Genomic DNA, 284781 nt, shown 5'->3' with positions numbered 1-284781 from the left:
CAACAATTCTGAACGACTTTTATTTGATGTCCTTTGTAGTGGACACCAGGACTTTTTGTTTCACTTCTTGTAATAGGCAGATCTATGAAAGATGCTGAGAGGTTTTTGAATACAATAATTTGTAACACTTACAGTAAAGTTGTACATTGTTGTTAAGTGTTAACATTATTATATGGATTAACTAACTTCCCACAGAAAACCCACACATGCCCCCATTTTCTAGCTAGCCCACATGATTTTGCCATTAATCATAGTAAAAATAATAATTACTAAAATAATTATATTTAAAATAATTATTATTGGTTGCTATATCTTAGGAAATAATTTCCTTTTTATGTTTATTGTTGTTTATGGTTACTAAACTAAACATAATTAATTTTATAAGAGTCTGTCCAATATTTCTGTTAATTTTAATAAAAGAAATAGTTAATGTTGAACGAGTTCTAATACAGTAATTTTCGGTTTCGTCTGGACGCAGTGTTTCGCTGGGAGAAGCATTTCCTTTTCCATCTTTATTTTGTTTTGACATATGGTATTTCTTTATGTTCTATTAGGCTTGTTTGACTTCATGGGGTGCTGCGAGAACCGACAGGTGACTGACGTCAAGGTACCGCGAGAGCGTGTCGAGAAATCCCACGTAGAAGTCTAATTTCGAATCGCTCTCGCGGTACTTCGACGTCAGCCGCCTGTCGGTTCTTGCAGCGCCACATGAAGTCGAACACACCTATTATTTGCGGGCAAGCGCCGCATTAGTTCAAACAGCGGGCATTCTGTGATGTTCTCTTCAGTCTTCAGACGACAGTTTTTTTTTTCGTTTCTGTGGTAAATTATGAGGTAGTTTTTATTAATTCCTGGTTACTTTATAAAAATAAGTTTATAGTAATATTGTTGTTAGTAATTCGATATGACTAAAATATATATTACGAACTTTAAAATTGACTGTTGATGGCCGCTGACAGATGGACTGAGCTCGTGACACAGCTGGGTACTTCAGGGTGTTCGCGCGGTAGTAAAAAAATCTACCAAAATTAAGGCCCTTGAAGGCATAAAAGGTATGTCATAACGCTGATCGGTCTGTGCAGCTCTGCAGAAAGTCAAACAAAACACATCTTACAATTTTTTTGCTCTCTAAATAAGGCCTTTGCAATTGCTGTCCCACATCTGACAGTGTAATGACTGAGTGTAGTTTAAACCTGCATTGTGTGAGTTGGAAGTAATGCGAGCCTCTCAGAGTAGCAGCAGGGTTAAGGGTCAAATTGAATTTCAATTGAATACATTTCATAAATCATTTTAGAAATAAATAAATGTAATTATTTATCAATTAATTTAGGGGTCAATGTTAATTGTTAAAGACGCAATAGTATTTGGCTGCACTTTTTTTAGTCGTCCCATAGTTGTAGCAATGCTGACATCGCGGGCACGCGCATCAAATTTTTGGGTCGAACTTCTGGGTTTCATCCAGCTTGTTATTTAAGATGCGTGTCATCCAATATACACTTCTCGCTCCATGGTTGTAGTGTTTACTAAATACTACAATAAATACGTGAAGAAGAACCACCGGAAGTGATATTTTATGTTTTCAGTAGGTGTTTTTATTTTACAACAACTGTTAAAAAATTTGGCGCTGATTTAAAAAAGTACAGCACTGAAACTGCAACCTCTGCAGGCACGAGTGCTTCTAACTATAATAACAGCCATGGTCACTTACAAACTTCGATTAATGCATAAAGAAAAGAAAAAAAAATACATAAAAGAGGCAATCAAACGAAGTTGAGTAAACAATAACAAAAGTCTTGTGTGTATGTAATTGCTGGCGTCATATCGCTAGATGGCAGCATTTCATATACAAAAGTGCATTGCCATACCTCCGTGTGCAGTTTACCTTGAGCTTGACAAACAGGTGAGTTCTCACAGATTAAACACAATGTGTGACTCTGTATTGAGCCCTGCCTTTTTCTCACGACTGTTAGAATGACATTAGACTGTAAACACGTCATGTTCGTGCCTGTGAAGTGTTTCTAAGAAAAAAAAACGCATGCCCCAACATCTCCTTAACTGTCTACTAACATTTCAATCTAACAAATATCCTTAAAAGTTAACCATCAGTAAACATCTACAGAGAGCAAACAAATGATCAGGTTTCTTTCATTTGTTTGGTATAGAGGAAAGGTGTCATACTTTCATATATTTAGCAGGACACAGTCTCTAGGTGCCCCCTCAGGAAAATTAACCATGGTTTTACTACAGTTAAACACGGTAACCACAAAATAACACTATCAGTAGTGCTGTTTGTGGTGGCTTATTTTTATTTCTTTATTTTAAGCAAGTGATGAGAAACACAAGGCTAAAGTCGCCACAGCAGTTTTCTAAATATATAAAGAAGATTGACTTCCTGTCATGAAGTGACTTTTAGACTAGCATGAAAGATAGTAAAAATAGAAAAGGCTTGATCACAAACTAAAACACTTGTTATTAGCTTCTCTCTAATTCTGTTTTTATCAATAAAGTACAAACTTTTTTTAGTGAAACACCCTTGACACTCGGGGTTATTGCCATGCCATTATGTTTAATCTGGTGATCTGCTGCTGTACACTATCAGTATTATATGTTTGCATAAAGTAACTGTCGGCTGTACTGAATAAACACATAATGGGATTAGCAAAATAACCGCATGCACTATGTTGTACACCACACAATATCCATGATATTGATTTGTCTCTCCATTATGTGCAGATATATTGTCTGCGAGGCTAAATATTTAATGCTTGTCAGCAAAGGTAACAAGCAAAAGAGTTTGTCCGCTGATAAAATATTCTGACCAGAGACAAAGAGCATAGGAAAGAGCAAACAAATTTGATTTTCCCGTAAATGCTTCCCGTTAACAGATAAGCACAGCATGCAATTTGCAAACCAGGATCCCCAAACCAATTTGTGCCTGCGGATGAAATAAAATCATAATGCAAAGTACTGCTCATTTATAGTACAAAGTACTAAGATTTGCATGAGTTTGTTTCTCTTAAAGATCTTGCAGTTGACTTTTATGGGTGACGAATATTGAGATAAAGTGGCTTTTGCTTTCATGTGATGCTGCATCGGCCAACAAAACAATAAAAAAAAAAGTATTTTATTTGTAAATCATTTTTTTAATCTCATCATTCAATCTTACATTTTACAAAACTTTAATTGGGATCCGTAGTGCACTGCACAATAAGCAGTATTAATAAACAGATTGTGTATGCGTAATATCTCGGTTGTTCCCCAGTTGAGCGTATCTCAGCGGTTTCATTGTTTCCTGCCTTTAAAACGAGATGCTTTGTGTTCCTCGTGCGACATGGGCAATGTTTTATGGGTTCGTTGGAACGGAGGTCTTGCGTGCAGCAGACAATGCTTGTTTTTAAGTGAAAATGTCTCTCTGACCTTGATGGTGTTTGTATTGGGTAAGCCCACTGGGAAAACAGAACAATGGTGACAAACATCTTACATGTTTCACTGTGTCGGCACACACTTCGTATAATGGCCCACTCTGCAATATGTAATGTTTGTCTGATGTTGTTTTCTTTTAATTTGGTCAATACAATTGATACATACGTCATCATTATTTAATGAAGTGGTTCAATTCAACACAAACACAATGCATTAGCTAGCATGAATTAACAATAAGCATATATTTTATTGTGCTTGTTGATCTTTATGTCAGTAATAGAAAATAACTGTTCATTATTAATGTTTATTGTGCATTAACTTTTGATTTTAAATGTGCATTAGTAAATGCTGAAATGAGCTAATAGAATTGTTCACTGTTAGCTCATGTCAAGCTTATTACCAATAATCTTTATAACCTCACAATCAGGTTATCAAGTTATTTAAAATTAAAATTTTAAGGTTCCCAGAATATATATGTATATACATACAGTGAGGAAAAGAAGTATTTTAACACCCTGCAATTTTGCAAGTTCTCCCACTTAGACATCATGGAGGGGTCTGGAATTGTCATCGTAGGTACATGTCCATTGTGAGAGACATAATCTAAAAAAAAATCCAGAAAACACAATGTATTATTTTTGAACTATTTATTTGTATGATACAAGCTGCAAATTAGTATTTGAACACCTGAGAAAGTCAATGTTAATATTTGGTACAGTAGCCTTTGTTTGCAATTACAGAGGTCAAACGTTTCCTGTAGTTTTTCATCAGGTTTGCACACACTGCAGGAGGGATTTTGGCCCACTCCTCTACACAGATCTTCTCTAGATCAGTCAGGGTTCTGGCCTGTCGCTGAGAAACACGGAGTTTGAGCTCCCTCCAAAGATTCTCTATTGGGTTGAGGTCTGGAGACTGGCTAGGCCATGCCAAAACCTTGATATGCTTCTTACAGAGCCACTCTTTGGTTATCCTGGCTGTGTGCTTCGGGTCATTGTCATGTTGGAAGAACCGGCCTCGACCCATCTTCAATGGTCTAACTGAGGGAACGAGGTTGTTCCCCAAAATCTTGCAATACATGGCCCCAGTCATCCTGTCCTTAATACAGTGCAGTCGCCCTGTCCCATGTGCAGAAAAACACCCCCATTGCATGATGCTACCATCCCCATGCTTCACAGTAGGGATGGTGTTCTTGGGATGGTACTCATCATTCTTCTTCCTCCAAACACGTTTAGTGGATTTATGACAAAAAAGTTCTATTTTGGTCTCATCTGACCACATGACTTTCTCCCATGACTCCTCTGGATCCTCCAAATGGTCATTGGCCAACTTATGATGGGCCTGGACATGTGCTGGTTTAAGCAGGGGAACCTTCCGTGCCATGCATGATTTCAAACCATGACGTCTTAGTGTATTACCAACAGTAACCTTGGAAACGGTGGTCCCAGCTCTTTTCAGGTCATTGACTAGTTCCTCTCGTGTAGTACTGGGTTGATTTCTCACTTTTCTTAGGATCATTGAGACCCCACAAGGTGAGATCTTGCAGTCCGAGGGAGATTGACAGTCATGTTTAGCTTCTTCCATTTTCTAATGATTGTTCCAACAGTGGACATTTTTTCATCAAGCTGCTTGGCAATTTCCCTGTAGCCCTTTCCAGCCTTGTGGAGGTGTACAATTTTGTCTCTAGTGTCTTTGGACAGCTCTTTGGTATGGGGTGGACAGGTGTCTTTATGCATCTAATTTAGGATAATAAATGGAGTGGACGTGGACATTTTAAAGGCAGACTAACAGGTCTTTGAAGGTCAGAATTCTAGCTGATAGACAGGTGTTCAAATACTTATTTGCAGCTGTACATACAAATAAATAGTTAAAAAAATTATACATTGTGATTTCTGGATTTTTTTTAGATTTTGTCTCTCACAGTGGACATGCGCCTACGATGACAATTTCAGACCCCTCCATAATTTCTAAGTGTGAGAACTTGCAAAATAGCAGGGTGTTCAAATACTTATTTTCCTCACTGTATATATATAATTTTTTTGCTTTTAGTATAGGCTATTCTTGTAGGTCAACTGTGAACTTGCCATCATTTATAAAAAATCTTCTTTTGTGTTTAACAGAATAAAGGAACTCATACAGGTGAAGAATAAGATGAGGGTAAGTAAATGATGACTGAACTTCCAATTTTAGGCAAACTATCCCTTTAAGCAAAGCAACAATAGCATTTTAAAATAGTTTTTTGTGGGTCTACATTTCTTTAATAAAATTACCACTACAAAAGTTTTATTAAAATAAAATTGCATGTTTATTCTCCTATTAAGATAAGTTTCAATGTTATCAAAAAACTTTTAAAAATACAGAATGATGTGTCAAAATACTTTTATTGTTTGTCACATATTTAAAGTTGAACACTAAAGTGATGCTTCAGTGATGTTCATGAGGTTAGGTATATAACACAATTACATCAAATGCACATTGTTGATAATGGTTTAATGGTAAAAGCATACAGAAATCTTAATGGCTTGCTAATGGGGGAAATCATATTTATAAAACTCTGAGAAAAGAATTGTACAAAAGCTGTCACTGCATGCCTGGGACGGTACCCTTTATAATAATACAGTACCATTTAGGCACAGATTTGTATAAAACCAATATGTAGTTCTGTAGTTAAGTTATACTATAAGGTCTACTTTTTGAAAGGATACCGACACATATTTTATTTTCAGTGAATCAATAAAGCTCTTCTAAATGTACGGTAAACCACAGCTTCACTGGGCTTATTGATTTTATAAAACATATATTCTGTATACCTGTCAGGGTTTCACAAAATAAAACCAAACCGAAACAAAAATATATTAGCTGTGCCCAGGGATGGGCAGTATTTCAAATACATGTATTTAAAATACGTATTTGAAATACAAAATAGTATTTTGTATTTTGTATTTTAAAGCCTTTGAAAAAAAATGAAATGTAATTTGTATTTAAATACATTTAAGATGAGTATTTTTGTATTTTTAAAATACTCAAAATACTTTGAGCCAGTCAACCAGTCAGGGTGCTGTTTTCATGCATTCACTAGTTCAGACCAGACACCAGATTTCAGGTAAGCAAATATATCTGTGCAGCTTTTAGTGGGCAATAATTGAAATGTTGGAGTAGGAAAAAAGCAAGGGCGATTGAATTATTGGGTGTGATGTGATTTGTGTTATTATAACTGTCGCAAAAGGAAATTCAAATTCACACTTGCACGTTGGCAGGCAGTTGCACGTTTCACGACTGAGACAGAGTGTGGAACGCTGACAAATATGCCTACACTTTCGACTTAAAGGAAAACCACCATTTTTTAATATTTCACAATGTTCTTACCTCAACTTAGACAAATTAATACATAACTATCTATTTTCAATGCATGGAGGAAGAGCACTTGGTTTGCAGCATTTCGACCTCAGCGCGCAGTAACATCTTCACAGGAGTGATGATGTTGCTGCGCCGGGGGTTAGAGTGCTGCAAACTAGGTGCTCTTCCGCCATACAATATAGTTCTCATTTTTTATTCACTTAAAAATCACGTTTTATTTTGTGCCACCATACTTACTCGTGTAACTACTCATGTAACAGTCTTTGAATGGGGAAAACATGGAAGTGTTTGGTGGCTTCTAAATTCTTCCCTGTTTAGATCCTAAGGAATAAATGGGACTAGGCTAAATGCTAACACATTCATGACATGCTGTGCAAAGATGAAGTGCACATATTGGAAAAAGATAGGCATGTATTCATTCATCTAAGTTGAGGCAAGAACATAGTAAAATATTGAAAAACGGTGGTGTTTTCCTTAAAAAGGTCCTTTCACACGTGACGCGGCAAGTGGTGGAATCAGCACACAGTTGCTGATTTCTTTTTAGCTTTGTGCAGTTGAAGCCTTGTTTACACTTTTGCAATTCGCATGGCTGTACTCTACGGTGTGAACCTGCGGGCTCCTTAGTAAACCTACAAGACTTTTATCTTTGACGGGCTCTCTGTTGTATAATTATGTAAATGACAGAGGGCGACTCTTGAGTAACTGTTTTCAAAACCATCAAAAAGCAGCGATGAGAGAAAGTAGATTGCCGAATAATTTTTCAAACTCTCGTCTCATGAGAAGTAAATACGTGGATTTCTTCACATATAAACTGTTTAGGTTGTGGGTCGACGACACATGAAAAAGATTTAATGATGTTTTTATGACACATGTCATGAATATGGGGGAGATTTTGTGGACCTTTGTGACAACTGTCATTGAGTGTCATTTGTTCAATTTTGTAATTTTTATTGCAAAGATGACATTGTTTGAGATGTCTTTATGATGATAACTTGACATTAACCCATACATCATAACTTGTCATGACGACTTGACATTAACCAAGACAAAATAACTGACCACTTTTTACCAGTGATACAAATTGAATTTGTCATTAAAATGTCATTAAGTGTTAATACTCTGTTAAATAGTTTTATAACAGCATCATGAATATTCTTCAGTTCATAATGTTTATTTGACCGAGTATTAATAATATTTGATATAGTATCAACACTTAATGACATTTAAATCACAGTTTAATGTAACGTTAACCCACAAAGCTAGGTAGTTTGTTAAGTTTGATAATTATTGTTTATGATTTATAACAACAAGTTGTGTTGTATTGGTTTATGTGTCAAGTTGTCATAACAAAGATATCTCAAACAATGTCATCTTTGCATTAAAAATTACATAATTGAGTAAATGACACTTAATGGCAGTTGTGTGCATAAAATCATCTTCATGTTCATGACAAGTGTCATGTCATGATTATGAAGGTGTCATGTCAGTCTTATGCACACCCCTTCAAGTAAAGTGTTACCAAGTTTTTTTTTTCTAGTTTTTTATTTCCTACAGGGCAGGGGAAAGCTATACGTAAAATAAAATGAAAGTTTCTAAGCAGTTGCACACATCTAAATGCTTTTTGTCATGCAGAAATAGACCCAGATAGATTTCAGCATAATACAGTAGGGATACTTGCACTGAATCACCAATTTCACATGTATTTTGTGTATTTTCAAAATACAAAGTACTGTATTTGTATTTAAATACATTTTTCGACACAGTATTTTGTATTTGTATTTAAATACATTTTTCGACACAGTATTTTGTATTTGTATTTAAAATACATTTCCATGTATTTATGCCCATCTCTGGCTGTGCCTCATTATGAACCTCCGGAGGATGCAATGAAACACAGCTATTAATGTTAATAAAAATATTATTAGGCTGTGCCCGAAAGCTCATGGTGCCTTCAGAGGCAGCATTCCAAAGGCATCAAGGCACGTCCGAATCCAATTTGTGCTTTACTTCCTGTCTCCTGAGATACCTTCATTGTCCTGACTCCTGTCCCACAAGTCTATGCAATGGCGTGCACAGGGATGTGATTGCTTGAGTTTGAAAAAATAAAATGGTGGCCAAGAAGCGGCTGGAGCACAAATTTAGAGTAAAAAAAGTTATATTTGAACTTTTTACATATTTTAATTGCATTTCTAGCAAAAAAAATTAGTTTTGCACATTTCAAACATGGAATTGGTTATCACAAAGGCACTCTCCGTTTATATTTCCAACTAAATTTCATTACACTGCCTATGAAGTCTCTCTGAATGCTTTTTCCAGAGCTGCCTTCATGTCTCCGAAGTCATTGCCTCATGAGGCAACAAGCTAAGCTTTCAGACGCAGCCGTAGTTCTGCAGAAACGGTTGCCAAGCAACACAGACAATAACAAAAATAAGTAGTGCTGTGGCACAGACTACAGTGTGTTACTAAGTTACATTAGCTTCATAATATGGCCTGAAATGAAGTACTATTTATTACATTACTCTTATTAAGAAATGACTTCATGTAGCTTCAAATACACCATCCTAAACTTTATTTAAATACTTTTGTACGATGAACAATTGTTAAAAATGCTATATAAGAATTGGATAGCTTCAAATGCATCAAACTGTTCTGCTTTGTTCTTCATATTTGCATGTCTCTAAACATAGTAAAATGAACAACAATTGAGTTATCCTGAAATCAATAACAGACCACAAAATTTGCATGCATGAAGCAGCTGAACCAGATTCATGTCATCTTAATTATCAAAGACGGGTTTCTCCTAATATTGCATAAGATGTCAAAGGTTAAGTGCAATATGTCATAGGGGTGTGGTGTACAACCGAGCATGCCTTGAGGGATCTAAACAGAAAGAAGGGTTTTGCTGAGGTTGCTACTTACACTTCCTCTGTTTTGCCCCTTGTCTGCTTTTTGTGTATGGCTATACCTTGGAAAGCACAGAGTTTGCAGTTGTATGTGTTTATGTATTTATTCTTCTTTAAAAGGCAAAATTACACTTAATATTTCTTTATAATATCAATAATTGTTTCTCTTAGACAACATGAAGGATTTCCAAATGTTTTCTAAATGTTCCCCTATCTGCAAGTGGTTGCCCAAACCGATAGTCCCGCCCCCAAACCCACACCATTGGTTCAGCTAGTGTTGTTGTGTCAAACAAACAAAGCAATGTTTTGATGGCATCAAAGAGCCACTGTGTTTACACCTACACACAGTATAATATAATATACTTACATGCACACCTTTACATATAACCAACTTGGTTTTGCAATTAAATTCAACCTACTCTTTTAAGTTTTGACATTAAAACAAGTTGAAATTGTTTAACTTAATTTGTTAAGTTAAAGTAACATAAAATATATGTTGGTTTTACATTAATGCTGCATTTTTTGCAGTGTAGATATTATATATATTGAAGATAGCTCAAGAATGTTTCCTTTTACCAAAAAGTAACATTTTATTGCCATAGCATTTTGAATATCCAAGACAGCAGCCGACTCTGGGCCAGATCTGCACCGGATCGCCTAAAACATATGTTATTCTAGAATAAATACCCTTATCTCCTGAGGGTTTTCAGGAGAAGCCTCTGAAGCACTTTAGAAGCATGAAATAAAAGTAACCGGTAATAGATGTAATGTTTCGGCATGCAGCATCAGGCGCAAATGGGTTAAAAAACTTATACCATGATATATGTACATCAGGGGTCTCCAACCTTTTTGTGAGCCAGGGTCACCACAATGGATAAAACAATCCAGAGAGATGTATCTACTCTAAACGTTTTTATTTTACTTGATTTTAATTTACTTGTTGATATGTTTATCATCGTTTAAATGTTAACATACATAAAAGAAGCCAAGCTAATATAAAAAATATGTAAAAAAATTATATTAAAATTAAGACTATTAATAGAATGTGCTTTGGCGGGCACCTCCCAGACTCTGTGCGGGCAACCTGTGCCCGCGGGCACCATGTTGGAGACCACTGAAGTACATATTTATTACTAAGACTATAGGACATTCAGTCAATTAATAGGTGACAAGTATCAAATTAAACCAGACATGCCCTTCCACCTATCATGGCCCTTAAAAAGACAAAATAATATTAATATAAGAACAAGAGTGTAACATACCAGCCCAGTCTCACGAAATTTCGTTATATAGTCACGTTATTTTTTAATTATTTTTTCGTGATATTATCACAAATTTCCGTGTTTTTTCGTGATCGTATAACGAATTCCTGTTTTCGTGTGATTATCACATATTGGTTAATGTTTTGTCCTATTTTTTTTTACCATTTTCGCTTCGGTTTAGGGTTAGATTTACATAAAATGACATCCCTACCCAAACCCAAATCTAACCGTAACGCCAGGGGACATATAAAAAAATTAATCAGAAAAATAGTATAAACCAATATATAAAGTGACATTCTAATGCAAGCACCAAATCTAACCCTAAACTGAAGCGACAATGGTTTTAAAATAGGAAAAAACAGTTGAGTAACCAATACGTGATAATCATACAAAAACAGGAATTCGTTATACGATAACGAAAAACGCGGAAATTCGTGATAATATCACAAAAAAAAGAATAAAAAAATGACGTGACTATATCACGAAACCTTGTAGCACATACATAGAGAATCAGCATAAATACCAAAAACTACTAAATGCCATTTCAGTACTATGGTATACATCAGTAATTTGGTACGGTGGTAGGAGATTTATTATCATCTGACACTATAACTGTATTACATCAACATCAGAGTGCTTTTTTTAAGGGTCACAATGTTTTAAATTTGCCAAGATATCAAAATGCCATTATGCCACATAAGAAATTTTCTTTAAATTAATTTCATAGCGGTATGTCAGCAATTGTCACATATTTATTTATGATAATATTATTCATTTTCGAAACAGACTTGAAAAGTTCATTTGCACCATGCACATTTCTGTGTCTCACATAGGGGGAGGGACTTATCCAGGAGGTGGGAGGAGCCCTGGTGGTGAGTCAATAGTGATAACACTCCAACTTGTAAAACCCTTCACAGAGCGGCTGTCTCCCACCCCGCCTCTTCAATAGAGCGAGCACAGAAGCCCCCGAGGCAGAGATACCAAGACAGAGTAGTAAGGAAAAGGGGGTGGGTCAGGAAACAAACCCCTTTAGTTGAAGCTGTGAGCTAAACTCACTCATTACACTGTCAGACGTTCAGAGAGCAGGACTGAGACGGCGTGTCTAGCCCTTATACCCCGTCAACACAATGTGCTTTATGCATTCAGCAGGTGCTTTCAAGTTACGGGACCTGCAGCGGGACTGAGAGAAACAAAGACAGGACTAACTGACGGATACAAGCTGGAATTATTTGGAATTTATCCTGTGTGGATTTTAACGTGTGTGGATTACTATATGTTTGGATGGACGTACGTATTCATGTGCCCAAGTGAAACTGGAGGGAAGGACTGCTTGGCTTAAAATTTTGAAGTGAGTAACTTGTAACCTAGGGGTTTGAGTCTTGTGGGGTGGCTGGGGAAAGGGCAAACAGAAGGGGGAGGGGAAGAGGTAGTTGGGGTCTGGCTCCACAGTCTCAGGGGAAAAATGCCTTCAACATGAGCTAACCCCCCCGCAGAACCCAGCACGCTTTGTTAAAGACTGCAGCCGGGAAGCGTTTGATCACTCGCAGTTCAAAACTGCTAACAGACGTGAATGTGCCCTTGAAGGCGAGAGCATCTCGGGGTTCGAAGCCATGCTCTAAATCTCGGATTGAGGGAAATCCTCGTATTGTTTTGTCTTTGCCTAACTGGCACCCCGTAGGGCTCCTTTGTTTCTCATTGAGATGTATAACGCAACTTCCCAGATGGAAATTTCCAACCACTCCAGCCATTTGCAGCTGAGCAACTGGACCGTTTGTGAAAAGAACGACGGTTTTAAATATCCCCTTTACAGTATAGTGTTTAGCATTGTCTTCATGGTAGGACTCATCACAAACGTGGCAGCCATGTACATTTTCACGTGTTCCCTGAAACTGAGGAACGAGACCACCACGTATATGATGAACCTGGTGGTATCGGACTTGTTGTTCGTTCTCACGCTGCCCTTGAGGGTCTTTTATTTCATCCAGCAGAACTGGCCGTTCGGTAGCCTGCTCTGCAAGCTCTCGGTCTCGCTCTTTTACACCAACATGTACGGGAGCATCTTGTTTTTAACGTGCATCAGCGTGGACCGCTTTCTTGCCATCGTCTACCCTTTCCGTTCGAGGGGGCTCCGAACCAAGCGCAACGCCAGAATTGTCTGCGCTGCCGTTTGGGTCCTGGTACTGTGCGGAAGTCTCCCGACGGGATTCATGCTGAACAGCACTAATACCCGAAACAACACCATATCTTGCTTTGAAAACTTCTCTTCGAAACAATGGAAGAGTCATCTTTCCAAAGTGGTGATCTTTATTACGACCGTGGGGTTCCTTATACCCCTGATCCTAAATGTGATTTGCTCCGCGATGGTGCTTCAGACTTTAAGGAGGCCACAGGCCATCAGTCGGGGAGGGAGGTTGAACAAAAAGAAGATCTTGCGGATGATCATCGTCCACCTGTCCATCTTCTGCTTTTGCTTCATACCCTACAACGTCAACCTGGTTTTCTACTCGCTGGTGCGGACGAACACCTTAAAGGGGTGCGGGGTGGAATCGGTGATCCGGGCCATCTATCCCATCGCTTTGTGCATTTCCGTGTCCAACTGCTGCTTTGATCCCATCGTCTACTACTTTACTTCAGAGACGATACAAAACTCCATTAAGAGGAAGTCGCAGACGGGCCGCTCGATTGACGTGAAGTTCTCAGAGGCCTTGCAGTCGGAGACGAGCTCCACCCTGCAGTTCAGCCTGAGGTCTATTAAGAACAAGATGTTCCATAATGAGTCCAATGTATGAGATAAAAGTGCAGGACAAATGGATGCACGCCCTATCCCGGCTCCGAATCTCTAAGTGATCTCATAAAGTGGATTTAGGGGAACTACTGTAAGCACTCTATGGCGTAAACATGTGGAATATTCCCTAATTGGGAATAAGGGCGATAAGTACACTATGCCCTTTTAAATGGATTTAACTCCGACTGAAAACACACACGGTGCAGGGCGCCACACCTGTTCTCGTTGGATTTATATGCAAACATTTGGATTACTTAACTGATACTTAGCAAACTGGAACTAGATTAAAGTAGACGTATGTGAATGTAGCCTACTTACATTGTCAATGTGGTAAGTGAACGTGCTATGATGTAACCACTATTTAATTCAAACGAGAGTTATCATTTAATGCATCTTCCTAATGCCAACACACTGACTGTCTGAAGTGTCATAGTATTAACAAGCTGAATTTTTTTTTAATGGCACTTTATACATACTGTATGTTAACTTTGCACTGACGTGGACGCTGTCATAATGCACTGGTTTTCTGCTACAAACTTCACTTGAAAATAAAGTTTTAAAATCATTTTTTGTAAATTACCATTGGTTTTGTCTTTAACATCCACTAAGAGAGCAAGTATGCATGACTCAATACATACTTGCAATCACAAAGCTCATTTTCAAACTGTTATTGACAGTGTGAAGGTGTGATGCCATGCAAGGTGACAGATCTCTATCTCTATATATCAGTTCAGGCACTTTTTTAAGATGTACAGTATCATCATTACACCACAATGAACAAACTATATCTCAATCTTTTTCATTATAATACAACCAGGAAATACAGGAAATGTGTGCGGTATCAAAAACAGAATCAAATTAAAAGCTAACGTGTGAGCTCTCCTTTCACTTGAACAATAGCAGGAACCTGCTAAACCTAAATGAAAGCCTGATTTCTAATCGAATGACTTCAGTCTCCTCAAAAGATTGTTTAGTGCCAAAAGAGATGACTTTATTTGGTACTAAAATTGTGTTGTGGCCAATTTCCTGTTTGTATTTTAATAAAGAGAGAGAAAAATAAATATGGTTGGCCATTAAACACACTGTACATTTTTTTTATTTTTGTCAAAATCAACATATATTTTGATAAATTTTTATTTTTGTCAAAATCAACATATATTTTGATGTTACGTTAACTTAAAAAAATGAAGTTTAACAATTTCAACTTGAATTTATAAGTTATGTTAACTTTTTTTAAGCCAAAACTTAAAATAGTAGGTTGAATTGACTTAAAAAACCAAGTTGTTTTAAATTCGTTCTGCATTTTTTTACAGTGCAACAAAGCTGGTTGTGGCTTAAAACTTTTGCACCATATCTTATTATTAACGTGCATAAAACAGCTGAGCTTGTAAACAAGCTGAGCAACGCTCGAACGTTCTGTATTATTATTTGTTTTCCACTTTCATATGAAAATAAGACATCTGCTTCAGGCTAAACCGATTTGAGGTATGGGGTAACTGAGGTTGAGAAACATCATTAAAACTGCGTATTTGTGACATGACAGCGGTACTAGATTTGGCAGGAAATGTCAACACGTTCAGTCATGACTTTCCCCATCTAAACACGTCAGTTAAAGTCTGCAATCAGATCACGTGTTCAAGCATTTCATGCTATAAGATCTTTGCATTAAATAGATGCTTTATCTATTAAAACCGGATGCAATATATTCGTGTGAAACAACCACAGCTGTACGGTGTCAACAATTCACAGCTCGTGTTTAGAAGCTCGCTCAGCACGTGAGAAACCAGACATGGGGAAATGAAAAAGGCCGTCCGAAAGTACGATGAGATGCTCTTTTACCCACTTCAAACCCACCTCCAAACCCCGTATTTGCACAGTATTTTACTTTCTGTTCACTTTGTTGCAATAGCAAATCTAGAGACCATGACTCAGAGAAAAAAAAAAATTTTTAGAAAGTCACTTTTAAAACTACATATTTGTACATAAAGAGTACCTCAGAGGTTAGTAATGGCAACTTTTTTACCTCAAAAGTCATCTATTTTACTCTACACTGTCAAAAACAGAGGTGCAAAGCTGTCACTGGGTCAGTACCCTTTAAAAAAAGGTCCTAATATGTACCATTTAGGTACAAAAATGTATCTTTGAACTGCCAATATGTATCTTTGAAGTACTAATATGCACTACTAATATACTAATATATAAGGTGTAGCTTTTTGAAAGGGTACTTTCCCAGTGACAACTTGTGTACCTTTATTTCTGAGGGTGTAATGGTACAGATAAGGACCTTTTTAAAGGGTACCGTGACAGCTATTGAACGTTTTGTATTAGCAGCCCTAACAGCAAAAGATGATGCGAGACATTATATACAGAATAATGGTTGATATGTTGGTTCTTCAGTGACTGTAATTTAACACTTGTTCTTCCCTAACATTGAACATTTGTAAAAAATTTTACAAAAAAAGTTCATCAAAAAGCTCAGATCCATATGTTGAAAACATTTGTGCCAGCTTTAGCTTCTTGTTTCTCAACCTTTTGAAAGTAAAAGGAGAACTGTTAGAAAGTGGACTCTTGCGCAAACAGTTGTGAGCAATGTTACACGAATAGGATGCTGGGATGCACTTCGAAATTTTACCGAAATTCTCCAGTTTCATAATACAATGATTTTGTATTTTCTAAGTTTTCATTTTATCAAGCATACAATGGATTAATATTTAGCATAAATGAGCTAAAAGCTAGTTATTTTGATGGATATAGGCCTTATGATAGACTGTGCCTTAAAGGGGACATATCATGAACATTTTAAAAAGTGCTAAACCCAGTGCTTCTATCAACCTAGAACATGTGAAAAAGATCAACCCATTAGCATAGTTTTGGTAAACCATTCTCTGCAAGCATTTGAAAAAATAGATCTTTAAAATTTGGCTCCCCTTGTGATGTCAAAAGGGGATAATACCGCCACTTAATCTGCACTATCCAACCACACACTGACATTTGGTGCAGAGATCCGCTCATTTACATGTTAAAGGACACACCAAAAAGCGACACATTTTGCTCACATCTACAAAGTGTCAATTTCAACATGTTATAAAAATGATTTATATGGTATTATGAGCTAAAACTTCACATACGTACTCTGGGGACACCAAAGATTTATTTGACATCTTAAAAAGTCTTGTAAAATGTCCCCTTTAAGGTTTTTGAAAGACTTTATTGGGTGTTATGTTGTACAGAAATACTACACCATATACATAAATTTACACACAAATGATGATGATGATTATTATTAATGATTATTAGATCCTCAGTTGTTAGTGTGTTAGTTCCTGTATTGATATCCTGTTTTATTGGCGGTTCCTTAATCTCATTTTGTTTTTGTATGCAATGGGTGAATGTTACAAAAGCACATTTCCCCTTTGAACAAGTCAAGAATAACATTTTTATGAAAATTGAATAACAAAAAAAGTATCTTTTGCATAACAAAAATAAAGCACATTTTAGGAGAATTATGATAACAAGATTTCCTGGGAAATGTGTCTAATTGTTATAAAAAAATATTTACAATTTCTTTACTTAAAATATAGACCAGTGGTTCTCAAACTGGGGGCCCTCACGATGGTGCCCGATGTATTTTATTTATAAAATACATTAATTTATAATGAATTCTATGTAATTAAACCTAAAAGAATAAGGCTACTAACCAACAACACTATTTTGTATAATATAATTTTGTTGTTTTTTTATTAAAATGTTACGTTTTAGAACAAATTTGTCATAAATTTTCTTTGGGGGGGCCGCGAAGGAATGCACCGTATATAAGGGGGCCCACACGCTGAAAAAGTTTGAGAACCACTGATATAGACTTGCAAATCTACATGTGTTCTTCTTTTACTAAAAAAAAAAAAAAAAAAAACACTTTGCTTTGGGTTTGTTTTTTGTTTTTTCTCAGCATTGTGTCATTAACCCGAAACTGAGGATGAAACTGGGGTGCTTCACATAAACACAGGATTAAATCTTTTAACTTCAAACAAGCGTTACACGCCCATCTTTTTTCCACAGCTTAACCCTGCACAAACACCGCATCCGATACCCAGCACGCCACCTCCAACCCTACTTCAAAGCTTCAAAAACTTCAACACACGGTTGTTTACTTTTTTTCACCTTTGACTGGCTCATTTCCTGATGATGTGAAGGGGACGGGTACGTGATCTGAAGACTGCCTTAAGTAACTAAATCAAAGATATTAATATTTGGTGTACTATTTTGAAGTAATATTTGATTAAAAACCCTTAAAATTCCAGTGTACCATGGGAGGGATATAGTGCATTATTTGACAGAAAACATCAAATACAACTCAAAAACAAAAAGCAAAACATGTCACATATCTTTGGAAAGCTGAAATTCTTGTGATTCGAATTATGTAAACCGTTTTAAGATACAATCAACACAGCAGGTACAATGTGTGTCCTTTTTAGCCTTTTTCAGGAATGCTAAGGGGTTTTAAAGTTCAATCATAATCTATACCATGAATGCACTGTAAATTGGTTTGGATAAAGCGTCAGCTAAATGTAAATGGAGATGAGGTAGCGCTCCAAAAATGATGATTTTACAAAAGTATCTTTCAAACTCAGTTGTTTTCGCATATTCAGAATGGCACAGTTAACGGTTACAACATGCGAGAAGTGACATCAAATCTGTTATAATGTGTCTTTATTGGGCAACATTTAAAGGGGCCATGTCACAAGACTTTTTTAAGATGTCAAATAAATCTTTGGTGTCCCCAGAGCACATATGTGAAGTTTTAGCTCATATAAATAATTTATTATAGCATGTTAAAATTGCCACTTTGTAGGTGTGTGCAAAAATGTGCTGTTTTGGGTGTGTCCTTAAAATGCAAATGAGCGGATGAAGTGCAAACACTCATCACAATGATGGTGGTTTGTTGAAATTGAAACTCAGTTGTGCTGTGAATTATTTTCTCTCTCTTTCTCTCTGCACTAAATGGCAGTGCTGTGGTTGGATATTGCAGATTAAGGGGGGGTATTATTATAATAAGAGCTCCTTATGACATCATAAGGAGAGCCAAATTTCAACGACCTATTTTTTCATGTGCTTGTAGAGAATGGTTTACTAAAACTAAGTTCCTGGGTTGTTCTTTTTCACATTTTCTAGGTTGATAGAAGCACTGGAGACCCAATCATAACACTTAAACATGGAAAAAGTCAGATTTTCATGCCATAGCCCCTTTAAATGAACATGAATGTGCATTCAAAAAAAAAAAAAGTAGTTGACTCGTAGGGAAACCATTTTTAGTGCTAAACATCAACTATGAAGAACCATATTGTGTTATGTTAAACCAAAAGTGGTGTTATAGTCATGCTTTCGGTGCTCTGTTGCACTACAGGTTTTTTTCAACTGATCTATTCCTTTAAAAGCTATTCTTTTACATCTGAAGATGTGATAAGATCGGTGAATCTCATGTTATCTCATTAGAATTCAAGACTGCAGAGGAGTAAAAGGGCACAACAATACAAAGAGTCCAGTGTGTATACACGCAAGTGACCTGCTGACCTTTCGACATGTGAGTGCCGCATTACAAGAGGTCATGTGAAGAAAAGTAACTGTCTGAAGGGAAGCTTTGCCATTGAAACATTAGTGTTTTATTTTCCTCTGTTCTTTAAATGAGAGATTAGCGTGTTTATTGACTCGTGTACTCATGGTGATCCATGACAGCTGTACAAGCAAAGCAGGAACCCAACTGAAGTTATTGATAGAAACCCCAAGGTCTGTAAGATTAGGTTTCTTCATCACCCCTGACCCTGTTTCGGCAGCGCATGTGACAGGAACTACCCTGAAAAATGATTCAGGTATGCAACCGAAACGAAGGCACACTATTGAGAACTTGTTTCCTCAAATGTAGAGAGGTCTGTTTTTTCCTGTCAGACCTTTAACCACACCTAACAGAACATACAATCTTGACATCTGTGAAATAAACTAGGTTAGTTGACCACATTGTCTTTTATAAAGGACATTTTCAGGAGTGCAGGGTTGTGTAAAAAATCTTTTTCAAAACCTACACAGGGTTTTTATTAGGCCAGGACTGTTTGAGTAGTTTTAACAAACACAAAAAAATCTGATCTCAAGAAAAGTTGTGTTATAGTTACAAAACATTTGATTAATTTATTTGTGTCCATGGCACGAAATTCAGCTTTTTTCATGCCTTTGAGCGCGAATGTCACACAAATTTCAATAAAGACTTTCTTTTTCTTTTCATTTTAAGTATTGTTTTCTCAAAGTTTTTTACTATTTTCTTACCATTGTCACTTGGGGTTGGAGTTGGAATCTCTTTCTGTTAAATTTTTAGTCATCCTAACCCAAACCCCAACTCTAATTCCAACTCCAGTCTTAAAAGCGGAAGAAAAACATGTAGAAACCAATGCATAAAAGTACATCCTAACCCAAACCCCAAATCTAACCCCAAGCCACAATCATCTAAAACTAGAGAGAAAAAAATGTAAAAACAATACATAAAATTATAAAAACTATTTATAGAAATTCGTGCTCAAGGCACGTAAAAAAGCTACATTTTGTGCCATGTACACAAATAAAATAATTACAATTTTCGTGACTGTAACATGACTTTCCGTGAGATCATCTTGCAAAAAACATTACTGATGTGCATCTTGAGATTATCCTGATATATTTTACGATATGTCTGCGCAAGATGTCAGCTCAAACATGCATTTTAGTCTGGGATTAGGATTAAGCCTGGTCTGGGAACCCGCCCCACACAAATAAATGCCTTAATATTCGGTATAAGTAAAATAGAAATTAAGTTTGACTTTTTATCGAATGTCTTGAAAAGTTCCCAGCATGCTGGATAATGGTCATGTTACAGCACTTCAGATCATCGCATAATACATTTTGTTCAATTAAATGCATTTTTTATATCGCACTGCATGCAATGTGCAATAAAATGTGCGTTCACGTCATGTCTGAATTAGTGTAATTATGAATATACAGGTTGTAAAAAAAACTTGGTGTAATCATAATTACATTTTATCAATACAGAATTTTGAGTGAACTCTTGACTGCCGCAACGTTATGTTGTGACATTCGAAATTTCGGTGACTTCAGGAATAAAATGTATAGTATCTCATACCTGATATAACTGACTTTTGCAACATGATCTCACGGCAAGTCTTGTTGAAGTCACGAAAAATGTGATTAATTTATTTGTGTTCTTGGCACGAAATTCTGCTTTTTTCGTGTCTTTGGCATGGACGTCTTTTTCGTGTCACTCGCACAAATTTCTATAAATAGTTTTTCGTGTCCGTGGCACAACTTTCTTTTTTGTGTCGTTTTATGTTTTGTTTTCTCATTTTTTCTTCCTATTTTCAAACCATTGTGGTTACACAATACATAAAATGACACAAAAAAGAAAGTCGTGCCACACAAAACACTATTTATAGTGTGGGTGACACGAAAAGACATTAATGCTCAAGACACGAAAATAAGCTACATTTCGTGCCATGTACACAAATAAATTAATCAAATTTTTTGTGACTGTAACATGACTTTCTGTGAGATCATGTTGCAAAAACATTACTGATGTACATCTTAAGATTATCCTGATATATTTTACGAAATTTCTGTGAAAGATGTCAGCTCAAACATGCATTTTAGTCTGGGATTAGGATTAAGCCTGTTCTGGGAACCCGCCCCTAAATGTACACACAAATAAATGCCTTAATATTCTGTAAGGGTAAAATAGAAATAAGTTTTGCTTTTTATCGAATGATTTGAAAAGTTCCCAGCATGCTGGATATTGGTCTAGATTAGAGATGGGACGATTACCGGTTTCACAATTAACCACGACAAAATGTCCTGACGGTTAGTATTATCGTTTAAAATGTAATTATCATTACAACCGTGTTTGATTACAGTGATTTTGAAAACTTGCCGTAAATCCTGTCCAGCCAGAATCATGCGCGCACATGCAACATAGTTTTTTGCACAAGAAGGCATTTAGAGGAATAATGTATTGTATTAATTCACTGTAAACTTATTAGACAGATTTATTTATTTATTTTTATCACAGAAATAATTTCAGGGACATGAAATATTAAATTGTGATTTTCAAAAATAAAACTTAAAAAAAAAAGTTTTCAGTGTGTGTATCAGTTCTTTTTAAACATTTCCATCTCATTTTAACAAAACCATGATAATATTGATAACCGTGATAACTTTGGTCACTATAATTATGATATGAAATTCTCATACCGTCCCATCCCTAGTCTAGATAATCGCTTAATACATTTTGTTCAATTAAATGCATTTGTTAATATCACACTGCATGCAATGTGCAATAAAAGGTACGTTCACGGCATGTCTGAATTACCATAATTATGAATATGTATGGGTTGTAAGAGCATGCCTTGAGCATAAATATCATTTTCGTGTCACAGGTTTTTTTGTGTCCATGGCACAACTTTCTTTTTTCGGGTTATTTTATGTATTGTTTTCTCTTTTTTTCCTTCCTGTTATTAAATCATTGGGGGTTTGGGCTAGGATGTCTAAAAATGTAACAGAAAGTGATTCCAACCCCCGAAAAAACAGCGAGAAAACAATACATAAAATGACACAAAAAAGAAAGTTGTGCCACGGACACAAAACACTATTTATAGTGCGAGTGACACGAAAAAGATATTTGTGCTCAAGGCATGAAAATAAGCTGAATTTCGTGCCATGGACATGAATAAATTAATAAAAATTTTCATCACTATAACACGACTTTCCATGAGATCAGTCTGGACTTTTAATATTAAGGCTATTCCCTTAATGCAAAATGAATGTGAACATAAACAATAAATATGTTGCTATAGAATCCTATGATTTCATGGCCTGTGACTAAGACATAAGTTGAATGCCCTATTAAAGGTTTAAAATATAATCATTTACAAAATATGAACTGTGCTGATCACACCTTTTTCTTGTATGTACTGCCTCTGATATTATATCTGAAGGAATTAGGTAACAGATAACTGCTAAATAAATTTGCATGACAAAATTACTTTGATGTGCGGTTCTGAGTGCTAAGTTGTTAAGTATGTGTTACATTTAGCTAAACAGTATTATAAAATAAAAACCATCCACACGTTGACTTTTTAGAATAAGTACGATTCAAGCTTTATGCTAAACACTGTGCTAAAAGTGCCACAACAGTTTACCAAATGTGTCCCTTGGTGAGCAAAGCATGCAATCTGCTTTTCCACAGAAGAGCTCAAATCGCATCGATTGTGAAGTGTTAAAAGTGTGAATTGAGTCAGCTCGCACAGAGTCAACAGAGAACATTAAGCTAACCACAAATATGTGTTTGGGAGGGGTTGGCTGGTTGATATATGTGGTTTACAGGGACATGAATAGTGTGTATATAGGCTTGTTTATAATGCAAACTGAACAGCTTAATACTAAACATACTAAATGGTAATTTTTCATAAATTCACTCTTGGCACTTTTCATAAAGAAAGTGATGGTTGGGGTTTTAGGGACCGGGGAAGGGTAGGGGAATATATTATACACTTTGTACAATATAAAAATGATTGTGTCTGTGAAATCATCCCCGTAAACAACATATGACTGTGTGTGTAAAAAAAAAACCTTAAAATTATCTAAAAAAAAAAAAAACTAACGTCGTAACTAGTTATCAGTCAACAACATACTTTACAAGGCCTCTAAACAAGACAATTACGCAGTGTCAAATATTTCAGGAATTTAAAAATTGGCAAATGTTATTGCACTTGCGACTAAACACAAATAAATAATGTGTCTTCTGCATGTCAAAGAGACTTCATAGAGGTGTGTGTGTGTGTGTATGGGTGGTATTCCTGGTGCGGTCATGATGTTCAAATTCTATCTGAACTCCATCAGAGTGCTCGCACGTAAACCCAACAGACTGCTCTCAGTACAGTCTTATCTTATCACACTTACAGCTCTCCTCCTGGGGCCAGGATTGAGAATAGCCAGATCACCCAACACACACAAAACACACACAGTCATTGTGTCCAATACACAAATCTCAAGCGTCTCACACCACTGTATCTTTCTGCTTGGTCAGGGGTGTGAGAGAGATGGTGCCTGATGTAAGTCCATATGTGTTTATGTTTGTTTTTTGTCGATTTGTGAAGTCCAGGCTAAAGTCTCATCATCTAATAATGAGATTTGAAGCATCAAAGTTTAACTTCAATCATTGATTTCAGTCATTGACATGACCTTACTCAGTCAATATTAAAGATGTTGAGATTATATTTATACACAATGATCTTTACTTTATGATTTTATAAAACAGAAAATCACATAAAATGACTAGCTGGGTTTTTACAGTCACAAATGTTTGAGGGTCACATTTTTAAAAATATAAGAAACGGTAAATAAAACATGAAAGAAGTTGTCATACTTTGAAGTCCTTGTAAATCACCCTTATCATATGAGAAAAAAGCAAAGATTGAGAGGCCGCTTACACAAGTTTTAATGCGGTTTGGCTGTTTTTTTAGGTACTGAAATCACAAACTCTGTTTCAAAGTGCACGTTTTTGATAACGATGCCGTGTCGTCTGTGTGTAAACTACCGTATGTAAATGTCAATCTGTGATAACGGTCATGTGCATGTGATAATTCAGTCTATATACGCAAATACAACCAAAACAACAATGGCGGCCTACAGGACTGTATCTGTGCTGCTCAAGATACTGAGTTTAATAACGCTTCTCCAACAACGTTTACAAATTTTGCCACTTTATAGTCACTTAGTAGTAATAAACCAACCTCATCGTCCATCCACACAAACTAATGGCTAAACTCTAACTGTGGGTTTACACCAGATGCGAGTTCAACGATTTGCGCGAGTAGATTACATACAAAGTCAATGCAAAGACGCGATCAGACGGCTGCGTGGCGTGTGCGTCTCAGCTGCGTGGCGTGTCTGTTTTTATTTAGGCTCCCATGTTAGCAGGTTTGACAGTTCACACAGCCTGCATGACATGCACGTCTCAGGCGCGGCTCGAGCCGTGCCGAAAACGCGTCCATGCTAGGAATAGGACCGACGCCTATTTTTCACGCCACACGCAAGCGTCTTGGAAGCGTTTTCAGGCAAAATATATGTCACCTATAGCAACAGCAGCGCGTCAGTACTGCGTAATGCATGCTTCTGGTATGTACAGACACAGAAAACGCGACGCAGCCGCCACGCAACTAACACGCGAATGCATTCAAACTGTTCAAGCAGCAAACTAGGCGCGGTAGGCGCAGCATAAGAAAGGATGTGTTCATTTTTTAACACATTGTTTTGTGTTATCCTCTTGTGTTATTTTAACACAGTATTTGTCATTTCATGTTGATTTTGTGTTCAGGAAAATAAAAGGGACAACCCAAGATGTGTTAAAACCAGAGGTGGACAGTACTTGAGTAGTTTAGTTACATTTTCCAAGCATCTGTGCTTTATCAGAGTTTTTGTCTTGGGAAAAAATTTACTTTACTTTAATAAAAAAATTTCACTTCATTCTAAAGCATAGAATCATACTATGTATTCCTTTTTAATTGCATATTAAAATTGATGTAATACCTAATTACATTAAAATTGTGTTCTTTTACTTTTCTTGAGTAAGAGTATGAAAGTACTTTTTACTTTAAAAGTAAAACATTTACCAGATGTTTAATATACTTAAATATTAAATATATGAAATATAGACCGTTTCATCGGGCGCACGTGCGGTGACGCGATAAGCGCCCGGTCCGAACTTTTCTTCCAGTTTCTGTTTGTTAAATGGTCTGACTAGTTGCTGAAACTGAACTTTTAAACAAATACCTCGTTGAAAATAACAAATGTTTGGGTTCCTATGTAATCTACGTGTTGTTTATTTAGCTTGTTATATAAATAAACTACTTTTAAAGGACTTAGCGGAGTTTACCGGAAGTTACGTGATGACCACGAAAGCCACTTGTTTATGTTGTTACTGCTGAAACCGTCTATAAACCAAAAATTATGACATGTAGTGGAGTAACAATTATGATAATATGCTTTGGAATGTATGTTTTCCAAAGAAAAACACGGATAAAATACGAACACTTAAATTTTTTTATTTCATGTAGAAAGTAAAAATACTTAAGTAGTGTCCACCTCTGGTTAAAACAACAAAGTGTGTTGTTACAAAAATAACACAGAGATGTGTCAAGTGTAGATGCTTTCGCTGTGTTGATTGTATGTATTTATCGCTATGTAGAAGGAAATGTATGCACGCAGCCTTGTAGTGTTTCTTTAAATGGTAACATCGCCATCCACGGTCCTGGCACATGTAATACAGCTCTTTTTAAAGAGAACCAATTCACGGTTTTACATTTCGTTTGGTGTGTAAGTGTGTATTAGTACATGTTAACAATATGCAAAAGGTACAAACCCCAAAGTAAACAATGACGTGAGGTATCGTCTCCAACATAAATCTTTTTCTTGGACTACAACAAACACACGGATTGTAGGCAACAGTTTACTTCCTGGGATTGGTGATGTAGTAAAGACCGACATTATCATAATTCCTCACGCTTTGGACTCACAGCCTGTAAATTAACTCCTGTTAACATTGCATTGTGAGTGAATCTTTCAAACATGGTAAGGAGCGTCACATTTCCTGCTGACATCAGAGGTATTCAGGCCAATCACAACGTACAGATTAGCTGGCCAATCAGGGACACAGCGCTTTTCAAATCAATGAGTTTTGTTGAGGAAGAGAGGGAAATCTGGAGCTACAAAAATGTACGATATGTGGAAAATAATGTGTTTTTAACCATTAACCACCCAAACACATTGTCTTATTATACCAATATACAATATAACTTTGTTTTTCGCAGTGAAACAGGTGCACTGATTACTGAGAACACGTCTCAGAAGCTTCTTCTGAGAAAAACATGCAAGTTTCTTCCGTTGGTGAAAGTGTGAGTAAAGGTTGTGTGCAAAATTGGCATGTGTGCTTTTAAGCTGTGATATCTCAGCATCCTGATGTATCTATGCAGGATGTAAATTAGAATAAAACTCAGTCATGCATACAGTGCTGACCTCTGTGCTATTTAGCCATTTAGGGCTTAATTCAATTCGTCCTCATAAAATGTCCTTCTTTATGTTGTGCTTTGCCTGTGTGGATTAGCAGCATAGCAGGTTAGCGTTTCTTTAAAAAGCTCAAAAGCCACAAATAAAGTCCACAGGAAGACAGTGAAGGGAAATGAACATTATCAGTGTGATATAAAAAAACTGAGGCTGATTTGCATGCGTATTAAGATATCATATGAAACTATGAGTTTCTCACGCTGGTTACTAACGTGCGTGACTCACTTTAAGATGTCAGAAGAACTCACTTTCTCAAACTCCCCATCTCCCACAGGGTTATCATTTCAATAAAAACTACTACTTAGCTGGGAGGAAAGCATAAACCGAGCTGTCATACAATCCAGGCTTCTCAAAACCACAAACAAGTCTTATCACAGCACAAGGGAGGATCTGTGTCAGCGTTGCCTGACATAACACAATTCAAGAGTTACAACAAACAGCCAATGCAATGTCAGTAACACACATTCATATGCCATAACCTGTATTATACATTACATCACACTGACTTTGTGATTTAAACATGCAGGTGGAAAAATTCAGAGGAGGAACCCAACTCATATGTATGGATGCTTGGGCCAATGCACATGCGTGTAAAAGCGTATTGTATGTGACATGCTAAAAATAATTCAAAACACCTGATAACCAACATCCTGTGAGAATGTGGTTGGTGGGGTCTTGATTCATTTTCTACAGCTGCCAGTTTGATTTAGCCCATGCATGGTTGGGTAAAATAATCAGACATCCCACCCTGCAAATGCTAATTTCAAGGAGGTAGCACACCAAACCCCCACCCCAAAAAAGACAACTATAATAATTTACACTTTCACATACATGTTTACATTATTACATTATGTTATGTAATGTTTGACACCACATTGTAAATGAACTTCAGTGGTTGACGTAAGTGAAGAAAGAGAGAGAGAAAGTGGTCGATTGTAACCTTAGACTGAACTCTTTAACATGCACGTTCTCAAATAATTGATTTTCGAGATGTTTTATATCATTTGCGGGCATCAGGGAGCCGCTGTCAATATCCAAGAGACACAGAACATCCAGGAGAGGTAGGATGTCTGAAATATGGACATACCCATCTTTTGTCTTAACCGAGACAATTACAATTTTCGACCCAACCATGGGTTAAAACAACTCAACATTTTAGGTAATGTAGTTCTAGGTTTTTTGATGACATTACAGTAGCATGAACTTACCAATTAACATGAATCATGGACATTTTGCAGAGTTACACACACCAAAATATTTGGGGTTATTTTCATCCCAACGTTGGGTAAAAATGAAAAGCTGTTAGGTAACAATAACCCAGAAAATTTTTATATCTGACTCAATAATGGGTTAAAACAACCCAGCATTTTGGGTTGTAACATCCCAGCAAATATATTACAACCCATCGTGTTGGATTTGTCCCTTTTTGACCTGACGCTGGGTTAAAAATAAATACAGCTTTCTTAATACATTATAAGTGACTTAGGACCATTAAATGACATTTTGTCTTCCCATATAGCAGTTGTGGCCTATAGGTCGAAGTATGGTCCATTTTTTACACGTACACGAGGGCCCGCACACAATTTTGGTCATCAGAAGAGTGCATGTGTACTGTACGCAGACTGCCGTATGCGTAGGTTGCACATGTGCTTACAGGAGATTGTAGTACGTAGCCCAGGAGATGCATTTTGTCGCAAATCCTCATGTGAATGTCTGTGTACACATATGAGTCAAATAAGCTATACTTTGCAAGGCTTAACGTTCGACCGAGCGCATACGTTCGAGTAACTGTAAAAAACAGACTATACTCTGGGCTTAATGGTTAGAGAATTGGGGTTGCAACCTAGTCTGGGTATCCCCATGCAGCCTTGCGCGCAAATTTATTTACGCTGCAAGTCTAAGCATGGAAACTATGGACCTTTTTTTGCCCCTGAAATAGGGAACCAATCACAGAACGGGGAGGGGGCAGCAAGACAATGACGACTTCTATGCGACACACCGAAGCAGTTTTGTTATTTGTTATAACACGCTTCAAATACGAGAAAATGAGCATATGGTTCCCAGACCACGTCTCATTCACTATGAGACTGATCTGGTGTTAGCCAGGCTACTTGCAACCCAGGGTCGCCAGTTTAAGTCTGATGCTGGCAGGTTGTGAATGTGGTGCTCTTGAGCAAGGCCCTTTATCCCCAATTGCTCCCCTTGGGTGCTGAAGTGATAGCTGCCCACTGCTCTGTGTGTGCGCGTGAGTTTGTGTTTATGACATGGGACCAATAACATGAAACGCGTCTTAAATGCCTGGAAATGCAAGACGCACTGCACTGCTTTTATTGGTCACTTTAAAAAAGAGCAGTGCGGTGCTGCTTTTTATATTGCTAGGCAACCACTGAGGCAGCTGTCCTGTCAATAAAATATTAAAGCGTGAGCCCTTTTTGCTGTTAATTGTCATATTAGCAGAAACGCTTTTCCACTCAAAGCGCTCTTTCAAAAACGCGTGGAGCGGGAGGTGGCCAAAACATGAGCTGTTCGGTGCGCATACAGCACGCATAACGTTCATTTCCCATAGAAAATTATTCAAAAAAGGCGCCTGTCACCGTCATAAACGCATTCTGATCATGTACATTTACACGGGGCATAACCGTTAACGCTTGACGGAATGCTTGTCTGAAGCATAGCCAACAGCCAATCACAGTGGCCCCAACACATGCTCGGGTCTTGCATAAACGTAATTGGTTGGCTTACACTAATTTATTTGCATAAGGTGATCTAATTTGGCACTTAAAAAGTTGAGAAATGTTCAACTTCTGCCGCGAGCAACAGCAGTGACGCGACATTGATAGATCCACAATTCAGTTTGGCAACGCATGACATCACCCATTAGCGTTAACACATTTGCCCCGTTAAGGGGGTCGCACACCGGACGAGAAGCGCAGCTTCTAGGACAACTAGGTATCGTACACCGGATGTGCACATTAAATAGCGCAAGCTTCGTCAGATAGCGTCTACATCAAAATGCAAATATACGTTAGCAGACGATGTTAATCGCTAACATTTTGGGACAAATATAATGTTATTTAATGTTAAACTATGTGAGTGGTGCGACAGGGATTTGAGCAGCGTCCAGAGTCACAGCGGACAGCTGCCGACAGCCGCTGTCGGTGTGTGTACATTCATAGAAAATAATGTGTTCTGTTTATAGATTAATGGTGCAACGCAGCGCTGCGCTTCTTGTCTGGTGTGTGACCCCCTTTAGACTGCATCCCTGTGTCCTAAAGTGTACTAAGCTTGATCAAGTACGTACTACTTGCACCATGTTGATACATCAGGTGACATACCGTGGGTCCTTAAACAACAAGTGAGCTGTTGATATTAAACAAAGAACAACTGTTCCATATGTTGTTGAATACAGATTTATAAACGTTATCGTTGTCAGACGTTATTGAACATTACAACACATCTCCTTCTTCTTCTTTGTTGGGTAACTTTGGGGGCTCACAGGATAGTAAAGTGTCCATTAAATGCACACTTCAAAATCTTTGAAGTAGTAGATTGTACTTTTCACCTACCGTTTTTTTGGAATACTATGAACACTACTCGCCTCACCTACTGCTTTTCCCCTATATAGTAGGAATGTGGGCAATTTCGGACGTGTGTGCACTTTCACTCAACTCCAAAGACAAACAACATGCCACTTCAATACAGTACTAATTTTACCTGGTTTAAGATTGATAATTGACTTTTTCCAGATTCATTCGAGATTAAATTATATAAATCAAATACAACATCAAATCACTGCAATTACTCATCTAATTATTCTTCCAATAGCACGTTATTTAAAATTTTTTTACAAAGAAAGCTTTCAAACATGAGTGGAAAGGCGAGTATTTTACGTTTAAGCTCTCAGTCTTGTTGCAACATGTTTTAGATGCATGTCTAAGGAGTGTTACCTATCTCTGAATGTTACTCACTCTCGTGCTGAAATCTTTTCCACAAAACCTCCCACTTCACTTCCATGGAAATTCCCACCGTTAACTGACATCAGGAACTTCCTGCACTTCTCTAATTCATCAGTGTATTTAACGTTGCGCATCAGATAAACCAGTGTTTCCCAACCTTTTCTATCTCGTGTGCCCATCAGTAAGGTTGAGTAACTCATCATCAACTCCAACCCAAAATATTTTCATTTGATTTAAACCACCTATAGCATCTTTGTTTTTATATATACAGTAGCGTATTATTGAAGCAAACATTCATATTTTTCTTCTAGCTTAGTGGTAGAGCATTGTGTTAGCAGTGGGTTCGAACCCAGGGATAAATGTATGCACTTTTCTTCCTAGCATCGAATGTTCTCCCTGTCATTGTCGTTGAATATTTTAGGAACATAACATCTAGATTCTCTAAGAGGGTGGATGTAGACTTTATGAACATCAGTGATTGACTAAAGAGCATGTGCAGGCTGGTAGTTAACATGAGTCACCTGAGAGAACGTGATCAGGGCATGTGCTATCCATCACGTTTGTCAGAGTAGCTTCAGGCTGTGGGACATCTTACTTTAACATCAATGACGGTCTTCTGAGACAGTGAAAATATGTTGGTTTACAGTCGTGGTGAGGAATGTCTACAATGCCTCAGGAGAATCATCTATACTGACGTGTGTCTACTGCTGTAATGCATGTCTATTCGTTGCAAATTAAGCAAGGATCTACGGTAAATGTATATATGTACTGTATATAAGTACTTTACAGTAAGCAGTGGTTGGGACATACTGTATGGTAATGCTGTGCCCAGGTCAAGACTGGGGTAAGGTGAATGAATGTATTTGTGATCCTGTCTGTCTCAATGCATTTTGTTGTATAGTAACGAAATATTTGATTTATTTATTTGTGTTGACGATTTTTCTCTTTTTGTGTGTGTGTGTGTGTGTCATTGAGCACAAATAGTTTTTTTCGTGTCCTTAAGCATGTCATTCTTTTTCATGTCATTTTATGTATTGGTTTCTCTTGTTTTTCTATATTTTACCATTGTCAGTTGGTTTTACAATTAGCGCCAATGGTTGTAAAATTGATTAAAAATTAGAGCTGTCAAAAGATTAATCGCGATTAATCGCATAAATAATAAAAGTTCATTTGTGCATAATATGTGTGCGTGTACTGGGTGTAATTATTTTGTATTTATACCACGGGTCTGTTGAATGCTGTATTCTGATTGGTTGAGAAATGTTCCTATGCATTCATTTCTGATAACCGCACACCTAACTTGTAAAATGTCTTAAAAATAGGCACCAGAGCAATGTTTGTGGTAACCGTGGTATAAGAGGAATAATTGACTCCGGTCCTTAGAATTATTTGAAAATAATGCACACCCGGGGTGTAACGGCACTCCGCTTCGCGCCGCATTGCACCTTGGGTGTGCATTATTTTCTTATAATTCAATGGCCCGTCGTCAATTATTCCTAACATATAAATGAAGAGTTTGGTTCCAAAACGCGATAAACGCCATTTTTGAAAAAAAATGAGTTACTGCCAAAATCAGTATTATATCAGGTCAGTAGTTAAAAGTAAATTCTTAATTTTACGCAAAATCCAATATCTGCCGTGTTATTCTATCACCTTTTCTCCCTTTTTTCCCAAAATGCGATAAACGCCACTCCTCCTTTTTTACAGAACGCAATAAATCCATTCCTGAAATTACAGCCCACCAGTCACGCAATGTAAACAAACAATGGCGGCGCGCTGAGTACACGAAGTCCTAGTTTTCCTCATCTACTTTGTACTTCGTGATCAACAAACAAAACAAAATAATACTTTAATTGCATTGATAAAACTGTGATGGTTTTCTGTGACGGGAAAGAAATGTAAGCCATCAACATCTAATAATTTCCGTGAGAGGCACTCGGGTGCTTGTTCTCCCGACAGCACAAAGCTTCTCATGCTAACACATTGACCCCAGAGGATCTTATGAAAACTTTACATTATTTTACTCAAAGTCAACGAAAATCGAGCGGGACCAAAACATTTTACAGCTGATCGCTGTGAAAAATGTAAAGAGACGACGTCAAGTATAACCACAGCAATGACAGTGTTCTTAATATAAAAAAGTAAGTGTTTTGGTTAATGCCATTAATGTTTATTTTTTAATCATTGTATACCACTAGTCAACTAAATAAATATAAAATGGTAAAGATGAATGCACATTTATATAGGCTATTGATTCAATAGATTTATAGCATTTTGAATAAAAACTTGTCATGGATTTATTGCATTTTGTGGAAAAAATAATTATTTTTATAATAAATCTTTGGAAATCAAGTTATGGATTTGAAATTTTTATGTTTTTATAACCTAAAGATGCTATGTAAAAGTTTGTAACAGAAAATAGTGGTTTTCATCTTGTCACTTTCTTGGTATAGAAAACACGTTTTTACTGAAATTAGTCAATCTGGATTTATTGCGTTTTGGAACCAAACTCTTCAAATACACACACATGCATGTATTTAAGAAACATTTACATTTATATATATTTACATTTTTATATATTTTATATGTAAATTAAAACTATATAATTATGTATATTTAAACACAGACACATACATATACACATTTCAAAACATTTTTATTTATATATCCATTTTTTGTTTATATATAATATAGAATATATAAAAATATAAATAAATACATATACACATGTAAAAAAAAATTTAAATACATACATGAATGTATAATAATTACACAGAACACACACTCATATCTTATGAAAAAAAAAACGTTATTTTTTTTATTTAATTGTGATTAATCTTTTCCCAGCACTAAATATCTATATTTATACCACGGGTCTGTTGAATGCTGCATTCTGATTGGCTGAGAAATGTTCTATGGGTGTTGATTATTTTTCTGTAAACCGCTTCGCGTCGTGCCGCATTACCACCTTGGTGTGCATTATTTTCTTATAATTCAATGGCCCGTCGTCAATTATTCCTTACATAAATATAGCTGCAAGCAGCAATTACCAGGGTCAAGCCAAAAAGGACACAGAAGAAAGTAAAGTTTGGATGTTCTTATTCAGTGAAATCTCTCCCTCTATTCTCGAGAAGCATCGTTAGCTAAAACACTGAAGGAAATGTAAGTGGTGCTAGCGGGGGCAAAACTCGAGTCACAAAATATTACAGTGGTGTAAATGAGTCAAAAGAGCCCACCCTCATGTCTCTACGATGTTCTGATGCAGAGATATAGCTCTTGCAAAACGGTAGATAAGGTATTCTCATTGGTTGCTAGGGAGTGAACTGGCATTCACCAATAATTATACTCCAAGCCATGAAAGGATTAATGCATAACAACTCATGGTTTTAGACGTACTATTGTAGTAGTTTTAGGCAATAAACTGACATGATAGTTTTATGACTATACACTTTAGTTTAGCGAAGAAACAGTTGTATGACCATAGGGCTTGCTTGATTTTAAAGGTTTTGTTCAATTATAAGGTCAACTAATGGTGCAAGCATACAGTTTTTTTGGTGTGGCCTCAGACTTTGAACGTACATCAGCGTATCAAATCTGGTGAAAAAAATCACATTTCGTTGCAGAGTTATAACCATTTATGTGTAATAGACATAGTTTTTTGCAATTTTCAGCCATTCCTGATGGAAATTTTAATTTAACGCCAATAGAGTTTTTTGTTCAGAAGGTAATGCATTGTTCTTCCTGTGGTGTTTTCGGTCGATCGGAATTACGCTCGCGGAGATATTCGCGCGTGTTTTTGAGTGCTGTTTTGCTGCGCAGGGCTAACTGTGAGTCAAATTCTGACGTGTTTGGAATCGTTGGAATCTGCATCTATTCAGGACCCGAAGGAAACAAATCCCGTCGATCACAGCCAAAGTTATAGGCGTGTAAAACTTTTGTCTTACCAATAGGTGGCGCTGCGACGAAACTGGGCATGCCCCCTCAGATCCTGACTGGCATAGCAAGTACCAAGTGTGTGTTAATAAGCATAAGTTTGGCAAAGATACAGCCTCAAATCCGTTTTTTAGCGCTTCACGTAAAATTCGTTAAAGCCGTTTACAGAAACGGATTGGCGAATCAACATGAATTTCATTACTTTTTGCCTGGAGTGTCTGTAGATGCTACATACCGTTTTTCGTGCCAATCAGGCTAAAGTTCTAGAATGAGTTCGCAAAAGTAGGTTTTATGAATAATTCAAAATGGTGGAAAAATTTTCATGACGGAAAATGACGTCATAGGGTCCAATCGAATCATCTTGAGCCAAGGAATTAGATGAAACAATTTCATGTTTAGGACTTACTAAATTTGGACTGTTAGTGGCCCTAGCCGGATAGAGATAGAGACTCCAAATTTGCTGTGGAGACTTTTTGGACAGTTCTTTATAAGCGTGCCAAATTTCATAACTTTCCTATGTACGCTGCTATGGGCTGCCATAGACCGCAATGGCGGAAGAAGAAGAATCGGAAGAATAATAATAAGAAAACTAATGGATACAATAGCGGTCTTCGCCCATTCTGGGCTTGACCCCTATTTTTTATTAAATTTGTGTATTTATATATATATATATATATATATATATATATATATATATATAAATATATATACATAATAATTACATACAATACACACAAAAATATACAAACACAAACATTTATTATGTATGCAATTAATCGTGATTCATTTTTTACAGCCCTATTAAAAATTTAATTATGAATTAATGCAAATATTTGTGAACTTCATGCAGAATTTCCCCCAGGTGAAGGTGTTGAAGATTAAAATCAAATGGAAACTTTTCTTTCTATTTAGCCGTTACAGATAAGAACAGCCGTGGCGGGACATTTCCCTTTTGTCAAATCATCTCTGTAATAAACCAAAAACAAATTAACAGTTGTATAATGCAAATCCTGTCACTTGGTGGCATTTTAATTAACTCACAAACTGTCTTTCATTACCTCATAAAAGTTTTTACATGCTGTGGCGTAAAAGTTAACTACGGGTTGCAATAGAGAGAAGTTAACCTTTCGAACCAGACACCAGTGGCTCAGGAAAGATACATCAGTGTCTAAACATCCATGAAGTCAAGTTGTGAATCTGTGTCTGGAGGGTTTCGTGACTGTACTGTGATTCAGCTCATCCGGAGCAAAGGTGACGTGATATTCTGGGTCCTCTGGATAACCCACACAAAACACACGCACACATCACATATCACAGAGACACAATGGGTTTAACCGACTGTCCTGCTTTAATTTTTTAATGACATTTAGAGATCAGCAGTGTCTCAACAATAGCTGGCGCCAGTATATCTGTGTGTGTGTTTGTGTCAGAGAGACAGTGAGATCTTCAGCAGAAAATTAAAGTGTGTCTGAGTGAAATGTGCTGAGGTGGGTCACTTTTAACAATGGAAACCAACACGGGCAAGGAAAAGGCCATAAGTGGACATCTCTGGTCAGAATAGACTGGGCACACGGGAAGATTTTAAGCCTAATTTGCACCCTCAGCGATTGGAAGCTCCAGTGTGTGGTGTCATTGCGATTTTGTGTTGCTCCCTATCATGTTGGAGCCTCCCCGATCCCAAAGTTGTTAGATATTTAGGACTTGTGATCGGGCTGCCTTGGACACAAGAGCTGCAGTGGCCAATGAGAGCGTGCAAGCTTTTATAGACCGTTTCATCGGGCGCACGTGCGGTGATGCGATAAGCGTCTGGTCCGAACTTTGCTTCCGGTTTCTATTTGTTTAATGGTCTGACTAGTTGCTGAAACTGAACTCTTAAACAAATACCTCGTCGAGAATAACAAATGTTTTGGGTTCCTATGTAATCTACGTGTTGTTTATTTTGCTCGTTATATAAATAAACTACTTTAAAAGGACTTTGTTGTTATTTATTCTTTGCAGAGTTTACCGAAAGTTACGTGAAGACCATGAAAGCTGCGTGTTTACGTTGTTACTACTGAAATCGTCTATAGCTGAAACCAGAGCCATTTAGCAAAAGAGTTGCGTCAACTTCATTCACTCCAATGGAACCGTTTTTTTGTGACACATTCGTGCTATAGTCACAAAAAATGTGATTATTTGTGTCCATGGCACGAAATGCAGCTTTTTTTCTTGCCTTAAGCACAAATGTCTTTTTCATGTCACTCAGCACAAATTTCTAAAAATAGTTTTTCGTGTCCGTGGTGCGACTTTCTTATTCATGTCATTTTCTGTATTGTTTTCTCTCTTTTCCCATTTTAAAATCATTGCCACTTGGGGTTGGATTTGGGGTTTGGGTTAGGATGTACTTTCATGTGGTTTCTACATGTTTTTCTTCCGTTTTTAAAACTATTCTCCCTGGAGTTGGGGTTAGAGTTGGGTTTTGGGTTAGGATGTCTAAAAATGTAACAGAAAGTGATTCCAACCCAAAGTGACAATGGTAAGAAAATAGTAAAAAACTATGAGAAAACAATACATAAAATGACACGATAAAGAAAGTCGTGCCAAGGACACGAAAAACGATTTATAGAAATTCACGAAAAAGACATTTGTGCTCAAGGCACAAAAAAAGCTGAATTTCATGGAGACAAAATAAATTAATAAAATTTTTCGTGACTATAACACGACTTTCCGTGAGATCAGTCTGTTTTTTACAGCAATGGCGGATCATGAAGCGGAAGTTACTGTCAGCCCCATAGCTGCAGCGTCGTCAATTATTCCTTACTTAATTTGATTTCTGTACCTAATGCTAATTTCAGACCTTATTAATGTGCAACTTTGTTTTTTTTTTTATAAATGCTTGCAATTTATTTATTTGTTATTAGATTTTTCCAACATCTTTTTTGCTGAACCGCCAAATAATCCGATCCGTGCCTCAAAAACTGTAATGTGATCCGAACCGTAAGTTTTGTGATCCGTCACACACCCCTAGTAAAGTTAGTAAACAGTTATAGCCATAAATGCAATGGTACTTATAATTGTTATCAGGGTGCGATTTGCCGGGGGGGATGCGTGGGATTTCCCCCTTTCTGGTCAATGTATCCCTGCCTCTGCTTAATTATTTTTATCCCCGGTGGGGATAAATTTATCCCCCCCTCAAAGTGATCAGTGCTACTACACTAGTGGCGAGACGGAGCACAAAACTTATCACGGATCGTTTGATTAAAGTCAATTTTGTTTTAAAATGCGCTACTTTGGCTGGCTCTGATATAGCTGCCGCGAAGCCTCTCTGTATTCACTACTCTGCAGACTTGCTCAATGTCCCGCCCGCGGCGCTATCTGATTGGTTACAGACCCGTTTACACCTCACGAGTAATAGCCTATCAACACTTGCGAGATGGTTATGGAGCTGTGTGTCGAAAAGATGAAATGCAGCATATTCAGCCGCATATTAATAAAGCGGGAATAAACATCACACTCTGATTATCTGTTTATGATGACAAGCGGAGTTAGTGTCCCAGTCACACCACTGAGAATGGCTGAAGTTATACATGATAAATCCGATGAGGCGTTTAGCGAGGCGCGGGCGCGTTCAGTTTGCGCAAATGAGGCTAAGTGACTAACACATAATGCATCTGACTTTTCTATCATTTCACTGTAGCTCAGCATCGCGGTGTAAAGTTAATGTTATTACTTTAAAAGCAGCATTAAAACTGTTTCTACTGTAATGGTTTAACTTTGCAATCAATACATTGTTCATATTTATGTTTAAGTTGACACTACGTTGTGCCATATAGTTTTGCCATTCAAGATTTAATTCTTGCGTGTTTTTTCGTTGTGCATGATCACAGTTCATATGTGTGGGGAAATATAAGCTATTAGAGTAAATAAGAAAAAAGATTTTACAATTCCTGCAAATGCAGGACTGAGTTCATGTTCTCATGATTTATTTTTATGAATTAAAATGTTTTGAAATGTGTTGTGGACAGAGACGCATTATGTCAAGAATTATAAAAAATCTTCAATAAGCTCATAATTTGTGCTAAAATAGTATAAATGTTTAGTTTTAAAACCATTTTGAAAAGCTGGTTATATTTTTATGTTTCTGCGCAAGTTCAGCAGACAGTGAGGTTCGGGTTTGTTCCGATCAGAGCTCGTGAGCGGAGGGCGCATTTCTGAATATTAGAAATATTGTAATTAGAAATATATATTAAAAATAATAATATTATAATGGAATTTTATTAGGTCGGCCAATGATTTCCAAATTTCTCATATTGCTCTTCATAACCACTGAAAACAGTCAAAAAAGTTAAAACTAGTGGTGGGTACAAAATGACTCATGACGAAATATGGTGGGTACCCACCGTCGCCGAAATCGACGCCTATGAAAACATCCCCCCCTCTGTTTTTTTCACAAATCGCACCCTGATTGTTATAATCATTTCTTTCTGTGTTTCGGTTTTCTGCCTTGGTTTCCTCTTTTTTAGTTTCGGCCAAGAATTTTCATCTTGGTGCATATTTGTTTCAAAAAACATTTAACTACATAAAAATACTACATACATATTGGTGTGATATATACTGAATATTGTAAATCAAAGCATTTCTTGACTATTCATTAAGAATAATCACAGCTCTTTGCCTCGAACTCAATGTATTTCAATGGCTCACTATGAGATTTCAGTCACCAACTGATGTATCCATGAATCACTTGGCGGCTGAGTTTTTTGGACTTCTCTTGGCACAACTCTGTCCTTAAAGGGCTCTGGCTGAAACAAGACAGCCACAAACATGACGTGAAAGAACCATGGCAACAGTAAAAGTGCTTTTACAATGTGGTATGCAAGACCTACCACAACATTATTTCGTTTTTTTAGGTCGCATTTCTGTGAGATTTCACGTCACTTTGAAATGGTTACCACAGTCATCACATGTGTGGTCTCGCGGTCTGGTTGAATCATCCAGTGTGTGCGTTCTGAGGATTATGTTGTGTTCATATGTCTGTGGCTATCATTTAAGATGTTAAAATCATCCAGTGTGTCCCCGGCCTTAGTGTTATTATTACTCAAAAAAGAGTCAGTGATGATAGTGATGATAGTGAGGAGTGGGTGTGTTTCGTCGGAAATGCATCATATTTTATTTTCCGTCTCTCTGTAAAATCTGCATCCAACTGTCTCATGTTTAAAAACAAATTGCAGTAAAATTAAGCGAAAATAGCCTGTGCTTTCCTAATTTTATACTAGGTTCCCAAAAAAGGCCATGCACAGACACTATAATACTTGGAAACATCCCTATTGTTTTGTTGCTCAAGTAACTTGTATGTCTTACCTCTACCAATGTAGATGTAGGCATTGATCTTTTTTCATGACATCATACTGAGATAAAATCTGATACGAAGCGTTTAGGCGGTTTGGTTTCAATTTAAGCTATTTTTGGACCAACAAAGAAGTTTTGAGTTCTGAAACCCACAAATGTTTTTATAAGTAAGAGATTATGTATATGCAGCAGGTTGTTATCACAGAAATAACCCCCCGACATGTGATCAGGTAGATAACACTAAAGGGACTTATTTCGCAATAACAACCTGCTGTCTGTACATCATCCCACGACTATTTACCTCATAAGTAAGGTAAGGAGCATTAAATACTAACTTACATAACATACTAATTGGTTTAATCATTTGTAAATATAATGTCATACAGTACTATGCAAATATCTTAGGCCACCATGCTACCATTAGATTTGTTGTTATAGTGATCATATATAATTATTTCTCAGTCTCTTTAATAGAATACATCCAGAAAATACAGGAAATGTGTTTGTAGTATTAAAAACAGTATAAAAGTATAAGTGTCAAGTATTTAGGGTAAACTCCTCTTCCACTTGAGCAATAGCAGGCAGCTGCAGGATCTCTTAAATCTAAATGAAATTAAATCCTAATTTCTAAATCTAATCGAATGACTTCAGAACTTCAGTCTTCTCAAAAAAGCTCAAGATGTGTTTCGTGCTAAGTGAGGTCACACTAAATACTGACTGATGCCTGAAAAAGGCATTTAGTTCTGAAAATTGTTTTGTTTTTAATTTTGTGTACATATTTCCTTTATTTTCTGTTTGTATCTTAAAGAATAGTGAAAAATAAATATGGATGGGCATTAGGGGTGGAACGGTACACAGAAGTCCCGGTTCGGTTCGTACCTCGGTTCAGGTGCCACGGTTCGATTCACTTTCGGTACAATAGAGGGAAAAGCAAAACAAAAATGAAGAAGGCATTTTTTTTAGTACTTAAGCTAATCTTAAAAACATAGGTGTCCTTATCAGTGTTATTTTCAGATGTTATGAATATGAACTGAAATGCATTTAACATCAAACATCAAACATTCAAAAATGTATACCTCTTTAAGTAATCTTGTACTCATCTTTCATACAAATATGGGTTCAAATGTATTACAAGTGTTACCTAAATACATTTTAAAATTACATTTTGGCCTTATTTCATATTGATGTACTAAAGAACAAAAAAATAGGCTTGTAGGATGAATTAATAGGTGTGTACGACTTCACAAGGGGCTGCAAGAAACGACAAGTGGATGACGTCAGAGTAACGCGAGAGCGATTTGAAATCAGCCTCCTCCGCAAGATTTCTCGCGGTACTCTGACGCTGATGGCGCTGCGTAAAGTTTAGCACACTTAAAAAACTGAAAGCAGCTGAACTCAACAGAACTGCCCTGCGTATGCCTGTTGCATATAGCAGGACAATTTATCTCCTACTTCTCAGCGTGAGAAATACAAAGTGTGGCATTTGAACTGACTGAAATGCGTGTTTGTCAAGGTGAATGCGTGAGACTTGAGAGCCCTGATTAGATGTATTTCCACTCACATACCTAACAATTGCTGAACAACGCCGATGCACAGTCCTCGTCTTTTCCACCACTCTCTTGCCTGTACTATTGTAACTGACTGGAAAACTGAAGTTTTGCCAAACTTGCGATGGCTGGCGGAACGTCTAACTCTTGGGGAACACCACCACTTGCCATACTCGCTGTCGGCTGCTCATTCACTGACTGGACCGGCGTCGATGTGACAAAACAATGCAGAGTGCCAGAGAATCTAGACGGTCTCTGATAGAGCGCATACATAGGCGGAGCTCGGATGCATTGGCGCCAATCAGAGCTTCAGAGCTAAAGCGGGGCAACAGATTAGCTGTCCATAAAGAACCCGCGTATCTAACAGTAGTTCCGCATTACATTAATTATTTTGCACGCAAGTTTTTTTTATTTTCATACCGTGTATTCTCCGTTTAAATTCATGCACCGAACCGTGACCCCCGTACCGATTCGGTTCGAAACGAATACATGTATTGTTCCACCCCTAATGGGCATTAAAACTTTGCTAAAACAACAAAGCTGGGGATGGTGGCCTAATGCTGCGTTCAGACCAGCCGCAATAGAGGCATCAAGTCAATGTGAAGACGCGTTGACGCGGGTCTGAAGGTCTTGCGGTGCAATTGAGGCATTTAACGTGGCGCACTAGACGCGATTCCGCCTCGTTCGCGCTAATTGAGCGCTGCCGCAGCAAACACGCGAGTTGAAAAATTAGAACTTTGGCGGAAAAACGCACTGCGTTAACCAATCAGGAGCTTGCTCTAATAGTGACGTGATTACAGTCAGCGAGTGAAGTCGCAGAAGCCACTCCCATGATGCGAATTTCCACGTGGATGTCTCAATGACTAGAATTTCACGTGCGGCTTTCATGCGCGAATAAAGCGAGTAAACTCATGCTGCGTCAGACCAGCCGTGGTAGAGGCGTCAAGCGCGAGTGATTTCAATGTTAAGTCAATGTTAAGACGCGTTGGGGCACGTCTGGAGGTTTCGCGGCGCGAATGACGCGTTTAACGCGATATACGTGATTCCGCCTAATTCGCGTGTCTAGTTCACGCGAATGGCGCGAATTAAGCATTGTCGCAGCAAACGCGCGAGTTAAAAAAATTTAGACTCTGGGTGAAAACCCAAAATCAGGATCTTGCTGTAGTAGTGACGTGATTACAGGAAGCGAGCAGAGTCGCAGAAGCCCCTCCCATGACGCGAATTTCCGCGTGAATGTCTCGCTGACTCGGCTTCCACGCGCGAATGAAGCGAGTAAACTCAAAATGTTCAAGCGGCAAAGTAGACGCGCCGGACGCAAATTTGACGCCTCTAACGCGGCTGGTGTGAACCCAGAATAAGGCTTTTGCACAGTACTGTACATGATATTAAAAGACATATTTATATTTAATTTTGTGTAATATTAAACTGTACCTGTCAAAATTATTTGCAGCATCTGGGTTACCGTGTGTTACTAGTTTTGAGCGGATGTTATCTGAAAAGAATCAAGCATTTAAGAGAGACATGTAATAATACACAATATTGTGATTCAAGTCAGTGAATCCATCCATTCATGCAAACTTCATATTCAAGGCCAATTCGCACTGGTCAGACAGACTCGGACAGACTCCAACAGAGGCGTCTGACCAGTCAGTGTGAAACCCCTGTTGGCAGTTGTTGGATCAAAGTAAATGAGACTTTAGAATGTGGGTGTCTGTTGGTGTCTATTGGGGTTGGTAGTTATCTAACCAGTGCGAATTGGCCTTAAACTACATCCAGATTATGATTGAAATGATTAAAAAGCTCAGCCTCCACTGTGTGTCCTTTCATTTGAGCCACGCAACAGCTGCGTGTATAGTAAACACTAGAGGAAACAGAAATGACTAGGTCTTCAGATCTAAGTATACCGTGAAAGCGAAAATGACAAACGGTGTCATGCACCTCATGTGTTCCAAAGAATCATTTGGGAGGTAAACTGATCTTTCCTGTTTCCCGTGCTGTAACAGTGTCAAATGACTGGAAGACAGTTGCAAAGCCATAACTGCTGCACATGTGCTGCCATAACAGAATGAACACATCGATGTCTGATACTATGTCTGAATGTTTGATCAAGAACACTATCATGTTAAGTTTAAACTGTAAATACTTATATATGGTACTATATAGACTCAAGGACACGCTTTACTTTCAGTTTTCTGGTAGCGCTGCCTCTTACAGAAGAATGGGGAACAGGGTTCATTTTCGTTTTCAGATAAATACGACTTACTGAAGGTGACTACCATTAAGCAGAAACCAAAATGTCTCTATTGATCTTTAAAATCATTTAATATGAAGATATATGCCTGAAGATTTGAAATTGTTTTGCAGAAAAAAACTAAAATTAGAGAACTAAAATGACTTTGAATGACAGAAAATATTAGCCAAAAGAGCACATGCACTGTAAAAAAATACTTTGCTGCCTTAAAACTTTTTGTTGAATCAACTCGGAAGTCATTTCAACGTACTATTATTTATCTTGACTAGAGATGAGTTGTTATAACTACAGGTGACTTTTCTGAACTATATTTTATAAGCTGTGACAACTCATCTCTGTTGACATGACTTATAAATCTGAGTTGATTTAATAAAAAAATTTAAGGCAGCAAAGAATTTTTTACAGTGTGTGTGAATTCCCTAAATACTGTTTAAAATGCATCTTAGGTTGAGACGTTAAGAAACTGGATGGTAAAATACCAAGAGTTCATGTTGATGATTTCTATGCAAAGGGTGCATTCAAAAAAAGTGGGACAAACCCAAGTGTCAGGTTAAATTTAGCCAGAAAATGTTTTAGTTGACCCAACAATGAGTTGAAACAACCCAATGGGTTGGGTTCGTCCCTTTTGGGGTTATAAATAACCCAACATTTATAGAGTGTGACTACTTTTAAGACGAAAATATCGTTTTTATTTATTTTACATTTCTTTAGTCACAACATTATTCACAAAAAATGACCAGGCAGTGAATATAAATTGATATCTTAGTTTGACTGTTGGAGATGTTTTACTGAGGCTATTCTGGTCTATTTCAATCCAACAGGAAGGAAAGGCAAAGGACAGATGTTTAATGTCTCTCACTAAAGGTGGACAGACATATCAGAGACAGCTTTGAGAACAATGCTTCAGTGGCTCCACACGTCACCCTGCTCCTCCTGCGACTGTTTCCATTTTTACCCACTGTCGACCTTTGGGCACTGAACGAAGGATAAATTACACTGGCATACATAAGCCAATCACACTGCAGCATTTTCCCTTGGCCCATCCGGTCCGAAATCAGTACGGCGAGACAATAGAGCGAGACGATAACAATGTTACGACTATATAAATAGTTACAAAGGATCTTTGACTCATGGTGCTACTGTGAGGTCCCAGTCACTTTAACCTCACTGATGAAGACAGAAGCATCATTTAGATCCTATTTTATGATACATTTATTTATATATAACATATTTTAGCCTATATGTTTAAAAATGTTCCTGTTTCTTTTTAATGTAAAGCTGCAGTAAGACAATCCAACATTGTTAAAAAGCAATAGGCCTATAAAAATACATTTAAATTGAATATATTGTTTAACCCTTTCGTGACCAAGGGCATCATCCATATACAGTGGCAAGAAAAAGTATGTGAATTTGTAGGATGTCTGGTGTGAACCGCTCTCTTGAGGTCATTCCACAGGTCAAGGTCTGGCCTTTGACTAGGCCACTCCAAATGGCGCATTTTGTTTTTCTTAAGCCAGTCTGTAGTGGATTTACGTCATTGTCCTGTTGCATCAACTAACTTCTACTGAGCTTCAACTGGTGAACAGCCACCCTGACATTATCCTGTAGGATTTTTTTTAACTTAATAATTCATTTTACCCTCGATGATGGCAAGTGGTCCAGGCCATGAGGCAGCAAAGCAAGCCCAAATCATGATGTTCCTTCCACCATACTTCTCTGTTGGGATGATGTTTTGATGTTGGTAAGCTGTGCCCATTTTGCGCCATAACATTTTTCCCAAAAAATTCAACTTTTGTTCCATCAATCCATAAAATATTTTCCCAGTAGCACTGGAGTTTGCCAAGGTGCTCTTTTGCAAACTTCAAGCACACAGCAATGTTTTTCGGGAGAGCAGCGGCTTTTTCCGTGGTGTACTGTCATAGACACCGTGCCGGTCCAAAGACTTGCGTATGGTAGACTCAGGAACAGAGCTGTGTGCCCGTTCCAATGATGTCTTCAAGCCTTTAGCTGTTACTCGTGGGTTCTTCTTTACTTCACTGAGTATTCTGCATGGTGTCTTAGGAGTCATCTTGACTGTGCGCCCACTTCTAGGAAGGGTAGCTACAGTATTTAACTGTCTCCATTTGTAGTGTAGACTGATGGAGGTCTAAACATTTTGAGATTGTTTTGTATCCCTTTTCAGCCTTATGAAGTGCAACGTCTCTTGATCAGATATCTTTATAAGAGCATGGTTCAGAAGAGCTGATGCTTCTTAAGGACAGCAATTTTAAAATGTGTGAGTGTCTTAATATCAAGCAAAGTTGCACTAAACCACACATTTAAACTCATTTTATTAATTGGACTCCAGTTTGCCAGCTTTTGACAAAAAAAGCTTTCAATAAAGTAATTAGTCCATGGGCTCACTTACATTTTCCTCCAGCACTATGAATGTTTAATGGGTGTTTCCAAAAAAGACACAAGAAACTGGAATTATTTATGTCTTGTGAGCTTATGCACATCATGTTTGTTTATTGTCGTGACCTAGATGAGGATCAGATAACATTTTATGGTAAATCACTGTAGAAAACCAGTTCATTCCTAGGGGTTCACATACTTTTTCTTTCAACTGTATATATTTTTTAAGTTTGACCTACACCTTCTTATAGGGCCTAACTCAACTGAACTGCGCCGAGCGTGATTGTCCTCCTCTTTACTTCCCAGGAAGCACACACTCACGCGGTACTTTTATCGATCCGAGGCGAGCACACTTTCGTCATTAGGATGCGATTGACAGGAAAACAGGAAGTAAATCGCTTTATCTTAACACAGGAGCCCATTGTAATGTTAAAGCGTAGCTAAACCCCTGTTCAGAGCCTGACTCCACCCACTGGCAATATTTGAAAAATGCAAAAAAAGTGGGCAGATCCCAACGGAGATAGAGGGGACGAACTAAGCTCGTACCAAGTGTGTGGTGAGATCGTAACAAGGGCATGGTGAGCTTGAAACTGCTTACGTCACAAGTTATTTTTTGGACGCAACATCCAATAGGAAAATTCAACTGCAGTAGCCACCGTTCAACCTGAAGAGGGCAGCACTCAGACGTTTTTACACCATATATTGTAGTATTGAAACACTTTATATCCAAATGTCAAAAAACTTCAATGAACAGCATTAATAAAGCATCATTCTTACAGATCATTAACCAAAAAAAGTTGATTTAGTTACTCTTTAAGTCTGTGTTTTTTATTCTGAGTCATTTGGGGAGATATCACACAGCCCTCTCACATCATATTGGTTAGTCGATCTATCGATAGTGCAACTCAGACATTCACACATCACTCCTACGTGCATCAGAAAGTTTTCATGAAAGCTTATAAAGCTGAATGGTCACACAATTGACGTGTCGCCCTTTGAACCGTGCTCTGGCGCTATTTGCGATCACACTGCGCATTCCCCACCTGAGCCCAAGTGAACAAGATGGGTCTGTGTGGACTGCAAAACAGGAGCGTACCTTGAAACAGGGGCGTAACTTGAAGTTGTTCAAACACACAGAACAACACTAGATGACAAAACGATACAGCAAAACGATAAGGCGTTGGTTTAAGGTTGAGTACACCACGAAATGCATGTAAAAGACACTGTGAACATTTAAAAAAAAAGAGCACGCCTCACAATACACAATACAATTTTATTTTCAGTGTTGTCAATTAATTCATCATTTACCAGACTTAGATTTCCTTGGGATATATGTAGAACATCATATATATTCCTAAAATGAAATCAAGCGTTTTAATAGATTATCAACTCCAGAATCAATACCAATATGTGTTAGTACTGTATGAAAATGACTGACACACTACAATTTAAACTGTTATCTCCAATATAGTAAAAAATATTTGTACCGCTGAGTCTATACAAGCAGCCATCTTGTCAACAACATCTCGTTTTGACCAGGTGTGCCAGTTTACACCAACTGTGGTAGAGGTGTGAATCGCAAGGGATTTCAATGTTAAGTCAATGTGAAGACGCGTTGACGCGCGTCTGGAGGTCTCCCACTCGGATGAGGCATTTGGCGAGGTGCGGAAGACGCGTTTCCACCCTATTCGCGCGTCTAGTTTGCGCGAATTGAGCACCTGGCGCGGTACGCGCGAATGGTGCTTTTTGTGCATTTTGTGTTTGACGCGAATTGCCGGCTGACGCCCGAGTTAAATTTTTTTAACTTTGGCGAAATTTCGCGCCGCGTTAACCAATCAGGAGCCTGCTTGCTGCTGTGGTGGCAGCCCCGCCCGGAGTCACTCAGTCAACATGAAGGAACGCTTGAAATTTTCCGTGAGCACACACCAGAAGATATACGACACAAGTTCTTATTTCTATAGAGACAGGAATAAAAAGGACTTTGCTTGGACGAGTGTCAGTGAGGACATTGGGTAACCTGGTAAGTTGTAATACACATTTCACTTTTGAGTCACGTGACGTTTATCGACCCGCACCGTTTATTTTCCCCCTATAGTAAGGTAACCAAATACAAACCGGTGACTAGGGATGTCCCGATCAGGTTTTTTTGCCCTCGAGTCCGAGTCATTTGATTTTGAGTATCTGCCGATACCGAGTCCCGATCCGATACTTCTATAATACATAAAAAAAAGAATAAAGAAGAGCGAAAAAACAGAACCAGGATGTTCCTTATGTCATGCCGCACGCGTTGCTGTTTCTGTGTGGAGTCAAAAGAGTCTAACTCTGTGCCAGAATATATGTACAGGGGTTAAATTGGGGTTTGTTTTGTGGGGATGCTCTGTTGGGAGGGTTCGAGGGGTAACATCTTTAATCCTGATGACAGCAAAGCCACTGTTGTGTTTCAATAACATTTTGGACCTCTGATAGGATTTTATAAGTTTCACCTTTAAAGCTTTGCCAAAGGTTGACCCAAACTTTAAAACCTGAAATTTAAATTATGCAAATATATGAGTCTGACACCCTATATGCATTTGTTGCACATGTCATTATGCACTATTGATCAAACTTTGAAGGAAGTTTTAAGAATCAACCTCCTTGACTAAATCTAGGCATAAGATAGGCTAACAAGAAAAACAACATACTGATTCAGCAATATGTCTTATAAAATAGCCATAGAGATTCCCTAAGCTGGTCAGCAGTTAGTTAAAAATACCTATAGTAAGGTCGTAGGTAATTTGCATAATCAAAATACATTATTTTAATAAACTATACAATAAGTTGTATCCAGTTATCTAGTTAACATATTGTAATGAGATGAGTGACATGGCTATACATACTTTAATACTTTGTTTCTAGACTTCTATTAAGTTTTTTCAACGTGGGCACCATTCTTACCTCTCTCTCTATCTCTCATCTCTACAGTATCCTGCACAAATGCGCGTTCTTGAGGTTCTGAGTGAGATGCGGAGCTGCGTCTGAGCACATGGTGACAAAAACGATCAACGCGTCGTTTAAATAAGCGGTAAAAACCCAGTTTTGTCGTGGGTTCCTTGCACGAACCAGTGTGAAGCCTATAAATGAAAACACGTCATCAGGCTTGTTCGACTTCATGCGGCGCCGCAACAATCGACAGCCGGGTGACGTCAAACTACCGCGAGAGTGATCCGCGAAATCATACGGAGGAGTTTGCTTTTAAATCGCTCTCGCGGAACTTTGACGTCATTCGGCTGCCGGTTCTTGTGTCGAACAAGCCTATCTCTTCTCGTCAGTTCACACGCACCAGCGCAGTGCGTACACTGGCGCGGAGCAGAGCGAGACCTTGATGGATTTTAAACCCTGCATATGTATCCGAGTCCTGATCGGGAGGTAACGGCCGATTCCGATCGAGTCTGAAACCACGTGATCGGGGCCGATTTCCGTTCACGTGATCGGATCGGGACATCCTTACCGGTGACTCTCTCGATAAATGCACAATCAACATCAGTCATCTTGGAAACAACCGCATAGCACTTGCCCCTTCCACGAAAAGCGGAGTTTGCCTCTGACGCGCGTCAAATGCTTGTTTTTTCCGGGTGTCTACTTCGCTCTACACGTGCGAATGCATTTAAACTGTTCAAGCGGCAAACTAAGCGCAGTAGACGCGATTTGGTGTAAACACAGCATAAGTCTTGAAAAGTGAAGCCTCTGGCTCTTTGATCGCCCCCTGGTGGCTGGCTGCAGTACAAGTCATAAACCCCGCCCTCTCCATTCAAACGAATGGGACTCTGCTTTAAATAAAAAATGATTTACACTTCCAATAAAAGTTTCCGAAAGATGGTTTGGTCCTGTCAGGTAGTTGTTATCACGCTGATATATGTTGAATTGTTCATTTTTGTGATAAGTTTCATTTTAGCTAGTAATTTGATGCTATAGAAACGGGGTGTGTCGTTATGATTGGCGGGGTTGAATTGGACAGCCGAGCGTTTGAGCGGAAGTTTGATACACGAACAATTCCTTCTGTGCATGCATTGGCTCCAAACTGACGTTTTTTCGTAACATGGCGGCGACCATGGTCGGACATTTTTGGCTTCAATTTATTGCAATTCGAGGGAGGCGACGTCGCATCTTTCATCTGTGTATGGTTTTGACATCTTGCGTGTTTCTGTGTGATTTGGACATCAAGTTACGCCCCCTGTCCTGTCACACCCGTCCTGCAGTCCGCAGAAAGATACTATTAAAATGAACTGCGCCCGAGCCCACTTCTTCATGCGGGCCAGGGCGCTATTAACCAAATCGCACCGGGCATGGTATGGAGCAATCACAATAGTCAAGCGCATCTTGTCAGTAAAGCCAGTTACTTGATTAGTAGTAAATCGCAATCACCTGCTTTCAGATGGGGCGGCATTTACTACACAAAGCTGTAGTTCACTGACAATCGAGGTCATTCCGCATTAAGTATCGCCTGCGATAATGTTTCTACAAAGTCATCATTATTCTCTAAACCATAGAATAGAGCCATCATGAGGAGATTAAGGTCCTTTTGCAAATATTATATAAAATTTTATTGATGAAGTTCTGAGGAAATATATTGACACTATGCCATAGAGATGTGCTGCTGTAATTGCTGCAAAAGGTTGACATACCGAATATTAAAGTTAAAAGTGAATAAAAACTGTATGAATCAATTCATCTGACATTTGTTGTGCTCACAGCAACCATCATTTTTAAATAAAACAATTGTTTTGGAGGAAAAACTGGCCGATATTTTCAGATCTGTCAGGTGTTATAAATTTGGCCACCACTGTACTTTGCATGTGTCTGCAATTTCAGAAGACCTGAAGTACATAAATATAAAACCTAATGGAGTCAGTAAAGTGAAGATCAGTAGGTCACTGTCCATCTGCTGTCTCATCCTCTTCCTGTGCATTCACATTTATACATAGACAGACAGAAAATATGAGGGACGAGATGATAATGAAGACACAGAGATGTGGCTGGTGAATGTAAAGTTGTTTTTTGCATACTATACTCTTCAGTATAGTTTCCTGTATACTGTAATAAAAGTAAGATGGGAGTGGGGCTTTATACAGTACTTCTATCCTACTTCCCAAACCTGTATCTAAAGCTCTAATGAAAAACAGACTCAAATTTACATTGTTTTCCATCTAAAATCCTGCCTCTCACATCTCATTTGTGTCAACGCACATTCAAATATGCACTCTCAATATGTGTGAACCGGGGTTGATGTCAATGCCAAGACACTAGAACCATTGATTTATGTTGTAATTGGCGTCAATCATGGAATGATGTGTCATGAGCCACTTTATCTAAAAATATGAAAATGAGATTCTCACAAATCAATTAAATGGCTTCAGATAACCCGGGGGGCACCACAATGGGTAGCACTGTTGCCTCACAGTGTGCCCCAGTTTGAGCCTTTCTGTGTGGAGTTTGTTTGTTCAACACTATGGCTTTCTCCCACAGTCCATAGACGAATGGGAAATAACAAATTGTCCTTCCCCAACCTGTTTACATACATGTTGCTCATATAGTACTGTAGCCCAGTTTGTGCCGAACACTCTGTTTTGTTATGTTTTTAAACAAATTAAAAAAGCATAAATGTCAGTGCAAATCAAAACTGCTCAAGGATGCAAAATCAGCCAAGACCCCAGAGGGTTAATCCGTTCTCGGCATGAATATAGTCAAAGATGGAATGGTGCCTTTTATCCCAACCCAATCTCAAGGCATTCGTGGTATAGTAACAAAATATTTTATTTATTTATTTATTTGATGGACACAATTGACCTATGGCTAAGCTAAGCCACGCCCTCTCCACTCACTCGGACAAACAGTCAACATTCGGTGATAGGCGCTATGGCAGCTGTCACACTACGAGACAGAAAGACTATATCATCTCGAAGTCACCAAAAGGGCCTTAACTATGCATTGGAGGGTTATATATTAATAATTTTATTGTTGAGAAGGTCGATGAAAAGCTTCAGCTCCAGGCAAAAATGTACAGGTCACAGTGTAAATGCGATACTGCATCTCTTTGCCATCATGATTTTAAATTAAAATATATACAGGTCTAAGCTGCATACGTTTCCAGGACAAGCTGTTTTACCATCTTTACCAGTTACCTCTCCATTAGTTTGGTGCTAAAGTATTTACATAATTTATTCAGCACAACATTGCTATTACAAATAACATTTGTTATCTCGGTTATGTACGGATACGTTAACGAAGCTAAGTGACATGATGTAAAACGCATCTAGAAGCTAACGTTAACGTTTTCTAATGTTACGTTAGAGATGTTAAAGATAACGTTCAAATACGTTGTTGACTTAGCTTAGAACAGATGTAGACATCCTTGTTTAATTTATCCACGTATAGTTGGTGTTGTGGTCTACCGCAACTTAATCCAGAGAAGACACTTAATGTTATGTTATCTCAGTAAAAATACACATCGTTGCCCAGCCTCTTGGGATACCTAGTGTTGGAGTTGCATGTACCCCATGCACATCGCTTGACCATTTTAAACTTAAAATGACAAGAAAAAACATATAAAAACGAATGAAAACTGACTAACTGCAATGCAGAGTGTATTGGGTTAGCTATGCGCACTTTGATTGGCTCATCACGTTTGGGGGCGTGGCTTAGTCATAGGTCAATTCTTTAGGGCTGTAACGATTAATAGTGCAAATGAGCATTTTCTCAATGAATGAATTTTAATGAATTAGGGTGATATCCCAGCACTACCAAATGCCAGGGGGCGCTCTCGTGCAGAAACTCCAATTGTGCCACAGAAGAAGTACCATCACAAACACTATTCCAGGAAATGTCTATAACAATATAATTATATCGCTGTTCTTCAGATTGTTTCAGGTATTTTCATGATAATAAAAAATATTTTGAATGATTTTGTTTAACGAGTGTTGCTTTTTTAAATGCACGTTATAAACAACTCAGACTCATAATGATTTTAGATTGATAAGGACTTCTTACTTCTTACTTTTTACGCCATAGTACACTTACAACAGTGGCGGCTGGTGACTTCTTTTTTCGAGGGCGCTCGATGCAAAGTTCGTCACAACATGTATGTATCCCGTCATGTGTGTGGTTCGTAAATATGTGTTTACTGTTAAGGGACTGTCTAGTGTATATTTTGTGAACGTTAGCGTCTCTTTTATCATAAACGGTTTTGACGCATGTACAGCAGGCACTTACTTTAAAGGAATAGTCTACTCATTTTCAATATTAAAATATGTTATTACCTTAACTAAGAATTGTTGATACATCCCTCTATCATCTGTGTGCGTGCACGTAAGCGCTGGAGCGCGCTGCGACGCTTCGATAGCATTTAGCTTAGCCCCATTCATTCAATGGTACCAATTAGAGATAAAGTTAGAAGTGACCAAACACATCAACGTTTTTCCTATTTAAGACGAGCAGTTATACGAGCAAGTTTGGTGGTACAAAACAAAACGTAGCGCTTTTCTAAGCGGATTTAAAAGAGGAACTATATTTTATGGCGTAATAGCACTTTTGGGAGTACTTCGACCCGCCTGAAAAGTCCGCTCCCCTTCTCACTCTCATAATGGGAGAGGGAGGGTGTTACTGCGCCGAGTCGAAGTACTCCCAAAAGTGCCACCACGCCACAAAACATAGCTCCTATTCCAAATCCGCCCAGAAAAGCGCCACGTTCCATTCTGCACCACCAAACTTGCTCGTATAACTACTCGTCTTAAATAGGAAAAACGTTGATGTGTCTGGTCACCTCCAACTTTATCTCTAAATGGTACCATTGAATGAATGGGGCTAAGCTAAATGCTGCGCATTTAACACAGAATCGCAGCCTTGCGATTGATTTTAGACAGGTCACTTTAATCGTAACAGCCCTACAATATTTCTTTTTTTTTTCTTGTCCCAGAGCATGATTTTCTTTTTTGTGTCATTTTATGTATTGGTTTCTTAATTTTTTCTATTTTTTGACCATTACCGCGTTGGGTTAGAACGACTGTCTGTTACATTGCAGATATCCTAACCCAAACCCCAAATCTAACCCCAACTCAAACCCAACCCCAAACGACAATGGTTTAAAAATAGAAAAACCAACACATAAAATAATGAAAAACTATTTATAGAAATGTTTGCAGACTGACACGAAAAAGACATTCGTGCTCAATGGAAAATCAATGAAATGGAGGAAAATCGTGTCCGTGAACATGAATTAATAAATCAAAGATTTTGTGACTATACCACAAAATGCCTTGAGATAGTGTTGCTTTTCAATTAAATTTTATTGTATGGAGAGAAAAGCATATGACATTGGCTAAAAACTTTTTTTTGTATGTGTTTCACAGTTTGGATGTGCTAACGATAACAAAATGATCAGTTTCCGGTGGGGGACTTCTTTAAAACTAAACCAGCCAGCAATCATCTCAATATAAAAGTTACATAAGATCTCTATTCCTATAATCTGCAGTTAACATATAAAGTACATTTTAACACACCCTAATATTAAAAATGTATATAATAAACATGTGAAAGTAAAAAGAAGCTACAGGATATCCTTAACAAATGTGTTGATAAAGAGCCTGCGTGCAACTGTTTTTAGTGGTAAACACATTTTGTGCACTGTGTGGTTTCACACCTATCATTGGTTTCTCATTATCATTCCACATTTAAACTTCATCATTACACTTAATTTGTAAAAAAAAACTGCTTAAAATTTGAGCAATTTACAGATCAGAGGGAAGGGAGAAGTCATTGTTAGCCTGCACTGCATGTTTGAGCATTGTAAAGCCAAACAATTAATACAATGTGACATTTCTGTGCTGATTTGTTTGTTATTCTTGAAAAAGACATGACTTCATGTCTCCTTCCTGCGAGGGGAAACATTCAGTAGTTCACTTGCATACTGCGCATGATGTTTAGTAAAGGAAGACCATTTTGAACAAATATCTCAGTAAAAATATATCTTATTAATACATTTTTGTGGCATAACACGAAAGATGAAAGAATCCGAACAAGCGTATCCTTCTCTTACCAAAACATAAATTATTATTAACATGATTAGTATTAGTAGACAACATTCGCAAAATAGGTTTTGGGAGACTACCTGGTGTTGCAATCTTTAAATAAAGAGCTCAGATGCAGAGCCGCCAAACACCACCTCAGTCAAAAATGCTCTCGATTAAAAATACGTTTGCTTCAAATCCACTTAATCCCGGCCTCAGGCCGTTCACAAATACCGGTTTGTTTGTCAGAATCCATTAAGAGTCTGATAAAAACACGCTAATTTACAATAAAACATCTCAGATCTGACAGCCATTTGTAAGGCTGATGAGTTTGTGGTGAGAGCAGTTTAAAGTGCATGACCTCAGATGTCTCTTCCTCTACGAAAGAGTTAACCGATCGCGTCTAATCCAGATCTAATAACACCTTTATTCTGTTTCACTGTAACTCACAATAAAGCCTAAATTAAATGAAATAGAACTAAGTCCAAGCCAGCATCTCGCATCATTGATCAGTTTTTTTTTCTGTTTTAAACATTTCAAAGTAGAGTAGCCCAAAAGTGACATTAATAGAAAGGCCACACTGAGTTGCTATCATCTAAACAGTTCTTTCTCTGCACATCCTCGTACGTTTATCTTCGCCTCTCATAAGACATTGAGGTTCAACCGAGGTGAATGAGGGAAATTAGAAATGGCTAAAGGGCCCAGACTGGGACCCTGAGGGACTCCATGCCGGTTTTAGATAAGGCCTCCATGCTGGCCCAGCGTTTCCTCAATAACTCAAGCAGGGGCATTTATCTGCACAACAAGCACCCCAACAGTCAGTCTAGAGACCACTCGTAAAACAAACAGATCTAGCAAACTACAAAAAATGGCTTTGGCAGAGCGGTATAGCAGCATTCCTTTTATAAGAGGCAAGAGTTTTGATATTTTTACTAGGTATTGTACAAGTTTAAACATGTTTATGATTTCACCTGCAGGAATTTGAGCTTTTTATCTCATCTAATATCAACACTTGCTCTGTTGGTCTGCTTGACTGAGCAATATAAAAAGTGGGGTATATTCACATTCATGTGTTTTGTATTAAAAGTGTTCAATTATTATTTAATCTTTACTTTCATATAATAAGAAAGGGAAAATTTACTTCATGATCCTGTATCATCTTAAAGGGAATTTTTATTGCAATTAACTAAATGAATATTACTTGAATAAACAGTAAACAAAATATAATATAATTTATCCTCAGTATAGTCTAAAATGTGTTGTAATAATCACTGTAATAATGTAACGATGTATGTATTTTTAAAACCCAAAGTATGTGCAATCTTGCAAGCATTTCATCTGCAAAATATTGAGTCCACCTAGTGGTTATAAATGGAAGCGCAGCTCCTCTAGAAATGTAAAGCTTAGCACAGCATGTGTGTGCCACGACTCCTAAGTGCTTTCAGATGTGCTTCAACAGCTGTGCTCTCATAATGACTAACAGAGTGAAAACAGGCAGCGAAAAAGAGCACCAAAAGGCCAAACACCTGTTTGTCTTATTGGAAAAGGAAATGACGATCAAAGATTCCCTTATGGTTATTCGATTGAAAAGTGTTAAACAAATTACTGTAACAACACTAAAAACAAATCAACACAACATTTGCGGGCATTCGCTTAATTTAGACTTTGCATTAATCTGAAAAAAAAAATGTCTTCTTGAGTACAACAAAGGAAATGGTAACTATTAAATTTACAGTGCCTTTGTTACACAATAAATGTAATTATCATAGTAATAACATGTTGTTATTCTTATTTATTTATTTATTTTTACAGAAAGGAAGATATTTAGAGCAATGTTTGTTTTGTAGCACCATCGACTTCGTATTTTTTCTATTATGGAAGTCAAAGGTGCTTCTGTTTCCTGATTCATTACGAATATCTTCCTTTGCATTTATCACAAAGAAATGAATACAGATTTGTAACAACATGAGGCTAAGTAAATAATGACAGATTTTTTTAAACTATTACTTTAAACCAAGTGAATGAAAATATATTTGGCTACACTTTATTTTAAAGTGTCACTGTTACAGAAAATAACACATTTAGAGTACTTTAAATTAACAATATGCATTTACTATAGGGTTAGTGTTTGGTTTAGGGTTAGTTGCACTGAAAAAAATGATTCATTGAATTTAATCAATTTTTTAAGGTAAGTGGTTGCAATCAATTTATTTAAGCTACATTTAAACAAAAAAGATTAGTAACGTAAAATAAAATATAAAACTTTTGTTTAAATGTAGCTTAATTAAATTGATTGCAACCACTTACCATAAAAAAAATTGATTAAATTCAATGAATTATTTTTTTCAGTGTGCATATAATTATGTATAATTTACTGCTATTACTACAATACTTACAAGTAACGTTTAACAAAGGAACTGTAAAATTAATTGCTACCACTTCCTTTGTTTTACTTCAGTAGACATCTATTCAGTTCACAATTTTTATTTTAAGGTGATCTCTTTAAGATGCAGACATATTGGCCGAATGCAGTACTGTATATAGCTATTGACGTGACTTAGCCCACATCCACTATTCTGAAGTAAGCAAAGAACTAGTGAAGATAATCTATTTGTTTTTTTTAATGTATTTATTATACAGAGCATCAGCTAAATTATAAATTATAATGCATCTAAAAATTCACTTCTGTCTCTTGAGCATACATCATTTTCACCCAGAAAGTTAAAAATCATATTTTAGGCATACTACATAACATAATACGTATTAAAATTCTGCTACGTTTTGTGTACCAGCTGTGGCCTATCGTGCCATATCTTAGCCTTATTTAATACACAAGTCTTCTAAGTATCTTCATACTTCAAAGTAGGTTTTGTAAGACAGTAGTACCAGCACCATCAAATCAGTTAAATAATTTAAAATTAAATAATAATGTAATAAAATGCTTTAGTTCAAGTTGTTTAGGTTCACGTTGTATTCTGTAATATTACACAATAGTGACTAGAGACTATGATTCATTTCTGTTGTTAAACACACATCTTTTGCTAAACAAATGTTTACAGACAAAACCCAACATGTTGGATTGCAAGTAAAGTCCTTCCCTTCATGTGTACCTATAAACTACAGCAAACAATTTGGTTTTCAGTAGTGAATGTATTTTAAATTTTTGTTTATGCAAATTTTATCCAATATCATGATTAATGTTGAACTATACAAGCTTATTAAAAAAAACCCTCATCAAATAAAATACTATATTTACATGAAAAGTGTACGTGATTACCTTACAATACAAATCCTAAAATATTTGCTAGTGATCGTCCACCATTTTCTCGAGTTCATTGATCCAGTCGTACTGACAGTCCTCTTCAAAATCCCTGTAGTCAGAAGAGCGATGTGAGATTCACAGAGAAGCATTATATCTAAATATTGACAAAAAAATATAAGATACTGACGTGTCATCATCATCCGAGCGTGACTCCAGTCTGCTGTTGTCTGTGATGATCTCCTCAGGACCATCAACATTGTCTCCCTGATCAGAGTTTAAAGGACCCCCCAAATAATCAGAACCTGTTGACAAAATTCATTTATACATCTTTAATAGCTTTTCATCTTTATTTATATCATTCACAACAATATAATTATCATGAACATAAGCTTTCTGAAAGGTAAGCAAGCTAGTGACTTACAATAAATGTATTACTATTACAATACTCCTGGGGTAACCGGAGGTTAAGTGTCTTGTTTCTTTGTCATTAATTATTAACACTACAGCTATTAATGTCATAAACAGGATTGCTGATGATGTCATGTGCACTCGCTGACCGTGTCTGTGTATAGTGTAGGTCTCAAAGGCGGAGCAAAGCTGAACTTTCTCCAGGACACTCAAGACTCGTTCTGCTTGATCTTTATCCCACTGTTTCCTCTCTCTCCTCTCCTTTATTTCCTCTATGAGAGAACACAAGAGCATATATTTAAATTATCAATATAATGAGAGCTACCCTTGGTTACTGAGAACCAACCAATCAATCAATCAATCACATGAATTAATTTTATGAAGGAATTTTACTTGCCTTTCTTTATTTGTTTTTTAATAAAGATCAGAAATATATAAACAAATGTGCATTTTTGTTTCATATGTAAAGCTAATGCAAGGTTAACAAGCTGTATCTTGGCAATGCTTTGGACTGTTGAACATTTTTGTTTTTATATTTTTGTCCTTATCATTCATAATTGTAAAATTTTATAACGCTTAGATGTTTTTAAATGAAACAAAGTGTGTATTTTCTACACTGTACCTGAGCGGTGGGGAAACAGCGCCATCTTCTGATTAGAAATTACACAATTTGCAGCAATTTTACACTTAAATTAAATATTACCACATAATGAAGTAATTTCTGTTGGTGTTTAGGTACCTGAGATGGGATGAGACCCTTCTGTATCTGCCATGCTACCAGAGGAAATAATATCAGCATTTCCTAAGACGCCCAGCACTGTATTACAAGATCCCACTGTCCACCTCTTACGAGACGTCGGGTCGATGCTGTTACTCTCGGCGCAGGACGGTCCTTTAAACAAAGATACAGGAATACACATACTGTAGTTACATTTAATTAGAGATTTAAGCTACCACTACCATTTAAAGGGACCATTTCACAAGTTGTTTTTTTTTAAGATATCAAATAAATCTTTGGTGTCCCCAGAGTACATATGTGAAGTTTTAGCTCAAAATATCATATAGATCATTTATTATAACATGTTAAAATTGACACTTTGTAGGTGTGAGTGTTTCCTTTAAAATGCAAATGAGCTGATGAAATGCAAACACTGATCACCATGATGGTGGTTTGTTGAAATTGAAACTTAATTATGGTGTCAATTATTCTCTCTCTGTACTAAATGGCAAGGCAAGGCTGTGGTTGGATAATGTAGATCAAGGGGTGGTATTATTTTAAAAGATTCCCTTCTGACATCACAAGGGGAGCCGAATTTTATCGACCTATTTTTTCACATGCTTACAGAGAATGGTTTAACTAAAACTAAGCACTGAGGACCCAATACTAGCACTTAAACATGGAAAAATCAGATTTTCATGAAACGTCTCCTTTTTGAGTAAAATTTTATATTCAACATATAAAATATATTCAGCCTTTTCTATTTGTTTTAATTAATAATATATTTATAAATAATTTTTAATGCTAAATGTTTCATTATTTTTCAACAGTATTTTATTTTAAGCAACCTTCATTGGTAGATGAAGTCAATAAACTCTTTTGTCCTAACAGTCTGGCCACTTCCTCTCCCTTCTCTTTCTTCCAACAGCACGCTCGTTCTTTCAGCAGCTCTTTACTCTATACAGGAAAAAACAGACAATAGAAACAGAAATAATACTCATAATCATATATAATAACATTGATCCAATGATATGCGACTGAACCATAATTTTTGTTAATCAGAAGAGATGTAGGAGTGATATCCAAACATTTTATAATTGGGAGCAGACACGTATTGACGTGTTTCTGGGAGGTTTTAGTACATACTGCGTCATCTTTAACCCTTATGGGTTGTTGAGGCCATTTTTGGTCATTTTTGTTTTTTCTTAATTTGTCCACAACTTTCTCTGTTTCAGCAAATGGAATGATTTTTGGTGACAAATCTTATATTGACACATATTTTGAGAAAATGCGTGGGCAAATTTACAACCCTTTCGGGTTGTTTGCGTACAAAAAAAGCCACTTAATTGAACGGCTGTAAAAAAAATTCAGATTAATATTTTTCGTAAAAAAAATTCATTTCATTTCATAAATCTGTTATTCTCCCTCAGTACTGATAAAAACTACCAAATGCTTACAAAATTTCCATGATTTTAACTCTTTAATTGCCAAGTTCAAAAGTGGTGTCATTGATTTGGGGGAAAAACACACACAAATTGACAGATTTTCAATATAAAAAGTGATTGTGGACTGAATTTTTTTTACCTTTTTCACAGTCTTTGGCTTGTCAAAGATTGGTAAAAACATTGGCTTTGATGCATTTTTAGTTTTTGTGCAGCATCAGTTTTTTTTTCTCCCTAATTAGTTGTTTGTGGCTTTTTTTGCCCCATTGACTTCCATTATAACCACATTTTTTGATCGCAAAGCCATGACACCTAATTATCATGCATTCTTGATTGTTGGCGGTTTTTCCTTTTGCAAAGAGGTCACATTTGTCATTTTTACTGTTGATCACCATGTGGCACCATTAACCCTTTAGTAGCCCTGTTAAAAAAACTGAGCTTAATTTCTGGCTTGTACATTGAGTTAAATGGACTATAACAGCATATTAGTGTGTGTGTGTGTGTGTGTGTGTGTGTGTGTGTGTGTGTGTGTGTGTGTGTGTGTGTGTACGCACTCTCTCTCACTCTCTCTCTCTCTCTCTCTCTCTCTCTCTCTCTCTCTAATGTGCTGTTATACTTCATATAACTCAATGTACAAGCCAAAAATTAAGCTGTTTTTTTGCACAGGCCTACTAAAGGGTTAATGGTGTCACATGGTGATCAACAGTAAAATGACAAATTTTACCTCTTAGCAAAAGGGAAAATCACCTTTTATAGTGAAAATCTGTCAATTTGTGTGTTTTCCCCCAAATTAGTGACACCACTTATGAACTTGGCAATTAAAGAGTTAAGATCATGGAAATTTTGTAAACATATGGTAGTTTTGATCAGTACAGAGATGGATTAACAGATTTATGAAAAAAAATGAGGAAAAAAAATCTGATACATTTTTACAGCCGTTTAATTTAGTGGCCATTTTAGTACACAAACAACCCGAAAGGGTTAAATAAGAATTATGTGACTTACTTGCATCAGGTGACCTGGACATGTGAATAATCTGTTACCATTGCAGTTTTGCAAAATACAACTTTTCCGAATAGCCTGAAATACCACCTCACGCAAGCTTAAAACTTTTTTGGCGAAATTGACATGTTTCCATTGGCCGTATTTTCAATTCGCAAAGTCAATTTGCGCAAATTAAAGGGTAATGAAAATGCAGCTAGTAAGTAACATGCAACAAATAACGTGGTTTGACTTCATTGGGCACTATGCAGACCAACAGACTTTCGATCTGGGCAGCTCTGCATGAAGTCAAACACACGATTTTATAAGTGCTTGTCGGGTACCTCTGGTGTCAAGTGTTTATGCAGCAGGCGTGAGATGCGGTGAGAGTTGAGTATGGTGTGTACAGATGGTCTGTCTCTGGGGTTTATCTTGAACATTTGTTTGATGAGGTAGTGCAGCTCATATGGGAATTGACTGGGTAAAGGTGCGTACGCCCCCCGACACACCTTCAGAATCAAACTCTTCCAACTCTGTGCCTGAAACTTATGAAGAGAGGGATACAATTCAAAAAACGATATTTTTATGGGGGAATTGTTCACCCATTAATAATTAAAAATTCAGTCATCACTTACAAACCTGTACCTCCCTGAGTAAATGGTGACAGAGTTTTCATTTTTGGGTGAACTACCCTTTTAAAACTTACAATACATAGCAATGGCAGTGCAATGCCATTGCTGAATACATTACATTTTACACTGACTATATAATGTGTACAGGATTAGTTTGTTTTACTGCAACTACATTATCTTGTATTTATGAGGGTGTGAAGGGGAAATACCGGGTGCTGGAGAGTGCAAAGTTCATACAAGACACAGCCAAGAGACCAGACATCACTGTAACAGATACATGCGCATATTACTTTAAATTTTACATATTGTATATGTGAATTTGGTGCTGAAATGAAAGTTATATTATCAGCTATAAGTTTACCTTTTATTATTGTAAGGTTTGTTGTCCCATATCTCTGGTGACACATAGTATGGGGTACCAACATATGTCTGAGCATATGCTTTTGCACTGAGAATTACATATTGAAGCATTTTTACTGATATGATTGTATTAAATAAAATCTACTGAAAAGAATAGAAATGAAATTTCTCCATACCTGTTAAGAGTGCAAGCTGAACCAAAATCTCCAACCTTTACTATTCCTTCATCCGTCAAGAAAATGTTCTCCAGAGAGGAAATAAAAGTAAAATTAGCATTGATGGTCAACTTTATTTTCGCATTATGTTTTGTGTTGTACTGTGCTCTGATAGTGGTGGCGGCTCAAAGCTTAATCCAGTGGACCCAAATGTCACACATATCATTGCCTTAAATAGCCAAGTATCAAATGATGTTACATTTGATCATATTACTAACCTTATTCTCTTTATGATTTCTGCTATTAATTTTGATCAGTTGTCCCAAGGTGATTTTTAGAAGTCGTAATATATTTACTAAATTATATGAAGCTATAATTGAAAAGCTCAGATGCAAAACCCTCTAATGGTGCGTTCACACCAGACACGGAATAGGCGGCAAGCGCGAGTGATTTACATGTTAAGCCAATGCAAAGATGCGAATAGGCATCCTGCGGCGCTGCAAGCTAAACTTTGGCCGATTTTCACGCCGCGTTAACCAATCAGGAGCTTGCAGTAGCAGTGACATGATTACAGGAAACAAGCGGAGGCAGAAAAACAAAACAACAATGGAGGACAATCATCATCACTACACGAGACATCTTCATACTCATACAGGAATGAAAAGTATTTTGAGTGAGGAGGTCGAACAATTGTTTACTCATTTTGAGCTATATAAGCCCCTCCTATGACGCGAATTTACGCATGAATGTCTCGAATGACTAAAATTTCACACGCAAATGAAGCAAGTAAACTCAAAAAGTTCAAGTGCCCAACTACGCGTCAATAGCGCATTTTTGGCGCCTCTTCCGTGTCTGGTGTGAATGCACAGTTACTGCATTGGACATGTTTTCTGACGCCGGGATTAAGCAGATTTGAAATAATGTATTTGATGAACGTATAATATCTGCCGAGAGCATTCGGTTAATATCATTATCTTATTTTTTACAAAGGTGGCATTTAGTGCCTTTAGGATCTGAGCTCCTCAATTTATCCAATTACCTTTCTATCTGTTACACTACAATTCGATCAGAAAATGTCCAACACTTTGTAAAATAATATATCTATTGTTTTATCATTTAAAATCTACCAAACATCTTACTTTGCATGTAAGTATGCATTTGTTATTTTACATACTGTATACTTATATATAGTAAATATTATCATCTGTATATAAGTATGACACTAAATAACAAAAAAATTGGAATTTTGCTATATAATGCAATGATATTCAGGTAACACTTTACAATAAGGTTGTATTAGTAAACATTAGTAAATTCATTAACTAACATGAACAAACAATGAACAATTTAGTTTTTCCAACATGTATTAATTCTTATTATTACATGGCTCTTTGCAATGCTTGAATCTGATTGGCCAGTCGCGACATTTGCAGGTTTGTTATTCCCAGTTATACCACGGGTCTGTTGAATGCTGTATTCTGATTGGCTGAGAAATGTTCCGTGGGAATGCATTAATTTCTGATAACCGCACACCTAACTTGTCAAATGTCTTAAAAATAGGCACCAGAGCAATGTTTGTGGTAACTGTGGTATAAGAGGAATAATTGACTCCGCCCCTATGAATTATTTGAAACTAATGCACACTCACGGAGTAAAGGCACTCCACTTCGCGTCATGCCGCATTGCACCTTGGGTGTGCATTATTTTCTTATAATTCAATGGCCCGTCGTCAATTATTCCTTACATAACAATCGTTCAAAACTAATAACACACTGTAACCCGGATGCTGCAAATAATTTTGACAGGTAGAGTTTAATATTACACAAAAAATAAATATGAATATGTCTTTTAATAACATATATGACATTATATTTACAAATTATTAAACCATATAGTATGTTCGTGACATTTGAACGTCTCGTCTTATCTTAAAACAGAAAATAAACAGGTTTTCCTCATGAAAGGTATTTCAAATCAATATTTAATGTTGCTTACCGTACTTATGAGGTAAATAGTCGTGTAATAAGCAGGATAATGTACAGGCCGCCGGTTGTTATTGCGAAATAAGCCCCTGCCCCCCTTCAGGTCGCTGTGGGACCTGATCACACTGTCGGGGCTTATATATCTGCGATAACAACCTGCTGTCTATGCATTATCCCTTTCTTAATGCTAGCAGTTATTAATTTTAGTTTTTAGTGCATTAATGAATGTTAACAGTAACAATGGTTGATTTAATAAATATATTAGTAAATGACGAAATTAACATGATTCAGATTAATAAATGTAATGTAACAAATAATAAATATACGTTTTATTCATTGCTAGTTCATGTTAGCTTATGCTACTAGTTGTTAAGAAATACAACCTTATTGAAAAGTGTATATTAATTTTGCTTTTAAGTCTGACTTATGTCTGTATATACTTTTTGGGTCCACTGTATAAAAATACTATCTTCTTGCTATTCTGCTATCAAGTGAATTTGTGTACCTTTGATTTTAAATCCCTGTGAAGGACTCTCTTGTAGTGAATGTATTTAGTGGCGAGACACATCTGTGCAAACCACTTCAGGATCTTATGGACAGAGAATTTACATTTATATAAAAATAGACTGCAATTTTCTTAAAAGCCAAAACACAAGTTATACATCATCTTTGTCATACCATGTTTTCAGAAAACAGCTCATTCTTTTGCTGTTGTATTCTTTGAAGAAGATCTCCACCACTGCAGAACTCCATTACAATATATAAATGACCATCAGCTGAAGACAGACAGTGAGAGTACACGTGTTTATTCAGATCTTTAAATATCAAGAAATGTAAGTAGTTTGTGCACAACACCCTTACAAACCTTCAAAGGAGTCTACGAATGCCACAATATTTGGATGCTTAATTTTGGACAGGAGCACAGCTTCTCTTCTGCTCTTCCTCATAGCAGATTCAGTCTGCGTTATGTTCATATAAAACATTATTATAGACTGCGCGGCATGCATGATTCATTTTTATGCATGTTTTTAACGTTTAACACTTCCGTGTTTATTACCTTTGGAAGTCGTATTTCCTTTATTACATATTTCTCCTCGTGGTTCACTCGTTGAACCAACAAAGCTCGACCAAAAGATCCCCCGCCAATGACTTTCACCAATGAATATTGATCCATAACAGCAACAAACACACAACATACAGCCGCTTTCTTCTTTCTTAATAAAGCAGCAGCTATGTTACTCACTGGCACGCTTAATCAACAGATAGCACATCATTTATTTATATATAGCTATCTGTAGTTTTAACTAGTGCACGATTAACTAAGTGTGAATGTTTCTTATAAACAAAGCGGCACCAGCATGACTGTATCATTTCCGTGTTGTTGTATGACGTGGCGATGACGTCTCGCTGTATCGTGGCAAACCTGCACAGATTTGTTTATTGACAGAATTATATATTACTCTTACAGAACGATGTAATAAAATAATATAACATTATTTTTATTATTATAATAATGTTGAAACTGTAAACCAGAAAAACTGCTTTAAAATATATATATTTTAAATACACGTATGTGTATTTGTGATAGTTTTCATGTCACGCACTTAGGGGAACGCCCCCCTGACAGGCAAGAGCTATCTGTACTAAAAGTAATAAACTTGTGCTCAGACTAAACTTAATTGCATTATTAATTTGATTTAATACATTTTAATACAATACAATATGATATTATAAAAATAATAAATTAAATAGATAGAGGATAATGTTATATCATGAATATCTATTTTCTTGTTATGAAGAAGGGTTTACAATCTTGCAGAATAAGTCAGATAAGATCTATAAAATTAAAGCCGAGGGCGCATTCATTCGTTCTAGAAAGAAGTGACTCGAGGAGGGTGAGCAAAATTCCTCTTATTTCTTCCTCTTGGAAAAAATACACTAATTATAATACTATACAACAATTCAGTATTAATGATTTACTTCTTATTTAAAGATGATTTAAATAGCTATATAGTTGTGTGAACTTATTAATTTGAGTTACGTCAACTTAAACCATTTAAGGCAATCGGTTTCTTCGAACCATTTGAGTAGCTATATAGTTGTATGAACTAAATAAAATGTATTAAGTGAACTAAAACCATTTGAGTGGTATGAACGTAAGCAAACTTAATATATTTGAGTAAAGGTAACTCAAACATTTTTAATCATATGCACTTATAATTTAAAGTTTACAGTAAGGCAATCGGCTTCCTCAAATGGTTTAAGTTGAGTTAACTTATCGGGTTTTACAGTGTAATGGGCATCAGTGTTTTGTATGTGTGTAACTGATTGTATATTATGCTTGCAGCTTTATTGTTTTTTTTTTGTCATTAGACAACACATTGTTTATAAACAAGTTCTCAAAAGCAAACAGAAATAACACAAAATAATATGTCTAACATAATAATACAGATAACGGTTGTGAATGCATTTAATTTTGAAGCATCTAAACTATTAGGGTACAAAACGTTCATCTGAAAATGAAAATTCTGTCATCATTTACTTCATCATTCATCATTGGTTCTGATGAACACAAAGGAAGATAGTTTCAGAAGCCCCATTCACTTTCACAGTATTCTTTTCCCTACTATGGATGTCAATTGGGGCTTGAGTGATTTGGTTACAAACATTTTCTAAATATCTTCCTTTGTGTTCATCAGAACAAAAAAAAATGTTTTTGTAACAACATGAGAGTGAGTAAATGATGACAGAATTTTCAATTTTGGGTGAACTAAAAAAATGGATCATTAAACTCTACTTTACATACACTTGTAAGTGAGAAAAACATAAGAAGTCATTAATATAAAAAAACTGCTGTACATTTCATTAATTCTTCAAGACAATATCTTTTGCCTTGTTCCCCCCAAAACACACAACTACATTCACTGCATTACACAGTGTTATCGGATTCCACTTTGCATGAAAGTTCAGTTTTCACTGTAGCTTGTTCCTTCGCGTGTTTCTTCTGATGATTCCGAAAACTTCCCAATAAAGCAAATTTCTCTTCACAGATGGAGCAGTGGTAAGGTTTCTCTCCGGTATGAACTCTCTGATGAGCTCTGTAATGAGATGGATTAGAGAAGCTCTTTTCACACACAGAGCAGACGTAAGGTTTCTCTCCTGTATGAAGTCTCTGATGGGTTTTTAAGGAACTAGATTGAGTAAACGTCTTATCACACTGAGAACACTTGAAAGGTTTTTCACCTGTGTGAGTTCTCTGGTGTCTTACTAAATTGTCCCGTTGACTGAAACTCTTCTCACAAACACTACATTGATGAGGTTTCTCTCCGGTATGAACTCTCTGATGAGCTCTGTAATGAGATGCATTAGAGAAACTCTTTCCACAATCAGAGCAGACGTGAGGTTTCTCTCCGGTGTGAACTCTCTGATGGGTTTTAAGGGAACTCGACTGAGTAAACGTCTTATCGCACTGAGAGCATTTGTAAGGTTTTTCACCTGTATGAATTCTCTGGTGTGACACTAAATTGTCACGTTGATTAAAACTCTTGTCACAAACACTACATTTATATGGTTTTTCTCCAGTGTGAACTCGTTGATGAACTCTGAAATAAGACGAATTGGAGAAGCCCTTTCCACAGTGAGGGCAGACGTAAGGTTTCTCTCCAGTGTGAATTCTCTCGTGGACCGTCAGGTAAGATTTCCGATGGAAACATTTATTACAGTCTGAACACTGAAAAGGTTTATCTTCTGAGTGAATATTTTGCTGTGGTTTCAATGAACCTGAATCCAAGTTTTTTCCACATTCACTGCACTGATGCGGTTTCTCATTGGTGTGTAAACGCACGTGTCTCTTCAGATCGCCTTTTTGTCTGAATCTGATCTCACAGTGAGGACACTCGTATGGTTTTTTTCCTGAGTGAATTCTCTTATGAAGATCAAGACTGTGCTTGCTGCTGAAATATTTGTCACATTCACTGCAGTTGAAAGATTTTTCGGCAGTGTGTGTCTTCATGTGAATGTTCAAAGTAGAAGAAGAGACACAAACCATCCCACACTGATCACAGTTAAATTGCTGATCTATGTGCTCTTCTGAATGAAGTTTCTTCTCTTGAGTTTCTGCTGTCAGTCGCTCTTCTGATGTCGATGGTGTTTCTCCATCACATGACTCACTCTTCACATCTGAAAAAAACATGAAACAATTAAATTCTCTTTTCATTCATATTTACACAAAGTATTTTTTTCTATATTCACTTCTCTGATGCAGTCTCTCAATCTAAAATCATTACGAGTCGGAGTCATTTATAACGTGCAATTAAAAAAGCAACACTTGTTAAATAAAAATCATTCAAAATATTCTTTATTATTATGAAAATAACTGAAACTATTTGAAGAACAGCAATATAAATATTCCTGTGGACATTTCCTGGAATAGCATTTGTAATGCTACTTCTTCTGTGGCACAAAGGGAGTTTCTGCATGAGAGCCCCCCCTGGCTTTCGGATGTGCCGGGATTTCACCGTAATTCGTTAAAATTCATTCATTGGGAAAACGCGCATTTGCATGTTTAATCGTTACAGCCCTACAAACTAGGGATGCATTGATAAATCAGCAGATGATTTTCAATCAATTATGTGAAAAGCCGCTACATCCAAAAGCCAGATTATAAAACGGGCAGTTCTGGTTCTTCATTCTGATTGGTTGAAACGCGTTCTAAGCCGTGATAAAATACACCGGTAACCTCACGGTTCAGACCACATTACATAAGTGTCACTGCGCCACTGTTGCTGTGTACTGATTTATGAGAATAAACACAACAGTCTTTAATCATATTTTTAATTTGTCTACAATTGCACAATTAATGGCGATATCCAAATAAATGTCAATAAATACTGTTGAGTCATCTCGTCAATAAAGAGAAAACGTTGTCTGAGGAGTTTATAACTAAGTTCATACGCCCGCTATTATCCACTGGGTGGCGATCTTTCCCAACTTAAACACTGACGCATTCACTGAAAACACCGTGTAGTATCAGTGTGTTCATGTCTGAATCTGATGATTTCTTACTAAAGTTCTTCACAAAAATGGAATTATCTCCGCTTTTAGCTGAAAATTTGAGAGGTGATAACTGATAAGATAACAAATTAAGGTAGGATGAAACTTTTTGTTGTTGTTGTTGTTTGAAAGCGGATGGTCTGTTCTTTCATTTTATATTTATGTTTATTTAAAGAAGATAATTTTTCTGTAAGGCATTAAACTAAACCGGGTGGCAACTTAAAAAAAAACGCTGACGGGGAAAGAGTTCAGCATATGCTTACAAGCATATTTGATCATCACTTCAACAGCACAATATAAATGTTAATGTATAAATTAGATGAATGGTGATTTATAAAATAAACACCACCGTCTTTAATCATATTTTCATTGTATCTTTGCTGCGTCTGTGTTGTTTGTGAACTGCGCTCTGTTTCAGTCACACTTGATTCTGAGGAACTACTTTGTTTGGCGGAAGAGTAATATTTATACTAATATAATTACAACTTATTTGTGTTTTATTTTATAAAATCCCGCTAACTTTATGCATATGAAGTAACCGTTTTATAAACGCAATAAACCCCTCGAAGCGCTGGGCCACCAGTGCACCCCACAACAGCTAAGGGGGTTCAGGCACTCCGCTTCGCGTCGTGCCTAACAACGCCCCTTAGCTGCTATAAAATGCACTGGCAACCCAACGCCTCTCGGGGTTTATTGCTTTAGGGTGCTCTTGTGCAGAAACTCAATATGCACTGCAGAAGAAGAACCATACACACGCAGCTCCAGGAAATGGCTTAAAGGAATAGTCCATTTTCCCAAAAGAAAAATCCAGACAATTCACTCACCACCATGTCATCCAAAATGTTGATGTCTTTCTTTGTTCAGTCGAGAAGAAATTATGTTTTTTGAGGAAAACATTGCAGGATTTTTCTCATTTTAATGGACTTTAATGGACACCAACACTTAACACTTAACTAAACACGTAACAGTTTTTATCAACGGAGGTTCAAAGGACTATAAACAATCCCAAACGAGGCATAATGGTCTTATCTAGCGAAACGATTGTCATTTTTGACAAGAAAAATAAAAAATGCACTTTTAAACCACAACTTTTCGTCTGGGTCCGGTCCAGCGCGACCTAACGTAAATGCGTAGTGACGTAGGGAGGTCACGTGTTGCATATATAAAATGGACATTTGCGGACCATTGTAAAAAATAAACTGACACAAAGACATTAATTCGTATCAGTTGACATACAACAATGTAGGAACGGTCCTCTTTCTCAACACTTGTAAACACTGGGGCGTAGTTTCGCGTTCATCCTCTGTGACCTCTTGACGTCATGACGTATTGCGTGAGGTCAAGCTGACGCTTTCAGGACCGGAGGAATATGAGAAGTTGTAGTTTAAAACTTAGTGCATATTTTTTATTTTTCTTGTCAAAAATGACAATCGTTTTGCTAGATAAGACCCTTATGCCGCGTTTGGGATTGTTTATAGTCCTTTGAAACTCCGTTGAAAAAAACTGTTAAGTGTTGAGTCAAGTGTCAAGTTTCGGTGTCCATCAAAATGAGAAAAATCCTGCAATGTTTTCCTCAAAAAACATAATTTCTTCTCGACTGAACAAAGAAAGACACCAACATTTTGGATGACATGGTGGTGAGTAAATTATCTGGATTTTTCTTTTAAGAAAATGGAATATTCCTTGAAGGATATATTTACATTGCTGATCTTCAAACCTTTTTAGGTATTTTCATGATAATAAAGAATATGTATAATGATTATGTTTGACGAGTGTTGCTTTTTCAAATGCATGTAATAAACAACTTAAACTAACAGTGATTTCAGATTGATAATGACTTATTTACTTATCAAAAGCCGTAGTAGGGGTGCACGGGGCAAAAACTAACGCGGGGTTAATTGTAACACGGACTGTTTACATTGTTGCACAAGGTTGAGCGTTTTGGTTTTCCGGTATTTTTTCACGCTGCCAAAAGACGATCTCCCGCAAATGATTGGAAATGTATAATGTTTTTCCAGAGCGTTATTGATGAATGAGTGTTTTGGTGGCATGTAAGTAAATGTTTTCATCTTATGTTTTTTTTTTCGGTTTCTGAGTTGGGTGTACTGTGTAAGATACCAAATCCAATGCTTTGTCATATTAATCAGTGTCTTGTTGACTAAAACATAGCATCATTTTGAAATATGTCTGCAGCTTTTAGCAACTTTTTTGGTGGGTTTGAAAATATTTTGACCCAGCGGGGTTAATTGTAATGCTGTGTTACAACTAACCCCTCAGCACTTACGATATGAAAATCACTAACGTTAGCATAATTATTTTATAATGAATTAAATAGGCTACACATGAATGATTGCTGGCTGCCAACAAAATAAATGTGCTTGTCTTATCGAAAATCGTGTGTCAAATAGATTTTTGTTCATATCTTTAATATTGATTTAATAAAGTCACGTCAAAGATTGAAATCATAATGAAATGAATGGCTAAAATAATGACTATGCTGCTTACTATCTCAGAATTTGATTTTGAAACTGTAGTATAGTTTTTAGCGACTGGGTCAAATTAAAAAATGTTTTCTCATAATTGTGCTGCTTTTTCTCACATATTTAGACCTTCGTATCTATTTATAATTGAACTATTGTTAGAAAAGGGATGAATAGTGTAAATACCTGCCATTATAGACAGATACATAAACAAAACCAACTTCAAGTATATAGACAAAATAGTATTGAAATATTTGCCTGCAAACTTAATTTTCAGCAAGTGTTACAACTAACCCCTGCCTGTTACTATTAACCCCACCTATGGGGTAAGTTGTAACGTTTGCACTTTTGTCACGTTTGGTGTAATTGTCCAAGAATGGTAAGTAATAGAAACAAACTTCAAATGTTTATTTGTAGCAGAGATGTGTGTGTTGCTTGTGTAAAAATATAATTAATCAAACTCATATATTGTTTGAATGATTGAGCCAAAACCACAAAGGGTTCCGTTGTGCCCCGTTCTCCTCTACATGAAATAGCTGTGCATAATATCGACTGTGCGATTCAGAATCGTTATCGTCCAGGAATGATTAGTGTATATGTGCATTTATCGTCGCATCCCTAATACAAACATAAATACTGATCAAAGACAAAATATTTAAATGCAATGCATAGTTCAATAATTAATCAAACTCATATATTGTTTGAATGATTGAGCCAAAACCACAAAGCGTTAGGCTGTGCCCCGATCTCCTCTATATGAAATAGCTGTGCATAATATCGGCTGTGCGATTCAGAATCGTTATCATCTAGGTATTATTAGTGTATATGTGCATTTATCATCGCATCTCTAATACAAACATAAATACTGATCAAAGACAAAATATTTAAATGCAATGCATGAATATTTACTGAGCGAGTATTTCACTGTTTAAGAGGGGAGTCAAATGGACATTTTTATTTCTACAAAGACCTCCACAATCCTTGTGGCATTATATGGTGACACTTCTACAATGAGAAAAAACACTTTTGTGTGTCTTTTAAAACCTACATGCCTGTTGCTCAAAAAGTATTGACGATTTTCCATACTCCTTTTTGATTTTAGTTACTCTGAAAAACTATCGGCATGGATTTTTCATTGCCGATAGTTCATTGGTGGAACAATAGGCTATCTGCAAAAAATCCATGCCGATAGTTTTTCCGAGTTTGTCCGTTGCTTAATAGCATTATGAAGTGATAAATGATTATTATCATTGATTTGCATTCGTTTATATTCAGCTGGTTACTTTTATCCATGATTTATCCAAGTTTTAAGTTAATAATGAAAGAAAGCGAACTGTATGCAGCTGTCAGCTACATTAACATAAACAAATCAAGATCTGAATTCAGTTCTTTTTTTATCAATACTGCAATACATCTTCTGTTATTTTGATTAGATATTCATTAAATGTTAAAACAGAAGCAAAAGACTAAACATATAATATCAATGTATGTAATTTAAATTTTACCAGTGGGAGTATTTCACAGTATTATTTACGTCAATTCTTATTAATATAATTGATATATTTTTATTTATGCATTTATTTAATTTAGCACATTTTCATGGTTCAGTACTGTTGTTTAATTACCTTTCAAATACACTTCAGCACTGTTTCACTTTAAGTGTTATGTTTGTTTTTTTATCCAGTATCGACTTAAAAAACTAACGGTCGATTAATCGATTATTAGCAAGTAGGGACCAATGTAGGGTAAAATCCACTATCAGTCGACCTCTAATTTTAGCCTTTCATTTGTTTTTGTATGTGGTTAGTGAGGTTTGTGACTTAAAACCCCCTTTTATAATACAAGCCCTACTAAAAAAATCCAGCTAGGACCAGCATATGCTGGTGAGCTGGTTTTAGTTGGTCTCCCAGCTTGGTTTTGCTGGTGAAGCAAGCTGGTCTAGCTGTATTTTGGTCACTTTTTAAGCTGGTCTTGCTGTGTTTTGGTCACTTTTTAAGCTGGTCTAGCTGGACTTAGCAGGTCAGGCTGAAAGACCAGCTGACCCACCAGCTTTGCCAGGCTGGGAGGACCAGCTCAAACCAGCTACTGCCACCTTAAACCAGCTACCAGCTTATGCTGGTCTTAGCTGGAATTTTCAGTAGGTAGGTAATCACATAGCAGTTAAAACTGTAAAAATCAATAATTGAGGAGACATACCTGAAGGAATTATATCATGATCATCATTATGATTGCCCTCATCTTCCTCTGCTGTGGTTTCTTTTCTCGTCTCCAACATCTGCTCGCTGCAGTCCATCACTTCGACTGAGGTCTGCTGCTGTTCTCCAGCGTTACAGTCCGAATCCAGAGACTCTGTGGAGCTCCCAACAGTCACATGCACTAAAGGTTCACAACAAACCACATCCACATCCTTCACAACATAACACACACGCATGCACGCGCACACAAACACAGAGTAAGATTATAAATGATTTGAAGTTGTCAAACACACAGAATAACTAATGTAAAGAATGCGTAAACTGTACAAACTTCTCTCTTCAGTCCTTCATCTCCTCTTAAACTCAGTTTTGCCTCCAGTAACGCCACCTCTTTCTTCAGCTGAGAGATTTCTGTGATGAAATCATCAATATCCAGCATGGACAGATCGGTTCCTACTGATTTACAGCACATCACCTCCATCTCATCTATCATAATCAACACCTCAACACTAAAATACACAAAGAAAAGACTGTGTTTAAAACACACCACTAAGTAAATAACTAAGGAATAAGGATACACAAAAACAGCACACGCGAGCTCTTCTTTCTTTCTTTAGTGGGTTTATCGGAGACTGAAGAGCTGCGGAGCGCCTCCTGCTGTACTGGAGAGGTATGTACGGACCGCATGTTGGCTAAAATCTCTTTAAAATGCATAAATCTACACAACAAAAATGTACAAGATGGGACACATTTATCTAGACCTATTTTATCTATTTTTTTTTAAATAAAGTATACATTATTAAATTACCCTCAAATAGTAGTTGTGGAAAATATTCTACATAAATATTACACTTGAAAAACACTTACAATTTCTTTATATTTTAAAATGAAACAAAAAATGTAATTTGAACAATAACACCTTCTTGAGCCATCAATGTGGCAATATTTGTTTCTTATTAATTATATAGAATTCCAAGCACAACAGAAGTGCTTGCCATCCCCACAGTCATGTACAGAGGGGAAGTGCTTTATTATCAAAAACAGGCTCTTCTACTATTTAAAATACAACATGTATGATGTAAATGACATAAAAAATGGTGATTTCATATTACAAAATATATAACGAAAGTAGTGGTGCCCTGAAGTTGTGTCATCATTTAAAAATCCTTTAATATAAAATAAAAATCACACTGATGACATTACTTGACTTCCTTCATCCCATTTCCTGAAGATCTACGGAGAAAGGCCCATAAGTCCACAGTTTCTTTTCAGTTATCAGAAATTTAGTTGAACTCACTGGTATGATCTACCTTTTTATTAGGAAATAAAAAAAACATGATTCAGGGGCCCTTGCCATTTTAGCATTTTAATGGCATCTTTGCACAATAACCTATTAAAAGAGCACTATAAAAAATCACAATAATGCCCTGAAGACTGCGCCAACTAGTGTGCATGTGTCTCCCTAGTGCAGGGGTGCCCAAACTTTTTCCTACCAATGGCTAAAAATCGAACCTGACTGAGGGCCGTGCATGGGCCGAAAGTAAATTATGCTGTGTTTATAAGTTGCCCTGATTCTCCTCATTTATAATTTTCTAACATTTAAACAATAACTTTTATTTTCAAAGGTATACTAACTCTTGTAAAAAAAAAAAAATATATATATATATTTTGCCCATAATTTCTAAATTTCCCTTTGTCTGTGTGACACTGCCTCGATCTCTCAATTACTAGCCTATTCCCGAGTTTGTTGAGTTTCGTGATGCATGCATGCTATACACCTTCAACAAGTATTCATGTACATAAACAAATTCACTTTAATTCCTTGCATTTCATTTAAATTGACATTTTTGTAATGTACAAATAAAACATAAAATGTTACTTTTTAGAAAATGTTTAATTTAAATATGAACATCTGCATCAGTGATATTTATCCTTTCCCTTATCTCATGTGGCATGACGGGCCAAATTAAAGGTCATTGTGGGTCACCTTTGGCCCGCGGGCACTAGTTTGGCAGCGTATAGACGGGTTGCAAGTTTACAAACATTACAGGGTGCGCGCGCAGCCAGGAGGCAGAAAGCCCGATTGGTGAGCTGATCCGCTGCTACTGCAACAACCTTAATTATTAATCATTGTTGACATGGAGCGACAACGGTTCAATGATCTACAGCAGGGGTTCTCGACCTTTTGCAACTTCCGGCCCACCAATGACTGTTTAAAACATTTCAAGGACCATTTTTCTGAAAATGATAGTATTAACACAGAATAACAGAAAAACAACAATGCATTGTGATATGCCTTTCACATTACTAAAGTCACTAAAGGTACACCTGGTGGTACACCTGTAGATGAATAAGGAATGTCATTGCTTACAATGGAAAAACCAAACCACATAGGTATCATTTTGAGCTGAAAGGGTAATACCTTTCAGAAGTTACGTCTTTAAAGGTAAAATATACAGCCGCAGAAAACATTAAGAGACCATTTCAAGACTACTATTTAACCCTAGGGCTGGGACGATTCACTAATCTGGCGATTCAATAGTATACCGATTATTTTGTGCTGATTCAATACATATCCCGATTCTGTAGCTATTGCGATTCATTGTTTAAATTGTGATTTTTGTTTGCTTAATAAAGTCTAGACCAGGGGTGTCCAGACTTTTTTGTGTGGTGATCTACTTTTAAAATGATAAAGCCGACAAGATTTACCTGCTAAAAAACACAGTTAATTTTTTTATGACAATTTAAAAGCGTATTAGGACTATACTGCATATCTCTACATTGAATTTAAGGCTGTCCCCATTAGGCTACTCCATTCTTTTTGAGGAGTTAAAAAAGTCCTTGAGTACATGTCAAGTACTGCTTAAAATAGCAGAGATGCAGTTTAGTGAAACAAACTAGAAAAAGACAACAGTATCAGAAGCGTATCTCTCTCTCTCTCTCTCTCTCTCTCTCTCTCTCTCTCTCTCTCTCTCTCTCTCTCTCTCTCTCTCTCTTTCTCTCTCTTTCTCTCACGCGCGCACACACACACACACACACACACACACACACACACACACACACACACACACACCGTGCACATCGATATGCTCCTGATGAAGACAAGAATGCGCATCCTGGTAAATTTCGGAAATTAGACCACTGAGCAGCAGCGGGCAGGCATAAGATTTATAAACAGACATTTGAGAAGAAAGGCACAGCAACTCAAAAAGTCTTGCGTGTTTCACAATTAGGGGTTAATCACACCAAAAGCGCTTTAAACGCTTGGAAACGCAAGGCGCAACGCACTGCCTTTTAAAAATCACCGAGTCAGCTGTCTTGTCAATCAAGCGTGAGCGTTCTTTTGCTGTTAACTGTCATATAAGCAGAAACTTTAAAAAGAGGGCATTTGCTCTGACCTTGTTTGAGGGTGAGAGGTGCACAAACACAGAAGAGAGTGAGCAAGTGGAGTCGGGTTCTTCAAAACAACTGTAAACTTCCCTCGCCACAACGTAAGGCCCGCCTCTCCCCTCATTCGATTGGACAATGGAAAAACGGATACGACATCATCTACAGAGAACACGTTACTTTCGCCCTCTGTTGGAATAAAAGCGGTAACGGTCCTGTCCCAAATGGCACACTCCGGACTTGTGGTCCTCCTCAGAGTCCACACTTTGATGACATCACGTAGTCCAGACTTTAGGGACCCTTAATGCGAGTCCACGTGGGTGCAACGGAGTCGTATTTTGGGACAGACTCGAGCGTCACACCGGAAATAGGTAGAGAAGTTGCCCGTCAGTGTGAGCTCCTCCCTTCCGTCGTCTGATTGGTCTGATTGCTCTTTCGCAAGGACTTCTGGGTTGGTAAACAGGTAGCCTACAAAAATACTTCATGTCTTCCAAAACACAGCATTAATGTATAGATGGGAAGTAAACAAAAAATTGATATATTATGTATCATTAAAAATTTATATTTTTTGTAATCACTTTTTTATTTTCTGGTGTCATTTTTACCCCCAAGGAACTATAACGTATACAGGAAAATAGGGGCTTATGAGGGTTAAATAGGGGTGGGAGAAAAAATCGATTCACCAAACTATCGCGATTCTTTAAAAAAAAACGATTTCGAGATCGATTTGTTTACCTTCAGCGAAGCCCGCACTGCAGCAGGCTTCGCTGAAGACCGCATCAAGGGGGCAAAGGAGGCGCTGATGAGCACACTTCAAAGCGTAAAAATGACAGATGGGACACCCTACGGACTCGTGGACTAAGCGAGCACGCGCAATTTAAGGCCACGAGACCGAAAGTCCACATGAGGTGCGCCATTTGGGACAGGGCCAACGTCTTCCCACCACCTCTCTGGAAAAGTAAAATAATTAAATATATATCGATTCTGAGGTAAACAAATCGATCTCGAAATCGTTTTTTTTAAAGAATCGCGATAGTTTGGTGAATCGATTTTTTTCTCCCACCCCTATTTAACCCTCATAAGCCCCTATTTTCCTGTATACGTTATAGTTCCTTGGGGGTAAAAATGACACCAGAAAATAAAAAAGTGATTACAAAAAATATAAATTTTTAATGATACATAATATATAAATTTTTTGTTTACTTCCCATCTATACATTAATGCTGTGTTTTGGGAGACATGAAGTATTTTTGTACCTATTTACCACTCAATTCCTCAACTACACCATTAGCTTGCCTATAAAATATAAAAATTGTATTGTATGAAAATTGCACATAAATTATTATCTAAATTTGATATAAATTGTTTTTAGATATTGGTCTAGATGTTACGTTTTAATTTGGTCATATTGTGTTTAGGAAAAAACTAAAGAATTACAGTTTAGGAAATAAATCAATTCGACCAACAGAGGCCCATAGAGACCCATTCATTTCACTGGATGTGGCCAACTGCTCAACATCACTACTTTAGTGATACATTTTGCGAATTTATTTATATATAAACATTAGAAAGGAAGTTTTACTGTGACTGTGTGTTTGTGCACGCGTGTGTGTGTGTGTGTGTGTGTGTGTGTGTGTGTGTGTGTGTGTGTGTGAGTCAGCATTTAGCCCACCAATTTACATCTTTTGTTTTGCATCTGTGGCTGTTTTTTGCTAAATTCTGTAAAAAATGCCCTCTGTGGCAGTCGTACCTTTGTGGGTTGGTATGTGGTTTACGGGGACATGAATAGTGTATAATGACATGCTTACTATGCTATAACCATGGTTTATGGGGACACAGGAAGGGTCCCCACAAATTGAAAAGCTAAAAAACATACTAAATGGTAGTTTTTCAAATGGATAGATAGATCCAGAAAGATCAGCACAAGAAGATTTGGAGGCTGCCCTTGCCTGCCTTAGGGCTTCAATGACTGAGAGTAGTGCAGTCTCAGTGGAGTGACTGCTTTTGAAACCAGACTGATTGCTATCCAGGTTATTTTGAGGTTATTTTTGTAAAGGAAGGGAAGAGCTGGTCAAACGCCACACGTTCAAGAGTCTTGGCAATGACGGGAAGAAGAGACACAGGTCTCTAGCATAGCAGGGTTGAGTGTGGGTTTCTTCAGCAGCTATGTTATCCGAGCCTCTTTAAATGCTGCGGGGAAGGTACCAATGGAAAGAGATGAACTGATAATGTGGGTGAGAGCAGAGATAACCGGTGGAGAGATCATGGGTGGGTATGGGATCTAGCAGGCAGGTAGTCGGATGGTTGGAACTTGGAAGCAAAGACCTTGGAAACATCCTCTTCAGATAGGTGAGAGAAGGAGGGATGCGAGCATGCCTCAGAGATTTGAGCATTTCACATTTTTAAGTTACTAAATGGAGAAAGAAAAAAATTTGCTAGAATAATGTTAGACTCCGAGGTTAAAAACAAAATGAGAAATAAATACACATTTCATTCACTTTAGGTTAAAAGATCTTACCACAGCTGTTTAACGTTAGTCGGCTATCCGTTTTTACAATAATCAAAACATCTAACATCATATTCTCCTATATATACGTGTCAAATCGATCTGAACTTGCATAAATAGGTAAAAGCGAAATTACCGTTATTTTTTAAATTATGTGATTTTGTGCCTTTTGCTGAGCACAAGAGAAAGGGGGTAATGTGAAGAGCGTGGGGTATGCCGTGCAGACTAAATGAATAATGGGTTTAATTATGCTTTCACTTCATTTCCTCAAAAAAATAACAGTTAGAGAACGTTCTGTATATGTTATTTTTAAGGTTATTTAAAAATAACCTTCCTGCAACGTTATGGGAATATTTTGAGCGATTCCACAGTTTCTGTCCACAAGGGGTGTAATGAACAATGTAGATCGAATAACACCCAGTTGTTGTTTTGTTTAAGATAGATGTCTTGGCATTATCCTGTAATGAGACTTTATTTTATTTCCATCCCCAGAAATTGGGGATGTCAGGGTGGGACATTTAGTGCATCTGAATTTTTCCTTAGTCAATTCTTTCATTTCCTTTAATAAAATCCTGAATTTTGGTGCATAACATTTATTTTGGTGTGTCTTCTACAAAATACTACTACTATCACTGAAAGCATCATTTCATTAATCCACCATGATGCAATGGAAACATTTACTAACGTTCGTTACACCTTCTGTCCAAATGGTTACGAACGTTAAACTATGATTCTAAAGGAAACAGAAAACATCAATTTCCCATGTGAATCTATTAGCAGCAAAACATGATAAATTGTTAATAAATCGGGATAACACAGGATTTCTGTTCAAAAATCATAATGCTCTACATTTTATTTTGATGGTGAATTTCCTCTCTAGACTAACTTTTTTCACTAGGAGCACAGTGGCCCCCAACTAAAAATTTTAGGGGCACAACCGGAAAATTTAGGGGCACACACACCATAAATCAACATGCTAACCAAATATTCACATTTCTACTAATTTTCACTGTATTAGTAATAAATACTTTCATGATAGATGCAGAAAGTACAATGTGCTGTTTCAAATTCAGTGTCACATCCCAAAAAAAGGTCAAATTTACTGGTCGCACATGTGCGACTGTAAAATTCAGTGGCACACTCACAAATTTTATTGGCAAAATGCCACCATTTGGTGGCAGTCTGGAGCCCTGCTTCTCCTAATGTCTTAATGGTTCTCAAGTCAGATATATGATTGTCTAGCTTGCACATGCTCTGCTTGGGAGGAAGAGTTAATGGGATTTTACAGATTTTGACAAATGTGGGTAAGTTGTGGCTTCTGTCCAAAAGTTTACGAACATTAAAATGATACAAACGTGGTAAACTTTGGTTAAGTAAACATTAAATAGCATCATTGTGGTGAGAAAGGATAAAAGAGTGTGGTAATCGCATGATTGTTACTAGTGGTTCAGACAGAATGCGTGGTCGTCATGTTCATCGTGAAAGAGCACGTTTTGACAGATGCTGCACATCTTGTTCGTAAATAAGATGGAAATTTTCAGTCTGTCCAACTTCGAACGTTGTTTAAACTGTCTGTGTTAATCACATACGTTTTTAAACAACAATTCAATTCAATTTTATGTATAAAGCGCTTTTCACAATTGTTAATTGTTTCAAAGCAGCTTTACATGAATAGATGTAGGGGAAAGCACAGAAAAATCGATGGATAATATAAGAAGCAGAATACAGCCGCTAAGAATAAACTGTACAAGCAAGCGTAGTAATTACGGTATGTAACGTATACAGGAAAGTGCTAAGTTAAACCAATGTTGGCTGACTCTCCATGGGATGAAAAAACTCCCTAGGAGAAAAACCCTGTGGCAAAACTCCTAGGAGGAGAAAAACCCCTGAGAGTGATACATATATATTTATATATATATAAACACGATAGGGATATGAAACGGCTAAGCGGATTACACTGGTTAAGCCAGTAGTCAGGCATCGGCTGGGCATCACGGTGAAGGATAGTCAGTGGACTGGGCTATAATGTTAAGGAACACACACAGATTTTCTGCAATGACGGCCCACAATAAAGCTAGTTTAAACATTAGCTTAGTGGTAAATGAAGCCCCTATGTAGGCCACAGGCGATCGTGCGAGTTTACTTTCAATTCCACCGGAGCTCACTTAATTGATCAGTCAAGAGTCAAACTATTTCCCAAGTGCAAGTGTAGCCACAGCTTAGTAATAGCCTATAGTCTTACGTATTATTTCTAGGGGTGTAACGATTCATCGTGCACATGCGCGTTTTCTCAATGAATGAATTTGAATGAATTACGGTGAAATCCCGGCACATCCGAACGCCAGAGGGCGCTCCCGTGCAGAAACTCCCTTTGTGCCACACAAGAAGTAGCATTACAAACGCTATTCCAGGAAATGTCTACACATGAATATTTATATCGCTGTTCTTCAAATTATTTCAGGTATTTTCATGATAATACGGAATATTTTGAATGATTTTGTTTAACGAGTGTTGCTTTTTTAAATGCACGTTATAAACGACTCCGCCTCATAATGATTTTAGATTGATAAGGACTTCCTACCGACCAAATGCCGTAATACAGGCACAAGCTGTGCATAAAACAAAGAATCGCAGCCTTGCGATTCAGAATCGATTTCAGACAGGCATTTTTAATGAAGACCGCGATTGAATCGTGATTGAATCGTTACATCCCTAATTATTTCTCCAATCATATAATTAAACACATAATTCTAAATTTCAAGTGTTAAAGGGGCAATAAGTAGGATTTACTCCCATCTAGTGGTGAAATTGTATTTTGCATTCAAACGAACAGTGCTCTCTAGCGCCTCGCCTTTCCAAAGGCGTGTTGCAACTACGGTAGCCGTTATGTAATCACAGATCTCCTTGTTCGTTGCAGCTGGTTCAAGTGTTCTGAATGAAAACGCGTTGTGGAAATGCGTTGGTAGGCTAGTGCTTTGTGTCCCTCTTTGCTATTATAGTTTATCAATACGGCGGAATGATATTGATGCCTTCTTGGACTTAACCGTTCAATGTAAGTAAAGAGAAGAAATTCCAAACTTACAAAGAAAAGTCAGATCACTGGCAGAGGTCATTTGACACCAACGAGGACATATTTATGAATAAAGACATTGATTTTGATTAATAAAACACTTAAAATCCTATATATATATATATATATATATATATATATATATATATATATATATATATATATATATATATATCCTTATTTCCAGAAATGATGTCAGGTCCCCTGAAGTTGAGCCTTCGCTCCATGGAGCGTCCTGGAGGAGAGAGAAACCTACCAAGGAATGAGAATGGTCCATATGTGGTTTCAAGAACAAGTAAAGCTGCTGCTGGAATGCTGGGATACCAGTTAAAGCAGAACACTGAATGGTATGTACTGCATAGATGGAAAGAGAACCAGAGATTGAGGGAGTACAGGAAGAATCTATCAGATGAAAAGAAGGAAATCCAAAAAGCAAAAGCTATTTGAAAAGGTATAGAGCACGCCAAAAAGACAATCTTCAAGGGGGTGAGGAAACACAAGGTGTCATGTCAAGAAAGCCTCAACGTAGGAGTGAACTGGAAAAAATAGCCACAAGAAGGGAATACTTTAAGAACAAGAAGCGTGAACAGAGAGCTAGGATGTCTGCACAACAGAGAAGACAAGAGAGAGAAAAGGGTCGCAACAGGAAAAGGTTCAAATACAGTGTCAGCTAAATGCGACACCTGTTTTGTCTACCAGTTCTGGGTACAAAGCTGATTTTTTTAGAAGGAATGCAACCTGGAAGATAAAAGGGCTTATGCCAAAAAGTATGGCACAATAGTAGCTGGCTAAGTTGCCTCTGCAAGCGCACAAAAAATCCCTGCTCTCCATGACATGATGCTTGGCGGTAAGGACAGGGATGTGGATTATGTTTTAGGATATGTGAAGCAAACTTGCAAAAAGATGTCCACAGCCAATGCCAATCTTGCAGCCATCCTTGGATCTGCCAGTAAGCAAGTCAGGGATGCCTCTAGCAGAAAGTTAGGAATAACACAAAAGATCATTAGGAAATATGACCGTCTGAGAAACACAAACAAAAAATGAAATGTTGGATTTACTTATAGAAATTAAATATTGTTAAATATTTTGTCAACAGGTTCCACGCAATGTTATTACATAAATTACAGCTTATCAAATACATCCCAAACATACACTCCCCTAAAGGGTTATTAGGAACACCTGTTAATGCAATTATCTAATCAACCAATCACATGGCAGTTGTTTCAATGCATTAAGGGGTGTGGTCCTGGTCAAGACAATCTCCTGAACTCCAAACTGAATGTCAGAATGGGAAATAAAGGTGATTTAAGCAATTTTGAGCGTGGCATGGTTGTTGGTGCCAGACAGGTTGGTCCGAGTATTTCACAATCTGCTCAGTTACTGGGATTTCCACGCACAACCATTTCTAGGGTTTACAAAGAATGGTGTGAAAAGGGAAAACATCCAGTATGCGTCAGTCCTGTGGCTGAAAATGCCTTGTTGATGCTAGAGGTCAGAGGAGAATGAACCGACTGATTCAAGCTGATAGAAGAGCAACTTTGACTGAAATAACCACTCGTTACAACCGAGGTATGCAGCAAAGCATTTGTGAAGCCACAACACGCACAACCTTGAGGTGGAAGGGCTACAAAAGCAGAAGACCCCACCGGGTACCACTCAACTCTACTACAAATGGTGTGGGGGATGTTTTCTTCGCACACTTTAGACCCCTTAATGCCAATTGGGCATCGTTTAAATGCCACGGCCTACCTGAGCATTGTTTCTGCCCATTGTCCATGCCTTTATCCGACATGAGCATCATTTTAATTCCAATCCCGGGCAGTTTGACATAAAGACCACCCAGCCGCGCCGCAAACTGATTCCCTTCTTATATGTACAGCACTTTGGTCAATTTCTGTTGTTTTTAAATGTGCTTTAGAAATAAATTAAACTTGAAACTTGCCGCCTGAATGAAGCAACGTGTACACTTCTTTGATACGGATGTTGTATGTAAAATTAATTTGGCTCAAAAAACTGAGGGGGCACGTGGGGGCAGAGGGCGGCATGACGCCTCTGGTGACAGCTTTACACACACCATGTAAATACCAGAGGTGAAAAGAGTAATAAAATATTTACTTATTAAAGTAACGGTACTTTTACTTGATATTTTACTTAAGTACAAGTAAAGTTACTGGTCTAAAAAATATAGTAAAAGTAAAAAGTAGGTCAATAAAATGTACAGAGTTACTATTTTTACAGCGGGGTAATGTGGGGGATTCTAGTATAGTTCAAAAAGGACAAGGGAATGTAAAGCACATACTAGTTGTTTTTAATTGGAGGAACACCTTTAAGTAAAAGTGCAATAACAAAAAGTAAATAAAATAAAAATCTTTTATAACTTAGAAACATTTATGGAATTGTTTAATAAGTTTTACAGGTGGGTCATTCTACGGAAATGTCAAATTTTCTGTCCCTAGCCTTTACAGAAATATTACACTTGAAATTTACACTTTTTTATTTTAAAATGAAACAATATGGTATTTGAACAATTACACGTTCTTGAGCCATCAATGTAGCAATATTTGATTTTTATTAATTATTGGAATTCCAAGCACCACAGACGTGCTCGTCCCCACAGTCATGTACAGAGGGGAAATGCTTTATTTTGAGATCAAAAACAGTGTTTTCTTCCATTTAAAATACAATAATGTGCCCATAACTATCAAATATATGATGTAAATTACATTAAAAAAGAAAATTCTAAATAAATATTATAAAATGTTAGTTCTGGGCAAAGATTAATCGGATACAAAATAAAAGTGATTTTTGGCATAATATATGAGTATGTGCTGTGTGTAATTATTATGTATAAATAAATACACACACATTCATGTATGTATTTAAGAAACATTTACATGTTTATATATATTTATTTATATTTTTATACATTCTATATTAAATATACATTTAAAAAATTTATATATAAGTAAAACAATTCTGAAATGAATATATGAATGTGTGTGTGGTTAAATATACATAATAATTAGACACAGTACACGCACATATATTATGTCAAAATTCACTTTTATTTTGTATGCGATTAATCGCGACTAATCTTTGCCAAGCACTATAAAATATGTAATGAAAGTAGTGGTCCCCTTGAGTTGTGTCACTGGTGTTACCGTTTATTAAAAAAGCTTTTATTTTTTAAATAAAAATCACACTGATGACATCACTTGACTTCCTTCTTTCAATTTCCTGGAGATCTATGAAGAGAAACCCACTGTCTGTTTTCAGTTATCAGAAATCTTCTCATTTATCTCATGATTTTATATGAAGCTTTTAGTTTAAGTCACTGGTATGACCCCCTTTATTGTTTGGGAATTGCAAAAAAAAACTAGAATACAAATGGATTAAACTACTTAATTTAGTAAGTATACAATGGTTGACAACATGTGGTTTGATACTTTGCAGCAGCAATTTTGTAAAATGCAGTAATGTATGACCGATGAATAAAGTGTTGAGTGTGTTTTCCCTCCAGTACAATAGGAGGCGCTCCGCATCTCTTCAGTCTGCCGATAAACCCACTAAAGAAAGCCAGCGCTCGTGTGTGATGTGTTTATGTTTTTTAGTGTTGAGGTTTTGATGGTGAGAGATAAGATGGATGTGATGATGTGCTGTAAATCAGTAGGAACTGATCTGTCCATGCTGGATATTGATGATTTCATCACAGAAATCTCTCAGCTGAAGAAAGAGGTGGCGTTACTCGAGGCAAAGCTGAGTTTAAGAGGAGATGAAGGACTGAAGAGAGAGGTTTGTACAGCTTAAACATCATTTACCTGAATCACTGCCTGTTTGACAACATCAATTCATTTATAATCTTACTCTGTGTTGTGTTGTAAGGATGTGGATTGTTGTGAACAAACACAGGACTCGGGATCTCAGTCTGACTTTACTCTGTTATACGCTCAGGACACTACAGTGTGTGACAGTAATCAGAGCTTACAGGAGGATCAAACCTCCACAGAGTCTCTGGATTCTTTCTGTAACGCTGGAGAACAGCAGCAGATCCTGCAGACCACAATGAAGATGTGTTCAGTCAAACTGATGGACTGCCAGAACCTCAAGATTAAGATAGAAACAGAACCGACAGAAGATGAATATGAAGACTATCATAATGATTGGCATCGTGATTTTATTCCTTCAGGTATGTCTCCTTAATTGTTGTATTTTTAACTGTTATTCGAGTACCTGTTTTATAAAAGGTTTTTTTTAGTCACAATAAACAAAGACAAAAATATGTAAGGACTAGAATCTAAAGGGAGTTTAAGACATAGTTTATACTTTTTATGCAACAGGCATGTAGGCTTTAAAAAAATGACACACAAAAGTTGTTTATGTTATTCAAGAAGTGTCACCATATAATGCAACAAGGATTGTACAAACAAAAAATTTCCATTTGACTCTCCTCTACAAAATAGTGGATGGGTGATTCTCACGAAAACTTGGTTTTAAAAATGTCAAGCATGAAAATGTAAAAATTGCTTAAATTTACTTTTTTTCCCACCAGACATTGAAAAACAAAGTCTGGAGTAAATGGGAACATTAATTTAAAAACTTTTACTTATCATTTAACACTTTTTGTAACATAATTTAAAAAATTAGTCTCATTACCGCAACAGTCAGAAAACATCAACACTGACATATTTTCAAAATGACATGACAAACCTGAAAGAACATAATTTGGAGATTCTGCACATGCATTTAAAATCAAAGTATTATGCTTCTATTAATTAAATTAACATTTAATAAGCATCTGTTGCGGTAATGATAATCAAAATGTCGTGTAAGCATTCTGACAAGACAATATTTCAAATTAACTGTAAAAAAATGATCTTACCTGATAGCCATCTTGAAGTAACTGGTCCATGTGCTTGGTCACTCGAAATCAAATTTTATTAAAATTCTGTATGTGTGCTTAAACTGTTCTCAAAAAGTGTTGCGGAGGATGAGAACATCAGGCATGGACACATCATTTTCCAAATAAATTTTTCTTCATTATTATTATACATGAATATTCAGTAAATATTTTTTCTGTCATCTAAAGTAGTCTAGCAAAACATCCATTTATTTTTTTTCTTAATATTTTTGTGTTAATTTGATTAAATTACAACATAACGCATGTTCAAACACAGCCGGACACATTGCGGTAATGAGATTTTCAGCAGAAAATGAGATAACATTTCCAATTATAAATTCTTATGTTGAAATCACACATTGTGCAAGGTAGAACACAGTATTGTGTTAATTCTGATGCTTTTTAATGTTACTATATTACACATTTTAAAGCTAAAATCATTAGTGCCGTGGTGTTTCAATGGTTTCGTGAGAATCACCCGGATACTCACTTAGTAAATATATTCATGCATTGCATTTAATATATATTGTCTTTGATCGCTAAAGTGGGGGGCGAAGACCCCTGTTGAGTTTTTTAATTCTTCTACTTCCACTTATTGCATCTATGGCAAGTAGACAAGTGGGACAGACTTGAGGGTCTCGCCAGAAATATGAAGAGAAGTTGCCCATCAGTGTGAACTTTTCCCATCTGTCGTCTGATTGGTCTGATTGGTCTTTTGCAAGGACTTCTGGGTTGGTAAAGTGCGCAAAGCCTTAGGGGTGCTGAGGAGCACACTTCAAGTGTTAAAATGACAGATGTGACACCCTACGGACTCGTAGTCTAAGCGAGCATGCGCAATTTAAGGCCACGAGACCGAAAGTCCACATGAAGTGCGCCATTTGGGACAGGGCTTTGGAGTCTCCATCCAAACCCACTAGCGCCATCAACCGTATAAGTTACACTCACGTGTTTGCTTATTGCTTCTGATTCGTAAGTCCTAGAAACAATTTTCACCCTTTGAATCTCATTGGCTTGTGACAATTCAAGTGCATTACATGATGTCATTTTCCATCATAATAGTTTTCCTGCCATTTTAACTTTTCCTAGATTGTTTGTCTGATTGCCATGAAAATTGATATGTAGCATCTAGATAAACTCGAGGCAAAATGTTTTTTTTTAAAGAATTTCGATAAACCTGCATTAACAACCTTTTAGTAGATCGCAAAAATGGATTTGAGGCTGTATCTTCGCCAAACTTACGAGTATTGACACACCACTTGGTACTTAAAATGTTTAAATGTAAATGTTGTACAGGCCTATAACTTTGGCTGCGATTGACATACAGTATATTTATTGTTTCTTTGGAGTTCTAATACAAACGTTTGTCTTTATATGTTTGTTTCTTTCAGATGTGAAGATTGAGTCATGTTGTGATGGAGAAACGTCCTCAACGTCGAAAGAGCGACTGACAGCACAAACTCTTCACACATTCACCTCACAGAGACAATTAGAGAAAAAACGCACAGAACAGAAACTCTTCACCTGCAGGAAATGTAAGATCAGCTTTACTACCTTACAAGAGAAGAAACTTCATTCAGAAGAGCACAACGAGAAGACGACGACGTTTGAGTGTGGGCATTGTGGGAAGATTTTTGCCGCCTTTTGTTACATGAAACGCCACATGAGAACACACACTGGTGAAAAACCTTTCCAGTGCACTGAATGTGGCAAATGCTTCGGCGCCAAACACAATCTTGTTGTTCATAAAAGAATTCACACAGGAGAAAAACCGTACGAGTGTCCTCACTGTGACAAGAGATTCAGCCAAAAAAGCAATCTGAAAAAACACGTGCATTTTCACACCAATGAGAGACCGCATCAGTGCAGAGAGAAACCTGTAATCTGTTCTTATTGTGGGAAGATATTCACTCATCCATCTAATCTCAAAGCTCACCAGAGAATTCATACAGGTGAAAAACCTTACAAATGCTCTTACTGTGATAGGGCGTTTACTCAGTCAAGTAACTTAAAAACCCATCAGAGAGTTCATACAGGATTAAAACCTTAGCACATATGTGTAGAGAGAGTCTTCAGAATCATCAGATAAATAGAAAGTAGAAAAAATTATTTAATAAACATATTTTTGTATTAAGAGAGACTATTAATTTAATAAGTCAACAGCACTGAAGAAACATATTGTAAGTATATTCATATAAAACAAATAAAACTCCGTCTGACGGTGGTGACACTAATCTGACGGTGGTGACATTGGCCTCATTATTCCAAAATGTATACCACTCAAGTCAGTGGCTTCTTGCTTAAACTTTGTAAATATTTCGTCCAAAAAATAACAATCCTGAGCACTGTAATGAACAAATATCAAATCATAACTTCCAAAAATACAGAAAACTTGACAGAAAAGACAGAAAACCTGACGGTGGTGACATCTGACTGTGGTGACAAAAACTTAATATAGATAAAAAAAATAGATGAGTTGTTCACATTAGCCATCTTGTTTCCCCTCTGTTGCTAGCTACTTCAGACCTCTTCTTAAAAATGATAGATTTATTTCATAATCTAATATTTTTTTACAAAGATGACGATGTTGACATGTTATGGTTGTTACAGTAGCAGTGTCCAAAAATATGAGCAAGTTTAAGAGAAAATAGCAAACATCCAGGAGCTTGAGTGATCTTGAAGCATGCAGTAGAGCTGAAGGTTTGAAAATGGGGTCCTCAGGAATGCAGTTGACCCTGTAGTTGTCTGATTTTATTGCTTTTTATAAATATCTGACGGTGGTGACGAATATGTGGGACACATTTTGAGCAATCACAAAATAATTGTAAACATTGTTCAAAACTCACTAACTTTTGGCTTTTTTAATCAAGTTGAAATGATTCTCTTAAAGGTGCAGTGTGTAAATTTAAGCGGCATCTAGTGGTGAGGTTGCGAATTGCAGGTTCAGTCCACTGCTCACCCCTCGCTTTTAAAACGCATAGAGAAGCTACAGTAGCCGACACAGGACAAACATGTCATCATCGGAGACAACTTAAAAACATTTAGTCCATTAAGGGCTTCTGTAGAAACATGGTGGCACAAAATGGCGACTTCCATGTAAGCGGACCCGCGGTGTATGTAGATAAAAACATTTCATTCTAAGGTAATAAACACATAACGGTTCATTATGAAAGGTCATTATGCACCCCTGATAATATCGTTTTGTATATATGATTTTGCATTTTTGTCAAGAGATCCTTCTAAAAATTACACACTGCACCTTTAACCGAGGACAGCTGATTTTGTAGGCAATGGGCCAGCATATAATCATTAAATTAATAAAAAATAAACCTATAAAAGAACCTTACATATGTGCAAAGGACCCCCTGATTATAACATTGATTTTTTTTCTTCATGAAAATGTTATTAATTTCCAACAGAATTAGCACTTTTCTTAGTGGGACATGTTTTTGCCAAAGTTTCAAGAATCAGTGAAATATAAATTCCCACATATCTGCAATGCCTTTGATTATTTTATCAACTTCTCTGATGGGTTACACACAAACACTCGCACACACACACGCAGACAAGAAGTACCTAATCATATACATATTTCACATTTTATCATAAGTGTTTTAATGCAGTGACTTGCACTGGTCTTGGTCTTGACTTGGTCTCGACCGTTTAAAGTCTTGGTCTTGTCTCGGCCTGTCTTGGTCTTGGTCATGACTTGGTCTCGGTTTAGATGGTCTTGACTACAACACTAGGCTAAAGTACTGTGTTGTTATTTATTCTTAGCAGAGTTTACCAGAAGTTACGTGTTGACCACGGACGCCGCTTGTTTATGTCGTTACTGCTGAAACCATCTGTAAATTATTCCTGTACTATATATGAATTCCCTATAATATAATATATACCCCAAATCTAAATCCTTTTGTCCATTGTTACTGTTTTTCCTCCTCCTTCTTCTCTTTAAACGGTGGTTGGCATCCAGCTTATCCACACTCTGGAGCATAGGGGGCAGTAATGCTCCGGAGTGTGGATCCGATAATAGGTCTACTCTCTATTTTCCTTACTCCTGGTTTCCTTCTCGATTTTACAATTAAACATTGTACTATTATACATTAAATAAATACATAAAACCACATGAACCCAAACACGCACACAAAAAAAAAATTCAAATAATTTTCCACCAAAACAACTAAATACATTTTATAACATTTCCTAAATATTCTCTTACTCTGTTTTCCTACTTTTAGCCATTCATAATTTCTCCGTACCATTTCCTAATATTACCTCAAATCCTACTGTATATCCCTGAATCCTTCAGAAGTACACGTGAACAACATAATTATATTACACTGTGGTAGTGATTTTTGGATATTGTAATGCAAAAACTTACATATTTTAAACATATTTTTAACATGTTATAAAAGTTATAATATGAGTTTATAACACACACATACATACATACATACATATATATATATATAGAGAGAGAGAGATAGATATAGATAGATATATATATAGATATATAGATATATATACATTTAAGAAATGTTTAATTTATATATAGTTTTTTATTTATATAGAATATATATATATATATATATATATATATATATATATATATATATATATATATATATATATATATATATATATATATATATATATATATAAACATATATAAATGTTTCTTAAATACATACATGAATGTGTGTGCATTTATATATACATAATAATTACACAGCACAAACTCATATGTTATGCAAAAAATTACTTTTATTTTGTATGCGATTAATCTAGATTAATCTATGCCCAGCACTAATATTTTACCTTCATGACCATGGCCAACTTTTTCAATATTACGCTAAAATGTTTTTTTTTTAATACCAAAGAGACTTCTAATAAAACGAATCCTACTTGGGGGCCAAGATTTACTTATTTCAGACCTTTTTTTACCCCAAACCCACCATTTTGGCAAATGCTCATAGCTTATTAAATAAGAGCTAATACAGTGCTAAAAGATTAAACTTTGTGTTCAAACTAAGTGCACTTCAGTTCCAAGCTGTTCTCACATGTAGCCACTAGGTGGCAGGAAAGATATTTCTAAATTACGCTGACTCTGGTGCCACTTTCATGTCGTTTGAAAAATGCTTGATATAACAGCTTTACTTCTTTCTTTATACATACATATTATTCTTAATACATAATTTAAATATAATCAAATATGTAGTTTTAACATTTGCACACATTGGCGTATTAGATAATGTTTATTCCACACAAAAATAAAACCTTTTGCTTTAAAATGATCAGCTGCAAATAAGTGGGTTGGTAATTATTATTAAACAATTTATTTTAAAGTCTTTGCTTTTTGCCTTTTTTAGAAGATGCTAACTGATACATTATGTGATACATATATTATAAAAAAACTGGTATGAAATTATGAATAAATAAATGTTAAGAAAACTTATGTTTAAAAACTGGTAAAAAAATCCACAATATCATCAATGACACCCGTTGTGCTTCCCCTTCAAATCTGTACACAATGAAAACACACACAGCTTCAAAACAATGCAATTAAGTGTAAACAATAAAACACCCAAAAGACTTTCAGCAGAAAATGATTATTACGGTCTGATTAAAAAAACATCAAACTCAAAGTGAACCCCGTCTCCCTCGGTGAATATAAAGGAATATTCATTTCTGCCATGAAACCTCAGCATCCCTCAGTTAACCCCCAATTTCCATTTTCAATCTCATCCACCCACCCATTTATTTTATGGTGTAAGATATTCGTTCTGCTCCTGCATGTGTAGTCATTACCACAGGCTATTAATGTCATTACCCGACCATTAGTTTACTGGCTTTACTGGAGACCCAGCAGAAGTGGCCCAGTGGAATGAATCTGATGGTAAGCGGTTTCATCTGATGTATAAGTGCACATCAGTTAAAGAGTATGAGAGATAAAAATTCATGTCTGGTTTAAATATATTTTTCAAAAAAGCCTTTTTTGTACGCTCAATCTGATTATTAACACCATGATAACGTTGTTCCTACAGTAATGTTTTAATTGAAGAGCACATATTTTCTGATTCACTATTTTACACATCCTTTACTGTTTGTTAGTATGTTAAGTCTTTGGTGAAGAAGTGGGATTACAATAAGAGGCGTTATTAAGAAATACCATTAAAGACTTTGTTTTCTTGAGACAGCTTAAAAATTGCTTTGTTTTTAGGGATGGGATGTTCAATTTGTACAGAACTGTCATATTGACTTTCTTAATTACGTTGTGGTTTGGCAGCTCAACAGTTCATCAGAAAACCCAGATTAACCCTCAAACGCTCATCGTTTTGTTTACACTATTGGCCCTTGGGGTCTATATGATCCTAAAATTGAAAGCATAATTGTAAGAAAAATATACATGTTCAATCATACAAATAATATATAATTTTTTGTTTTCTTGTCATCTATACAATAAAGCTGTGTTTTGGGAGATTTGAAGTACTGTTATACCCGTTTACCACTCAATTCCTCAACTACACCATTAGCTTGCCTGTAAAATATCAAATTTTTATGAAAAATTAACATAAATTATGATCTAAATTTGATTTAAATTGTTTTTAGATATTGATCTAGATGTTATGTGTTGAATTAGACTATTTGGTGTTTAGAAAAAAAAACAGTTTTATGGTTACAGTTTAGGAAATAAATCATTTCGACCAGCAGATGCCCATAGGGACCCTTTCATTTTACTGTGTGTGGCCAACTGCTCAACATCAATACTTTAGTGATACATTTTGTGAATTTATGTTTATATAAACACTAGAAAGGACATCAAAAAGAAATATTATTTCAAATAGTACAATTTTTTGTAGTTTTTGATGCATTTTGAAATGTCTGTTTTTACAAAATGCCACAGAAATTTTACTGAATGTGTGTGTGTGTGTGTGTGTGTGTGTGTGTGTGTGTGTGTGTGTATGAAAATTGTGTGTGTGTGTGTGTGTGTGTGTGTTTGTGTGTGTGTGTGTGTGGTTGTTTGTGTGTGTGTGTGTGTGTGTGTGTGTGTGTGTTTGTGTGTGCGCGCGCGCGTGCGTGCGTGCGTGTTTGTGGCTTTGTCTTTTTGTGTGTGTCTCTGTCTTTATGTGTGTGTAAGTTTTACTGTGTCTTTGTGCGTGCGTGCGTGCGAGTGTGTGTGTGTGTGTGCGTGTGTGTGTGTGTGTGTGTGCGTGTGTGGGCATGCACACACCTATGTGAGCATTTTACATCTTTGTTTTGCATCTGTGGCAAGTTTTGCCAAATTCTGTAAAATAAAATGCTCTCTGTGGCAGTCATACCTGTATGTGTGATTGAGCATGTCTTTTCTATATTGCATTTGTGCTCTAGTACCAGGCCTACCTTTCTGTGTAAAAATTTTCAGATTTATTCAGGATGCATTGATTTTATTTGATGAATAACAAGAAAAAATGATTTATTTTGCATTTCCCATTTATTTCAATTGGGGTCATTTTTACCCCCAAAGGGCCTCTTTTGGGGATTTTTTTAACACCTCTTTAGAACGACCGAATCAAGCCCAGTTATTTTTTATATGAATCTTGACAAAAAGATAAAAAGTCACAAAATCTTATTCCACTGAGATGAAGGGAACCATGTTTTTTAACTAAATAAAAGTGGCTTGGGGGTAAGATTGACCCCAAGGTACTTATTAGGGTATTTTATACCTTAAGAACAGCCGAATCAAGCCCAGTTTTTTGTGTATGTAAAGATAGTTATTTAGGAAAAGTCACACAATTTTAAATCTCTGAGATGAAGAGAACCCTTTTTTTAACTAATGAAATGTCGTTTTAGCATAATTGAAAGAAAAATATAAATTTTCAATAATACAAATAATATATAATTTTTTGTTTTCTTGTCATCTATACAATAAAGCTGTGTTTTGAGAGATTTGAAGTACTGTTATACCCGTTTACCACTCAATTCCTCAACTACACCATTAGCTTGCCTGTAAAATATCAAATGTTTGTGAAAAATTTACATAAATTATTATCTAAATTTGTTTGAAATTGTTTTTAGATATTGATCTAGATGTTATGTGTTGAATTAGACTATTTGGTGTTTAGAAAAAAAAAACTTTTATGGTTACAGTTTTTTGAAAATGAAATGAAATGTCGGGGTCATATAGACCCCAAGGACCGTTTGAAAATCCATTATGAATGGGTTAATAATATAGTGCGGTCTGCCTAAAAATGTGTGATCTTTCCAGATGCAGCTGCAGCTGTGTTTGCATATTGAAGTCAGTCAGTGTATGGTTTATATCCATATACATCTCATAGTGATGACCCGTCAGGGCTACGTCTGGAGAATATAACAGTGTTGAGCTGAAGGTTCATCATTGAAAGATTAAATTTGATGAAACTGTGACCACTTTCTGTAGATAATACACAAGAGGAATTTGGACTTAAACCAACACAGTTTCATCTGCAGCTTTATACATATGACAGTATGAGTACATCAGGTTGACATTATACATTTTGCAGAAGGTTTTGTCTAAAATCACTTACGGTGCATTCAAGCTACAGTTTCTATTTCATTTTTATATTTCAACATTTGTAATACTAATGCAATGCTTTACCAAGTGAGCTACAGGAGCAGCCATCACATTTTAAGGAATTAAAAGTATGGTTCATGAAGTAAGATATTTTGCTAAATGATGGTAAACACACAGTTGAACGTAAACATTGGCCTCCAAAGTATTTGTTTTTCCTACTATGGAAGTCAATGGGTATCGTCAACTGTGTGTTGACCATCATGAAGCAAAATATCTTACTTTGTGTTAAGCAGAAGAAAAACTCATACAGGATTTTCATTTTTTGGCTAAATTGTCCCTTTAACCTAAACAGCAGCTTGATCAATCCATATCTAGGACCATTTTGATGGACTTATTTGACTTAGCAACCACCCAGAACATCTTAGCAACCACCAAAAATAGACACTATAGGACTTTTGCATCACTCACTTTTTCTGCAGAAAATGAAAAACTAAGATCCATAGACCTAAAGAGGATTGCATTATCCATATGTTAGCTTCAGAGATGACTCGTCTAATGCAGATTAATGTGAAAAACTGTTGCCTGTATTGAATGTAACAATATAAAAATAAAACTTTCATCTGCTGCCGGTGGAGAAAATCGCAGAGAGAAAAGCTTGTTAACTTGACCCCAATGTGTCAACTGATCAGACGCGCACCTCAAACTACAGACGATCCCGAGCAATATCAGCGTGAGAATAAGATCTTACATGCGACTGAAACACTTAGCAATAAAAGATTGAGCTCTCTCAGAAGTGAGGAAGAGCACACACAAAAGTCTTCTTCAGTAAAGGAATCATGGGTTTGGATTTTAGTTGTTGGTCTGGTCTGGTCTAAAATAATGATTCAACAAGAAACTACAGTTCATTTTGATCTATCGCACAACAGCTCTTTGAATATGTTTTTGCTGCATTTGCACCAAACACTCATCTCAGATCGCCTTTGAGTTCGACTTCATTTAATTTAAGAATATTATTCTCTGTTTTTTTCTTGCTTTTGCAGTTTCACCCAACCAAAGGTAGCAATATTGCACAACGTTTTGCAACTTGGTTGAACTACAGTGAAGTAAATTCTGGTGGAAAGTGATGTTAGTTCATATCCTCTTTACTATTCACCCAGTGAACTTCTCGTTGTGTTAGTATTGGGTTTTACATTTGTAATTCTTTTCCCTATTTGTTGTTTTGCATTACACCTCCCGGCTGACCCAACGGGTCACAGTCGGTAGACAGATTTTTAATCAGCTTGATATTGTATGTAGATATTGTATAATCAGATGCACCTTTTCAGTGAAAGCAAACAGCTCTAAAGATGGATGAAAAGAGCCTTTTTAGTTTGCAACAACCTTTGAATTCCTAATTGCAAAACATGAGGTGCTAAAAGTTTTTTTCTTTTCTTTTTTGCAGTGATGCCACATAAGAAGTGATTTAGGTTTGCTAAACAAGAACCCTTTTAGTCAAATGTTCTTTAAAGAAGCTTTTCTTTCATAGTACAGGGTAACCTTTTCATAGATACAGGTCATTGAAAGTGCTTGAATCTATTTTATGCAAGATGTTTTCTGGAAAAAAATCCATATTATTATTCCCTGTGTAGTGTAAGATAATATCATAAAAATTCTAGACTTTTTAAGCACACGTGCTAAACTGTTCGCTTTAAATGCTTATATCTTCTGTATGTGAATGTTAAATCATACCAAAATACTTTTTTACATAGTTGTGTTTGACACATGAAAACGTCTCGGGTTACGTATGTAACTGTTGTTCCCTGAGAAGGGAACAAGGCGCTGCGTCTCTCTTGCCATACTTCCTGCGTCCCTGTAAGGGCCGATTCACACCGGCTGCGTGGCGTGTGCGTCTCAGCTGCGTGTCGTGTCCGTTTTTATTTAGGCTCCCATGTTAGCAGGTTTGACAATTCACACCGCCTGCATGACACGCGCGGCTTGAGCCCCGCCGAAAATGCGGGCATGCTAGGAATAGGACCGACGCCTATTTTTCACGCCACACGCAAGCGTCTTGGAAGCGTTTCCAGGCAAAATATATGTCACCTATAGCAACAGCAGTGCGTAAGCGCTGCGTCAGGCATGCTTCTGGTATGTACAGACACAGAAAACGCGACGCAGCCGCAACGCAACTGACATGCAACAGATACTCCACGCAGCCGGTGTGAATCGGCCCTAACACCGTCTTTGGCAATAGGCTTGTTTGAGATGCAGCTTGCCTTGCCTGAAATTCAGATGAGAGCAGACGCCTGCAGTGAGGGGAGGAGTGAAAAAAAGAGCTTTTAAGTCAGACACTTCACCAATCTCGCAGTCCAGTCGACTACAAACGTCAGCAGAGGCAAAGATCACGTTCACGTATTTTATCGCGGATTAAATAGATGCAACTTTAATACCAATAAATGGATTTACATAAAGATGTGTATAAGGAGAATCAACGAAGGTGAACTCTTCGTTACTGGAAAAGGTTATGTTGGGATGAATAAATCTAAGTCTACTGCGTCCGCCTCTCCATGATCGCGAGCGTTATTTTGCACACGTCAGCGTGACATCAGAGCAAGTCAGACATAAGCCAGACACTTTTCTAACCGACATGCATCTTGCGCTGATCACCGTTGATCGATTCTGCGCAGAATTTGCTCATCTCAAACAAGCCTAATATTTCAGATAGCGATATACTTCCTGGCTCTCGCATCACCCTGTCTTTGTCGTTAAGCCTCCCATTGGTTAAATTGTATAGACATATTCAGAGGCACTTACCCTTGGAGGCGTCCCAAAGTGTTACCGCAGTGACGCAGCGTGAGTTTCCTTGAAAGGAAACTAACAATGTATCTTAAAAGGTAACATGATGTAACCTTGCTCTCACTTGAAATGTGTCCCCACATTAAGTCCTTGAATTTGAGGGTATTGGACTTGGAAAGTCCTTGAAAGGTCCTTGAATTTGAAGTTAACTTAGGTGTGGGAACCCTGTAGTAGTCTACCTTGTTCATACTGTCAGTCCATATCCGATTTTGGTGCATATCTGATTTGACAGACTCACTGTCCATATTGTCTATCATAACTATTTAAATCCAGTCTGTGCGTCCGGTTTCAATGGCAATGACATCATGCTGGAACAATAATCTGCCTCGACGTCTGACGTTGTAGAAACTATATTCCCCAAATACATGGACTTTCCCAAACACCCCAATCACTTCGTCAGAAATGGACTGTTCCAAAGTTCGCCTTGGGGTTGCGTTTACGTGACGTCATGTGACGTCAGGGTGGCCGTTCGTGCCGGTTCCGCCGGACGCGTCCCGGGCATGTTTTCGGGTTCGTTCTCCGGAAGTCCCGCGCATACGTCATCGAGGTTCTCACATTTCAGTTAAAATCCATTAGAAAATTAAGATTTATTTCTTTTAAGACACACAGTCATTGTAGTTTCATTCTTACCTTGAAATGTAACGGTTGCTTTTCTGAAATCAAACCCGAAATATTAAACCTTGATGACGTATGCGGTCGACCAACGCGACTTCCGGAGAACGAACCCGAAAACATGTTCAGGACGTGTCCGGCGGAACTGGCACGAATACTTCAATTTACAATCCTATCTATCTGTCCGTTCTGTGTATTTAGGTCAGATTCGCCACACCACTAGATGGTGGTAAAACTCCATGTCCATGATTTCAAACGCGTTAACACGTGATTTACGTGTTAACACGCACTTACGCGTTAACACGTAGTGCGTGTTAACATGTGATTTACGCGTTAACATGTAGTGCGTGTTAACACGTATTTTTAACACGTTTTTGCCCTGTTGGCCTTCCATAGAATGGCCACCCTAGTCACGTGACGTGACAGCATGACGTAACAAAAAAACTACACAAATGCGATCAGAGCAGTCAGACAGAAATTGATTTTTCGGAAATGCAAAAACCACCTCTGGATGTAGCCTGAAACAGATTTAATGTGTTTTTGGCGTTTGGTTTATATCCAATCAGATAAGCACCAAAATCGGATTTGGACTGACAGCGTGAACAAGGTCTAAGTAATCTTTCTTCATTACAAATAACCTTTAAGGAACGTTCTGTGTATATGGAACCATACTGCCGCCAAAGGACATTTTATGAACCTTTATATTTAACAGTGCACACTATTTTCAACCCAGCATTGGGTTAACAAGGGACAAACGCAGCTGTTGGGTCAAATTAACCCAGAAAATGTTTATACAACCCAGCATTTTGGGTCGAAACAACCCAACAGTCTGGGCTCATCTTTTTTGACCCAGCGCTGGGTTGAAAATAACCCAGCTTTTTTAGAATGTAGGCATTCAGGTCTGACTCTATGTAATCCCTACTTTTTATGATCCAATCAATTCAAAGTCCCTGCATTTGTCTTTCCAAATATCATGTTTCGCTACTCCATATGTCACATTACATAAGTGAAACGGGTTCCCGATTGTGTTTGATGTTGATTTTAATATGCAAAAAGGTGCCTCCGGTCTACACAGAGCAGAGTTATGAATTCTGTCTGAAGAGAGGTTGTCATCCAGGTGTTAATGAGCAGACAGATAAAATGAACAACGTCAAACAATTTTAAATAACGCTGCTATATTTGCGACTAATTAAATGTAAATGGGTCATTTTGATGCTTGAGGAAAATAAAAAATATGCATGGCTTCTGTATGTGACAAGCAGAGACATGATTCCCAATTTGAATAAGAGTAAAGGAATGACAGACATTTCTAACTAGATTTTTAAAGTGTGCAATAATGTTTTTTTTTAGTTTTAATGTGAGAATAAGTCTGTTTTTCCATGTTTAAACTTGTGAGTAATAAAAAGTTTAATGGTAATGTACCAGCGCTAGCAGAATATGACAACTGCCTACTATATAATGACAATCAGTTTTACACACATGCAGGTGTTACAGGTCATAGGGCAGTAAACTTTCAATGTGACACATTTTATTTCCACCTTTAATGGAAATAATTATGAATCCGATTATGATATGACTGTATACAAAATACAATCCAGTAAAGATTTTTTTAATTATATCTAGCCTTAATAGCCCAGTGTACATAAAACATAATAAGAAACAGATTTTATTTACAAACATAAAATGAATCAAATAATACATGACTCGTTGTCTTTTAAACACAATGTTGCAATAAGATAAAAACATATTTCATCAGAACATATATTGTACTTTATTTCTAGCATATATGTAGAAAGGATCGAGCTTCAAACAAAATAACCAATATAGAGATATTATCCATGAATATTATTGCATTTTACAAAGTATACACTTAAAAAAAATAAAAATGGTGCCAAATAGTACTAAAAGCTTGTAGGGGAACCATTTTTAGCGCTATATACCACCTCTGTAGAACCATAAGTGGTGCTAAAGCATGACTATAGCACCACTTATGGTTCAACATATCACAATATGGCTCTTCACATATCTGTTTGGCAATAAAATGGTTCCCCTATATATGATCACGAGCCTGTGAACCACTTTTAGTGCTGTTTAGCACCATTCGTTTTTGTGAATAGTGTATAAATATAAACAACTACACAATAGTGTTGAGAACATACAGTACAGAACCTTTTGGAAATACTTTACTTGAAGTCTGTAGATATATGATGTAATTACAAAGCTACTCATTATACATACAAATTATATTGCATTCCTGATGTCTTATAATACATATTATAATGCATTTTAATGTTACATAAATAATAGTATTTATATTAAAAATACATATTCTTACTTTATGCATTTATTATAAATCGATGCAACAAAAAAGTTTATCAGGTTTTTGTTATTGTTACAGTCCTTCTTAAAGTGGCACAGAAAATGTGTAAATGTTTTCAAAGAGATCAAGATGTAGGTTATTATAAGAAATTAAAAGCATAGTTCACCTAAAAATAAAAAATCTGTCATTATTTACCCAAAAAGGAAGATATTTTAATCAATGTTTGTAACCAACATTGACTTCCAAAGTATTTTTCTTCCTTATATGGAAGTCAGTGGCGCTCCCATTTCCTGCTTGATCACAGATATCCTCCTTTAATTAATTCAGGTTTGTAACAATTTAAGTAAATGATGACAGAATTTTTAATTCTGGGTAAATTATCTCGAAGAAAAATCTTTTTTGGTATTAACTCTTTCCCCACCATTGACGAGTTATCCCTTCAATTTAAGAGAAAACATTTCCCTGCCAATGACGCTTTCCTAAAGTTATGCCGTTCTTACCCAATTTATAAAAATAAAAAAAACGAAGCAAAAACTAACCAACATTTTTACATTTTTACTGTGATCATTGTTCTGAATCTGATCTCTGCACTGCGAAAAATTATTTTCAAGAAAAAATGTTCTTAGTATTTTTTGTCTTGTTTTCAGCAAAAATACCCAAAAATTCCCAAATTAAGATGACTTTTCCTGATGAGCAAAACGACCCAAGAAAACAAGTCGTGTTTCTAGACCAAAAATACTACATTTAAGTGAATTTGTGCATAAAACAAGCAAAAAACTCAGCCACTGGGGCGAGCAAAACAATCTTGATAATTTTTCTTAAACACTAAATTCAAGAAAATGTTAAGAAAAATTTGCTCACCCCATTGGCAGACTCCTTGGCTTGTTTTATGCACAAAATCAATCAAATCCAATATTTTTGGTCTAAAAACACGACTCACACTCTTGGGTCGCACTGCTCATCAAGAAAAGGCATCCCAATCCAAGAATCTCCAGATATTTTTTACTGAAAACAAGACAAAACACCAAGAACATTTTTTCCTGAAAATCATTTTTTTGCAGTGTAACAAACATCCTTTACAAAAATGCAATTATTTCAGCTTTTTGCTCAAAATTTGGTATTTTTAAAGAAAATTTTATATTTAATAGGTGATAAAAAGAGAACAAGGATGAAACATTTTTTCCCCGTTTTGTTTGTTAGTTTAAAAGCAGAGGGTCTGTTCTTTCATTTGATATATTTGTATGTTTATTATAGAAGAAAAATTTTCCTGGAAGGCATTTTGTGAAACTTTTGTAAAAATCACAAAAAATGCTGATGGGCAACTTTTTGAAAAAAGGCTGGTGGAAAATGAGTTAAAAATACTAGTAAATTGAGGAACGCCAATCTTAGCAAATCGTGTTGCATGATGCATTTAAATTCTCTCCTCCCATACATTTTGCATCTGAAAGAGAAACTCCTACAAATGCATACCCAGGTAAAAAAGTACTTTAGTGTATTAGAAATATGATTGAAGTACATAAAGTATAAAACAAGTATGCTTCTACTTGTGCTTTATTTAAAGAGTATTTAATATGTACTTTTTAAAAGTATACTTTTAGTGTAAGCACAAAATGTACTTAAACACAATTAAAATTTGCGCTACAATGCCTTTTTAAAGGTGCAGTGTGTACATTTTAGCGGCATCTAGTGGTGAGGTTGCGAATTGCAGCAAACGGCTCAGTCCACTGCTCACCTCTCGCTTTTGAAACACATAGAGAAGCTACAGTAGACACCACTGGACAAACATGTCATCATCGGAGACAACTTTGGGCTTCTGTAGAAACATGGGGGCACAAAATGGCGACTTCCATGTAAGAGGACCCTCCTGTATGTAGATAAAAACGTCTAATTTTAAGGTAATAAACACATAATGGTTCATTATGAAAGGTCTTTATACACCCCTGATCATATAGTTTTGTATATTATTTTGCATTTCTGTCAAAAGATCTTTCTAAAAATTACACCCTGCACCTTTAAGTATATTTCCATTAGAATGGCGATACAATGCAATTGTACTGTAAGTGTGCTTAATTGCTCATGAATCTTGATTTTCAGTAGTGTATTTTAGTGCACTTGAAGTTGAAAAAAGTTTTATTGTATTTACACTTGAAGTGTAGCCAAATAAATGTTAAGTTCAAGTTATTACATAATTCAATACACTTAACTATACTTGGATTTGACGAAAATGTAGAAAATATATTACTTAGTGCACTTTTTATAAAGTATATTTTTAATAGAATTGTTTTTTCACCTGGATATGCAATAAGGTTAGTCGCAAAAACAACTGTGCGTCCATGCCCTTTTCAGTGCTATTTTTTCACTGTGTGTCTTTGGTAAATCCTGACAGTAGTTTTTAACAGCAAAAGAGGTGCTGGTGCAAGCTAAATCTGGTCTTTAATGCTTTAAAAATAGCTGTTAAACATTACATATATACAGACTTCAAGCACAGTCTTTTTATACCTGAACCATAGCTTACCATTACAATATCAATTCAAGAGAAAGAGACATAAAGAAATAAGTACACAACATTGGTCATAAAAACGAACCTTGGTCCTTCTGAGTTTAACACTCTGTGGCTTTTAAGAAAGCAGTGAATGTACTGTATAGAGTCATGTTTCTTCGCTCACAGACGTTCATGAGCAATAAGAGTTTTTATGACTGTAGAGTACTGGAGAACTCGAGTAGCAGTAATGGAGGAAAGATGTCACGTCTCTACTGGGTCTAAGGCATCTGTCCGTCTTTAGACTGTTATCGGTTCTTTTAATACGGGTATTGCTTTTGTTTCTTCCCAGCGAAACAGGCGAGCCAAGTGCACAGTAACATGGCGGAGGCTGCACCTGCACCTGTGCAGTAATACGCCCAGCCGATCTGACAAGAGCCTGAGGATAAATGAAAAAGATGTTGACAACAGTGTATAGTCAATACACAGGGTTTATTTTACCCTCAACAGTTATACGACAGTGTGGATGTTATTATATTTAAATAATCTGAAAATGTCAAATGATGTATTATTAATACTTTGAAAAATGTGGTTATGTAGGTTAAAATGACCCCAAAAATAGATATGTCATATGTGTCATATATACATTGCATAACACAATATAAAACAAATAATGTATTTGGGTGATTCTCACGAAACGATTAAAACACCACGGCACTAATGATTTTAGCATTAAAATGTGTAATATAGTAACATTAAAAAGCATCAGAATTAACACAATACTGTGTTCTACCTTGCACAATGTGTGATTTCAACATAAGAATTTATAATTGTAAATTTTATCTCATTTTCTGCTGAAATTCTCATTACCGCAATGTGTCCGGCTGTGTTTGAACATGCGTTGTGTTGTAATTTAATCGAATTAACACAAAAATATTAAGAAAAAAAATAAATGGATGTTTTGCTAGACTACTTTAGATGACAGAAAAAATATTTACTGAATATTCATGTATAATAATAATGAAGAAAAATTAGGAAAATGATGTGTCCATGCCTGATGTCCTCATCCTCCGCAACATTTTTTGAGAACAGTTTAAGCACACATACAGAATTTTAATAAAGTTTGATTTTGAGTGACCAAGCACATGGACCAGTTACTTCAAGATGGCTACCAGGTAAGATCATTTTTTTACAGTTAATTTGAAATATTGTCTTGTCAGAATGCTTACACGACATTTTGATTATCATTACCGCAACAGATGCTTATTAAATGTTAATTTAATTAATAGAAGCATAATACTTTGATTTTAAATGCATGTGCAGAATCTCCAAATTATGTTCTTTCAGGTTTGTCATGTCATTTTGAAAATATGTCAGTGTTGATGTTTTCTGACTGTTGCGGTAATGAGATTTTTTAGGACAAATTTTTTAAATTATGTTACAAAAAGTGTTAAATGATAAGTAAAAGTTTTTAAATTAATGTTCCCATTTACTCCAGACTTTGTTTTTCAATGTCTGGTGGGAAATAAAGTAAATTTAAGCAATTTTTACATTTTCATGCTTGACATTTTTAAAACCAAGTTTTCGTGAGAATCACCCATTTACAGTTCAAGTTGCATATGTATGAGCCTATCTTTGACATGACTTTCCTATCCATTGAACTTGTAAGTCTATGTTGCTGATGTTTCAAATTGTAGTGCTGTCCACCTCACAGATCTTCAATGTGTGATGCTCCACAGACTCTTATTTGGACTGAGGTCAGAGGATCATGGTGGATTTTTTCTTATTTTAAGCCCATATGAATAAAAATAATCAGGGTCCGGCATGTAAAGACGACATGATTCCTTTCATATTCGAAAAACCATATTTTAGGAACTCCACATATCTCTCAGAGGTCCTTTTGACCCCCCCAGAGACCCTACCATCTTACTTTCTCAATATTTCAGTCCAAATCATTACTCTGGCACCTCTCCCTAATGTTACAGTCTTGTTTGAAGATGGTGGCTATTCACCTACAATCCAGAATGACATTCATCTACATCAGGGATGGGCAACTTCGGTCTTGGAGGGTCGGTGTCCTGCAGAGTTTAGCTCCAACTTGCCTCAGCACACCTGCCTAAAACTGTCTAGTATGCCTAGTAAGCCTTAATTGGTTGCTTCAGGTGTGTTTAATTATAGTTGGAGCTAAACTCTGCAGGACACCGGCCCTCGGTGTATTATGGCATGATGATAAATAAAACGGTTTTCTGACATCACAAAGGGAGCCAAATTTCAATTACCTATTGTTTTACATACTTGAATGGTTTACCAAAACTAAGTTACTGGGTTGATATTTTACACATTTTCTAGGTTGATAGAAGCACTGGGGACCCAATTATGGGCAAACATGGAAAAAACATGGAAAAAGTCAGATTTTCATGATATGTCCTCTTTAAATACATGTTTGCTTCTTTCCAGGGGCTTTTTATTTCTGTCTTTCCTATAAAGAATGAATCTGATATTTTCCTTAATAATATAAATAATTATAATTCATTACATTTCTATAGCGCTTTTCTGTAGCAGCACGCAAAGCACTTTTCATATGAAACGGGGAGTCTTCTCATCCACCAATGTGCAGCATTAACCTGGATGATGGGACAGCAGCCATATTGCACCAGAAGGGCTTACACACCAGCTTATTAGTGAAGAGGTGATATAGCCAATCAGTATATGGGGATGATTAGTAGGCCAATGGGCAAATTTTGGCCAGAATGCCGGGGAACACCCCTACTCTTTTCAAAGAACATCCTTTAATGTTTTTGGTTTACCGTCTCAACCGAATGACAGTGATTTTTGACAGTATACTCTGTGCCCATCACTATATGGGGGTGTTAGGACCCACACAGACCACAGGGTCTCACTAACACATCTACCAGTAGCAACCTGGTTTTCCCAAGAGGTCTTCCATCCTTAAAAAGCCTTCATATAGTCAAATACTTCTGTACTGTAAAATCTTTTAATAGTTCAATTATTTCTGTTCAGTTCCAACAAATATATAAATTGTTATATGACATAAATAGCTTTTTTGAAGATAATGCAAAATTTGGTCATACCCATTTTGTATGAGAACTATAATAATGTGTAACTTTTCAAGTAGGTTTCCCCAGGGGTGCCACTAAGGGGAAAAAGTTAGGACGGTTCTAAGGGCCCACGCACTTTTGGGGCCCCTAAAGATAATTGTTTTATTAGTAACAGTACTAGTAGTAATGTAATTGATATTATAAATGTACAGTACTGTGCAAAGGTCTTAGGCCAACATGCCAGAATAAGATTAGTTGTTTTTGCAATGTAATAGTGATCATATATAATTGTTTCTCAGTCTCTTTAATAAAATACATCCAGAAAATACAGGAAATGTGTCTGTAGTATTATAAACTGTATAAAGATGTAAACTGATGTGTCAAGTTTTTAGGGTAAACTCCCCTTCCACTTGAGCAATAGCAGGAAACTGCTATTTATAGATTATAATTTTAATGAAAATGAGTCTTTTTAATTCATTCTGCTCAAAAACGTTCAAGATGTGTTTAGTGCCAAGAGAGGTTGCACTAAACACCAACAATGCCTAAAGAAGACATTTACTCCTGAAAATTTTATTTTTTTGTACATATTTCCTGTATATTCTGTTTGTAGCTTAATAAAATAGATTAAACAATAAATATGGATGGACATTAAAGACAGAGAGAAAGAGAAAGAAAGTGCTGACAATTACTCAATATTTATTAAAGAAAGGCAACTTAACATTATATATAATTTATTATATATAAAAAAATATTCATTGAATTTAATCAATTTTTTAAGGTAAGTGGTTGCAAACAATTTATTTAAGCTGCATTTAAACAAAAAAGATTAGTAAAGTAAAATAAAATATAAAACTTTTGTTTAAATGTAGCTTAAATACATTGAGTGCAACCACTTACCTTAAAAAAATTATTAAATTCAATGAATCATTTTTTCAGTGTTCTTTCTGCCGTAATGTTGGCATCAGTAATAGCCAACTACTAACAGTACCAATGGTCAATTCAATAGGTTACGTTTATCACTGCTAAAAATTAGAAGGATATCATTTTGTCCAGATATAGATCTTGAATTTGTATTCACTTGCCAGCATTCTCCTGTTAGTAAATATGGCTAGTGGACTTATACACGTGAGACTCTGCCTGTGAAAATCAGACTAAAGTGTCAAATATAAGTGTGAGATAAAGAGCATCACAGTTTGATTTCAAGCATTTATTTCACTATGATTTCAATTACTGACATGAACTTACTCAGTTAATATTAAATATATCAAAGTTTATATTTTCACAGAATTTTCTTTACATTATGTTGAATGATTTTATGTAGAAAACAACAAATCAAAAATAAATACTTTAGCTGGGGTTTCACAGGCAGGCTCACAATTATCTAGATGAAGCAAAAGGTTTTTGGGTTAAGGTCCATGAACACCATATCATGTATATTTAATCTTTGTTTAAAAATGTAAAAAAATTAGCATTTTCTCTGAATATTTGATTACTATACTGTATTTTTCTATTAAATTTACATTTGCATAATAAATCATCTTACAGCAACAGACATGGTTGGTTTCTGACTAAACATTGATTATAGTGGTCAAAAACAATAGCAAATGTTATAGGTATGTATTATTAAATTGCAGCAGCACACAAAGATTTTAAATAGCTAGGTTGGCTTGTATTTTTGATGCAAGTGGTAGGGGGCCCAACCTCATATTCTTTCATTGGGCCCAGCATTGCTAGTGGCGCCCTTGGGTTTCCATGAAATCTCCCTAGAAACTAATGAATAAACTTGTTTGAGATTGATACCATATAGCTAAAAAGATATGAGAAATAAAACAAAAAAAGTTCTTAAACTGAATGTTTTTTGAAATCTTACTGATATGTGATGTGCATAATAAAGGGGAACACAGTATGGATGACTTAATACTGTACCACACCTATTCAACAATTAAAGAAAACTTTTAAAATGTGTAGTTCATGCCAATGTCAGATCAATTTAGTTGTTTAAAATCAGTGGAGGGCTGAATATTTTATAAGTACAAATAAAGCTTGTAATTATGAGGAGAGAAACTGTGGGATCATAATGATGATAAATGAGGTAAATAGAGAATCATAAATTTGCAGCGTGCTGTGCATTCATATCAGTTCAAGGGCATCCTGTTAGATATTGAACTGAATATAACAGTCTTCTGATGGGTAGTGAACCAGGAGACTATTAAAATTACAAAATGAACAGAAAGTAAATGTTAGTTAAACATTCATTATGAACTGGATTATACTGGTTAAACATGGGTTCCCTTTCAGTCGGTCACTACGACGTCACGTCGTGACCGACGAATTGGGAACTCGCTTAGAGAGACCAATCTGCTTCGAATACTACTAAAACGCCAATGAACTTGGCATTGAGATATTTGCATAATGCTGGCGCCGCCCCGCCAGGTGCGTATATAAGCCACAGGTGCAAATATAGAAATCAGCTTTTTATCGCTTCGAAAGCCGGCAGTATCTGCTACTGAGAAGCTACTCTCTGCTCTGGTGGGAAACGATTGCTGAAGTTGGTTGGACAAGCAGTACCACAGCGGACGCCGCAGTTTTCCACTACTCTGCATCTTTTTTGTTTTGAGTTATTAGTGAGTGCGTTGCTGATCCCTGTGCGCATCATCAACTGAGCATCTAAGAGTGAATTTCCCTAAAAGAGTGATACGGAGAGCTTTGTGCCTTGTTAAAGGCAGCCACTCTCTCGTATATCCGGAGATCAGCGTCCTTTTCAGGATGGCTTTTCGTCCGTGTGTTCTTGGATGCGGCAAGTACATGGGTCCAAAGGACGGTCACGAGCGCTGTCTTTCATGCTTGGGCATCGAGCATGCGGAGGCGGCGTTCGCTGGGGGTGCATGTTCTCATTGCGAGGAGATGTCCCTTCTGGATTTACGCAGGCGGTTGTCGTTTCTACGGGAACGGCGTCCGCGTCCGGTGAGTTCTGACCGCCGCCACGGAGCGGCTGCGAAGCTCTCTAAGGACGATCTGCGTTTAACTGTGCTGAGCCGGTCGGGGGATTCGTCCTCCGGCTCTCAGCCTTCCCGTCCTCAGCCGGTAGAGGTGCCTATGGAGACTGCAGCCTCGTGTTCTACGAGCGCTGTAGAATCCGTTGCGCCTCCCTCTGGACCCGCTTCGACCGCAACACCCGAGGGTGGAGCCCCTCTTTCCGAAGCTGACTCCGACGTTCTTCCTCCCTCTGGTCGGGTTGTGACGCCGGAGTTTGACCCGGAGATGGTGGCTGTGCTCTCTCGAGCGGCGGAGACCGTAGGGTTGGAGTGGGTTAACCCCCCACAGCCCGAACCGTCCCGCCTGGATGATTGGTTCTTCGGAGCTGCCCGGGCTTCACAGCCCTCTCCACCAGTACCTTTCTTCCCCGAGGTGCACGAGGAGCTGTCACGGACTTGGAAGTCGCCGTACTCTACCCGGTTACGGCCGATTCAGCCCTCCCCCCTCACCTCCCTCACCAACGGAGCCGCTAAGGGTTATACGGGGATCCCCCCTGTAGAGCGCGGCGTCGCGATGCAGCTGTGTCCGACCACCGCTGCCTCCTGGAAGGACCGCCCAACCCTTCCCTCTCGGGCTTGTAGACAGTCGTCCGGTTTAACGGGCGCTGCCCATCAGGCTTGTGGAGAGGCGGCTTCGGCTCTGCATGCAATGGCTTTGCTGCAGGTCCATCAAGCGAAGGCCTTACGAGATCTGCATGAGGGAGGACACGACTCACCCGTCTTCTCGGAGCTCCGGGCTGCCACTGATTTGGCTCTCCGCGCAACGAAGGTGACGGCGCAGGCGATTGGTCGTGCGATGTCTACACTCGTGGTCCAAGAACGCCACCTATGGTTATGTCTGGCTGACATGACGGAAGCGGACAAGAACAAGTTCCTGGACGCTCCAGTGTCACAGACTGGCCTATTCGGCGAGTCGGTGGAGTCTTTTGCTCAGCAATTCACCGCCGCTCAGAAGCAGACTGAAGCGATCTCTAAGATCATGCCCCGGCGCAAGAGGCCTGCCTCTCGTCCACCAGCACCGGCTGCCCAGTCTGCTCCTCGCCGAGGGCGCCCTGCGGCGGCTGCCTCCGCCCCCCCCCTAGGAAGTCATCCAGACAACGGAGGGGGAACAGCCGTCGACAGCCCGCCCCGCCCGCTCAACCCGCTTCCCGTGGTCGCAAACGGGGATCTAAGCGGCCCTGAGACGGGCGACCTGGATTCGGATGGGATCACTCTTCGGGAGGTGGTGAACGCACCGCTCCTTCCCCCGGAGGAGGGCCGGGTGGAAAATCTTTGGTTTCGTTTTGTTTCTGTTCCGCCGGCTTCTCAGCCGGCACCCACAAAACCACAAAAAGAGTGCATTCCTATTCCTTCTCCAGGTCTTCAGAGGATCGAGAGAGCCGTGAGCGGGCATTCATCTGCTCATCCTCCCTCTCCTCCATTGCCAGCGGGGGTTCTGAGGAGTCCGAGCTCTCCACTGCGGAGACCGGACCACCAGCACCCTCAGCGGTCTCAGGTCAGTGTCACAACACACACACACACACTGTAGTTGCGTGCGCTCTTACGGCGCGCGCACCGGCAGTCTCACCTGTTCCGCTCGTCTGCCCCACCGCGAGCTCTCCGGTTGTGCCGTTAATTCCCCTCGCACGGTCTCTGGAAGCTTGGCTTCAGCTTACCAGCCCGTCCCGATGGGTATTACGCACAATCCGCCTCGGTTACGAAATTCAATTCAACCGGCACACACCCAAATTCTCGGGCATTCGTTTCACTACAGTGAAAGCGTCCGATGCACATGTACTGCGTGCAGAACTCGATGTCCTCCTGGCAAAGGACGCGATCGAACCGGTCCCTCCAACCGAGATGAGCTCGGGGTTTTACAGCCCGTATTTCATAGTTCCAAAGAAGGGCGGTGGGTTACGACCGATCTTGGATTTGCGCGTTCTGAACCGATCTCTCCAAAAACGATCCTTCAGAATGATAACGCCGAAACTGATATTTCAGTCAATACGCCCCCAAGATTGGTTTGCAGCAATAGATCTGAAAGACGCGTACTTTCATGTGTCCATTCTCCCTCGCCACAGACCGTTTCTGCGCTTTGCGTTCGAGGGGCGGGCATACCAATACAAAGTACTACCGTTCGGGCTGTCTCTCTCTCCCCGTGTATTTACGAAAGTAGTGGAGGCGGCGTTAAAGCCCCTGAGAGAGAGCGGTGTTCGCATTTTGGCTTACCTCGACGATTGGCTTATAATAGCGCATTCTCGACGGACGCTTTGCGAGCACAGAGACTTAACGCTTCGGCATCTCGCCCGTCTGGGTCTTCGGGTCAACTGGGAAAAGAGCAAACTTTGCCCCACGCAGAGGATCTCTTTTCTCGGGATGGAACTGGACTCGATCGATTTATCAGCACGTTTAACAGAAGCGCGCGTCCAATCAATTCTGACTTGCCTTGGTTCTTTCCGAGGGAAGAACGCGGTCCCTCTGAAACAATTTCAGAAGCTCCTGGGAAATATGGCAGCAGCCGCGGCCGTGACACCGCTCGGGCTGCTCCATATGAGACCGCTTCAGCGTTGGCTTCACGATCGAGTCCCGAGGAGAGCGTGGCGCGCCGGCATTCACCGTGTAACCATTACACCTGCGTGTCGTCTAACATTCACCCCGTGGTTAGACCCTGCGTTTCTGAGAGCAGGGGTTTCCATGAGACAGATTTATTGGCATGCTGTTGTACACACAGATGCATCCAACATGGGACGGGGAGCCACGTACGACGGGCTTGCAGCCTCGGGGGTGTGGACAGCACCCCAGCTGCACTGGCATATCAATTGCCACGAGTTGTGGGCTGTATATCTGGGACTTGTACGCTTCGCTACGGAGCTGCGAGGGAAGGATGTACTAGTACGCACCGACAACACTGCAACCGTTGCGTATATCAATCGTCAAGGTGGTTTGCGCTCTTGTCACATGTCGAATCTCGCCCGTCATCTCCTCCTTTGGAGTCAGAAGCATCTGAGGTCCCTTCGTGCCATTCACATCCCGGGTTCGCTCAATACAGCGGCAGACGCGCTTTCCCGAGCTGCGCGCCCCGGAGAATGGCGACTCCACCCCCAGACGGTACAGCTAATTTGGAAGAAGTTCGGTCGTGCGCAGATAGATCTGTTTGCGTCACCGGACGATACCCACTGTCGCCTGTTTTATTCACTAACCGAGGGCAGCCTCGGCGTGGATGCGCTGACACACAGCTGGCCGCGGGGGATGCGCAAATACGCGTTTCCACCAGTGAGTTTAATCGCACAGACGCTGTGCAAAGTCAGGCAGGACGAGGAGAGCCTTCTACTGGTCGCTCCTTACTGGACGACCAGGAATTGGTTTCCAGAACTAATGCTCCTCGCGACAGCCCCTCCCTGGCGGATTCCCCTGAGGAAGGACCTTCTTTCTCAAGGAGGGGGCACATTATGGCACCCGCGCCCCGACCTGTGGGATCTCCACGTATGGTCGTTGAGCGCGCACAAGGTTTAGGTGATTTATCGCAAGCGGTATCTAACACCATCGCCGCGGCTTGAGCACCGTCCACAAGACGGCTTACGCGCTTAAATGGAACCTTTTCGTCGATTGGTGCTCTTCGCAACGCGAGGACCCTCGAGAATGCCCCATTAATATCGTGCTTTCATACCTTCAACGCCGGTTAGATGGTAGGCTGTCACCCTCCACCATTAAAGTTGATATCGCTGCTATTTCTGCTCATCACTCACTTATTAACGGCAGATCAGTCGGCCAGCACGACTTAGTTATTAGGTTTTTAAGAGGCGCTCGTAGGCTAAACCCCTCGCGCCCTCCCTCTATTCCTCCTTGGGACCTGTCCATGGTGCTGAAAGCCCTGCGGGGAAACCCATTCGAGCCTTTGCAGTCTGTGAGTCTGAAGTTTTTATCAATGAAAACTCTGACCCTACTCGCATTGGCCTCTGTTAAGAGGGTAGGTGACCTTCATGCATTCTCTATCGACGATTCGTGCCTTCAGTTTGGCCCTGCTGTCTCGAGTGTTACATTGAGACCCAGACCAGGCTACGTGCCCAAAGTTCCCACCACTCCCTTCAGAGATCAAGTGGTGAGCCTGCAAGCTTTGCCCGCGGAGGCGGCAGACCCAACCATGGCTTTATTATGCCCCGTACGAGCGTTACGCATCTACGTGGATCGCACACAAAGCCTTAGGACCTCAGATCAGCTCTTTGTTTGTTACGGTGGTCAGCAGAGAGGGAAAGCTGTCACTAAGCAGAGGATGTCTCATTGGATAGTTGATACTATCGCCCTTGCTTATAATCTGCAGGGCATTCCTTGTCCATTTAATTTGAGAGCTCACTCTACTAGAAGTGTTGCCTCATCTTGGGCACTCGCTCGTGGTTCCTCGCTAACAGACATCTGCAGAGCTGCTGGTTGGGCGACACCTAATACGTTCACTAGATTTTACAGTGTTCGTGTCGAGCCTGTCTCCTCTCGTGTTCTTTCCTCGTTAGGGGAAGCACAGAGAACAGGCTCGCAGGTCGGCTTGCAGCCTCCGACTGCTGCTCCAAACTGAGCTCAGTATGGAAGGCCATCGAGGCAAAAACGCGTAATAATTAGTTTTGTCTTCCTCCGCTGCCTTGGCAGCCTGATGTTGCGGAGCATCTGCTGCCAGCCTCTCACTAGCTGCATCCTCGCGAACCTGTGTTTGGCTCGGGCATCCACATTGCGTCCCACCGGGTTCCTTTGTGAGTATTTTTCCGTGGGGTTAATCCTACTAGCCTACGTTTCCCTCAGCAGAGCACTGCTTTGCTTACACAGCCACGGCTGTCATTTATACCTCAACTACGGTTGACTTTCGCCCACCAATAGCCCTTAACGGGGCGGTGGCTTCCGCAGCGTCCCTATACCGCTCAGATAGGGCGCTTCCCAGTCGCTGGCACTACTGTGGGGTTAAAGGAACATCTAGTGCCCGGCCTTCTGCCTTAAAACCTAATTCTCCTTATCCTTAAGTGGAACCGGAGGGCTTTACGCAGACACTGGAAGAGGTCAGCCCTCAGTGGCGTTTTGGTAGGGATTCCCAATTCGTCGGTCACGACGTGACGTCGTAGTGACCGACTGAAAGGGAACGTCTCGGTTACGTATGTAACCCTCGTTCCCTGAAGGAGGGAACGGAGACGTCACGTCCCGTCGCCACAGGGCTGCTCCCTGCTGTTTATCGGCCGGTCACACTTTCCGGCTTTCTCAGCGAAAAAGAAGCTGATTTCTATATTTGCACCTGTGGCTTATATACGCACCTGGCGGGGCGGCGCCAGCATTATGCAAATATCTCAATGCCAAGTTCATTGGCGTTTTAGTAGTATTCGAAGCAGATTGGTCTCTCTAAGCGAGTTCCCAATTCGTCGGTCACGACGTGACGTCTCCGTTCCCTCCTTCAGGGAACGAGGGTTACATACGTAACCGAGACGTATTCCTTAAAAAACAAAACCCCTATCTAACTCATTCAATGACAAACATACAAAACGTGTGCTTTTTACTGTCTGTCAGGCTTTGCATTGAGTGACACTGTGTGTCTTTTTTATTACAAACATCAAATTTAAGTAATAGAGAAATTTACTGGCCAATTGAATTTTTTTTCGACCAAATAAAAAAGTCAAAATACCGTCCAATATATGGGCCTCTGGCCCTCTGCACTAATTATGACATAAATGCCTAAAACAGTCATCACAGTGTTTTGCTCTTTGCTTTTAAATCCTTGTGCATCCATTAAATGCGGAGTGCATGATTTTTAAAAAACACTTTGGAAAAAGGAGTCGGGCCGAGTTCCAAAACACACTTGTAGCCAATCAGCAGTAAGGGGCGTGTCTACTAACCAACATCATTGCCTGGGTTGCGTATGTGTGGGACGGGTCTATCAAAAGAAGGTCCAGATTCTATTGGGGTAGGGGTGTGTTTGTTTAGGTGATTTCAAATGTCAACATTGGCTTTCAGAGATCATGCACCCCGCCTTTAAAGTAGCAGAACTGCACTGAGTGAAAGCAGACATGCTAAGATCTCAATTCTTCTCAATTTGATGTTATCCTATTATGTAGTTTCTTACTTTGAAGTTGTAATTTTTTCACTCTAAATAGCTCCTGCTATAGAAATATGATATTGATGCTTTATTACCAGTAATCTTCATTCTGACAAACAGCCGAGATCTGGGATTTGCCTAATGTGAGCAGCACAAGGATATTTGAGTCATTTTGGCACTGAATGCAAAACAGTTTCTTCAGGACTCTTGAGCTGAAAGTTTACGTGACTGATTATTTCGGATCAGACTCATGAAGAAATGGTCATTTGTATTCTATAGGACTAGTTTCAGGCCTATGATAGTTTTTTTTAAACTGTGATAGCTTAAAAGTTTGTTGATGTCAATTTGTCAATACATGTGAACTAAAGAGTGTAGGTGACATGAAGACATACCAAGTTCATACTGGTCTGAGCTGTTGTTGCACGTCTGCTGGACTTCTTCACTGTCCCAGCCGAGAGGGTACAGGGCACAGCCTGACCCAATGAGAAGACCTGGAGAAAGAATAAGACAAAATCACATATTTGACAAACTAATCACAGATGTTTCCTACAGTCTGTATTAGATATGCATTTTTCAAGAGATGTATTATAATTATCAGAGATTGGTGACGAAAAAACTAAAGATTTACATTGAAAAAAGAATTACAACAGACCGGATTATAATAGACATTTTGACTCTTTCCAGGCACTTAACAACCACAGAAAACATCTTAACAACCACACAGCAATGCCCTGGAAATCACCAATAACACCCAAGTGTTTTTCGTACATGCAAAGGCCACAAAAGGGTAAAAATTTACTTACAGTGCATTCAAGTTATGATCAGATTGATTTATTTTATTTATTTATGTATTTAGTTGTTTATTTTTTTATTTCTTTATCCTTCCGGAAAATTATTCTGAACCATACAGTACGTTTGCTACATTTATACAAAAGACAATAAGACGATTGACAAAACAAGATACAAAACAAAATTTACAACAGAATTTCCCTCACCCCAACCTACAAATGAGGTCAGTAACCCAAGAAAAGCTTCTTAGTGAAAATACAGAAGTACAACCAGGAATCAGTTAAACTAGGACCCCATGGTGTCACAATAAAAGGACTCCTCACAGTTGAAGTGTTGACATGAATCTCCGACATCTTCAGCAGCTCTTTTTCCAGACAGATATCAACCCACTCAACTAAGGGGATTTTCGATTACATTAGCCTAATCCTTTCCAATTTGCCTCTCGCATGCCTATCAGTTTTGAGCAGGAATAGATAAGAAGAGGGGTCGGGCACTTTAATATAAGTCGATTTACCCCCGGTCAAACCACATAGACTTACTGACATGGCCGGGATATAAATACATTTTTAACGTATGTGCGGTAGGTGTGATTCACCCTCACTGAGATGTAAATAAGCATACTTATCATCAAATTGTCCTGCACATTTTTTAAACGTGTACAGATTTGGAGATATTACCAGCACTTAAAAAGATGCGATCATAAAAGCCCTCTGAAGAGTCTGAATAAGGGTATCACATGAGATGTGCACATTTAGATTTTCCAGTGTGAATTATTAATGCATTTTATTGATGCCAAAGTTTTTTAGGGCATGTGGTGAATGAAGTTTTATTCCCCTTTAAAAAAATCTATTATTGTTAATTTAGTTGTTAACAAACCAACTTTAAATACAAAAAAGACTTGATTTATTGATGAGAGACTGCGTGTCTTGTAACACCTCCTTACAGTACATTTCTAATGCAGGCAAGTCAATAAGATAAGTGCATTTTGTGTAACACTATTACAAAGTATTACACTTTGTTGCACAACCTGTGCTGCAGCATATGTGTTACAGAGAACAATGACACTTCTATAAGATAATTACTTTTTCTAAGAAGACTTTTTTAATGATTTACATTTTTTTCTGAATTATTAAAATTGCTTTTGATGTCACGTGCATACCCTCTATACTCATTGGCTTTCAGAGATCATGCACCCCGCCTTTAAGGAATAAAGACCACTCTATGTTTTTTTTTACTAGAGCTGGGCATAGATTCATCTCATACAAAATAAAAGTAATTTTTTGCATAACATATGAGTTTGTGCTGTGTGTAATTATTATGTATATATAAATACCCACACATTCATGTATGTATTTAAGAAACATTTACATGTGTATAAATATTTATTGATATTTTTATATATTCTAAATTATATATAAATAAAAAAACTATATTTAAATAAAACATTTCTTAAATTTATATATGTGTATGTGTGTGTTTAAATATACATAATATTTACACACACACACACACGCACAAATTCATATATTATGCAAAAAATTACTTTTATTTTGTATGAGATTAATCTAGATTAATCTATGCCCAGCCCTATTTTTTACACAAGTGAAACTTAACAAGTATAACTAAAAACAATCTCTTTACGGCTGCCATCAGCGACATCAATCTTAGAAATAAAGCTGGTAGATTTAGAGTAACTCACTGTCAATCCCATGACAAGAGTGCTTCTAAAAAATAAAAAAAATCTTGTTGCTTGTCAAAGGCTCTCGAAAAATAGATGGAATTCATTACATGTACGGTGATTTAGATTGTGCCGCTTTTCACCTGAAGCAAGTAATTGTGTGCATGTCTGGGATACTGATACTGATGTTTTCATGTGCATCTGTTTTTGATGGACTAAAGGTCACAAAGATTGATGTTTCCGGAAGCAACAAAATCAAGACACATCAACAATTGTTTTTTTTTTTGAGGATGACTTTTGGAAATTACTAGTTACTGCTCACAACCTCCACCTCGCTGTGGTTTCTTGGCACATGAATAAAGTTGCTTTTTCGAATCTTGGTAATCTCCACCCACCCACTGTCACCCCTCTGTTGATATCAGGGTTTCAGTAACCACGTAGGAAGTGTGAAGGATGGGATTAAACTTCTGAAAGGGAAAATCATTTAATGAAATGCAATCATATAAAGACAGAATAAGTGATGGGCTGCATAAGGTATAGGCGCTCCTTTTAACACACATGCCTCCGGGAGCAATAGCCTTTCTATAGGCTATTATCATTCAGATAAAGTGTCCTGCTGATTGCTTTATGCCTTCTGAAAGCAGAGTCAAGACCCAGACCAATACCAGAGTCTCTAATGTAAGATCCAGACCAATACCAGACCCTTTAACTACAAAATCCAGTAACAGCAACCCTAAGATCCATACTAATACAAGACAACCTAAAGAGGTTTTAAGAGCCAGAACTACAGTAGATCAAGAACATGTTTGTTTGGGCATGAGAGGCTGTAAAGTTGACATGACCTGAATCTCGGTTGCTAGATAGAAAACAAACCTAAAGTAAGTAATATGCATCATTGCATTCCCTCTCATTGCTGTAAGATCTTGTCATGATCAGTAGATTTCCCTCATCTCCAGCTCTTGATGTACATCATTTGCACATTCCCGTTTGAAGCAGTAAGTAATGCGTCTTATTAACATTTCTGCGATGGAAGAAAATTCCTGCAAGTGAAGTGCATGAACAAAGACCAAAAATGAGAAGAGACATAAGCAATACTTTGGTCGATGATCAACAGACGATGAAACCATTTCTCCATTTCTCCTTGTCATCCTGCTACAACAGAGTAGTATGAAAACAACTCTCTTTTGTTATGTACTTCTTGTTTCCTGTAGTTTCGACTACAATGTACTTAATTTTTTCCCATATGAATTGATAGGGAATCTGCCTCATCATAATTAGATTGTTGCATCCCTTTATTTAGGTCACCCTTTTACAATATGTTTTGGGAAAATATTCAAGAAGTTTTGAATTTACTACCCAATGAATCTTTAAAGAGCACCAATTATCCGATTCACGGTTTTACGTTTCCTTTGGTGTGTAAGTGTATATATGTTAACAATATGCAAAAACCCCAAAGTAAACAATGACGCGAGCAGTGTTGGACAAGTTACTGAAAATTAGTAATTAGTTACAGTTACTAGTTACTTCTTTTAAAAGTAATTGAATTACTGTACCAGTTACTGTATATCAAAAGTAATTCGTTACTAGGGAAAGTAACTTTTAAGTCTGCTTTTAAATGTAAATATGAACAGTACTGAACAGTCAAACAATAAAATAATATGGATGGGTTATTTTACACATAAGACTCTAATATATCACATACTGTAGGAGCCTATTTTGCTTTAGATTCAACCTTTGAATATTTTTGTTAGAAATTATCTTAATATGTAAGATTAGTTTATTTATGTATATCATTTAGACCATTTAGACAAATATTCTGTGTGTTTACATTGAAAATATATAGTGAATATATGGTGATAAAAAAATACTGTAGAGATGGAGATGTAACACATACTAAAAAAAAGAAAGAAAATATATAGTGTGTTCAAATTTTGTATTGTCTCTTTAAGAATTTGGAGGCAATTGTGTCAACATGTCATATTTTCTAAAATAAGTTATAATTTTTCTGATTCCATATTTATTTTAACTCATTCACCGCCAGCCTTTTTAAGAAAAGTTGCCCACCTGCATGTTTGTGATTTTAACAAAATTTTCACAAAATTCCTTGCATGAAAAATTATTTTCTATAAATATATAAACATACAAATTATATCAAATTAAAGAACACACCCTCTGCTTTCAAACAAACAACAAACAAACAAACAAACAAACAAAATAGGGAAAAAAATTATATATTTACTTTTTCTACTTAATTTAACCAAATTTAAATATGGATATTTCTCTTCAAAAATACAACATTTTGAGCAAAAAGCTTAAAAAATTGCGTTTTTGTAAAGGAATTTATGTTAGAGATCAGACTCAGAATGACTATCAAACATAAAGGCAGTTAAAATAAATCATCTGGTGAATAAAAGCGGTATTACACTTTCACTTTGAAATTCGTCCAGAAAGGCATATTTATTAGTTAAATATGAACTCTTAAATGACGAGATAACTCGTCAATGGCGGTGAATGAGTTAATAAGCCAGAAATGTCTCTGATGTGTCCAACTGACAGGTGCGAGGCGCGTGCAGCAGCTGACGCAAATGATGGGTCCTCCAAAGGTTAGACCGTCTCATTTCAGTTCTCTTCGCGAACTTCTGAGGCTTCCAGCTTGAAAGACCGAGTGCTCACTTTTTAGGTCGCATGCTTAGCAGGGCGCGGCCATGGAATTGGGACACAGTTGTGAAGCTTGCGGCGGTAGTGCGCTCTTTGGTCATATATTGTTTGTATATGTTTTCTGTTGGATTTAAAAGATGCACAGGATTAAAGGAATATATTTAATCAGAAAACGGAGTACGTGGATTGTTTTGTCCGACGGACACAGAGCGAGTGGGTTGTTTTGTCGGATACGGAGCGATTGAAACTGAAACTAAAGCGCACTCACACATACTATGAAGTTTTAACACGTTTTAACAGTTGTACAGCGCAGTGTGAATATTTTTCTGGAAACAACAATCGCAGATCGTTCTCTTCCATGAAGGCCGATGTAAACATCTAAGAATATATTAACATTAATCAGATTTATTCCTTTTATGGACTACAAATGCAAGTTGATGTCATACTGGGATTGCTTGGCAAAGATAATTTACAAACATGAGACGGATGGATTATGACTTGCGCACAATTTTTAAACAAAGGTATGTTGTCCCGTTTAGATTTTTCATGTTCATTCTATATGCACTGTCAGCTATGATGAAGTGTAATGAATCATTGCGCCGCCAACCACGGTCCTGCGACGTCAGATATGTTGTCTATTTTTTACAAAATAGAGTAACGCGAGTAACAAACTCATTTAAATTTCAGTAATTGTAATTACTTGTTACTTGATTTAAAAAAATACTTCGTTCCATGCTCGTTACTGATAAAAGTAGTGGAATTACAGTAACGTGTTACTCCCATCACTGGACGCGAGTAAATCTCTTTTCTTGGACTACAACAAACACACAGATTGTAGGCAACAGTTAACTTCCTAGGATTGATGATGTAGTAAAGACCGACATTATCTTAATTCCTCCCACTTGGACTCACAGCCGGTAAGTTAACTCCTGTCAGTATTGCATTGTGAGCGAATCTTTCAAACATGTTAAGGAGCGTCACATTCCCTGCTGATATCAGAGGTAATCAGGCCAATCACAACGTACAGATTAGCTGGCCAATCAGGGACACAGAGCTTTTCAAATCCGTGCGTTTCAGGAAGAGAGGGAAATCTGGAGCTACAAAAATTTACGATATGTGGAAAATAATGTGTTTTTAACAATAAACCACGCGAACACATTGTATTATACCAAATACATAACGTTGTTTTTTTAGCAATGAAATAGGTGCATTTTAACTAAATAAGGTATGGGTGGACAGTGTTATTACCGCTAATAAGAAGTGTGTCTCTCTGTGCTAAAATGAGAACAACCACTTGGTGATTAATGAAGACCAAAAAAACCCTTCATTGGTGTAATTCTTCAGGATAGAAGCTGCTGTACCCCTTTTGTTTTTAATTTTCATTGCTGCGGGGCATTTCAAGCTGATTACACGCCTCTTTATCTCCTGACATTACTGACGACTTGAAAGAGAATTCATGAATTTGTTTAATATTCTGCATGAATACATTAGCGTCACAACATGGCTGGGCTGCTGGCAAACACATTCACACCTCTGCCGCAGCAAACCAATGAAGATTATATAAACACCAACTTCCCAAAGCATTGTAAAGTTTAAAGGGCTCTAAACTCAAACACTTGATGTTTTACTGACTTTTTAATGATTTGGCTTGGTAAGGATGCATATAAAGACAATGTGCTTGTGTGATGTGCTTGCAAAACCTGCAATCAGGATACTACGATGGTTGCCAGGGTGTTGCTCTTCGAGGTTGCTACACTGCCCTCCAAAGGCTAAGTGCAGTATCTACGCAAACACTGAAACTGAAAAAAATGGCTTTAAAGTTTTTTACACCAGCCAGTCAAACATGTTACTGCAATTTTGGCACACACATTTCTCTGAAATGGGACAAAATTTAACCAGGAGACTTTGTCACAAGACACAACAGATCTCACAAAGCCCATTTTAACCCTTAACTCAATTTTGACCAAATGCGTAGTTACTGCGCTTTCGCTTTGTAGGGCAGTACAGTAGGTGATTGATAACCGGCCGAAAGGAAATGATGCTTTCTCTAAATCTTAACTATTTTCATTCCTGCGATGTTCCATATGCCTTCATAGTGATAAACAGATTAACCATGGCTTTATAAGTGTAGTAACCATGGTTTTACTACAATAATCCTTTTGTAACTAGGGTTATAATAGCAAAACAATGGTTATTTTGTGTTATGGTTTAACTATACACTCGGATGTGTTAAAAACAACACATAGGGGTGGTTTCCCGGACAGGGATTAGACTAGTCCTAGACTAAAATAAATGTAAGACTGAAAACAACCTGCACTAACATATCTTAAAATACATCAGTGCCCTTTGTTTTGCCTCAAAATGCACACAAGTAATGTTTTTAGTAAGGCATGTTTGTTAAAACAAGTTATATTTCCTAATTAAATTGAGGTCTAGTCCTGGTTTAAGATAATCCCTGTCTGGGAAACCACCCCAATCAGCCCTTCCGCAACTTTTTAAACCCGGAAGTATTGCCCTATGACAAGCTGCTGCATGTCCGTGTTTGTTTTAAAGATCGCTCTGAATGGGATCTGTATGAAAAGTCCATCACAAAAATGGAATTATCTCAGCTTTTTGCTCAAAATGTGGTGTTTTTGCAGAAACCTACCCATATTCAAAAGCGGATTACAAAAGAACTACTAGGATGAAACGTTTTTTATTTGTTTAAAAGCAGAGGGTCTGTTCTTTCATTTGGTATATTGTATTTTTATATATTTGAAGAAAAACTATTTCTGGAAGGCATTAAACTTTTGTGAAAAACATGAAAAACTGGCTGGCAACTTTTTTAAAAAACGCTGGCGGTGAAAGAGTTAATGACATCAAACCATACCAGAATTTTTTTTAAATGCATCGAACATCAAATTGTATAAATAAGCAAAACAAGTAATTAAATTTACATTTAAAATGACATTTAAAAGTTGAACACAATGATATGTCTCATTCAAATGTAAGGGTCCCCTAACTATTGCTCGAACTTTAATGGGGCATGCACACCAAAGCATTTAAACGCGGCTGAAAACGCTAGGTGGACGCCGACTGTAGCGCTTGCCAGTTTTTTCACCTGAGCACTTTGATTGCTATGATACTTCTGCTTTGTTTATCAACTGCTGACCGATGCGCAGGTTGGTTGTTTTGATATTTGTCCTGCCCCTATTCCACTGTGATTGGATGTCCGAGTGAAACGTGACATGGACGAGCTGAGCTTTTTACCCAAAATGTAATATTTTTCAACTCTCAGAGTGGACAAAACCCGCCAGCTGCTGGCTTTTTTGAAAAGCGGCACGCTTCGATTGAAAACGCCTTGGTGTGCATGCCTGCTTAGGGTTAAGGGTTTATTACTTTCTTAATCAGACTTACCTGCCAGATAAAAACACTGAATGAATCTAAGAGTCAACACAAACTTTCTCACACTAATGCTATTCGCAAAGCCAATTTCCCGCTCTCTCACTATTTGTTCGGATCAGACGCTCACGTTTAGCAAGACATCGATCTGTGGCGGTGCAAAATCAGTCCATTACAGGTTGCCATTAGTGTCGTCCATTAAAGAAGCATTCAATATCCACTCCTGAGTGGGTCATAATGAGTCTGCGGTTAATGCCTGCACACGCACACATTATTATCTCTCTAAGTGCTGTTCATTCAGTGTGGCCTGAGAACTGAGAACACCCCCCCACTGACATCACTACAGGTAATTAAAGATTAAAGACACATGGTCAGAATACTAAACAGGAAGACGTTTACTAAAGGTCAACGTCAAGATCAGGCCAGCCCCCAATTGAGGATACCTTAGTGGATCAGTTGTCCAGTGATTTAAATGAAGGTAAATAAGGTAAAGTTCAATACAACTCATTTTGTCGGTGTGAAATAACACAGAAATAGAAAATGAATAGTTAGTTATATCTTCAATCTTCCCTTGAAGCTCCGACAGTCCACTCAGAGAAGCTGTCGATCACAAGTGTCAATCATAACGACACGCCCCGTTTCTATAGCATCATATATCATATTAGCTAAAATGAAACTTATCACAAAAATTAACAACTGAACATATATCAGCGTGATAACAACTACCTTAAAGGACCAAAACCATCTTTCGGGAAATTTTATTGGAAGTGTAATTTATTTTTTATTATGAAACGGCCCGTTCCGGTCCTTCATTCTGATTGGTTCAAACGCGTTCTAAGCCGTGATTAAATAACCCGGTAACCCCACGGTTCAAACCGCATTACATAAGTATCACTGCGTCACTGTTGCTAGGTACTGATTTATGCAAAAAAAGAACAATTCACATTCTTTTGATTTTACATTTTTCTACAATTGCACAATTAATGCCGATGTCCAGATAAATGACAATAAATATTGTTGCGTCATCTCGTCAATAAAGAGAAAGCGCTTTCCTGAGTTCTTTAAACTCAAATTCATATTTCAGCTATCCTCTAGGTGGCGATCTTATTCAACTTAAACACTGACACATTCACTCAACACTAAAAACACTGTGAAAGTTTGGATCATGGCTCTGAATCTGATCTCTCACAAAAGTTCTTCATAAAAATTGAATTATCTCTGCATTTAGCTGAAAATTTGAGAGACGATAAGAGAACAAATGAAGGTAGGATGAAACTTTTTTTTTTTAAAGCAGAGCGTCTATTCTTTCATTTGATATTTTATGTTTATTTAAAAGAAGATAATTTTTCTGTAAGGCATTAAACTAAAACTGGGTGGCAACTTTTAAAAAAACGCTGATGGGGAAAGAGTTAAGCATGCTTCCAAGCATATTTGATCATCACTTCAACAGTTATGTACAACAGCACGATATAAATGTTAATGTATACATTAGATTAATGTTGATTTATGAAAATAAACACCACAGTCTTTAATCATATTTTCATTGTGTCTTTGCGTCCGTGTTACTTGGGAACTGCGCAGACTCTGAGGAACTACTTTGTTTGGCGGAAGAGTAATTTTTGTACTAATATAATTACAACTTATTTGTGTTTTAGTTCATGAAATCCTGCTATGCATATGAAGTAACCGTTTTATAAAAGTAATAAGCCCCGCGAAGCAGTGGTGTTACAGTGCATTTTATAACAGCTATATCACTCCGCTTCGCGTCGTGCCTAACAACGCCCCTTAGCTGTTATAAAATGCACTGGTAACCCACTGCTTCTTGGGGCTTATTGCTTTATTTTGACCCGAGTTCGTTTGCATGGAGAGAGGGGGTTTATGACTTGTACTACATCCAGCCAGCAGCTTCATTTTTCAGGATGTATGAGGCCCACCCGGCCATAACATTATGACCACCTGCCTAATATTGTGTAGGTCCCCCATTTGTCACCAAAACAGCCCTGACCTGTCAAGGCATGGACTCCACTAGACCTTCCTATCAGAACCATCATTCACTTTTTCAGCAATTTCAGCTACAGGAGCTCGCCTGTTGGATCGGACCACACGGGCCAGTCTTCGCATCCCCATGTGCATCAATGAGCCTTGGCCGCCCATGACCCTGTCACCAGTTAACCACTTGATAGAAAGGTCTAGTGGAATCCATGCCTCAACGGGTCAGGGCTGTTTTGGTGGCAAAAGGGGGACTTAAAAAAATATTAGGCAGGTGGTCATAATGTTATGGCTGATGGGTGTACATATAGTGTTTGAAACACTTGTCATACAACTACATTCCATGGGGCCCGGGTGAAATTTATAATGGTGGGCCCCAGCCTCCGTACACCCATCATTGTATAGACATGTTTAGTGGGGCTCCTTCGTCACAGGGCCCATATGAGAATGACCCTGAATATATTACACATTGTTGTGAGATGCACTGAAATAAAAAAAATAATTGTGTAAAGTTTTGCTTTGCTTTGAAGACTTTAATGGATATTTTTACTTAAGGTTTAACATTTAAACTAAAGGCTTACTGTGGGTTCACACCAGCTGCGTTTAAAGCGGCAAATTCGCGTATACCGCGTCTAAGTTGCCGTTTGAACATTTTGAGTTTACTCGCTTCAAAGCCGAGGGTGAAGTTCTAGTCATCAAGACATTCATGCGTTAATCCACGTCATGGGAGGGGCTTTTGCGGTTGCTTCCTGTAATCACGTCATTACTAGAGCAAGCTCCTGGTTGGTTAACGCGGCTCGCTTTTCCGCCAAAGTTCAAATTTTTCAACTCGCGCAACGCTCAATTTGCGCGAACTAGAAGCACAAATGAGGGGGAATCACGTCTACCGCCCTAAACAGCTCATTCGCGCCGCGAGACCTCCAGACGCACGTCAACGCATCTTCACATTGACTTAACATTAAAATCACTCGCGTTTGACCCCTCTACCTCTGCTGGTGTAAACGCAGCATTATGCTTTGTTTCTTGAAATTTGTTTTGTCAGACACAATAGTGTAAATGAATCAATTTTTTCCAAATTAAAATATTAATTACACATTTTTATGTATCAGTTGACTTTACTGTTATTAAAAAAATGCATAAAATAATAATAATAATGGATAAAAAGTTAGATTTGTCCTTCCTCTAGTTAAAGCTGTATTTTGGAGGTCTGTGGTATTTACAGGCGTGATGATGGATTGCATTTTGCTGTGCTACTGCATTTCAGTGATATCACAACATAAGCGGTTTGTGATATTTACTCTGCCTCGTGTATTCATGACTCAAAAATTTCTCATCCCAAGACCCAGTAGACATTAAAGCTGTTTATTAAAGGAAACGTAAGAGCTTATTTCTGAATGTCACAGGAACACCAACACGACTGAATATTGGCTTTCGCGCTATACGTGTTTTATAAAAAGTCATTCTGTGTTTATCCATGTAATAAAAGGCTGAAAGGTGAGTTTTTTTATCCAGCCGTCTTGGCTAAAAATCCCTTCTGGAGTAAAAACAAGGTTTTGCCTTTCATATGCCTGCCAACGCTCTGTCTCTGGATCGCTCGTACTCGTTGTAGACCCTCCCCTGGTCCTCTTCAATGGCGCCCCAGGAATTTCGAGCCCCGCTATCTGGCCCACACAATGGCTTTCACATTCAGACAAGAATAAAGAATAGGCAGGGACCAAAACAAATGAGCCTGGTTAGGTTATAGGGAAAAAACAAAAAGGGGGCCGTGAATAGGTCACGAGGGTTTGAAAGAAGGAAAAAACTGCCCGCTGAGGGACGAGGGCAGCTTGGTGAAAATTGAGGTGAATAAATGGGACCTGCCTCTCCCTCAAACACTTTCACAGGACTGAAGACTGATGGAAGAAGAAAAGAACGGGTATACATAAAAAAAGTATAGTGGCGAACACCTTGCTTAAGCCAAGACATTTTTACAGACTTTATGCATGCCTGCAAATCACATTATATTTAACTTTTGCAATATTTCAGGGAAACCATTATGTTTTCTTTATGGTTATAGTCACATAAAGCTGGCAATAATTGAACAGGTATGTGTAATATGTAAAAGTCTATGCAATTAAAGTCATATTTTTTCAAGAGTGGGCCATCCTCTTAGTCAATTTTGTTGTGGTATAATTTTTTTTATTGCAAAAGTTCCTCTGTACTACTTCTCATACTATTCCTATAACATTTCATCTCCTTTACGCTCCAAATGGGATCAGAACAGAATTATTAAGAGTAGTTGAGCTTATCCACAGAAAAGCTTTCCCATAATCCTTTGAAAGTGTGCTATGGATTCTTGTAGGCCAGTAAACGGATGTATACACGGCTCAAAGAGGGAGGAGGAGATATGGGTGGGCAGATTTGGTGGGAAAGTTTGGATGTGGAGTGAGGTAAGTGGAGGTTTAAATGAACTCCAGAGAGGTTGAGATTAGAGATTGGCTGATGTCATTTAATTCTGGTTACGTCTGTGTAAAGCAGGCTGGGAATCAGGGCATTTAGGGTGCTTGGTTTGTGGAAAGTCAAAGGTCAAATCACTATAAATAAGCCATTGCTTATCATTAGTGTCATCATTAATTCACACATTTGAGAGGAAATCAAGCCTATGAAAGAGGATGGGGGAGAAAGTGATGCTTGTCAGCCCATGAGAACATTAGTCTCTCCTGGATTAAGGAGAGGTCAAGGTCAAACTACATTAATCTCAATAGGCACTGACCCAATGAAGACTGAAACCATGCTAATAAAGGAACAGTTCACCCTAAAATCAAAAGTCTAAAAATGAGACTATAAAAATCATGATGAGACTATGATATTCTGTGTTTTGTGACTCACAATAGGACGGTTTTGCTAAATGTTCAAGCTGCTTTTATCTATGCAACACAAGTGATGCTAGAAAACTTCACCGTAACACCTTAACTACAAATAAACTACCGTTAGCGATAGCTTCACAGTTTTTTCTTTAAACATAATTTTCAGTATCTTTCGAATAACGGAATAACCTTTTGTCTAAATATAAATATGTGACCCGGGAACACTAAACCAGTCGTAAGGGTACATTTTTTGAAATTGAGATTTATACATCTCAGTTGCATCTCGGTTACATAAATACGCTTTCCACTGATGTATGGTTTGTTTGAAAAAAGCAAAATATTGAGAAAATCGCATGTAAAGTTCAAAGTCCAAATGAAGTCCTTAGCAACGCATATTACTATTGAAAAGGTTCGTTTTAACGGTCTTTACTGGCTTACCACTGTAATGACCTTGTGGGATGAATGGGGATACATAAAAAACAAATCCCCAAAGAGGGTAACATCAAGAGCAAGTTTGTAGGCGAGTTAAAGTTTTTATATATTTACGGTAGGAAATGTACAAAATATCGTCAGATTTTTAGATAAAATACTAATGTTTTTTTGGCATAAAAGAAAAATCGATAATACTGACCCACGCAATGCATTTTTGTTTTTTTTCTACATATGTACCCGTGCGACTTGTTTTGTGGTCCAGGGTCACATATACACTCACCTAAAGGATTATTAGGAACACCATACTAATTTCCCATTATGCCTTCAGAACTGCCTTAATTATGGCATTGATTTAACAAGGTGCTGAAAGCATTCTTTAGAAATGTTGGCTCATATTGATAGGATAGCATCTTGCAGTTGATGGAGATTTGTGGGATGCACATCCAGGTCACGAAGCTCCCGTTCCACCACATCCCAAAGATGCTCTATTGGGTTGAGGTCTGGTGACTGTGGGGGCCATTTTAGTACAGTGAACTCATTGTCATGTTCAAGAAACCAATTTGAAATGATTCGAGCTTTGTGACATTGTGCATTATCCTGCTGGAAGTAGCCATCAGAGGATGAGTACATAAAGGGATGGACATGGTCAGAAACAATGCTCAAGTAGGCCGTGACATTTAAACAATGCCCAATTGGCACTAAGGGGCCTAAAGTGTGCCAAGAAAACATCCCCCACACCATTACACCATTGCATTAGTGAGAAATTGAATAGGTGTTCCTAATAATCCTTTAGGTGAGTGTACGTTAAATATATAATGCTGGAAAATTTCACACCTGACTTACGATGGAATGCCGCATGAGTCTTATCCAAGTCAAATTACTGTACAAAACTGGCTTACTCTAACCAACGAGTAATTCAACCAATGCTATCAACATTTACATTCACTCATTGAGCAGACACTTTTATCCAAAGCGACTTACCGGTAAAAGAGCATTTAACATTTTGTATATGGAGCCAATGATCAGCTCAGTCCACAAAGCTATGTTTAGGAATAGAGTTGTAGGTAGGAAAAGATGTACAACATGGTAAATGAACAACGCCTGGTTGTTCTACATATTTGATATATAAAAAGCCCTGTTTGTAATGACCATGGGAGAGAACATTTTCAGAAAAGCTTCACGACTGAACCACTAAAGCAAACAACACTAACATTAACACCCTGTAAAAATCAGCAATGTTTTATGCAAAGACTGTCAGATAGGTAATAAGGAATAACAGATCTCAGTGTTAATTTATGTGACAAAGACCTTCACAGTTTCTGTGACAGTATCTCAATAAATGTGTGTTCGCATGGCCATTGTGTCAGCCCTGCATCTCTTTTTAGCAATTTTCACTTCATTTCCATTGATCTGTTGTCCACTGCACATCTCAGAGGTCTTTAGTCAATAGCTGGATTGATCCAATCTGTACAGTAAATCAGGAGCTGTTCATTACATTAGACAGTAAATTAATCTGATGATTAAAGAGAAATAAACACAAATCAATTTAACACACACTTCCGCAAAGTAGCACAATTTTGTGAGTGACACGTGCATTTTGCGCGCACAAATTTGGCTGCAAACTTTGTAATGTTTACATGGCTTTCTGAAGACTCATCGAGCTAAATGCAGTTTAATTTTGGCTTTATTCAGTTGATGTTGTTGTTGTTTTTAAAAAGCTGAGAACAGTTCATGTGGGACGCGCAGTGATAATAATAAAATAAAGCAATCTCACTGTAAATGACTTTAGGATTGATATTGAAGATTTCATAAACAGACCTCAGATGAGGGAAACCAATGACGTGAAGCCAAGCAGAACAAAATAAAGAAATTCTGATTGAAAACTGAATCACTCTCTCAATAAAGGAATAATTCATGTCATTATTTTCTCATTCTTAAATCTTGACATTTACGCTAGCCGTCCTGAGAGTTTGGCTGATCCGGACCAGTTGCGAACAAAAGCCTTTGTGAGTTTATCACAATGTCTGACATCTCAATTGGCACTTTTGTATACAGTACTACCTGCTCACTTTTGGTGGGTTTTCCACTTTGTACAGTACCCTGATAATTTTTAGCACCACCTTGGTTGAGTTTTCAGGAGAGCCATACTGATATTTAAACGTGACGTGTAAACACTCCAGAACACTGATTGGTCAGAGAGAAATGCAACCTAAAGTTTAAGCAACTGGGTTATGGAAGTCAATTCAACCTACTATTTTAAAGGATTAGTCCATTTTCTTAAAAAAAATCCAGATAATTTACTCACCACCATGTCATTCAAAATGTTGATGTCTTTCTTTGTTCAGTCCAGAAGAAAATATGTTTTTTTTCTCATTTTAATGGAACCCAACACTTAACACTTAACTCAACACTTAACAGTTTTAAAGGACTCTAAATGTCTTATCTAGTGAAACAATTGTCATTTTTGACAAGAAAAATAAAAAATATGCACTTTTAAACCACAACTTCTCGTCTATGTCCGGTCCTGTGATGCGCCAGCGCGACCTCGCGCAACAAGTCATCACGTCAAGACGTCACAAATGACGAATGCGAAACTCCGCCCCAGTGTTTACAAGTGTGAAGAAAGAGGACCGTTCCGACGTTGTTGTATGTGGAATGATACTAATTAATGTCTGTGTCAGTTTATTGTTTAAAATGGTCCGCAAATGTGCGTTTTATACATGTAACACGTGACGGCATTACGCAATTACAGGAGGTCACTCTGGCGTGTCACATGACTGGAGATAGACAAGAAGTTGTGGTTTAAAAGTGCATATTTTTTATTTTTCTTGTCAAAAATGACAATCGTTTTGCTAGATAAGACCCTCATGCCTCGTTTGGGATCATTTAGAGTCCTTTGAAACTAAGATGAAGGTGCTTTAAGCGAATTCACGCGCTTTAGACCATAAAACATTTTTTGTTACATACAGCAAACATCTCCTCACTATCTGCTTGCTACCTGACCGCTGATCAAACTGTAAAGAAACGCGATCCCTGTAGACAGTCCAGGCTACACAAACTGCAATAAAAACAAAGTGGCCAAACCTAGCACCACGAAACATAACAAAGTGTTCCAGCCAATAAACGACAAGAAGGATTTGGGGGTTGGGTGCGTTCATGAAAGCACGGAAGGGAGGGGGAGGAGTTAGCTACGCTCCGTTTGTTTGAAAACAGTTCAAACATCAACAAAAAGTGACATCTCGCAGATTCGCTTAGAGCGCCTTTAAGTGTTGGGTGCCATTAAAGTCCATTAAAATGAGAAAAATGTTTTCCTCAAATAAAAAACAAATCTCTTTTCGAGGCTGTGAGTCTGAAGCGAGATGAATTATGATAATGTCGGTCTTGAATACATCACCAATCCCAGGAAGTAAACCGTTGCCTACAATCCTTGTGTTTGTTGTAGTCCAAGAAAAGAGATTTACGTTTGAGACGATAACTAGCGTCATCGTTTACTTTGGGATTTGTAGCTTTTGCATATCCTTAGTGTATTAATACACACTTACACACCAAAGGAAATGTAAAATCGGGAATCGGAAGATAGGTGCTCTTTAAACAAGTAAAAATTGTTTAACATAATTTGTTAAGTTAAAGAAACATAAAAATATATGCTGACATGATATCATTGTATACAGTGTACAAGCGTCATTGCCAAATGCAAGATTAGCTGCTCCGTCGAGCAAACCAAGTCATAATTTTGTCACCTGCTTTTGTTGTACGAGTTACCAAGCTCTCCTTTAGCAGGAAAAAACATCTACATGCCAAAAATGCACTGTTTCTCCCGTGTTGTGTGTTTTGTTTATATCGTGTTTACGATGATGTCACAGCAGTAGAGGCGCAGGAACTGTAATGATAAAGGGACGATCACGCGTTTATGGCAGTTGCAGGCGCCCTTTTTGAATAATTTGTATATGGACAGTGAGCGTTATGCACATTGTTTATGTGCGCCGAACCCTTGCGTTTTTTGCCGCCTGCCACAGTCTAAGTCCCTAAGTCTATGGCCTCGTACAGACTGCAAACTTTCGGGAGTGAAAACCGCATTTAAATGCGGGAGTGATCCCCTGAATGTTTGTTTCATGTCTGTACGGAACCAGACTCACTCCCGAAAATGTGATGATTGACACAGAAATAACCATAGCAATGTTCTGCCGTCTCGCGTGCTTATCACTCACAGCTTTGACCAAAATCATTGAACAGCGTTATGTTTTGCAATAAACCTCTGTCTTGGCGTTGTGTATTGCAGTGGTTTTCAAACTGGGGGCCGCGAGATGGTGCCAGGGGGGGCCCAGTTTTATGACATTTTATAAAATACATTCATTTATCATGAATTCTGTGTTATTAAACCTAAAAAATAATAAGCCAACTTACCAACAGCACTACTAGGTATAATTTTATATGTTTTGTTTAATTAAAATATTACATTTTAAAACTGTTTTTGTCATAAATTTTCTTTCGGGGGGCGGCCAAAAAATGCACTGTACACAAGGGGGGCCGCACGCTGAAAAAGTTTGGGAACCACTGGTGTATTGTACTTATTTTTGAGGCCGCTCCATGGCGCGCTTGCAGTGTTGCCAGGTCCTTGTCTTTTTTGTACATACATACCGTTTTGGCGCTTAACCGTTAAGACTTTTGGCTCATGAAGTGATCAAGAATTTAGTATGTTGTGAAGTGTGAAGATGCCAGTCCCAATATTTTGACCTTTGGATTTATTTCGGTTTATTATTGGATTTTTCTTTTTCGTGCAAGATCTGGCAACACTCTTCAGCAAACGCTCGTGCCTCTGTTATTTTCTGCACCGTGCATACAGAAGACCTTTTCCCCTTCTAGGCATTTATTTTTTACAGAAGAAAGTCATGTCTATGATGCACATTATTAACAACTAGTTGTTCAGTTCAGTTATGTACACACTATGCAGAGTTTCTGTAAATATGGTTGTCACTACCTGCATTTTGCGGGAGGTAATTCGGTTGTAGAATGCGGTTGTCAGTCCCGTAAATTACTGAATTGTGTGTGTACAGAACAGGATTAAGCATTAAAAGGCGAACTGACAACCAAATTAATATGCAGTGTGTATGTGACCTATAAAACCACCCAATCTGAAGCTGCACTAAACTGCAATGGAAAAGTAAACTGAGTCAAAGTGAGGTGCTGAGCCACTTTGTACCACACAATGAAAAAGCAACGATTGTCATTTCAATTTAACAGCTCACTTAAGCAGATAACTTAGAATGCAGCCTATTCCTCAAACCAAGCAATCGTATGACTTGAAATACAGTGCACAAATTATTACCACTTTTATGTTGGTTTTATGATGGTCACCATACTATTTGGAAAAAAGACAACACGGACACTTATGGTTAATGGTTAAAATGATGAGTAACTTTTTATTGTTAGTTTTAACTATGATTTTAAACCTTGGTGTTTTGAGGAATAATCCACGTGAATAATGCTGATTTAGATAAGGGCACATATAGATACATTAAAAAAGGTCTTCGGAATGCATTACAGCATGTGAAATGTGCCACTTCTCCCTCCTTTGAAAATGCAGACGTGAGTCTGTCAGCTTTACTAAATTGCTGCTAAAATCCCTCCACGATGCAGCTCACACACCAAATAAGTCCATGTGAACTTATACAAAGTGAGCCTGACTAAGCTATTAAGCCAACGGGGGGATGGGGACGTGCGTTTGGATGCTAGAGGATTTTCAAAGGAATATATTAAGTTCCTTAGGATTTTGATTGACACTCTTACCGTGGAGAGAGCGGGCCGACCTTTCTCTGTTGAGTCAATTTTTTAGTAAACACTTCGCTATAAATGCACAAAACTCTGTTGAAATGTTGTAATGCTGTCTCAAATTCCCCCAATGCATCCGCTGGGATGCATGCTACACTGGATCCAGTTCCCATCACCCTATCTGGCTTCCATTTAAATTAGGTAACCATATAGCCGATTGGGGTGGTGCTGGGGAAATTTAAAATCGGACAATGCGGTATGGCATATGATCTTAAAGCATGCTGACTGTTAGCTAGTTAGGTGTTATGTTAACAATACACTGGCTTGCAAATATATCCGTTTATAGTCTGATCTGGCAACATGCAGTAGCAATGTTGTGATGCTCCTGCTTAATTATGGATACCAATAATAGCGCAAAGATTGTGTGTTCGATCTCTAGAGACCGCACATACTGATGAAAAAAGTATAGACTTAATGCACTGTAGGTCGCTTTGGATAAAGTCATAAACCAAATGCATGAATGTAAATGGAGAACTGTAAAAAAATCAGTAGAAATTACATTGTTACTTGCAGCTGGTTGCCGGTAACTTACCATAGATTTAAAATGATGTTATTTACTGACATGTTGTTCAAAGTTAAATGAACATTAAAGGTGCAATGTGTAATTTTTTTAATGATCTCTTGACAGAAATGCAATATGATATACATAACTATATTATCAGGGGTGTATAAAGACCTTACATAATTAACTGTTATGTTTTTATTACCTTAGAATGAGTAGTTTTTATCTACATACACCAAGGGTCCCCTTACATGGAAGTCGCCATTTTGTTTCTACAGAAGCCCTTAACGGACAAACTTTTTTACTAAGTTGTCTCCAACAATGATATGTTCGTCCTGTGGTGGCTGCTGTAGCTTTTTTATGCATTTCAAAAGTGAGGGGTGGGCTGTGGACTGAGCCGTCGGTTGCAATTTGCAACATCACTACTAGATGCCGCTACAATTTACACACTGCACCTTTAAACATTTACAAGTCTTTGTCTTTACAGAGTAAACCTAAAATAACAGCATCAAGCAACGCATTCTGGGAAACAAAATCTGAAGCAAAAAGCAGAAAAAGGTTGATGATGATTTCTGGTTCCCAGAGTGCTTTGCATGAGGCTGCTATTGTATAGTTTTATTCTGTAAAGATAAAAACTTTTTAATATTTAATATTTATTTAACTTTGAACAAACTCTTGCCGGTAAATAACATCAATTTTAATTTACAGTAAGTTACCGGCAACAAGCTGCAAGTAACACTGTAATTTCTATGTTTTTTTTTTACAGTAGCTTTCGGCCGAATGATGAATCGAACAGACTAAATTGACAGATTTGATTTACAGAAATAGGTTGCCAACACTGATATCCAACTTAAAATGACTTGTAGCTCTTAACAATAACACTTGATTATTTTTAGCTTGAAATGAGAAAATTACAACACGATTCATCAGTATAAAACTCAGAAAGCATACTTGACTGCAGTCACACCTCTTTTCTCCTCTGACGTATATGTGTACAATGCGTAATGATAGTGTTAAAGAATAAAGATAAGGATAATGGACATATGTATCTAGGATGGCTTGAGACTAGGGTGGCCATTCATGCCAGTTCCGCCGGACACGTCCCGAACATGTTTTCGGGTGCGTTCTCCGGAAGTCGCGTTGCTCGACCGCATACGTCATTGAGGTTCTCACATTTCAGTTAAAACACATTTGAAAATTAAGATTTATTTCAATCATTGTAGTTTCATTCTTACCTTGAAATGTAACGGTTGCTTTTCTGAAATTGAACCTGAAATATTAAACCTTTGACGTATGTGGTCGAGCAACGCGACTTGCGGAGAACGCCCCCGAAAACATGTTCGGGACGTGTCCGAATGGCCAGTGGAACTGGCACGAATGGCCACCCTACTTGAGGGTGAGTAAATCATGGGGTAATTTTCACTTTTGGACAAACTATCGCTTTAAGATCTTTTCAACAACAGTTACGGAGCAGGTCTTAATATTTCAATAAATAAATATAAATATTTCTGCGGCGACGTTTGCTGTGAGCTGGAATCTACAGGTAAACACTCCACTAAATGACTACAGGAGGTGCAGGGCTGACTGAACATGATTTATGCATTCAGTTTTTTTGTTGAAAAATGCAGGTTTTGTATCTTTAGTCAACTGAGAAGTGTTTGGGCAATTATTTACCCCTAAAGGAACTTTTCAGTACGTACTTTTAAATTTCTGCTGCACACGTTTCTAATACATTAATGACCTCCAAACCGAGTTAAGCCGTTTTGCTCTGTTCACTTGGTCAGCGAGTGTAACGGGTGCTGGACTATAAGTAAGCCTCTTTTTCCAAATGCTGATCAAACAAAGATTCATTTCAAAGTTGGATGGAAATAAATAACAGCTTAGATCGGAACGCTATAGTGTAAAAACCTGACTGAACTACAATCACACTTTTACTTAAGACTTATTTTGAATTAATGATGCTTGCTAAGTGCTTCTTAAAACCTTTAACTCCAAGTATTAAACCCTTATCACCCCTTCTGTACTGTTTTTGCTATAGATATGAATAAAAACACTGTTTGTGCAGAGAAGTGTGAGATTACCTTTCTAAGTGATCAACTTTGCATTTTTTATCTAGTGGACAATAAAAATCCCAGATTTTCAGTGAAGGAGCAGGCATAAAACACATACGGTATAGCCAAGGACCAAAATATCTGTTAACCCAGAGCACACTATAAATCACACAGAAATCATACAGTGGAAAAACCACTTGCATTTTCTGTATAAAATGTTAAAATCAGTTTTTTTTTATAAATGTATACTCAATGCATATATATATATATATATATATATATATATATATATATATATATATATATATATATATATATATATATATATATATATATATATATATATAGGTAATTTTGCTCATCAAGAAAAAGCATCTTGATTTAGGAATTTTTAGATATTTCTACTGAAAACAAGACAAGTGAGAAAGTCATTTTTTGCAGTGTATTGGCCGTGCCCAAAGACCTTTTGAGTTTACATGAGGTTACAAACATACTAAAATATAACACAACCACACAGGGTGTCAATCTTTCTTGGCAGCCATGGTCACAATATACGTCTAATGTATGGCAAAGAACAGTTGTGGCACTTTAACATTGTGCTATAATGCATCTTATGTGTTTCACAAACAAATTAGAAAAGTGTCTAGGTAACAATTTCAACGTTTGTACTTAAAGTGCGCCTATTTTATTGCTAAAAACAACATTTTGTGTATTTGGTATAATACAATGTGTTCGCATGGTTTATGGTAAAAAAACATTATTTTCCACATTTTTGTGTACATTTTTGTAACTCCAGATAAACTGCTTTCCTTAAACGCATTCATTTTGTACAAAAATCATCGATCTGAAAAGCGCTGTGTCCCTGATTGGCCTAAATACTTCTGACATCAGCAGGAAATGTGACGCTCCTTACCATGTTTGAAGGATTTGGTCACAATGCAATGCTAACAGGAGTTAATTTACAGGCTGCGAGTCCAAGCGGGAGGAATTATGATAAAGTCGGTCTTGTCTACATCACCAATCCCAGGAAGTAAACTGTTGCCTACAATCTGTGTGTTTGTTGTAGTCCAAGAAAAGAGATTTACGTTGGCGACGATAACTCGCGTCGTTTGTAGCTTTTGAATATAGTTAACATGTACAAATACACACTTACACACCAAAGGAAATGTAAAATCGTGAATCGGACGATAGTTGCTCTTTAATATTTGCAAACTCCAAGGTCCTTAAGTTCACAGCATTTAAATCTCAACTATATATTTCATGGGCATTAGCTATCATTAGCACTTTAACATCTATCCAAATCAACACACACATACGCATTCCCAAACCCGTATCTCTGCATCACCAATCTCTTGCAGCTTTCATATCCCTCGCTCTCTCCCTGCTGATGCCTCAACACTTTCAAGACCTCCCGTCCTGTGACTAATTAATCCCACAGCATAGCAGATAGAGGCCTGATAGAGGTTTGCCTTCATCCCGCTCACCTCAGATCCGCTTTCAGCTCATGTCAGGAGGTTCAGCTGGGATCAGGGTTCTATTACTCGAGCCTCCCAGAGTTCCTCAATCACTTTATCAGGCTTCAGGACATCAGAGTACCAGCACTTTTAAACCTACTCACAACCTACTGTTACTCCTCCATGTTTTATCCTGTGGATTTGTCTGTTCCTGGTTATCTGAGTAATGTGAATCCTCAAATAACCCATGCTAGTTTCCTAGGAAATCCTGTTCTTGGAGATCTGTGTTCGTGCATTGGTATAGATCCAGTCTTAAAAATTACTGGTACGCGGGATGGAGAACCTAATGCATTTTTTTATCTTGTCTGTATTGCTTTGGCTGGATTTATGTAACCTCCAGGGGCTGGTTGTACACCCGTTCGTAGGACTAGCCTGGAAAATCCATAAAATGCGTTTTACGTAGAATTTACACCATCTGGCATAACGTACGTCCAAGACTAAATCACATGTCTAGTCAAAGGTAGGCGTAAGTACCAAGTGTTGGCAATGACTTGTTTTTATGGCAAAATAGAAATAATTGAATTGACGAGGCATGACAGAGTGAAAGGTCGCACCAAAAAATTGAAGAGGCCGCTCTTCGTCTATGCTGAGAGTAGCTGTGCCTGGTCGTAGTATTAGATGGTGCAACAGGCGTAAAATATTTTCAAAAAGCCGGACGCAGTGCTTACACCCAACTTTTTCTACATCTAGCTGGTGCAACCGGCCCAGGCACGGAGTGGGACTCATTTTCAGCCCTGGAGATTGATGCCTTAGACCGGTCCACTTTAGTTCATGACAGACTATATTAAAGTAATATCATTAAATCCTCAGAAGTATATATAGGCCTAAGTATGCAATAGTGCACTGTTCTCTGAAGCCTTGCAATTAATTTTATTTTTCAAATATATCATTTACAATTCAATGCAAATACAGTAGCCTAAACAATTATGATTTTTGCCATGCAGCCCTACCATAAGGTATGTTAACATTATTCAATTAACTATTTTAAAAACTACTGAAAGGGAACAAATGTGTTTGTGTTTTCTCCTATATTTCTATCTTCTTGAAAAATGGTGGGCCTTGAGATTACCTGTTAGTTAAAAAAGCTTGGAAACCACTGATATACAATACACAAGCGAGATTTATCAAGTATGCAGGGAAAGCAGATGGAAAAATAAAACTTTATCTTAATTTTTTAGTGCTTAGATCATGTATATGGTCAAATAACGCAAGGTAGGCCAAAAGAATTATATACTTTATATGGATTTTCAACATTTTGTTTTACTTGAAAAAAACATCATATTCATATGAAACTTACTTTTATCCAATAAACTGAGATGAGTTTTGCCTAAAATAGATTTTTGTTTCTTGCAATAGAGAATGAATAGGTGAATGATTATTAATAGACAATTCATTGTTACACCAATGACTTAAATTGAAAAAATTACAATTTATAGATAATTTTTATGTAGAGGCCATTCGTATGAAGTCGTGCTCAAGTTTATTTTAAATCTAGATGCGTGGCAAGCACACTAAAAAAATGCATCTGAAACGAAACTCGTGTTCACAGGTGAGCGCTTTTAGACGCGGCGCGTCCTGCGTTTTCCATGCAGATGTTAATGGCCATAATGCAAGAATTCTTCCAGTAAGTGGTCGGGATTTGGGGCACAATCAACTTTGTCACAAAGCGGTGGGGGACATCTTTCACCTCCAAATTACGTGAGTGGGGCCGCTGTCCTGGCAGCATAGCCTTCAACCCGTAGCATGACAACACCGACCCTTGTGGCCAAAAAAACAGACCGGCCCACCGAGAATTCTCCCGGTCCTCCCTATGGCCAATACAGGCCTGAACCGGCCCCAGAAGTCAGGGCAAAAATGTGGTTTATAATGTCTCCCAAGAGATTTAGGAGATTCATGCATACAGTATAAATGAATTTGTTAAAGTTTACAAGGTTTGATATTTAGGGCCAAATTTACTAAACAGGGCAAATTAGCATGAGAAATTAATTTCATAAAAATCTAATTTCTATAACGACCAATGCAATCTAACAAGTGCAGTGCAAATCGCCAAAAAAGGGTTTAAGACATGCATTAATTAAAGGCTTCATTAATTAAAGGCTAATTTTCCAGCTCCACTAGAGTTTGACATTTGATTTTTACCATTTTGGAATCCATTCAGCTGATCTCTGCGTCTGGCGTATCACTTTTAGCATAGCTTAGCATAATCCATTGAATCTGATTAGACCATTAGCATCGCGATTTTCTAGGCAGATATGGCTAGGAATTATACTTTCATTCTGGCGAAATTATCAAGGACTTTGCTGCCGTAACATGGCTGCAGAAGGCGCAATGATATTAAAGTAGTCCCCTTGGTAACTTTCAATAGCTGGGGATTATGTTCGTGCACTACGTATTATCATTGCGCTTGATTATTACGCCAGAATGAGAGTATAGTCATAGCCATATCGGCCTAGAAAATCACAACTTTTAATTTTCTGTCGATCTTAGTACACAATGTAACTACAGAAGAGTCAAGTTTTAAATAGAAAAAATATCAAAACTCTTTGGCTATTTTTGAGCGCGATGCTAATGGTCTAATCAGATTCAATGGATTATGCTAAGCTATGCTAAAAGTGCTAGCGCCAGACCCAGAGATCAGCTGAATGGATTCCAAAAAGGTAAAAATCAAGTGCAAATCTTAGTAAATTGCGTTGCACTGTTTTAATATTCTTTCCTTCCATATGTTTTCTGTCTAAAAGGGAAACTCCTGGAAATGTATATGCAATAAGGTCAATCACAAAAACAACAGTGTCTACGCCTTTCCAGCGCTAATTTCTCACTGCGTGTCTTACTGACAGTAATCTATCAACGGCAAAAGCTCTTAGTAAATCTGTCCCTTAGAGTGTTGTTTGGGCCACGCAAGATATGCATTTTAAAACACTTCAGATAATTTGATGCTTGAACTTGTGGGATTGAAACTGAATGCCACCTCAGTAAGGTCACTGTTTTCATGTTTCTATAGACTCGGCGTCTCTGTGTGATACTGTTACTGTATAATCACAATCAGTCATCAAGTGGCTCCAGGTTCATGTAAACCTTTCCACACATGGACTGCTGAACAGCACAGCTGTCTTTACTCACACTTACTCATATACAGTAACACTGAGTCACAAACGATCCCTGTATATATAGACCTGTTGTCTTGTTCTTACTCTGTAATTTACACATACTGAAAGAGCTATTTCACCTGAAATGTCTGGATGCAGTCCATCTCAATCCAGATACAAGTAAGGTGTACTGTAGGAGATAACTGCATAGGGCATTAATATTATCAGATTATCAGATGTGAGACGGAAACTGTTTCTGATCATTTTGTTATTCATTTATTTGATTCATTCTGCAGATGTTTTTATGCTAAGTGACTTTACAGTGCATTTAAGGTATACAATTCTGCGTATTACCTAAGAATCAAAAATCTATGATCTTAGTGTTGCTAGTCTCATGTTAGAGTATCTGAGCTAGGTTTTGGTGAAAAAAATGTTGCTAGACTGATTCAAACTAGGTAAATGATTGACATTAGTATTGAAAATTAGAGTGAATTGATTCACATCAAAGGGCAAAGTAAAATGTGACCTCATCTTTGGAACTATAATACAAGACATCAACAAAGCGTGCACATGAGAACATAAATCTGTGATTCCCCCGCAGGTTATTTTCTCTGTGACCATGATTTGGGTCGACCTGTGCGGTTGCTGAGCCGATTAGCGTGTGACTCTTATATTTAGACCATGAAAACAGTTCCAGTGCTTTCAAAAGAAAAGCAAATATCTCGCGTCTAGACATAAAGCTTATGGCATCTTATTACCATACAGATCTGCTCACATACAACCTGGCTACAGGCATCATCATTTACTGTAGTATTCATGTATAAAAGATTTTTGAATGTTACTCTCAATCACTATAAAAACCAACATATTAAAGTTTCTCAAATTATTTATCTTCATGCCACACCTACAGTATACCTTTGAATCTGCTTCTTGTGTGTCAACCACTAAATACGGTTACAATTTTAAAGGATTAGTCAATTTTCTTCAAAAAAATCTCGCCACCATGTCATCCAAAATGTTGATGTCTTTCTTTGTTCAGTCGAGAAGAAATTATGTTTTTTGAGGAAATCATTCCAACACTTAACAATTTTAATGCAGTTTAAAATTGCAGTTTCAAAGGACTCTAAACGATCTCAAACGAGGCATAAAGGTCTTATCTAGCGAAACGACTGTCATTTTTGGCAAGAAAATAAAAAATATGCACTTCTAACTTCTAACTATAACTTCTCGTCTTCCTCCCGCTGTGTGACACGCCAGCGCGGCCTCACGTAATACGTCATCACGTCAAGAGGTCACAGATGATGTATGGAAACTACGGCCCAGTGTTTACGGGTGTGGCGAAAGAGGACCGTTCAGACGTTTATTGTTTCAAATGGTCCGCAAATGTGCGTTTCATATATGTAACACGTGACCTTTCAAAGTCATTACGCAATTACGTGAGGTCGCGCTGGCGCATCACACAGCCGAAGGAAGATGAAAAGTTGTGGTTTAAAAGTGCATATTTTCTATTTTTCTTGCCGAAAATGACAATCGTTTTGCTATATAAGACCCTTATGCCTCATTTGGGATAGTTTAGAGTCCTTTGAAACTGCAATTTTAAACTGCATTAAAACTGTTAAGTGTTGGGCTCAATTAAAGTCCATTAAAATGAGAAAAATCCTGGATTGTTTTCCTCAAAAAACATAATTTCTTCTCGACTGAACAAAGAAAGACATTTACATTTTGGATGACATGGTGGTGAGTACATTATCTGAATTTTTTTTTATGAAAATGGACTAATCCTTTAAAAGGAATAGTCTATCCTTTTTCCATATTAAACTATGTTATTACCTTAACTAAGAAGAGTTGATAGATCCCTCTATCATCTGTGTGCGTGCACGTAAGCGCTGGAGCGCGCGGCGACACTTTGATAGCATTTAGCTTAGCCCCATTCATTCAATGGTACCAAACAGAGAAGTTAGAAGTGACCAAACACATCAACGTTTTTCATATTTAAGACGAGTAGTTATACGAGCAAGTATGGTGGCAACGTAGCGCTTTTCTAAGCGGATTTAAAAGAGGAACTATATTTTATGGCGGAATAGCACTTTTTGCAGTACTTCGACTCTGCACAGTAACACTCATTATGAGAGTGAGAAGGGGAGTGGACTTTTCAGGTGAGTCGAAGTACTCCCAAAAGTGCTATTCCGCCATAAAATATAGTTCCTCTTTTAAATCCGCTTAGAAAAGCGCTACGTTTTATTTTGTGCCACCAAACTTGCTCGTATAACTACTCGTCTTAAATAGGAAAAACGTTGATGTGTTTGGTCACTTCTAACTTTATCTCTGATTGGTACCATTGAATGAATGGTGCTAAGCTAAATGCTATCAATGTGTCGCCGCGCGCTCCAGCGCTTATGTGCACGCACACAGATAATAGAGGGATGTATCAACTCTTCTTAGTTAAGGTAAGACAACAAAAGTTTAGTGGAACTAGTGGAGCCATTTGAATTAATTTAATGATGGATTTGTGTGCTTACTCGTCTTGTTGACCACCATGATGGCATTTTAATTTCAAATGAATTGTTTGTGTTCAGCTAAAGGAAGGAAATCATCTTAACTGGCATAAGGGTGAATATTAGAAATGTTTCATATTTAGGTGAACTATTCCTTTAAGAAAGTCATGCACATTCCTTTAGTGATTCAGATGCGTGTGTCCTGGCCCAACACCCCTCCATCCCAGACTGCTTGTCATTAGTATTCTATGCATTTGAGTTCACACACACACACAACCTTACCAAACCCACCAGGAAAGACCAAGACCAGCCTCTTTTCACATGAACAGAAACAATGGGAACCACCCCAGTCCTATAAATCACACCCACACCCACCGCTGTCCTCTAAAGCTCAATGTCACCACATCCCAGCCAGCACACCTCCATTAATGACTGTATGATTTGAGACGATAAAAGCAGTCATTATTCAACCTTTCACTTATTCCATCTAAATGCATTACATTCAAACAGTCTCTATTATAACAAAGCCTAAACTGGATCTCAATACCTATAATATTGTATGATATGGTTAAAGAACCACATCCAAACATGATTCAAACAATTAATATGAATTCCTATAAATTTTAATTTTAACACAGAGTATGTAATAAACACAAATAATAAAAACAGAATAAAGTGTTGTTAAAATTAAAATAGTTTACTAGTTTCAACCTGTGTTTTTTCATGCTAAACATGTGTAAAAATGACAGCAAATTACTTCAAGTTTTTTTTAAGCTACCTCAAAGGTCCTCTTAGAAATCCCATCAGGATAGAAATGGTTTATCTCACAAGATTTCTCATTTATTTTGACCTGTGCTGCTGAATACTATAACTGAAAACTGAATATACTTTAGCACTACCTGGTGCAACTATTCAGACCTTATTGTCAATTTAATAGGTAAAATAGCAAGTCCAGCACAGCAAGAAATTGAATCCCACCTGAATAGGAAAAACTGAAATCCCAAAAAGGCGTCGTATATAAAACAACTGATTTATTTTCTTAATCCCAGGGGAACGGTGTGGCAATCTGTCATACTTGACATGTCTGACACCCTGTTATAAACCCATTTTCCATGTAAGCCATAAAAATAATAATAAGTGAGATCCACGTTTCAAGCTTCCAGATCAATCCCACCCAACATCTCGAAAGACAAGGCTGTATAACTGTTGGAAGACACCTTGTTAGAAAACCCTGATAGCTGCTGTAATGATTCATGAATTACGGCACGAGTCCGGACTGCTTACTCTGTAACTTGCAATGAATCACTCTGTATGGAGCCGGTTTAATAAATTCCACCAAAAACCCCATCCCGTACGAACACCTCGCCCCTATAAATCAAACAGCCACCATGGGGGTTGGCGTTTCCAATTCTATAGGAAAGGCTTTAGTCAGGGAATTGTCACATATTATACATAATACATATTATATATTGCTACATGATAACTACGTACCGTCATAAATGACTTGTTGGTGCTTTATCTGCATGACTAAGTAGGAGACTGTCCTTCAAAAATAATAACCTCATACTGTAGGTCGTTTGTGCAAGCACTTTATTATGACGTAAAGTGACGTATTAAGGGATTCGTGTCCTCTAGCGACAGTAGCTTATACAACCTGTTGTTGCCATACGATTACTTTATATGAAGAACTCTGTGATCAAAACGCACAGTCAGATATTATTCAAACATAAACCAGCATGACGTAGTCGGTCACAAGAGCAAATAGCGCTTCACATTCTTAGCTGACATAATGATGCAATCGGTCACGAGACACACCAGAGCCAATGCCTTTTCACAATCATAGATGACATATCATCGCTTCTTCTGGTGGCAGTTTTTGAACGAGTACATCAGGTCATGATATTTACAGCGGATTGTCATCACTTTTGCATCTTTTCTTAAAAAAAATCGATCAATTGACCTCGGTACACTTGGAATATTTTAAGTACATTTTTAAAAAGTTGTGACTGTTTTGAATGCTGTGTTATTATCATATAATAAATAAATGGGTACGTTATTTGCCCTAAATGCCTGAATAGTCAACGCTGTATCATGAAATTATGTACCTACAGGGCTCAACGCAAAAATTTTTTATACTGGCCCGTTCGGGCCAGTGTTTCAGGTTTTCACTTGCCCTGACAAAATTTTCACTGGCCCCAATAAAAAAAAAATTGCAGTGTCACATATTTAAAAATAATAATTCAAAAGTCAAATATAATTGCATACATATACAACAGACATGTTCCAACGAAAAAAAGTCCCAACTTTTCTGCTTTACCTGTAAACTGACAGCAAATTGTGCAAAATATTGCATCGTTTCTTTCGTCGTGTTTTACCATAGTTAATGTCTACTTCCAAGATGTTAAATTATGCACTGCAAAAAATGATTTTCAAGAAAAATATTTTTAGTATTTTTGTTTTGTTTTCAGTAAAAATATCTAAAAATTCTTAAATGAATATGCATTTTCTTGATTAGCAAAACGACTCAAGAAAATAAGTCTCAAGAAAAATAAGTTTTTAAACCAAAAATATCAAATTTAAGTGATTTTGTGCATAAAACAAGCAAAAAAAAAAAAAAATTGCCAATGGGGTAAGCAAAAAATCTTGAACATTTTTCTTAAACACTAAATTCAAGAAAAAATCAAGAAAAATTCAAGAAAAATTCAAGAAAAATTCGCTTACCCCATTTGCAGCTTTTTTTGCTTGTTTTATGCACAAAATCACTTAAATTTGATATTTTTTATCTAAAAACTAGACTTATTTTCTTGGGTCGTTTTGCTCATCAAGAAAAAGCATCTTAATTTAAAAATTTTAGATATTTTTACTGAATACAAAACAAAAATACTAACATACTAATACTATCATTTTTTGCAGTGTATACATTGATGAAAATATATTTTAGTGACTGAGGGTAAGCACTGGCCTGATCGGGCAAGTGACAATGCTTTTTACTGGCCCGAATGTCTCTCACGCTTGCCCCGGGCTACCGGGCAGTCCTTTATGTTGAGCCCTGACCTATAGTCACGTAAATTTGTGAGTCTTTCTCGTGCCACTGACATCCTTTTCCGTCTCTTTTCTGTTTACGTGTCACTGTCACGTATTTGTTACTCAACTGTTTTGTCCTATTTTCAAACCATTGACACTTCAGTTTAGGGTTAGATTTGGTGTTTGCGTTAGGATATCACTTTAAGTATTGGTTTATGCCTTTTTTTCATGCTTTGTTTTTTATATTTTATGATTTTTAAACCATTATCGCCTGGCATTAGGGTTAGAGTTGGGTTTGGGTAAGGATGTCATTTTATGTAAATCTAACTCTTAATCAAAGCAACAATGGTTTGAAAATAGGTTGAGTAACAAATCCGTGACAGTGACACGTAAACAGAAATACGTGACATGTTCACGCAAAAAGGCGCAAAAGCATGTCAGTGTCACGGAAAAGACTTACAAATTTACGTGACTATAGGTACGTAATTTCGTGATACTGGGTTGGAATAGTGTAATATGTAATGAAATACAATTAAACCTGCCAGTTTAAATTGAAAATCTTATCCCAATACATGTCATCATAGCAAAATTATTCACAAGTTTCCTGCATCAAAAGTGGGCGCGTCTTCCGGTTCGAAGTAAACAAGCGGGACACTGAGCGGGACGTGACACTCATTCATTCATTAGTTGACAGTCACTAAAGATATAGCGATCCAAACTTGCTAACGTCTAACGATGTGGGAACATAGCCTCAACGAAATAAAAAGTGTGAAATAACAGCAGTAGATGGTTGGGTACGGGTTATCCTGTGTTTGCTTCTTATCCACAAAGTGAAACGAGCACACAAACAAGTGTTTTGGGGGTGTTTTTAAATTTTGGTTCTTCAGCCATATTCTTTTTGGTTCATCGTATTTGGGAGGTGATGGAAACTGTGCAGCAGGAACACTTTGATTTAGTTTTATGCTTATGTTCAAAACACTTGCGTTTAAGCCACTGACTTGGTTTATTCCGGTTATATGTACAACCACGGAAAGCACATGTTGTCCCTGAGCTCCGTAATGACATCTCTCATAAAGGTTTTGCGACTTTAAATATTTAAAATATTATCCGAAAAACACCTAACCTGATTGCACGCCCCGTGGAAACTTGTGGATACCCCTAAATTTCATTTTAAACCCTAATATATTAAAGGCGGAGATCACGATGTTTGAAAGCCAATGTTGATATTTGAAATCACCTAAACAAACACGCCCCTACCCCAATAGAATCTGGACATTCTTTTAAAAGACCCGCCCCACACATACGCAACCCGGCAAGGATGTCGGTTAGTAGACACGCTCCTTACTGCTGATTGGCTATAAGTGTTTTGGTAGTCGCCCGTCTCCTTTTCCAAAGTGTTTTTCAAACATCGTGGACTCCGCCTTTAAGTTTCACCTGCATCTATTGGTCGTATTTGGTGAAATGGACAAACGACCAAAGCAATCGTATGGGTTGGAGAATAGGTTGTTAAGTACGATGCGCAGCCTTTATTTGAACCTAAATAGATAGGCCAAAATATCTCATCTTTTTTAGCACAAAACTATTCTAGTCATCACAAAAACCAGAGACCTAAAAAAGCAAGAACTTTGTTCACAGCAGGCGACTTGAAGTCCAACAGTAATTGGAAAGCAAAGGTGCTGAAACCCTCTTGTGTTAGTTCTGATTTTATGTCTTGCTTTATTATTTTTGTGCCATAAAACATTTTCGACATCAGTGACTTTATATTGTTAAAAAAGCAAACTTGGTAGGATTGCCCCAAATCCAGATACTACTCAGCTGTACAAGCACATATCTGTCTATTTGAATTGCGTGAAATCAGGCCTGTTTATCTGTAGACACCTGACAAAGTTATAAAATGAAATGAAATCACTTAGGAAAAGGCAGTATTTGTTTTGATGTGTAATCTCTTAAATGGGCTTGATCTTGACAGGATGTTTCAAACATTATGAAACCCTGTAAAGAGGTACATAGCTATCCAATCAGAGGATACATGACAATTGTTTCGAGAAGGTACACTTAAACCTGCTCAAAAGGTATTGTATAGTACAACTGTGAATTGTATTGTGCTTTGATGGAAGTCACAGTGGTGTTTAATGCGTCATGAAACCCTAATACACACTTTTTTAAGTGTTTCTATACATTGATTTACTCGTGGCGCACCGCCACGGAATCAACATTAGCCGCCTTTACATGTATATTTTACTGTTTAAAATGACATAATTTATGTTGCGAGCGCTCAGCGCGCTCCTCTCTCTCTCGTGTTGCGTGCAGCGCTTCGGCAGCGCGCGTCTCTCTCTCTCCACATGACATTGAAAAGGTGGCGGTGCTTTAATGTCCGTTTCTCCGTATACTTTCTTTTTCACGTAAACGTCATCAGTCACGGATGTTACTGACAAAGAAGATGATTGATGTAGTTTAACGAAAGGTTAGCATTCAGAGTTTCCCGCAGCACATTTCATTTAAGGCGGCCTGCCTAAGCTTGGAAACTCTACCGCCTTAAGTAGGTCGTCCCAAAAAAAAACCTGCACAAAGCTCAAGTGCATCTCGGAGAATAGCGTGTACGTAGGCATGGGCCGATTACCGGCTTCAAGGTATACCGAGGTTTTAAACAGTCAAGGTTTCAAAACCACTGAAATATTCTGTGATACCGTCTCCAAGGTATGAGCTGTGTTTATACAAATTTCATTAAATCATTAAGTCATGTGATTGATTTGATGTTTATATTTAATATACATTACAAAAATATTATATGTTTTTTGAAAGCATATTATAATTTAAAGGCTTTAATTTTACCTGGCATTTAAAAAATAACACATTTTAGTGTTGCAATGGCAATACCGTAACACCGTGAAACCGTGGTATTTTTGCTAAAGGTTATCATACCGCCAGAATCTTATACCGGCCCATGCCTACGTGTACGCGCATCACACCGCGAGCTGGGACGTGCGCCACACGGCCAAAATGAGAAAGACGTGGTCCGGACCGTCAGTTGATAAAACATCTCGAAGAATAGCCCAGACACGCTTCACACCGCGAGCGTGCACGCGCACCACACGGCCGAAATGAGATAAGACGTCCGTCATGTCTGGAGGATAGTCAGTTGATAAAACACGTGTCCGTGAGAACTGTAAGTGGACTTATGTTTTGGGATTATTTAAGCCTGTTATTGTATTCGTCTATAGTTCTTGCAATTTTAAAGTAAGTTAGCTGGTGATTTTGTTGTTTGAGCAACCTGCTAGCTAGGTTTCACGTGCCTGTTGATTAGATATCATTGTTGAGCGCTCTTGCTCACTTTATGTATGTGCATTATTTACATGCTAGTAGTTACACTCTTTTAAGATAATGCAATTAATAGTGGGAAATAATCAGTTTTTAAAATTTTTGCGCTATCTATCATCGTTCGCCAGTCGTTCTACAACATCTGCTTTAGTTTGGATTTATTAACCCTTTAGTTTCACTTCATCACGCAACTATTCCTGTTAGAGGTAAAAACATTTAGGGGCGGTTTCCCGCATCAGGATTAGCTTAATCCAGAACTAGGCCTTAGTTGAATTAGCAAATATAACTAGTTTTAACAAACATGCCTTACTATAAACATTACCTGTGTGCATTTTAAGGTAAAACAAAGGGCACTGATGTATTTTAAGATTTGTAAGTGCAAGTTGTTTTCCATTTGGAGAGCTTTTAAAAGTGTTTAAGTCTAGGACTAGTCTAATCCCTGTCCGGGAAACCGCCCCATAATTCATTAATAATCTAGTATGTGTTCATTTTTTGTCATAGTTTCTTCAAAATTAAGTTTTATTTGAGTGTTTTAAATAAAAATATTAAAGTTTTCATCATGACGCATACGCCCCGCCCCTTTGATTACCACACCCTTGGACCCAACCCACCCGTCTAACCCTACCACCTTAACTAACACATTTTCTGTGGGAAACCCTGTCATTAATGTTTTCCACACACACAGACACGTTTTCTTGATGTGAGAGCTTTCTCTCTTCAATGTTAATGTATGGTGATTTTGTCAGACGATGTCGCGTTTATAAATCAGGATTTTAGCAGCAGTTAAAGGAACAGCTGGTTGGATTAAACACGAGGTGTTACTGCGTCGTGTTTAGTCACTACTTTATAGTCTACCTGTTTTATGTCTGACAACAGAACAGGTAATATGTAAAAATAGCATTCAGCATGACAGATCAAAAAGTGAAACATATTTCAGGTGCCAACACTCGATGAAACCCAAACACGTGATGACGTCACATGTATGCTAAATAGCGTGTGATGTCATCACCACCACAGTATCTCAAAATCCTGTGAGAAACACTGTTTTTATATGTTTGATATGTATGAGTTCATCATTATATTACTATTTCACGGCTGAAATGCTTAATTGTGATTGGTACAAATACCGTATATGTTAATGTATCACTCCACTGTCTTCTTTCTCATGTTGGGTTTTAAATAGTTGTAAATTCGTAATAAAATATATCAAATCAATATTTCATATCCAATTACATACTCATGTGGTAAGTAGCCATGTAATATGCAGGTTAGTGTATATAGAGCCGGTTCTTATTGGAAATTACATCCCTTAAGGGTTGTACGTCTTCTGTTTCATGTTGGGTCCTGATCACCCTGTCAAGGTTTATTTCGCAATAACAACCAGCTGGATGTACATTATCCTCTACATACAGCATCACACATTATATTTAATATTAAGGGGTTCGCTTTTAATTAAATTCAGAAGGAACTGATATGAGAAAGGCTTGAGGACCATCTTTCTGTTGTCATTTTGATGTTGTGCAGAATCGCACAAAATCTCCAGCAACGCTTACTTAACTTTCTAATATCTAAGCAGTCCATCTAAGGAGATTAACCCGTTTAACCCTTTAAGGTGAGCTTTAAATGTTCATCTGGTGAAACCATCAATGATAAATGTTTTTAACCATTATTGATTTTACCAAAGGAGGTAAGCAGAGAAGATTTTTCGTAACCGATAAAGCTTAATTTCCTCCGGTCTAGGCTGAATGAAAAGAAACAGCGAGCTGTCTCGCTTCCCCCGAGACATTACTGTTATATAGCACAGCTTGCCTTTTTCTTTCCACCGTCGGGACGTGGGAGAGAAGGCTTTGATCATCGGGTGGAACTTTTCTACAGCCGAGAGCATGAGAGGGCAAGAGGGGTTTCCATCCGTCGCCTATGAAGGAGATTGAATGAGAAAATGAAGTGCAGAAGGAAGACGAAAGTAGGACAAGCATGGAAAGAAAAGCACTCCTGGAATAGACGGCACACTGTTGTGGATAAACACAGAGCAACCGGTGCCAAACGCTTTAAATCAAGATGGATGCTGAAGCGAATTAGAGACAGCCTTGAAAGATATAACCGAAAATATAGCGGGTGTAATATAAACGTAAGCCATGAAAAGTTAAATGCGCACAGATGTGCCCATTATCTCTGAGGTCAACAGTGATGGGTAATAAACAGTTTGATTAGTTATCGGTATAAATCTGACAGTAATTTGTTCTTATCTGCCTACAGAGGTTTCATATCTGGGTCGTCTTTCTCTTTGTTGTGCAGTCAACTGTTAAATAGGATTCTTGTGGCAGGGGGCTCTTGCTTTATAAAGCAGGCGACGCATGATGCCAGGCATGGCAGTGCAACACAGTGGTTTAAACAAGAAAAAAAACAAACAGCTTTAGACAGCTCTTTATAGGCCTGTGAGCTCCTAAAGACCACAATGGCTTCAAACAAATCTGACAGGAGTTTAAAGGCGGGGTGCACGATTTCTGAAAAATGCTTTGGAAAAGGGAGTCGGGCGATTTGTGTCTACCAACTGACATCGTTGGCTGGGTTGCGTGGGACGGGTCTACCAAAAGAAGGTCCAGATTCTAATGGGGTGACAAAAAATGCATTTTACAGTGCATCAAGCAACTTTGCATTTAAAATACGTCTAATAGCCGTCCCAACACAGCCCTGATGTCTAGGCTAAAACAAGGCAAAATTTGGTCTGTCGGTGAAAATTCGACATCAAACCATAGCCTAAAAATAATTGAAATAAAAAGAATTAATTAATGAAACCAAACGCCTTGTAATCACTCTGTTTACTTTGCTTACATGATGGAATATCAAACATCTCACAATGTATTTTGCCAAAAATGATTTAGGGTAGGGGTTAGATTATCCAAAATATCTTTCGACCTCACAAATGCATCTAATCTGATGCATAAGTAGGCCTGTCACGATAACACATTTTCGCGATAGACGTTAGTATTGTTGTTCTGGGGCCATTATAATAATGCAGGTACACCTTTTCAAAGATCTATAAACTTTTATTTCTAAACAATATGTAATACAGGAACTGAAAGACATTTTAAATATCCACAAGAAATGAACAAAAAAACGAATGATTGTGTTTTGGGTGCATATGCATGTTTGTCGTGTTGCCACTTTTAACTCTTTCCCCGCCATTGACGAGATATCTCGTCAATCAAGAGAAAACGCTTCCCCGCCAATGATGAATATTTCCGTCTTTCAGTCTTAGCCCAATACCGCTATTATCCACCAGGTGGCGCCCTTCCGCAACTTTTTTAAAACCGGAAGTATTGCCCTATGGCAAGCTGCTGCATGTCCGTGTCTGTTTTAAAGATCGCTCTGAATGGGATCTCTATGAAAAGTCCGTCACAAAAATGGAATTATCTCTGCTTTTTGCTCAAAATGTGGTGTTTTTGCAGAAACCTACCCATATTCAAAAGCTGATTGCAAAAGAACTACTGAAGGTAGGATGAAACAGTTTTGTTTGTTTGAAAGCAGAGAGTCTGTTCTTTCATTTGGTATATTGTATGTTAATATATTTGAAGAAGAACATTTTCTGGAAGGCATTAAACTTTTGTGAAAATCATGAAAAACGCTGGCGCTGGCTGGCAACTTTTTTAAAAAACGCTGGCGGTGAAAGAGTTAAGTGGTTTTACCACAAATGCGACATACTGACTCGTTCAGGTTTAGTGGTTCACCTCGGTCATTAGGTTTAAATCCAAAGTACTCCCGCACTGCAGCTGTAGCGTTTGGTTTTGAAACTTGGCTGTTTTCATCGATCGGATCACAAGTGGACGAGAGAAACATATCACGTTTACACCTGGTTTTAAATCCGTTTCTTTTGAACACTTTCAACCGCTTCTGTCCTGAATACTATGAGGGGGTGGTCTGTCGAGACGGTGGGCAAGTGTCTCCGCTGTCATTTAAACGCGAGCGGGAGTAATAATGAGTTTATATGGTCGCAAACTAATATTATGTCAGAGTCCACTGCTTGTTTAGCAAGTAAACATGCTGCACAGTGTTTTGTAAGTGTATGTGTTAGAGCTTTCTCTGATATTTCAGCGCAATTGATGAAATAAGATCGCGCAACTTTCACACGCTTGCAAAATGCAACTGCGGAGATCAGCCGCTTTAGTTTTATCATGAAAGGCTAAAAATAGCACTGTTTACCGTGTGTCCGTGCCAGAAGTCAGAAAAGACGTAAAACATTGTGTTTAGTACCTCAGATTAGATAAATGGACGGAAAGAAGGCAGTCGCGTGTGGGTGTTCGAACACATTCAACCACATGTGCGTTTACACTACAAACAGACCATGCGACTGACAAATGACTGACGAGGGTTCACTCGTTGCACCGGAGTGAACTCATTTTATTTCGCGCTCATTTTATTTATCGTGTGAATAATTGATTTATCGTATTTCGCGACAGGTCTACACATAAGGCAAACAACCTTAAAACGTAACCACAGGTTAAGCTGCTGACCACTAGAGGGCGTTTATCCCTAACACATTACTATATGTCATAATAAGCTGCTCGCACAAACAAACCATAAAGTGGTTATTTTTTAAGGACAGTCTCAATAATTACACATTAATTACACATTTAAATAAAACACATTTTGTCCTTACAAAAGTTATCTCCAGCTGTTTATTTCTAGTATGTGTACTTGTATCAGTAGCAGCATAAACAGTACACAACCAGTCTTTCAGTAAAATAATCTGTAACAAAAACATGATTTGTATGCTGAACACTAACAATGTTTGTAAACTAGGGCTGCACAATATATTGTTTTAGCATCGACACCGAAATGTACGCATTTGCAATATTCACATCTCAGCACATGCAGAGAGGGAAAACTATTTCAGATGCCAGCGTTAAACTACCCAAGCATGGTTCAAGAACTTGGCATTCATACCATCATGCAACTATTTTCTCAAAAAAACGAAATATCATAATATCAGTTTCCCACCAACATTGTGCAGCCCTAATGTAAACCTATTTGACTTGATTGCGAACATCGATTCCGTTACGTTTTATTGTTATACATAAAAAAGCATTTTTACATTGAATTTAAATCATGCATAATTTGGTTTCACTTGGTTTAAATGTTAATTATGGACCCTGAGGAAAGACATGTAAAACTATGTCAATGACTTTAAAATGGGCAAAGAGGGAGAAAGGGATTGTAGAAAAGTAATGGATTGGGCACAGTGCCAAAGCGTGGGTACCAATTACTGCTGAGGATGGAGACAGAGGGCTTAGAGATGCCCAGCGGGTACAGATGGCAGTGAAGTCCTATGGGTCCCACTAAAAGGTCACCCGCTATACAATAACCTCTACGTCACCTCCAGGGTCTATAATTCACACAAGATCATTTCATGTCTTCTCAAAGACAGACTCTCCAAGGGGCTTTACAAGCAACAAACCCTTCAGTTCTAAAGCAAGATTATACAATACAAAAGCATAAAAATACAAAGTAATGCCATTTTCAAAGGGGTCAATTTAATCAGACTTCTGTGGGCAAGGGGGGATAGATGTTATCGGTATGTTTTGTCCAAACATTTCATCAAAGGAGAGAAATGTCACATCCTCATCAGGTTGGGCTGTAGGGGCGTTCGATGCTGCCCGGCAGTCAACAATTGAAACATTAATGGTAATTCCATCTGAAGGTCGTTCTTGACTGTGTTACGCACCCTAACTGCTCACAATGTGTATGTCTGCACAATAAGACACGTTGCGAATTTTAAGGTTTGCAAAAATGATTTGTATTCACTTGGAATCCAGTTAAAAAAGATTTCAAGTGTCGCCTGTGGCACCTGCGCTTTGAAACAACTCACATGACTGACAATTAAGTCATCAAAATCGTGTTTCCAGATTTGCATAGTTAACTGTGCATTAAAATAATGCAGACTTCACATGCAAATACATGTCAATAACTGCAGGCACATAATATTGCCCTTACTTATTTGATGCTGCACTGGGTCTCAGGACTCCCGGTCACCAGACGACTACAAACTCATCGGCCCGGCTTCAACAGTTTTACCATACGGTGCAGCCCGAGCATGACCATCACATATGGGAGTTGTCTCTCGTTGCTGTTTCCCTCTTTCAAGTTTTTCGTTATTTTGAATACAAGACTCCCAGCACTGTTTACATACAAGAATGGAAACTAATAAATGTATGTTCATAAATATGTTAAAGGGAACTGTAGTTTCATAATAATGCCTGACCTCAATGGAATTTGTAAATATTTTATGAAGTTGCTATTTCTTATGAATTTATAGAAAGTGAACTATACAAAAACGTATGAAAAGCCTTAACCCTTTAAAAAAAAGAGATTATACTCCCGACTGAGATTAAATGAATAATTTAACGACCTCATAACATGGATACAGCTGGTTTGAGATTGTGTTGGTTGATCTTAAAGGGGACATTTCACAAAACGTTTTTAAGATGTCAAATCTTTGGTTCCCCAGAATACTTATGTGGAGTTTTAGGTCAAAATATCATATAGATAATTTATTATAAAATTGCCACTTTGTAGGTGTGAGCAAAAATGTGCCGTTTTTGCGTGTGTCCTTTAAATTGCAAATGAGTTGATCTCTGCACTAAATGGCAGTGCTGTGGTTGGATAGTGCAGATTAAGGGGTGGTATAATCCCCTTCTGACATCACAATGGGAGCCAAATTTCAATAACCTGTTTTTTCACATGCTTGCAGAGAATGGTTTACCTAAACTAAGTTACTGGGTTGATCTTTTTCACATTTTCTAGGTTTACAGAAGGGACCCAAATATAGCACTTAAACGAAAAAGTCAGATTTTCATGATATGTCCCCTTTAAATGGAAACTGACTGTAGATTTACATTCACTATAGCACCCCTTGTGGTGACACTGAAAATGCAACATGCATTATGAACAGTATTTTGACATCATAGACAGTAAAAATATATGGATGTAGTGTTTGTGACGTCACCCATAGGTTTGTGAAGAGCTAGGGTGACCATACGTGCTAGTGATGCACATGTCTGCGTTTTTCCAACCTGCGGGTCCCGCTTTTATGAAATATTTTGAGGGAACTTATGCTGCGTCACTGCGGTGACACTTTGGGGACGCCTCCAGGGGTAAGTGTGTCTGAATGTTTATATTAAATTCAATCAATGGTGAGGCTTAACGACAAAGACAGGGTGACACGGGAGCCAGGAAGTATATCGCTATCTGAAATTTTGTCAAAGACGGCGTTACCAGGACGCAGGAAGTATAGCAAGGAAGACACAGCGTCACGTTCCCTTCTCAGGGAACAACATTTACATACGTAACCGAGACGTTTTCTGTCAAACACAACTATGCAAAAAAGCATTTTGGTATGAATTAACATTCGCATACAGAAGATATAAGCATTTAAAGTGAACAGTTTAGCACGTGTGCTTAAAAAGTCTAGAATCTTTATGATATTATCCTACACAACACAGGGAATAATATGGATTTTTTTTTCAGAAAACTTCGTGCATAAAATAGATTCAAGCACTTTAAATGACCTGTACCTATGTTTGTATATTTTCAAAAACTTCCCAGGGCCTTGAATTATTTTCCCCCCAGATTCACAAACTTTCATGGACCCGTGGGAACCCTGGTATTATCTATTCACAGATTCCCTACCTTAATTTCTCCCGCAGATCGTCTTTCATCTTTTATTTCTCCGTTTGTTGTTGCTGGCAGTGGGAGCTACTTGGCACTTCCGTGACGTGACGCCAAAGGTTTGGGGATATCAAGTTACATTGCGCAATTACGTTGTGGAAGTTATGTTGTCACGTAAGCCTACGTAATTTAACCTTATCAAAGAACCTAATAAAATATGAAAATATTCCCAAATACTTAATATATTCTACAGGGAATTAGACGCAACATACATGTTTTTTTATTTTGGTTTAAATGACCCGTCCCAACCCGCCCCGCAATAAAGTTACAATTTCTAACCAGCGGGTTACGAGATGACCCGCGCATCACTAATACGTGCCATTCTTCCCGGACGCGTCCTGGCCAGGATTTCGGGTGCGTCTTCCGGAAGTCGTATTTGTCGACCGCATACGTCGTAGAAGATTATTATTATTATTACAGAAATTAATTCAGAATTAATTGAATGGCATATGCGGTCAACAAATACGACCTCCGGAAGACGCACCGAAATCCTGGCCAGGACGCGTCCGGAAAGAATGGCACGCATGGCCACCCTAGAAAAAAAGAGATTTTTTGAAGCCAATAGTTGGTGGAGCCTGCCGTCACCATCTTGGCCACGCGTCACCGTAAATCACTTGTGGATAAACACATTTTGTACACGTTTACACATCACTCAAGCGGCCACGCCCTTAATTATGCAGAACTTCAGGGCAAACATTTTTTATTTGATTTTCCGTCTCACAAACACCTGATGTACGTATGTTATTAAATAGTTTATTCTGTTTGGGTTTTTTGTTTATGTCATCATTGTATGGATTAGCAAAGGTTTGAGCACAACTGAAAGTGTGTGCAAGGGTAGCACATCCTCTCTTTAATGTAGCGTGATAAATGTTAGCACGTTAGCAGGGTGGTTAATAGATCACATTTCCCCTTGAGATCTAAACCCTCCCTTTTATTACCACTTGCCCTTTCAAATCTTAATTGATCCTCGAGTTCTCCTGTTTGCATCATTGTGACCAAGACCCATGGGGTGGCACCATTATCTTTACATGAAAAACTAGCCTTTCTCTGAAAGACCGTGGCATCTGATAAGGGATGATAAGCGAGCATCCGGACCACCCCGATTCTACGTTCAATCCCCCATCTGTCAGACGAACATAAATCTACCAGAGGGAGACGGTATAAATCAGTTGCTGCTTGCTTTCTACATTGCTTTGCCAGATTATTGGAGAGTGGGGACAATGTATAACAATGAATTTGCATTCATAGAACATGAAATTTAATCATAGCTGGCTAAGCAAGACTGTAAATAATGTACAAGCTAAACTCTCCAGGCTGTTTTACTGCGGTAAAAGCAAAAATAAGAGAGGCGAGGGCGGCAGCATGCTTTCGTTCACTTTTTCCAGCATATTTATAACCTTGTCGTCTGATTTAGACTCTCCATCTGGTCTTTCGCTGTAGGGATGCTTGTTGTCTGTCTTTCTTTATGGGAGCAGGCCAATTCTGCTCTTTACCCTTTTTATTTAAAGGGTAGAGGGTGATGGGCCAGTTTATTGTCCTTATACGACACACAGGAGAAAACAAGCCGATTCTGGTGTTTGTTTATGTCTGCTGTGGATGAGGTTTAACTTAAACTGAAGATGCAAGCCAGCTGGCTATTTGAAAAGGCGTTTGAAGAAGAACAGAACACAAAATAACAATCTGGTTTTATTCTAAAAACATAAAATATTTATATAAAGAATACAATTGTATTAAAATAGTGCATATTGGTATCCGACAAGTACCTATTACACAGTGTACAGTTGGTGTACATAAATACATTTGAAATGATCCTCTTACCACTGGCACATGGATTGCCAATCTGATTCTGATACATGAACGTACATGAAAGTTTACAAGAAGCAGGAGAGCTTGTAAGTGGTTTATTGCATTATATGGTCATTTTATACTGTACTGTATGTTCCCTCTGTTTCCACTTTTCAATTAAACTCTTTCCTCATAAATCCAGTATACATAGTTAACCTATTTCTCATACTCATATTATTTTATTTACTCTAATGACGATATATTGCATAAAAATGCAAACTGGCCCAAAGGCAAATAAGTATGTGAGACAGATTTTACAATAACTATTACAACTTTTCCTACAGACTCATGGTGTATTTGTGGAGGCACTTTTTGTACTGGATGTGCATTGTGCGTGTGTCAGCTCAAGTTCTACTCCAAGTCCGCTCCTGATGCAATATTGCCCAGTTTTAACATAAAACATACATACAAATTTGTAATAAATAAATATTAAAATTGAAGCTAATAGAATGTGCTTTTGCAGGCAACTCACAGACTCCGTGCGGGCAATCCGGGTGTCCGCGGGCCCCATGTTGGAGACCACTGCTCTATATAATGTACTGTATGTAAATCTGTTATTGCTTTCTTATATCTGTTATTTTGTATGTGGTAGAATTCTATGTAAATGTCGAGTGATTTTGAGCATATCTCGGTGTCACAGCGGAGCATCGCAGACACACACTGAATGAAGCTGCGTGTGTGTCTATTTATGCCGGTCAATGTTAATATTGTGGTGGACCACCATAAATAAATCGGGGTATGGGAAATACTGGATTAAATCTCTTATTATAGTTTATAAAGCCTATTAAATAGGTTTATGATTTTTTTTATGTGTTAAAGGGACACTCCACTTTTTTGGAAATATTCTCATTTTCCAGCTCTAATAGAGTTAAACATTGATTACCGTTTTGAAATCCATTCAGCTGATCTCCGGGTCTGGCGCTAGCACTTTTAGCATAGCTTAGCATAATCCAATGAATCAGATTAGACCATTAGCATCGCGCTAAAAAATAAACAAAGAGTTTCGATATTTTTCCTATTTAAACTTGACTCTTCTGTAGTTACATTGTGTACTAAGACCGATGGAAAATTAAAAGTTGTGATTTTCCAGGCCAATATGGCTAGAACTATACTCTCATTCTGACGTAATAATCAAGTACTTTGCTGCCGTAACATGGCTGCAGCAGCCGTAAATAGTCCCTTTGGTTACTTTCAATAGCAGAGGACTATTTTCGGGCAGTGCCTAATATCACTACGCCTGCTGCAGCCATGTTACGGCAGCAAAGTACTTGATTATTACACCAGAATGAGAGTATAGTTCTAGCCATATTGGCCTGGAAAATCACAACTTTTAATTTCTGTCGGTCTTAGTACATGATGTAACCACAGAAGAGTCAAGTCCCAAACAGGAAAAATATCGAAACTCTTTGGTTATTTTTAGCGCAATGCTAATGGTCTAATCAGATTCAATGGATTGTGCCAAGCCATGCCAAAAGTGCCAGCACCAGACCCGGAGATCGGCTGAATGGATTCCAAAACGGTAAAAATCAAATCTAGCGGAGCTGGAAAATTTGCATATTTAATAAAAAGTGGAATGTCCCTTTAAGCCACTTTCTGTTCAAACAGGCCAAGTAGCAGAACATATTGAAGGGCATTATAGTCACTGTAAAAAAAAAATTGATGGTTCAACTTAAAAAAGTTATTTTAAATATTTTGTGTTAATTCAATTAAAAAAATATTAGTAATGGAAAAAAGTTGTGTAAACTAATATTTTTAAATGCAACCAGGTAGCTACACTTTTTAAAGTTAAACCAACTTTGCTTTTTACAGTGGATTACTGTACAAACAGGCCCCTGTAAATCATCAACACTTACTCCATTTTCCTGAAATAAATATGCATATATTCCAAAGGTTTGTGTTAACTTTTTTTAGAAGTACACAAGCTTATAAAAGCCTCAAAGACACCAAATACATGGACTCAAAACCAAAACAGATCTTCTAAATCAACACAGTATTACAATACAAATAAAGCTCCTTTAATCAAACTGTTTTTATAAATTGTCAAATAAGCTAAATCTTAACACATACAACTTTCTTTATTCAGCCACCCACTTTGCAATAAAATATAAATCTACATATACTTTATTTTAAAACCCATGGGGTAAACATTTACATTTTCTTTTTAAAATATTTTTTGGAGGGTTTTGTGATTTTATTTATGTAGTCATAAGGAGTTTTATCTTTTTGCGCAACTGATATAAGGTTAATTCAGGTTGTTTTAAATGCATTACAATTCTTTAACTCCATGCCATCCATTTAAATGAGTAAATTATGAATTTGTTTAATCCATTTGCGGGAATACATGAATAATTTTCACTGGCATCAACTAGCGTATCTGAGCAAGGCAGAGGATTTACAGTTCCCAGCATGCTTTGCATAGTACTGGATTGTGGCAGTAAATTAAATGTTATTTTACATTTTTGCACAAGATGAAAAAGCACAATTATCTGTTATATTTGTCAGGGTCATATTTCATTTGAACATAAAAAATAAGCCCATCTGTAGGACCAGTAAACTTTTTACATATATTTAATGAACATTTGGTTAATTGATTATGTAATGTAATTATGCGGTTCATGTAACCGTTTAAATCAAATATATATAATATTTTGGGCATTGTGATAATTTGTAGTAGACATGGTAAAAATGGAGCTGTAGCATTTGTGATTAAATAAATGAAACCGATTTATATGTAAATTGTCTGGTATTAAAGTATTTTTAAAGGGAATTTTGAGGAGAATTTGCTCCTAATTGTCATCAATTTTTAAAATTTCAATTTTCTTTGGTTTCAGAGGTAATTCATGACCCCAGAATCTTGTTGACAAATTTTCCCCAAGTTGTTTTTCAGCAATGACAGGAAATTAGAGTTTTAATTTCTTTCTCTTAGACTCAAAAAAATAAAAAGTTGGATTTACTTAAAAAAACTTTGTCAAGTGGGTTCCACATAGCATTGTTAAGTAATGTCAACAAATAAAATGTAAGTTGTATTTACTAAAAAAGTTTGTGTAAAATTGACAATTTAAATGTTGCATGGACTAAAGAAATCCCAGTTAAGTCACTATTATGAAACATTTAATTGATGAAAACAAAATTAAAAATAATGATTTAATAACTCCATAACAACGAATCAATCAATCAGAGTGCAGCTGCTCAATACAATCTTTATTTAATTACAGTTTATCAAACATATCACAAACATATTTGAAATGCAATGTAACATTTCAAACCGTTTGTTGGTTTGTTTTGTTCTAAAATATATCAGAACAAGTTAATTAACTTATACTTGGCCACTTATTACTCAGGTACCTATCTAATCGTGCTACACTTCTGCAAGAGGGTACAACAATTCTGCCAGAACAACAATTTACCCATAATACACTGCAGCAGCATCATCAGCCAATGAGATGCAAGTCTGTATTGGTTTTTTTAATCTGTTACTTTTACGCAACAATGTTATATTGGCTGAACAAATAATTTTGAAGTAAAGCTGACAAGACACAGTCTTTTGTTGAAATTACTAAGTTAAATTAATCATATGCCGTTACTTTTGTTTGTTAAGTAAAGTGAACAAGAAATTATTTAGTAAAACTGACTCCAACCAAGTTCATGTCAGTCTGCCATTGTATCTTTTGCACCACCGTTCACATAAATCTGAAACAAATCATGAATTACTATACATCCTCTATCCGAAGCTACTCATTGATTTGTGACTGGAATACCTCCCTTGCAAATCCCCAAACTCAGGCCTCTCAAAATGATAAAATATCATACACAGAAAATAAAGTTACCTTTTTGTCAAAGGTTTTCAAAGAAGCCATTTATCTTAGCTTTTTATAGTCTGCTGAACTCTTTTCCACTACAAAGCTTTTGTACAACAGAAAGTCTCTGGGGATGTTAAAAATTTTTATACAACCAAAAAACCTTTTAGGAATCTTATGTAGAATATAAAAAATATGTATACAGAAGCTCACAACCATTTCACAGGCAATAAATAAATATAAAATGAAAAGGATGATCCTTTTATTTCATGTTTCATAAGCGATGTATTTCAAAAGAACAAGCCATCCGATGTCTTTGTGCTCATTAATGATCTTCAAGTTTGGCCACAGAGCTCAATTTATGAAAAGATAGAGACTAGAAACAACAGAAAACACTCATGTTAATCACTGCAACAATATGTCTGATAAGGTCAGCAGTTTGCACCCGAGTGTGTATACACACACACATGCACGCACACACAAACCCACACACCCAACTTGCTGTGTTAAGAGTCAAGTTTCAAAAAATTAGAAATATCCGGTAACTCAATACGTGGTTAAGTACATGATCCAGGAAATGTTATAAGGATTATTATGAGAAAATGGGATATATAAGGAAACATATTAGATGTTAAAACATCTAACGTTTCCATTCAACCCTATAAGTCAACCAATCACTCTTACAAAAAGTTTATATAGGGTGAATTCTGCTTACCTGCTGCTTTTTAATAAAATTACCAAATGATAAACTTGTATAAGAGAAAATATTTTACTGTAATATGCACTTCATATATATATATTTACTTGAAGAGCCTTTCAAATGTGGCTGACAATTCACATTTAGTATGCTCACGCAGGTTCACGCATGGCCAACATCATCACCCAGCAGTCAGCGTCTGGTAAACAGCCTGCTCTCTGGGTTGTTTCTCCGGCAGACAGATGTGGTAATAAGGTTCAGTCTGGAGTTTCTTGGTTACCCATGAGATCAGAACACCAGGTTGGTGGATTAAGTCTGGATCAGTGTTGACATCCCATGGAGAGATGCTGGCATGCATGGAACTGCTGGTTGCACACGACTGAGAGACATGCTTCACTGTTTTCAGGTATTCAAGATTCTGGTGATTTGGACATGTTGACATTCAATTACCGTGAATTTCAGTCAACAGCTCTAATGTCATTGAGGAAAAACTTGTGTATGTTTTATGCAGAATAATTAATCAATATTTTAACCGATTTAAACTTGACAATAATATTGACAATAAAAGCTCTCAAATGTAGTAGGGCTGGGCCGATACCACTTTTTCATGTCTGATACCGATGTCGATACCACAACCTTGAGTATCTGTCGATACCGATCCAATACCATATCTAGCACCCTTTTAATCAATTAAGCTGCAAATAACATATTTGTTAGCTCTACAAAAAGCTTAAACAGAGCTATAGAACTCGTAGAAACGTTTTACTGTGCAACAAATGACTGTGCAAATTCAAGACTCAATGAAACATTGTGCAATACTGCTGCTTCATTTTTATTTAAATGTTTCAAACAGACTAGTAGCAACATTTTTAGAAGGTTAGCACAAAAATTTGAAATTAAATTTAAGGTGTAACTTTGGACATTTAAAGTGCAACTTTGTGCATGCTCAGCAAGACGCACTTTATGCCAAGTTGCCATGACAAGGTCCGTGTTGGTATTGGATCGGATTACACTCACCGACTTCAACAATATTCGATCCGGCCATTTTTGCCAATATCGGACTAATATCTATACTGAATATCGGATAGACCCACTACTAAAATGTATATGTTTTGGACGTCTTTAATTTTAATGATTAACATTAGTCACACGCTTTCCAATTTTGAATAACCCAGATTCATACCCATGTGGCAAAAAATAAATTTCTCTGGCCAAAACTATGTTTTAAATATATGCTAAATAAATTTTTTAGAAAGTAAAGCTTAATTAAATGTATTTTTGAATTTAAACCTTGAGTTTTAACCTTCATATATATCAACATATTTCAAAATTACCCGCTTCCTATCCCTACCATGTTTATATATACACTGAAAAAAATGATTCATTGAATTTAATCAATTTTTTTAAGGTAAGTGGTTGCAATCAATTTATTTAAGCTACATTTAAACAAAAGTTTTATATTTTATTTTACGTTACTAATCTTTTTTGTTTAAATGTACCTTAAATAAATTGATTGCAACCACTTACCTTAAAAAAATTGATTAAATTCAATGAATCATTTTTTTCAGTGTATAACTATATATTAATCTCTCCCAAGAGTTTTTGTCCTTCTAGGAGTTTTCCCACAGGGTTTTTCTCCTAGGGTTTTTTCGTCCCCGGGAGAGTCAGCCAACTTTGGCTTAAATTAGCACTTTACTGTATATGTTACATTATTACTACGCTCACTTGTACGGTTTATTCTTAGCCGCTGTATTCTACTTCTTATACTATCTATTGATTTTCTGTGTTCTCCCCTACATCTATTCATGTAAAGCTGCTTTGAAACAATTAACAATTGTGAAAAGCACTATATAAATGAAATTGAATTGCAAATGTATTTTTTATGTTATTGTATGTAATGAGTTTTGTTGCAAAACGAGATAACTTCGTTTTTTCCCCCCAGAAATCTAGTTTTTTTGGTTGTGCATTCCAATTAATATCAATTCAACTGCAGTTGGTTTGTTTTGATTTAAACCTTCAATACTTAAAAAATACAGCTAATAACATGATAACATAATAATAAACATGTTTTGACAAAAATGTTAAAAACGCAGTTATCTCGTTTTGCAACGAAACTCTTCAAATACATTTTTCAACCCATATGTAAAAATATATTTTTCTGGCCAAAATATGAAAGTTTATAAAGTATGTATAATTTTTTTTGCAGTTAAAAATCTATTTGATTTTAACCTTTTTAAACTTGTTACAGGTTTTTCCAATGCGACGTGAATATAAATGCTTTAAAATATACTTATTTTTCAAATATATTTCAAAATATGGAAAAATGGCCACAAAGTATATTGGTGGAAAATACAATTTTAATACTATATTTCAGCAAATATATTTTTGGCCATTTTTATATTTTGAAATATATTTAAAATTAACAGAGAGATGTGTTAAGGACAACACTACATGCAGAGCACTAGAATGCAGTGACTTGCACTGGTCTTGGTCTTGTGTTGGTCTCGGCCTGTCTTGGTCTTGACTTAGTCTCGACCCTTTAAAGTCTTGGTCTTGTCTCGGTCTCGACCTGTCTTGGTCTTGGTCATGACTTGGTCTTGGTTTAGGTGGTCTTGACTACAACACTACAAGCTGGTCTACATCATCGAGCTCAATGTGCGCTGGGAGGGTGCATTGGAGGAGGCCTATGAACGGAAAAGGCTGAGGTACACTGAACTTGCAACCGATGCGCAACAACAAGGTTGGAATGTAAAGGTACGCCCAGTGTAAGTAGGTTGCAGAGGGTTCATAGCCACCTCAACATCCAGGCTACTCAGGGAGATGGGAGTGCGAGGAAAGACCCACCGGCAGACGATAGTGGGGCTTCTGGCCTTAGTCAAACAGGTTGGGTTGTGATGAGATTGTGGCGTTAGAGATTGAGGTTAGGTCATGTCAAAGGTTTATGCACTGAGTTACGAGAAAGGAGCAACCTCATGCGATGGAAGGGCTGAGGAGAAGTGTGGCAGAAGGTCACTCAATTGAGTCTCATCGGTGGCTCACGTATGCATTAAGGGATATCAACATCAAGTCCTATACAACAGATCTAATCGAATCGACGTTTCATCCAGATAAATCCGGCGTTTTGAACTTGCGTATGACATGCGCGGTTCTATGAAGCTGGCGATCGAATGTACGGATTGTGAGGAGCTCCCTGATCTCTGCATTATTACAGTTTGCACACATTTCTCATCATGAATGTTGATCTGTATTTAAAACCCTTGTGTCAAAGAGCTGAAAGGTAACTTGTTGCGGTGACACACGCCCCCTTACTACGACACGCCCCTTAAGCCATTGTTTCTGCCATTTGTTCACACCTTACACATCTCTTGGGACGACTCTGTGTTTACGAAGAGACTGGTTTCGTGTGGATGTAGCCTAAATCTTTCTTTGAGCAGACAGTTAAGTGCATCACCACCAGGTTCTGTATATCAGTAACTGTTCAGGGACCGGAGACATCTCACCGGTGACAAACACAAGATATCCCTGACTCTACTAATGGACAGGGAAGAAAAGAGGTAGCTCTGTTTTTACAGATCAGTAGTGCTTGAAAATGTCTGCTAGTATTTGTCCCCGGACTTAAACCTCTGGGAATTCTGGGAAAAAGAGTGATCTGTAAGGGGAACTAAAGAGTTGACCTCAGCAGGGATTTAGATTTAAGCTTTGATAACACTTATAAAGCCTCAGGTCTCTGATCTCTGTGTCAAAGGGTTTCTTTTCACCTCGCTCACTTCAATAGAATTTACTCTTTCGACAATACTCAATAGACAACGTACTTGTAACACTAGCTCCATCCACTTTTTTTATGTGCATTTTAGAGATGTGCATAAAAAATATGCTGGATGGAAGAGCCAAGATGCACACTGTAAAAAACATTTCCAAAGCAACACATTTTTATGTTCCTTTAACTTAAAAAATGAAGTTAAAGGATTAGTCCATTTTCCTTAAAGAAAAATCCAGATAATTTACTCACCACCATGTCATCCAAAATGTTGATGTCTTTCTTTGTTCAGTCGAGAAGAAATTATGTTTTTTGAGGAAAACATTGCAGGATTTTTCTCATTTTAATGGACTTTAATAGACACCAACATTTAATACTTAACTCAACACTTAACAGTTTTTTTCAACGGAGTTTCAAAGGTCTATAAATGATCCCAAACAATGCATAAGGGTCTTATCTAGCGAAACGATTGTTTAAATAAAAAAAAGTACTTTTAAACCACAACTTTTCGTCAAGGTCCGGTCCAGCACGACCTAACGTAAATGCGTAGTGACGTAGGGAGGTCACGTGTTACATATATAAAATGCACATTTGCGGACCATTTTAAACAATAATCTTCCACAAAGACATTAATTAGTATCAGTTGACATACAACAATGTAGGAACGGTCCTCTTTCAAGACGCTTGTAAACACTGGGGCGGAGTTTCGCGTTCGTCCTCTGTGACCTCTTGACGTCATGACGTATTGCGTGGGGTCACGCTGGCGCATCACGAACGGATCTACATAACGAGAAGTTGTGCTTTAAAAGTGTATATTTGTTATTTTTATTGTCAAAAAATGACAATTGTTTTGCTAGATAAGACCCTTATGCCTCGTTTGGGATTGTTTATAGTCCTGTGAAACTCAGTTGAAAAAAACTGTTATGTGTTGAGTTAAGTGTTAAGTGTTGGGCTCTATTAAAGTCCATTAAAATGAGAAAAATCCTGCAATGTTTTCCTCAAAAAACATAATTTCTTCTCGACTGAACAAAGAAAGACATCAACATTTTGGATGACATGGTGGTGAGTAAATTATCTGGATTTTTTAAGAAAATGGACTAATCCTTTAAACAATTTCCACTTGAATTTATAAATTATGTCAACTTTTTTAAGGCCAAACCTAAGATAGCAGATTAAATTGACTTGCAAAACCAAGTTGTTTTACCTTGCATTTATTTTTTACAGTGTATGCGCATAATTGAGTCAGATAAATTTTTATCCGATAAGAAAACATGCGCATGAACTACGATGGAAACACTTTAAGTCCCCAGATGCGCATCAAAAAGTCATGGGACTTTGCACATTGGATGGCATAACTGGACTAACCAGCTTACAGGCGTCATTGCACAGCATCTAAAATCCAATTTTGGAAGTTCTGAAATGAACAGGTAAAGACTTTTATCTCAATGGTTTGGTAATATTACTTTACAGGACTGTCTTACTTGACTGTCATCTCAAACAGCAGGAATCCACATCCGAAAGCAGATAACTGGTGTAGCCTATATTGTTTCGTCGGAGGCGATTATTCACGAAAATGGTTAAATACAGTGGCTTTACGCTTTTCTTACTGATACTTAGCGCCAGTTTATGAGAAAGCAGGCTCGTGCACAGGTAGGGCCTTTTTGTCCACATACTCCGAAGTGCCCTTTTTTTGGAGGTGTTTTATTTAATTTTTTTAATTAATTTTCTTCAATAAATCAAAGTTATTGGTAACCCCCTTACATCTGTTTCTCTGATTTACTACAAATATATTTAACAAATTAAAGCAGATCCACAAATCGTTTTGGATCCACTCAAACTGTCAGTCAAACCTCTTAACTCCGCCCCCTGAGTGCAGCGAACTGATAATCAGCAGCTGAACGTCTTGCAAAGGTAAATAAATCTCTTGTTGTTTGAGTACAATGTTGTCTCTTTACGAAAGAAACACTAGTATAACGGCTCATATTTTATGAATTTGTGCAGGGCTAGATTATCCATAGACGGGATTGGGCGAGTGGGCAATCGGGGGGCACCAAGGGCTCCAAACGGCGACCAAATGGAGTTTTTGACACAGCATGAGCAGAGTTTTTTTTACAAGTAATCCCGCATGTGCAGGGCACCCGTGACAGCAAAGGGGATGCACGATCCGGTTTCACTTATTCATTAAATACTGTGTGCTGAAATAAAAAAAATCCAATAAGAAATTCAATCCTAATTGCTTGATCCTTGCATTATTCCAAACTTTTTCAATGTTTGCAAAAATGTTATTTAAAACGTCGATGACTGACAACCTAAATCGCTATTAACCATTTCATTGTAGACTATTTACTACTTTTATACCAAACCTTGATAGTTTGATGTGTCCACAAAAAAGCCAACCTACAGAAAATAGGCCAATATACATCTCAACCACTTTTCCTGCCCAATGTGAATATCCTGACAACCCAAACCAGACCCCACAAACCTACAAATAACTTTCCAATTTCACCCTAAAATAAGGTTACATTTTTATTTCACTGCTTCAGGTCATAGCTCACATAGCTGAAATAATCTGATGGAAAACCATTCCCACACTGTATCTACCCATAATGCATCTGGTTTGCTCATCATAAGACTTTAGGTTTCCGCTTACATTTATTGACTGGGTGAAAGCAGTCCATCCATCACGGACCGACTCTAAACGCATGTCTTTATCTCTTGGAACAGAGAAAGCAGGTCTAAAGTAAAGACTTCACAAAGACATCTGCTCAATTTCCTCTTGAGTGCATCATATAAGTGCATCAAGGATGTGGAAAGAGAGGATATTACCTTACAAACAGTGTAAGAGCGCAATGCCTTCATCACTTTTCCATCCTCTTCTTGATTATTCTTTTATATTGGCTTTTATGACTATTACCAACAAGTCTAGAATGTCTGAACAAAGTCATGGACTATTAAAGCCTATAAGTGTAGATGTATATACGCCATTACATCAGCAAACACTACAACAGCAGCCTCTTAAGATGTGTAACTGAACCGTATGGCTCCATACAGTAAAATACATGATATCTGTGTTAACTTACTACATTACTTACTAAATAATTGAGTATTTCCTTAAAATTTGTTCTTCTGAAGTGATAGACAGAGAATTATTACACACTTGATAGAAAAAGTCTATTTATTTTAAATTATTTGGCAACAAGAAACAAAGATTTCCAATGTCACTTCCAAGTTCCAGTATGTCTGTTTGTCTGGATCTAAATTTTTATAAATAATTTTTGTCATCCTTACCGAAAATGTACAGAGCCCTAAGGTGACATTGGAGTAAAAAAATCTAAAGTTTAGTTTCATGTGCTCACGTGAAACTTTCATGTGCTCACGCGAAACCTTCATGTGCAAATTTTTTTTAAGTTAAGTTTCGTGCACGCACGTGAAACTATCGTGTGCCCACGTGAAAGTTTCACATGCACATGGGATAGTTTCACGTGCGCACACAAAACCAAACGTGGTAGTTTCACATGCGCACGCGAAAGTTTCACATTAGCACACAAAAGTTTCACGTGAGCACGCAAAACTAAACGTGGTAGTTTCACATGCGCACGCAAAACTAAACGTGGTAGTTTCACGTGCGCACGCGAAAGTTTCATGTGAGCATGCGATAGTTTCACGTGCGCACGCAAAACTAAACGCGGTAGTTTCACATGTGCACGTGAAAGTTTCACATGAGCACACAAAGTTTCACGTGAGCACACAAAACTAAACGTGGTAGTTTCACGTGCGCACGCAAAACTAAACGTGGTAGTTTCACGTGCGCACTCAAAACTAAACGTGGTAGTTTCACATGCGCACGCAAAACTAAACGTGGTAGTTTCACGTGCGCACGCAAAACTAAACGTGGTAGTTTCACGTGTGCACGCAAAACTAAACGTGGTAGTTTCACGTGCGCACGCAAAACTAAACGTGGTAGTTTCACGTGCGCACGCAAAACCAAACGTGGTAGTTTCACGTGCGCACGCAAAACCAAACGTGGTAGTTTCACGTGCGCACGCAAAACCAAACGTGGTAATTTCACGTGCGCACGCAAAACCAAACGTGGTAGTTTCACGTGCGCACGCAAAACCAAACGTGGTAGTTTCACGTGCGCACGCAAAACCAAACGTGGTAGTTTCACGTGCGCACGCAAAACCAAACGTGGTAGTTTCACGTGCGCACGCAAAACTAAACGTGGTAGTTTCTTTCAAACATGGTAAGGAGCGTCACATTTCCGGCTGACGTCAAAGGTATGTAGGCCAATCACAACGTACAGATTAGCTGTATTATACCAAATACACAAAATAACATCGTTTTTAGCAATGGAATTGGTATGAGGTTTATTTACAAATACCCACATTCAAAGTTTCCTGCTGATTTTATAGCGCTACATACAGCAGAAGCAGCGGTGAAATCGCATCCATGCATCTGTGTGCACAGCACATTACTGCTTACACACAAACCTGTTAATATTGGCACAGCTTATGCATGCCCTGTGTTTAACAGACCTCAACGTGTGCCAAACTGTCCTAAGATTTTAGCAAGAGTCAGGGGGAATGCGTTTCCCACACGCCGGGAGCATATTTAGCCCTCTGTGACTCCATCAGCGCTCATTATATAAACACTTTCTCAACTCTTAAGAATGACGGGAATCTTAAATCCAAACACAGTCATTTGCGGAGCTCAGACTAGACCGCAAAGCCGACGTAGTGTAATAAGCTGCCAGACTTTCACGTAAGCCTTTGACATTTCATTTGGCTTTGTGGCTGAAGACTTACCCGCTCATTAGACAAGACATCTCAAAGCTGAGAAAGGTCATAACATTGCTGCAATATTGCTCTTCCATTTATCTTATCTATGTAAATTTTAATGTAGGGGAGTCACAGCGAAATATGAATAGGACTGCTGTATACAATTTATCGAGTAACTTTGCCTTGGGAATGTATGTGATTATGAGTTTGCACATAAACATTTATGTTTTATACTCTTTGTTGTTCACTCCTCTTCCAAGCTATCTTTTAAATTAATATACGTCGACTACATCATAAAGGAGAACTTTGAGAGTACCAGAAAGGGTACAGGCTTTCATGGTCCGTGTCTTTTCGCTCTGTTGGGATAATTTAAAGTGACCTTGCCTGAGTGCCGGTCTACATAAATTCAACTCTTCTGTGATCAACTCCAGCGATTTTTGTCTTTTGACCTGCTGTGAATGTCTCCTGGTTACCAAGTAAATAGCGAAGTACAAACCACTGTTCATTCTCAAAGCTCGATACAACTATAATGAATGCTATCAACATATTTAAAACACATTGATATGCATGTGCCAAAAGAGTTTAAGTCAGCATGCTAATACCGAATGAATATTAACTCTATTTTCCGTTGTGATTTTTCACCCCCCACCCCAACGCACAAGAAACTGACCCAAGCTGTGGCCTCCTCAAACACTCTCAATAGGGGAAACTGAATGGCTGGAAATGAATGAAATATGGCTCAGTGGATCGCAAAGCCCATAACGATTGGAGATCTGTGTTCACAATGGCCGAGAGGCCAGCCCCAGGCATTATCAAGGGCTCTAAGGCCCCAAATGTCCTTTTTCTTATTATCAGCCCCTTAGCACCAAACTTCCTATTAAGGCTTCCGTCGCCTACGATGATTGAGTGGATCATGGCTCTTCTATAAGAACCCCCACCCTCCCCAACTGCATCCCACCTCATGGTTATCTCTCGGTCTCAGAGAAGAGAGCTATTATCACTAAGGCCAAATCCAGAGGCGCAGCGTTGTAAATGCCTATTATGCTAGGACAAGGGTCGTTGCTATTGGCGTCTGGGATAAATCTGCTCAGTTGGAGTTGAAATAAAAAAGCATCCTTTTCACTTTTTTCAACAAGTTAGAGACAAAATATGAAAACTTGCGCAAAGTAACTTTACTATGCATGAGTACGAAATAACTTTTTTAAATTGCTTGCTATGTTTACTAATGATATAAATATGTAGGAAAAAAGATAAGGGTTATCATATAACTACAAAATATGTTTTAAGCATAAATTTATTCATAGAATGAGAGCTTAAGTTTTATGTGAAATGATTAAGCATATAAGCTTTATAAAACAGTCGATGCTTTAATGTAAGATATAATGAGCAGATATAAGTTGGCCTTTTAAGGACGCTGTATAGTACACTGAAAAAAAGAGATTAATTAAATTTACTCAATTTTTTTAAGGCAAGTGGTTGCAATCAATTTATTTAAGCTACATATAAACAAAAGTTTTTTGTTTTGTTTTGTATTTCTATTTTTTTTTTGTTTAAATGTAACTTAAATAAATTGATTGCGACCACTTAACTTAAAAAAAAAATTAGTAAATTGAATGAATATTTTTTTTAAGTGTAATACATTAGTGTTTTACATGAAAGTTGTTAATATTGTGTATTGTAGCACAGTATAAAAGGCGGAGTGCACAATGTTTGAAAGCCAATGTTGATATTTGAAATCACCTAAACATACACGCCCCTACCCCAATAGAATCTGCACTTTCTTTTAATAGACCCGCCCCACACATACGCAACCCCGGCAAGGATGTCGGTTAGTAGACACGGCCCTTACTGCTGATTGGCTACAAGTGTGTTTTGGTAATCGGCCCGACTCCCTTTTCTAAAGCGTTTTTCAAACATTGTTCACTCCGCCTTTAATGAACTATATTGACCAATCAGCATCCTGGACAGAAGTTACTCATTATAAACAACGTGTTAGTTGAAATTTAAGAACACCATTATTTAAATTTTAATATAAAATAATGTTAAAACAGTTTGGTTATGTAAATGGGTCAGTGGCAAAAACAGTTGAGAAATTCAAAAATCTTTTAAAAAAACACGGATTTTTTGTTTTAAAAGCACAGATCAGGTTTATTGTAATGCACATTTATTTTACACGTTTATTTTAGTGTATTTATGTTAATTTTATGCAATAAAAAATAACATTTGCACCATTTTTATGAAAGTTAATGTCAAATGGTGTAATCGCCAAGTGCACAAAAGAATGAGAAATATTAAATATTTCATCCACCTTGATGGCATGTAAGCAGCATAATCATCAAAAAAAATCATTTTATAAGTTATTTCTAAATGTAAATTTTAATAAATTTTTGTAATATTTGTCCCGACATATGCTGAAATCAGCTCTGTTTTCTAAATAGTCTTTGACAAATTATGTAGAAATTTATGTAAAAAAAAATAATATTACACTAAACTAGATGATTATAATTTATTCCAAATTTTTATGAATATATTCATATTTTTATTTTAAAAAAATACTAGTTGACCAATTGACACAGACCGGTTACACCACATTGTAAGGTTTTGTCTTGTGTTTTGTTTGTTTTTGTTGTCAGGTCTTTTATTTTGATATCATGTTCTATTTTCAGACTTTTATTTTGAAATCTGGTCATGCTTCACGTTTCACTTTCTGTTTATCAGTATATAACCGGTTCAATCTGTACATCTCACCGCAAAGTATTGCCAGAGTAACTCCTGCATAACGAGCGTTCAAATTCATAGTCTTGTCTTGTTTCTTGTTCATGGTCTGTTTTGTTTCTTGGTCTTTTTCTGGTTTTGACCCATTGCCTGTTTCTGGATTACTTTTTGGGATTTCCCTGTTTGAATTTGTTTACCTGTCTTTGTGGATTTTAATAAACCTTCTTGCACATGGATTCTTATCTCTCTCGCTTTGTGTAAGCAGCCTATGTTACACACATTGACATTTTTGCAATTTTCCCCCAAATATTCTTTTAAAATGAAACAAAACCAGAAATTTTAGACTTGGTCCTCAAAAAAAAAGAATGTGCAAATAATCTGCAAATTTATCTTGAAATTTTAACCCTTTTAAATTTGGTTGAACCATAAGGCACAAAATAATTAACGTCACATCATTGACCCAAATATCAAACCCATTAAGATAATTATATCTGCTATTAATTTTAAAATTATAATACGATTTAAAGATTACAACAGGAGGATTAAAACAGAAATGAAACAAGGAATTTCCCATTTATTGTTGACCAGTCTTGACCTCTTTGGTCCAGAACAACTAGGTTATACGTTTCACATTTCCAGCATCCATTTCAATCCCGATTTCCATTCTGAAGTGTCAAGCTGTTTGTCAGTGATAGATGAGTGCTAGTGTCAGGGTTGAAATGGGTGTGAACCGTCTGGCAGACTTAAGCAGAAAGGTTAGCATGTTAAAGTAAAGCTAATGGATTTCTCTTTGGAGTGACAGACTGGCTAATGATCATATCTTCACCCATAGTATAAGAGCTTCAACTCCTCCAGACAAGCGCATATATCTGTCCATATAACAACAGCTTTATTAATGACTTACTTCCATAATACCTAAAGAAGCCAACATTTGCTGATTCGTCAACTTCCAAAAGCTTTTAGTGTTACGTCTTTTAGTTATACAGTAGATCAGAAGAGTTTTTTTTATATCAAAGAGACCCCTCTACGATTCCTACAGTATGTGATGTGTAATATCAGAAGGGCCTTTAGATGTAAAATGCTAGATATGATGAAGAAATAGCAGTGGTTTGTTTCAGCAGCGACAATAAACTGTTAGTAAGTGCAATAAACACATGAACCATAAAAAGCAAGTACCAAATTATTACAGACAAAAACATTTTATCTCAAGCAAAAATCACTTGAGTGTCGCTTGTTAAATCAGACTATGAACCTGAGCTAAAATTTGCATTGTAATCACGGAAACCTTCACAAGAACTTCATATTAGAGCTCTGGTCCATAATCTTGTAAGCTGCATACCTATATAGCATTTTAAAACAATATAGATGCACTTTTGACACGAAAGCTGTTCTATAATAATGCTAATAGTAATGCCGACTTAAAGGATTGCTACTTGTGAAATAAATTTTACGGAGTAAATGTTGTAATTAAGGACTGCGTTAACACAGTATATACGAAGACATAAAGAGAAAAAAGCTAAATGTCATGAGTCCAGCAATAGCTTATGAGAAGTATAGTCAGCCCCGCCGCTCCCATAACGCGCATCACGCGCTGTGCGTAGGGCACCACGTGCTGAGGGGGCACCAAAAATAGCCTAATGAAAAAAAATTATAATGCTGAAATAATTTCATTAGCCTATATAAATAAGATTAGGCACTTTTTATCCATGTGTATGTTACAAAAAAAGGGGGAACGAGATAATTTAATTACTCTGGTAAGTATGCCCCCCAGCCTTTGATGGTCCGTGCCGGTTGATCGCGCGGGCGCATGACAAAGTTTGACAGAGGCTGTTTCTCAATCCGAAGGCTCCAGCCTCCAGAGGTCGCATTTCTAGGCTGCATACGTCATCAAAACGTTCTTATTTCGTAAAATTAACGATTATGTTGACTATTATTCTTAGTTAATCGTAAACTGTTGTTATATGCTCATGACTTGCTAATGTAATGTTCAGTTAACTGAAATAAACCAGGCTTGATGATGTATGCAGCCTGCATATGCGACCTCGCGCAGGCTGCATCGTTCGGATTGAGAAACGGCCAGACAGTAGGCAACTTTTGGAAATGGCCCGAAAAATAAGCAGGAGTCAGTATCGGAAAAAAGAAAAAAGAAGAAACTGCGGGATGATGCCCGTGCATCACTTGCAGGTAAGTCCATCATGTTTAATCAATCCTAAATAAGGGAAATGTGCATGGGCTGTAGCTGCTGCTAATCGTAATGCGTCTCGAACTTGCAGTGCTGACATTAATGTTAGCAAACTATGTTGTTATAGACCCCTTGCACGTGACGTCACGCTCTACTCGCGCGAATTATGGACGCCATGATGGACGGCGGAAGTGCTATGTTGTAGACGGACGGCAAGCCGAACAAGTACGTGTTTGTGTTCGTTAGGGTCATTAAATGGTTATTTCGTGTTGCTATGATGCACCTACCATTACAGAAAAGTGGCATAAATACATTATTTTAACATGAATGTTATTGTTTAATGCTGCAGTGACACCATAAATTTCATAGCTGCCAACTCTTACGCATTCACCGTGAGACCCACGCAATTGACCCCATTTCACGCCACACATCCATTTTCACGATGTAAGTAGCTAAACCAGTGCTCGCAGTACTGACACTTTTATATTTTAGCGTACCTTTACTGTCTTTTGCGTGCCACCTTCTCATGTTGCTGGTACTTTGCTGCAAAGAGTCAAAGAGTATTTCACTTTATGTGGCCCTGCGCAGGAAGTTCGGCAGCGAGGACATCAGAGTACCGCGAGAGCAAGTCGAAATGTTACAAAAGGGTCCGCCTTTACCTTTGCTCTCGCGTTACTCTGATGTCATACGCCGATCAGTCAGCTCCGCACCAGTCGAACACACAAAGCGTCAAGGTCTGGATGAAAAGCAGAGACCTGCCCGAATTCCACGCACGCAGATACCCTCAGAAAACAGCAATTTTAATCAACCATCACTCGCGTGTGCATGTTTGCGGTGACAGGTTTTAATAAAAGAGAAAAAAGTCAATTGATATTTGACATCTATAAACAATAATATATACGAAATATAATTATATGGTCTTGACATACACATTATCTGTTGCTTTAGTTTAATATAAACTACTCATTTGGTTTATTTGATTGTGACAGTCCCTCTATCACCAATCACAAATCATTACTTTACGCTTTTCTTTCTCAGTGGATAAACTGAATCAAAGCTGCTGTTATCTGCAGTTATACATTTTACAGAGACCAGTAGCCTATTCATTAGATTTTAACTTAACTTTTTTGGCACTTTTATCAGAAGGAAAGCATAATAGAAGTGTATAAAATAATAGTAAAGACTCTAATCTCAGGCATTTAAACTCAGTAAAAGCTTTTATTTCAATTTAATTTCTAAAATATGATTCGATTTGTATTGTGAACCGTTTTAACGCAGTCTTTCCCAACTATTTAACACAGAAATAGCTAAAATCCACACTATTATCAATTGGCAAATGGTTAGGACTTATATAAAAAAATTATTACCACAAACCCCCACCCCCCCCAAAAAAAATCTCACTCCAAGCTGAACTCAGAAGTTGGCAGCTCTGCAGACTTTTAAAAGCCTTAAGATCAGCACCAGTGTATGGGGATAACGTTATCCCGTTTACCACATAGTGGTACAAATCACGCGGGCTGAAGTCGGGCAGACTCGGCGTTTAATGAGGTCCGTGAAAATTGAAGGAGGAAGAAGGTAAGGGTCGGTATCCAGTCCCGCTATCTCTAACTTCTCTAAATAGCGCTTTTTGTGAGGACCTACCAAATGCCCTACCTCGACCGATAACGGCACAACAACTTCCTTAATATAAGAAGCCATGTATTTTAGTGTAATATATATTTAAACTGTTTAAAACTAATCAAAAATCCCGCTCGTCTATTACTAATCAACCTATGCGTCAGTGATTTTGCCGTCCAGCATGGCGTCGTCACGTGGTCTAGGTCACGTGTTTGCAAAGGGTCTATAATTTATAACTTCAGTGCAAGCTAAATTGAGATTTTACTGTAAAACATTACCTATGCATATGCAGTTTACAAATAACTGACGCTGCTGTTACTTTCTTTACTACGTTTCTTTAGATATTGAGCAGTAACGTTATTATTTTGATAATTTAAGTTTGGTAATTTTTTTCTATTTTGCTATTCTATAAAAGTTTGCACTTTCAAATGTGTAGTGTGTTTTGGCTAAAGCTGTGAAGATTTTACTTTCTGCTTTTAAGTTATATGTTTGGTAATAAAAAATTAAACTGGCAAAAACAGACTTTTTTCTCCGGGTCGGGGTGGGGGGCATTATAAAGGAATTATGCTTAGGGCACCAAAATGGCCAGCAGCGGCACTGAGTATAGTTAATGTAAAATGTCAACGATAAAGGGTGTGCCTATTGGTGGAGCATGTGGGCATTTCAACTGGACAATATGTAGTCCTAAAACACTATCATATTTGGACCATAGGTTCCATATTGGATTACTAATGGGCAAACATAAGTCACAAACAAGTTGCCACAAACAGGCTGAAACTAATAATGATACTAAGCATGTGACAAGGCAGATTTCTATGCAGGCAGTGTACAGCTTGGTCTTAGGACAATTTTGGAAAGGGTTTATTAATTATTTGCAAATACAAAATCCAAAAGCAACATGTTTTGGCATGTATCTGAGACACGTGCATGATAATAAGTGCTACAGTTTCTCACCAACACCTTTAATACTTCTAGCGATGAGAAATTTCAGCAATTCAGGTTTAACACGCTGCAGTTACAACCATACAGAGCCGGACAGTAACGGAGTACATTTACTTGAGTACAGTACTTAAGTACAATTTTGAGGGATCTGTACTTTCCTCGAGTATTATTTTTGGGGAGTACTCATGACTTTACTCAAGTACATTTGAGAGGCAAATATTGTACTCTTTACTCCACTACATTTCTATCCATAACTGTGAGTACACGTTACTTCTTCTAAAAAAAAAAGGAAAAAAAGTAAAATCTCAGAAACCCTTGAATTGTTGTTTCCCTTTTCTCAAACATTATTGGATTGTGCAGGCGCCACTGATTGGGACAGCCTATCAGCTATCACCTTCAGCTTTCAGCCAAAGTCCCAATAGTCAGATTTAGATAAGAGAAGAAATCATGGACGAAACAATGGATGAAGACACAGCAGGTCCATCCTGGGAATGTGACAACCCGTGGCTCCACCTCGCCAGACTATTTTAATTTTCTAAAGTTAATGATAGTTTTCGCTTTAAGTGTTTGATGTGTTTACCAAAACAGAGCTTCATCACCGCTTACAAAAATTCAACCCCTTGAGAGCAGCAGGGATCACTGGTGATCCCGGATTATTGTTGTTCAAAATTCATTAGGCCTACTCTTCAAAACATCACACTCTTACTTGATCTGGACAAACTCAGCATCACAAGACAGGTTTAAGACTCCAGCTTCGACATTTGACCACTGTTTGTTATTAAACTGGTTTGCATTGACATTAATTTCTTAATTTATGCCAGGAGTGCAAAATAATGAATCTGAAAGTTTTGTTATTTTGAATAGAAATCATTAAACATTTATTATCGTCTTCTCCGGTTTATTTGTATTCAAATACATACAATAATATACAGAATCCGCCAGGGCTATTAGTACAATGGTGCGCATATTTGAAGAAATAATGATTAATTATCACATGTTAGTAAAATATTTAGTCTTACAGAATAAGATTTCTATTCATTTTCCACTGAATTATGCGATCTGAAGAGCTCAAACAGCGAACAGAGTGAGATGTGTGTCTCCTCTTCCTGATTTGTGTCAGATTTGAACTCAGAGCTCTATCATTTGCTGTACAGCTGTCAATCATCTCACGTGGTTCAATGTGCACTGTGGCAGTAGTAATGCAAAATTTAAAAATTTACTCTTGTACTCTTGATACTCAAGTACTTTTAAAAACAAGTACATTTTACTTTTACTTGAGTAGACATCTGACTGCAGTACTTTTACTTGTACTTGAGTAAAATTTAGCAAGGGGTAACTGTACTCTTACTCAAGTAATGAACCTGTGTACTCTGTCCGCCTCTGCAACCATACAAACAGACAACCCCATATGACTCCTCAGGGTTTAACACAAATGTGCAGTGGGTGCATTTCTGTGTGTTTGTGACAAACTTTATTGTCACAAACACATCTTCTGTCTCAGGGGCATCAAACATGACTGCCAGTTTGGTATTGTCGTAAATCAATAACGGTTGGTTGCCAAGAGCAATCTTGGGGCAGTTATTGAATTTGACTGACAGTTCGTGGAAAAACCAAACTTAAAAGCACCTGGTAAAGTGTTTACTAATGCTGCTCTCAAATGGACAGTAAATGTACCTGCTACATGCCTCTCATTTACTGTTTACTCATGGTCAGAAACTGTCCCTGCTGGCAAACCTAGGAGCACTCGAGCTGATGTGATATACAGAGATTAAAAATGAATTATACAGAGAGAGAGAGAGATAAAGAGAAAAAGAGAGAGAGAGATATACATTGTTCACTGCTTATCAATTTAGACCAGTAAAAAAGGAAAGGAACGCCAAAGTTCTTGTGTTTCATCTTTCACTCACACTATTAATAAAAGCTTTCAAAAACACTCTCCAGGACAATGAGTGAATGAAATCAAAGCCTACATCTCCGAATTTCAGGACCAAAGCGCTGGCTCATTTAATAACCTTCATGCAAATAAAGGAAAAGCTTTACACAATCTAATCAATTAGTAATAGAAAATCAAATCCCATCCTACATTTTTTTCAATTAAATATCCTGTTTCTCTCACACAATGAAAAACTTGACTTTAACATTTACATTTAAGTAACAACTCTCAGCTTTTCCTTGTAAAATAGACACAAATGAGACAATTTAAATACAGTCAATATGAATAGCTTAGGCTAAAAGTTCAGATAATTTGGTCTTCTTGGTCAAGAAAATAAAAAAGTCCATCATAAATCTCAAATATTCGACAGATCATCTCGTTAAAAAAGCTTCATAAAAACGGCATAAACAAGTAATGTAAACAGTACACTAATAATAGAAAGCTGAAGCTCCTCACGGAGGATGCTATGAGTGCATTACAGATACATGGATCTCAGGCAGGGCGGTGTTCAGATGTTGGTTTTAAATATCATCATGTTCACCCGCTGTGGGTGGTCAGGGTAGGGTCACAGCCTCAGCATGTATTACTGGGAAAATCCGTCGTGTGGATATCTTCTCAGCAAGAAAACTCTGTGGCCTGTTACTGCTTTGCACATGCATAAGCCAATGCACACAAATCTTCAAATTTGGAGTCATTTATCATCAATACAAAGTATGCCCATGCAACTGAAACATTTGTGTGTGCTGTGTATTTTTGTGCATATTAGAAGATCAAGCTGTTAGATATGCAAGTTACAGTTGGATTTGAATCAGCTATTTGTTTAGTTAACTATTTATTTAGTTAATTAAAAGAGTTGTTGTCCACGAACTGATATCAGAGCATTTAAAGGAAAACACCACAGTTTTTCAATATTTGACAATGTTCTTAACTCAATTTAGACGAATTAACACATACCTCTCTTTTTTCAATGCATGCACTTAATAGTTGTACAGCATGTCGTGAATTTGTTAGCATTTAGCCCAGCCCCATTCATTCCTTAGGATCCAAACAGGGATTAATTTATAAGCCACCAAACACTTCCATGTTTTCCCTATTTAAAGACTGTTACATGAGTAGTTACACGAGTAAGTATGGTGGCACAAAATAAAACTTTTTATTTGGAGCCATAGGAATGAATGGGGCTAGGCTAAATGCTAACACATTCAAGAAGCGCTGTACAAAGATTAAAAGTGCACGCATTGATAAAAGATAGGTATTTATTTATTTGTCTAAGTTGAGGTAAGAACATAGTAAAATATTGAAAAACTGTGGTGTTTTCCTTTAAGTTGTGTAACCTACATTATATTATAACACAGTTTGGATTGTGCCTTACTTTACAAGGCTGCTGACAAAGTACTGCAGGTTGTACCAAAGCAGAGGCTTAAGGCTTGCATTATTTCATTTAAAAAATATATAAAAACTCTTCTGGTGTAACCATCGACAGGTTGCTGGACATTATCAAATATCTGTTCACTCCAACTGTTGATCACCCACTAGACATCTGTGTCCTGCTGTCATGGAAACAAGATCCCATAATATCACAAGCCCACCCAACTGCTGATTTGGAGAGCCAATACTGCACAAATTGTGGATTTAAATACAAATCATTAAAGGGACATTTCACTTATTTTGAAAAACTCCCCTAGAGTTAAACATTTGATTTTTACCGTTTTGGAATCCATTCAGCCGATCTCTGGGTCTGCCGTTACCAATTTTAGCATAGCTTAGCATAATCAATTGAATCTGATTAGACCATTAGCATTGCGCTAAAAATAACCAAAGAGTTTCGATATATTTCCTATTTAAAACTTGACTCTTCTGTAGTTTACACCGTGTACTAACACCGACGAAAAAATTAAAAGTTGTGATTTTCTAGGCAGATATGGCTGGAAACTATACTCTCATTCTGGCGTAATAATCAAGGACGTTGCTGATGTAACATGGCTGCAGCAGGCGCAATGATATTACACACTGACCGAAAATAATCCCCTTGGTTACTTTCAATAGCAGGGGATATAGGCCATATCTGCCAAGAAAATCGCGACTTTTGGATTTCGGTCGGTCTTAGGATGTAACTACAGAAGAGTCAAGTTTTAAATAGGACAAATATTTTAGCGCGATGCTAATGGTCTAATCAGATTCAATGGATTATGCTAAGCTATGCTAAAAGTGCTACCGCCAGACCCAGAGATCAGCTGAATGGATTCCAAAACTGTAAAAATCAAATGTTTAACTCTAGGGGAGCTGGAAAATATGTATATTTTCAAAAAATTGGAGTGTCCCATTAGCAATTTTTTAGCACACAGAGAGATTTTAAGTGATATTATATTGTATTTATATAGGGGTTAGTCACTAAAGCCCTGATGAAACTTATATTTAACTTTTGGTTCTATACATAAGCAATATGAGAGGTATGCAAGGTGCAAGAGGCTGTGCTGTATCGGGAATAAGTCATGGCTAAAGGGCGTTGTCACGAAGCCGAGTAACTGCAAGTCCTTCAGCCGTGACTTCCTGCAGGCCGATGGAAAGCAGGTAGCCGTTCAAGAACAGGTAAGCACATCTGTTACGCCCATGGTGACACATCAGATCTTTCAGATCAGATCACATCAGATCGTGTTATGTGGAAACTGACAAGGGTTGTGCTGTTGTCTGTTGATGTTGTACAAGTATGTGTTTAGCGGCATTAGTTGAACAGATGTGAGTTAGTGACTTGACCTCGATCATGAATAAAACACAGCTATTGGCCAATCAGAATCGAGGACTGGAATTAACCATTTAATATACAGTGTTATACCACGGGTCTGTTGAATGCTGCATTCTGATTGGCTGAGAAATGTTCTATGGGTGTTGATTATTTTTCTGTAAACCGCACACCTATCTTTTCAAATGCCTTAAAAATTGGCACCAGAGCAATGTTTGTGGTAACCGTGGTATAAGCGGAATAATTGACTCCGGTCCTTTGAATTATTTGAAAATAATGCACACCTGCGGTGTAACGGCACTCCGCTTCGCGTCGTGCCGCATTACCACCTTGGTGTGCATTATTTTCTTATAATTCAATGGCCCGTTGTCAATTATTCCTTACGTATACAATATGCACAGTTGAAGGGTCAGCACATCACACACTACACAGTGTTATGTTTTTATAGTGACTGACTGACAGGTATGCAATTTCTTGCACAAGCTGCAGTCGACTGCTGTTTGATGTACATCTAGGAGGATAAGACTTTCGAATGAACACTTCATTTGTTTATATGTGACTTACAGAGAGCATTCAAGCGATACATTTTTATATTTATGCATTCAGTGGCAGCTAGCTCTAAACCCCTCCTCTTAGCAACACACCTCAGTCATTAAAGGTGAGCTATTAACAGACTTTCTTCCACACAGATGATGACTGAATGCTATATCACCCCCAACCCATGAATACATAATACATTTGAACTGATTACAGTCAATCTCTGAACACAGGTTTTATAATAGGTACTGTATGAGCTGCTGTAGATGTGAGGGTGAGGTTCAATAAGTTTAGCATCCCACTCAGCACTGAATGATGACTGTATGTAGAAGTAGAAAAAATTGGCCGTAAAATTGGCAGAACGGCTGAACACAAACACATCCCGTAAGTGTTCTGGGATCACTCCCGTGAAGAGGACCTAGTAACATTCCCATGTGAACAAGACGCAGAAACAATGCCGTATAAGGGGCCTGCCGTAGTGAGGATGCAGGTGTCATGGCAACATGAAGTTATGGTTCAGCTCTTTAAAATGAAAGATTGACATGCAGATTAACATTCACTACAAGAAATGTCTGCGAACTAGACTTAAGCAGAGATCAGGGAGTTTGTCACTATCAGCACTGAAGCTGAGATCTTTCACCAGCATGACAGAACAGCACATCACGCGTTCCTTATGATCTTGTCATAAACAAAAATGCATGTGCATCATTGCAACAAGATATATCGTTCAGCTCTAGTTTAGTAGTTACACGAGTAAGTATGGAGGCACAGAATAAAACGTGGTGCTTTTTTAAGCAGATAAAAAAATGAGAACTATATTGTATGGCGGAAGAGCACTTAGTTTGCAGCACTTCGACCTTGGCGCGCAGTATCATCATCACTACTGACTACTCCCCCTCTCGCTCAATCTTCCATAAATATTACTGTGCCAGAATTTTTTTATCCATCTAAAAAAAAATCGCCTTTAAGTAGGGAAAGTGTTTGGTGGCTTCTACATTCATCCCTGTTTGGATCCTAAGGAATGAATGGGGCTAGGCTAAATGCTAACACATTCACGGCGCGCTGTACAAAGATTAAGTGGGCACATTGTATAAAGTTAGGTATGTATTAATTAGTCTAAGTTGAGGTAAGAACATTGTAAAATAGTGAAAAACGGTGGTGTTTTCCTTTAAAATGGGGGTTTTAAACGCACATTAACATTCACGATGAGATATGTCTGCAAACTGGAATGAAGCAGAGATCAGGGAGATCATCAAATATCCACTTTAAAGCTGAGATCATTCACCAGCAAATTAGAAAAGCGTGTCACACGCTTCTTTATAATCTCATCATAAACAAAAATGCACGCGCATGGTTCATGGAGAGAGAAATAACGGATAATAAGCGAACTTCAGATGCTGCAGAAAAAACCCTACCAAGTGCAGGACTTTAAAAACATCACATGTCTTTACAGGATCTTTAAGGCATCTGTATAAATGCACGCACAGATTCCTGGAAAATCATTTGTAGTGTGAATGAACCAAAAATCCAACAATCCCCGACAAATCCAGGATGCATTTTCTGTGCATTTTCCATAATGTCTGTGTGAAAAGGGCTATAAAAAGCTATTACACCTTCATTTGAGTCAGTTTGTCTTATACTTTGCCTGCTAAGATCCAAAATGAGATCTCAATTGTTTCTCTTAGACATCAGTGAGATAAAACTGAGGGCAAATTTAAACTTTTGCTAAAGTCTTTTCCATGTCAGATTTTTTGCTTGAGAAAGAGACTAGTTATAGTATATGTTTGTATTAGTATAGTATAGTATAGTCTCCCCTCTTTTCATCAATGTCACACACCGTACTCCAACTTTCCAAGATAAGTTTGTAAGTCAGAGATTTAGTTAAATGCTTAAAGGCAGGGTGCATGATCTCTGAAAGCCAATGTTGACATTTAAAATCACCTAAACAAACACGCCCCTACCCCAATAGAATCTGGGCCTTCTTTTGATAGACCCGCCCCACATATACGCAACCCAGGCAATGATGTTGGTTAGTAGACACGTCCCTTACTGCTGATTGGCTACAACTTTGTTTTGGTAGTCGGCCCGACTCTCTTTTCCGAAGCGTTTTTTAAAAATCAAGCACCCCGCCTTTAAAGTCAGGGCTTTGTTCAAATTCTTAATGTGAAATGGCAAACACAACTAATTATACACTATATCTAGCCACATCATTCTAGAGTTTTGTGTATTTACATTTTAGAAAAACCACCCGATACAGTTTTTAAATAATAAAACATATTTGACGTTATAATGTCTCCTGATCTAATATAGGAACAAGCTCAGGACAATAAACATCATATACATTCACAGCTCCCTTGCTTTCTAGTGATTTGTAAGCATTTAGTCTATGCGTAAAGAGATGTGTGTTGTAATAAATGTCCTTGACAAATCTCTCACTACTCAACACAAGCAGAGTTTATTCCTCAACATATCGCTGGGCTTTGGCCAAACTTCATAGGATTTGCTGCCAAAATGGCTTTTCTCGATTTTTACATTTTATTGCTCACTCTTATTACTCAGTCATAACAGTTTACAGTCTTTGGTTACGTCTCATAAGTCTTTGTCTCAGATGTCTCTCATAAATTATTTAGACGGAAAACAGACAGTGAGGAAAATGTTATCACATAGTTAGAAAACAGTTCTTATATGGTTATCAAATCATTTGCTTTTTGGAAGAATTTAATGAGAAATATTTGAGTCCATCATTGGCTTTTATCTGATGTTTGCATCCGAGCTAACATGAGCAGTTTGACATATTGTTGAGATAACTTTTGATAATCTAGAAGAGTTATGAGATTATCCATTTTGTTAAAAAGTTTAATTTGGGAGAAGATTTAAATAATTTGTCTTAACTCCATCTAATTTAATAGCTGTCTAGTTCTTAAAGAGATCTCATGTATAATTTTCATTGCTCAGGACTGTATTAACACATAAAAATATACTATTTGATATCTACCATAATTGTCCTTGGGACTACTGAACATTATAAATAATCAACTGAGGCCTAAATGCCCGTGACTTAATGATCTAAAGTGTCAGATAAATGCTGTTATTACACCTCAAGAAAGCGCAGAATTCAAACAGTGAAGATGATGATAAAGAAAATGCCTTTTAGATTCATATATTGTGGTTACATGAACAATTTTCTTTAGCTAGAAATGTATGGCACTAAAAAACTTTCAGTCCAACACTGGGTTGTTTAAGGGGCTGTTATCTCCCGCTGCTGTTTGGATGAGGGGGCTGTGGTGAGCGAGTAAATAGAGAGAGGTATTGTTGTGGGAAAAGTCTCTTCCTCCCTCTGTGCTGTGACAGATGACTGAACCGTGGGGATCTCCGGCTGGTTGCTGACAGGACTGTATTTCACCAGAGCTGTGTGTACCCTCCCTGCTGAAAAAACCAGCAACAAACCAGCACGGACCAGCATGGGAATTATGCTGGTCCATGCTGGCTTAGCTGGTGGTCACCAGCACACCAGCACCAAAACACAACATATGCTGGTATGACCATCATGGGATGCTGGTGCTAATGCTGGTTTAGCTGGTGCTAATGCTGGTTTAGCTGGTGCTAATGCTGGTTTGGTGCTGGTTTAGCTGGTGCTAATGCTGGTGCTGATGCTGGTTTGATGCTGGTTTAGCTGGTGTTCACTAGCAAACCAGCACCAAAACACAACATATGCTGGTCTTGCTGGTATGCTGGTTTTTTCAGCAGGGCTAGCGTCTGTCAGTTTACATAATCTACTGTATTTACTTAATGTCATTCTGCAGTTTGTCATTTTCAAGTATGGCAAGGTAAAATTAAAGGGACAGAGTAACAGACATGTAACTAGATAGATTTTTTTCAGTTGAACACAAAAAGGAGAAGTTTAGCAGAATTTTTGTTTTCCATACAATGAAAGCTAACGGCGGTTTCACACCGCAAACGTGAGCAGCGCGTGTGCGTTGCATGAAAAGCGTGTGAGGAGAGTGTTTGCCGCGCGTGGCCATTGTGCTTTCACACCAACTGCGTTTGCAGCGCATACTGTGCAGTTTAATAACAGTATAAAAATCATATAAAAGTTCACATTACTTTATTTTGCATTTATGAGCAAAACCTCTTTAATACACCTTTTGACGGTCAGTGTAATTTATATAACTGTGATTTGTTTAATCCATGTTGTTTTCGCGCCGTTTTGATCTGTGTAATGACAGATATATACACAATTATACACATTATTAAATCTGTTTCTCTGAAGTGTACGATAAAATGAAACATTTCACGTGATTGACAGCATGATGCACCGATCGTGTCTTTAACAGTATAAGCATAAGATTTAGATTTATAGATGCATCTGTTTTTTTGAAGATTATTTAGATAGATGAGGGTTCATTTAGTGCTGGGCAAAGAGTGAATGACAGCGCAGTCAACAGTGTGCTTTAAAATATTTCCTTGTTTCTTTTAAATTGCTCAAAATCATGACCGTTTAAAACACACTTGGCATCACATTCATGATTTTATGGTAAAACCATAAAAAGCATTTAAACCATAAACAATGCACTGTCATTTTAATTGAGCAGTGCTGCTTCAGTCCCGCTCCTGTACGTGAGGATGCGCTGCTCATGCGTGCGGTGTGAAACCGGCGTAATGGGGACCGGGGCTGTCAACCTCTTAAAGGAGACATATTATGAAAATCTGCCTTTTTCATGTTTAAGTGCTATAACTGTGTCCCCAGTGCTTTTATAAACATAGAAAATGTGAAAAAGATCAACTCAGTAACTTAGTTTAGGGAAACCGTTCTCTGCAAGCATGTGAAAAAACAGGTCATTGAAATTTGGCTCCCTTGTGATGTCAGAAGGGGATAATACCACCCCTTAATCTGCACTATCCAACCACGGCATTGCCATTTAGTGCAGAGATCAGCTCATTTGCATTTTAAAGGACACACCCATTTTTGCTCACACCTACAAAGTGGCAATTTTAACATGCTATAATAAATTATCTATATAATATTTTGAGCTACAACTTTACATGTGTACTATTGAGACACCAAATATTTATTTGACATCTTTAGCAAGTCTTGTGAAATGTCGCAAAATTCACGTAAAAAAAAATTGTGTTGAGAAAGTGGAGGAAGTGACGTATGCCGTGAAGCAGTCAAATTTTGTAGGTTTTTTTGTGCTCTGGTTACTACCCGAAACTCTAAGTTTTAAAGTACGAGTAAAAGCGATACAGACCCCGTCAGGCTATGGTAGACATGTCATTCAACCTATTTAAAGTCGATGTACCATCACAAGGGTCTTGGAAATGTATTATGAAGGTTGAAAAACTACATGGTGTCGCTTTAAAATTATAAAAACAGCAGTATATTGACTCATTTTATTTCAAGGCTTCTGAACACATAAACAGGCTGAATATGGCACTGACAATTGTGACTGATTGGTGTTTATGGCCAACCTAACACAAGGTTTTTAGTTCATAAGAATTGTAGAATTTGGTGCATACCTTATAAAAGATATCATATTGCTTTTAAACACTTGGAATATAGCACACCGGTCATACAGTTGTGCATTAACACATTAGTTACACTGAAAATTTTTTTTGTAAAAAATCCTCTTAACAATTTGCACAAGACTTTTATTAAGTAAAATTTACTGCTTTTTAAGTACAACTTATCTACCAAAATCAAATAAAATTTACTTAATAATGCATGAAAGATTTGGTAAATAATTAGGTAAAGCTCACTTAATTATTTTTATTTTAGAAGTTAGTTAGATTTTTTTAAAATACTGAAACATTGCCGTCCAAAAAATATTAAATAAATCGTATTTATTGTTGTATGGTAGATTGTATTTACTGTTTTTTTATTTACTGTTTAAAAAAACACTGATCACCTGAACGGTGACTTCACAAAATTATCATTTACAACAAAACAACACCAATAATATAAGAGCTTAAAAATACAAATATTTAAGTAGTTAAAGTTCTTATCAGTTCTTATTCTGAAAAATAAGCATAAATTATCAAAATATTCAGGCACAAATGATTATGGTTATTCCTTACAACATGTACTGATAATTTTAAGTTCATTTCACTTGAATGTTTCAGTTTAATGGATTTATTGCTAAAAGTGCACCTTTTTCATTGCTTAAGTTGATATTTTGTGTATTTGGTTGGTATAATACAATGTGCTTGCATGGTTTATGGTTAAAAAACACATTTTCCACATATCGTACAGATATCCTGCTTTCCTCAAACGCATTGATTTTGTACAAAACTCATCGATCTGAAAAGCTCTGTGTCGTGATTGGCCAACTCAGATTTTGTTTTAGGCAGCCTGTTACACAGTAATTTTTTTTTGTTTTGTTTCATTTTATGTCATGAATTTTCACAAAAGGAGACCAAAAATTATTATTTGCAATTATTAAAAGCAATTAGGCATGCAAACTATGGTAAAATCACTATAGTGTACAGCCACTCATAGCTTACTGCCTAGATTCCCACTGGTCCTGAATTGTTCTGCCCGCTGTGATTTCATTGACATATTTACTATTAAAAGGTAAATCTTTCCATTCATTTCATCTGAAAGAGCTTGGAATTGTTTTAATGATTTAGCTTAACCTGAAATATTCTCATTTCCACTAACGCTTTACTTCCATAAGAGAGAAACGTGAAACCACGGTCCATAAATCAACTACGAAACAAATTTTCTCCACTGCTGCTTCTTTCATTTTAAGGTTGGCTGTGCAATAACAAATCCCTTATGTCAGCTTGCTTCATTTTTTGTGGAGTGCTGAGTGTATGGTGGTACTGTGGTGCGACGTGTTCGGCCCCACGTTGCTGAAAACAAGGACTTAACAAGCCACACAGTGCTGAAATAACACTTCCTGTCTCTCCTTCAGCAGCCCAGACTTCCTGGTTGACTGAAGCAAATCTCTGCTGAAGCTGAACATTCAACCACAAGCTCGGGTTATTCCTCTCTCTCTCTCTCTCTCTCTCTCTCTCTCTCTCTCTCTCTCTCTCTCTCTCTCTCTCTCTGTTTATATCTATTCTTATGGGTGACCAAACACTGTTGGATTACAGTTGCAGGAAGAGCCAAGATTTACTATAAATTCTGTGCAACACTGGTCTATAATTTGAACTAGGGCTGGGCTTGATACCACTTTTTCATGTCTGATACCGATGTCGATACCACAACCTTGAGTATCTGTCGGATCCCGAATCCGATCCAATACCATCTCTATCGCCCTTTTAATCAATTAAGCTGCAAATAACACATTTGTTAGCCTTAAAAGTGTAAAGTAAATGTGTGAAGTAAACCATAACTTAGGTATGATAAAAAGTTTGCCATGGCAGTTAAGGTCCGTGTTGGTATCGGATCGGATTGTATTCCCCGACTTTAACAATATTCGATCCGGCCATTTTCCCCTATAACAGACTAATATCGATACAAAATATCGGATCGCCCCACCCCTAATTTGAGATTAAAGGGGGGTCAAAATAAAAAAAACATTATTTTGTGTTCTTGGTGTAATGCGTGTGTGTTTCCGCGGTTCCAAAAACACAGTTTTCGTTTCTGAAACGCGTACATTTTTACAAAGCTCATCATTCTGAAAAGTGTGGTGTGCTCTGATTGGCAAGCTAGTCAGTGCGTTGTGATTGGACGAATACCTTAAGCGTGTGACGGAAATGTTATGCCCTTACCAAAACACAATACTACAGTGAGAATAAAAGTTACACCACCTTCTTTTGCATACAAATTTGGGCGGTGTTGTGCAAATGTGATGTAGATATGTGAGGATATTTGTGAACAGAGGCGTCATGCCCATTCAAACTGAGGGGGCACCTGCCCCCTTGGTTTTTTTGAGCCAATGGATTTTGCATCCAACCTCAAAATCAAATAAACCTCCATTCATCTGTTATTTGACTTTTAATCTGTTTAATATGCACAATATTATACATTCTGTGCTGCATCCTTGTCACTTTTCTGAGATTTTCGCCGTTTTGATAGTGATTTGATCATGTTACATTACTTTTATTCTGGCGGCAGCTAGCGCTGCAGTCAGCGCAGTCGCAGACGTCATCAGCGTCTGGGCGCGCTCACGAGCTCTCTCCTGTTGCTGGCTTGCAGCTGCATTTGGCTATCTGAGGAATTAAAACGTGTTAGAAACGCTCACAACATTTCCAAACCCCAGTACGGTAATCTGCAGTTAACCTCCTCTGTGTAGAAAATGTATGGTTTTAAATGTGACCGTCTCAACGTTATATTAGTAGAGATTCATCTTCTTGGCACAACGCCAAAGTTCGCCAGAGTTCACGCGGGCGCGGAATCTCACATGCTCACATATGAGGTAAAATTTAATGCAAAAATCCATTCCTCTAATAATTTTATCTAAACATATTTTTTAAAATCATTATTGAACATTAAAATCAATCACGTGGCTATAGCTTATGTCATTTTCGTTGTTTATATACTTTATGGATTTAAAATTACACTAATTTTATATGATAATGTAGTTGTTGTGCAAAATGCATTAATGACACAATTAAACAAGCCATTAAGACTTAAATAAATAAAACATGCCGTTTTAGATGTAAATATGATGCAAATGTGTCATTATTCCGATTGAATAGCATTTAATATTAAAGTTAGTCATCACTCGTTGACACTGTGCCCCCTTAAAAAAAATTGGTGCATGACGCCCCTGTTTGTGAATGAGGCATTTTTGGAAGGCGTGGATGAGCCTTCACTTTAAGAAACTATTTCTTTTTGGGTTTAAGACTTTAATGTTTGAGACTTTACGGTTTTTCTATGTAAACCTTTTGATTTTATAACCGTTTGGCTTATTTTTGGCAGCAATTAACTCGTTTTCAGACGCTTCCTGTTTTTACAGACAATGTGGAATTTTTCACCATTCCTCTTCACAGATCAACTGGATTCTTGAGATTTCCGGTGTTAATCTCTCTTTTAAGGTCATTCAAAGCATTTTAACTGGACTTAAATCACTGGGTTACTCTAAAAAAATTAATTCTTCTGGGAAGCGACTGTGTTTTTTGTCATTGTCTTGTTGCATCCCCTTCTTGGTAAGTTTCACATGGCCTTAAAGAGCACTTATTGTCCGATTCACGATTTTACTTTCCTTTGGTGTGTAAGTGTGTGTTAGTTCATGTTAACGATATATAGGCAACAGTTAACTTCCTGGGATTGGTGATGTAGTAAAGGCCGACATTATCATAATTCCTCCCGCTTCGGACTCACAGCCTGTAAATTAACTCCTGTTAGCATTGCATTGTGAGCAAATCTTTCAAACATAGTAGGGAGCGTCACGTTTCCGGCTGACATCAGAGGTATTCAGGCCAATCACAACGTAGAGATTAGCTGGCCAATCAAGGACACAGAGCTTTTGAAATGTATGCATTTTAGGAAGGGAGTGAAATCTGGAGCTACAAAAAATGTACGGTATGTGGAAAATAATAACCATAAACATTTTTTAACCATACACCACGCAAACACTTTGTATTCAACACAGTCTCACGGGAAGTCGTGTTATAGTAACGAAAATTTTTGATTAATTTATTCGTGTTTGATGACACGAATTTCCGCACGAATTTTCTCTTTTTCGTCCTTCCCAGCACGAATTTCTATCAATGGCTGTTCGTGTCTGTGGCACGACTTTCTTTATCGTGTCATTTTATATTTTGTTTTCTCATCGTTGTTTCCTATTTTTAAATCATTGTCGCTTGGGGTTAGGGTTAGATCCGGGGTTTGCGTTAGGATGTTATTTTTTGCATTGGTTTCTACATGTTTTTCGTCCACTTTTAAAACTATTCTCACCTGGAGTTGGGGTTAGAGTTGGGGTTTGGGTTAGTAAGTCGCAGAAAGTGATTCTAACCCAAACCCTAAGCGACAATGGTCAAAAAATAGGAAACAACAATGAGAAAACAAAATATAAAAAATGACACGATAAAGAAAGTCGTGGCACAGACACGAACAGCCATTGATAGAAATTCGTGCTGGGAAGGACGAAAAAGACATTCGTCTCCGGAGCCACGAAAAACAGCAGTAATTCGTGTCAGCAAACACCAACAAACCAATAAACAATTCTGTCACTACAACACGACCCGCCGTGAGACTGGGTTGTTGTATTATACCAAATACACAAAATAACATTTTTTTTAGCAATGAAATAGGTGCCCTTTGATAGGTTATTGGATCCTAAAGTATTATATAGAAATCTACAGATATTAAAGCTCCATTCTCTAACTTCTTTGGTTAAACATAAACAAAATGATGTTATTTATCAAGTACACAATCACAAGTGAACAATCATTGTTCAAAACTTTGTATTCGTTGTATTCACAACAATTAGCTTATAATAATGATTTATAAGTTGAGCTGTCAAGTTGAATTTAATTGTGACAAACGTAAAAAGCAAATAACCAGTAATTTCATGTCTCAAACACAGATGGCAATAGAGAGGCCAACGTTTTTTGTACTATTTCAATGGCAAAACTCTATTAGTGGAAGTTCGAGAAAAGAAATCTTTCGGGACTCCTTAGGCAAACACAAAAAAATCATCAATTGTTTTTTTTTTTTGAGACCCAAAATCATTGGCTAAAATTTCCACGTAACAAAACAGACTTCTTAAAAAGGAAAACTATCACATTCAAAAACATTTTCTTCCGGTGTGAAACACTATACGAATCAACCATTACACCAAACAAATCAGCTATTCAATAGAAGTTATTCAGCATTATTCATACCGTACACAATGAGCAATTCATCACGTACAATCTTGAAAGCACTCAACAATGAATCACTTGATGTTATTCAGCATGATGACCGAGAATGTCAAAACGTGATGTTACATTTATACTCCAGACAAATCTTTAAACCTTAAACAGGAACATGAAAGATCAGGATCCAACGATTCATCTGTCATAGAAAAGTCTTTTAACTTTTGACTTAACAACACAGCAGGACAAACCTGTTCTGTGATAAGGTGATGCAATCATGGTACTTCTTCTAAGTGAAATACAAATCAATCTACATTTATAGCAGCACACACATGTAAACTTATTAACACACCCAAACAATGCAAATATTTGTGGCTGATTGCCTTTGCCTTGTACGAAAGGACACATGCTGGTACATTCATAATCCAAAGACATTATGAAGAAGGACTAGGAATCAATCACACATTCATTTAAAAATCTAAATAAATAAATCATGTGTTAAAATGACAAATTTAATTTACATTTTTAAAATGTATATTTATATCTGTTTATATATATAAATATTTTATCAAGAATTGGACAATATACTGTCACATGAAGAGAATTAATAAACTTTTTTAACAACTTTTATGAGACGCGCAATTATTTTAAATTGATAATTGATTATTTTACAGTGACCCGCCTCCCCATTTGAATCTTATGTTTGAGTACATTTTCCGTTTATAAATAGCATCACATTTTCTAACCACCAAGGATCCTTTGATTAATTTTTAATGAAAGGTTGAGATTACGTTCATAACTCTGCTAGGGGCTTCAAGACAAAGCGAAACATCATTCACGTTTGAAAGAACAAAGACAGGCTTCAGAACAAGAGTTTCTAATGAAAGATGTCTTGGTGACACATAAAGGGCTTATCTGTCTCGTTATCAGTGAAATGGGCAGCAGATGAGTCAATGTGAACCACGGGGAGGTGCCGCCTGTGCCAAAGACCCGTTCCTCACAGACCTCGCGGCCAGACAGCTCTCATTAACACACCACAATAGAAATGAAAGGGACTCAATAGGCGGGGACAGCCGCGGTCCAGTGATTTAACATCAGTGTAATGTTCCTCTCCCTCTCCTCTCTCTCTTGTTGGGTCCCTGGCATTTTTTTCTATTAACCTCCGTCTGGGGCTTTTCAGTGGTCTCTTTCTCTTTTTTCACTTTTGTTCTGTCCCGCATACTTCAATTTAAAGTTACGCTTTAGCAGCCATTTCAGTGTGTAGAGTTAAAGCACTGCTCTCACGCTCTATTAACTTCCTAAAACTCTTAACATGCACACAATATTGGAGAAACCTGCATATCGATATTCTGACCGCTCGCTCTCTCTAAAGTACACTTTTGAAAATAAACGTACAAAAGCTGCCACTGGGGTAGTACCCTTTAAAAAGGTCCTAATATGTACCAATACAGATATGTATACAATGTGTTATTTTAATTACCATCTAAATGAAACCCAAGTTAATTTTGGACCCTAAATCACTTCTTGTTTTCTCTAACACCGAAATAGATCTGAACTTTACCTAGCTTCACCTGAACTGCACCCATTTATTTGCTTCGGTTCAAAAGCCAAACTAACGTGCGGTTAATAGTAACACAGCTATACTTTACATATTTATACAGAGCAATCTGTGCTTTTGGTCTTTTTCTCTTACTGTCAGAAGATGATCTCCTGTGAATTTGTGAAAAGTTTTGATGTGTTTTGGTTAAGATATTGAACAAAAGAGTGTTTTGGAGGCATGAAACGTGCATTTTCGATTTCTGAGTTAAGTCACCAAATCCAACCTTATATTATTTTAATCACTGTCTTGTTACCTAAACCATTTTGAAACATGTCAGCAACTCCTAGTAACTGATAGCTGTGATTGAAATCTATTGGGATCTATTAATATGCATTGATGCATAATACAAGGATGGTTAGATGAAGGATCATGGATGGGTGAATGTGTGGATATCTATCTATTATAGTGTTACGTGTTGCTGGGTATAAATCCAAAAGAGAGGATGACGACAGGAATTAACCACGAACATAAAACTTTAACATAAACAAAGATGGTAACAAAGTATTCACATTTGATAACATTCACATTTGATAACATTAACATTGGCATTAACATTGGCAACAGAAACGCTACCCAAACAAGAACGGACATAGGCTCTGTTTACACGTACATGGTTATTTTTAAAAACTGAGATATTTACCTTCGTTTGTGCCCCTCGTTTACACGCAAACGGAGAACTCGCCTCTGAAACCGATTGTTTCTAAAAACTCCGGCCAGAGTTCTCAATATTTAAATGAATTTTTTTTGAAAGACAAAAAATTATATGCCATTATTATTATTATTATTATTATTATTATTATTATTATTATAGTTTCACATTAACATGCAAAATTTTCCTCGAATGGGGGTTTGTGGGCTTTACTTTACGCGAGAGAGCTTGTAGAGAGAGGATTCCTTCTTGCACGCACATGGACTTAATGCGCGCGTCTTGGACTACTATCATCTGAAATAAATCCTGCGCGTCATAAGCAGCTGCGCTTCTCACTGTCTTACTAGGTAGTAATCCTGTTTATGATATGCATTTCAAGGAGTTGTAGCAATACATCCCTCGTGTTTAAAATATAAATCGCGTTCCACTGGACCGATGTTTTTAAAGGCTCCTCTAAGAGGTTTATTTTCCCCCGCTTGGCAAGCCGACCTGACGTGACATGGGGGCGTGGCAGGCTGGCAGCATCGACGATCCCATTTTTTAATTCGAAGTTTGAGGTTGTGACTTAATTTCGATTGATTTCGATTTAAAATCGAAATCGTGACACCCTTATGCGGTACTTTGACATCATCGAACACCTACTGCAACAACTATATATTCACGGGTACATGTAAATAAACACTTTTCTCAAAACTGACTTGTGTGCACAATATTATTTTTGAAACCGGAGAGGTTGAAATGTCCATTTGTGAAAATAGCCGCCCACGTGTAAACGTAGCCATAGACAAACAGGAACAGCGAGGCAAATAAAACAATGGAGTGATGAGGGTGATGATTGTCAGTTGGTATGATTACAAACACAAATCAGGTAAGGGAGAGTAAAGAATGATGGGAAATGTAGTCCAAAGAGAGTGACGACTGAGGAAAACAGGAGTGCAGACAGAATGGGACTGTGACATATAGAGGGTATGCACGTGACGTCAGCTTTGGGGAAAGTGACTGCGATTACGCCCACTGAGTGGCAAAAGACAGAGCGGCAGCATTTGTGTACAGTGTGAAATTAGCAAAAACACGGGGAAAAAGCGTCTAAATGGGAAACAGCTGTTGTGCGATAGACTGTACTAACAGATTAACAAGAATTCGGAGCTATCGTTTCACAGACTGCCAAAAAACACCGAAAGGAGAAGTAAATTGATCGTTTATGCCAACGTCCACCGACCACAGGTTTCACTTAAAAGTATTTTTTCAAATATTTGTATTTTATCCGTGATTTTCTTTGGAAAACATTAATTCCTAAGCATATTATCATCATTTTTACTCAATAACATTTCATAAATACAAGTTTTTGCTTTACATTTAATATTTAAGTACATTAACGTACTTTTACTCAAGTAAAAGTACACAATTTAAATGTAATTAGATATTAAATAAATTTTAATATGCAATATAAAAGAATACACAGTATGATTCTATGCTAAGTAAATTTTTTCCCAATACAAACACCTTAATAAAGCACAGCTGCTTGGAAAATGTTACTAATGTAACTAAGTATTGTCCACTTCTGCTATGAAGTCCAACTAAATTCAATTTAAGCTGATAATAGTCAGTTTTACTGCCATTTTTGCAGCAGCCGCTATGAAAACCAGCCATTTTGTTGAACATTTCCCACTCAACAGTGCAAGTTCCGGCTTGGTCACATGGAAAAGTGAAGTCAATGCATATCCTCTATAGGCAGATATACAAACAATATTCACCTTTAGTATATAGATACTGAATAGATAGAGTTATATTAAATTATTTGTGTTTAAACAAAATGTTCTTGCAGGTGTTACAACAAACCCTCTGTTTGTTACAATGAACCCCACCTATGGGGTAAGTTGTAACGTTTTGCACTCCTGTCACTTTCGGTGTAATTGAACGATAACGGTAGGTCCCACAAACAAACGTTTAAAGGAACAGTATGTAGGATTGTGGCCAAAAGTGGTATTGCAATCACAAAACTTGTGGCTAAAACTGGTACTGCAATTATATAGCTGGTGGCCAGTACACAAAATGACAACATAAACATCAGTTGAGGGCTGCAACTCCACTTTTTAAATGACAAAATCCTGTCTGGACCACTGTTGTCATTGATATAAGTTTTTGAAATGAAAATTATTTCTTAATGTCTAGTGACATATCAGGGCCATTTTATGATTAATTGATATACATTTCTTACATACTGTTCCTTTAAGTGTTCATTTGTAGCAGAGATGTGCGTGTTGATTGTGTAAAAAATGATTAATCTAACTTAAATATTTTTTGAATGATAGAGCCAAAGCCTAAAAGCGTTACTTTGTGCCCCACACTCGTTAACATGTACTAATACACACTTACACACCAAAGAAAATGTAAAATCGTAAATCTGACAATAGTTGCTCTTTAAATTCTGCCCCCAAGCTGCCAAAAAACACAAAGATGGTTAATTTGAACTTGCAAGATTCAATCTTGGATGGGTTACTTTTCTCATTTTAGTAAACTCTACAGGCAAAGCTCTAAACCATGAATAGGGGTGTAGTATTTAAATGACGACTGTCATCAGCCACAACATCGACGTCTGATTATTCTTAGTGCAAAAATGCAATCAAATAGACTTAAAATCATTTCTTAGGTGTTCTTAATTATTGTAAGCACTAACAAAAAGTGCTTTGTCAGGTTCAGGATAACAACAAATGACCAATCGTCGCCTTGCTATTAATTGCAATCATAAAACTGCTGATAAGGATCATAACGTTTGTTTACATCAGCCACAAACTACACAACGTTAAGTGTCTTCTCCAATCTCTCTGCTATGGGCAGCATAACAGGAAGTGATGCGTTCAGCAGTCCTGAAGTCCTGTAACCTCCTTGTGTCTCTCTCACTTAAGCCATTCCTCTTTCTCTGTCTCTCTCCATCTCTCTCATTTAGAAGGGAAGGTGGACACCTCAGCCGTCTGACCCAAACAAATAATGACACATCTGAGATCAGGTAGGATTTACCCAGACACATTTGGCTTTAGTGCAAAACTGATGTCAGAACAGTTATGAGGCCAAACTTTCACATTGTTAAAAATACCTGATTCACAGTTTGTATGTTTGTAGCACGCTGAGCTAATGAAGATGAGCTAGAGTCTCCACGGCAGGATGGAGACAAATGGGTTGAGTTAATGAAGATAAAGTATCCTTACACCACAAATCCAAGACTCGACCTAGACTTGCACTGGAAGAGAAAATAAACTTCATTTCTTTCAAATGCCCCTGAAGTATTTGTTTCGTCTTCTCTGTTGTGTGTCGAAAGCCCGCAAGGCTATCAGATCAGCGAATAAAAGGCACCTTGTGGGTGCCCAAACAAGCTGAGTTTGGAATTACAGCCGCGAGCTTCCAGCCTTAACTCAATCAGGTTCCCTTCCTTGTGTTCACACTGAGGCAAAGGCACCCTGAATTACACTGGCTGAAATTGCTGCTTACTGGACTACAATGAAAACGTAAAAAGGGGTTTGAACTCATGACCTCTTTGCTAATGGTTATGCATTGGGCGGACGCTTTTATCCAAAGCGACTTACAGTGCATTACAAAATATACATTTTATCATTATGTGTGTTCATAATGCCTCTCGTAAGATTGTGAAGGTGCATTAAACAGCAGCTGGTCTCCATCATACTGAGCCTCATGAACCTCACATCCATCCGGGTCATGGCACCACTGTAGCCAGCCAGGACTCAATCGGTCAATTCGATCAGCATCACTGTTGCTGGCGATCGGTCCAGCATGGGAGTTATATGCTCTGTTATATGGCCTCTTTAACTTACATTGTGCCCACCACCACTCATTACTGTGACACAACCTCATTACCGTTTAAAGTTAATGCATTTTGTTTAAAGGGTAAAGGTGTGGTAGTACTTGTTGACCTGCCAGAATCTAATGAAAATATGCATTAAGCATTTTAAAAAAAAGCAACGTAGAAGTTCAGCGGTAATGACAACTGGCACTTGTGTGTGTGGTTATAGCATCTCCAGACTTGCACACAAATCTAATACTTTCATCTTGACAGTCTATTACTCACCCCCAACAAACTGCATCCCTCCAGCTGCGCGTCCAATGGTTCTGGAGATGAGGTCTGATATGCAGCAGCCCATGATCGCCGTCAGAGCCACAAGCAGCAGCAGCCCACATCCAATCCCTGTAACGACCGTACAGATCCGCCACTCCACGCTCGGGATGCCCTGGAAGCTCGCGTAGCGCCCGCACTGCTCCAGCATGACCGTGGCCTGCCTCTCCTCATCCCGGATGGGATACGAGCAGCGCCGGAAAGTACCGAAAGACACCGGCTTATCCATCTGTGATCCCAGCAGCCAGTAAGGCATGAAGAAGCCCACACACGAGGCAGCTGCACTCAGCAGGGACACCAGAGCCCAGATCATCCCTGTACACGTAAGACTTGATGCCATGCTGGAGAAATGTTTATAATTATCACTTCCAGAAAGGTGGATGACAAACAAAGGTGTCACAAAATAATTCCCTTTCCCTGATTGGATACAGGATGTCTATCTCCATACAATCTTCACCATGGTTCTGCGTCACCTGTCAAAGAAACAGAACTTTCACCTGAATCAGCAACACTGATAAACCTTTAAAATATTAGTTTTATAATATTAAGATGTATGTTGATTTATAATTATGCATTTATTAGTGTTTGTTGTATACTTAAGTGTACGTGCAATTAAATCAGTCCAAAAATGAGTTTGATTTTGAGAAAGGATCTAAACTCTAACACATACTATTGCAAATTACACAGATGGTTTTGTCAACTAAGTAAAACAAGTTTATATGGGCCGTTGCGTAATGAAACAAATGAGCGCAGGGTCCGAAGCGCGAGACAGCGCTGATGCAAAAACGCGTCTGTGTGAACGGATCCTAAAAAAGCGCACATCACTTTAGACTTTCACAAAAGCAGCAAGGGGGTCTAACATGTCCTACACACACAGCATACTAGCCTACTAAAAGGTACTGGAAAATAAAAGAAATGCAACAAGCAAAGCATAAGCAATCTGATCATCTATTTTAGTCACTGAAAAACACCCTGCAAACTAGCTACAGGACAGTCATGTAACGCATGATACCATAAAACTAAACATCGTGCATAATTAATAACTTACCACGATACGTTGTGGGTGATGCCTCGATGCAAACTCAGCTCTAGCTTCACCAGACCGAGAAATGATAAAGTTTGTCCGCTGAACGGTGAGCGCACGCGAACAGAAAACAAGCCCTAAATTCCTTCAGTTGTCCTCTCCTTTGCCGAGGTCTTTTGAAGTCTGTTATTGGTCCCTGTCACTCGTGCGTGAAAAGCGGTGAGATAATCCTGGTGTGTTTTAAAAACGAGACGAAATCGATGCGCTTTCCTGGACTGAGCGCGTGCAGTGGGAGACTGTGAGTGAGAGCACAGCGCGCTTTCACTCATTCGAGTCTCCGCCCATAAACTGCATCTTATAAAGTGCTTGATGAAAACGAAGCATAACTCACGCCTTTGGATCGAGACAGGTGAGAGCAGGACACAGGGGATGCACGGAGTCACACTTTTTAGGCTACTGAACATTTTGGCTTGACAGTTTCTGTTTAGACACATCATGGAAAACGTGTCCCGTACTGTCACGCGTAAAGTCAATAGCTAAATGGAAATCCATATTAACGATAATATATTGATATTGATTTAAGAATAATATAGGCCTAAAGTAAGACAATGTGTGTCTATGATGGACTTAAAATTACTTATTTAAATAAATAAAGGCAGAAACACATACATAGAAATTAGTGTAGAAAAACATAAACGAATAGATAAAAATAGAAATAAGTAAATATATTTAAAATGCATGTAAAACCAACAGTACAAATAAATCAGCTAAACAATCAATTCAACTCACTAATTAAATTATAACTTGCCATTTTCCAACATTTCATAAAAATGGAAAAGACTTTTTCCATGTTTTAAGTGCTATAATTTGGTCCTCAGTGCTTTTATCAACCTAGAAAATGTGAAAAAGATCAACCCATTAACTTAGGTTTGGTAAACCATTTCTGCAAGCATATGAAAAAATAGGTCGTGTCATTGAAATTTGCCTCCCCTTGTGATGTCAGAAGGGGATAATACCACCCCTTATTCTGCACTATCCAACCACGGCACTGCCATCAGCTTATTTGCATTTTAAAGGACACCCAAAAACGACACATTTTTGCTCACACCTACAAAGTGCCAATTTTAACATGTTATAATAAATTATATGGTATTTTGAGCTTAAACTTTTTTTGGACATCTTAAAAAAGTCTTGTGAAATGTGCCCTTTAACAATAGCCTAAAGAGTTAGACATGAATGGGCAATCTCTGTTGGGCGGACAAATGATGACATCACCCGAAAGCGGCAGAAAGTTGCGATCATCTGCAGTGTTCGAAATATGTCAAAAATTATGGGGTACCTTATAATGATGGGTCATTATAGGGTCACTGTGATTTCATAAAGTAAGATGTTATCCTGGATCAACGTTTTAATCAAAGAAACCACAAATTAACCTTAACTCAAACCTTAACCATTTTTTAACCCTCAAATTAGTGTGAAATAATAGTTTAAGAATTTTTTAAAAGTCCTAACCCAATCCTAAATCTAATCTGTCAATTCCTCCAGAAAACAGCGTGAGGCGCACTTGAAAGTTTACATTTATTTCAGACAAATATCTTGCATTATTTATTATTTATTTATTTAACCAGAGAAAGCCATATTGAGACTATAGTCTCTTTTTCAAATGATCCATGGCAAAGAAGGCGTATCAGCACCCCAAGAATTTGGATTAGTTTATTGCGAAATTTGGTCAAAAATGGACAGTATCGCTTTGTGGCAGCGCAGCACGGGAATTTAAATTCATGTAGTATTTTCATTTTAAATAAAAACCAGGAGAACCCCCTAATTTATATTTTCATGCTTTATAGGGCGTCCCTCAATGCTAATAGGAGCCATCGCCGACCCCCTAAATTCAAACACTGGGCATCTCCGTTGAATGCTCCCACTTTTTTCTAAGTTGTAATATGTTGCAGGCTTTCAATTAATGCAATAACATTCAAGTCTATTTAGTAAACATGTGCTTTAATGCATAGAGATGATGGCACAAAAGATACACTGGATGTGTAAAGCTCAGGAGATGCTGGTGTAAAGTGCTGTAGGCTGAAGATGTGACTGCAGTTTTGAATTATTTAGAAAGCCCCTCACATCCAGGGGAGCTGTAACCCTTTGCCCCACCTCTCTCCATCCAATCCCGCTGAGGAAAAAAATTCAATTGTTTTGTCCTTTATGGTACAATATGTGTAGTGGCTGTAAGATGTTGTCCTTTTCTTTCTGGCAAGGTGAAGTTAAGGTCAAGAGACCAGTTTGAAGTGATTTCACCAACAGCAGCTGCCGGGGGATAGAAAATTATCAACGTGTCACTTCAATGATCATCGCCGTTTTTTATTGTGTTTGTTCAACTGTCTCAGCAGTTGTTTAACTGCAAAAGTACCAGAGTGACAAAAACAAAACGCACTAAACAAGACCATGGTCAGTTTGACGTACATGCTGATGTCACAATTTATAATATTTATCAAAGTACCTTGAAATGGTTTACATCTGCAATGTTATAATATGTTTGTCAGCAAAATTAAAAATTACTAAGGCTGCGTTCACAAAGCAAAATTATCGTATTCTGGTACTGTCTGAATGTAGTCTTACACTTGTGTATTAGACAAGTACGGCTATGTTCAGACGACCAAATTGAATGTTATTTAAAGCATTATTAGCATTGATGCAGAACATCTGCCACATACAGTATGAAGTGTGCTTTACGCTCCCGCTCTATAAGTGACTCTTGAACCGTCCTAGGACATCTACCCAAACCACCCCTAACATACATCCTCCCCCCACACACACCCCATGCAGACTGCAGTCCAGGTACCAAAACACACATGATAGATACATGTTGTGACGAGCTTTGCATCATGCGCCTTTGAAAAAGAAGTCATCGGCCGCCACTTCAGTGCACAGCAGTCAACAGTATAAAATTGCACGGTGGTCTATTAGATTTTAAATAGCTTACATTATCAAATTACTCGAAAACAAAGTCCATGCTCCTGTAATTTTGGATGACTAAATAATATCAGTGTTTTTTTTTTCTAAATAGTTGTCTTTTGGAGTTTAATTGCGGTTGCAGAACAGGTGCATTTCCGCCTCCTACTGGTTTTTCTTTTTCCCATAGACTAGACTGGTGATCCGAGGATCCCCAGTGATAACAATATGATGTCATTTTAAATGACTCCCATTGTTTTCTATTGCCTCTTCCTCTGTAATTTCATAGCTAAAAATCACAGAGTGTGTTGACCAATGTGACCAATCAGCGGGCATCTGAGCAGGAATAACGCGATTAGACATGTATGCTTTCAAAACGCTCTCACGGTACTTTAGTGTCAAGCGGAGATCGTTCTGCAATGTGATTGTAAAGGGCAGACATTTATTAAAAATTATAAAGTTTTGAAATGTTAATTTTAACAAAGTTCTGGTCCTCTCTGAGGGCCCTGACCGTTTGCTATTGTGCTCTACAATGTGCTAACAAACACATTTAGAAAAACCTTTGGGTAAAATTAACCAGTCAGTCAGTGGGTGTGGGCGGGGCTTTGTTTGTGTAATGCCTCATTTACAAGAGAATCAAAACAGCATGTCTAATGTAACTGCTTTGATTCAATGGGGATTAATAAAGGAGAGGGTGGATTTTTTTCATTGTGGGGTTGTTGTGTATACACGACCAACACACATTTATGTCCGAACACCTTGTAAAAGTGGATTTTGCATAATACTTTAAGTTCTTTATCAACAACGAGGATTCAAACATAGGGCTGTCACAATAATTAAATAATCGTCCCATTGCAATTATTTGACCTCATCGCGACGATTTCAGATCACCGCAATGATTGCACATCTTTCTAAAAAACACAAGGGGGAGCTGCGGCGCCTATATAAATGAGAGTGTATCAGATGGCGCTCCTTAACTATCAGTGTAACACGATATATTGCAAAGCCATTTAAACAGCATTTAAAGAAATACCGCAAAATTGATAAACAGTAGAACTGCCAGGTAAAAAATACATTTCCAAAACAGCAATTATGCTATTCTTAAGAATCTGTAAGGAATCGATTTATTGCAGCCACTACAGACATATGATCCAGTACTAACATGACCTTAGTAGGATTGGCTACTGTTCTGGTATAGTCAGTTTATTTTGACTGCATTTTTATTTTCAGTTATTTATCAGACACTTTATTGTGTTTATTTCTTATAAAGAATTTTTAGTTTGTAAAAGATATATAAATAATTACTTTTATATATGTGTTATGTATTAATATTTACTGTCAAGTAAACCTGGCAAAATATTTAATTATAATCACAACAATGTGTGAAAATAATTTCATGAAAAACAATTAATCATCAGCCAAATTTCATAATCGTGACAGCCCTAGTTATCAGACATACCATTTATTTACGTAGATGATGTTTACATACTTTACATACTAGCGTATTTGAACACATGCGCGTACACATTTTTTTTAAATGATATGTATGATCTATAATGGATAATAATGTACATTTGAGTTTTTAGATTTAATCTAATTAGTATAATAATAATAATAAAAAATATTAATTCATTACATTTATATAGCGCTTTTCTCCCGCAGCACTCAAAGCGCTTTACCAAGTATAAAACCATCTGTCCGACGTTAAACAAACTAAATCCAATCATTTAATGCATAAGTCATCTTTTGTAAAAACTTTTAATACATAAATAATAAATACATTTGCAGAATAAATCATGAATGCATTTTCAGAATTGTATTATGTATATTTGCAAAAATTACATACCGCATCCTGTTAGTTTTGGAGCATTGCAATGATGCGGAACTATAGTTTCCGACTCTTGTTGCAGTGAGGACGTGTTTGCTGGTTACTCAAAACAGCTTCCTGGAGGTTGACGTGGATGGTAACGATGGCAGAAACTAAAGCAGAGCTGTCAACTGACACATCAAACCTTCACATCTCTAACAGCAGCGGGAATGTGTCCTCTCAGTCCAATAATCCACTTTCCAGAAAACTCAACAAGATCTTGGAGACCAGGCTGGATAATGACAAGGTCTATTTCAGTCCTTTCTGCTTTAGTTAGCCGCTTAGCCTTTCTGTGCACCTGTAGTTTACAGACAAAATTATTCACATAAATAACATACGCCGTTTTTAAATTGAATATATTGTATTATAGAAGGGCTGTATTTTCATTTAAACAGCTAGTCATGCTAAATCCTAGGTTTAAACAAACAGTTAAGCTGAAATCAAGTTAAAATAGGAGGATGTTTTGCATATGCCTTAGTAATGTATGTGTATATGAATGTAAATATGGGTTGTCTGTAATGTCTCTAAGATAAGAGTTTTAATGTTAGTTTCAGGGCATGCACTGTAGTATAAAGTAATGTTGTCGACCCAGTATGTAGCACTAATACACTGCTTTGAAATCTAACACAATTTTTTCACATTAGACAGTATGTAAACATTTTGATCGTGATACTTGATCTTCATTTGTTATATGCTGATAAAAATGAATTAACACACAGCTAATGCAGTTCATTTAATGCGTTTTTAATTGTAGGAGATGCTGGAAGCGTTGAAATCTCTTTCAGTGTTTTTCACTGAGAACAGCCTGAGGACCAGGAGGAACCTGCGTGGAGACATTGAGAGACGCAGCCTGTCCATCAATGAAGAGTTTGTGCGGATATTTAAAGAAGTGAAAGAGGTAAATTGCAGGTTGGAATTTAAGCATAATATGAAAAAGTGCTTTGGGTTTAAGTAGGGATGCACGATATATCGGCCGATAACTGCTTATTTTTAATACTATCGGTTATCGGTCTGATAGCAAAATTAGGCTGATAAATGAAAGCCGATAAATGATGGATTATTTTGGTTTGTTGAACCACTTCACTTGCTCCTTGCTGGCCATGTGAAGTTTTGATTGGTGCTTTCTGTGACATAGCACGAAGATGACACGTGTTGCGTGCTTAAGAAGAGTATGCTAGTCTAGCGCAAAGACAAGATTTCCGCGGTCTGGGAGTTTTTTTATTATGAAAATAATATGAATATTTATCGGCCTATATATATATATATATATATATCTATATCTATCTATATCTATCTATATATATATCAGTTATCGGCCCCCAAATATAAAGAGTTATCGGTTATCGGTATCGGCCAAAATGTCCATATCGGTGCATCCCTAGGTTTAAGAAAATTTGCAGTCGATGAAAGTGACACAGAGAACATCATCTGGTTAGTTGACCACAATTCCCTGTCAAAAAGTAGTTTTGACAAACACAATGGTGAACTTATTATAAGGTTTTAATTATTTTACAGTATATTAATCAGGTTGCAGTCGATCTAGCAGATATTTTAATCAAATTGATAAGCATATGTTGGTTTGATCCAGAGTCATATAAAGAGAGAGTTACGAAACGCTTTGATCTCGCCGCCGCGCGGTCACGTGATTCATGTAACGTTTTACAGTTTCTAACCAAGCAGGGCTGTCAATCTGTTTGCATACGTTTTCAGCTATTTTAGGTAAATATTAGCTTGTAATGTGAATTGATCACTATACTTACTATGTTTATAACGTTTTTTATACTAGGGAGTGATGGAAATACAGTAAATCAGTTAATAAGATAAACAGTTAATGATGACCCAAAGATAACGGTGCTGGTTATCTATACTACAGCAACACAGTTTATCTTTTATTTTTATAGCAAAAATATGTCTATATAAATGGCTATCAATCTGCTAAAAACATAATTCCTACACTTTTACTATATTAAAATCACAAAAAAGATCGCCAACGCGGTTATTTGTAACAGTGAAGCATAACAGAAACACACTAAATTCATATTTAATTGTATTTATAGTACACATTAAATGTTAATATAATTATACATGATTTTCGAGGATACATCACTCGTATTACTTACCAAACACAATGAAACACATAGCAGCATTGTGAAGGAGTGTGACTTTCTTATAAGGCATTTAGCTTGTCGCTGTTGCCCCCTAGTGTTACTCGTAATGTATAAAAAAAGATAAGTATAAAGTAGATGGCTAGGGGTGTGACGGTCATTATATAACCGTGAGACCGACGGTTATAGTTGAACACCGTCATTAGAAGTCTATAACCGCCAAAACCGTGTTATTAAAATATATATATTTTTTTAATAAGAATTTTTAAATACTTATTAAAAACAACAGTCTGTGTTACACGCCTCCTCACGTTCTCACGCAGTGAAAAATACAGAGCGGAGCAGACACTGACAACGCGCTGACATACATGACAAAGCAGGTTACTTTTCGGTTACTTTTGAGATTAAACATATTAAACAAAGTCTCACCTTTCAAATCATCTCTTCCTCCTAGTTAATTTAAAGCATCGAATAAACATGAATGACCATGAGAAGGAATGTTGTTTTGACCGCGGGAAGGCGTCAGTACACTCTGCTTTTCAAGTTCAAATCCTCCCATGCTAATCTACTAACTCTCTTGAATGCACATTCACTGCTAGTTGTCTTGCTGTTAATTTTAAAGAAACGTAGAGCAAGTAGCTAATCAGTGTCTAGTTTATTCAAACGCCGGGTGAGCACTGTGCAGCGCGTCTGCGGAGAGCGTTTGCTTCGCGTGGCCATTGTGCTTTTACACCGGCTGCGTTTAATAACAATCTCAAGTTCACATTACTTTCTTTTACCTGCATTTATGAGCAAAACCTCTTCAATACGCTTTTAATCCACATTGTTGAGAGAGTGACAGCGCAGTCTTCTGGCAACAGTGTTTTTTTTGAAATATTTCATTGCTTTCTGTTAAATTGTTCAAAGTTATTACTGTTTAAAACACACTTGGCATCACATTCGTGATTTTATGGTAAAATGACACTTTCCCGTCAATCCACGAGCATTTAAACGAGCAAAACGCCCCCACAGACGGTTATGTTACGAACCGTCACATTTGACTCACGTCATAACCGTCATCACCAATTCTGAAACCGGCACACCTCTATAGATGGCCACCAGTAATAAAATATTAAACCATTAAATCTATATTATTCACACAGTATACACAACTCATTAAAATATAAAAATTTTACCAGTTATTATTAACGATAATCATTACCTACAGCAAAATTCATAAAATACCACTGTTGACTATATTAATGAAATGTCCGAAAATGTAAAGAGAAACGGTAATTTCATCGATTTACCAGCAGGTGCCATTGAAATGAATGGGCTTCAGTGCTGCGTTTGGAACTATGCGTCACTACCGGTCACTACATGAAGCGCTGTTACTTCCGCATTCCATTCTTACAACGGACGTCTATGTGAGTGTCGTAACTCTATTATTATACGACTCTGGTTTGATCAATGCGCAATAAAGCAACTTGAATGTTTACAAGACACGGTGACGCACTGAAATAAAAACAATAGGTTTCTATGAAGTCTTTCACATATCATGCGATCATTCGCATTTTGTGAAAGCGAGGATTTTTTTCAACCAGTGTGTTTTTTCATTGCCCTGCGATGAATCGGGTTGTCCTGTTGGATTTGAGCATGCGCCCAGAGTTACACAAAAGAATTAAGAGTGAAAAAGTGTGAAAGGGTGACAGTGAAACATTGACACGTTTTTAAAATTCAAAGTGAATTTACACAAGATGATCAGTCATTTCGTGCTCTGTGTGAAAGCTCGGCTTGTTTGCATTTTGTATCGCTTTATAGCGTCAAGCCTATTGTAAAGGCTCGTTAACAGCAATCCATTTTTAATTTGTGTTTGTCAATCTATTCATTGGCTGTTAGGAGGTTGTTTACGCTAGTGATGCACGATATTATCGGCTGCAAATGGCTTATACATTAACTACCGCATCGGCCAGATATGGAAATGTGTATCAGTAAAGTGGATCATTGGAAGTGACAGCCTACCTGCTATTGTCTGTGATATTAATGGTAATACAAAGCTGTGCAATGTTTAACATTCATTGATTATTCTTAAAAATCTCCAGAACTCTGATAACAAAACAAGTTGTAGTTTTTGCTGGTTAATATCAGTATCAGCATCTACTTAAATTATTTGAAAATTATCGCATATTGTAAAAAAACAACTTTCATGGATTTTGCCAGCTTTTTGGATTGTGGTTTGGCATGGCCGATTTCTTGCAGGAATAGCTAAATTAAGTGGTCATTGATTATAATTTCACTTTTTTGTTTTGTTATTGTGTAATGTTGTTGTTTGAACATAAATATGTTAAATTGATAATAGCCATAATTAAATTATTTTTGAAGTCTATTTTGTAATCTTACATGGCACATTGTATTTAAATTACAAATGACATTTGCATGCGATGCAGCTTCTCCCTCATGTTATTAGATGTCTTAATAAATGAAACTGTCCTCAATTAAGAACTACAATATGTTTGGTACAGATAACCAATTACCTGAAGTTAAACATTATGTAATATTTATGTAATAAAATATCCAAAAACCACTTGGGCAGTGTGATATATTTAAAGGAACACGCCAACTTTTTGGGACTTTAGCTTATTTACCATATCCCCTAGAGTTCGATAAGTCCATACATACCTTGTTCATCTTTTGCATCCCGTAACTCTGTCTGACGCACCCACTGCTAGCTTAGCTTAGCACAAAGACTGGAAGTAAATGGCTCCAACTAGCATACTGTTCCCAATAAGTGACCAAATAATGCCAAAATTGTCCTATTTATATGTTGTGTATAACAAGGTCATATGAGACACAGCCATCTTTTAACCGTATACATACAGGGAATTATATTCTCAGAAGGTGAAGCACTGCTACTTGGGGGGAGTGATTAGCGCAACACCTGCGTGAACTCTCCGCTCCTCATCATGGGGCTTCTCGGGTACTGCGAGCAAATCACTCATGCTCAAGTAGCAGTGCTTCGCCAAATGCAGTTGTGTATATACTTTGAAACATATTTTGCTGATAAGAATTTCAATGGGTGCCAAAATTGTGGCCAATGTGTATTGGAGAAAAACATTTATTTCATAAGGTGACTTCCGCCCACTTTAATTGTTTTTCTTGATTTAAAGGTAAGATTGAACTGAATTGTGTTGCATACAGCACAAAACTTTTATCGCTGATGGAGACACGCACTTTACAGTCTCTCCACCGTTTTGTTTCATCATTGTGTCCCCTTACTTTAGGAACTGGAGAATGTACATGAAGATGTTCAGGCCATGAGCTCCTGCTGTGAAGAAATGACCAATAGATTAAAGGTATAATTTGTGTTTGGTGTATCTTAGTAATGCCACGTGTTTGCTTCACAGGCTTATTAAAGCAATTTAAAATAATTCAAAATAAACTAATTAAAGTATATAAGAACAGTTAAAATTATACGTTTATATCCAAGTCCAAAAACAGATTTAAAACCATTTATTTTAGGCTGAAATCCCTTTAAAGTCATGTTTTATTTATCAACAGGCAGCAAAAGAACAAACCCAGGACTTGATTGTGAAGACCAACAAACTTCAAGGAGAGAAGTGAGTCTGACATAAAGCTCTGTTCAATTATGAAAAGCTTGTCCACGGCACATAAACAATCTTGATTAAAAAAATGATTTAAAAATTTGGCCTATATACTGGCAACTGCAATGTCAGTCTATCACTGCAACCTCATTCATCCAGCACTTTGGTCCCAGAAAATGTCCATAAAATTGGCAGACAAGCTTCTGTGTGAAAACACATCCCATAAATGTTCTGGGATCGCTTTAGTAACATTGCCGTAACATACACGGATATATAACATATCGTTATTGCTTGGAAAAATAACAACCCATAATAGCTCACTAAAACAAAAATTGTAAACATTGTGTCTCTATGGCCTTTTCAAATCATTGCATTGTTTGGGTGTCCTGATAGGCCCAACACAGCAATACTGGCTTAACCAATGGCGCAAGTTTTGGTGGGGATTATCTGTATGACTGACCAACAAAGGATGGGGGAGTGATCAGGAAACCTAAAATGAATCATTATTTATGCATTCTTATTTATTCCGTTTAGTGACGTTAGTGTCACAGAAATGACACAGAAAATGTTTAACCTCCTGTATTAGCTTTAAAACATATTTTAGTGGTGTTTGTCCTGTAGATGTTAAACATCGATACAGTGCTTTTATTTTATTTGATTTACATACCGTGGTTCACTACCAATGAGTAAAATATTTTGTTTCATCAACACAGAGACAGATACAGCCTGTCTCTGTAATTCATTTAAAGGATTATTCCACTTAATAAAAATTACCTAATAATGTAAGTCATGCGTTACATATGTGAAACGCTCACTTGCGGACAATTTGAAATTATAAACTGATACAAAAAGACATGAATAAGTATCATTCCACATACAACAACACCGGTAAGGTCCTCTTTCTCCACATTTGGAAACACTGAAGTGTTAGTTTTCCATGCATCATGCATGACCTTTCGACGTGATTACGTAATACGTAAGGTTACGCTGGCATATCAGAAGGCTAGTGCAAGATGAGAAGTTAAAAAAGTAAGAAGTAAGAAGTTTAAACAACTGCATTGAAACTATAAATCATTGAGGTTTATTAAAGTCCACTATATGGAGAAAAATCATAGAATGTTTTCCTCAAAAAATTAATTTCTTCTCGACTGAACAAGGAAAGATATAGCAGTCTTTCTAAATAGATGAAGACACCACAACGGTGCTTCCACATTTCTCATTTCCATTTATACCTCTGGAAGATGAAAAGAGTGCACACGTTTTTCAGTGAAATTCAACTTCTTATGAATCATTCATCATCTGAATATTTTATCTCTGCTGCATAACTTTCTAATTAATATTCCCTTATCTGTTTTGTTACGAATATCACTGATTACGAGGTAGCTGCTGATAGTGAGATTGAAATATGTTCGGTTTGCATGATGATTGTTTGAACTACAGTATTGTGCAAATATCTTAGGCCACCACCAGCTTTATTTTTGTTTTGCTCTCTTTATTAAGATACAAACAGAAAATATAGGAAATATGTACACAAAATCTAAAAGAACCAAAAGGGCTTCTTCAGGTAGAAGTCAGTAGCCGTTTCTCAATGTCAAGGATACTTCCTTGGCAGGACTAGTCCTTACAAGTCACTTCCTTCAGAGGCTAGGCGAGGCTCTTTTAAGCATTCGGAGAACACGTTAAATGGAACAGGCTAGTCATGGAACAAGTGCACGTCATTACGTCATTGCGTGATTGAAAGGTGTGCTTTCGGTGCTGCACGCATAGGATTGTGGGTGATTTCAGCGCGTGAAGAGCGCGAAGGATACAAATTTGCATCCTTTCCTGTATATGGGATATTTCTCGAACGAAGGACTCAGTCCTTGGCTGAAATTTCGAGGATCCTCGACATTGGAACAGTCCTTCGACGGACGTCGATGACGTAGCATCCTCGAAATTCTAGCTTCCGACGATCCTTCCTTGACATTGAGAAACGGCTAGTGTTTAGTCTAGAGCGGGTGTGCCTCATAAGTCTTGAAAAGTGAAGCCTCTGGCTCTTTGATCGCCCCCTGGTGGCTGGCTGCAGTACAAGTCATAAACCCCGCCCCCTTCATTCAAACGAATGGGACTCTGCTCTGAATAAAAAAATTATTTACACTTCCAGTAAAAGTTTCCGAAATATGTTTTTCTTGTTGTTATCACACTGATATATGTTCAAGTGTTCATTGTTGTGATAAGTTTATTTTAGAATAATAGAAACAGGGCGTGTCCTAATGATTGGTGTGGTTGAATTGGTCGCGCGAGCGTTTGGGCAGAAGTTTGATACCGTGTCTCCACAGACGCTTCAGGCGCATGCCTTGGCCCCAAACTGACGTTTTAACGTAACATGGCAGCGACCATGGTCGGACATTTTTGGCTTCAATTCATTACAATGGAGGGAGGCAACGTCGCGCCGTCCATCTTTTTTTTACAGTCTATGATCTAGAGAGGTCAAGCACATCTAGTCACACTAAATACTTGAAACTTTAGCTTATAATTTTATTCTGTTTTATACAGCATATGAATTTCCTGTATTTTCTGGTTGTTATATAATAAAGAAATTAGAGACATAGTTATATGGTCACTATATTATTGCAAAACAATAAATCAAAGGGTGGCACGGTAACCTAAGACTTCTGCACAGTCCTTAACATCCTTTCAGAAAGTTTCACTGCTCTTAGCTCTAAAGAATCTGTATGCTAAATGAGTAGTATGTCTGAAACCTCAGTATGCATAAAACAGTATGTTAAAATATCCAGATGGTCTACTGCTTCCGCTGAGATTTTTCTGTATGCATTGGATCGACATTCTATTCTACTTGCCCACAGGGACTGAGAAGCCACCAAAGTCAAGTGAATAAATTAATCATACCATAAATTCAATTTTATTTATATAGCGCTTTTCAACATTTTTAATTGTTTCAAAGCAGCTTTACATTAATAGACGCAGGAAAAAACACAGAAAAATCATAAAAACATTAACAGCAGAATACAGCGGTTAAGATTTAACCATACTAGCGAGTGTAGTAAAAAATGTAACGTATGTAAGAGGTTGCTAAGTTAAGCCAATGTCATACTCCACAGGGGTTGAAAAAACCTCCTATGAGAAAAACCCTGTGAGTGAAAAGTCCCAGGAGGGAAAAACCCTTGGGAGAGACCAAGACATAGCTCAAATGTTTTCAACTGATATAGATACCAGGAAATACATTTATTGCAATTAAAATGTACATGTTTAACACTTCTGAGAAAATGATTTTCATGGTTATTGTTATTACATTGTAGGTGAATGAACATATGTGTCACATAACAATGAAAACATGGTAGATGTAGCAATGTATCCGTGTTGCACACATTCTGTTTTAGCAGGCAAGAAGTATGTTATCTATGTTTCATTAATAAATAATGTGACATAGAAAGCTAGATAACACAACAAGGTAGCCAGAGTATACATGAACAGTATGTTGGAGTATACAGGACATAGTATGAAATAATAAGCCAACTGCAAATATTTTCTTTAGATTTTTGGAAATTAATGCACCAGATAAAAAATTGTTCCATCCTGATTTAACCCCTGGGTCTGAGACACGAGATGTGGGCATGGGGTGATAAATCGAGCCTCTAGCTTGAGCATATTCTGATCCTGCTACCCACAGATCACTTTTATAGCCCTCACTGTTGAAGTGTGCTTGTTTATGGGCACTGAGAGACTGCCAGTGAAAGTCATTGGGGCATAATTGATTGGAGAGAAAGCTGACGAGGTGCTGACACCGCTGGGTAGTGGCATGCCTTCTTGTGGTCCAATGAGGTGTAAAGCTCCGTTGCAAACCTAGAGAGGTGCCTTGCGGACACAGGTTTTTAATTTTAACGTCACTTAAATGGAATCTCATGAGTGACTCATTTAAAGTATTGCAAATGAAGAGTAGCCACTTAAAACACCTGAAACGCAGACAATTGATCAGTACTGAACTGTGACTCTTGATCCTAGGCCCTCTAGCCAAACAATAGCCCGCCCTCCAGACCACGATTCAGGTACCAGAAAATATGATGATAGACAGGGCTCATATCGCACAAAGACAACTGTTTAATCACATTACGACAGCGCTCGCAGCAAAGCATATTAGCCACAGACACTTTAGCAAACATTGAACGGTGATACACCACCAAACAGGCGATTTTTCATTTGGCTCGGTGGCCTATTATCAAATTACTTAAAAACAAAGTCCATCCTCCTATACTTTTGGATGACGCAAGCCAATATCAGTGTATCATCACATATGCTAGATTGGTGATCCCAACAGTGGGCGAAACTTAAGTCATAAAGTTAGTGATGACAGTAGAATGTAGAGAACCAAACTGGCCCCCTTTGACCTTTTTTCAAAATAAAGCATTTTCTGTAAAAAAGACAAGAGTTGATCTCCAAAAAGCATTTTAACCGTGGGTTCACACCAGCCGCGTTTGAGTCGTCAAGCTTGCGTGTAGTTTGCGGCTTGAACATTTTGAGTTTACTCGCTTCATTCGCGCGGAAATTTGCATCATGGGAGGGGCTTCCTGTAATCACGTCACTACTAGAGCAAGCTCCTGATTGGTTAATGTGGCGCCAAAGTTCAAATATTTCAACTTGTACGTTTGCCTTGGCAACGCTAAATTCACGCCATTCGCACAAACTAGACGTGCGAATGAGGTGTAATTGTGTCTACGGCGTCTGAAATTTGCATCATGGGAGGGGCTTCCTGTAATCACGTCACTACTAGAGCAAGCTCCTGATTGGTTAATGTGGCGCCAAAGTTCAAATTTTTCAACTTGTGCGTTTGCCTTGGCAACGCTAAATTCATGCCATTCGCACAAACTGGATGTGCGAATGAGGTGGAATTGTGTCTACCGCGTCTGAAATTTGCATCATGGGAGGGGCTTCCTGTAATCACGTCACTACTACAGCAAGCTCCTGATTGGTTAATGTGGCGCCAAAGTTCAAATTTTTCAACTTGTGTGTTTGCCACGGCAACGCTAAATTCACGCCATTCGCACAAACTAGACGTGCGAATGAGGTGGAATTGTGTCTACCGCGTCTGAAATTTGCATCATGGGAGGGGCTTCCTGTAATCACGTCACTACTAGAGCAAGCTCCTGATTGGTTAATGTGGCGCCAAAGTTCAAATTTTTCAACTTGTGTGTTTGGCACGGCAACGCTAAATTCACGCCATTCGCACAAACTAGACGTGCGAATGAGGTGGAATTGTGTCTACCGCGTCTGAAATTTGCATCATGGGAGGGGCTTCCTGTAATCACGTCACTACTAGAGCAAGCTCCTGATTGGTTAATGTGGCGCCAAAGTTCAAATTTTTCAACTTGTGCGTTTGCCACAGCAACGCTAAATTCACGCCATTCGGACAAACTAGACACGCGAATGAGGTGGAATTGTGTCTACCGCGTCGCGCTAAACACCTCATTCGCGCCGCAAGACCTCCAGACGTGCGTCAACGCGCCTTTACATTGACTTAACATTGAAATCACTCACGCTTGACGCCTCTACCGCGGCTGGTCTGAACGCAGCATTAAATGTACACTTTGAAAGGGGGGGGCATCTTATATTCGATAATACGGTATTTAGTGGAATGATTTGAATAAAAAGACGAACTAAAACATTGAGGTCCAGAGACATGAGTGATTAAACAAGGACAGGAAGAGGAAATAATCATGTTGTTTGAGTGTTGAGTGACCCCCTGTCTCTCTGTCCTTGTGTGATGGCCTTTGATGTTGGCACCAGAAGAGACGCTGACAGCTGTGATAGACAGCTGGCGTCTCTACGCTCTGTCACCACCAGCCCAGTACTCATCCAGCAAGAGAATTCAGTTGAATCCACAGAGAGATGCGTAGAGACGGAAAGGTTGGAGAGAAGAGATTGAATAGAGTGAGAGAGATCGAGAGAGACATCAGGGATGCGCTTTTGAGAGTCGGTTGAAACTATAATGAGGTCATTTTCCCAGAAGGCATTGTAATGGAATTCTGTCATGAGATATTTGTCCAGAACAATAAATAATGCTTGGTATTTGTTTCATGAACGTTCAGGTTCAGTTTCCCTAATTTAGAAGGATAGTTCCCCCAGTGAGTTTGTTATCGTTTTCTCTTCTTTTTCTATGCTCATATTATTCAGGCATGGAGTTGTCTAGGTCGAAAAAGAGAGGAGGCAGCACCACGAAAGTGACATAAGTAGTTCACTGTATTTTAAGATGTGTCTTATCAAAGGGACATTTGTTAAAAAAATGAATTTTGCTTGTTGTAACAGTCTGATGTACTTTAACTGCCGAACGTAGTGTTAAAGGGGACATATCATGTAAATCTGACTTTTTCCACGTTTAAGTGCTATAATTGGGTCCCCAGTGCTTCTATCAACCTAGAAAATGTGAAATATATCAACCCAGTAACTTAGTTTTGGGAAACCATTCTTTGCAAGCATGTGAAAAAATAGGTCGTTGAAATCTGGCTACCCTTGTGATGTCAGAAGGGGATAATACCGACCCCTATTCAGCACTATCCAACCACAGCACTGCCATTTAGTGCAGAGATCAGCTCATTTGCATTTTAAAGGACACATTTTTGCTCACACCTACAAAGTTGCAGTTTTAACATGTTATAATAAATTAACTATATAATATTTTAAACTAGAACTTCACATGTTTACTCTGGGGACACCAAAGATTTATTTTACATCTTTAAAAAGTCTTGTAAATGTCCCCTTTAATTTGACCATAAAGTTAATTTGAAAGGAACAGTATGTAAGAAATGTATATCAATTAATCATAAAATGGCCGTGATATGTCACTAGACATTAAGAAGTCATTTTCATTTCAAATACTTATTTCACTGACAACAGTGGTCTGGCCAGGATATTGTCATTTAAAAAGTGGAGTTGCAGCCCTCAACTGATGTTTATGTTGTCATGTTGTGTATTGGCCACCATTTGTGTGATTGCAGTACCAGTTTTAACCACAAGTTTCGAGATTGCAGTACCAGTTTTGGCCACAATCCTACATACTGTTCCTTTAAGGTAAAAAGCTACAAAAGTATAAACCGTGGGCCTTGTAAAATAAAACCATTATCGTAATACTGTTTGTGATAATTTCCTCTTTGTTATTTGCGTTTTATTCCTATTTGGAGTAGTAAACTTCATGTTTTGGAACAGTAATCCAAACCATTGTATCAGTAAAATCTGTTTTTTTTTCTGCACTGTACCTCATAGACCGCATTGACTGTACTATGAATATAGAGAGACTTTCCTCATTGTGTTGTCCTGACTCGGTGACATTTTCATCAGCCAGATGGAATTGTGCCTGTAAGTCTGGCTGCTTTTTAACCTTGCCGGACCATGCTGGTACCCAGAGGATGACATGGCTTGTCATGAGGACAGAATGTAGGATCTCAAATATTAAAACAGGCTTGCTGGTGTTCAGCCCCCTAAATATAGAGATCATCTTTCCAGATGACCTTTCATTAACGCAGTGGTGACTTTTTTACTAAGTACTTTGTTAAATCAGTATTCTGTCATGTTGATGGATAAAACAACCTAGTACATCACAAGTGTGATACTTTTTATTTATAGCTCTGATACTGATATGAAATGATTAATCGATGTGGCAGTGTACCTGCAACAAAAGCTGAATTTATTTACTTGTTTTTCTTGGTTTGATGTAACTAAATTATTTATACTATTTATTTAAAAATGTATGAATATTTGATTCTCATTAAGTGTTAGCGGATCCCGGACGAGCCCCCACTATAACTTTTTATTACACCTCTAGACTCACTTGGGCAGGATCATTTCTGTACCTGTACTTGCATATCAGTGAATGTCAGTGTTTGACCCAGCCAGATAGTTTACATTTGAAAAACAGAACAACAACCATTACATTTTGTAGCTGAAAATGGCGCTTGTCACTGTTATCATGTTGTTTGCTTGCTATACTGCTAATCTTTAGTGACTGCAGACATTGCTTCTGGACAGTGATGAAAGCCCTAACAAAGGACACCAAGGACAGGCAAACAGAACAGGATGTACCTGTAGCAGTATAGTTTTCCACACTTTCATATAACTGGAATTTTGAGTCAGTGTTGGGACACATTTTTAGTTACAGGAAGGAAGTGAATGTTCAGACAGGTGATGTTCAGGTGTTAAGTTCCAGCCTTCAGTCATGAAGTCTAAATTGATTTGTGCTGGATCTTCCATGACAGTTTTTCAATGGTTTCACAAGATCACCAGCTGATATGTCAGTCTCTTATGCAGTTTCTCTGAATGATGCGAGAGATTGTGTAATTCATATTCAGAACTTGTCAAACTTGGGTGTCTTGGGTAAAAATAGATTTAAGACAATATTGTATACATGAGGGATGTTTTTGGAGGATAGAAAATTATTTGAAAGGAAATAAATGACTGATCCAGACATTTGAGAAGAATCATATCCAGACTTTCTATAGACAGACAGTGAATTTGGAGAAGATTAATTTAAGATGACGACCTCTCTGTCATGATGAATCAATGCAAATAAATTATGTTTACCGAAATGTATTTCAACCTCTATGCAGACTTTCTGATTAGTTGGATGAGGACACAATAAAAGCTTTACTTATTGAGAAATAAGTTAAGCTTTTCTTTACTTATAAGAAAAGCTTATTGACAAACTTGCATTACAAACTGCTCTAAACTTTTTTGTGGACTAGTACTGCCCTGCGGAAAACCCTTATATGGAGCTGGTTTTGGCGTGTGTTATGCAAATTACCAACCTTGTGCATGGGGCAGCTCATGTGTAACACTCCAAATATACTAACGTAAGAACAAGTATAAGAACAAACTCATGTGTGTACGCACGTGTTGTGAATTAGGCGGAAAGTTTTCGTTAGAAGTTCTATTGTGCGTATAAATACGAAAAACGTACGCAATTATCAGTGAATGAGACCCAATGTCTGGCCATCTGTTTTAGGGATGGGCACGAGTACTCGATTGCTCGAGTATTCGAACGTGGCATCGATGACCGATCATGAAAACGATGATCATGTGGGTTTATTTATTGTTTTGTGGTTATGGCGGCATTTGTATGTCTGGTTAGCATTACATGTGCCTGTGGTAGTAAAGACTGGGTGCGTCACGTGTTTGATGTAGTGTTAAGCTACGCAGACCGGCGTATGACATCAGTAACGTTACCATGCATGATTCAAAAACAAAGAGATAAAGTCTGAGCACCCGCGCGGCGGCAACTGCCGATCTGCAATTCTTTGAAGCCGAACACACCTAACAGGTGAGAGGACAACACGACACAGCTAATCGTTAAAATGATAGCAAAAGCTGCTTAATGTTATGAAGCTTATGCTTTGACTGGATGTGTTTAAAAGCGCACAGTTAATGTTCACATCCACAACGGGAGTTAAACTTTACTAGTACATAACTTAGTTTAAGTCTTGCATTTTGTGCAGATATATGCATGTTGTATTATACATTTATGTTGTATAAAATGCTTAATATTATGTTGAGTGCGTTTAGTTTCACTTTATGACGCAGCTTTTCTTGTTAGAAGTTACTATTAAAAACATTTAATTCATTTATAATCTAGTATGTGTTCTTTGTTCTAGTACGTGTCATAGTTTCTTCAAAATTAAGTTTTATCTAAGTGTTTTTAATAAAAATATATTAATTTTCACTATGACGTATACGCCCCGCCCCTTTGATTGCCCCCCCCCACCGTTAATCGAGTACTCGTTTTTCAGACCTATGGATTAATCAGAAAGAAAAAATTACATAAATGCACATCCATAATCTGTTTGTCCTCAAGCTATAGCGAACTTGGGTTTGGCAGCAGAACAATGATCCAAAACACACCAGCAAGTCCTCTTCTGAATGGCTGAAGAAAAACAAAATTAAAACTTTGAAGTGGCCTAGTGAAAGTTCTGACCTCAATCCTATTGAAATGCTTGACTTTAAAAAGGCGGTTCATACGCAAAACCCCTTCAAGTGGTTTTTTTTTCAAAGTTGAGTGGTCCAACATTCCTCCACAGCACTGTAACAGACTTCAGTTAAGTTGCTGGGTGCTAAGGGTGGCCCAACCAGTTATTAAGTTTAGGGGGCAAGCACGTTTTCACACAGGGCCATGTTGGTTTGGATTTTGTTTTCCCTTTAACATAAAAACCTTCATTTAAAAACTGCATGTTGTGCTTACTTGTATTATCTTTGATTAATATTTAAATTTGTTTCATGATCTGAAACATTAAAGTGTGACAAACATGCAAAAGAAAAAAAAAAATTCTGGAAGGGTTGCCAACACTTTTTTACACCACTGTAAGGGTTGAGAAAAGAGGATGGTGACCTTGTATTTCGAATGATCAGATTTTTTGTCATTTTGTGAGTGATGTAAAGTATGTAGTGATGAATCAGTAACTCTCCCCACTACAGTACATCAAAACAAAAGTATTCACAGGAGACACTTTTAATTTAAATCGATCCTTACACTTAGTGTGAGCATGCTCTCAGAGAGAACGCACTAAGTAAAAATAGATATAGGGTTATATAGGGCTGTTTTGTTATAGTTTTGATGCCGCTTTCTGGTAGTGATGAGCAGTAAAGATTTTGATATTTGATATTCCAAAGAGTCCATTATCTCATTCTGTTAATTAGGATGGGACAGTACTACCCACCCACACAAATGTTCTCTGTGTCTTATACACCCTCATACACAACAGCAGATGAAAACCAGTAATTATACACAAACCAATTTTATTTCATGTTCATTTCTGTGCATATCTTTATTTATTTATTTTTCATTTAATGCATTTTCTGCTCATTTTTACAGTACAAAAAAAAGTTTGGTTCGGCATTAACAATTAAGGTCATAGCCTAAATATTTTTCAGCATTTATAGATCAGACATCAATAATTCATAGCAATATGTATTCTTTTGGTGTCTCTGTGGTAACTAGATTATAGTGGTGCGTCATAAACTCAACAATAGCAAATAAAAATGTAAGTAATGAGACAACTCTTTGAGCCATAGTTTGTGGTTAGAATGAACTCATGGTATTTCCGATTAAATCTCAGGATGGTCGACTACTTCCGCCAGTCGTGGAGCGCTATGATATTCAGAAATGGTGGTTACCAAAACCACAGCTAATTTTATTGATGCTTGTTTACTTTACATAGAAATAACTTATACTTAACACTTTTTACCATAATGTCATTTAAACGTATGAAAGTAGATTTTTAAAGATGGGAGGACAGAGCTTGTAGCCACCACTGCTGTGTGTCATAGTGTTTACAGCATTAGACTCACTGGAAAGCATGTCAACTTCCACACTGCTACCTTGTATTTGATATTTTGCGATATATTGGATGAGATTGTTATGCGCATCTCGCCAGTAAAGCCGGTTTGGTGATTAGTGCTTTCAGATGGAGCGGAGTTCACTGACATGCTATAGGCAATATCACATCCATTATTGCAGGCGATTCGATAATGATAATGAATGTAATATGGCCTAGTTTGTCTCTACGGAAGTTAGAGTCTATTGTTTTGCTAATCAATAAATAGACCCAGATAAAATCTGTGGACTAAAATGTCCATTATCTGTGTAAATGTGTAGATTAGACAAAGTAAAATGTGGTGAACTGAACTGGGAATACTACATTTGTGTTATAAAAAGTGTAACAATCCTATAATAGATTTTGGCAGGTAAAGAACTCCAGCTTTCTAAGGCTTTTTCCATGATGCATTGAATCTATATTTTATTTGTACAGTATGTGCGTTCCCTGTGAATTAAACCCATGACCTTTAAATTGCTAGCAACACAATGCTCTAACAATTGAGACGAAACTACATCCAACCAAATTGAACTAGGGATGCACCGAAATGAAAATTCTTGGCCAAAACCGTAAATCGAAAAAAGCAAACCAAGGCCGAAAAACCGAAACACCGAAAGAAATTATTATGCCAGGTCTGAAATTAGCATTAGGTACAGAAATCAAATTAAATGAATCATAACACAATAAATTAAATATCTCATTATTTTTAGAGCTATTTGTCTCTTTGTCATGGGTTGTTTGATTATCATTAATGACACAATCTGACTGTAATCTATACATACACTTAAGACATAAACAAATGTTTTTATTAGAAGAAGAATACTGTGGAGATAATTTTGTTTATATGTGCCCTGTCAATAACAAAAAGATTTTATGTTTGCTTGTTTTTTTTTTTTAAACGCGTCTCTCTCATATGTGCACTATTAAGGGCACTTAAATGCGCGCGCGCGCACACAGAGAAGTAGGGTGAATCTCAAACAGCGCAACAGTCAATCCACATAAAAACGTTTCGTTGTGTTTCATTGCTTTATTCGCCAAATTTATGTTAATGGATTACAGTATGAGACACATTAGCGCGACTCTCTCTAAAGTTTACACATCAAGACATGCCTAATCTTTGCAGACGCATGCAAACAGCACGACCGTGAGTGAAACCTGCTTGAGCACGAAAGGGAGGGGTGGGTGACGACTGATCACCATGAGTGAAACCCAAGCGCTAGCGCACAGATGGGAGGGGAGTTGACATTCATTTTCGGTTGACATTTTCGGCTGGATTTTTTATTTCGGCCCAAAACCAATAATGCCATTTTCGGCCGAAATTTTCGGCGGCCGAAATTTTCGGCGACCGAAATTTCGGTGCACCCCTAAATTGAACCATTGGTATTTTAATATAAATAAAGAAAATAGTAGTAAATAAGAACATATCTACCATTCTGCACTATTTAGGCTTTTAATCAGTCCTTAATCAGTTTCTTGTAATTGTTGCGGGCAAAAAACTTAGATCTTGCGGCACATTTTCTTAAAAAAATCTGATGGAATATGTGGGATATTCATGCAATTTTATGCGATGAAATTGCGAGAACTTGCAAAAACTGCTTGTTGGGGTTTGCAGCTTTTTAAGGATGTTCATGTCGCGTAATTACATCACTTCATAATGTTCCCATGGCAACAGGGGGTCATGGCTGAGCTTCTGTGAAGTAAATGCAACATTTTTCAGCTTTCTGCTAAGATATACCGTATGTGACTTTTTGCTACGACAATGCAGGGATTATGAAATCATGCAAGCCCTGCATATTTTTCGCGAGGAAATCTGCAATTTATGCCGCGGAAGTGCTGTGTTTTTGAAAAAATGCATCCCCCACATAAATATGCGGACTTTGGCTGATTAAATCATGTGATCGCATAAACTCGTTTTTCTGGAGGGACTGTTTAATATCACAGTTCTGTAGTGGACTACTCGTATAGATCATGACGGCAATTGAGAAAACTTACTCTGATATGATATGAGGTCACACAAACTTATCTAAACCAAAGTCCTTTTAAGGAAGTCGCATTTCTGCGCTTGCATATTTGCAATGCATCCAGGAACAAGACCTGTCAATTCTACGCATGTGCAAAGTCTCTCTCACAGAGGATTTCATTTTTGAACTATGGCCGATTGGCTCTTTTTACTGGAAGGCAGGACCAGAGTGGCCATTCTGACCATTGCGATCCCCCCCCCCTTAATATCAATATAAACAGTGACGCATTATGTTAATAAATGTCTTTGTCTAAACTCAGATCAGAGTTTCCTCCGTTACGCTCGAGTGAGGGGAACGTGATTTGGTTGGAGAGTGAAAGTTTTAAATCATATGCATAGAAATTCCAACTTTCTTTTCAGCATGCTGTTTCGATTTCTTTGAAGTCTGATTTACGTTTCTCTGACATTTGTGATGCCCCCCACACACAGAGACGAGCATATACCCTGCAGAATTAAACCCCAGGTGGCAGGGAATTACAGCTATCCAATATTTCACTGACATGCTCCGGATGTTTAAGTTGGTCGGATCTTTCCTTGGGCCTAAGGCAGGTGTAATACGGTTTTTAACATCGAAAACATTGGCTATCATCCTTAAGCAAGCTCACACAACTATACGTTTCTGAACTCTTGCATACTTTTGTCATGTTAAATGTTATTTCATACTTGCAATCACAGGGATGATGGACAGATTTTCATCAAATTTGTTGAAATCAAATCATTAATCTTTGTTATCCTAAAAATACCTAAAACGTTTGAAAAACAGCAATATAAATATATCTCTAAGCCATTTCCAGGAGCTGCGTGTCATAGCCATAGATATGTATAATAAAGGCTAGATGTCTTACGGTGGAGTCTCTAACGTCATTACCTGGCGGCCATCTTACCACAGGCAGCTCGCTCACTCGTAGCATTGAGTTTTATTGGTGCAGGTACTTTTAAATGACCACAATTTGCTTAATTTTCTACCAATTTTCAAACGGTTTGGTTTCTTACAAACGTTATTACCGTGGCTATAAATCTGGATGCTTTAACATGTTTCATTCAATTTTTTTTGTATAAGTATGCAGTGTCATAAATACATCTTTGGCGTTTATAACAAACCAAACCGAATGAAAATCGGTAGAAAATTAAGCAAGTTATGGTCATTTAAAAGTACCTGGACCATTAAAACTCAATGCTACGAGTGAGCGAGCTGCCTGTGGTAAGATGGCCGCCAAATGCGGATGTTCCACTCAATTGGCCAGCAGCGCAGGCGAGACATGTAGCCTTTATTATACATATCTATGGTCATAGCTGCATGTGTATGGTTCTTCGTCTGCAGCGCATATTGAGTTTCTGCACGAGCGCGCCGTCTGGCTTTTGGATGTAGCTGCATTTCACTGTATTTTATTGAGAAGAATAGCAAGCATCATCGGTGCATATATTGGTGCACCCCAACATGAAACATTGTGAGAGAGAGAGAGAGAGAGAGAGAGAGAGAGAGAGAGAGAGAGAGAGAGAGAGAGATGAATCAGCATTAGATATTTTAGGACACAGCTTCGGATGCTATTGTTCGGATGTCATATTTGTAAATGTGCTGATTATCTTGTTTTAGATAATACAGCCTTTGACATTTCCTTATGTGGCATTTCAAATCTTATTGTTCTTCCTCCTAAAAAACAGCAAAAGATGTCTGGAATTAAAGTTTGTTGAGATGTTTATCTCTAGAGTTTGAATATATGACACATAAATAATTCTTCAAACCTGTATGCCTATCTTCTGTAAAGAATATTTTGACAGTTGTTTTTAATGTGGATGAGGATTGTGGATTTGCTTTAAGTCTTACATTTTTAAGTCTTTACATATTCCATTGACCTAGCTCTTCTTGGCCCATGCATAAGGGGCGGATCACATTTCGCTTGTAAATCCGTGCGGAAAACGCGACCTTCGGTTGGTTCTTGTCACATGACCTGCAGTGCGCTTGCGGCATTTTAGAAAGTTTACATGTTTTTAACTCGATGTGGTGCGGACGCGCCTGGAAAATACAGCGCGGCTACATTTGAAATAACGAACTTGAGCGCGCAAAAGACGCGAAATGTGAATTGCTCTTAGTGCTACATGCACACCAAACACGGGGCATCGCGTTACTCGCTCTAGATTACTCGTGGGATTTAACTTCGTGTCATGCAAATTTTTCGCTCGGGTTGAATATTTTCAACTTGGGCTAAGACGCGTTTGATGCGAATAGTTATGGCCCTATAATTTCCGCGATCACGGAATCGCGGACACAATCGCAGAATTGGCAAATTAACACTGAATCTAAAAAAAATTCTGAAAAAATCTGTTTTTGTGTGCGAGAAGAACGTATGTCTGGTGAAAATGCAGACCGGGGGAAGCAAATCTGGGCGACACTCCCCCTTCCGTCATTCCAGATCCCCTCCAAAACACTGAAACCATGGTGAAGCAGCTCTCCACGACTCTGCTTTCGTCATCGAAAAATTAATAAATTCGACGCTAAGCACTCCTACATGACTTTTATGTGACCAGAGAACTGTTATTTTGTAAGTTTTGTCAACATTCCGTTGACTGGGAGCGCAAAGATACATGCACTCTTTCTCTCTCATCCACGTCTTTCTGTCCGAAGTCCGAACACAAATCCTCGTATATTTGTTCAGTTTTATGCGTTTCAAGCGAGCTGAGGCAAACTATACCTTGCGTTTATAATCTGCGTCGTGACGCCGCTCTCTGTCTCTCTTTCGATCGCACGTGCAGAGAGCTGCGCGCTCATGCTGTCCGAAGTCAGATCAATAATCCTGTGAATGTTTGTAAAGTTATATGCATTTCAAGCGATTATGTTTAAAATATGGATTGCGTTCCGCCGGACTGATGTGTTTAAGGCACTTCTGAAGGCACCACTGCTTTAACACGCGTAGCCTTCTGCAACAACACTAAACAAACGCGCGCGTGTGTATAAATGCATGTTTTTACAGTCATTAAATAATCGTGTTATCCCGTTTTCCCCATAATCAAGCAGCCCTACTGCAAACAGGGAATGTGAAAAAGTGTTACCTTAGTAAATTTAAGGCAATTCCTATTGTATTTGTGTCCATTTTAATCATTAACATTAAAGGCACACTTTTTTATGACTAAAATAACAGTTAAAGGTTAAAAAAATAATTGCCAAAAATTTAAACGGACAAAACGGAATTTGGGGAAAAAATTAAACGGAATTTGGGAAAAAATAAAACGGAATTTGGAAAAAAATAAAACGGAATTTGGAAAAAAATAAAACGGAATTTGGAAAAAAATAAAACGGAATTTGGAAAAAAATTAACTGATTTAATAGGGCTCTAAATAGTGCGTGTTTTTGCTGCAAATGTCACATCATTCGAATTTTTCGCTTGAGTTGAATATTTTCAACTTGCGCGAAGGCGCGTTTGAGGCGAATAGTGCGTGTTTTCGCGACAATCGCGCTGCCCAAATCGCATCATTCGCATTGCTTCGCGCAAGGACGCGTCTGATCGCATCTTTGCATTGACTTTGTATGTAATCTCGCGCAAATAGTTGAACTCGCGTTTGGTGTGTATGCCCCATAAGAGTATCAAGCACAGAAACAAATTCCAGGCCATTAGTGTATGATTCACTTGAATTTGATTTTTTTTATATTTTTTGGATCCAGTTCAGAATATCTATGAATGATTTGTTTAAAAAAATTACCAGTTGTGTTTAAATGGTTAGTTCACAAAAAATAAAATTAAAGTTTAGTCAAGACTCATAAAATAATGAAAATAATCACCAAACAGTATATGGAACTGTACAAGTCGCATGAAGATATTTTTTGAACCTTAAGAAAAAATTAGCTTTCTTAAATCTTTCTTTAAAAATAATCAGTCTTGGTTTTAAACAACAAAGAATGCCAAAGATTAAATGACATAAGGATGAATAGAATACATGTTTATAGTATGTACTTATACTATATACTAATACTTTAAATGAATAGTTCACTTTAAAATGAAAATTCTGTCATCATTTACTCATCCTCAGGTTGTTTTAAACCTGTATGAATTTCTTTTTTCTGATGAACACAAAAGAAGATATTTTGAGAAATGACGATAAACACACAGCAGATAGTGAGCATTGACTTCCATAATAGGAAAACAATATTTTGGAAGTGTTGTGATAAATGATGAAGAAAATATTTTGATAAATGATGGTAAGCACACAGTTGACGGTACCCATTAAATTCCATAATTTTTTTATTCCTACTATGGAAGTCAATGGTCAGTATCTGCTGTGTGTTTACCATAATTTCTCAAAATATCTTCTTTTGTGTTTAACCACTAGTGTAATATTATAATAATAATATTATTTTTCACATGAATGCTGTTGTTCTGATGTCATACTTGTAAATGTGCTGATTATCTTATTTTAGATAATCCAGCCTTAAACATTTCCTTATGTACCATTTTCTTCCCCTCTTATTGTTTTTCCTCCTAAAAAACAGCAAAAGATAACTGGAGTAAATGTTTATCTCTAGAGTTTGAATATTTGACACATAAATTATCCTTCAAACCTGTATAGCTCTGTTCTGTAAAGTCGCAAATGGTGTTTTAAAGTTAGGTTGATGCCTTCTGTTTTGAGACGAGCTTTGCTGCCATCTAGCGTCAGCTTATTAAAATGTCCCAAAATTAATTACAGTTGAGCCAGAAAATTGTCCCTGGCAAATATTGTTATGTAATACTGCATTGTTATATTGTTATATAACTGTTTTTTTCCTGTCTCACTAGTCATCGGTTGGAGGTTCGATCTCAGGTGGCCCAGGCTTTTCTGTCAAAATTTCAACTGTCCTCTTCTGAGATGGCCACATTACGCACTGCACGTGATGGTCCCATCACTGAGGTGATCTCACATTAACATCATACAACAATTTTTAATGAATTTAAATGATTTATATGTTCCATGCATGTTGAATACACAAGTGTACACATTTTTGTTTTTACATATTTTTTTTAAGACAGAAAATATATGAATAACCAGCTTTTAAAATAATCCAATAAAATGCAGCTGATGCAAATAGTTTTTATTTGATCATTTCCTCAGAAATGGGGGGGGCATAAAAATGTAGAAATGATCATAAAAATAAAACATTGCTCAACCTGTCTTCCAGTTATCAAGATGAGTAATGCCACAGTTCATGGAATTATTTTTCTATGAGAATGTTGATGCCTTCCTATTTATGAAGCCCTATTACATGTCCAGCTAGTTGACTAATTCTTGCATCCATCTGGGACGTTTTAATACAAAATTCTCATGCTGGTCTAGTTAGTACAACCAAGTAGATCAATATGGCCTATAATAATATTTTTCCCTTTATAATGGCATGACAACTTTTTTTTAACTCTACAGGACTTCTTTAGAGCTCTGAACCGTGTGAAGAACATCCATGAAGACGTGAAGGTCCTACTAAGAACCAACCAGCAAACGGCAGGGTGAGAGAAAGTAAAGTTTGTGTGGGCTGAGGTGTAGATCAACATTGGCTGTTCAGTCTTGTGTGTTTAACTCTGTGGTCTGAATGTATCGGTAATGTTTAACTCTAGGCTGGAGATCATGGAGCAGATGGCTGTGTTACAGGAGACAGCATATGAGCAGTTGTATCGCTGGGCTCAGAGTAAGTGTGTCACACACACACACACACTCTCACACACACACACACACACACACACACACACACACACACACACACACACACACACACACACACACACACACACACACACACACACGCACACACGCACACACAGACACACACACACACACACGCACATACACAGCAGAAGTGAGAAAAGACTGAAATATAAGCAAAGCTGCTGCTTCCAGGAATGTGAAAGAAGAAACTTTAACTTATGACACTGAGCTAGTTTGTTACTTCACATCTATACATTAGGCACATTTTTAATACATTTTGTAGAAGCTATGATCTATGAACTCTACCATTTGAGCTAAGGAAACACTAACTTTAAAGGGACAGTTCATCCAAAAAGGTTCTGTCAAAATGTACTTGCCCTCATGTTTTTTCCAAACTTGTCTTTCTTTTCCCCGTGGGACAGAAAAGAATATCCTGGAAATATCTAAAGGTTTATTTACAATGAATGTGCACTGTGTATGGCTTAAATGCTTAAATCTACACGCAGCACCTTTAATACTTCAAAAATGATGTATAGATTTAGGTCGATAAACTGGGTTAATGCAAATAATTTGTCAACGTTTTTTGATACTTCACTGGTACTTTTTTGTTATTTTGGAGCTTGACAGCCACATGGAGAATGACAGTTCATATTCACTTTCATAATATAAGTAACTAATATGAGGACATTATGAATATAATCTGTAAAAAAGCCATTTATTTGATTTTGAAACAACATAGAGTGAGTAAATATTGAACCACTCTTTTAACCCTTAAATGCACAAAAGTTTCACCGGTCATTATTACATATTTGGCTCTTTTGACCCTAAGATACAAACAGAAAATACAGGAAATATGTACACAAAATTAAAAACAAAACAATTTTCAGAACTAAATGTTTTCCTCAGGCATCAGTCAGCATTTAGTGTTGACCTCTTTTCTTGGCACGAAACACATCTTGAGCTTTTTTGAGGAGACTGAAGTCCTGAAGTCATTTGATTAGAATTAAAAATTAGGATTTAATTTCATTTAGGTTTAAGAGATCCTGCAGCTGTCTGCTATAGAGACAGAGCGCAGCGCGTCATAACCTGAAAACCACGCTCACCGGGGGGGAAAACAATCCAACCGTCTCCATTGACTTTGTATTACGAGAGGCCGCCTCCTTGTCATTTCTGGCTTATAACAAAAAACAGAATAATGCCTAAAAGCTGCTGTGTGACAATATGTACAGCTAACAAGCCAAAGAACCCAGAAATAAGTTTTTATAAGCTGTCAAGCTCAAAAAACGAGCATTTAAAGACACAAAAGTGGAAAACAGGCAACTTTTCATAGTTCTCCTATTAGTAAAACTGTCCACTAGGGGGAAATGTAGTCGGCGATCCACTTTTTTCCTCCTTAAAGGCTGGGTTTTACTGCTCGACAGCTTATAAAAACGTATTTCTGGGTTCTTTGGCTTGTTAGCTGTACATATTGTCACACAGCAGCTTTTAGGCATTATTCGTTTTTTTGTTATAAGCCAGAAATGACAAGGAGGCGGTCTCTCGCTATACAAAGTCAATGGAGACGGTTGGATTGTTTTCCCCCCGGTGGGCGTGTTTTTCAAATTTGCATAACTCCGCTCTATCTCTATAGAGACAGAGTGCAGCGCGTCATAACCTGAAAACCACGCCCACCGGGGAGGGGGCAATTCATCCGTCTCCATTGACTTTGTATTGCGAGAGGCTCCCTCCTTGTCATTTCTGGCTTATAACAAAAACAGAATAATGCCTAAAAGCTGCTGTGTGACAGGATATACAGCTAACAGAAATAAGTTTTTATAAGCTGTCAACCCCAAAAAACGAGCGTTAAAAAGACACAAAAGTGGAAACGGGCAACTTTTCATAGTACTTCTATTAGTAGAACTGCATCCACTAGGGGAAACGTAGTTGGCGAACCACTTTTTTCTCCTGTTAAGCGTCACCGTCCCGTATACGGGACACCTAAGTTTACTTCAATATTGTTCAGGTAAATGTTAATCTATCACTACAAACTATATATTGTTGGAAAGGTCTAAGCCTCTAGAATAGACATTTTAACAGTGTTTTATAAAATAAATTATGTAGGGAGAGTAATTGATTCATTTATGAAGAGAGTGCACCTCAAAACATTAATATATCCTGCTAAATGTCACTGTCTTCCCAGAGGGGCACCTACGTTTACTTCAGTGTTTTCCATGTAAATTCTTATCCAATCCTGACAAACTATATATCGTTTGAAAGCTCTAAGGGTGTAGTTTCCATTTTTTTCATCAGAATTTTGGGAAAGAAATTACATAGTGAGAGCCATTTTCTAAAATTCCAAAGGTCCACAGGTGGGCCCATGTTGTTATTATATATTGGTAACACGAATACCCTATCTAAACCTAAAATATCTTGACAAACTATATATCATTGGAAAGCTCTAAGAGTGTAGATTTCATATTGCATCACCATTTTGGAGAAATTATAACAGAGTGAGAGTCAGATTCTAAAATGTCACCGGGCCACAGGTGGACCCAGTTTGTTTTTACATATGTATAGCACTAATACCCTATTCCAAACCTAAACAATTTTGACAAACTATATATCATTGGAAAGCTCTAAGAGTGTAGTTATCATATATCTTTACCATTTTGAGAAAAAAAATGACGTAGTGAAAGTCAGTTTCAAAAAGTTCACGGGCCCACATGTAGGCCCAATATGTTTTTAAGTTTTTCTAACACTAAACCCCCACCCTAAACCCCAAAAATCTTGATAAACTATATATCACTGGAAAGCTCTCAGAATGTAGTTTTAATGTGTCAAAGTCATCTGATGATAGAAATAATTTAGTGACAGTTTTTTGTTACATGCTCCCCTCCCATAGGAATGCATATTAATTATTATTTATTCATAATGCCTATATCCTATTATAAATCTTCAAAAATGTTGACAAACTAAATATTGTAAGAATGTAGTTTTCATATTTCAAAATATTTTTGCAGTAATAATAATGCAGTGATAGTAATTGAATAATTTGTGACAAGTGTATGCAGCAAACCGTTGACACCTACTGGCGGTTGTTGGTAAAACCACTAAAACTGTGACACAAACCTCATTTTTTGTGATTTTAACTTGAAATTTTAATCACATCTGCTTGAGACATATGGCCTCATGTTTACATTATTACTTTTTTGAGAAATGTACCTTTTCATAATTTTTTTGTCAAAACATGTTTATTATTATGTTATCATGTTATTATTTTGTTTTATGCTGCTACTTAGCTGTATTTTTTAAGTTATGAAGGTTTAAATCAAAACAAACCAACTGCAGTTGAATTAAAATGAATTGGAATGCACAACCAAAAAACGAGAATTCTGACCAATTAAAAAAACGGTGGTTATCTCGTTTTGCAACGAAACTCTTCATATGTAAACTGCTATAACAATTTTTCTGTTAAATATTTTCACCTGCTTACACTTCAGTCAAAAACCTTGAATTGCTAAATGTTAAAATGGTGCACTAATGACATTCCGGTTCTCTAAAGAGAGAAGATATGCATTTAAGGGTTAAAATTTACATTTTAATATAACATAAGGCCTTGTTATTAAATGTATGTCTTCGTGTTTGAGTTTTTGCTCAGTTTTTCTGTATTTCTGTCTGTCTGTAGATGAGTGCAGAGGATTGACTCAGGAAACATGTGATATTTCTCCAGTGCTGACTCAGGCTATGGAAGCGCTCCAGGAGCGTCCTGTTCTTTATAAGTAAGTTATGTCCCTCACACATTCTCACATACACGTCAGCTCTTTTACAAATCCTGCTGAGCTGCCTTGCTGTCTAACGTCTACACAAACAGCTACTACTTCAAAATGCTACAGTATATGTATTTATATAAAGTTTTAAAATACTGAGATGTGTTAGTGCTCCATTATCCATGTGCTGGTTTTGCAACAACATCATTCGTAGTTACTTAGGATTGATTTTGCTTTCAAGTTCCTCTGTTGCACCATTAGGTGTCGCTCATGTCCGCCTGGAAGCAGTTTAGCAACTATGGTGTTTGCCTTCCCGACTGTTTGCGCTTTATGAATGGACTTCCGCAAGGGAAAACAACTGTTAGGATTGATTAGTGTTTTGGAGTGAATGGGCAACATCAATACAATAACAACCCTGTTTGCACGAAGAGAGGCTGAATGGAGTTGACGTCCGCTTTGAGTGCAAATAAACTCCTCGGTGTGTTTTCAATTCATCAGTATAAGTTACACAACGTGTTTGCTTAATGCAAACATCAAGCTGTTATTCAAGCGCTGAAATATTAAAACAAGCATCATCTTTGCTATCGGTCATGTGTATGGTTTGGGGTTTGTTTAAATCTCTAACCATGAGTGTTAAAACCCCATACTGCACATTAGTGCTACAAACATCTGCAAACTCATATTGTGAGGTATGTGCCTTCATCATCCTAAACAATTGGACTTGAATTGGTAATAAAATCCCATTGAGGTTAAATGAGTCACATCTAGGGGCAAGAGCATAATAAAGACTTTGATTTCGATCCTAGCAACAGTCTACACTGTAAAAAATCAAGTTTAGCTCCCTTAAATTTAGGGGTTTTAATCAATCTGGCTGTGCAAGTTATTCTTCATTTACCATTATACATTTTGACTACACTTGCAGTGTTGGGTGTACCTAGTTACAAAGTAATTACTTACTGTAATGTAATTACTGTACTTTTCTTTGAAAAGGTAAAGGATTACTCTTATATTTACTGTAATTTAATTACAGTTACTTCTGATGTCATTTAACTAAATACTGTGTATATTATGTAAACTGTAATACAATAGTGGATTTAAAGCTCACGTAACACACGCTGTTTCTGCATTTCTGATATTAATCTGGAGTACCTATGGAGTAGTATGACATCCTTTATATCTCTGAAGAGTCTTTAGTTTAATCAGATTTATAAAAGAAAGATTAGCTTTAACGAATCTTTCCGATAACGTACGAAAAAATGAAGAAGGAGGAGTTATAACACGGGAGGAGCGAGTAGGAGTCATACAACACTATACAACACTGTTTTAACTTATGATTCACTACATGTTCGTGTGATTTATATAATATACATGCGCCTATTTCCAACATAAGACAGAAGTCTTACTTACCACGTGTAGCTCGTCATGACCCGGTTCTGAAAATCCACCGCATCAAACGCACACGCAAAACTCCGCTGCTAATCCGGATAATAAACTATATCCATTGTTTCCATAAGGCTGGATGTCTTCTCCTTACATCCAAAAACACACTTCTTCTTGTGCCATTGTTGACTTTTGAAATTAAACAAGGCTGAGTTAGCAAGCTCTAGCGTCTCCCGCTGACTGACGGCTGGGCGGGGTTTTCCGGGGGAAGTTTTCCGGCGGAAGCCCATATAAAGAAGTGATACGTATCGAAAACCCCTGAAACGTCAGTTAGAACCGTAATCGAAAAAAATTAGCCGAAACTTGTACGAACCCTGGCGAAGTGCATTCGGCACAGAAATACTCTGAAACACGCCCAACTGCATTTTTGACACTTTGCCTACGTTTAGCATGAGGAAACAACTCTATAACTGTGTTACTAAGTCAGAATGCTTGAAATACCATTAACCCCCCCCTTTAACATTAAAATTAAAGTCTAAGGTTAAAATGCATGTTTTTATGTATATGTCTCACTTTAAGTTGACCATGTAAGTTAACAAGAATAATGGTAACACTCAAATTCTCACTATTAACTGATTTGTTTATTAGCATTACTATTACTGAGATATTGGCTGTTTATTAGTACTTAACCCTTTAACTGGCGCAGCCCTTTTTGAAGGGGGTACACATTCAATTTAATATAACTCTGGCATTTTTTTGGTCTAGAAGCCTAATTTTGGTCTTGTTTTAAAGAAGACACTTCAACGTTTTTTTACGGAAGTGTCTGGAGGTGAAACTGAAGTATAATTTTTTAATTATAGCAGCTTACATTTATTTGTAATAAATAGAAAATGCAATGTAGGGCTGGAAAAAGATTAAATGAAGAGTTTTTTTGCAAAACGAGATAAATCAATTTTTTAACAAAACATGTTTATTATTATGTTATCATGTTATTATTTTGTTTTATGGTGCTACTTAGCTGTATCTTTTAAGTTATGAAGGTTTAAATCAAAACAAACCAACTGCAGTTGCATTGAAATTAATTGGAATGCACAACCAAAAAACGAGATTTCTGAACAATTAAAAAAACGGTGGTTATCTCGTTTTGCAACGAAACTCTTCAAATATACAAAAAAAAGTAATGTTTTGCATAATATATGTGTGTGCTGTGTGTAATTATTGTGTTTATTTAAGCACACACACATACATATATTCATGTCAAATATTTTTTATTTATATATAATTTTTTAAAATGTATATGTAATATAGAATATATAAAAATATAAATAAATATATATACACATGTAAATGAGTCTTTAATACATACATGAATGTGTGTGTACTTATATGTACATAATAATTACACACAGCATACACTCATATATTATGCCAAAAAGCACTTTTATTTTGTATGCGATTAATCGCGATTAATCTTTTCCCAGCCCTACAATATAGTATTAATTTTAATGCATAAAATTATCAAAAAACTGAGGTTTGTGTTGGTTTGTTGCATACTCTTGTCACAAATGCATAAATTACAGTAACTGCATTATTATTACCGCTAAAAGGTTTTGAAGTTTTGAAACTACATTTTTAGACCTTTCCGACAATATATAGTTTGTCGTGATAGATTAACAGTTAGGGTTAGGTTTCCTGCTCACGGGACAGCGCCATTAAACGGGTTAAAAAGCACATATTAATGTCTGATTCTGCAAAACCTCATTCTACATCCTTAACCCTCCCCATGTCTACCAATACTTAATATTATCAACAACTTTACTAAGTATTAGTAAGTAGTAGTTGGAGTATATTGAGGGAAAAGAACCGGTACTTATTAGTAAGTTAAAGGCGGAGTGCACAATGTTTGAAAGCCAATGTTGATATTTGAAATCACCAAAACAAACACACCCCTACCCCAATAGAATCTGGACCTTCTTTTAAAAGACCCGCCCCACACATACGCAACTCGGCAAGTATGTCGGTTAGTAGACACGCTCCTTACTGCTGATTGGCTATAAGTGTGTTTTGGTAGTCGGCCCGTCTCCTTTTCCAATTTTTTTTTCAAACATTGTGCACTCCGCCTTTAATAGTGAGAATTGGACCCTAAAGTGGGACCAGAAAAGTTTATGTACTTTTATATGATTAATTCGAGCCGTTTCAAGCCTATTTTTGTATCATTTACTTAATAGGATTTAGAAAGTAATAAATAATTAAATACTTTTTGAAGAAAGTTATTTGTACAGTAATCTTATTGCATGATTAAATGGACACTTCACCCATTTGCATTAAGCTTTGTACGGTTAGAACCCCAGTCATGTTTTTGAATGGTCGTGCATAATTTCCTCAGTTTCCCCTGAGAGAGGAGAAATACAGATTTCAGTGTTGCACTTCCTTGTTTCAATTATGTAAAAATCATCATTTTGCATCATTGAAAGCAGGAAGTCCAATATCTTTGTTGAGGGGGTGAGACTACAAACACTCTTTTTCTCGGTCAAATGTATGTTACATTTCGACTACAAATATGACGCACTTTCGATAAAGATTAATGTTTCTACGGGTGAAATGCTCCTTTAAAGATGTAATAAGCAACTAGTAATTTTTAAAGAGTTATAACTGTTTTTTGGTTGTGCATTCCAATTAATATTAATTCAACTGCAGTTGGTTTGTTTTGATTTAAACCTTCATAACTTAAAAAATACAGCTAAGTAGCACCATAAAACAAAATAATAACATGATAACATAATAATAAACATGTTTTGACAAAAATGTTAAAAACTGATTTATCAGGTTTTGCAATGAACCTCTTCATTTACTTTTTTTGAGTAACTTACCCAACACTGTACACTTGTTACTAGCTTTTTAAATCAGGTTAAGCAATTTTCACTTGTTTTTATAACCTATTTTAATAGTTTTATAACCTATAACAAAAAAATTAAAACAAATTAAAATAAAAATGCAAAGTGTAGTGAAAATGTAACTTAAAATGTAACTTAGATTGACAACTAAACCACCTAAAAATTGAAGAGTTTTTTTTTATGGTGTAGCAATGCATAAAGTGAGTGTCATAGTCTATATTTGCTTGGGCAAGCATTGCTCACGTTTACTTTTGAAAATGTAAACACGTCGTTTATTTATAGTCTTTCATATCTGTAACGAGATAAACTTGGTCAATGTCTTTAAATAGAGACAATAATAACTTATTCGCTCATGTTTGCCTCCTGCCCAGACGAATTGTGAAAACATCCCAAGCATTTCTCTCACTGTGCCAAATGCCCATATTGACAAAATATTCAGATTTTCTCACATCCTCCTCTGCGTTTTTTTTTTCTTTTTCGGGGAAACAGCGGTGCCTTCAGTAGAACCTTCATATTTTTTGTTTAGTTTTCTCTTTCCTAAAGCTTTGCTTTATCTTTTCATAGACAATACAGTTTTTCAAGGTATGTCATGCGCTTTAATACGTGAATAAGCTTATGAGTTACGCAAGTGTCTTTTCTCACACTTATCTGTCTCATTCTGCGCTCTCACCCTCTCCGGCCTGTGGTGAGTTTATCTGTGGGAGTCCAAGGCCGGAGAAGTGAAAGCAGGGGATGTAGTCCCTGGTGTTCCTGGAATCCCTGCCATATTTCACCATCCCTCCAGTCCTCCCGTTTTCTCTTGACTGCTGTGGTCGCTACTGTTTAGTCTGCACAGGGTCTGTCTCAGCCCGTAGATCAAAACACAGTCGCGTTTCCTTACTGCAAACGGGGGCCTTCATTGTTTTGCGTCTGTGACCCTGGGTCTCTAACATAAAGTATTATTCTCCTCAGAGGCTGTTTTGAAGGTTTAGCAGTTTTGAAGGTCTTTTTTATTACTGTGGTTAAATTTTTTTGGATTGGTAGACAAGTTTGATTGCAAAAATGATTAAATAATTTCCCAAAAGCAGTTTCAGTGCTTCTTTAAAATCTGTAAGGCACCGGTGTTGTTAAAGGGATAGTTCGGCAAAGACATTTTCTAAAATAACTGAAAATGTGTTTGTTTGTAAAATGATGGACATACACTTCACTTACGGCTTGCGTTTGATTAAATATTGGGTTAAATATCATTTTTGGCTGAACTATCCCTTTAAAGGAATAGTCTACTCATTTTCAATATTAAAATATGTTATTACCTTAACTAAGAATTGTTGATACATCCCTCTATCATCTGTGTGCGTGCACGTAAGCGCTGGAGCGCGCTGCGACGCTTCGATAGCATTTAGCTTAGCCCCATTCATTCAATGGTACCATTTAGAGATAAAGTTAGAAGTGACCAAACACATCAACGTTTTTCCTATTTAAGACGAGTAGTTATACGAGCAAGTTTGGTGGTACAAAATAAAACGTAGCGCTTTTCTAAGCGGATTTAAAAGAGGAACTATATTTTATGGCGTAATAGCACTTTTGGGAGTACTTCGACTCGGCGCAGTAACACCCTCCCTCTCCCATTATGAGAGTGAGAAGGGGAGCGAACTTTTCAGGCGAGTCAAAGTACTCCCAAAAGTGCTATTACGCCATAAAATATAGTTCCTCACGCTGATGTGTTTGGTCACTTCTAACTTTATCTCTTAATGGTACCATTGAATGAATGGGGCTAAGCTAAATGCTATCGAAGCGTCGCAGCGCGCTCCAGCGCTTACGTGCACGCACACAGATGATAGAGGGATGTATCAACAATTCTTAGTTAAGGTAATAACATATTTTAATATTGAAAATGAGTAGACTATTCCTTTAAGTGCTGTTGGAATTGATATGAGAATTCCCTACAGTTTCCATGACTACCGGTCACTCTTCCTTTTCACCAATTCCCACTTTTCTATATGCTTAACAGGTACACGCTGGATGAATTCGCAACAGCGCGGCGCTCCGCCGTTGTTCGAGGCTTCATCGATGCCCTGACACGCGGCGGCCCGGGCGGCACCCCTAGACCCATCGAGATGCACTCTCATGACCCGATGAGGTATAATCCCACAGCCGCGTGCATCCCATCCAATCATTCCATTCAAAAGCGTGCAGAAAATACAACAGACATCACTTTCCCGCTCCAAAAAGAATCACATTGTAACAGCTGTAATTACTGGGGGTCGTTTTTAGGGTCACGCTGTTGTTAAACGCTAAAAGCCTCTCCATCGCAGATTAACGTTGTCACACGTAAAACCGTAGGCTCTTATGTTCTCCGTGTGCTGTTGCCAAGTCTACCAAAGCTGCAAATCTAATTCAACCTGTAAGCACATTAAACCCAACCTGGCTCTTTCAGAGAATTACTTAGCGTGGGTTCAGAGAAAGGTTGGACTGTTGAGATCTATGGATCGCAGGGCACGCTCCAGGCCAGCACCCCTGCCGAGCGGTCGAACGTCTTCCTCCTCCCCTCCTGTCAAGAACCCGGAACATCGATAAAAGTGGGAAGCAGTTTGTTCTCAGAATGGTGCTTCCTCCCCGCTGGCTGTGTTAAAGGATACGGAGCCAACGTAATGATAGCCAACTGTGTGATAGCCTCAAGTCTTAGAAAATCTTTAAGTTAACTGGATGTAACTACAATTCTGGATATCTAGACACAACGTTTCTCAGTATTTAATCATTTGATCATCCACCCACAGGTTTCCACCTGCGAAGCTGTTTTTAGTGCTGTTTACAGAGACGACATCACTATTACTACTAGTACTAACCCTACTATTTCTCCCACATGGTTTGTGAAATCGTACACATGAATGAAATCATCCAGAATGTTGAGCATAAACGCACTTTTGCTTTTATCTTACATACAGTTTTCACCTGGTGAATGATGAAACTATAACAATCCAGAATACCCAGCAACCAACTCGCATTGCCCTAGCAACCACCCCGAACATCACAGCAATTTCAAATGAATGAAACACTCTATAATTATGTCCGAATTCGCCCCTTGCCTCCTATAGTGCACTTATAGGGTGCCGGACATTTTGCAGTGTTGTCCGAATTCTGAACAACTCGATACCTACATTTGTTCTCTACTTTATACCCACAATGCACTCTGATTACATTCGATGTACACATTTAAGTATTTCCCATGAAGACAATATGAGAAGACCGTGTGACTGGAATCAGTTTGGAGGATACTGACAGTAAACAGTAAATTTATGTTTATATACTTGTTGTTTGCTCTCGTTTACAGTTTTTTCTACTTTTTAAAAATAAAGAGATGAATTCAGATGCATTACATCCGCCATGTTGATACATCACGTGACATACAGCGTCATAACAACTAGTTAAACGAGCGCAATTTAACCACAAGGGACAGCTGTTTAATATATGTATTTGCTTTCAAATTGAGACGTGTTACCACTTTCAACACCTCTCCTTCGTCGCCGTCATTGGATAACTCCTCTCCCTGGGGCTCACAAGATAGTAAAGTGTCCATGAATAAACCCTTGGGTACTTTTCACATATTTAAGTAAATCGATATAAGAGTAAATAAACGTAACAAACAGTTGTTTTTGTTCTCTTTATTATCAACTGATACAATGAACACAACCAAATGTGACAAAGAGTAAAAAATAATAATTTACCGTTTCGAGTTTGTTAACAATATGGACAACACTAAAAATTGCTCTACATTAAAGAGAAAATTGGAGTTCACACCACAACTTTAGCGGTAAAGGTACAAGGGTCTCATTCATCAAGAAAGCTGATATTGGTTCTCATTACAAATTATGCGTGAGATGTGAATACGGATGTTTTTACGAACAAATCGTGATTTAATAAAAAATTTCGTATCAAAATAATCACTTTTCAATAGGGGTGTAACGGTACGTGTATTCGTACCGGACCGTTTCGGTTCAGGGCTTTCGGCACGGTGCACACGTGCACCGAAAGGCCGAATGCAATCTTTTATGTGTGCCTGTGCGGAACATAATACGTGCGTTTCCACACGAACATATTAAGTGGCGGAAGTCTCCGCGTTCAGCGCAAGTCTTCTGTCAAACATATAACATAATTCGGCCCGCAGAAAGATTTTAATTTACTTAGTTGTATATTCGTTTGATTATTGATGTAAACGTTTACGTGTAGTGTCTAAAAGCACATGTTATTGAATTTTTTAGTTCAAGGTTTTAGTTGAAAAAGTTTAAGAGAAGGTTAAGAAAAGAGTTACCAACTGTTATAAAATAATGTAAAAAAGAACTTTGCAGTAGTATTTTATTTATTATTTTTTCATTTTATATATTATATATTAATAAAAAGTGTTTAAAAAAGTGTAAACAAATTGTAAAAAAAAGTTTATAGTAATAAACAACCTGCAGTTTAATGTTTGCATTTTCCCCTTACTGTACCGAAAATGAACCGAACCGTGGCTCAAAACCGGTGTACGCACCGAACCGTGATTTTTTTGCGTACCGTTACACCCCTACTTTTCAAAATAACATTTTACGGTCCATAAGCCACATTTTTTTCATATCTTGGCTGGAGCTGCGTCTTATAGTCGGGTGCGCCTTGTAAGTCAGTATATGTTCATTTTGACATTTATGAGGCAAGAGACATCATTACCGTCTACAGCCGTAAGAGTCCGCTATATGCTGCTTCTATTTTTATGTAATTCAATGGATTCAGTGATGCCGAATGACGAGTATGAAACTTCACGGTAGTTGGCTTGTTCGGTTAATTTAGTCTATTCAACCTTCCAGGTAAGTTCTGTATGTTATGGTTTATCGTTTAAATAACTGATAATATCACTTTAATGTACAGACATCTATTCAGCCTGCTGTTCTGTCTGCTATTGTTTAGTTGAATAACTTACCTTTCCAGAGTAAATGTCTGTTCTTCGGCTTGGATTTTCTGAAATCATTTTCTAAATAAACACGACGTAAAGTCCACTGTGACTTTTATATATGTTATTTCATCTTAATGACGCATTTATGAATGATGCGACTTATACTTCAGTGCGGCTTATAGTCCGGAAATTACGGTAATCATATTCTAGGCTATAATTATAATGTGTATGATAATGTTGATATATAACATTTACATGATTATATTTTATATTATAATATTTTCTGTATTATACATTATTATAGGACTACATGATCTATATTATTAATATATACATTATATTATACATTATCATAGCCTACTTATTTTTTCTACATATATAAAGAAGTTGACGTAATGACAAAGCTTCACGCTCTCCTTCTTCGCTTTTTAAATCTCTATATGAAAGCGTCTGCTTAATGCCTAATGTAAACATCATGTAAATGTAATGAGAAGTTCAAACGTCAATCACTTGATCTCCAGTCTGTTTTATTTTAGATACAGATGCGCCTCTCTGTCATATAAATTAAATGTCATATTTGTTAACGCATCCAATACTTCTTTAATGTTACTCTGGTTGGTGGACAGCACTGGCTTCCTCCAGCGACAGCAAAACCTCCCAATTAAAAAAATCCAGAGAAAATCGGAATTTTACCGATAATAAATATAATCATGGATTTCTTTTCAAAGCTCTTTTGCTTCTATTACAAACTGCTTTAAATTTTTCTGTGGACTAGCACTGCGCTGCGGCAATCTCTTATATGGAGCTGGTTGGACGTGTTTTATGCAAATTAACAACCTCCTGCACGCGGCCGCTCATGTATAACACTCCATATTCACAAACGTAAGAGCAAGTATAAGAACAAACTCATGTGCATATGCACGTGTTGTGAATTAGGCGGAACGTTTTCGTGAGAACTTCAAGTGTGCTTATAAATAAGAAAAACGTACACAACTATTAGTGAATGAGACCCATCGTTGGGATCAGTTTTGTGGCAATTTTTTTTCAAGTGATGAACGATAAACCATTGACAGCCAAACAAATCAATTTGAATTTAAAGTACTTGTGTATTTGAAATGGTAGACAACATTGTGGAGAGGCTCTTTGCTGAGGTTAATAACATAAAATACCTCATGTATCCAGCGCTGTTGCCATATAATTAACTATGTAATGTTTTATTCTACTACATAGTACTGATGTAGCATGGTGTATACGTCAGTGTCCAAAATAGCTCACTCATTTTTGTTCACTCTTTCCCAATAGTGGACTATTTAGCATTGGCTATACAGGAAATAGTGTGTGAGTGAATTTGGGCACAGCTTATGAATTTCAAATAGTGTGTGTCCCTGTATGTTTTCTGTTTAAAATGACTATTCGAATGATCTTGTCAGGTATGTTGGGGACATGTTGGCCTGGCTCCATCAAGCCACAGCCTCAGAGAAGGAACATCTGGAGGCTCTGCTCAAACAGGTTACCGTGCAAGGTACGCCCGCCCCACCCGACTTGTACCCGACATTATACCAAATGTTGAAAGATGCCTAGTTATTCCCGACTTTGTGTTTGTGAGGAAGTTGCAGATAGATTTTGTCATTGTGTTTGTATAGGAGTTGAAGAGAACATGCAGGAAGTGGTTGGTCACATCACTGAAGGAGTTTGCAGACCACTTAAGGTGAGATTAACACTACCACTTAAACATTAAAGGATTGGTTCACCCAAAAACGAAAATTCTCATTATTTACTCAACCTCATGACATCCCAGATGCTTTATATTAAAATGCTGTAATGGTTTTGTCTAATAAAGGGGTCAACATGGTTCCCGAAAAAACTTACCTCCGTCATTAAAGTAATCCAGTTGATTAATATATGTCTTCTGAAGTGAAATGATAGGTGTTTGTAAGAAAAAAAGTTAAGGAAAAAACTGAAAAAGTTAAAAAAATAAGTCTGTCAAAGTGAGAGATAATGATGATTTGTGTGTGCATCAATAAAAGGATCCCCAAAATAAAAATGTGCAATACCCAAGTGAGCAGATAATGTTTCTTTTTTCAAAAGCACATTGTTATGTAGCTTTGTTGATTTTTCTTGTTCTCTGTCAGGTTCGTATCGAACAGGTTATTGTTGCCGAGCCAGGTGCAGTTCTGCTGTATAAACTTTCCAACCTTCTCAAGTTTTACCATCACACCATCAGGTACACAAATCAGGGCTTCTAATGGGTTTACTGCCTTCACTTGAGAGTAAACATCTTATTTTAATGAAGGATCTCCAGTCATGTGATGGGTTTTGCTGTACAAACAGTAACAGTATAAAGCTATAACAAAGTGCAACGTGAATTCAAATCCTGATGCTTGTCTTCTCCGTCCTCACAGTGGCATCATGGGTACCAGCGTTTCCTCTCTGTTGATGACTATGGATGAGATGCACATGCTCAGTAAGAAGATGTTCTTTAACAGTCTCAGCCTTCACGCCAGTTGGCTAATGGATAAAGTCGAGTACTTATCCTTATAGTTTATAGTCCTTTATGATTGTTACTGTACATAAAACATAAATACTTAGTGTAGTGAAGTCAGTAGGGAAGTTTGCGGTACATTTTTGACTGATGTACAGAGCTTTTCTTTAGCATGCTTTTGTGTGACATTAAGTGACGTGTGATCTGTCATTCTTATTATTCAGCTTTATTGATTTAGTTAACTTTTCATTCATTTAAATGCATTTACTGACCAAAGTTTATTTTTACTGTCACTTGGCACTTGTGGAGTGGGCCCTCACAACTTTACAGTCACATTTGTCTCATTTCCTAAATTTTGTGTGTACTGTAAATGTTTGGCTTTTTGTTTGCCAGTAGGGGTGGGAATCGCAGGGTACCTCACGATACAATTCGATACATGTCTCCCGATAACGATAGTATCACGGTTCGCCGATTCTCCGATAATCGATGTATTGCTTACAAATTATATGCCGATACATTGACGATATCTGCCAAACTATAAAAACAAAATGTCCAGGGAAAGATTAAGTGTAACTTTTCTCTTTATGCAAGTCCACAAAAAGTTTTTAGGTATAGTGCTCCAGACTACCTTTTCTACTAAGACACTGTAGCCCCTGACTGAAAATTTTAAGAGGGCAGAGATGTTAGGTGCACACGTTATGTCAATGAATGCAATTACTGACTTTTTCCCCATAATATCTGCATTAGCCTACTGGCAAATACTTTGATAATAAATAGACATATCCTTTTATCTATAATGTAGGTGTTCGTTTATAAGTTGTCCCGCTCTCTCTATCTCTCATCTATGCCATATTTAATGACCCCGCATCTTCTTGTGGTTAAATCTGTGTTTGATTTCAAGTTCACGCGGGGCTGCGCAGACCATCGTTATATTACTGAGCGGTGAGCGCAAATGAGCAGTAAAAACACGATCGCACATTCGTTTTTCTGTGGGCTTGCAATCTACTCGTCTTTCAAACTGAAATAACAACTAGAAAAAAATGCAGGTCGCCCATGTGTGAGTACAAATGCTCGCGCTGTCTCATTTGTGCACAGTCTGAAGTCCTGAGGTAAATGAACAATATATAAGCAATGTGTATAACATTTCAAGCACATTAAACATTTTGTGCTGATAGCTTTTCTTTGTAAACGGACACATTTAACAAAATATAAATGTGTTTTGTATAAACATTTATAATTTTATCAGCCCATCAATGGTATAAAAGCATTTCAACTTAAATGGCTGAGGCATCTATTATTTTACGTGCATCCGCCATCCTATCCTAATTTCTTTCAACGTTTGTTCATGTTTTCATCATTCCAATCTTCATGTGTTTAGCGCCACCCCGAGGAGCCATTAAGTAATGGCGCTGGAAAATCTATTTAGGGCATCTTGTTTATTAATTAATTTATCAATATTTGAAGCCAGCGTATCGATTCTCGTATCGCAGAGGCCGACGATCGATACATCGTCATATCGAGATTTTGGCACACCCCTGTTTGCCAGTGATGGCACACATGCCAGTAAATTATCGCAAGTAAAAAAGCATTATATTTTAAGTAGTTAACTTCAGACAACTACTCTTCTTTAAGGAATAGTTTAACAGAAAATGAAATACCCCTTAATTAACTCTTTCCACGCCAGTGTTTTAAAAAAAAAGTTGCCAGCCAGCGCCAGCATGTTTTATGATTTTCACAAAAGTTTAATGCCTTCCGTAAAATGTTCTTCTTTAAATATATAACCATACAATATATCAAATGAAACAACAGACCCTCTACTTTCAAACAAAAAAAGTTTCATCCTACCTTCATTTGTTCTCTTTTTATCGCCTCTCAAATATGGGTAGGTTTCTTCAAAAATACCACATTTTGAGCAAAAAGCAGAGATAATTTCATTTTTGTGAAGGACTTTTGATAGAGATCAGATTCAGAGCGATCCTCACAACATACACAGAGTTTAAACCGTTTGCCTTAAGGGAATACTTTCGGGTTTTATAAGTTTGTTAAGAGCGCCACCTGGTGGATAATAGCGGAAATACGGATTGCCGGAAAAATTCGTTATTGGGAGGGAAGCGTTTTCTCTTACTTGACAAGTTAACTCGTCAGTGGCGGGCAGTGTTGAGGGTTACGCATTACAAGTAACGCGCATTACGTAATAATATTACTTTTCTGAAGTAACTAGTAAAGTAACGCATTACTATAATATTTGAGTTACTTTTTTAAAAAAGTAATTCAAGTTATTTTCAGTTAAATTAATTCAATTTAAAAATTAAATAATCTACTGAACTAAACTGAACATAGCATAGAATTATGAAAATGTTTGCGATCATAAAAAACACCTGCAAGGCCTGAAAGAGATCAAGCCTCAGCCAAGTAAGAAAAAGTAACCAAAAAGTAAAAGTAACGTAAGCATTACTTTCCATGAAAAGTAACTAAGTCATGCAATAAGTTACTTTTTTGGGGAGTAACTTAATATTGTAATGCATTACTTTTAAAAGTAACTTTCCCCAACACTGGTGGCGGGGAAAGAGTTAATAAGTCTTACGATCAGTCTGTAAGATGATATGTGTTATAATAAATAAGTCCTTTTAACTGTAAAATTATTCATGTACTTTACATACTGTAACAAAAAGTAATTCACTATATCAAACGTACAATGAACTATTTGTATTATAATTTTTTTAAATATAAACCAATACTATTTATTCATTGTATGTACATTAATGTATTAACAGACATTTCTTGCTAGGTTATATATTGTAAAATAAAATGTGTCATACGAGGCAACAATTTTCAGAGTAATGTATATGATTCTAAGTTTCGAGTGCAGACAAAATTTGTATGCAAGCTAGACTAATAAATCCTACTGAGGTGGAAAATAGTTTTTTGGATATCAAACTTTCATTTATATAATCTAATTTATAATTAAATCACACAGTGCCCTGATTTTTTCATTAGATGAACCATCTGAATGTACTGATTCATTAAAAATGATTTAGATTTTCCAACACTACAAAGGAGAAAGAGGACCATTTGTGAAGAATGAACTTTAATGAGTCATTTATTCTAGAGGTGATCTGATTAGATCATTGCCCCATCATTATTATATAAAATATGCAATTTCAAAGGCTGTTATTATATGATTTTAGTTGAATAAACGATTCATATATTTCATCATTGCGGATTTCTTAAAACAGTGTAAAAATTTTGTCTCGTCTCCTGAACCCAGTCTCGACTCTCGTCTCGTTACACCCCTAATAATGTTACAAGCTACTGTGCTATGTAATGCAACATTAAAAACCAGGATTAAAAACCTGAAACCGCTGTCTTGCTACTGTAAAGCCACTTCATTTTAGGAACAACCAGCTATTGTCACGATACTGAAAACATACAGTATGTAGGCTAGTAGCATAGTTACTTTTAGTTAGTTACTCCCCAAACTGGTTTGCATGTTGTACATCTTGTACACTTGTGTTGCAGTCAACATAACTTAAAAGTGTCTCGTCAACGTAACGGTCACTCATCACCAAGTAAGTTTGCTTGAGTTTTTCCACCCGGCTGAGAAACAGCATTCTCTGCACCAGGGACTTAAATGAACCCCAGAATATCCCCAAACACGTACAGGCTCCTTTAAAAAAAGCCCTTCATCGACAAGTGGATCAATAGCCAGAACAAGATGGCCCCCTCGCCACACTTCTGAGAGAATTATCACCTTAACAGCGCTCTAATCAAATCACCTCAAGCTTAGGACGTTACGTATCGCTCACCAACACCGCTCGGTGCCAGGAACACAAGCCAGAGCTAATAAGCCCTATTAGAGACAGACGTGCTTTAGATAGTGCTCGCTTAGCAGGGTGTTTATTAGTAAGCCTTCAGTTTCTTTGTCATGCATGCTCAACTTGATTCTCATGGTCCTGAGCATGAGCTGGAAGAGTAAACACCGCTTTTTAAAGTTAACTGCAGCAGTTGAACCTTAAACGGCATTTTAAACTAAACAAAAGAGATCTGTCTTTTAAAGTCAACGTTACAGATGATGCTCATTTTATTCAGATGTCAGACTTATTACAGTTAATATATTTCATCCATATATTGAACATTCTCTCTTAATGTATTCACCCTCATGTCATCCAAGATGTATACTGCATGACTTTTTTCTGTTTACATGCAGTTTTTATTTTCTGATTATTCACAAATGTTTGTGTTTATTATTCACACACAGCCCAATGCAGAGAAATGAACTCCCATATACTGTCCACTGTTTCAGTTTACTTTACTTGACAAACACGTTCATATGGACGTATTTTGTTATTCTGTGCCATGATGAAGACATAAATATTATGACGGTTTTATACACTGCTGTTGCTTTATTTAAACTGTTTCTGGATGAAGGCAGACTGCTGACAGCGAGTCGTGTTGACAGAGTTCAGGGAAAACTTCTTAGTTTAAAACGAATTCACGCTTAATGTTTGCGGACTTCAGTTGGTGCAGTATAGATGCGTTTACATGGCCGCATACTGCGGTTAAAAACGGCACCTCTTTTAATACGATTATTCTTGATGCGATTATGAGCGCAATCTTATTATTTTTATTAGGGCTGTCAAAAGATTAATTGCGATTAATCGCATACAAAATCAAAGTTTGCTTTTGCGTAATATGTGTGTGCAATGTGTGTAATTATTTTGTATGTATAAATACATATGCATGTATGTATTTAAGAAACTTTTAAATATATACATTTATTTACTTTGATATATTTTTATTATACAGATTAAAATTAAATACATACATAATTTTTTTCTTAAATGTATACATTTATGTGTGTATTTATATATACAAAATAATTACACACAGTGCACACACATATATTAAGCAAAAACAAACTTTTATTTTGTATGCGATTAATCTTTTGACAGCCCTAATTTTTATCGAAGTATTGTGTTTACATGAGTTAAAGGATAATCACAATATTGCCAAAATCCCATAATAATCGCATTATGAGGGTACATGTAAACATGGCCAATGTTTTGACCTCATTAGGTGATCCATACATCATAAATTAAGGGCTGGGCAATATACCTACAATTTAATGTCCGGATATTTTTATATATTTTAACGATGATTAATCTATAGTATATATATTCTTACTTCTGCTTTAGATTAATTTTAAAAATATATTTTAAAGGGGGTCGCACACTGAACGAGAAGTGCCGTTCGGCATCGCGTCACATGTAGGACAACTCGCAGGTATCGCACACACAGGACTTGTACATTAAATAGCACGAGCTTAGTTAGACAGAGTCTACTTCAAGATGCAAAATATGCATTAGCCTATGTTAATCGATAAAGGAATACCACCGTTTTTCAATATTTTACTATGTTTTTACCTCAACTTAGATGAATTAATACATTACTATTTTTTTTCGATGGGTGCACTCTTTGTACAGCCGTCATGAATGTGTTAGCATTTAGCCTAGCCCCATTCATTCCTTAGGATCCAAACAGTGATGAATTTAGAAGCCATCAAACACTTCCATGTTTTCTCTATTTAAAGACTGTTACATGAGTAGTTACACAATTTTTTAGTTTGTAGCACTTCGACCTCTGCTACAGTAACATCATCACTCCTGTCGACTCCCCCTCTAGCTTAAACTTCCAAAGTCAGGAGTGATTATGTTACTTGTGCATAAGTTACTTATGCATTTTATATTACATTTGCTTTCTGTCATTGTCACTAAAGTCTTTCTTTCTATCTCAGGTCGAGCTCCCTCCTCCTGATCTGGGTCCCACTGCCTCCCTTACTCAGACTCTGTCGCTCCTCAGAGAGGTTTTGGCCTCCCACGATTCCTCTGTGCTACCTCTTGATGCCCGTCAGGCTGATTTTGCACAGGTGACTGGTTTAACTTCATGTTTTGTTGCAAAATTCAAAGTGTTTAGACTTGTTATTCTGTAGATCCTGGGCGTTAGCCATTTAAACTAAAATGAGAGCTTGTGCTATAGTTACAGTTAAATGCCATTGTTGAGCATGATGACTTGCCCCCTAAAACAGTTTAGCCAGCTGCATAAAAAGAATAACATCACAAGTTTCAATAAAAATATATTTTTTAAATGGGTCTTTATGGTTGCTGTGCACTTACAGTTTTAACTGTATTGTTTATTAAAAAATCTATTGGCCAATCAGCATCCAGGAACTGAAGATTGAATTGTTAAGGTTACCTTAATAATGTTGCTTTTGAATACTTCTGTGCTTAAGCCATACATGTAAGTCTTTACTTTACAACTTACAGTATTCAGAGAAATAACGTTGACCATCAGTGTCATAAAACTTTATTTCTATGCATTTACACTTGTCTCACTGAAACAAAATGTACGCTGTACACCGGGTGAATTTAGATCATGATTTTTAATGTAAGTCTATGAAGCCCTCTGCCCATTGGGAATACCAAGATGGTCGTTCAAACTCATCTGGTGGCTTTACTTCTCGCCGTTACGTTTTATGCGCAATCCAGTCATTTATATAGATCAGTGGTTACCACACATGATCTTAGCATCACCTAAGGGAAAGCCCTTTTTAAAGGGATAGATCATGCGAAAACCAAAATGTGTATTATAGTACTAATATTATGACATGAATGCTATGTATTCATGTTCATGTCAAACAGGGGTCATGCTTTTTTCCTTGTTTTTTTCCAAAATGTTTGTTTCAGGTGTTGTCCTGTATCTTGGACCCTCTGCTGCAGTTGTGTACAGTATCAGCCAGTAACCTTGGCACAGCCGACATGGCCACATACATGGTGAATTCCCTCTACATGATGAAGACCACGCTGGCTCTCTTTGAGTTCACAGACAAACGCTTGGAAATGCTGGAGTTTCAGGTAAGCTGATATTAAAGGAATAGTTTACTCATTTTCAATATTAAAATATGTTATTACCTTAACTAAGAATTGTTGAATCATCCCTCTATCATCTGTGTGCGTGCACATAAGCGCTGCGACGCTTAAATAGCATTTAGCTTAGCCCCATTCATTCAATGGTACTATTTAGAGATAAAGTTAGAAGTGACCAAACACATCAACGTCTTTCCTATTTAAGACGAGTAGTTATACGAGCAAGTTTGGTGGTACAAAATAAAACGTAGCGCTTTTCTAAGCGGATTTAAAAGAGGAGCTACATTTTATGGCGTAATAGCACTTTTGGGAGTTCATTCATAGCATTATCATTAAAAAATATATATTTTGAGAAACATATTTTTATTTAACACAAAGTAATTTATAATGCAGATTGCAGAATCATACTAGCGTTAAGAGTTATGGTATCATAAATGCCTTATTTAAGCTTTAATCATTTAATATACTCTTCTTTCTTATTCCTTATATATAACTGTAAATGTAGTTATGTCATAAGTCATTTATTATTTGTTATTGTGTACACACTGTAGATTGAGGCACATTTGGACACTTTAATCAATGAACAGGCGTCATACGTTCTGACCAGAGTCGGTCTGAGTCACATCTACAGCGTTGTCCAGCAACAAACCACAGAGCAGGTGAGACCTCATTCAAAACTCATTTTCATGAGGAAAGGCTGTTCCTAGATCAATGTGTAAATTTAACTTGAAATGGCTGCTGTTTACAGCATTTTAGACACTTTTCTCTTCTTGGTTTGCTCATCTGGTTTAAGATGTCTGCTCTTAAATCACAGAATGTGTGCGTCTTCACAAGACCTAGACCTCAATCAAATGGTTAAGCACATTTTTTGTCAATATATTTTTTTGAGAGGAGTATCTAGCTGATCATCTCTACCATCTGCTTGAGGTATATTACGCCAAAAAAATCCACTAGATGTTAAAGTGTCAATCAACAGCACTTGTCACAACACTTCTTATGTCAGAGACAAAGAAATCACTCCTGCCATGTGATCTGTTCATGCTGCAAGGAAAGCATATTTCTTTACATACTACACTGTAAGAGCCATAACTTTACAAAATTATTTTATTTCGTGCCATGAAAAATAGTATGTTTTTAATAGTCTTGAAAAAGATAAAGTTTTCAGATCATGCATTTGTAGTCAGAGTGTACTATTTGCTGAGAAATATAAATGTCTGATCATTCACAGCTATGAATATAAAACCAAGGTAGTTAAAGGGTTAAAGGAGATTTTTAGATGAAATTGTGGCCCTCTTTGACTAATACAATGCAAGTCTGTTAGTCTGCAGTTTTTTTGAGAGTCAAAAGTAAAAACGGGCTACACAAAAGTAACATGGCTTTTGATTAGGGATGCGCTGAATGTTCGGGAACTGAAATTATTCAGCCGAAAATAGTGGAAAACGAATTTTTGGTGTTTGGCCGAACAAGTGATAAAACAGATTTATTAAAGGAACAGTATGTAAGAAATTTATATCAATTAATCATAAAATGGCCCTGATATGTCACTAGACATTAAGAAATCATTTTCATTTCAAATATTTATATCACTGACAACAGTGGTGTGGCCAGGATATTGTCATTTAAAAAGTGGAGTTGCAGCCCTCAACTGATGTTGATGTTGTCATTTTGTGTATTGGCCACAAGTTGTGTGATTGCAGTACCAGTTTTAGCCACAAGTTTTGTGATTGCAGTACCAGTTTTGGCCACAATCCTACATACTGTTTCTTTAAAGTTTAGCCAAGACTCATTTGTGGTCGAATGTAAATTGAACAGTTTCAACAAATCAGAAAGCTTTCCGATCAGAGAATTGAAGTGTAAAAAGGCCCTATAATGTTTGCTGGAATATTTAAAAATTTTCTTTGGCAAATAATGTGAAATAAAGGGACATTCTGGAAATGTAACTTAGGCAATGGTGAAAAAACTGTCAAAATAATTAGGGAAATGAAAAAAATGTTTCGTTTGTCGTTTCAATTAATTCAGCTTTAGCCAAGAATTTTTTCAGATGCATTTCTACTTTTAGCTAAAAATCTTGTTACTGCTCAATTGGAAAAACCAATGTCACTTTTAACTTGGATGGCCTGAGTAAGCTTTCAGCAACTTTTCATTTCCATAACCCCATCTGTGTAAATAAAATGGTGACCAATACTTCTTACAATTTCCAAAAAAGACAAGAGTAATTCATGGCGTGTCTGGAATTGTATATTCACCATTTCCTGTTGGAATACTAACAATTTGTATGACAAACTGAAATGAAAGTAATTTGCTTTCCAAATAAATCAAGATTGCATGTACCCATGTGACCCAATTCAAAATGTAACATCAACCTGCAAACTCCAAACGGTTGAACTCTAAACATGACTCCCTTAAACCATACATGACCCCTTTAATTACTGTTCAGAAAATTGAAAAGGTTATGATGTTTTGGAAAGTCATAAAGATGAGTAAATAATGTCAAGGGTTTTATTTTAGGATTAATTATCCTGTTAAAGGATGTATCATGAAAAACTTAAACTACTGAATTGTAAGCAATGGACAGTTTTCATAGTTGTGAGAACGGTAGAAAGGTCCAACCTTTCCTTTTTGCTCTACGTGTCCTTTAGCATTTATATCTGTATAAAAGCAAACATGTCATTGAATGTTCTTTATGCTGATTTGCATGCATACAAAATTTGACTATTAGGCCACAGACCAAAAATTTGGTTAAACTTGAGTATTGTAAATGCCATTGCCAAATCTCACAATGGCAAAAATGTGCCAGGTGATTCAAAATTATAAAGTTGATGATTATTAACTCTTTCCCTGCTAGAATTTTTTTTAAACTTTCATCCTATCTTCATTTGTTTTCTTTTTATCACCTCTCATATATGGGTAAGTTTCTTCAAAAATACCTAATTTTGAACAAACGGCTTAGATAAATGCATTTTTGTAAAGGACTTTTGTTAGAGATCAGATTCAGAATGATAATCAAAATATACACAGAGTTTTTACTGTTTTTGGATCAGTGAATGCTTCACTTTTGGATAAGAGCGGAAATATGGATTGCTGTTAAAACTCGTCATTGGCAGGGAAGCGGTTTTTTTTCTTAATTGACGAGATAACTCGTCAATGGCGGGGAAAGAGTTAACTACCATTAGCTTATTTGAGATGGCAAATTGACTAGGTGCACAAGATGGCGTCTATTAACTTCGGGATTTGAGTGTACGCATCAGTACTTCCGGTCGAAGTGTTTACGCACTGCAAATGACAGCATCTAGCTTACCTTGTTAAGTAGAATGAGTTCTTACTTGCTTTCAAACGGAAAAACGGAGCATTACATTGTTTACTCCCATTCGTCACGTTATAATAACACAAGTTTTCACTCCTGTAAATACTGTGGTATGGGCTCAGTGTTAAATCAAGATCCGTAGGGACAGCTTCAACCCTACGAAAATCACTCGTATGTGCGTGTGACTTCGACTGCTAAGGGGTTTAGGAGATCTATAAAAGAAGCTATACCGGTTCCCTTACACTGGACTTGACTATTATACTTTATAATTTATGTATTTCTTATATTTCCATGTAAATACATTATGACTGTTTCTAATTGTAAACGTTTCTTGTAATGAACTTCCAATGAAAGTATTTCTAAAATGTTTTCATGTAAATACTTTATAATTAATGTTTCTAATTGCAAGTTTCCGGTAAAAACCTTCTAATGAATGCATTTCTAAAATATTTTAATGTAAATACTTTAGAATGAATGTTTCTATTTGCAATAGTTTTTGTAAATACTTTATAATTAATGTTCTATAATTTTGTTAGACATACTTACCAGAATTGATTAATTAAACAGTATTTTTTGACATCTTTTACATTATTAAAAAGGTAATTATTTTCAAACAACTGTGTACACTTACATAAAACCTTTAAACCCCATTCTACACAACTTAAGAGATGGACAGTTACACGTTACCACTAAGGAAAGTTTAGCATTGCTGTTGCTTTATACACCTGACTCACAGCATGATAGCATTAAGAGGAGGCCACACATAGGAGCACATTAAAAGTAATATATTTATTTTATTTTAATACTTAACTGTATCATTATTACCAATATTATTTATAAAGAATCAATGTTATATGTACAGTGGATTTTAAAGAGGAAATAATGTAGTGCATATTATTCAAATTAAATCCCATAAGTGATGGGAACCCTCTTCAAACATTCATTCATGTAAAAATAAAAATAATCTCCCTTATAGTTTTAGCCACCTCACAGTCTCTGTAGATGCATTGTATGGGAATACCCTCCTCTGTAAAAACACCAAAAATCACACCACTACATCGCTATAAGAAGTAGCTGGCATCCTGGCTCTTTCTGCGAGTCTGCTTTTATTTCAGCATTGCACTCTGTATTTTCAAGTAGCTACAGTCATTAAATTGGGACATTTAATTTCCAGCAGTCCGAAGGGTGGGCTCTCAGCTGGGTCAAACACAACATAGTGGTTGCAGAGTTCTCTTTCAGCCACACAGAACAGTCTGCCACTGAAATGTCAACTGGTGAGCAGTCGTCAAAGACAATCTACACATTAAAACAAAATATACAGTATGTTATTTCACATACAGAATCAGGACACACATTCAATACAACACAGAAAATGACAAAGCTGAGAGCAGGCTGGTCAGGTAAGTTATGAAAATAGGCTTATCCATGTCAGGTTATCAAATGCATAACACTATACACAATACTGTAATCTAAGGACATCCCAATATATCACCTGTCTCAATTTACTCACTTTCATATAGAGTTTTATAAAAACAGTGAAAGTTTAAAGCATAAGATAGGTACAGGGTACAAAATCAGTACTTAAATATCACTTGCCAATGAACCTTAAAGATAACTGACCGTTCACGGTTTATAATTAACATACAGTAAAAAACACAAGCCGTCAGAACCATTCTGTGGTTTCCATGAAAGCTTGGTGTATGTTAAGATCCTTTATTCGTCATTTTGCAACACAGGCATATCAAAACCACAAATAATAAACCTGATTGAGGCTTTGAGCTGATAAACACTTCTAATTTTTTACTCCCACTCCAAGCCAGGGTCGTGAGGGTTCTCCCCCTTTAGCATTGTAGCCCTGATCGCTCCCTCCCTGATGAATCTTTGGTTTGAAACTGTGAGGTTTGGACATCATTACTGTTATTAATACAGTTAACTGTACATCGTTAAAACCATCAAATAGCCTGTCAAGTTGTCAAAGTCAGTAGAAATTTACTAACTGTTAGAGCTAGCCAGTCAATCAGCTAATGTTATAACTTACCTTCATAGTTGTCGATGTAACTTGATATATACACCTTGAACAACTTTTTCCTTTTGCTCATCGGAGCTGAGCATGCTGGTGTACTAGCCGATAGACATCGGTGATTGTTACTTTGATAGATCTTGCAGACATTGTGTTTAAAACAGCGCCACGATTCATATCTTCCTCTATTCATATCGCGAAACCGGAAGCTTACACGCGTACACTCAAGAAAGCGGAAATAGAAAAACGTCATCCCGTGCAACTAGTCCATTCCACAGATACTGAAGACTATAAAGGCATTTACATATGCAGGGTAGCAAACTCATCAAAAAATAATTAAAAAATGCCTTCTATGATCTTATACTTGGGACGTTTCATGAGTTTGCGCTGACTTGCAGCACAGCATCTCTGCTTCTTCCAGGGTTCCCACGGGTCCTTGAAATCCTTGAAAGTTTGTTTATCTGGGGGAAATAATTCAAGGCCCTGGGAAGTTTTAAAAAAAATCCATACATAGATACAGGTCATTGGAAGTGCTTGAATCTATGCAATAAGTTTTCTGGAAAAAAATTCATATTATTCCCTGTGTAGTGTAGGATAATATCATAAAAATTCTAGACTTTATAAGCACACTTGCTAAACTGTTCGCTTTAAATGCTTATATCTTCTGTATGTGAATGTTGATTCAAAATGCTTTTTTGCATAGTTGTGTTTGACAAATGAAAATGTTTTGGGTTATGTATGTAACTGTTGTTCCCTGAGAAGGGAACGAGACGCTGCGTCTCCCTTGTCATACTTCCTGCATCCCTGTAACGCCGTCTTTGACAATATTTCAGATAGTGATATACTTCCTGGCTCCCGCGTCACCCTGTCTTTGTCGTTAAGCCTCACCATTGGTTGAATTTGGTATACACATTCAGACACACTTACCCCTGGAGCCGTCCCCAAAGTGTCACTGCAGTGACGCAGCGCGAGTTTCCTCGAAAGGAAACTAACAATGTATCTTAAAAGGTAACATGATGTAACCTTGCTCTCACTTGAAATGTGTCCCCACATTTAGTCCTTGAATTTGAGGGTATTGGACCTGGAAAGTCCTTGAAAGGTCCTTGAATTTGAAGTTAACTTAGGTGTGGGAACAAGACAAAGTGCTACTAATAAAAAATAGCTTGAATAAAACATCTGCCAAAAAAATGCAATCTGTTTTTGAGGTCTTTGACAGTTCTGTCTATATTTTATCTCAGGCAAGCCAGAACAACATTTGTAGCCATCTTTGTACTTGTATTAGCCACTAACGCACAGACACGTGCACACTAATAGCACACATTACTTCCTTATTATATCTCTTCATTTTAGAGGAATACTCTATTGTTTATTCTGCCCATCTTTAGACCCTATTACCATGGTTACTCCTCTGTTAGCGGTTCATGAATGAAATGAAAGTGCGGATTTTCACTCAACTTCATCACATGGCAGGAAATGAGCTGAGGACACAAAATAGAGTTTATGCTGTAAACATAATTACCTTTATATGTCTGTTGCACATATACGGCAGAACTAACTGAGCAAATTATCTCTGAAATGTTTTATTAGTGAAGTGGCTTTGGACAGCTCCGAGGCTTGGAGAGCTCAGAATCTCTTATCTTTTATGTGTGCCTTTATTTAATTCATTATATGTACTTCTGATGTACTGTTGATTTCAGATTATTGTATCTTAAAGTAATAGTTCATTCAAAAGTTCAGTTATAATTCACCTTGTCACCATGCTGTTGCAAACCTGTATTCCAGCAACCAAGTTACCTGCTTCCCCACTATCTAGTGTGCCAAAATCAGTATGTCAAATGAGGAATATGTCTGAATGTGCAGTGTTAATGAATCAGTAGGTTAAAATATTTCGATGGACACTTGGCTATTCCACAGGCTGGCATGAAGGACGTATCAGGTTTAAAAATGACGATCACTGTTCGGAAGTAATATCTGCTTTGAATGCAGTACATGCTGTCACAGCATGCATATAACTTACTTTCATAGAAACAAAGAGATTGTGGACATGATGTCTAGTTTTGAAAATAGGGAATGAGACGGCAATTTTGTGGGGAACAGTAACGTTACAAGCTTTTCCTCATATAAAGGAAAATTGTATTTAATTTATGCTCATGTCAAGTGTTAACATGGAATTGTGTGACTTTCTTACAAAAAGCTAGTATGACTTTAAACAAACAATGTGACTTACAGTCAAACCAAAATTTATTCAGACACCTTTAAAGGGGATAAATCATGAAAATGTGACTTTTCCATGTTTAAGTTGCTATAATTGGGTCCCCAGTGCTTCTATCAACCTAGAAAAAAAGATCAACCCAGTGGGGGTGTCAACAATAATCGATTCGGCAATGCAGCAAAGTGTCATAATCGATTATGTCACTGTTTATTTTCTGGCCTCGAGTGGACAATAAAGTTGTGAAGTTTCAATTACTTCCGGTGGCATAACAACAACAATCAAGATGGCCGAGGCGGAGAGAGATGACCGTGATAGACGGGTAAATAAAAACGCATCATTTTCCATGGAAAGTGGACATATGGGCACATTTCGGATTCTATGAAGTTAATGGGAAACTAGACAAGACTTACGCTGTGTGTAAAATTCTCATCTCAGGTATATAATTGTCATTGTCTTAAAGCTGCTCAGCTTCTCTTTTTGTTGAGAATAGTTGCACTTGACTTTACTACTTGACTGATGAAAAATTTGCCTTGTTGTGTACAGTAGAATTCTGATGCATTGCAATGCATCGTAGAATCGAATTTAATTTAATCGTTACCTGGAGAATCGAAATTGAATTGTGAGGGCAGCACCAATGCACACCCCTACAACCCAGTAACTTAGTTTTGATAAACCATTCTCTGCAAGCATGTAATTAAATAGGTCAATGAAATTTGGCTCCCCCTGTGATGTCCAAAAGGAATAAAATTCACCACTTAATCGGCACTTTCTAACCACGGCACTGCCATTTGGTGCTTTTTTTGAAAATATGCTCATTTTCCAGCTCCCCTATTTCCATTCAGCTGATCTCTGGTTCTGGCAGTACCACTTTTAGCATAGCTTAGCACAATACATTGAATCTGATTAGACCATTAGCATCATGCTCAAAAATAACCAAAGAGTTTCAATATTTTTCCTATTTAAAGCTTGACTCTTCTGTAGTTGCATTGTGTACTGAGACCGGCGGAAGGTGAAGAGTTGTGATTTTCTGGTCAGATACGACTAGGAACTATACTCTCATTCTGGCGTAATAATCAAGGACTTTGTAACATGGCTGCAGGAGACGCAATGATATTACGCAGCAGCCGAAAATAGTCCTCTTAGTAACTTTCTATGGCAGGGGACTATTTTCGGGAACTGCGTAATATCATTGCGCCTCCTGCAGCTATGTTTTGGCAGCAAAGTCCTTGATTTTTACGCCAGAATGAGAGTATAGTACCTAAGCATATCTGCCTAGAAAATCACAACTTTTAATTTTTCGTCAATCTTATTACACGATGTAACTACAGAAGAGTCAAGTTTTTAAATAACTCTTTGGTTATTTTTTAGTGCGATGCTAATGGTCTAATCAGATTCAATGGATTATGCTGAGCTATGCTAAAAGTGCTAGCACCAGACCTGGAGATCGGCTGAATGGATTCCAAAATCATAAAAATCAAGTGTTAAACTTTAGGGGAGCTGGAAAATTAGGATATTTAAAAAAAAAGTGGAGTGTCCCTTTAAAAAGGCACATCCAAAATTGGCAAATTTTGCCAATTAATAAATTATCTATATGGTATTTTCAGATTAACCTTCACATACGTACGGACACCAGATTTACTAAACAGAGCAAATTAGCATGAGAGCGCGATTCCCAAAAAGCACAAATGGGAGTGGTAATATCTGCGAGATATTTACTAAATCGCGCAAATAAAATAACACAGGCCTAACAGCTGATTTCCATAATGACCAACGCAATTTACTAAGAGAAGCGCAAATTAGTTAATGGTCGTAAATTAGCAGAGCTGATCTTGAGTTCAGTTTCCAAAAAATTTGCGTCTGAAAGGGAAACTGCTAGAAATGCATATGCAATAAGGTCATGCGTAAAAATAACTAGACCACACATTTTCAGCGCTAATAAGCCACTGCTCGTCTTTAGTAAATCTTGACATAGTTATTTAATGTCAAAATGATGGTTTGCGCTGGTGCAAGCTGTTAGTAAAAATATTTATTTTACATCTTAAAAAAGTCTTGTGAAATGTCCTCTTTAACATTTCTCACATTATGACTCAGGGCTTCAGTCTGCCACCAAATGTTGCGAGTGTGCCACTGAATTTTACATCCGGTCGCACATGTGCGACCAGTAAATTTGACCTTTTTTTGTGATGTGACACTGAATTTGAAACAGCACGTTGTACTTTTTTGCATCTATCATCAAAGTATTTGGTATTTTGGAAATTAGTAGAAATGTGAATATTTGGTTAGCATGTTGATTTACGGTGTGTGCCCCTAAATTTTCTGGTTGCGCCCCTAAAATTTTCATTTGGGGCTACTGTGCTCCTAGTGAAAAAGTTAGTCTGGAGCCCTGTGACTGTATATTTGTTGTAGTATAGATAATAGTAATACATTTATTTCAAATTTGTATGTAGTATATAACATTTTAAATGTGCTGCCTCCTTCCACACTTTGTGATTTCATACATTTTCATCCTATAGACTCTGTAAGACCTACTAGACCTACATGTTATTTTTTTGCCGTTTTTATGTGTACCTCTGTTAATGACTACCTGCCAAGGGACCATGGATGAAAATTAGCCATTGGCTAAATTTGGTACAATACATGAAATGAAAATTTATTTATGTTAAGATTGTACATGGTCACTTTTTAAATAAATTTTAATTAAAAAATGAGTTAAACTATTTGATATTTCACTGGTTTTGGCCATCCTTCTGTTAGACTGTTTTACAAATGAATTATAGTATGTTGAAGCTGTCAGCTGTCAAATGCAAGTAGATAATACCAATTAAGGTCAACCAATTACCAAGCAATGCTTAATTTTGTTCAGTCTGTGGTGTAAAAAAAGTCGCATTAGCAATTAAAGAAAAAACACTTAAGCAAAACATGGTCAGGTCAAAGTGTCTGTATAATTTTGGGTCACATGTTTATCGGTTTTGTTTGTAGTCCACTGTATGAATACATTTTGGGTATAATGTGTCAAATATCTGGTGTCTGAATCATTTTCGGTTTGACTATAATAAAATAACAATTCTTTTGTTTGGGGTTTGACAATTCTTATATGCTTACATTCTTCAAAATCTCTCCTTTTGTATTTTAGAAATTTAGAAATAAATTGTTACATTATAGTAACATATTCACACAAAAAAATGACAAATTTTAATATGTGGTTAATTGTTCCTTCAAGTTGAAAGTTTTTGCATTTACAGACAGCCTTGATCTTTCAAGTTAAGCTCAGTAATTGTCAGGTGAAGACATTTCCAAGAACTCGATGACTCCTACGAATACGTGAGGACATTTAAACAAGGTGTTATATTACAGAAGACAGGCGAGAAAGAAAAAGCATAGAAAAGAAGTGTGTGTGGGTCTTGGCACTGCACTGCAGTCCGGGCATTTCCACGCCTGTCCTCATCACACACCCCCGTAAAAGGCTGGCGTGTGACTAAGCGTCTCTGGACACCTGCTGTCCACCAGCACAGGACACAACTGTCTCGCCTACTGCATCAATGTCTTCACTGTCAACTCGTGCTGTTAATTACGGTCTGTCTCGTCTTTATATGGCTCTTGCTGCCCACAACAAACATGATTAATGAACCTGGCCCTTGAAAGCCAACGTTGTGTCTCATTTTGATATCAGAATTTTTAAACGCTTCACCCCTTCAAGGTTTATTTGTGAGGACCTCCCCCCTTTCCTCTTGATTTTTTAACTTTTAAGAAATGTGAATGCTCTGTCTGTTTGTTCATAAAGTAAAGTGTTACTGTGGTTTTATCACAGATAACGGGCGTTGGTATGCCCAAAATGTACTTTGCTATTCATGTTTCGCTCCTGTTTTCTTGTTATCTGATGTTTACAGAGGTCTGCAAATAGCCACATACAAAAAGTCCACAAATAATAATAAAATAAATAAATAAACCTATGCTGGGATATTTCAACCCATGTCGGGTTGTTTTAACCCATGGTTGGTTAACAACAATCCATGTTTTACTGGAGTGTAACTGGGTACATTAACTGGGTATCTAAAACCCCCTTAACTGCAGTAAGAAATTTTTTTTAGCACATGGCCTATCATGACTTTTTGCTTTTAATATACTGAAGAATTCAATTGCTGTTCGGCTAGAGCTTCAAACAAGCACAAAAAGTCTAATGCTGCGTTCAGACCAGCTGCGGTAGAGGCGTCAAGTGCGAGTGATTTCAATGTTAAGTCAATGTGAAGACGCGTTGACGCTCGTCTGGAGGTCTCGTGGCGCGAATGAGGCATTTAGCGCGGCGCGGTAGACGCGATTCCGCCTCTTTTGCGCGAATGGCGCAAATTGAGCATTGCTGCGGCAAACGCGTGAGTTGAAAATTTTGAATTTGGCGGAAAAACGCGCTGCGTTAACCAATCAGGAGTTTGCTCTAGTAGTGACGTTGTTACAGAAAGCGAGCGGAGTCGCAGAAGCTCCTCCCATGACGCGAATTTTCACGTGAATCTCTCGAATACTAGAATTTCGCGCGGCTTTCACTCGCGAATGATGCGAGTTAACTCAAAATGTTCAAGCAGCAAACTAGACGCTGCTGGTGTGAACCCACGGTAATGCTTGTGCTTAATAGGCATGGGCCAGTTACTGTTTTCAAGGTATACAGAGGTTTTGAAAAGGTCTGGGTTTCAAAACCACTAAAATTAACTGTGATGTTTCCAAGGTATGAGCTGTGTTTACACAAAATTAATTAAATCATTACTCTTAGTCCCAGACTAAAAAACACCTTGCACTTTCATATCTTAACATATATCAGTGCCATTGTTTTTTCTCAAGATGCACACCAGTATTGTTTTTTGTATGGTAAAAAACACCAAACTGCCAAGTCATGTAAGTGATTTGATAAAAAATATATTTTTTAAAAGAATATTTTAATTTAAAGGCTTCAAGCTGCATTCAGATTAGCAGCGGCTAGCGGTAGCAGAGCAACGCGATCTTATTGATTTTAATGGAAGCTTGTCGACTTTCGGCTACACGAGCGACAGTAACCGTTGGGGACTGGATGGGGCGTGTCCAGTTGCGCGACAACGTTGAGTAATGTTTAACTTTATGCAAATTATGAGTGACATTCGGGAGCGACTACCAATAAGAATGAAGCAGGGGAGTTCACGTCATCCGTATCTCATCAGTTACTGGACGTTGCTCATTTGTTTATGACAACCTTATATAGAAATGCCTCTTTTGAAAGAGACGAGTGACACACAGCGACAAAGCCGCTTATAACGTGAATGTACCTTTATTTTTACCTGGCATTCATGTTGTATGTTGCTTAAAAATAAAATGTTTTGTGTCCAGTTGAAAAGTAGTTGTTTGCATACGCAGACATTTGAAAATAACACATTTTAATCTTGCCATGTCAATAACGCAACACTGTAAAACTGTGCTATTTTCATTTAAGGTTATCATACTGCCAAAATGTCATACCGACATTTCTAGTGCACAATTTTACTTTGTTGCATTTCAAAATGTATCAAAGCGCAATTTATAATTCAAGGCATGTACATGGTCAGCTCATTGTGAATTTTTTATGACCGACAACCGACGCTCATTAAACGATTTTTAACCGTTAAAGGGGACATATCATGAAAATCAGACTTTTCCATGTTTAAGTGCTATAATTGGGTCCTCCGTGCTTGTATTAAACTAGAAAATGTGAATAAGATCAACCCAGTAACTTAGTTTTGGTAAACCATTCTTTGCAAGTATGTGAAAAAATAGTTAATTGAAATTTGGCTCCCCCTTATGATGTCAGAAGGGGATAATACCGGCCCTTAATCTGCACTATCCAATCACGGCACTGCCATTTAGTGCAGAGATCAGCTCATTTGCATTTTAGAGGAAACGGCACATTTTTGCTCACACATACAAAGTGTCAATTTAAACATTTTAATAAATTATCTATATGATATTTTGTGCTAGAACTTCACATACATACTCTGGGGACACCAAAGATTTTTTTGACATCTTAAAAAAGTCTTGTGAAATATCCTCTTTAAGCAATAAGATGAAGACGTTAAATTCGAATTTAATTAAATTAAGCAATGGACAATATGCTGTGTTTGTGTTTGTGAAGTATTACATATTTTCATATAATCAATTTCATAAATTGTACATAATATTTGCAAATATCACCATAAACAACAACATTTTACCGTTTCTCATTTGTATTTGTGTAAGATACAGTATGTTGCTGGCCTAATACAACAGATTGTCTGTTTTCTGTTTTCTCTTTCTTTGTTTTTTTTTTTTTGTTTCTGTTATTTTCTTGACCAGTTTTTTTTCACTGGCTCTCAACAGTGTCACAGACCAGCTACGAATTCAATTCAGTTATGAAATCTCTCACTTTTTCCTTCTGTTCTCCAGCCGTCCCTATTCTTTCTTGTCTTCATGTGTTATATTTGCACTGAAGGCTGTCTGAATTCACAGCTATTGTTCATGCTGGCTAAGGGAAAGTGGTCGTATTCTCCTCTCATGTTTTGTTGTGTCCTTTCTCGCAGGGGCCACTGGCAAATCTCCCCGGCATGGACAGCACATCCTTAAAAACAGCTATGGTGAGGCGTGATTCTCTCACTGTTTTATCACCTCTACTTTTCTCCGTTGTCTCGCTTTGTTTTTGTATTGGTGTGTAATGTCTCTCTGTTTTTCTTTCACAGGTTCAGTTTGACCGTTATTTGGCCTCCCCTGATACACTTGTAATGACCCAGCTCAACTTCCTACTCAGTGCCGCTATCAAGTATGAGTCACATTACATTTATAAAACCTTAATGATGAAGCATTGCATTTTAACATTGTAAGGTCCAAATGCAGGTTTCCTCCTCTGATTCTATACAAAAAGTTAGTTCACTGTTTGGGGATGATCTAAACTTTTTGCGTACATACAGTGAGAGTGAAGGGGGACTGGTGTTTTTGAGCTCCATGTAAGTAGCTTATATGGCTTGTTACGCTATGTAAGGCTTTTGACATGATGCAGTAACTAAGGAAATTGGGGATCATCGGTTTTTAATAAAAATTAAATGCTGCTCCACCTCTCCCGTTACTGCTCAGCAGCATTATAAATACTCAAAAAGTTCTGTGTGATGTGGCAGTGCACATAATTATGTTTTAAAGGGCACATATTATGGCCTTTTTACAAGATGTAAAATAAGTCTCAGGTGTCCCCAGAATGTGTTGGTGAAGTTTTACCTCAAAATACCCCACTTATCCTTTATTATAGCATGTCCGAAATGCCCGTTTGCCCACTGTTTTAATGTCTGTACCTTTAACCCTCTGGGGTCTAAGGGGTTTTTAGGGTCCTGGGGAAGTTTTGACCTGCACTGACATTTGTGCTTTTTCAGTTCCTTAAAACATAATAATGGCAAAAGTCTCATAACACTGCATTCAGCACAAACTGGGCTACAATATTATATGAGCTACATGTATGTACATGTTTGTATTTTTCAGAGAAAAATGTTTATGCATGGTTTTTGAAAAAACAAATTTTTTAAGTCACTGATATAAGTCCACAAAACTTATTCTAAACATGTTTTCCCAAGACTTTTCAAAAGAGGATCTAATAGTCTAGAGTTTTTTCTTCAAAATGATGTGAAAATCATTCGGCCTGCTCATTCACATAAAACAATATATTGATTTACAATTTCTAAGACACTTTTGCCTGGGAAAGGTCATATGCGAAGAGGCATGAAAGCTCCTAAATAACCTGTGATTGAAAGCTGAGGAAACAAAAGACTTGCATAATGAGCCTTGTAGTAAAACCATGATAAGGTTTACTTGGAAATTCATAACGAATAGAATAAAATAGAATAGAATAGAATAGAATAGAATGTAAACATATATACACATACTATAATAATCATGGTAAATTTAGTAAGGGATTGTTATTGAAGGTACTGAGGTACTAAATGGGCATCGTAAAAATGAATACAGGGTTAGTTTTTGGTTGGCCAGCGAGAGTTTTACTCATGCGCAGGAAAAAGCTCTAATGAAGAACTGCCCATCGTTGTCTCGACTCTTATTTGTGTTTTTTTATCATTATACTTAAAACACAGGAGTGTGTTCAACTTATCAATGTTTACAGACGCCGCTGCTCCATCACGTGTTGATTGTGAAAGCAGCACAAAAAGAATGCATGAACATGCGTGTGATCCTGTGATTTAGATGTCATGTTTGGTGCACTCGGATAATACAGCTTAGCATAGCAAGGAGTGGAGAGAATGGATCAGAGATTGTGTGTCCATTGACTGCAGGAGGCACAAGTTATGCATATGGATGTTTCTGCTCGTTCACTTCAATGGCGTGGGGGTGTGGCGATCTCATCTCATTACAGATAATGAGGTAACAGGAGAAAGACAGTACCTCTCCTCCTTCTCATACAGTTTACACCGAATGAGAATATTTGTTTTTGATTTCCCTCACATCATTTAAAAGTAGACATTCTAAGCATTTTTTAGACATTTACCTTTTGTTTGTATGACAAGTATTAGTTAAGTTACAGTTTTTCTGATGCGTTTCTGAAAGGACTTCCCTGAGGAGAGAGAACAGAACACGCATCATATTTATTTTCTTAATTTTGCGAAGCACAACATTCTGTTTTTATTGGGAGTGGACAGAAAAAACAAGACACTTTTAACGTTTTAAATGATGTATAAATTATATCTATATATCCAAAATCAGCAGAGTAATCTAAGTCTCTTTGTGGAGTGATTGAAAAATAAGAGGTTGCGGTGCCCGCGCTGTATGCAACACCAGAGAGTTCAATGCAAATGAGCTACAGCAGTGGTTCTCAAACTTTTTCAGCGTGCAGCCCCCCTTGTTTACGGTGCATTCCTTTGCGGCCACCCAAAGAAAGTTTATGACAATTTTGTTCTAAAACGTAACATTTTAATTAGACAAAACATATTAAAGTATACAAAGTAGTGCTGTTGGTTAGTAGCCTTATTTTTTTAGGTTTTAATTACACAGAATTCATGATAAATTAATGTATTTTATAAAATGTCATAAAACTGGGGCCCCCCTGGCACCATCTCAGGGCCCCCAGTTTGAGAACCACTGAGCTACAGCTCCTCACTTCCTTACAAGCAGACAGTGAGTGCTTTCAGTTAAAATAGATCTGATTAATACAGTCTGAGACAATAGTATCTCACTATTGAGATATTATAGACAGCGTACAACTTGCTGAGGCCGGAAACTATGGTAATGCAGGACTGTCAGTCAGTGGCCGTGGGCGGGGCTTTATCACAGTGACCTCACATTGATAAGAGAATTAAAACGGCCTGTCTAATAAGGCTGGTTTGGTTTAATGAGTATTAGAAAAAGGAGAGGGTGGATTTTTTTCATTGTAGGGTTCACACACTGCCAACACATATTATGTCCAAACACCTTGTAAAAGTGGATTTTGCATAATAGGTGCACTTGTGTCTCTAGAGTCAGAGATCAAATCATAGCATTGTTTTTTTTAAAGTCTAGCTCAAGTCCTCCTGTGAATAATGTTAATCTGTCAATAACCAATAATGAAGTGCACAGTTTTCAGTAGCTTGTGCTGGACTGATAGTAGTAGTAATTTTTGTACAATTTTGGTGTAACTATAAAAAAATGGGTGATTATTTTATACTTATATTATACAAATATATATTATTATTATTGCTAGGCAAAAATTAGTCGCGATTAATCTCATACAAAACAAAAGTGATTTTTTGCATAATTTATGAGGGTGTACTGTCTGTAATTATCATGTATATATAAATACACACACATTCATGTATATTTATTTATGTATTTATTTATTTTTTATTTATTTTTATTATTTTTTATTTATTTGTTATTTATCATATAGAATATATAAAAATATTATTAAATATATATTCTGAAATGAATATATGTATGTGTGTGTGTGGTTAAATATACATAATTATTACACACAGTACAGACACATATATTATACAAAAAAATCACTTTTATTTTGTATGCGTTTAATTGCAATTAATCTTTGCCTAGCACTAAAAACTATATTTGTAGTTTTTCTAACTTGGTTCTTTAAAATAATGGAATTAAAGAATATTATGATGATAATACAAAAACTATTATAATTATAATTTTTTTAGTTTAGCCAAGAAAAATCCAAAATTTTTGTCTTCGGTCCAGAAATTAAATTTTAGTGCATCACTAAAGGAAATGTATTATTTATCATTTTTAACATCAAAATGTGGCATTTTCACAATCACAGCCCAAATATACCCAATATTTAAATGAGTGTCTTACAGCAGACGTTGGAGTCTTATTCATGAAATACCCATTAGCCACATTATTCTCATCATCACACCAGCCGATGAATGGTGGTGAATGGTCTCGTGTGGCATTAAGAGAGCGGTGAGCGTGAGAGGTTTCTTGTGCATTTGTCACGTTTGTTTTTTCTCTCCATCTTCCTCGCAGTTCGAGCATGCTTTTAGCATCAGCGCGATGTTGCTATTTGAGCGGCAGAGAGCTGCGCGCACTGAGTCACAATTGTTATTGGGAAATGTAACGGGCTTGAGGAGCACTCACTGTCCCTGAGGTTAATGTTCTCTATTAATGGAGATGGACTCGTGCACAGGCTCGGCACAACTAATAAGCTCATGGTCCATTTCTCACTCTCTCTCTTTTTCTCCCACACATAAACATGACACACGTGACTCAACTCTGGATGCGGCACAAAGTAAGGCTAAGAAGAGTTGGATTAGGATACACATGCACACAGAGTTTATTTTTATTTTTTTTATCTTATTTAGACATATCATCTGTTTATGCATTACCTATGTTTTTACATTTAGTTTATTTAGTGAAAAGATTATACAAGAGCTGTGTATGCACTGTGTTTCGATAACTGTTTATGAAGAGGATAATATGAAATTAATTAGTAATAAATTCAAAAAAGTAGAAACTGAAAGAATTTTACAAAATGGAATTTAATTTTGTATTTCATACACATCCCATTAGATGTTGGGTTAAAAATGGTTCATAATTGAAGCCCTATATGTGTTACAGCACATCATTTAGCCAGTTTGATATGCTTTGAAACTATAAAAAATATTATTCATGACCTTTATATTTAAAGCCATTTTTAAACGTATACAGTATGTAGTTCAGTTTGTACACTGTTAGTCGGAAAGCGTTGGGCAAAACGTGGAATATCCAAATGACGCAAGAAATAATCATTTGCTGTTTTCATAAACAGATGTTAGTTGCAGCCTATCTGCATGTGTGTAGATGTGCTATTAAAAGTGAACCTGTAGAGGGCAGTGTTAGTCCTGAACTGAACCCAGATCAGTGTTACGTGTGGGACTCTGCACTCTGAACAGCGTGTTTAGTTTTCAGTCAGGTCAATGCATGTGCATGACGTTACCCAAAACCGGGATGTTCAGAATCACCTTAAAACCAAAACAATGTCAGTGTTCTTGGTATTTTTTATTAGTGGTGTTTTTGTTACTGGTTTAGTTTGTCATGTCACAAAATGTGAAACATGTCACATTAGCCTTGACTTGTTTGTTTGTCAGTCAGAGATCACATATACAGTACTGTATTACAAAATGTTATGTTTTTAAAGATTGTTTTTTGATATTTCATCTTTTAAACGTACAATAATTATCTGTGCCACCAACGCTAATTTGAGGTTTACAATCTCTGAAGAAATTGTGTGTTTTCCTAAGCAAAATGTGTTGCAGTGATGCTAGGGTATTGGAGGTGGTTGCTAGGGCTTTGCTATATGGTTGCTAGGTAGTAACTCAGTAGCCGAGGTCCAGTGAGTCCACCCCAAAGCCTTGATAATTTACTAAAATATGACTTGTGCCTCCCTTCTAATGAATACATATATAATAATACAAATGTTAATATAAAATGAATGGTGTTTATTAGAATCTTGGCACCGTACTTTCCGGACTATAAGCCGCATCGGAGTATAAACCTCATCGTTCAAAAACGCGTCATTAAGATGAAATAACTTATATAAGTCACAGTGGACTATACGTCGTGTTTATTTCGAAAATGATTTCACAAAATCCAAGCCGAAGAACAGACATTTAACCTGGAAAGGCAAGTTATTCAACTAACCAATAGCAGACAGAACAGCAGGCTGAATAGATGTCTGTACGTTAAAGTAATATTATCAGTTATTTAAACGATAAACCATAACATACAGAACTTACCTGGAAGGTTGAATAGTCTAAATTAATCGAACAAGCCAACTAACATGAAGTTCGCATACTTGTCATTGCGCATCACTGAATCCATTGAATTACATAAATACAGAAGCAGCATATAGCGGACTCTCACGGCTGTAGACGGTAATGATGTCTCTTGCCTCATAAATGTCAAAATTACTTCATACTGACTTTACAAGGCGCACCTGACTATAAGACGCAGCACCAGCCAAGTTATGAAAAAAACGCGGCTTATAGACCGAAAAATACGGTAATATGTAAAGAATAATTGACGATTAAATTATAAGAAAATAATGCACACCCAAGGTATTTTCAATTATACAACGGGTCTGTTGAATGCTTTATTCTGATAAACCGCACACATAATCTTTTAAATGTCTTAACCCTTGTGCCTTGTTCCAATTCGCTATGCTTTCGTGTTGTTGGCGGCCAACAATGGGCACTTAATTGGGCGGCTGTAAAAATGTATCAGATTAATATTTTTTTCATTTTTTTTTTGCATAAATCTGTTGATCGACATCAGTGCTGATCGGGGCTGCCAAATGTTTCCAAAAATTTCATGATTTTAACTCTTTAATTGACAAGCTCATGGGTGATGCCACTGATTTGAGAAAAAAAATCACTGATTTTCGATATAAAAAGTGTGGACTGGATTTTTTTCACCTTTTTCACAGTCTTGGGCATGCCAAAGATTAGTAAAATCATTGGCGTTGATGCATTTTTAGTTTTTATATTTTCTTTCTCCCTCATTTATGGTTTGTGGCCATTTTTGCCCCATTGATTTCCATTATAACAACATTTTTTGATTGCAGAGCTATGACAAGCCTTTGCACAGGCCTACTAAAGGGTTAATGGTGCCACATGGTGATCAACAGTAAAAATGACACATTTTACCTCTTTGCAAAAGGTAAAACCACAAAGAATAAAAAATGCATGATAATAAGGTGTCATGGCTCTGCAATCAAAAAATGTTGTTATAATGGAAGTCAATGGGGCAAAAACAGTAAATGAGGGAGAAAAAAATAAAATCTGATGCTGCACAAAAACTAAAAATGCATCAAAGCCAATGTTTTTACTAATCTTTGGCATGCCCAAGACTGTGAAAAAGTTAAAAGAAAATCCAGTCCACAATCCCTTTTTCTATTGAAAATCTGTCATTTTGTGTTTTTTTTCCCAAATCAGTGACACCACTTAAAACTTGGCAATGAAAGAGTTAAATTCATGGAATTTTTGTAAACATTTGGTAGTTTTGATCAGTACTGAGGTTGATTAACAGATTTATGCAAAAAAAATTGGAAAAAAATTAATCTGATACATTTTTACAGCAGTTTAATTTTGTGGCCATTTTTGGCCGCTAACAATACGTAAGGGTAGTAAATTTTCCCAAGGTACAAATTTCAAAGCATTTTCTTAAAATATGAGTAAATATAAGATTTGTCACCAAAAATCATTCCATTTGCTGAAACACAGAGAAAGTTGTGGCCAAATTAAGACAAAAAAATAACAAAAATGGCCCAGACAACACATAAGGGTTAAAAATGGGCACCAGAGTAATGTTTGTGGTAACTGTGGTATAAAAGGAATAATTGACTCTGGTCCTTTGAATTATTTGAAAATAATGCAAACCCACGGTGTAAAGGCACTTCGCGTCGTGCCACATTACCACCTTGGGTGTGCGTTATTTTCGAATATTTCAACCGGCCGATCAATTACTCCTTACATAATTTAAAGGACCAAAGTCAATTATTCCTCTTATACCACGCTTACCACAAACATCGCTGTGGTGCCTATTTTTAAGTTAGGTGTGCGGTTTACAGAAAAATAATCAAAACCAATGGAACATTTCTCAGCCAATCAGAATAAAGCATTTAATAGACCCGTGGTATAAACTTATGTAATGTTTTGCTTGGAGACTGAATAGTGACGAGCAATGTGTTTTATTGTGTATTTGTACAGGTGTTGTGTCATTTTTGGGAGTGTAAAGCACTTTCACAAATTTTCTCTTCCTTTCCGTTTCTTTCAGGGAGCAGATCTTCAAACAGTCCACAGAGCTAGTGTGCCGGGCATATGGAGAGCTGTACAAAGCTGTCACCAACCCCGCGAACGGCTATAAAGAACCAGAATCTGTCCTGCACAGATCGCCACAGCAGGTACAGACGCTGCTGTCCTGAGACATGCAACATTCACACATGATACGGCCTACATGCCATAACCAAAGCACAGACAACATACTTGGTGCGCTGGAGCAATGACAGATTCTGGCCGCAGGACTTCCTACCGTGTCGTTTGGTGATGGGACAGATTTCTAACATAAGGATATTATGGAAAGGTAAATTAAAGACAGTGACTGTACAGAAATGTCTCTGTGTGGTTGTTCTCATCTGCAGACGTTGCGGTTTGCAAGAGAAGAGAGAACAGATCGCACTTGGAAAAAATCTATTTGTTTTTCCTCCCCGCGTGAACGGAGCAAACTGCAGACTTTTTCATAACCATACGCATATTTACATGCACTCAAATATACGTACAGTCATTACATTAAATACGTGGGGTGTTTTTCTTTAGACGCATACGGCCGCAGAGAGCCTGATGTGACTCAGCTTCAGTCTGTAACTTTTCTCATTCAGTCTTTTTGCATTAAAATACACCCAAACATTCGTAAGTCTGTGTGTCTCCTTCTATGTGTACTGTGTTTCCCTCTCGAAAGAGATAGTTAAATGAAATTTTGCGGCCATCTAACGGAGCCCTTGACCAATGAGAAGAAAGTTGGATGCATTCTCTCAGACAATGGTGCTTTCATGTTGGCAGTCACGCCATCGTTTTAATTGCCGACAAAATGCCTGCCAGCGCTCATTCGTCAACTAAATTTAGCAAAACAGCAGTGAAAAAATCTCTTTGACTATTAATAGCAGATTGCTAGTTTTAAAATGGAAGCAGATGGAATACAAGGTTAACAGATAAAAGCCATTGGGGTGCGAGGAGACTACAGTGAAGTCAGTGTGCGAGATTCGCCGGGGGCGCACGGCCTCTTATCTGGGTGAATATTTTGAGCTTGTCACATGGCCGCAGTAAAGGGACTCTCCCCGTGGTGCCCGTAGCCGAGACGCCCCCACATGCCTCGCATTCAGCTGAAGACTTTCAGTTTGCGAAAAGCAAAGTCGAGTGAAGTACAAGTGTGACACTGTGGTTTGGTGTTCTGTGAAACGGGTTATGAATTTAGAATGCTATCTTTAACACAGGTTACGTCTGTGGAAAGCACAAAAACACCATTTAGGTTATCACACAGCATCTAAACCTGAATAGTCTGAGCTGAGAAAATTTTGCATGTGCTCCAGTGTAAAACGGAGAATTTTTAAAGCATTTCCTTTGTCTAATAAAAAAATTGGTGAGCTTTAAAAAAGTTTCAAAAAGATATCATGTTTAAAAAATGTTTCTGCTTCAAAATTTGCTTTCATGAAATCCACTATACATTCTCACTTGGTAAAGGTATTTTCTGGAATTTTATGTGTTCAAAAAAATAAATAAGTAATATTGACTTTTTTTGCACATAGTTACATATTATTTATATTATATACATTTTTATATTAAATAGTTATATGATTATTATCTAGATTTCTTTAACATTTCAATAAATATTGAAATTATATCTGATCATTTTATTTTTAGTTAATCATATATTTTAAAATAGTCACTTATAAAATGTTTTTTATATTTTAAGATTGCAAGTCTAGATCTGAGACAGTAATAAAAGGAATTCAAAAAGTAGCAAGAAATATCATACAAAGAAAAACTAATTTTTTTTATGTGAATCGCAGTCAAGCATAGTATGGAAGTAGTGCTACTTGGGTATAAGGTAATCCTTACAGTATCTGAATAAAGTTTTGTGCCATCTTATTCTTCTCTTAACTCTTTCCCAGCCATTGACAAGTTATCTCGTCAATTAAAGGCAGGATAGGCAGGAATTATCTAAAAAAAAACTTTTTTACAAATTTGTTTAAACTGTCTTTATATACCAATACATAAGTCAAATGTATGTACTCTGAAAAAGAGAGTATAAAAATCGAGTGTCTGTAGACCTCTCACGACTGTTTTAAACACAGCTCATTTTTCCATTCACTCCACCCCCTCCCTTCTGGGTTTCTTCTAAAGCCACGCCCCCAAAACACATGAACGCGAGACACCGACAGCTTTGCTGGGAGAAGGATTTACCTCAGACAAGCTGAGAGGAAGGAGCATGTAGTACCATCATGTCACAATCACATGTAATAATACACCTAACTTTATCACTAGGAATATAAACAAATAGGATGGCTTTTAGTACTCACTATTAAGTCAGTGTTTTGCATGGAAGAGTTTCCGTGATGAAAGCATTGTTGACTCTGATGAGGACTACACTCCGGAGACAATACCGCTACCGCATCGTCGACTCGAGGAGAAGCCACGCAATATTTACTCTGGTTTGATTTCTTCGTTTATTCCTTTTTTTGCCTCGTTTGCCGTCGCTGACTGGATATGCAGGTACTGTGAGTTCTGAATGGGCAGATCCCATAGCAACAGGGGTGGTGCCATGGTCGCGAGAGAGAGTGATAGTCGCGGCAGCCAATCATTTGTTTCGTCCCGAATGGAAAAAATTAACTGTGTGAGAGGTCTACAGACACTCGAGTTTTATACTCTCTTTTTCAAAGTACTTACATTTTACTTATGTATTGATATATAAAGACAGCTTAAACAAATTTGTAAAAACGTTTTTTAGATAATTCCTGCCTATCCTGCCTTTAAGAGAAAACATTTGCATAAAAAAGGGTTCCTGATGAGTTTTTATGTCAATATTTAATACCGCACTTTAAAAAAAAAACTGAAGCAAAAAATTATATACTAATTTTAAACTTTGTGTATGTTTTGATAATCATTCTGAATCTGATCTCTAACAAAATTCCTTCACAAACATGCAAGTATTTATGCTTTTTGCTATTTTTTTTAAAGAAAAATACCCATATTTAAAGGCGCAAAAGAGGTTGAAATGCTTCTCCAAGAACAACACTGGTTAGATTACTTTCTTCTGACAATTTTCTTCTCTTCTCAGGGACTTCAAAAAAAGTATTTCTTTTGCGTCCTCCTTCGCGTTTCTTCTCTACCATGGTGCAAATTCGAGGAGGAAAGCAGGAGCGACAATGAAAACAAACCGAAACTAAAGACGGAGTTGCCTGTGTAAAGTTACTGGAGCGTGCACGTCTCTCACAAGGATTGTAATGGCAGTTATTGACAAGCCAGAGTGCCAATCTTTGATGCGATGAGCGCTTCAGCGTTTGGCTGATGTTTTTAAGGCACTACCTTGTGCACAGATGACGTATATTAATATTATTACTTTCAGTGCACCTAATAAATAGTATTTTATGATTCAGTGAAGACAGTTTCAAGTAATATTGCAAAAATGTATAAAACAAACATCCTCTTGTGCACCTTTAAGAGTTTATAAGTAGAGAAAAAATATAGATAGTATGAAACGTTTTCCCTGTTTTATTTGTTTGTTTGAAAGCAGACAGTCTGTTATTTCATTTGATATATTTGTATGTTTATATATTTTTAGAAGAAAAAAATGGCTGGTGGGGAATGAGTTAAGCTTGAATGTCTTACACTTTATCCTGGTTTCACAAACAAGGCTAAGCTAAAGCCAGTACAAGGTCTTAAGCCCAGGATACACTGCACAATTTTTGGCTGTCCCAGATGAAAGATTGCCATTTGTGAAACATTCGTTGCGATTTCTGTAATCGTGGCTCTTAATCAGTGGAGAGAGGTTCAAAGATGGCCATTTTACCGGTCTTGTGTCCAAAGATAGCCTACGATAGTTTTCTGAGTGTCAGAAATTTACGCACAGTGTGTTTTCTGCTACGTCCTGCGTACTGGTATTTGTTTACCACGAGCGCATGCTGGTGACATTGCGCTAACTTGTGACGCAGCCGCCAAAGCTTCTGTGTCATCATCGTACAGTCTACATGCTTGTTGTACGATCCATGTCGCACAGTGTGATAAGGTCATGATTTTATAGGCCGCAAAAATCCTGCAGTGTATCCTGGCTTTAGTTTAAGTAAGATGTTTAAGCATCTTTTATATACATGCCTTACAGTATAAAAGACATTACTGGTGTGTATCTTGAGACAAATTAATGGCACTTGCATATTTTAAGATCTGTCAGTGTTATTTTCAGATAAGACAACGCTCAAACACATGTTTAAGTCTAGGACAAGCTATAAGCTTTGTCTGTGAAACCATAGTCACGAGACATTATCTAAGCAGGGTCGCTGCTGAGGTGTTGGACTGTTATGTTATGACATCATGACTAAAGATAGATGGATAGATAGCTGGATTCAGATGTTGACTA

General features: G+C 37.3%; 6 protein-coding genes and 1 long non-coding RNA gene across 10 annotated transcripts; 3 read left to right on the top strand and 4 right to left on the bottom strand.

The window, feature by feature from the left end:
• Positions 1–11782: 11782 nt before the first annotated feature.
• Positions 11783–14292, top strand: lpar6a (lysophosphatidic acid receptor 6a). The gene has a single exon (XM_055195933.2). The coding sequence runs from the start codon at positions 12643–12645 to the stop codon at positions 13729–13731; it is 1089 nt and encodes a 362-aa protein (XP_055051908.1). The 5' UTR covers positions 11783–12642; the 3' UTR covers positions 13732–14292.
• Positions 14293–35507: 21215 nt separating this feature from the next.
• nek3 (NIMA related kinase 3) lies at positions 35508–66660 on the bottom strand. Of its 3 annotated transcripts, none has more exons than XM_055195932.2 (14): positions 66321–66660; positions 66129–66222; positions 65942–66039; positions 65769–65852; positions 63303–63370; positions 63128–63214; positions 62976–63030; positions 62479–62679; positions 60560–60668; positions 59733–59885; positions 59143–59265; positions 58773–58887; positions 58601–58694; positions 35508–36038 (listed from the first exon to the last, which is right to left on the bottom strand). In XM_055195932.2, exons 1-13 carry the CDS (start codon positions 66435–66437, stop codon positions 58628–58630), a joined length of 1371 nt encoding a protein of 456 aa, XP_055051907.2. In that variant the 5' UTR covers positions 66438–66660; the 3' UTR covers positions 35508–36038; positions 58601–58627. The 3 variants fall into 3 exon arrangements, with proteins under 3 accessions (XP_055051907.2, XP_073718889.1, XP_055051906.2); XM_073862788.1 differs by lacking the exon at positions 35508–36038 and adding an exon at positions 57921–58440; XM_055195931.2 differs by lacking the exon at positions 35508–36038 and having other exon boundaries at positions 57921–58694; positions 66321–66659.
• A 743-nt stretch (positions 66661–67403) lies between these two features.
• Positions 67404–75634, bottom strand: LOC129437662 (uncharacterized). Its single transcript, XM_055195930.2, has 3 exons — positions 75322–75634; positions 74992–75202; positions 67404–69442 (listed from the first exon to the last, which is right to left on the bottom strand). The coding sequence occupies exons 1-3, from the start codon at positions 75481–75483 to the stop codon at positions 68193–68195; spliced, it is 1623 nt and encodes a 540-aa protein (XP_055051905.2). The 5' UTR covers positions 75484–75634; the 3' UTR covers positions 67404–68192.
• An 11851-nt stretch (positions 75635–87485) lies between these two features.
• On the top strand, positions 87486–91086 carry LOC129437661 (uncharacterized). Of its 2 annotated transcripts, none has more exons than XM_055195929.2 (3): positions 87486–87745; positions 87905–88139; positions 90239–91086. In XM_055195929.2, exons 1-3 carry the CDS (start codon positions 87554–87556, stop codon positions 90895–90897), a joined length of 1086 nt encoding a protein of 361 aa, XP_055051904.2. In that variant the 5' UTR covers positions 87486–87553; the 3' UTR covers positions 90898–91086. The 2 variants fall into 2 exon arrangements, with proteins under 2 accessions (XP_055051904.2, XP_055051903.2); XM_055195928.2 differs by having other exon boundaries at positions 87836–88139.
• Positions 91087–104426: 13340 nt separating this feature from the next.
• On the bottom strand, positions 104427–207085 carry LOC129437660 (LHFPL tetraspan subfamily member 6 protein). Its single transcript, XM_055195927.2, has 4 exons — positions 206787–207085; positions 205694–206211; positions 118150–118248; positions 104427–106059 (listed from the first exon to the last, which is right to left on the bottom strand). Exons 2-4 carry the CDS (start codon positions 206076–206078, stop codon positions 105941–105943), a joined length of 603 nt encoding a protein of 200 aa, XP_055051902.1. The 5' UTR covers positions 206079–206211; positions 206787–207085; the 3' UTR covers positions 104427–105940.
• Positions 207086–211609: 4524 nt separating this feature from the next.
• On the top strand, positions 211610–281059 carry cog6 (component of oligomeric golgi complex 6). Its single transcript, XM_055195925.2, has 19 exons — positions 211610–211828; positions 212336–212479; positions 216947–217018; positions 217224–217282; positions 235405–235516; positions 236024–236106; positions 236215–236285; positions 239967–240060; positions 246313–246441; positions 250656–250747; positions 250869–250933; positions 251358–251449; positions 251628–251745; positions 257502–257633; positions 258451–258618; positions 259182–259289; positions 272715–272768; positions 272871–272950; positions 280429–281059. The coding sequence occupies exons 1-19, from the start codon at positions 211676–211678 to the stop codon at positions 280574–280576; spliced, it is 1974 nt and encodes a 657-aa protein (XP_055051900.1). The 5' UTR covers positions 211610–211675; the 3' UTR covers positions 280577–281059.
• LOC141361562 (uncharacterized) lies at positions 262704–264221 on the bottom strand. Its single transcript, XR_012367686.1, has 2 exons — positions 263973–264221; positions 262704–263230 (listed from the first exon to the last, which is right to left on the bottom strand). It is a non-coding gene; the product is annotated as an uncharacterized lncRNA (long non-coding RNA).
• Positions 281060–284781: the final 3722 nt, after the last annotated feature.

The sequence above is a fragment of the Misgurnus anguillicaudatus genome, chromosome 24, assembly GCF_027580225.2.
Source record: "Misgurnus anguillicaudatus chromosome 24, ASM2758022v2, whole genome shotgun sequence".
Lineage (NCBI taxonomy): Eukaryota > Metazoa > Chordata > Actinopteri > Cypriniformes > Cobitidae > Misgurnus > Misgurnus anguillicaudatus.
This window is presented reverse-complemented; position numbering and strand designations above follow the sequence as displayed.

What these genes read in the sequence shown, in the direction of transcription:
- lpar6a (XM_055195933.2), top strand. Translation starts at nt 12,643, where the DNA reads ATGTATAACGCAACTTCCCAGATGGAAATTTCCAACCACTCCAGCCAT.
- nek3 (XM_055195932.2), bottom strand. Translation starts at nt 66,437, where the DNA reads ATGGATCAATATTCATTGGTGAAAGTCATTGGCGGGGGATCTTTTGGT. An exon ending in ATTCGTAGACTCCTTTGAAG is followed by an intron (nt 66,040 to 66,128) that starts GTTTGTAAGGGT and finishes GTCTGTCTTCAG; the next exon opens with CTGATGGTCATTTATATATT. An exon ending in GACTTCATCTACCAATGAAG is followed by an intron (nt 59,886 to 60,559) that starts GTTGCTTAAAAT and finishes CTTTGTTTAAAG; the next exon opens with GACCGTCCTGCGCCGAGAGT.
- LOC129437662 (XM_055195930.2), bottom strand. Translation starts at nt 75,483, where the DNA reads ATGATAGATGAGATGGAGGTGATGTGCTGTAAATCAGTAGGAACCGAT. An exon ending in ATGAAGGACTGAAGAGAGAA is followed by an intron (nt 75,203 to 75,321) that starts GTTTGTACAGTT and finishes TATGTTGTGAAG; the next exon opens with GATGTGGATGTGGTTTGTTG. An exon ending in TCATGATATAATTCCTTCAG is followed by an intron (nt 69,443 to 74,991) that starts GTATGTCTCCTC and finishes TGTTTTTTTCAG; the next exon opens with ATGTGAAGAGTGAGTCATGT.
- LOC129437661 (XM_055195928.2), top strand. Translation starts at nt 87,554, where the DNA reads ATGTTTTTTAGTGTTGAGGTTTTGATGGTGAGAGATAAGATGGATGTG. An exon ending in ATGAAGGACTGAAGAGAGAG is followed by an intron (nt 87,746 to 87,835) that starts GTTTGTACAGCT and finishes TTGTGTTGTAAG; the next exon opens with GATGTGGATTGTTGTGAACA. An exon ending in TCGTGATTTTATTCCTTCAG is followed by an intron (nt 88,140 to 90,238) that starts GTATGTCTCCTT and finishes TGTTTCTTTCAG; the next exon opens with ATGTGAAGATTGAGTCATGT.
- LOC129437660 (XM_055195927.2), bottom strand. Translation starts at nt 206,078, where the DNA reads ATGGCATCAAGTCTTACGTGTACAGGGATGATCTGGGCTCTGGTGTCC. An exon ending in AGGGATGCAGTTTGTTGGGG is followed by an intron (nt 118,249 to 205,693) that starts GTGAGTAATAGA and finishes TTCTTTCTCCAG; the next exon opens with GTCTTCTCATTGGGTCAGGC. An exon ending in CTCAGACCAGTATGAACTTG is followed by an intron (nt 106,060 to 118,149) that starts GTATGTCTTCAT and finishes ATTTATCCTCAG; the next exon opens with GCTCTTGTCAGATCGGCTGG.
- cog6 (XM_055195925.2), top strand. Translation starts at nt 211,676, where the DNA reads ATGGTAACGATGGCAGAAACTAAAGCAGAGCTGTCAACTGACACATCA. An exon ending in AACAAACTTCAAGGAGAGAA is followed by an intron (nt 217,283 to 235,404) that starts GTGAGTCTGACA and finishes CTGTCTCACTAG; the next exon opens with TCATCGGTTGGAGGTTCGAT. An exon ending in CACTCTCATGACCCGATGAG is followed by an intron (nt 246,442 to 250,655) that starts GTATAATCCCAC and finishes TGATCTTGTCAG; the next exon opens with GTATGTTGGGGACATGTTGG.